At 39.8% G+C, this 288,332-nt stretch overlaps 9 protein-coding genes across 18 annotated transcripts; 6 read left to right on the top strand and 3 right to left on the bottom strand.

Moving 5' to 3' along the window:
• Window positions 1-3,943: 3,943 nt before the first annotated feature.
• notchl (notch receptor, like) lies at window positions 3,944-15,872 on the bottom strand. The gene is made up of 11 exons (XM_063487403.1): window positions 15,496-15,872; window positions 14,249-14,393; window positions 13,189-13,521; window positions 11,654-11,865; window positions 11,085-11,409; window positions 9,544-9,719; window positions 8,818-8,879; window positions 8,433-8,556; window positions 6,531-6,628; window positions 6,016-6,347; window positions 3,944-4,902 (listed from the first exon to the last, which is right to left on the bottom strand). Exons 1-11 carry the CDS (start codon window positions 15,545-15,547, stop codon window positions 4,392-4,394), a joined length of 2,370 nt encoding a protein of 789 aa, XP_063343473.1. The 5' UTR covers window positions 15,548-15,872; the 3' UTR covers window positions 3,944-4,391.
• A 146-nt stretch (window positions 15,873-16,018) lies between these two features.
• LOC134637072 (uncharacterized) lies at window positions 16,019-22,056 on the bottom strand. 2 transcript variants are annotated; one of them, XM_063487404.1, is made up of 5 exons: window positions 21,865-22,056; window positions 21,424-21,531; window positions 20,274-20,423; window positions 17,495-18,097; window positions 16,019-17,356 (listed from the first exon to the last, which is right to left on the bottom strand). In XM_063487404.1, the coding sequence occupies exons 1-5, from the start codon at window positions 21,908-21,910 to the stop codon at window positions 16,437-16,439; spliced, it is 1,827 nt and encodes a 608-aa protein (XP_063343474.1). In that variant the 5' UTR covers window positions 21,911-22,056; the 3' UTR covers window positions 16,019-16,436. The 2 variants fall into 2 exon arrangements, with proteins under 2 accessions (XP_063343474.1, XP_063343475.1); XM_063487405.1 differs by lacking the exon at window positions 21,865-22,056 and adding an exon at window positions 21,715-21,840.
• Window positions 22,057-23,782: 1,726 nt separating this feature from the next.
• tap1 (transporter 1, ATP-binding cassette, sub-family B (MDR/TAP)) lies at window positions 23,783-33,678 on the top strand. 2 transcript variants are annotated; one of them, XM_063484987.1, is made up of 13 exons: window positions 23,783-23,888; window positions 24,688-25,020; window positions 25,887-26,115; window positions 26,785-26,899; window positions 27,254-27,384; window positions 27,567-27,772; window positions 27,907-28,104; window positions 28,806-28,934; window positions 29,009-29,203; window positions 29,279-29,452; window positions 31,259-31,418; window positions 31,557-31,693; window positions 31,777-33,678. In XM_063484987.1, exons 2-13 carry the CDS (start codon window positions 24,700-24,702, stop codon window positions 31,996-31,998), a joined length of 2,217 nt encoding a protein of 738 aa, XP_063341057.1. In that variant the 5' UTR covers window positions 23,783-23,888; window positions 24,688-24,699; the 3' UTR covers window positions 31,999-33,678. The 2 variants fall into 2 exon arrangements, with proteins under 2 accessions (XP_063341057.1, XP_063341056.1); XM_063484986.1 differs by lacking the exon at window positions 23,783-23,888 and adding an exon at window positions 24,018-24,132.
• A 3,285-nt stretch (window positions 33,679-36,963) lies between these two features.
• brd2b (bromodomain containing 2b) lies at window positions 36,964-49,884 on the top strand. 7 transcript variants are annotated; one of them, XM_063484985.2, is made up of 12 exons: window positions 36,964-37,069; window positions 39,437-39,725; window positions 40,034-40,171; window positions 41,150-41,294; window positions 42,152-42,315; window positions 42,533-43,033; window positions 43,241-43,369; window positions 43,502-43,735; window positions 43,848-44,098; window positions 44,294-44,610; window positions 46,701-46,826; window positions 48,271-49,884. In XM_063484985.2, the coding sequence occupies exons 1-12, from the start codon at window positions 37,038-37,040 to the stop codon at window positions 48,399-48,401; spliced, it is 2,457 nt and encodes an 818-aa protein (XP_063341055.1). In that variant the 5' UTR covers window positions 36,964-37,037; the 3' UTR covers window positions 48,402-49,884. The 7 variants fall into 7 exon arrangements, with proteins under 7 accessions (XP_063341055.1, XP_063341053.1, XP_063341051.1 ...); XM_063484983.2 differs by having other exon boundaries at window positions 43,502-43,747; XM_063484981.2 differs by having other exon boundaries at window positions 43,502-43,747; window positions 46,698-46,826.
• Window positions 49,885-64,802: 14,918 nt separating this feature from the next.
• LOC134637638 (vitelline membrane outer layer protein 1 homolog) lies at window positions 64,803-69,536 on the top strand. Its single transcript, XM_063488116.1, has 4 exons — window positions 64,803-65,015; window positions 65,916-66,028; window positions 68,148-68,451; window positions 69,490-69,536. The coding sequence occupies exons 1-4, from the start codon at window positions 64,803-64,805 to the stop codon at window positions 69,490-69,492; spliced, it is 633 nt and encodes a 210-aa protein (XP_063344186.1). The 3' UTR covers window positions 69,493-69,536.
• A 6,240-nt stretch (window positions 69,537-75,776) lies between these two features.
• On the bottom strand, window positions 75,777-206,154 carry LOC134636289 (raftlin-like). Of its 2 annotated transcripts, XM_063486210.1 has the most exons (11): window positions 205,949-206,154; window positions 205,513-205,832; window positions 186,677-186,860; window positions 142,618-142,795; window positions 131,436-131,544; window positions 123,574-124,036; window positions 115,118-115,321; window positions 102,979-103,097; window positions 87,642-87,745; window positions 81,741-81,816; window positions 75,777-80,993 (listed from the first exon to the last, which is right to left on the bottom strand). In XM_063486210.1, the coding sequence occupies exons 3-11, from the start codon at window positions 186,822-186,824 to the stop codon at window positions 80,346-80,348; spliced, it is 2,049 nt and encodes a 682-aa protein (XP_063342280.1). In that variant the 5' UTR covers window positions 186,825-186,860; window positions 205,513-205,832; window positions 205,949-206,154; the 3' UTR covers window positions 75,777-80,345. The 2 variants fall into 2 exon arrangements, with proteins under 2 accessions (XP_063342280.1, XP_063342279.1); XM_063486209.1 differs by having other exon boundaries at window positions 205,513-206,154.
• On the top strand, window positions 157,821-163,131 carry LOC135933641 (uncharacterized). The gene is made up of 2 exons (XM_065471765.1): window positions 157,821-162,848; window positions 163,032-163,131. Exon 1 carries the CDS (start codon window positions 158,021-158,023, stop codon window positions 162,644-162,646), a length of 4,626 nt encoding a protein of 1,541 aa, XP_065327837.1. The 5' UTR covers window positions 157,821-158,020; the 3' UTR covers window positions 162,647-162,848; window positions 163,032-163,131.
• Window positions 206,155-218,908: 12,754 nt separating the features above from the next.
• On the top strand, window positions 218,909-223,551 carry LOC134635625 (cysteine-rich venom protein). Its single transcript, XM_063485028.1, has 7 exons — window positions 218,909-218,972; window positions 219,760-219,860; window positions 220,639-220,729; window positions 221,085-221,227; window positions 222,824-222,912; window positions 223,229-223,311; window positions 223,415-223,551. The coding sequence occupies exons 1-7, from the start codon at window positions 218,909-218,911 to the stop codon at window positions 223,549-223,551; spliced, it is 708 nt and encodes a 235-aa protein (XP_063341098.1).
• A 3,834-nt stretch (window positions 223,552-227,385) lies between these two features.
• LOC134635594 (inactive phospholipase C-like protein 2) lies at window positions 227,386-267,473 on the top strand. Its single transcript, XM_063484971.2, has 7 exons — window positions 227,386-227,717; window positions 228,125-228,598; window positions 251,253-253,733; window positions 254,868-255,071; window positions 259,524-259,599; window positions 265,070-265,179; window positions 266,719-267,473. The coding sequence occupies exons 2-7, from the start codon at window positions 228,347-228,349 to the stop codon at window positions 266,923-266,925; spliced, it is 3,330 nt and encodes a 1,109-aa protein (XP_063341041.1). The 5' UTR covers window positions 227,386-227,717; window positions 228,125-228,346; the 3' UTR covers window positions 266,926-267,473.
• The last annotated feature ends 20,859 nt before the right edge of the window (window positions 267,474-288,332 follow it).

Raw genomic sequence — 288,332 nt, 5'->3', positions numbered from 1 at the left:
ATGCAGTTAAATGGCCAGGGAACAACTAAAAAAAACATCACGGTCTTCATGTAGTCAAAGTTGATTCGTCAGTTTTAATTCCTGTTCCCTTAAATCTACAGATACAAACATTTAGTCACTAAAACAGCAACACATAAATGCCAGCCCGTTTATCACTGACTCACTGTCACTTTGAAAATAGACCTTTTGTCGCACAGTATCATGCAAATAATTATTCCTGACCACCGATAAAGGTTATGTAAGGTTTGTGAATCACCTCAGGGTGGCTTTGATATTCGCCTTCAGAGTGTGGCAACATGAGGCAACAGACACGTGCCAAAATACAACGACTATTCAGTAGATCTTTATTATTGTTCACGTAAGTAAGATAGATTATTAGTAATGACAAACAGGCCTGATTAGATTTAATTGATAAAGGTTTTTCAGAAGCTCACTAAAACCTACTACAGGAATACATCAATAAAAGTGACTTTTAAGTTCAACCCTCCACAACTGGTCGCTGATATAAGATGTAACAAATATAAACATGTATGCATATATTTAATTATTAATTAAGGCATCGAATTTCCTTTAAACGTTTCACTTTTAACACATTTGTAATAGGAATTTAGGAGATACATGCAGACTTAATGGCGCGTCGCTTGGAGTTTTCCCTAATCCTCTGGCGCGTGCAGCTGCCCATACAAATGGGAGAGGCACGAGCCTTTGAAATGTGTTATCAGCCCCTCTGAGACTTTACTTGCATATGTGACAAAGAGCCGCCCACACAGCGTGAAGCTCAGGTAAATCACTCTGACCTTTTAGGCCATTATCGTGGACAGAGAAATGAGATGTGTCCTTATAAAACAGGCTCTGGGGTAAAATGGTTATGGAGACAAAGCCGAGACATCTTTCAAGTGTCGAAGTTTTTAGCAGTGAGCAAAAATCTGCAGCAAGGGAAAGTCCCATGTTGTTCCTATATTTTTTTCATTAACATTTCTATATTCATTACTGTAGATATTTGTCTTTTAGTCATGACTGTATAACAACAACTTTGTGCACAACATGTTTCGCCGACTAAGAGTCAGGAAAGTGTATTCTGAATTTGAGGGAGTGCGTAAATTTTTTTTTAGGTGTATCCTTGAAAACGTGTGAAAAAGGGGACTGATATCAAAAGGTAACAGTAGCCTGTTTGTGTGTTTAATGTAAATATGTAATTTTAGAAAGGTCTGCCCGCGGGGGCCTGTTTTCCGCCTCCTCTCCCAAAGACTCTTCTTTAGGATGTATCACTTCTAACAGGTAATAAAGTGAGAAACTATTCTACAGTTCGATTCCCATGAGAGAGAGTTTGGTGAGGTATCCCACGCTAAACGATGGCGATAAAAGTGTGAATATCCATTACATATCCAGCCAAACTCAATCAACTTCAGCTTTTATCTGTTGTTAGATAATCTAAAAGGGATTTAATGTTAATACAACTTTTCAGTCTGGATTTCTGAATTGTTATGAGAGGTCTGCAAAGGGATCTTCAAAAGAAACCGTGACGCTAAATTCCATATTTTTACGCGGGACTCTTTAAATGGTTAAGTTAGGTTCTCATTTTTGTGATCATTTAACCAATCTGGGGATCTTGTGACAAGGTCTAACGTGTGCTGTGCGTGGGAATCCAAGAGTCACCTTTCCTCCAAGCACACTTTGTAAATGAAGTATCAGTTTTAACAGGTAATAAAGTGAAGACTGAGCCTGCTGCTCCACATTCCCACGGCCAGAAAGAGCTGCAAGAAGCAGTTTCCCACTGTCACACTTTTCCAACATTTGTCTGCTTAGTGCTGTGTGCCACGACAAATGTGTATCCACCTAATTAAAAGCATTTATTGTCACATGGTTTGGAAAACACTGGAACACTTGCTTTACGCACCTCTGTCTCACCATTAATATGTAATCAGTTGCAAATAAAACGCATTAGTACTAAATACATCCAAAGTAAAAAATATTTTTTATGTACACTGGCATTAGTAATACGGTGTTTGAGTATATTTGCTAGTAGTAGATGATCTACCTGCTTCCGGTAGACAGCTTTTCGGGGTGACCAGATATATCTGAGCTCTGATAACACAAAGAAATACACAAAGAAGTTTAAATAAATCCAATAATTTTCTTTCACAGCAATAAAACAATAAACTTAAATAAATTTAACTAAATATACAAATTTATGTTGTGACTGTCATGTAACTTAGTGCAGAAATAATACCACATTTTGTGGTGTGCGTAAAGGTGCTTTAACGCTCACTGATTACATTTAATTCCACCTGTTTACAGACCTTCCTTCGCCACAATTCTTTTATCATGCAAGTCATTTACACCTCTGCAGTTGGCAAATGCGCCTGGGAACCCAAATGCAGAAGTGTAAATGACGTGCACACCTTGTGCTATTTTTCGGGATGTTAACACTTAGCTGTCAGCGCAACTCTAATTCAGTCTTCCCACAAATACGCTCCTTCATCTGAAGAAAGACATTTATATTAAAAAAAAAAAGAAAGAAAGAGGAAAACAAACTGAGAGCGATACACAGCATCTAAATGACAAAGCAGAAAAATAGTTTTTGTTCTGATTTAATTCTAAAAGTAGAAAAAAGTCAAGAATGAAAAGTTTCATTATGCCAACACTTTATGATCATTTCTGAAAGGTTTTCTTTCTTTAATTACAGATTCATATGTGAGTGAAACATGCTGATTAAAGATCATGTCAAATTCATAAACCTTTTCAAAACCAGGTTGGCGTAGGCAGATGTGTTTTTGACAGTTTGTGCCAATAAATAAAAAAACTCTTAGATTCCATGTTTAAGATAATAATAATAATAATAATAATAATAATAATAAACAACAGACTTTTCGGGCACTGTGTATTTTACTGTGTGTGTATATGATTAGGAATAATTCCATTATATTATTTTCACCATTTGCAGCCCTAAGCTGATTTATTGGCATATCATTATGTCATTGTCAGAATTTCTTTTTAGTTCCTACCTGTGGTCGTTTTATGGGCAGAAACTTTGTTGTGAACACATCCGGACATTTAGCTTAATTTCAGTGGTTATCGGGAGAAAACCAGTTTAGATTCGTAAATTCGAAGTTTTGATTTAAAAATTAAAAAGTTTATCACATGTTCATCTGCCACAATTTTGCCTGATTTTCTCATTGTAAGATTGTGTCTCATGTCTGTTTCTTTATAATGACGATTTTTGTCTTTTTCTCAGTAGAAATCAAAACAATTCCAATTGTAGCCAAACAACGGAAACGGAGAATTTCGCGTATAACAACAATAATTAATAAATAAATGAAATCTGTACTGAGAACCATTCATCTGATAATTATTTAACTTAAAAATAATGAGACCAGAATATCTGCAGGACATTTCCTCGGAGCAGTAGCTGCTGGCCTTGGACGTCACCAGAAAGAGGCCAGTGTTTTACGCATCACTGCCTGAGTGCAACAGTGAAAACCTCGCACATCTCATCTTCACTCAAAAACTGAAATCTAAAATTAATTTAATTAAATGAAACTGCGTGCACAGAGTCAGCAATAAAAATTATATTAAAACTGCTTAAAATGTTTGCCGACTTTGTTCCAAAATAAGATTTTAAAACCTCCATCGCCACCCCCACCAGCTCCCAGAATCACTATAATTGTAAAATACCATAAAAACTGAATCGCCTTTGATGACGCACGTTTTTAATAACAGTCAGATTCTGCTTTTGGGACTGCAGAAATAAGTCCCCGTGCAAGTACCAAGAGTTGTTTGAGTGCTGCTGCACAGTTGCAGGACTTGCTTCTACAAAGACTGGTTTTATCATTACTGCTTGATGATCGTGAGTTGAAAAAATATGATAGATAAAGAACTTATGATAATTTAAGAATGCGCGGACTGTGGATGTAAATTAACGAGAAAAAAAATCCACAACATGTCAACAAAAAGTCACTTTATTGCATGCATCCTTGACATCTCTGTGCAGCTACGCATGTGTTATTCATTTATTTTCCCTTGAATATTTCTTCAATGAATACCAGCTGTTGCATATTTGAGTAGAATTCATCTTAGACGTTCAATTTTATTATTTACAAAATCTGAACATGCCATATAAGAGAACATTTACAACAGTATCCCTCAATCTTAACAAAACAAGAAAACAATTATTTACATGAGGCTGATTTAAAAAAAATAATTAAAAAAGAGGTAATAAGGGAAGGAATATCTCTCTATGCTGTTGTGTATTAGTCTGACACCAATCCACTTAAGAAGCAATGGGCAAAGAAACACTGGATACAAACAATTAAAGTCCAGCTTAGGGCTTTGCACGGAATGACAAACTAAAACTGGGTGTCTCTAAAGGAAGCTGAATTTCCTTTCCTTTCCTACAGGGCTGTTTGTGTGGAGTCAGTCATGTTGTTTAACCTCTCACTTCTGGACTTCTGCTCCGAGTTTATTGAACCCAGTGCTGCTTGCTCTACTCTAATAGCACTGTCTCCGTTTGCAGCTGGCTGGTGTTCTGGTGGGGTGGCAGCATCGGTGGGAGGGGAAACAACTACTCTCTCTACGGGCTCATTGGGTGCTCTGTCTGACACTATAAGGTAATTGGGTTCTGGCTGGTGGGCGCTAGAGCGGCGCTGCAGTGCGTGCTGGGTGCAGGAAAAGGAACGCTGCCGAGGGGCAGGCTGAGGGGACAGGAAGTGAGGCGTGGCAGCTCTGGGGACTTCCTGATGCCTGTCACGGTCCTCGTCTTCTGATGTTACCTCTTGTAAGGTGCTGATTGGCCGAGGGGAGCGGCCCATGACCCGTGGAGGAACGAGAGCCGTTGCTGACTGGTTGAGCTGGGGTCGCCAGTTCTGAGGAGGAGGGTACTGCACTCGGCCCATGGACCAATCACTGGCAAGACAAGAAGGTCATCATAACTTTAGACAGCATAAAAACAAACAAACAAAAAAAAACTAATAGAGGTCTACAGGAATGAATCCTTAAAACTGGAAAAAACTGGTATTTTTGCAGTTCTGGGTATGGACATCAAAGACTTCACGTTTTTGGTGTAAAAGCCTGAAATAAGGTCTTGGTTAACACAAGCTTATGTCCAAATGAATGTCTACATCTTCATTTTTTCTTCTGCAAATTCATAAATTACATAAAATAATGTCCCACTCGTTAAATTTGAAGCTTTTACATTAATAAAATATTAATTTTAATATTAATGTGCCAGTTTTGGTGACTGAAACAGCAATATATTATCTCTATTTTACTCAGTGCTAATTTCTAGGTGTCTCTGTTGGTGCAAAGAACTTATACATACACATGCAGCCACGGATGCACCTGGCTAAACCAAGTTAGCAGGTGTTAGCTGATAACTTAGCATTTCACCCATGTTGTCATTTCTTACTCCAAGAAAACAAAGATGGCGACAGCCAAAACATTCACACTGACGCACAGTGGCCATATTTTATGTACAGTCTATGTTAACAATATCTTGGATGAAAAATCAACTAAAAACTTTAATTTTGTGACTTCAGTGTATCATCGAATGAATCCCCAAAGAAGTTCAGCTATAACTATACGAGATATTCACATTTGTTTTTATTTTCTTTGTTTTTTATGTGTTAAAATCATTATCTATTTTATTTTATGACATATTATCTCACATTACCAGGCCCTTACTATGCACATGTGGGAATATTTGTTAAAATGTAGGTTTTATTCCCACTGCTGTCAAGTGATTGCTCAAATGGGGTCGTTTGATTGTTGGTGTTTTGTATTATTATAGGGACTCTACCTTGGAGTATAAAGCGCCCTGAGGCGACTGCTGTTATGGTTTGGTGCTATATGAATAAAACTGACTCGAATACATTACCCTGTTGCCATAACACAACAATTTCCCCTTTAGAGCCTATAGAGTATCTATCCATCTATCTATCTAGCTAAACCTGTTGATTTAGCTATAAGGCTGGTAAAAAATTCTATACTTTGATCAGCCTTATAATTCCAAAATCTTACTTTTGTACTGGTGGGGTCATATCCCGATGCCCTATGATACCAGAGAAGGAGGCACTTCTTCCAGGCAGACCTTGTGAGCCCACCCACGGTGAGTACATCAGAGTGCGCTCCTCCCACATCATGTCGCTTCCCGTGTCCACAGGGATGGGTCGTCTCTGGATCTCATGAGCCAACAGGAGTTCCAGCACTTGGTGACGCATTCCCTCTCTGGCCACGTCAATTGGCCGGCGTCCCCTCCGGTCGTGCAGCTCAAGATTGGCACCATGAAGAAGAAGAAGTCTGGCAGTGTCATAGCAGCCATGGAGGGCAGAGAGGAAGAGTGCTGTTTCGCCCTAGCAAAGAAATAATCAGGAATGCCACACATTACTTATATTTATGAACACTTAATGCTTCAGAAATTCAAACATAAATGTTACTTCTGTTTGCAATTCAAAACTATAAACAACAGTGATACTAAATAAATGTCACAATCAAAAGTCTTCACTTAACACTAGAGAAAATCCATCAGAGCTTACCTTATTGTCTTGTAGGTCCACAGCAGCACCATAGCGAATGAGGGTCCTTGCTAGTGAGAGGTGGTTTACTGAGCATGCCCAGTGCAGGGCTGATCTCCCTGAGAGAGACAGTGTGAGTGGAGGGGGAGGTTGACAGGGGAAGAAGGGAGGGAGTAAGTCAGCCAGTGAACAACTATTACACAACGAGCCCAGAGGATGAGAAGAGGGAGGATGAAGGCAGGGGATGACCTGCCTCAGCCAAACTGGAAAAGAGATGACGGGATATAAAGGTGGAAGAATAAGAGCTGCAGGAGGAGATAGATAGAGACACAGAGCCCCAAAGGAAAGTAAAAGTAAAAAAAGGAAGCATGAACACCAAAGCTAATATGTCCATCGACTTGAGTTTAAGTACTAGAGCACATTAACTTTGTTCTGAGTCAGAGGAGGGCAGCAGGGGAGCTGGAGAAGGAGAGAGAGGAAGTGATGGAGGTCACAGACAGCAGAGGACAGGACAGGAGGGACACAAAAAGAGGACGTGAGAGAGATGGGGTAAGTTACAAGTTACTCAACCCCTCCGTGTACAGGTGTCAGAAAAAAAATGACTTACTCATGAGCCGTACATGTTTGGGTTCAGGAGGCAGACATCCTCTCTCTTAGTTATTCTGCTACAGGCTCAGACTGCTCATACTGCACTAGCAGCTCTTCTCCACATTCCTCTCTTTCAGCCACTGTGCATTGATACACCACTACTGCATGTCTTGTGTATCTCTCTGTACCTTTCTTCCATCTATCTCTGGGTCAGAGATTTTGGTCTGTAACTGCTGGCTCACCACTGGGCAGGTGTTTAAGATTTGCATTGTATGTTATTTGTGTGCTGTTGCACCCCAGCTATGTCAGGGGAGATTGGCCCTGCTTCTGTCATTGGCTTAATCCTGTTAAACGGTAGTTTTAGGTACTAGGTTTATTTTTGTAACAGATATCAGAACTTTTACTTTGCCAAGTGCCTAAAGATAACATATGTTTGACTATATCTCTGAGGAAGGTTCTGCCAGAGGTCTCTTCCTGTTAAACAGGAGTTCTGACTGTATGATCATTGAGGGTCTCTCTCTTAGAATAAAATACTTTGAGACAAGTATTGTTTTGAACTGGTGCTATATAAACTAAATTTAAACTTCAATTCACTCTTGTCTAAACATATATTGCATTTAGACACGTTCTTTTTCTTAATGTTAGTGGCATTACCCTGTACTGCACACTGTGAGGTGTGGGGCCACTGCGTGGGGGCATAGACAACCAGGTAAAAACGATGAAGTGAAACTAATGTGAAGAATTGTTTGTGTTGTTTACTGAACAAACAAAAGTTTGCTGATGCCACTGTGCCGACGATGTGCACGTTTATTTAAGTAAAAATCAATATGGGGTGCGGGGATTGAACTTTGGCCTCTAAAGTGAGGCATGGCAGAAATGTAAGAACCACTGCTCTAAACAATGTAAGTTGGTGGTCCAACTCTGAAGAGTTATTTGAAATATACAGACTTTGGTGATCCCATGACGAGAATCAACAGATAGTCAACAGTTCTGGTTTGGAGAGACATCACAAAAGGTATCGGCTGTAACGCCATTAAATTTCAAAGAGAGACCTTTTGAGGAACCGTTGTCTACCGGGTACCTTTTAATCTTTCCATTGTTTTTGTTTCTAAACATATAGTTAAAGAATTTTAGAAGCATTAGCTTTAATATTTGTCATTTTGACCATATTGTGTGTGTGTGCTGGAATGGCTTGGATTTTGTTCATTGTTACAACCTTTTCTTAAACCAAAATATTAAAGAAATAAACATTTAGATTGAAATTCTATTTTAGGTTTATTAGGTTTGGTGTTGAGCCATGTTTTCATGATAGTAACTGGGACCAGGAAGCATTACCAGTATGATCTGTATTGTTGACTGGCACTCCTGCTCGCAGAAGCTCCAAGACCACTCTGTCCAGCCCACTACGCACTGCTCGGATCAGAACCACAGACCCATCTGGGCCGCACCACTCTGCAGACTGCCAACACAACCAAACCACAATGATGAGACACATAATCAATACAAACTCTGTCATAATGCCCTTTTTTAATTTATTTTAAAGAAAAGTTTAAACCTTCTTTTCTAAAATCTTGTTCTAAAGTCAAAACATAAAAAATCTTCTTAAGTAAAACATGAAACTAAATACACCATCAGAATCTCTCTACAGTCACAGGGGCAAAAACAGTTTAAATTCCTGGCATATAATGGCTCCTCAAAACATTGACATAATGAAACAGACCTGCTGAGGAGGACTGAGCAGAGGAGGAGGCATGGCATTCCTCTCCCAACCTCTAGGTGGAGCTGAGGGAAAGCGAGCAACATTTCAGGGTTAAGGACATTATAAAAACAGGAAATGTATAGTTGTCATGGAACATTTTATGTCTCAAAATGCAATTTTGTGCTGCAAAGTGTGTTTGTATGAATCCTGCTTTACTATAAACTTTATTACTTTACTTTACTTTATTAATCACTTTATTCACTTTACAACAATAGTCTGTGAGTTTAGCTGTGAGATACCGAAGATACTAAATAGAGTGATTCTGGGTCTGACAGTGAATATAGTTTGGATTTCAACTTTGTATGTGTGACATCTGTGGTGAAATGTTCAGCCTATAGGTGCAACTAATTATTATTTTTAATAATCATCTGGATAAAAATAGCATAAAGCTCCCAAGTTTACTTTAATATTTTACTTTGAGCAACTACAAAAGCAATCAAATGCAAAAATATCAAATGAAAAACATTATGGAGAAGCTGGAAACACATATCTGCTCTTTGAATCATAACTGTGATCTTTTCTGCTGCTGAGGTCAATCAGAAACCAGCATTTTGTGACTACAGTTGAATAATGACAGATTCGATTACAATATCTGCCATATTCTTTACAGCAATAGAATTTGTAGTATATAGAGATTACTAAGCCAGATAGTCAAGCAACTCAGACAAAATACTGATGTTTCCTTACACTGTATAGCTCTGCGGGGCTGAGAGGCTCCAGCACGGTAGTGTTTCTGCTCCTGGGTCCTGTGGTCACAGATGGAGGCATCGTCTTGACGTCTGGAGCATCTCACACTGAGGTCCTCCATTGAACTCTGGGTAAAGTCTGTGTCACTTCCTATATCCTGGTCCCTCTTAAGAGGCCTGAAAACCAAAGCACAGTTTTTGATATTTCACACTGAAAACTGCAGTGGTTTTCATGTGGGCACATTGTGTTTTCATGTCCTTTGCTTTACTTTCTTATTTTTCAGCACAATTAAGAACAATAATATATTATGTAAAGATCGGCTGATATGAAACAAAGGTATTCATGCAGAAATGAAGTGGATATCACTGGGATGTCTGGGGTCCAGAAATATTAACTGTTCCTGTTTTCACCATAAGCCCAGTACTATATCTTAACTATGGGTACAGTTATTGATTATATGCTGTTTCACCTAAGTTTTTGATTATATTTTGAGGTTAATCAAGACTTAAGTAGAAAATATATAAGTTAAAACATATTTAAAAATGCCCTCTATAATTTTCTACATCAAATACAATGTTTAACTTGACTAAAAACCAGAAATCCTCAAACTAGCTAATATAGAATGATAATATTTTAATATATATGTATCTAAAGCCCACTGTTATGCAGATGATACATGTTCACAGCTGAATTACTTAAAATGATTAGTCATAGATGGGAATCATTTAAGCGTTGATGTTCATCACTATTATGTAATGAAGGTAAAATCACTGCAGTCATGGACAAAACTTGTTTTCTGCAAGGAACAAAGTTCTTTGTAAAACTTTGTCATTTGTGCATGCATAAATGCATAAATGACTGGTGTGTCTGCGTGTGTGTGTGCCTATGATGTTTTTTAACTTTATGTATGTTTTACTGTTTATCAGATATTTCCGTACCTCACCTAACAAAGTATTTCTTTTTTTGCCTGCTATTTTGAACCAAAACTTGGTAAGCATCTAAATCGGATTTTTTTATCTGTTGTACAGGGAAAAAAAATTGCTAATTCACAAAGGGGATTGTGAAAATCAAAATATCATAAATAATAAAATTAAAAAAGCAGTTGTCTGATTATATGAATTCTTTTCTATATTTAGAAAAAACATCTTAAACACTTGTTATTTACATATCAGACACAGACATTTTTTTAAATGAAATCTTGTAAACAGTTACCGAAACTTAACTGGCAGCTCTTTTCAAAACTCCTGACTCCTTTAGTAGCTCTTTTATTAAAAATTCTGCTTGCTGCAATTCCTACAGCAATTCCTGTAAGAACAACATGGTCTAGTTTTACTCTTCACCAACCACTGGTTACCTGCCTTTAAGAAACTGGGAATTGTGTTTCAGGGCAGGATTAGATGAGAAAATGTACCAGGGTGAAAGTGAATTGACATTCAGCCTTTGTAATAATTATACAGGATGAGCACTCTCTTGTTATTGAATGCAATGACATCATTCCGGAGATTGGCAGACAAACATCCTCTCAAATGAGCTCCACTCACCGCATTCGCATGGCATCCTCCCCTAGCGGTTCCCTCCTTCTCTTTTTTTCTGCTTCCTTGGCCTTTTTCTTTTTCTTCAAGCTGATCTTATCCTTCTCTCTGCTGGTTCTGACCCGTTGTTCTTGGTGTGTAGCATGCTGTATCCAGGCCTTGGCTTTGCTCTCACTGTCGGTGACTTTAGACCGGTGCTGCACCCTGTCAGTACCGTTCCTCTTTGCCCGCTGCTGCCTCACCCTCCTCACCACCAGGATTATAACGAGAGGCAGCAGCAGCAGAAGCCCAATAGCTATGGCAACTACGGCCCAAAGCCATGCAGGAGTCGGCTCTTTAAATGAAAAAATTCAAACAATAAAAGAAGACATGAAGACAAAAAAAAACACTTGAAAAAGATTCATTTTTATCTTTTTGCTTGTATCTATTTATATCTGAAATATGAAACACATCAACAAATCTGAAAATCTGCACAAAATGTACACACTGGAAACACAAAGGTGTTTTATAGTGTTTTGTTTGGATGAAATTCAAAGCTGGAAATGTGCGTGTGTGGGAGACAGGACATGTGAGCCTACCTTCAACTTCCTTTTCCTCCTCTCTGCTTCCTATTTCCTCTCGGACACCTCTAATGCTGATGACAGCATCCAGCTCTGAGAGGTTGGGGAAAGAGGTAGGTTTTAGTTCCTTTACAGCACGCAGGAAATTTGCGGCCTCGGTTGCATAAGGGAAACAGGTAGAGGGTGAACGGGAGCATGGCCTGTTGTCCACTTGGAGGAAAAGGAGGGAGCTAGGAAAAAGAGAGTAAGAAATGATTGGAAAAAACATGTATGTCATCTTTGAGAATTGTTTTATATGTATTTTCGCATGGGTAAAATTACCTTTGCAAAAAGTTATACTCTTTCAACAAAATAAATTAAAGAAAGAAAACAAAACACAAAGATAATTTCAAAACAAATAAAGCTACAAAGCTCAATTATGACTGGCTTATTGTAATTAATGGAGTTCCCCAAGGTTTTATGTTTGGCCCACTTTTTTTGGTCTTAATTGTGTTAATGCGCAATGATCCAAAACTTTTATGGAGAATATGGAATTTCACATTTCTGTGAATCTTCTTTCCCAGTTACTTTATTTGCCTTAAATATGTACAAGTCTTAACTATACAGATTAAGGGCCAGATTTACTAACACACTATGCCCCAAAAACTGGGCATTTACAAAGAGAGTGTAGTGACAAGATTGCATCTAAGAAGTGGGAACACAGACTTACTCTGTTGTATATATATTTTTAGGAGTTAAAATTTAGGGAGGAGAATATTTAAACCAAGCATGTGAACGAATTTACTAACTACTCCAATATTTAAAGCAGAAAACAAGCATGTCTTATTTTTTGCACTTGATACTGAAATGAATTGACTGTGCCTGTGTTTAGAAAACAGTATAACTGTAAATCACCTAAAAGACTAACCACAGCTATTTGGGGAATGGGATATGCTATTTTGCCCTATGTAGCTAAAATCTAACACTTGATTTTTTTGAATAGAAACAAATTTAAAGTTACAGATTTCTACATCTCTAACACATAGCCTAATCTCTAACTGAAATCAAATGGATAATTCATTAATTCTACTCTAAACTCTAAGCTCATTTGTATATTTTTGTATTTTTACACATATATTTCTAAATAATTTTACTTTTGCTGTGTAATCTTATTTTACACAAATAAGGTTATGTGAAATCACAAGAGGAAAAATAGCCTCAGTTTCTTCAGCTTCAGGCTCTTGGATGGTCTACAAGACAAATTTAAACAGAGTGATATCTATGCCAAGGGTAAGAGTAAGAAAAATATAATATTGCTTTCTTTTGTAATACAGTTATCGATACTCTGGTGCCAAATATCAACATTTTAATTAGAACAGGACTTGACAGGGCCACTTACTCCTTGTGGTGGTGCTGATTTGCATATTTTTAGACTTATTATTGTGTTGCTTTGTCTTAAATTTTTTATGTTGCCAGGCCAAAATGCCTCTTGTTACATAAAGGTTAAACAAAGAACATGCACTGTTTTTGAAACTCCTAATCACAATGCCAGAAACATTTGTCTCAGTACCCACCCATCTGAGTCTGCTGGTGACGCCTGCGCCAGCATGTTGGCAAGCTCCTGAGCATTAAAGTCAAACAAATTCCTGGTGGTGGCGAGGGGCACGGAGTCTCTCAGCTTGAGCGGTGACAGGAGGAGGACGCTGAGTGCCCAGAGCACGGAGCTGTTGAAGGAGGCGCCACGTTGATGTGGGATTCGAGTGTGTAGGATCAGGGTGCCTTTAGCCCACACGGGGCTCTGGTGTTTGAAGCATTCGCTGCTGTCCCACCCACAGGGCGCGCTATCACATCCCTGATCACAGAGGGAGTTGGCAAAATGATCACGGCAGTAGTGAATGTGGCCCGGGCTGAGAGTCATGATGAGAAGCGGAGAAAAAAAACAAAACAAAAAAGAATAGGTGATCTAAGAAATAATCTCAACTCAAGGTATACTGAACAGTTACTGAACAGATAACAGACTACTTGTATTAAGGTTACTTAATGTTTTCATTTATTCTACTTTTATAGATACTTTTGTGTTGCCTGCATCTCTTTAGTATTGTAGTTTATATTAGTGTTTTTTTATAGCTTCATTTTTTTTAAAGACTGAACACTAAACCTCCATAAATGATTATAAAAGTAATAATCAACAGGTTTTACTCTTAGATTACATTGATTGTTTGTATTTCTTGGCCCAGTTTCTTTTCCATAAGGTTTTCTTTAACATAAAAATAAAAGGTAACGTATTACCACAATAAAATGAGGAAAAGATGAAGAAGAACTGGTGATATTACCTCAGTTTAAAAAGCAGAGCCACAAACTACATCTTAGTTGATCAAATATTTATAAGAAGCATTAGAATACAGTGCATAAATAAGCTGTTATGACTGTTTAGTGCGTCACTATCTTATTACCTTTTTGTTTCATGATATATGGTTAATCTATCTGTTCCTACACCCAAACATTTTGAAAAAAATTATATTTATATATATGTCAAAGTTATATCTGTTTTGAATTTATCACTAAGTTAAAAATATTTGTAAGGGCTCTGAAAGTCAGAGGGCTGTAATGAAAAGAAGAACAAAAGTATTTTACTTGCAGGGAACCCTGTCCTTCAGGCAGTCAAAGCCGTCTCTAAGACACTCGGGGTCCGTACACTCTCTGTTACACGACCCATCTGCGAACTTTTCCTTACATTTTCGGTTCACCGGGCAGTGGCCCCATGGATCACCAGATGCAGCTGTGGAGACAGATGCATATTAAACTTTAGAAAAAAACAAAAAAACAACAACAACAAAAAACTGCACTACACCACACAGCATGAATATAGTATTCCTCACTAAATTAAAGAGTATTTGCAGATGTAGTATTTGTAGATCTACTTTTTAATTTATATTTTGTCCACGAATGAAGCACACATGGGTATTTTAAACTGCAGGTGACTTTTATCAGCAGTGAGATATGTCACAGGTAAATAAACTTCCACAGCTCTCCAGTTTACTATTTTCTGGGACAGTAAAATAGATCCGAGGTCCTAAATTTCAGCTTATCTAACCAGACATTATGCACAGCTGCAGAAAATAAAATTACTGTACAAGCAGTTTTCTCTGTTTTTATCTGCAGACCAGCTCACACACAAATTCAATCCACTCATTGTTTCAGACCCATTAGCAGCTTTTCATAACAATGCAGGTCAAGCCATAAAAGGTGGCTCCTGATTCGTACTGTTAAAGGGAACAGGAAATGAGCCTGACACAAACAGGAAGTTTCCAGGAGAAACGAATAGAAACAGGAAATGGAGTGGGTCGGGAACTTGATAAAGGTCGAAGGTTGTTACTCTGGCAATGAAGAATGTGATGGAGTTGGACAATGGGTTTGGCAGGTGTGTGCGGGACCATAAAGTCATGGTAGAAAAAAAAAGCATAGACAATAGAGCTGTAATTAGACATGTTCACTCGGCCAGCAAAGGGAGTCTTTTGGATACGAGTAATTTTACAAAACTGGGCCAGGGAAGATTAAAAAAATATGTATATATACTGCTGACATTAAAAAAAAACACTTTTCATTTTGTCTTTAACAAAACTGAAGAAATAACTATGAACTACATTTTGACACAAGTGTGTTTGTAAACCATGTAAACTTATAAATATTTTACAGATTGAAAGAAATAGAAATATGTTTGTAACTGAATGCATTTTAAACCACTCTTCTTTCAGAATGAACTTTCTGATCATGACATATAGCCACAGGGTTCAGTTTGGTCACTCACTGAGCAGGTGGTGTGTTTCATGTAGGTTCAAAGAAAAAGCAATCTCTTTGAATGGGGAGGGGGGGTAACTCACCTTGACATGTCAAGCTCAGTGCCAGAAGAACAAACGTCCTCAGAGCTATCATCTTCAGGCTGTCCCGGTCACCAGGTGCTGGCCCCTTCTTCTCAAAAAGCCGTCCTCCAGTCCAGCTGTGTGGTATTATTCCACTACAAACTGCTTCTGATGTGCCAAAGCTCAGATGAGACTCTCTATTTCACGTACTGAAAAGACGCTGTAGCTCTTTCGTAGCTGCAGCCCGGTTGCTCACAATGAATAGTTAACTGTGAGTGAAGTCACCAAATCCCCATCACCGCTGCCACCAACACCTTCCAACTCCACCACCCAGCCCACTTTGTTCACTCGCTCTTTTTTCAGAGGGCCCTGCGGATATCTGGACAACTTCCTGCCACTGTGTGGAGAAGAAAAGGAAGGGCGATAACCATGTGTGCACGTATTTGTGTGTATGCGTGTGTTTGTAATTCTTACTGTGACTCAGGGAGCTGCTGGGAGAGCCGTTACTTCATATTGTGTAAAAAGCAGCAGGGCGTGACGAGACAGATTGGTTTGAATTTGATGACTTCACACATACACACATCTGCGGAGTCCTAACAGCTTGACTGTGACTGCTCTGCCTTTGAAAGAATTCTGTAAAGTGCTTCTGGTAGCTGTTCACATTTAATTCACAAGGGAAAATATCAACTTTGACACTTGAGTTGACGTTGACCTTTTACATCATGCATATCGAAACGACAGAATAGCAGTTTTGTTGTGCTCTAACAAAATGATGCTCCAAATAACACGAACCACTCGGAGGCTTCAAAATGAACGTAGTGCTTAAATTGTTTCAGCTACATCGAGACAACTACACTGCTTCAAGAAGTGCAAATATAAAAGAAGGATCCACCATCAAGTCTCAAACAAACGGTGTATAATACAAAGTTGGTATTAACATGGCAACAAACACCAACATTGGTCTACGGGTCACCGACTCTCTCAGGTTGTTGCGCTGGAGCTCTTCTTTCCATGCAGTATTCCTCCCAAAGCTCGTTAAACAAGTTTCCAGTTCCACCAAAAGAACAACACTGGTCCTTTTTGGAGTCACACAATCTTAAATTCATTCTTTTAAACACAGCACAGAAAACCTGGCGTGAAAGCGGCGCTGTCTTCTGATCTACGCAGTGGCTGTAGTAGTACCTGTAGACCTCGGACATGTTTGAGAAGACTGGCTCCAGACAGAGCTTAGAGATGGACGTTCCACCACAGGAAGATGACACTTTTGGTAAACTCTCTAGAAACTCCTTCAGGACTATATGCTCTGAAGCTTTACGGGATTTCCTCTGCATTCGCTTCTTACTGTTCTCCTCCGAATCGTCTAGCTGGGAGGCATTCTGGGCCCAGTTAAGCACTGACCACTCTCCAATCCCCAAAGTGGAGAGGAACATTTTTTTGCAAACTTGTTTTTTATCGCCATTTGCTATCAAATGATATCTCATTGAGACTGATCTTCTAGACTGAGTCCACGGTGCACGGGTTCTTTCCACCGGATCACAGTCCACAAGCCCAGCCACGTAGACCTTCCTCTGAGTCCAGTTCATACACTGCCAGAAAGCAGTGAACAGCCCACTCCGTGTTTCGTCACTAAAGTCAGCACAAAAACGGTTCGATGCCCTTTTGCAGGCACTGGATGTGCATCTTGGCCCCATTGACCTTTGAGCTTTAGTAATAGTGGCGCCATCTTTCTTTCTCTTGCTGGTGTATGGTTTTCCCTCCATCCTGAGTTGCTTCTGACAATTTTGTTTCCATGTTAGTGGTTTAGCAACTCTGGATTTCTTTCGGATTGCCCCCTCTTTTTCTGGTGGCCTGTTTTTGTCTTTGTCAGTTGCATTCATGTGTTCTGTAAAAACATGGGAACCTTATTAACATGCACGTATCATTATTGAGATATACCTCATTGCTTCTGCCAAAACTTGCGTAAATCAGGTCTACGAGTTTATAAAGTAACTGATAAACAGTCAAAGAAAAAAAAACTCACCTTGAGTAACTAATGCAGTGTTGCTGTCTACAGGACGGGCAGTCACAACTGGCTTTTTTTCTGACTTGCTTTTGTTTGATTCAGTCTTTTCTGTTGCCCAGTTGAGCACAGACCATTCTCCAATCCCAAGTGTGGACAGGAACATGTTCTTACATACTTGTGTCCGTTTGCCATCCACCATCAAATGATAACGAAGTGACACCGATCTCCTTGAAGGCAACCCCGCAGCCCGAGATCTTTCTACAGGGTCACGGTCGACTTGTCCTGCTACATAGAGCTTTCTCTGAGCCCAGTTCATGTGCTGCCAAAATTCATTGAACACCTTCTTCCTTGTTTCTTCAGTAATTTCACTACATAGCCGATTTGTCGCTTTTTTGCATGCATCCGAGGTGCATCTTGGTCCTATGGCTCTTGGGTGTTTGGTTACAATCTCACCATCTTTCTTGCATTTGCTTACATATGATTTTCCCTCCATCCTCAGCTGTTTCTGCCTGTTTTGCTTCCACTTTAATGGATCTGCAACTTTGGCTTTGGTTATTTTTCTGACAGCGCCTGCTTTATCCAAATTGGTGTTTCCATTTTGGGCAACCGTATTAAGATGTGCTGTAGAAACAGATCAAAAAACAGAAAAACATCTTTGTTGTTATTTTTCATTGCTAGCACTGGAGGTCTGGGATTTTTCAGACTTCCAAAAAAATATTTCAGCAGTGTTTAAATATGAGCATTTTACAGCTTTTTTTTAAATGTCTGCAGAAAAATAACAAAATGCACTTGAACATATATAAGGACATTTAGTAACAGTATAAAATCTATAAAATATCTTATCTCCAAATTACAATCATTCAAGTTTAAACCCTCAAAATCTTTTCTCAGAAATATTGGGGATATTTATTGGTCTTATTATTATTCTGATAGCACTGAAGCATTTCAATTGAATGTTCACGGCAAAGAGACCAATTCTGAATACATTAAGAGAGGGAGATAGAGGGCAATGTACTCATCCCTAGTGAAAATTGGGTAAAAATGTGCCAACTGCAGTGGACCACAACAGTCTCCAATACATGGCGAGAGTTTGGATGGAGAAACTTAGTGAGATGTTTTATTACACCAATTCAAAAAAGGTACCGAGGAGGTGGCGACTCATGTTGGAGGCTTTGTGGGACCTCTGGGGCTAACCATTATCATATCTTCTGGGAATGTAATGTACTAAGGTCATTTTGGTCCTGTATGTGTAATCATATAAATTATGTTTATGGATCTAAAATGCCCTGTTCATTTCAGTGTATATATTTGGGAGATGTAAACACGCAAAATTGGAAGAAGTCTGATATGAGACTGTTGGCAATTCTATTGATTGCTAGCAAAAAAGCCATTACAAGGAAATGGTTAAAGGTTGAACCACCGTCACAGGAGGCTGGATCAATATAGTCAACGAAATCTACATCGTGGAAAAACTATCATTCACTTTGAGGATTCAAAGTGAAGTTCTATGAGCAATGGTCAAAATGGACCGAATATGTTAAACCCATAAGATCTGACTTTTTGTAAGGTTCTGGAAGTACGAGTGATACACGGATTTCTGGGGGGCCTCTAGGCCCGGTGGCGCTGGTGCAGCTGACTTTTCTGTTGACCCAAATTAATTTAACTATATAAGTATAAAAAGTATATATATTAAATAATAATGGATAAATGGATAATAATAATAATAATAATAATAATAACAAGAATAATTATAAAAATATTATTATAATAAATAATTAGTCCAGTAAAGTTGCAAATAAGGATCCTCGGAAGAGTCTGGCAGCTCAGCGTTGCTGAAAAACTGTACTCAAGTGCAGTTGTCTAAATCTGGGGTACACCTGGGTACTTCCAGATCCGGTCCTTTTTGGACCCATGACATACTCATATATGTCATATTTACCCTATTCTTTTATTCCCCCCCCCCCCCCCTTTCTGGAACTCTTCCCATATATGTGGCCTTTTTTTTTTCTCTTGTGTGTGTCTGTTTGTTTGTTTCTTTATGCTGCACCGGTGTTACTGAAAATTAAAAAAATAATAAAAATATCAATTGAATGTTCACAAAATTAACTTTTAATAAATAATAACTTTATTAATAAATAAATATGTCCTTGTGTGACAGAAATATTTGTAACAAAAATTATTTTTATTTTTTTTATGTCCGTATATATACCAGTTGTCCCCCCACCATACATTACCAATCCATAATATACTTCTATTTAATCCATAAATTTTAATAATTTCTTTGAACCATTGTTTTTCCAGAGGCAAATGATTGTACTGAATACATCTTTATGACTTTAAAAAACAAGAACTGGATGCGCAAGTTTGAATTTAGTTTATTTTTTGTTACAGGTCAATTCACAAATACCAGGCATCATGTATCACTATCACACAAGGACATTTTTATTTATTACTACCAGCCTAAACATCCATGTAATTTACATAGATGGTAATCATTAAAACTAGAGATGCAACAATAGACACACAAACAGCAGCACAGGCAAATACTTGCATGCACACTTGTACATCCAAGTAAAGGTGGATGTACATTAACTCTTATCTGTACATATTGTACATATATTTATTACTTTTTAGATTAGCCATTTTTATATTTTGCTTGTTTTACATTATTGTATTTTGCACAACTCTGTTGCTTGTGAAGCTCGCACACAAGAATTTCACTCACATGTACTGTACCAGTGTACCTGCACATGTGATGTGACAATAAAAAAAGTGATTTGACAGTGATTTGACTTACTAGTGTCAGCACTCACAGGTGCTTGGTGATGTACAGGAAATTGGGAGATCATCTGCTGCTCAGATATTGTCATTGAGTGGGACTGTTTTTTACCCACTCCATCTTTGTCCATGTCAGATTTCCTGCTTGCATCACCGACATGCAGGTGGTCTGTGTAGAGAAGCATACACTGTAACAAGCAGCAATGAGTTGACTGTCCAGAATTCTGTCAGCAGTAACTCTCCCCATAGTCTCCACATGTAATTGTGCACACATCAACAGCCTATTTTTACATTGTTGTAGCCCACATTCATGTTCAGTAAATATGTCTGTTTGTATGAAGCTTTGTTTTGTTCTGTTTTTAAATATACTCCGTGTTTGCTTGTATCAATGGCTCTGTGGATTATTGAGTCATTTATAGACTCAAACTCAGAAGGCAGGAACTGAACTCAAAATGAGCTTTAATGTTGATTTCCCAGGTGATAAACAGTCCAGAATCCACAAGACAAGTTATAGAAAATAGGACATCTATACATCTACATTGTAAACACAAGGGCTACAAAGACAAGGAACAGGTAGCTGGAGGGATGAATCAATAAACGTTAAAAACACAAGACTATACAGAAATAACCCTAAAAAAAAGAATATTAACAAAAATGAGAAACAAAGAAGTGAAACCCCAGATACTCAGAAGCTACTAATCAACCATAATCAAATAGACACTGACATTGACCCTTATGAATAAAAAATAATCATTTAAAAGTGTAAAACATGCAAACACATTTTTTGTGCCTTACCTTGTATATTTGTGTGTTCTGTGACTGGTAAATAGTCACTCGTGCCCCACGGGAATATTTGAATATGAAACATTGATATCATGTTGGTAACACAAACTGTGTACTAAAGATAACAAACCCTTTTCACTTCCCAGCACTCACATTTGAAATGTAACATCCTTGCTAAACAAAAATATACTATTAACACTATATTTCTTATTTGAAGTTGCTTTAAACATTCCAATAATATCATTAAAGTCTTTAGCAGTGACCAGAGTGGCCTGGGATTATGTTACATTTTGTGAATTGTTTAAGTCTGCCTCTGCTTGTTAGGACGGGTGAATACCGGATATTTTTCACATTTCATTAAACATTGCATGAGCTCATATACCCACCTGGTGGGATGTGATGCTGCCCAAAAGTCTCAGGGACTGTGGGTCTGTGGACTGGGGTTTCGGGGGTGGGTTTGGGAAGAAGACCAATATCCTCCATTGCTGCAATAGCTAAAACATGAAAAAGAAAAGAATTGTTATTGTATTTTACGATTGATTTTAAAATCGCATTTTCTCCAGCTATCTTTCTTTCCCCTCTTAAGTCATCACTAAAAGCAGCCTGAAACCCCGTCAGTGCAGCTGTTTACTGTGCACAACAAACCCATGTGGCCAAATCCAGATGTTTTAGCTTACGTAGAAGTAGGCGTTGCTGGGCCTGAGAGTCACGGAAAAACTGCAGATCGAGAAGCTGTTCCTAACGCGGTATATCTGGCTAAGCTCTTAACCCTTCATGCAGGCTGAAACCTTTAAAACGACACATTTCTGGCGTTCGTGTTTGCTTACACAGCGTTATACATTTGAAAACGTCTCGTAAACCCGTCGCTTCCATCCAGACCAGCTCACAAATGTCCCCGCTGCCAACTGTTTACTCCATCGTGGCTCTAGCAGCGAAACTCCGCAGCAGTCAAATCAGTTAACTCGACTTTTATTTGGCTAAATGTTCATAACTGTATGCTCTGAGGGGCTTCTCACAGGCAGCTGCCATGTCTGAGCATGCGCATCCAGGCTTTCCAGGGTACATACAAGTGACTTTGGTGTGACAGTTTATAACAGAGATGGGAGCTCAGTTTCACAAATGTATGAATCACATATGTGTAAAGTTACGCCTTAATTTCAGCCAAAGGGAAACAAAAATGAATATTATTGTTGCAAATCCCATAAGGTCTTCTGACAGTATTCTGATGCAGGCCATCTGCAAGTCTGACTGCAAGAATAATTTATATAATTCAATTCTGTGGTTACAAATAGATTAACTGCTTTAGTTTGCACTAGAAGAACAATAACAACAATGTGCCTTACTACTTAAATGATTATTACTTTTTCTTTTTTAAATGTGGTGATTTTTAAATTAAAACGCTTTAATCAACCCACTGGCAGATATGTATAATGTTCCTGTTTTCAGTGCTCACGATGTCTTGATTGTGCACTGAATTTAAAACGAGTGATAGCTGACAACATGTAAATATGCTTTTATATACTGAAAACTGCTATGAAAAAAGACAGTGTAAGAGCATCATTCTCCATAATAATAGGTCTAATGGGTCAACATAAGGATTCAAATTAGAATTATTCAATGGCTGCTCTCAGCTCAATATTTTGAGTGGTGAAACTAAATCTATTTACCATAGTAGCCTATTTTATTTACCAACTGTGGTTTGCACCTCACAGCAAGAAAGCCCTTTGTTCAAATCCATCACAAGGCTGGAGCTTTCCTGCATGGAGTTTGCATGTTCACAACCCTGAATTGGATAAGCAGAAGAAAATGAATGGATGGACTTTGCTTGATTTTTTTCATTTAGTAAAGCATTCTACTTTTGAACAGATTACTGTGGATTTAATTAACAGTTATGATTACTAGGTACTAAAAACGCTTCATTTCCTCCAAAGTTAACCTCAGTGAACTACAGTATAAACATGCTGCATACATTTTAAAGAAATCATTATCCCAAAAGTATGTTTTATACTGCTGCAGTAGAAATTTCGAAAATATTTCCCAACATAGAAACTAGAATACAGTAAAAACACAAAAAGGGATATTGTATTGGTGGAATCCAGTTTGAATTAGTTTAGAATTCTACATTTTAAACTCAGGTTTTTTTTAATGCAATAAAGGACTTACAGGTGATTTACAGGGGTTTACAAAGAGGGTTCCTAAAATAGTAGGAACACTTTTAGCTTTGCTTTTTCCAGCCATCAAACCGGAAAGAAGGGAAAGGAAGGAAGCTGTCAGGGAGTTCAAAGTTTCTGTTGGTGGTTTCAGTGTCCAAGACCAGGCAAGAGACAACATGTGACTGTCAGCCAGGCAAATCAGGCAACTGCTTCTGTGGATATGTTGGACAAATATGGAGCCGCAAGGCAGGATGAAAAGAGGAAGACCTCAGAGGAGGTTCATGTGGCTATTATTGGATGGGTTTACACTCAATGTAAACCAATAAAGATAATTAAACAATATATATCAAAACTACATCACAAAAACAATATACATAGCTATTTAGTCTACTATTGCTTCTGGGACCAGAATGCATGAATGAATGAATATATGAACGTATAAAAATATATATCCAAGCGATTTATGTAATTACTGTGATTCTAGCTGTTGTTGTTCATTTAAAACGCTAGAGTAAAAAGCTCATGCAATTGTACCTCCTCGCCACACGGGGTCGCTGTTGGACTGATTTTCATATCAGGCACATCCTATCAACTTTGCAGTGTTGGTGGCAGCAGGCACTCCACAGACTGAAGTTATTCTTCAAAAACAAGTTTCTGAATAATAATGTTGAAATAAAAACGTCACGGTGTAAATAAAGGTAAGTTTTGTTTGTCGTTGGTCTTCGGTAGGAGGACGTATGTGGGGCTTTCCATTCCAAAAGCTCTATAAATAGTTAGTTTCGGTTTCAGTTTTGCCAGTCAGTGGTTGTCGGTTCGTGACTGAACAGGCTGCCGGTTTGTAGATATTAAATTAACGTTATTTACTTGGTCTGAGGTTATATTCGAGTTTTTCAAAGGTTTGGGACGTTCGTCGAAGCAAATTGGTCGTGTCAAGGAAACCGAGTAAGTAGGCTGGATTTAAGGGTAATTATAACAGTTGCTATCCCCTGTAAACTCATGTAGTATACGCTATCAATGCTGTTTATGATAGTAGGTGTGAACATTTGCAATAACTGTTTGTGTTTGTGTGTGATGTTTGGTTTATTCACGGAGCCATTTCAAAGAAATCATCAGGGCAGCAGAAAATGAAAGTAAATGCAATCGGCAGCAAAGTGAAAGTAAATAGGGACCATTGTCCTTAAAGGGCATTCAAAATGTAGGCCTGGTGTTTGATGTTTGATCATGTTTGATCCGTCAGTCCCATCCACCCAACACATATAGACGTAATGTCCCTCTTCCAGGCGAAAAAGGAAATACTCGAGTGTACAAAGACTAGTGCATTGTGCGTTATAACGTTAATATATGAATATAAGCTGAAAAAGTTGCTTTAAAAATACAATACATTTTGTCAAAGTTTGCCCACTGGTGACACATAGATCATCCTTATTTTATGTTTTTGCATGTTTGCATATTGTGCTGATATTAATACTCAGCTGTCTCTGTCATTTGTTTTTGCAGAGTGTGTGCCTAATGCAGAAGATGAGCTACTTTTTCCCGGTGCTTTGCGTGTGCCTGGATGTGTGTGTGGTGCACACCATCCGCCTGGCCCAACTCTCGCCTCTCCTACTCTCTCATCCGTTCATCACCCTATGGGGAGGAGCCCTGACCAGAGCCTCCCTCCTTGCCTTCCTGGCCTCCACCTACCCTGGAAGCCTACCATGGACTAAAAGCTTCGAGGGGATCCAGAGCTTAGGGGTCCTTTGCTTCCACTTCCCAGTGTACGCTACTCTTCTCTGGGTCCTGGGGCAGTCCACCATGGAGGAACTGTGGGGGTGGCACTCCTGGGAGAGGGTGTGTATGTGTTTTGTTGCCTACCATGCTACAATATGTGCAACCTTGGTGAGCAGCAAGAAGGAAAATATGAATTCATTACCTAATGCACTTTGAGGGGACATATCTCAAGAAGAAATGTGCTTTTCTTTACGTGCAATAACTATCTGTGAACTGCAGGATTCTTACCAGCTACTTTGAAGTGTAAAATGCATCACACAAATCTTATGTTAAGAGTTGAAGTTTATTGTTCTATATCAGTAACTTCTCCAGCAGCAGAAAGTTGTAAAAGTGCCAGTTAAAACGGCAGTATCAGTAACAACAATCAGATATATTAAATAATGAAAATATCAGGAGCATATAGCTGAAATAAGAAGTATGAATACAAGTATGTGTTAATGTATCTATAATCTATATTTTTTATGCTATTTTTACTTGGAATCTTTTTAAATTGTGTTACTGCTGTTTGTGGCCACCTCCTTTACCACTGTTACTGCCACCCTGGAGGTCTTCAGTTCTTCTTCTTTTGTTTCATGACAGAAGCCACTTAACAACTTTGTGATTGCTGCCAGCATGGATGGGATACATAGATTGTTGCTTTCATGTCTTAAGTCTGATCAGCAGACAAAACACGCATTTACACATTAATATAATGAAAAGTGAATCTAGTTTTGCTCTATATGTGTTTATTAGATTTCTAGTAGTAGATCTCTCAGATAATTGAACAGTTTCCAGTGTAATTGAACTTTTTTTGAGCAGAAAAATAAAAATAATGCATAAAAGATACTCAGCCTGGAACAAGATCTGAAATCAAAACCAATTTATTTCATCTAAGCTAACTAAACACATGTATAATGGTTATATTAAACCTGTCCTTTGTCCTGCAGGTGTTACAGGGTTATATCGTGACACTAGTGGCCTGGCTCTACTGGAGTCGGTATGTGTCATCTCTTTTGATCTCCTGGGGCCAGTACATTTCATCTTTTATTAAGAGGACACCATCTCAGAAGCCAAAAGAGGAGACTGGGGCCTCTCTGAAGAGACTGATGGGATACATGCAGCCCTTTTTCTGGCGCTTTGTTGCTGTGCTGATACTTGTCTTTCTCTCGTCTTATGGTATGTGAAATAACACCTTTGAAGTGGGGTCTGTTGCGCTTTTTCTTTCATTCCATCGTATTTATAGTATTACAATTGTGTATTCTCATATTAAACATCATCAGAGTGGCAAATAATGAGGTTAGCATACGTGAAAGTAAACCCTGTGTGCAGAATGTCATGCTTCAGACTCGGTTTCAGATAGTTTTTTAAAGAGAGGGGGAAGGGTGATAAATGTGCCCGTTCCAGACAGTGAATAACCTAGAGGGTTGCATTAAGGCCCAGTATAAGATAAATAAGGATTATTTTGAACTTTGAATCATGTGTGGAGCTCCTTTAGTAGAGTCCAAGAATACAAATCTGGAGCCTAAAGCGTAATATGCCTCTTTTCGTTTAAATTAAAGCGTGCATGTCCTTCTTGCCACTACAGTGTTTTGAAATTATATCCTGTAGTTATCATTGTGTTCGTGTCATTGTCCTCATGCTGTTAATTTAAGTATAGGAAGAAAGGTCTTGTTTTCTGCAGCACTAGCTGCATATCTGTAATAATGCCAGCAACATGAAACTGTAATTGTAGGCAAATAAGGAAATGTAATCACAGTCCACTGACGCTGCTGAATGTAAAAGTTAACCTGGCAGTTGGGCTTTGCCAAAGATCAGTATGGTGATAATGTTAACACCTGCTTTCAGGTGAGATGGCTATTCCTCAGTACACTGGACGCATGGCTGACTGGATCATGAATGAAGAAGCACCTGACGCCTTCACAGAGGCCATTACAATCATGACACTAATGACCATTGCCAGGTAATACAACCTTTGTCTTCTTTGGTTATTAAAGTTGGTTTTTAAAGGTTCTCTCCGTTTACTAATGCAGAACGATTTAATTAGAATAAATAAAAAACATGTGATCTGTTTGCTAAAAATTTCAGGGATTTTTTTTTTTAATACTCAGAAATGAACTGAAAGAGTGTTGTGAGGATGGTCAGCATTAACCTGGGATGCTTTTTACACCCGAGCTCCTGCTCCAACCCATGTAGTGTAGTTTCAGTCACTTCTGAGGATATGTGTACAACAGAAGCTTAACAAAAGCTTAAAGATATGGCTGTAATAATATTTTATGTACTTTTAGTGTAACTCTTCCTCTGCTTTATGTCTCAGTGCTGTGCTCGAGTTTATATGTGACCTCACGTACAATATCACCATGAGCCGCATACACACCTCGGTGCAGGGAGTCGTCTTCCAGGCCGTGCTGAAACAGGAGATCGCTTTCTTTGATGCCACTTCAACAGGTAAATTATGTACAAACTGTATACAAGATTAATGTTTCATTAATTAATAACTAAAACCCTAAAGGCCAATCTCAGTTTCCTCTTAAAAAGTTTTGTGAACTCGTTACAAATAATCCAGAAAAAAGAAGTATATATACACTTAAAATGTGATCCCTTTAAGAAGACTCATGCTGTACTGTTAGGTGAACTGGTGTCACGGATTACCACTGATACCAACAGCGTGAGTGAAGCTCTGAGCGAGGAGCTGAGTCTTCTGATGTGGTACACGGCTCGTTTCGGCTTCCTCTTGTTCTACATGGTGAGCCAGTCATGGAAAATGACGCTGCTCACATGCATGGGGCTGCCTATCATCTGGGTCATACCCAAGCTCACCGGACGCTTCCACCAGGTGATGTGAAAAATGTAGCTTTAATTACTTGTTGATCAGATCTCCTCTGATCAGTTACATTAGTGACAAATCAATAAAATATGTCTTGTTTTACTGAATCAAACTGTGTAGTTTAATTTTTCATTATATTTCAGACTATTGCTGTGCAAGTTCAAGAGTCACTGGCAAAGGCTAACCAGGTGGCCACAGAGACCTTCTCAAACATGAAGACAGTGAGGAGTTTTGCCAATGAGGATGGTGAGACAGAGAAGTACAGACTGCGCCTGGAGGACACTTACGCCCTTAATAAAAAGGAGGCAGCTGCCTATGCGGCTTCTACCTGGGCTAACAGTGTGAGTTGAACACTGATCTATGCTACAGAGTACTTGCAGTTTTTGTTTAGCCTGACTTGTGTGAATATGTGACAGTGGGAGAGTCTAAAGGTAGCTAACAAGACATTTAAACACCTTATATTTGTTGTTTTTATAGCTAGAAATTGTAACTGAGATAAATACACAAGGTGAAATATGATCATAAATTTCAAAGAGGATCTGTTGTGCTTTTCGGTGCATGTGAAAACATAAATGCAATCAGATCTGACCTTTAACCTGCCTCATTCCAGACACTTTGGTGGTGTCTGGAATGAGAAAACAGCCTACATCACTATTGGTACAAGTCTTTGTTGACAGAGGATGTTTATCACTTAAGCAGTGCATTTCTCACACCTATGAATATATATAGGCCTTGTTATTAAGAGGCCAAACCCATCATTATATCACACAATAAGCAGGTAAGGAGTGTAGCAGATACCAAACATTTGTCCAGCTGCAATCTTTGTTGCTTATTATATTCTCTTGTTTCAAAGTGAAGTGCATAAAGGGCTCATTTTAACTTTAAATCACACAAAGCAGTTTTCAATAAATCTAAAAGAGGGTACACCAAGGTGGTACACTGTAAATGCAGACTTCAGCATTATGGTCAATTACTCATTAATACTTAATGTAACTCATTTTACAGTTGATCACTCTGTAAGCTGTTGTTCTTGTTTCTCCAGATGACTACCCTAGCTTTGAAGGTATGCATTCTGTACTACGGGGGCACACTTGTGACCAGGGGGGCCGTCAGCAGTGGAGATCTTGTGTCGTTTGTCCTTTATGAGCTGCAGTTTGCCTCTGCTGTTGAGGTGAGCCATCGGCCAAGAAGAAGCATAAATGGATGCTCGTTTTTTCCTCTTATTCATGACTACTTCTCTTTCAGGCTGTCATGCGATATTACCCACAAGTGAAGAAAGCAATTGGAGCCTCTGAGAAGATCTTTGAATATTTGGATAGAAAACCTCAAGTACCCCCAGATGGTACTTTGGCCCCTGAAAATCTTCAGGGACACATTCAATTCAGAAACGTTACATTTTCATATAATGGAAAATTAAATGAAGAAAATCTTGTCCTTAAGGTATGTACTAATTTGCCCTGTGCATGTATTATACTTCAAGTTAAAGCATTCCTTAAAATATACCTCTTTCACCAGAATATATCTCTGGAGGCAAAGCCAGGCCAAATCACTGCCCTCGTGGGTCTTAATAGATCAGGGAAGTCCACCTGCGTGAAGCTGCTGGAGAGGTTTTACCAGCCTATAGAAGGGGAGATCCTGCTGGATGGCAAACCACTGAAAAGCTACAAAGACCAGTACCTACATGACAAGGTTTGTGAATATCAGATATTTAATTCCATTTGTGTTTGTATTTATAATCTTTATGGTAAATGGTAAATGGCCTGTATTTATATAGCGCTTTTCTAGTCCCTAAGGACCCCAAAGCGCTTTACATATCCAGTCATTCACCCATTCACACACACATTCACACACTGGTGATGGCAAGCTACGTGCTTTATGCTTAACGGTGCCATGGGAAACACTCAACGCAAACATTTCTTTGGTTTGTTTACAAGAAAATTCCAGAGTGCACCTTTAAAGCTGCATTAAGTGGGTTTTTTTGGCCACTGGGGGAAAAATAGCTTATAAAGCTAAATTATAAGCTGTTAAGCTGTTGCTCTAAAATTATTAAGTGTGATGCAAGTTCTGCATGCAGTATTTTCAGAAGATCGATTTAATGCCTAAACATTTCTTCTTTAAAAAGATGAAAGGTCAATAACATCATATTTTAGCTTTAAAAGACCTGATCACTGTGGAAAAACAACAGTAAACACTTTTAGCCTGTTGGGACCCACTGAGGATAGTTTTCAGGGCCATATTTTTCTGTATATTATTATTTTTTATGTTTTTTACTGGGATCAAATTTTACTATATCTTTTTTAGAAGAAATAAATGCAGAGGTATTATTGTTTTGTATTTTCTAACTAGTATTTCTCTTCATGTTATTTTTTTCAATTTAGTTTAGTCTCATTTAAAGCCAGATTTACGTTGTGCCAATTGGTTTAAAATAAAGTACTGTTGGTATTTACAAAGCGATTGCGAGTAAGAGGTAAGAACTGAGAGATGTTTGTGACTGACCCTGTTCTGTATGTCTTTCTGGGAGTCCCCTACTGAAGGTGCAAAACATAGGGAGAAGAAATTTTTAATCAAGCATGTAAAGTTATCTCTTTTTTTGTGCTTGATATTTAAATGAACTGACTGCATCCAAATTTAGAAAACAACGCAACTTTTGTACATCGCTCAGAAAAAGTAACTACTCCTATGAATACTGTTTTACTATTTGGGGACTGTGTTCGCACGCTATTTTGCCCAGTTTAGTAAATCTGGCCCTTAGTTCCCAGAGTGGATTTCTGTTTATTTTTTCTTTTTTAATATAAATATAGTTACAATTAAAATTGACCAGTTTCATTGCTAGGTTTTTGTTATTTTGAAAGTCACTGACTCGCAGTCACAGGGACACCAACCGTCCCAGTAACCGTATGCATCAAACCCTCATCAGACTCACTGTTAGGACAAGTTTGACCAAAGGCTAAAACAAAATACATTTCCTGTATATTTTCCTCTTTTTTTTTTCAAGTGTCTAATATTATTTCAGTTCTTTCCTTTTTTCATAAGTGTATTTTTTTTTCAGCTAAGTATTTTCTACACCTAGTTTTAGTTTAGTTTTAGCTAACAGTAAACTTCAGCTGGGAACAAAGACATCAACATCAACCTCTGTGGCTATTCACGCCTAGGGGTTTATCAAGTCCTCATGCTACAAATTTAACTGCTAAACTGAAGTTAAAGATACTAAATACATCCTGTGAATTCTGTATAAAATGGAAATGGAATGAAATTAGCCCCTGAGCTTTAGCTAATGATGACAGGGAAGCATTTTCACCGTTTACTAAATGTTTTTCCTCCAAATTCCTGTTTAAATTCACTCCTTTGTCATCTGTCTTATCTTGTTATAAGGATACTTATTTGTGCTTTTTCTTAGCTTTATTCTGCTGCTGTTTTCTTTGAAGGCCCTGCTTAGAGTCTGCTGTGAATATTACACAGTCACTAATATCCTGTCTTCGTTCTGTTTGCTCATAGATTGCTGTGGTGAGCCAGGAATGTGTGCTGTTTGCTCGCTCTGTTCGAGAGAACATCAAATATGGCTATGAGCATGTCTCTGATGAGGAAATGTATAGGGCTGCAAATCTGGCCAGCGCCCACAAATTCATCATGGAACTGCCAAATAAATATGACACAGGTTTGACCCAGAATCTCAGCGTTTAACAGGGATATACAGAGTCATATAATTTAAATGAACCAACAGCACCACAACATTTCATATTTTCTAAGGCTCTACATAAGCAAAATTTTGTTGGTACGTCCTTCTGTTTCATAGATGCCGGGGAGAAGGGTGGCCAGGTGTCTGGAGGCCAAAAGCAGCGTATTGCTATCGCTCGAGCTTTAATCAGACGTCCTAAAGTCCTGATTCTGGACAATGCCACAAGTGATTTGGATACAGAGAACGAATATCAAGTAGGAAATTCTTCATCTTTAGTGATTTTGCATATTTCTTAAAGCTGTTTTTCCTTTAAAACCATAATGATTGTGCTCTACAGGTCCACCAGGCGTTGATGGATCAAGCAAAAGACTGCTCTGTGCTGTTGATATCCAACAAGATGAGTGTTGTTGAGAAGGCCAGTCACATAATTGTCATCGATAGAGGGATGGTGAAGGAAGAGGGCAACCACGAGGAGCTGATGAATAACAAAGGCCTTTATGCTAGCCTAGTGGAAAAGCAAAATAAGAGCTGTTTCCGAAATGAGGAAGAATTGAATTGAGATGCAGTGAGAAGTGTGAGCAGCACTCCAGGAACAGATTTGCTGGTTTTAAGACTTAGATCTGATTTATGCTTCAGCGGGAAACCTACACCTTAATCTGCGATGTAGCCACAAACCCCTGCTAACCCTGCGACCTAACCCGACATGCACCTCCAGTGAAATGTAACTACACATTGGGTGGATGCAACCCAGAGTTACTGTGATTGGCTTGTTCAGCATCATCGATTCCTCCTGTATATTTTGAGTGCTAGTTTTTCGCAGCAGTTTTTAAAGTTACGAGTGAAAGAATAACAGTGATCACTTCAGTATAAGGAATAATAATCATAGCATCAATGTAAGGATTCACAACTCCTGGAGTGCTGAAACTGTCAGAATGGGCATGAGAGAAAGAGTACAAAGAAGTGAAAAACTAGAAGGACAAATATGTCTGCCTGCGAAAAAAAACTGACCACTACAAATAGCAGCGACCCAGAAGGGAAAAAAGTCCCCAAATTACTTTTTTTTTTCAATCAGTTGGCACCACATATGAAACATCAGGACTTGACCACACAGTAATTAACACATAATGCACCAGCAAAGGCATAAATGCCGGCAATGACGTCGGCCACTTACGCAGGTTACGTGTGGGCTCTACAAAGATTCCCCGCAGAAGTCTAAACCAGGCCTAAAAAAGGCAAAACTCAGGCTACATTTATATTGTAAAGATTGATTTTACTGTGAGACCACCCCTTGTATTACAAAGGTTTGCTGGAGTTTACCCAGTAAGACTGTTGCACCTTAAAGTCCTTGAAGCTGTTATCTACCTACTCAGCAGTTCCTGAGAGTTGCATCCTGTCCCAAAGATGCAACCAGCAGACCGGTCCAGATAACAATCCTCCGTCATAATAAAATAATGCATTTTCAATCAAGAAATCTAAATGAGTAAAGCAACTATAAACAATAATGTCTAGTTTTGGTTAAAAAAAAACCCCATCAAATTTTCAAAAAAAAAATCTGTATTATAAGCCTTCAAGCCATGATTGATTTGCAGCTTTCCCTACAATGCTGTGATACATCCAGACATACAGTTTTAAAAGAAAATGCACAGTACCATAAGCAGTTTAGCAAAATCAGTGGTAGTGGGTAGATTAATGTTTCTTTATTATTGTCACATCACCCAAACCCACATCCCTCTGGTGAGCTTTTATATGCCTTTGGGTGTGATTGAGAGAGCTCATGGTCACCCACTCTTTTGCTTCATACACTTTGCTTCATACACTGTAGATGTAGAGATCAAGCAGCTAGATTCACTTTACTTTATATTGCACTATTTAAAACTGTGTTTCTAAATGTTCTGGATGGGTTTTATGTGTGTTTGTTTTATTTTTCTGTACTTTTCCCTTTATGGGTGATTCTTTACGACTCAATGTTCAAACTTGTTTGCTTCCACAGAAAAATATTTACACAAATCATGACTTGCTCCATTGTTTTTAATATTCAACTTTTCATTAGTAAATCTTTTAAACAGAGCTGTTCTGTGGTGCGTGTGATTTATTGATGTAAAAAAAAAACATTTTCTCATAAAGGTGTTTTCTTTGTAATAGAGAAAAGTTGTTGCGGAAGGTTCTGAGTGCTTATGCTTTCCGCTTTTGTTGTATGGTAATACATCACAATAAATTATTATTGTTAAATAACATGTGGATTCAGTAGTAAGTGTAAATAAAGCAAAAGTAGGTTTTGCATTTTAAATTCCTCAAAGTTGCCACCTCTTGCTTTGTTAACAGCTTTACATACTCTTCCTGTATACAGCATTCTTAACACTCTTGTAGAAGTTCCCTCATAAGCCGAGCACAACTTGTTGGCTGCTTTTCAACTATTCCCAAATTAACTCAACTGGATTTAAGTCGTGACTGTGGACTTAATGTCCCCTGTGCCTCACAGTGAGGGCCACACATGGAAATCCAATCTCTTTTCCTTTCCTTTATTTTACAAAGATAATGTGTCTGGTACCAAAAATAGCACAGTTAAACTCATGAGGCTGAAGTCTGGATTCACATTGGTCAGTTGTCAAGTCATGTTTTTTCAGGCTAAAGCAGTTCTCTTCTTCATACTGGTCTCCTTCAGTACTGGCTCCACCTTCAAGGCCTGATTCACTCAGTCTCCCTCCAACAGCTGATGAAATGTGTCTGCTATTTGAACTTTTGGAGGCTTTGATGTGGGCTCTAATCTGAGGCGCTGTTAATGGACGAGGATGGTAAATCAAACGGAACTTCTCTGTAACGGGGAATTTCTAGTTTTTCTTTTTTGGTTTGACCTACATGAGAGGCAATTTCATCAAGTGGAATAGACTTGGGGATGATTTAACACTTTTTGCACTTTTTTAGTTACTTGGAGACCAGGCAAACTTTTATTTATTCAACTTACGCCTGTCTGCTGATCAGCCATGCCACATTAAGATGAATACTTATGGTGTGACATTCACAGTCTTTATTTGAATTTAAGAAGTCAGATGTCCTCGGCTTCCATAGGATGACAGGTGGGGTACATGCTGGACAGGTTGCCAGCCTGTTGCATGGCCAAACTAAGTTGTTTGTTATGTGTAGCTAAAACACTGGCTCATGCCTTAGGTACATCTTTTATGCTAATGATTCCATGATCAGTACTAAGTGGCTTTACAAAGAAACAAGAAAATATTCCTCTGAAAATGATCAGGTACTAGGTCTGGACTGAAAAAGCAGCCAGTGTCCAAAGAAAACTTTGAAACTCCACCAGAAAGCCTGAAGAACTATTGCTTAAGGCCACTTTAGAAAAATTTAAAGAATGTCTGACTCCTTGGAAGCAAAGAAGGAATGAGTTGTGACCTGAGACTTTTGCACAGTACTGTAGTTATTGGGTTTTTTTTCCTTTTAGATTTTTATCTCACTGTGGTGAACCTGAACAGCAACTTGTGTTTTGATCAGCAGGACTGTCTTTGTTTTTAATAGGAGAATATATGAGGGTGGTCTTCTTCTATAAGGCAACAGGGGTGAAAATCAGCTGGCCATTTTAAGATAAAAACTTCAAGTCCAACAACAGATCCGGTTAATTTGATACTTTTGTTTATCACCAGCCTCCTATGAACAGTTCATTATGAAAAAATACAATAAATCCAGGGGTATACAGCCTGTGTGTGTGACTGTGAAGGAATGCATCATGCCACATTTCACTTCAACAGTGCAAAGTCAGTCCAAATTAGAATTTCCATCAAATATCTACCCTTGTTTTGTGTTTTAGCCATCGCAGCATACTACACTGTGTAACATTAACAAATACAGGATCTATAATACCCCTGCAATAAAGTGTAGGTTTCCACCATATCATTAAACTGAACAGAACTTCAAGCAGCTAGACACAGTAAGGTTAACTTGTAGGTAAATTTGGACTGATTTTATATAAAAGGCTGCGATTGTAGGACGTCAAAATGCAGCTGATGAAACAATGCTATTTTCATGTTGTTTTAATAAATACCGAAGTGATCAAATTGTTAAACGGTGATCGGTGATTCACAGCTGAACTCAGCATCCCTGTGTACAAGACATTTACAGCTGATAGCTGGTTTGTTTTGCACCCTTTGCGTGACGACGTTTACTTTCTTTCTGCTGGATGGAGGTTTCTGGCCTCAGAGTGCAGAGCAATAAGGTTTAAAAACAGCTTTGTTTCACCAACTATTAGTCAGATGAACAAATCATAGCTTTGTAATGATGCTATGCGGATTTTAATGGTTGACTCCCTACTGCAGACCAAGTCTACCCAGTTACAAATAACATAACCCGCGCCTGCATATGTTAAAACTCTTCAGGTTAGGGAAAGGTAAACAGTCTATCCTTTTTACTCCAAAGGTTTTGAAAATTTAGCTAAAGACAACAAAAATTGCAAAATAGCTTAAATATTATAGAATATAAATGCCATTGTTTTGGCTTATAGGCCAATATAACGGCATGCAACATGGCAAAACAAATATGAACCCAAATATGTAAGTAATATTACGTAATAATAACAATATGTTAAAGAAAAATATCTCAATTTAAAATATATATTAAATATCTATTTAACACAGCAAAAATTAAACTTAATTTAAAATGCTTACTAATGCATACTTTTACGTTTACGTAAAAACTTCACAATCAGTGTATATTGTAATGAAAGTCGTGTGCACAGTACAGGGTAGAAATAAACTGTTGAAGCACAGATGATTCATCGCTATACAGATGTGTTGCATTGTGGAGATACTGCACGAGGCATAAAAGATTTATTGTATCTGTCCTTCTGGTAGCGGAATTGAATCAGTCTGTTGGAGAATGTGCTCTATGGTGCAGCAGTGACGAATGAAACCTGTTGCCACTGCTTGTCAACAATCCCAGCCTCCTCTTATTTTATTTTTATTTTTTTGGAAACTGCACATGTATCTGTCTTTCTATCTATCTAGACTGCAGGATACTGTTAAACATAGCTTCTTTAAAGCGGTTAGTCACGGAGTTGGAAAAAAAGATATCCATTTATTTGAGGGCATCAATCACAAAGCAGCTAGGGGGGTTTATTTCATGAATGTGCCGCTTTAAATGGAAACATCTCACACACACACACAAAAAAATACAGTTGCTACCCAGGTATTCCGCAGTGGGTTTAATAAAACGGAGATCACCTGCATGACAATCCAAACTCTCTTGAGGACAAAACATACTAATCCTTATAGACAGAGAGGCGTTAGCCTGAAAATTACAGCAATTATTAACGCAGTGCGACGCCAGATAGCTCATTACTGTATAAAAAATCTGAAACATGCAATATTTTCAGAGTACAAGATGTACGGACTGTGCTGTTTGACTGACACCTGCTTACAGCCAATTATAGCGCAGAATCATCGTCCACGTGACAGGAACGACGCGGCACTGCCACGAGAGGGGTTTATATAGGGTCAAGCGGAAGCGCTTAGTCGCCATTTCATTGCGGAGCGTTTAGTGGAAGTGCAGCGTCAACAGCGGCGAAAAATTGGATCGTAACAACACTCCGCCCTCATCCCAATGGAAGCCGCCGTCAACCCACCTCACGACAGGTAATGTCCGCAGTGTTTCGGGTCAAACTGAGGACATTTGCTGGGCTTTGTAGTCCGCGTGAGGATGGAAATTATATAATAAAAACCACATTGTTGCTACGGTGACGTTACCGTTAGCCTCAGAGTAGCAAAACAGCGCTACCTCGTCAGCCAGTCTTATGATACAGCCCGATTACGCTAGCTTACACAGGAGACTATCAACTCTGCACATATTCCTGAAGTCCTCTGAGTCTTAATATTTGCACACTGGTTTTGTGGAGCCTCTATTTCCGTTTTCTTTAGCGTTTAGCTTCTAATTAGCAGGCAAATGACAGCTGCATCTCCATCGGCTAGGTCAGCCGGGTGCTCCCCGCCGGCTGGCTGTCTGTCTGTCGTGTCATTCATTGCTCATGCAACCTGCTGTCGCTAATGTAAAACAATATCACATAAGAAAACTAGTTATAAATAACCCGTCCACTGTCCCCCCCCCCCCCCCCCCCACACACACACACAACCTCTGCTTAACTGCAACTTGGCAGTCCCAGGTGTATTGTTATATTTATAAAGCGCTGTTGCAGTCTGTCGCCGCTAGCTCGCAAGCTTAGCTTCCAGCTCGCAGCTTCTGTGCTGGTGAACAAACGCCCTGAGACTGTGGCAAAATGGCTGAAATTGCCTGATGGCCCGAGGGTTTTATCAAATTTTTAAAAATTCTTTTCAGAGCAGTGCTGTTTGATAAATGTGGCGTTTGTGTCTTTTTGGACCCCTTATGCCCGTCAGATATTGGCTTCTGTCGTTGTGAAGTAGTGTTTACAAACAGCGAGGGCGGGGCGTCCAACCACGCGATCAGCAGCTGGTGGACTGAGAGTCTTTGATCAGTTTGACTAAATAATAAAGACGGGTTGTTTAGCCTACGCTAATTTTTTCTGTTTAGTAAAAACAGAAGCTGGTTAAATGCAGGTTCAAACACTAAAGCCATAATAGTCACATGGAGCCAAGTTGATAATTAAACGGTGTTTGCGTTTTTGCACAAATTTTGCGACTTTAGTTATATTTTCTTTTACATAATCTTGTGTTCAGAGCTAATTTGGAGAAAAGCACGTTAAGTTTTAAAATGCTTTCAGTAAAACAGATATTCTGAATGTTTTTGTTCTCTCTGTGTGTTATTGGATGTATATTTGGATGATTTTTTTTTCATTTAATTGTTAAATGCTTCAAACCACTAAAGTAAGTAGAGCTTAAAAACATTTGCCTGGAAATAAAAAGGTTCTTATGTTTACTACTCTGCAAATTCCTTTTTTTCGGCACCCTTAATGCTGTTTAGTAGTTATTTGTGCTGCTTGTATTCTGTTTGATGTAGAAAACCGGCTCATAGGCTTAGCCATTGTTTGTGTGTCAGTAGGGCATGTGTGTATTAAGCTGTGGTGCTCAGATGGAGGTGAGAAAGGACCGACTTTCTGTGTCCTTTAACTACATGAACTAGGCGACCTCTGTCATCTCACGGTGCATTGAAAAGTGCTCTTTGTGGAACATGGTGTTGTTGGACTACAGCCAAACTAGAGATCATAACTTGCAGAGATGCTGATATCTCCAAAAGATTGCTTTCTTTTTAATTAACTCTCTTAAGGCCCATGGGGGAATTTGTTCTCTGCCCTGTTTATTATGGTGCATCTCCAGGGGAGACCACAGTGCTTGTGTAAGGCATTGATTGGCGTATCCTCCAATTTATTCCTTTGTGTGTGGGGAAAACCAGAGGAAACATTTTATCTGGAAAAGATAATCATGTTTATAAGTACTTATCTAGTGTGTCACTGTTGTTTGACTTTGAGGTTATTGTTTATAAGATTTATCTAGCTAAGTACAACTCTTATACTTTTTAGTAGATTCTCTGTCACAACTTGATAAAGTGCAACAGTGAAACGGTCAAAACATAGTGTTCAAAGAAACTGAACTCAGAAGAGTTTGGATAATGACTGCCAAACTTCTGAAGATTATCCAGACTGCCTGTATGTTTCTTGCTGAATTGCATATTACATGACATTGACTTTATTGCCTTATCAGCAGCATTCTTATAGGACAGTGTTGGCTGGAGATGAGATGAGCCATGCAGTCATGGCTCCCATGACAGTGCTAAAAGTTGCAACCTATTGATGAAATCCCGGTTTCCTAGATAACCATTGGGGGGGTGTCTTTTTTTTTTTTTTTTTTTTTTTCTTTATCCTCTCCCACCTTAAAAGTTTATTTACAGCCAGCCAGCTTTTTCCACATGAGGTATTAAGGTAGCATTTCTTTCCTTCTTTTCCTAGTAATGTGAATGCAGGGTCTCTTTTTTTTTTTTTAAATCATTGTCATTAATTCTTCTCCTGTGCTTTTACATCTTCCTCACTCCAGCTCTCTGGTTGGGTTGTCTGGTGGTATGATGGACCAACACACAAGCTCGGGCAAACGCATTCGTAAGCCCTCCCTGCTGTACGAGGACTTTGAGAGCCCCTCCCTACCCCACACAATGCCCCAGGGTCCCCCTGCCCCTCCACAGCCCCCAGTGAAGGATCCCACCCGACCAGGCCGCATGACAAACCAGCTGCAGTACCTCCAGAAGACCCTGATGAAGTCTCTTTGGAGGCACCACTTTGCCTGGCCTTTTCAGGAGCCCGTGGATGCCTACAAGCTTAACCTGCCGGTGGGTTGAATCCAAGTGCTTTGATAAACCACTCGGAGTTTGAATGTGTCTACTTCCAGATGCTGAGATAAATATCCAATATTCTGTATTATTTTTTGGCTATTATAAATGATCCTTTCTGGTTTGTTAATAGATGATTGTATTTCAGGTTTTTTGGGTTTTTTTTTAAAACATATTTTTAACATCTTGGGACCATTATGGAAAAGGTGTCCACACTTTAACAAGTAAACAAGTAGGATTGGTATTTCTGTAGAGCCATAAATTAAAAAGTTACTAATTAAATAAAAAAAATTTCCTTTTTTTCCAAGGATTACCATAAAATTATCAAACAACCCATGGACATGGGGACCATTAAGAAACGCTTGGAAAATAACTTCTACCGTAGTGCAAGTGAGTGCATACAGGACTTCAACACAATGTTCACCAACTGCTACATCTACAACAAGGTAGGTCAAAAGGTAAAAAAAACACATTTTTATCCATGCTATTTGTTCCATTTTAATTGATATTTGTTCCTTTCTCACAAGCTAGCATTCCCTTTGGATTGCATTTAGTAACACACTGATCTTACACTGAGCAGGCGTAGAACTGTGTTTTGTCAGCTCAGAGTGAAAAAACAAGTGTTAAAGTACAGTGTTTAACGATTTCTAGCAAACCAGTGGGGAAATCTAGCAAGATTTGGTGTTTTTTAAAATGACTTGACCAAAGTTGTGTGTATTTTTGTTAATGATCCAAGCAGAGGCACAGAAACTTTAGAGGCTATTTTTTATTTTTTATTTTAACCCTTCACCATTTCCCTTAACTTTACACAAAATGCCCTGTGATTTCTCTGCTATCCTTTATAGCAAGAGAACATGTACTACATGTGCTCCTCAGCATAACTTAAGGGAAGCAAGGGAAATTTTTAAAGTGAAAGACAAAAGGCCTAATGACTGCAGAAATGTGCTACATGTAAATAATTTTGCAAAGCAGACTCAACTCAACTTAGATATGTAAATTAAGCAATGTCTTGTGTGTAACAGATTATTTCAGTGCTTATACAAACTTACATTTTGCATTAAGTTGTCTCGTAGATGACCATATGGAGTGTCTTAGCCTGGGATTTCTATGGTGATTGTTAACATCTTTATGTGGGAAAACAGTGGTTTAATTTATATTATTCTTTATGAAATGTAAGCACTAATCTTAGGAAATTCTTTTCAAGAATCTGTAATTATCTGTTTGATCTATTTACACATAACAATCAAAAGGGATGTTTTTAAAATTGTATGAATGTTCCTGTCAGTCTGTTAATAAATATACAAAAAAATTACAAAACCTTTTATTGTTAAACTGAAATGACATTAATGCAAAAAATAGTACTTCTTATATTTTATTTGTGCTCATGTGTTGCTTTTTTTTTTCTTTTTTTTTAATTTGGTTAGCCAACAGATGACATTGTGCTGATGGCCCAATCCCTAGAGAAGATTTTTCTTCAGAAGGTGGCCCAGATGCCCGAAGAGGAAGTTGAACTTCCTCCTCCAGCTCCTCGGAACAAAAACAGCAGGGGAAGAGGTCGTAAATCTTCTGGTAAGTTGGGATGGAAATCGAGAACCGGTTCTACCAAGAACTGGTTCCTGGTAGTCGAATTCTTCAGAATCGTTAGTCTGCTTGCCTATCGATCCCGGTTATCGGTTCTTCTACTTGCGCTACAATTATCTGATTTCAGTTGTCGGAGGTGGAGAATAGCTGGGCAGTTTACTGCAAATATGCTGGTGTGAGTGACTGTAGCCTCAGGTTTATATTGTTAAAGGGTCATTATGAGATGGTGCGTTTAGGGTCATTTTACAGAGTAGGATGAAAGTAATGTTATGAGTAGCATAATAAATTATTTTCTCTGTGAGTAATTTAGGTAACTTAGTCATTACTTTTAATAAAAGTGTTCCGTGTAATATGTGTAATACATTACTTTTTTTGAGTAATGACCCAACACTGGTCACAACAAAGAGGCAAAATACATCCAACAAGTGCAAACATTTGACCACACAACGTACAATTAATTTGCACAAATGTAATGTCTTTATGCTGCTTAGTGATGGTGGTAACTTTCAGAGCCAAGCTTGTGAGAACCCAGAATTGATCAAAAAATTGATAAGGAATCAATAAGTTATATTGATAATGGAACCAGAATCACTAAATTCTTATCCAAAATTCCCATTTCTACCTGTAAGTGTGAAAATCATGATACAGGCTTCTAGAGTTTCATATTGTCTTTATTCCAATTTACTGCTGATTTAATTTGTTTGAGCCATATTTTAGCAATTACAGATGTTAAGATGTATTTATTTATTTGCAGGAAGGTATTATGAAAGCAACATTTATGATTGAAGTGGTGTTGTTGTGTAGCTGAATTGCAACTCTTAAATTTAATATCCCTTATCTACCAGCATCAAGGGCTCAGCAGGTGCCAGCAGTGTCCCAGTCGGCCTACTCCCCCTCATCCTCAGACACAGGGGATTCCATGCTGGCCAACTCTCCCCAGACTGTGCTAACTAAAAGCCTGCCACCAGCTAACATTATGGGTTTGCCTCCTACACAGCCCACAACCAAGGTATGTAAGACAGAATGCTGATTAGAATAATTTGCATATCTAGAATTTAGCATGCACAATCGATGTTGAAACACTTAAGTTCCTTTTTAACAGCACTAAATGTAAAAATAAACCATCTTTTTTTAATGATTTAGTATTTCAGTTGTGAGGATTATAAGCCGTGTAACAAAGCCATAATAAAGTGATCACAACAATTTCCAACTTTTTCTTTCTACAGAAGAAAGGTGTAAAACGCAAAGCAGATACCACCACACCCTCTACCATGGGCTTCACTACTGTGGGCATGTCAGGAACGCCGCACATGGTGGGCTTGGGGAAAGGGGGACACGGGGGTCAAATCCATGACACGTCCATGCACACGGTCTCCTCAATGGGAAGCATAAGCTTGGAGACCCCACCTGGGATTGGGCTCGTCAGGAGTCCTGGAGGTCCTGTCCTGCTCCAGCCAATGATGGCTGGCACTGGACGCAGAGTTGGCAGCGGACGCCCCATCAAACCCCCCAAGAAGGACTTGCCCGATTCTGTTCAACCTCAGCCCTCAAGAAAGGGAAAACTCAGCCCGCAGCTGAGGTACTGCAGTGGGCTGCTGAAGGACATGTTATCAAAGAAACATGCTGCGTATGCATGGCCTTTCTACACACCTGTGGATGCAGCTGCACTCGGACTTCATGACTATCACGATATCATCAAGTGTCCTATGGACCTCAGCACCATCAAGGTGACTTTGAATGCGTGAAAGTGTGCTCGCAGTACTATAATAGTAATATTTCTTTTTACTAAACATACCATGTTGAAAATGATAAAACACAGAAGGAAGAATGGGTAAGGATTTTAAGTGTGAATGTAAAATGCAGTGGGGAAAATAAGAAAAAAATCTTCTATTAAAATCTAATAAAAATGTCCATTTCCTGTTTTTTACAATCAGAGGAAGATGGACTGTCGTGAGTACAGAGATGCTCAACAGTTTGCCAGTGATGTAAGACTGATGTTCTCCAACTGCTACAAGTACAATCCACCTGATCACGATGTTGTGGGGATGGCACGGAAACTACAGGTGAGCAGTAGTTACACGGACCAGGTGCCCTCACGCAGGCTTTTTCAGTTATATTTGCTACTTTATTACTCCCTTTCCTCCTTTCTTACCATTTAACTTTTTTTTTTTTTTTTTTCCCCCCCAATTCCTCAGGATGTCTTTGAGTTCCGTTTCGCCAAGATGCCAGATGAACCACACATGGAGCACACAGCCATGTCCATGAGTGGGCATCAAACATCCTCTTCATCATCTTCCTCCTCCTCATCCTCCTCATCTTCCTCCACCTCTGAGAGTGAGCCTAGCAGTGAGAGTGAGGAGAGTGAGAGCAGCCCAAGCTCAGACAGCGAGGAGGAGCGAGCACATCGCTTGGCTGAATTACAGGACCAGGTGTGCACACAAGTAAGATATTGAGTAGCTACTATTGAGGTATTGGAGGGTCTTTGTTGCTTCAAACTAAACGTGGAAACAAAAACGTCTTTAATTTGTATATTTTTCTCAGCTCCGAGCCGTGCATGAGCAGCTAGCTGCTCTCTCCCAAGGCCCCATCGTCAAGCCCAAGAAGAAAAAGGAGAAAAAGGACAAAAAGGAGAAGAAGAAGAAGAAAAAGCTGGAGAAGCGAAATCGAGGAGTCCGAAGCAGAGCAGGCTCTGAGGAATGGAAGATGCCCAGCAAGTTGAAGAGCAAATCTGCCAAAGCAGGTGGCTCCCAGCCCAAGAAAAGCCAGGGGAAGAAGAGTAACAAGAACAGCAAGTTAGTATAAATAGTGAACCACCACACCAGTTTTTTTTTTTGTTTGTTTTTTGTTTGTTTGTTTGTTTTTTAACTTGATCTCATCTTCATCATCCTTCCTTTTTGGGGTTTAGTGAAACAAATAATTGTACTGTTCAACCAGTTAAATGTTTTGAATGCAAAACAGCTGATAGCTGTGCTCTTCTGTTATTTCAGGACTTCAAAGAAGCCTTTCTACCCTCCACTTGCCACTTCTATGTTACCACACTATGACTCGGAGGAAGAGGAAGAGATTGTGCCCATGTCATACGATGAGAAGCGCCAGCTAAGCCTCGACATCAACAAGTTACCAGGCGAGAAGCTGGGTCGTGTGGTCCACATCATACAGTCCAGGGAGCCCTCACTGAGGGACACCAACCCTGAGGAGATTGAGATTGACTTTGAAACACTCAAACCATCCACACTGAAAGAGCTCGAGCGCTACGTGATGACATGTCTGAGGAAGAAGCCCCGTAAGCCGTATGCTGAACAAGGTAGATAAAATGACCACCAAGACAACGCCAGCATATTCCTGTTTAGCAATATCTTGGATGTTTTTGTAATTGACAAGTTAATGAGTGTCAGAACATACTATCAGTACCTAACATGTGGCATATGTTAAAGTCTGTAATGGCTAAGTACATCTTAGCATGTAGGAAAAAATAGACTGTTAAACTTGGAGAGTAAAGTTGATGATGAAGAAAGAATCAGTAGTTTTGACTCATGCAGCCACACACGGAGGGCAATTATATATTCTTGTTAAGGGCTGATAGCCACGTCTGGGTCCAAATGCCCCTTCAGTTCCCAAAGTCAAACAACATGATGCAGTGTTGAGGTTAAATGGCACAAATGCTTTTGATTCCTGAAAGTTAACAGTATAGTTGCTCTCACAGTTGATATAATTAAATTCTTGGAAAGAGGCTTTACAAGACTGAGTGGATACTTTCTGCCTCTGCATTTCTAAACCTAGTATGTATTGTACTGCTGTAACTAAACAAGTTTGCAATTAGTATTACATTTATTCGACATCAAAAACAAGAACCTAGTAGTTTTGGGTTTTTGGGGTTTTTTTCTCTCCATCTTTATTTATACAGATAAATCTCATTAAGACATGGGGTCTCATTTTCAAGAGTGACCTGTTTTAAATACCCGTACAACACTACAGCACATTAAAGTCATTACACACTATAGTCATTACACTTGATATAACCAATTAACTGGTAAAATACAACTTAAAAAAAAAACAAAACAGTAGCAATAAAACATAAGAACAGGAACAGCCATCCAGTGATAGTTTCTCCATTATCCTTGGAATTTATTTAAAACCCCTTAGTTCAGTTAAGTTGCACAGCTTCAGATCGTGTTGTAATTTGTTCCAAGTATAAGGATCATTGTAAGAAAATGCCTTTTTCCCAACTTCTGTGCGTACTGAAGGAACAGTGAATGTAATAAAAGCTTGTGAGCGGAGGCTTTAGTTACTCTTTAGTTACAGGTGACACATAGTAAGTTAGATACACTTGTAGTAAACAAATTACTGATTTATGACTGGAAATGTACTAATGCAACAGTCTGTGGGTGGACAGTGAATGCCAGTTATCCAAAGAGTATGAAGTACAATGGTTGGTAAGAGTTTTACATCCTGTGATGAACCTCAGTGCTCCATGATAAACAGCATCCAACATCTGTAAAGAGCTAACAGGAACGTTCATAGTGGTTGGTGCTTAACCACAAACGATACAGAAGTAGATATGTAGAAAAAATAATGTATATTTAAAAAAAATAAAAAATAAAAATAAAAAAACCTTAATCAGTGCCATGTAAGTTTGGACTTGGAAACGGTGGTACACTAGTTTTAATGTAGGAAAAATAACAGTTTTGCTGCACACAAATATCTGGTTTTCATGACAATAGTGTGTAATATTTCCCTGACTGGACTGACAAGAGAAATAAAACTGCAGCAGAGGATTACGCCTATCTGACAGGCATGTGGTTTTGTTTAACCAGTTTAACCACATCACCTTGGTGTTGCACTCAAATCTGTCTATCTAGCGCCCTCCTTCATGTCTGTCAGTGACAGAGAGGCTAGGTTTCCTCTTGACATCAAGTTCTGCATTGATGTGTATTTGATTAGCTCTTTGGCTACACAGAATGAAAACTTGACGGGGAAAGGCCAGAGTCTATGGAGACAGACTTAAGACTTGCAGTCTTAATTTCACTACAAATCATTTCTTTGTATGTTATAACTTCTCTCTGCAGCAGATGCTAAGCTAAAGCACCAACAAAGTGAATAGAAGTAGCTAAAGTTGATGGTTTCTCCAAATATTTGACGCTGCCCCCTGGTGACTGGGCACAACTACAGCATGTAGATATGACTGCAGAGCTCAGCGTAGCACTGACTTATTACCAGAGCACTACTAAGCTGCTACTTAAAATTAGTAAAGAAAGCAAGAAATTTAATCTCTGTATTTAACTTAACACTACTCAGTACTGACTTATTAATGGTGTGACACAGTATACTTGCCACTGTATTTCTGTATGGTCCCCAGCTTTGTAACAACCTTTTTATCATCTTATATTGCAGCAGCAAAGAAAGGCAGCATTGGCAAGTCTAAAGAGGAGCTGACCTTGGAGAAGAGGAGGGAGCTAGAGAGGAGGCTGCAAGATGTCAGCGGACAACTCAATTCAGTCAAGAAACCCACGAAACCTAAAGGTAAGCTCTCACATCATCACATTTCTGTGCAAACATGTCTGGTTTTCAGGAGCAACTTACAGTTTCTCTAAGTTACTCAAATACTGTGCACTTCAATAATTCAGCGAAGATGGCACAGCGTTTCAAGTGTAGAGTTGGCCTTTGCTCCCTGTGCGACTTCCCTCAAGTACTCCAGACATGCATGTCAGGTTAAATAGTGATTCTAAATTGGGAGAGACAGAACGGTTGGATTTGACTTGTGTTCTAGTTTGTGTAGTCGGGACAGACAGTCTGTTCATATAATGTTATACTTAGTAAAAAAACTACCTTAAAAATCCCTCTGAGATGTAAATGTGTTTTGGTTGTGTAAATCTACAGTAAGCCATCATAATAATATGCAACGGTGTGTGTGTGTGTGTGTGTGTGTGTGTGTGTGTGTGTGTGTGTGTGTGTGTGTGTGTGTGTGTGTGTCTGAGACTTTTGCTGATCATTAGAAAACCAGTTTGTTTATTTAAAGTGTGGACAGGGCTTTTGTTTCGCTTATCTGCATACCATAATGGGCTTTTATTTGAGGAACACTTGTAGGGGTTTTCTTTGTATTATTTTAGGGTCTTAACCTTAAAATAACAGGCAACTGTTGTTGTGATTTGGCGCTATATAAATACAATTGAATTGAAAATTGAATTTCATTAAAGTATCTTCTTCTCTCCTGCTGCTTAAAGATTGTATAAAGAGTAAGAACATTCATCAGCCTGCAAATGCATTAGTAGCAGGGAGGGATTAAACTGGGAGCGTAGATCAGAATGAGGGAGAAAAATGGCAAAGTATTTAAACACCATGATTGTGTGCTGAAGCGGGATGCATAGTATTAGACATGTGTGCGACTGTACCCCCACAAGCAGGAATTTAGAAAGCGTTGAGCTAAAACATACATTTTAAACCGTGTGCACACACTTTCTAGAGCGATTCAAGCCTATTATGGTGATGTTTAAACTATATTTAAGGCTGTACATCTTAAGGTTTTCCCTCTTTTGATTTGCAAAAGAGGACAATATGTACAGCTGGCGTTAGATGGAAAGAAGATACTATTTCTGTGTTTACACAGATTAAGTTGTGAATCTAGAGTTTTATGCATCAGGCCCCTGGAGTTTATCCATCTTTCCACCCTGTGTGTATTTGAGTTACAGCTTTAACTTCTGTTTACATGTTATCCCCTGGCCATTATATCACATCTGGCTATAAATAAGCTATTCTTTTGTTTTAGGAAACTTTGGTTCCAGTGGTTCGCACTCTCCATCACTAGACTGTAGAAGCAGAATTGTCTGTAAAAACCAGATGAAATGTGTGAGGTTTTGCACGTATGGGCTGTTTTGGCAACGAAGCTAAGAGAAACACTTCAGTGCTTTCTTCGTTTTCACACAGGTGCATCCATTAAACATTGTTCTCTTTGCTATTTTCTCCTCAGTGGAAAAGCCGAGTGCAGTGGAGACTCACGCCCAGCCATCACGCCTCAGCGGAAGCAGCTCCAGCTCAGACTCATCCTCTTCCTCCTCCTCATCCTCTTCCTCAGACAGCAGTGATTCAGACTCGAGTTGAGATTGTTAGCAAAAAACTAAGAAGTCAAACGCTAATATCTCAGGGACTTGGGCTGGCCCAGGACACATCACGCCCTGAAGCGATAGTTGGCTGAGATTGAACACTACAACAAAAACACTCCAAATGGACTCCTGTAATCCTGTAATGTTTTGAATGTTGGACTGAGGGATGTGGAACAATGTCTTTGTGGATTGTTGTAGAACCCAAACACTAAATGCCTTGTTCTCTCCTTCCTTCCCTTTGTAAATACTTGTACAAATTTATGTTTCTTTTATAAAGAAGATTTTTATGGGGATCCCTGAAGAGGGAGGTGGAGTAATAATTTAAAAAATTGATGTGGAAAGACAGGCCTGACTGAAAAATCGGTTTGGCTGGCCTTACACTGTCTCCTTTTTGGTGAAAGAATGGAAGAGTGTCATATTTTATTTTTTTTCTCCTCCCACCCACATTTCCTCAGATGTTACTGGAATTGAAACCAGCAACCTTTTGGTCTCAAGCCTTGCTTTTCTAACATAATTTTAGATGAACCCCTAGACTCAGCCTTAATGATTGTTCATAACGGTTACAATATTTGGAGAAATCCAATACTGTTCACAGATCTGGCAGCCTCTGAGCTGCGTTTCAAAGCATGCCTATGGGATCTTCCATATTCAGGTCAGAATTTAAAGTTTGAGATTTAGATTTCTCTGTTATGTTTACATAAGTTCTCAGTTTAACAATAACATTTATGCTGCAGTCTGTTTTAGTACAGTATAGAGTAACAGTTTAATGTACTATAAATACAAAGTTTAGCAGCTAAGATAGATATTCATTCAGTTTGTACAGAGTTTTGTGGCTGCACTGTTCTCCTAAAAAGCCACCAGCTATTTTAAGACCGACAAGTCTTATAAACACGTCTCTAGCTGAACTCATTTCTTACAACTTACTTGTTTTCATTCTTCATTACATCAAACAGTAACTCGAGTGTCCGTCTATTTCTGAGCTGAAAGCAAGCTGCTGAATGTTATCATGTTACAGTTTCTAATTTCCATATTAATTTCCTGAGCATCTAAAGTATTGCATTACCATTTCTTGCAGACCTCTGTAGCACTTGAAAACACTGGCTGCTAAGCGCTGACTGGAACAAATAGTGACGACTGATTAAACTGAAGCTGAAAACAACACGTTTCCTGTAAACCGATAGGAGAGCCCTCATTGTACATGCATAGTTGAAGCTGTTGATGAATGTTCAGTAAAGATATGCTTGTATATAATTCAGCTGTATTTGCTGTTGCACAAACTAATGTATTTCTGCTGTTTAGTCTCCTTTTTTCTCCTTCCAGTTACCCTTTTTGCTTTTTTTTTATTTTTAAGAAAATAACATGTTATCTCTCATTCCAGTTAATTGTCTTGGTTGTTTTCTGAAGAGGATTCAAATGCTGCCTCTCAGAAGCAAACCTTTCATTTGACAGGTGTTTATTAAAAATAACTTCTGTAGAACAAATGTGAGATGTGGGAGTTTTTCTTTGAAGCTTGTTAGCTACGCAGCTGCAATAACTGCATATGGATAAAGTTGATCAGACAAACCAAAAAGCTTTGGGAAAGCTTTATTTTTTATTATTTTTTATATTTTATTAATTTTTATTAATAATATAAATATTAATTTTATTCATAATAAATATTTTATTTTATTTTGTTAAGCGATGCGACAATCAGTGAGCAGCAGTGTGGCTTCATGTTTTGAGAGCATTGGTTTGGGTGATGAACAGGTTAAGAGCATATTTGTGTGACAGCATGACAAGATTAATGGCCCCATGTGGGCTATGAACTATAAAGTTGGATAGCGGTTTGCCTTTTCCCCCCTTTCTACTAATATATTCTGACATTTAGCTCAGCATTAATAACAAGGAAATTGCTCCAGCAGGTGGCAGCAGTTATTCATATTAAAATCTCAGTGAAAACCAACAACTGGTTCATGTTAAGACGGTCATCTCCGAATCCACTGGTACCCAGTTTGATATTAGGGAGGGACGACCTTGAAAAGGTGAAACCTGCTCTGTTGGTTATTTTGAAGCTCAAAAATACCACAAGGTGTTTAATGTCTTGCCAGTGATGCTGATTAACTGCCACCCATAATGGTCCTGGAGCAACTTTTTATATCAGAAACCTTTAAAAAAAGAAGAAGAAGAAGATGCAAAAACAACACAGTCATGTTTTTGCTGAAATGGAGTATGCTGTAAAAAGTGAATACATCCTGTGGTCAGTTAAAATTTACCAGCAGGGGCATTTGCATCAGTATTATAACTAGTGTTCAAGAGACTTTTTGAATGCCTCTTGTTCTAAAATGTTACTATTTTTATCCATTTGAATATTTTCCCAGCCAAGCTACATCTGAACAACAGAAAGCATCATGGTTGGTTACCTGCCAGTGTCTAATGGAGCCAAAAAGCATGGCTGCTAACAATTTTTGGAGCAGCTTGGCTGGTGTTAATAAGTAATGCTCCACATTATTTGAATTCTCAGCCCATATTTAGCTCATGCACAGACACTGTATTGCTCACAAAAGCTGCTTTAAACAGCTCGACTGCACACAAAAATATGTAATATTATTGTGTAATATTGTATAACTGCATGCAGCAACGTAGTGTGGTGGTTAGCACTGTCACCTCACAGCAAGGAGGTCCTCGGTTGGAGTCCAATGATCAATTATGTTATGTTGATCCTATCACCTGTAGGAAGTTGTGTGTCCTGAAACATTGCAGGGCAATGGATGTGTGACCCCAGACTGGCAAAGACTCATATGTGAGGAGAGAAAAGACTTCATTTGGCATCTTCACTCATCTTTTTTCACTCTCTGTGTGTTTATAGATCAGTTTGAATTTAATCTTTAATAATTAGTTATTATTAATCTCTGTCTCTCTTTCATAGTGCTTGTCTAGTCTTCCTGTCTGCCTCCCCTAACCCCCCAAACAGTCACGGCAGATGGCCTCCCCACCCCGAGCCTGGTTATCCGGAGGTTTCTTCATGGGAAGTTTTTTCCTTCCCATTGTCGCCAAGTGCTTGCTCAAAGGGGGTCACTTAATTGTTGGGTGTTTCTCTGTGTTATTGTAGGGTTTTGACCTTACAGTACAAAGCACCTTGAAGTGACTGATCAAATAATTTAACTTTTAAATAGAGATTTTGTTCTTCTTTGGCAAAAAAAAAATTAAAACAAAAAATGTTGAATGAAGCAACAGGAAAATGTACTAAAGGCATCAAAAGTAAAGGTGTTCCACCTTTATAATAATGGCATATTCTGTGTTATCATATTGTTGTGGGTTAACAATGATTCTAATGTCTAGACAATTGTTGGAAATGGGCCACTATTAATTCAAAAAATCTGTTTACTACCAAATTAAACTGTAGCAGTATGAAGGGAGCAAAAGAGTGCAGTGTTGTTATTGAAAGGAGTCATTAAGGAGCATTCTGATGTTTGATAGAAAAGCAGGTATGAGCAAAAATCCCCAAGCTGCAGGTAATCTTCCTGTAATCGTACTTATATTATGAGTGCAAGTTAAAGTGAATCCCACTGTTTATTGTGCAGACCTGCACTTGAGAATTATCTTGCATCCTTCTTTTGGTGTGAACACAGATTAAACGAAAATCATTATGCTTAAAAATCTATGTGTCAACTCTTTTGCCTATTGACATTGCTCTTAAAATATTTATATATTCTGTGTTTTCAAAGAAGTATAAAATCCTGGCATTAATTGATCTTCTTAATTTTAACTTATAGCACAGAGAGCAGTACAAGCACAGATACTCAAACCTCACCCAGGAGACGTCCAGGAGGCATCCTAGTCAGATGCTGAAATGACGTTAACTGGCCAGGGGAGATCACTGTCATGTATGTGCACCGGCAAATCTACAGCAACTGTGTGACTCTATCATGTCAATGTGGGCCAAAATCTCTGATACTCAACAATCTGTTTCCAGCACCTTGTTGGTACTACCAAACTGTAACTAATGAAGTGACCAGTGACCCTCCAATATCACTGCTAATTACAAAGCAGTAGTTCTGAATAAATGAACTGTGAAATATTAGACTGTCAGTTGTTTATAATAAATCAGTTTTAGAGATGAATGTTGTCACTATTAGGAGGAATCTGGCTCACACTTTCAAAGTCTTTGTGCATCTGCTTTCAATATAGAACTATGATAGTAATATCAAACTTCTTGTTGTTACTTTAATTACAGTTTCAGACTGAAAGCGCCAATGATGCAGACACTTTAACGTGTGTTCTTCCACTTTGCGGCACAATGTGTTTATTTTTCTAATAAAATATAAGCAAATGCGTGCTTTGGCATATTGTGCTGTAATGCATTTAAAGTTATTGCGTTTGTCATGAACTCATGGCACACATGAAGGGAAGTGGAAAATGTTATTCCTTTATGCTGCACTGCAAGCAAAACACATTGAAATGAAAGAGGACAATTGTATTACAGAGTCTCGTGTGTGTATTAACCCTTCATCACAACAGTCTGTGATCACTGGCACATTCACGTAGTCACCATCAATTATCACAAGCTTTTGGGCAGATCTCTGCTCCTGCAGTCACCGCCTGACACAAATGATCAGTAAATAATGTTTGTCGTGTCTGCTTGCTTGTGTTTTAACACCGGCGCAGAATGGCAATGCTCCAAACTGCCTCTGTCTCTGTTGGATTTATTTGGCTCAGGCCTGAATCTAATTATTTTCACAGTGATGGATGAGATAGCTGCCACATTTTAATATGGGAGTGTGTGCAGCTTCTGAGGAATGAATTTCTGTGTGTAAACCCCCCCAAAAATCTAAATTCAGCAGCTTTGATTTTGCATTAACAGAACATATATATTCAAAGGGCGAAAGTCTTTCATACCTTGGGCTTTGTAAAACAAGATCAATATTTCAATTGGACTCCACTGATGGAGCAGACAGAACAAATGCTGAACAGCAGATTGGTGTCTGGAAGTAGCAGTGCCGAGTACCGCAATCATGGCAATTATGTTACATGGGAAAGAATCAAAGTAGACTGACGACTTTTCTGTTTGCTCATTTACATGTAAGTGCGGCTATTAAGTATTTTTAGGCATGACAACAAAAACACAGCTGTGCAAAACCAAAGCACTTGTTTACTGCAGCATGGCCCTTGCATATCCGCTGGTTTATTTATTTTGCGAGAACAGGATGGAGTTTAGTTCTAGAGCACAAGAGGGTTTAGGAATGTGATTGTATCTATAGGATTTTGCAGGAGTGATGAGGTGGTGTTGTTTTTCATGTATTCCTGGTTAGAGTATTAGATAGTTTGATGAAATTACAGCCATATTTTAAAATGGAATAGAAATGCTGAACTGCAAAAGTGATTTTCTCACAATTGTGACAAACCACGGGGAAGATGACCCAAATGTAGGACACACAAAAGGCAGAGGGAGTTGATCTATATTCTTTATCAATGCCAAGGTCGTACACAGGAAGCAAAGCAAGGCTCACCAGGGGCGGGCAAAAGGCAAAATCCAACAAAAGTCTCAAAATGCATGCACAAGCAAATCAATTGCAAACTGAAGGAAAACAAGAGAAAATCCCTGAAAGGTTTGGGGAAAAAAAGAGGACAAGTTGGCAAATGAAAGACAGGAGGCATGTACAGTGGCTTGCAAAAGTATTCGGTCCCCTTGAACTTTCCCACATTTTGTCACATTACAGCCACAAACATGAATCAATTTTATTGGAATTCCACGTGAAAGACTAATACAAAGTGGTGTACACGTGAGAAGTGGAACGAAAATCATACATGATTCCAAACATTTTTTACAAATAAATAACTGCAAAGTGGGGTGTGCGTAATTATTCAGCCCCCCTTGGTCTGAGTGCAGTCAGTTGCCCATAGACATTGCCTGATGAGTGCTAATGACTAAATAGAGTGCACCTGTGTGTAATCTAATGTCAGTACAAATACAGCTGCTCTGTGACGGCCTCAGAGGTTGTCTAAGAGAATATTGGGAGCAACAACACCATGAAGTCCAAAGAACACACCAGACAGGTCAGGGATAAAGTTATTGAGAAATTTAAAGCAGGGTTAGGCTACAAAAAGATTTCCCAAGCCTTGAACATCCCACGGAGCACTGTTCAAGCGATCATTCAGAAATGGAAGGAGTATGGCACAACTGTAAACCTACCAAGACAAGGCCGTCCACCTAAACTCACAGGCCGAACAAGGAGAGCGCTGATCAGAAATGCAGCCAAGAGGCCCATGGTGACTCTGGACGAGCTGCAGAGATCTACAGCTCAGGTGGGGGAATCTGTCCATAGGACAACTATTAGTCGTGCACTGCACAAAGTTGGCCTTTATGGAAGAGTGGCAAGAAGAAAGCCATTGCTAACAGAAAACCATAAGAAGTCCCGTTTGCAGTTTGCCACAAGCCATGTGGGGGACACAGCAAACATGTGGAAGAAGGTGCTCTGGTCAGATGAGACCAAAATGGAACTTTTTGGCCAAAATGCAAAACGCTATGTGTGGCGGAAAACTAACACTGCACATCACTCTGAACACACCATCCCCACTGTCAAATATGGTGGTGGCAGCATCATGCTCTGGGGGTGCTTCTCTTCAGCAGGGACAGGGAAGCTGGTCAGAGTTGATGGGAAGATGGATGGAGCCAAATACAGGGCAATCTTGGAAGAAAACCTCTTGGAGTCTGCAAAAGACTTGAGACTGGGGCGGAGGTTCACCTTCCAGCAGGACAACGAGCCTAAACATAAAGCCAGGGCAACAATGGAATGGTTTAAAACAAAACATATCCATGTGTTAGAATGGCCCAGTCAAAGTCCAGATCTAAATCCAATCGAGAATCTGGCAAGATCTGAAAACTGCTGTTCACAAACGCTGTCCATCTAATCTGACTGAGCTGGAGCTGTTTTGCAAAGAAGAATGGGCAAGGATTTCAGTCTGTAGATGTGCAAAGCTGGTAGAGACATACCCTAAAAGACTGGCAGCTGTAATTGCAGCAAAAGGTGGTTCTACAAAGTATTGACTCAGGGGGCTGAATAACTACACACACCCCACTTTTCAGTTATTTATTTGTAAAAAAAATCTTTGGAATCATGTATGATTTCCATTCCACTTCTCACGTGTACACCACTTTGTATTGGTCTTTCACGTGGAATTCCAATAAAATTGATTCATGTGGAAAAGTTCAAGAGGGCCGAATACTTTTGCAAGCCACTGTAGGTTGAGGTGACTGGCTGGTTAACTGACCACAGGTGAGCCTAATGATGGCAGAGCAACCACACAGAAGGGAAAGCAGACAAAGCCACAAAGAAAAACTGAGAACAATGTAAAGAAACAAAGAATTCCAACATAATACTGGAGATGAAAAGAATCACAAGCAGTCATAACTTATATTTATGTTTTACTTTTGAAATTATAAACCATTCTTTTGATTTATTGATGTAATATGCATTTTTGCTTGCAATATTTCTGACATATGTCATCATGACTTTTAGAGATCACACAATTTATTAGCATGGTATCCACAGTTTTATATTTTTTCATAATTTTTCTTTTGTTTGTAATTTCACTTTGTTTCCAGAGTGGTGTCGTATTTTGGGCCTTGGTCCAGCTCCTCGGTTCATCCTCTCTGTGAAACAAGCTCTTTTTATTCCATTTTTAACTAAGCCAGCTTTCTTCTGATTGGCTGACATTCACACACAGAGGGTTTGAACAGGAGGTGGCTGGGGCTTATGACATGATATTTTGGCTCTTGTTTACATTATACATCTCCAAGAGTAGAATCAACAGTCCAAAATCAAGTATGTTAAGCAGTACTTGCACTGACCTCATTATTTGAAACTTCTTAACCCAGCATCCACTAATTTAACAGCACATCAGAAAAGCCTAATAAACCCTTTAATAATTAATTCTGGTTTACTACTACATACATTCTCTTAGTACCTATGAGTATGCTTGATGAAGTAACGAGTGGCTTCCTTTAAACACCTAACCTACCACTATTCCTTTTGTCTTATTGGCAGATGTCTGTTTTGTTGTGTTCATTTCCCGTGACATGCATCGACACAAGATATCAGTTAGCCTTAGTTTAACATTCACCAACATGACAATGAAAGTGTGGGTTAAAAAAAGAAAAATGTTTTATTTGTTTTGCCAAATGCTTCCTCTTGGCAGCAGAACAAGGGCTTGCATTTGTTTAGCAGATGTGCAATAAAACATGATGGATCATAGTGTCTCAGTTGTCTGTACTAAGCGATTTTCTCACTGTTACAGGTGGCTGTGTGTACCAGGTGATATATGACTATAAGAATGGTGACAACATCACAGACACTGTCTTCTTTGTGGAAAAAAACAAACAAAAACACAACATAAAAAGTATATATGAGACTCAGACTGTAGCTCATTATGAGAACCGGGTCAGGAAAGTAGTGGAGACTCATTCCAGTATCAAAGGAAACACACTATATAGATGTAGGTGTTTCAGCATTTTCTTTCCTCCTAAAAATTAAGCCCTTGTTTCAACTGATTTCTACCTCAAAAAAAGAAAAAGAAAAAAGAAATCCCCAAATTTAGTCAGTAACAGCTGCAAAACAGTAATGAAAGCCTAAATGAACAACCCTGAGCTCTACGGATGAGAGGCATCTGGGAGAATTTAGAAATGCATTAAACCTCCTTTTGCAATGCATCAGTGACACTGACTCATCGTTTTATGGTTGATGAGATGAACCTGCTCTAAAAATTTTCAGCTTCACCTCTGACAAGTAGAAATAAACCACAACCTGCCCTACATCTGTTTTAGTCTTAGGTCTTGTAGGTGGCCTCTTCAGTGAATGATCATGCTTGACAACCATTGAAAAAAAACTGCCAAATATATATTTTAAATAAATACATCCTGGACACAGAACACAAGGCTCTACATGCCTGCCGGTGCCTCTTCATCTGTATGATTTCTTTATTAAAAAAGGAAGTAGTCCTTCCGTTCCGTCTATTTTTTTCATTAAATTGCTCGAAGAAAATCATTTAACCCATAATTCTCTGTCCTCACTCACTCTGCCTTGACACATGCTATCCAGCAGCTAATTTAGCCAATTTTTGCTCTAATCCTTTTTATACCCCAGTGCCTCCAAAATGTTGAGGTCCATCTGACCAAGTTGGCTTGATTACAGCTCTTTTGGATTTTCTCCTCAAAAGGTGAAGTGAGCTGGCTGAGAGGTGGGGGTCCTCATCTATGAGCTGTCTGCTCTCATTTGTTTCTCGGCCAACTGGACTCAAGGCTTTAATCATACCTGGAGCTGCCACCTAAGACAGGCGAATACTTTCCAGAGTGAAAAAGACTGACTGAGAAAGAACTTTATTCAGAGAGATTAAATTCCCAAATATAAGTAGACTTACATGTGTCTTTTTTTTTTTTACTCAAGTGTGCTTTAATTGAAAATTCAGTGATAATAGATTCATTGAAAATGAATAACAGTATTCACAAAACTGAGTTAAGTGTAGGCAATTAAACTCAGGACCATAATTACAGGAGACCGGACAGCTTCTGTGATCTGCTCTCTGTGTTGAGTCTGCTGGTGCGTTCACATCATGGATATAGCTTTATTGCATTAATTTTTATCTGACTATTCAAGAAGCTCTTATGATTGTATGATTAAAAAGACTAAAATTGGCAGCATATCGATTGAGATTACAGTACTTTACACTGAATAGTGGACTTGGCTGGCATTTCAGGATGATTAGGTTTCAAATTGCACATTTAAAAGAGTCATTAGACCTCCGCTGACATGAATGCCATCCATGGGGAATTCATAATTATAGTAACTCAGTGCTGATCTTAACATGGCAGTCATGAGCTTCTCAAAAGAGCTGCAGTTCACATTTTCTCCAGGAGTGGTCCCTGTTGTGTTGCCATGCTTCCACACCTACCTGCTCTCTTGCCCCTAATTCCTTCCCTACACCAGCTCCACCTTCTTCCAGCCATTTTGTCTATGTGGTCTGAAATTGAAATTCTATGTCAGCAGCTGTTGTTGTATACCTGCCAACCTTTCACTGCTTCCAGCATGGATTGTGCATGTCTACGTGGTTTCTTTTTTAAATTTGTTTTCCCACACATTTATTATGTACTCAACCTAAGATGTAGTTGTCTTGAATATCTTTGTAGTATTTCTGCATCTCTGTGTAAGTAATGCTTGCTGATCTTAATAATATAATATTTCTGTCTGAAAAGGCACTGAATCAGAAAATCACATGCTCATTCTGTGACTACACTGAGATTTCACTGGGTCATTTTGCCCTAGGTGCAGTACTAAATACATAAAGAAGGCAGTTTGTTTTGGATCTGCTTTACTGCAGCTGCCAATCTCATGAAATACTGCAGTTTCGTTATAAATGCTAAGATCAGAGAGATACAAAAAGATTGTCCTTTGAATTTGGTGTTGCATTATGCAGCTTGTCATAAATGGACATTTCAGGACACATTCTTGCTGCATTTGTTGACTTTATGTAACCCGACCCAAATCCTAACAGTGGTTTATTGCTGTAAAGCTCTTACTTTGAAGGAAAACCCGTTTTTCTGAAATTTAACCAAACATCAAGTGGAAGCAAAAATGAAATGTGAAACTCTCCAAATGCTACAAGCAGTCATGGAGTCCTGACAGCTCAGTGTAACCAGTTATGTAATACATTCTGGTAACTTTGTGTCTCAGATAACAGTGCATAGTTTAAGTTTTATAAACTTCTCTGAGATAAATGGCTAAGGAAGCATTGTAGTTACATAGTAACTATGTAACTACCTATGTAACTATGTAGTAGTGCCTTAGACCTCTGTTTGATGTACATGAAAAGTGAGCAGTGCAGTATTATATATATAACAAATATGCAGTTGAGTTGCCTGACCTACACAGTGAAGATAAATGGCACTGTGGGAAGGTGACATGCTGTTTCTGCGGTTTCTTTTTCTGCGTAATTCACCTTGTGACATGGCAGAGCTCCTCTTTGATCATTTTTGTCAAGGACTCGACTGACACATTATCCTTCGAAAAAATGAACCAGATTGAATAATAGCCAGAACCAGAGTTGGCTTTGTGTTATAATCATTTTATAAGAATAAAGTGTCAGACCTGTCACACTTTTCCCCTTAGCATAAGATTTCTGTCTTCACACTTGTGTATTAAATAAAGTTGATATCATTAAAAAACAAGAACATTTCAAAGTCAAACTTTGACAGCAGTCTAATTTTAAATATATAGCGGTAGTGTCTGATAATATATGTACTGGTAAGCTCAGCTACAGCTGGAAATTGATTCCCTCCTACATATCTAAAAAGTTTTAACTTGGTACCAAATAATCAAGTCACAGTTAATCACAAAATAATAACAATAGCAATAATGTATTGTTGTTATTTAGCTGTTCCTCTAACAGTGATGCTGTTGGAAAGCTTCTCTGTTCCATTTTAACCATAAATAGATTTTAAACAATTGAATATTACACAGTATGTTAGTACAGAGAATTATCACCAGACTGCAGTTCACCTTCAGCTTTATGAAGAGGGGGGTGTCGGGGTGAAGGTGAGAGAACACAAGACAAGACACAAACACAAGACATGAAAACTAAATGAGGGAATGAATGAATGAAGGACTTAGTAAATAAATATCAGGGTGAAACAAAAATGGCAACCCAAAGAGAGAAGAGTCGAAAACACATTGAAGCACATGAAGCAGAAATAAACCCACACAGTAGGGAACAATCAAACTAATGAGGACAGGCCAAACAATTACAAAGAAGGGAAAGGAACCAACAGCAGGAAGTGAAACCAAAACAAACAAGACACAAGACCCACAAGACAACTAAAGACAAATAAGACTCAGACATCAAGATCAACAGTAATCATAAAAACTAGAAACACAACAAAACCCCAAAAATATAACTGCAACCAGAACTCAACAAAAAATCAGGACTATGACAGTTTCATCCACACAGTATATGACAGTATGGACACAACAGGCAGTTATTTAATGAAAAACAAAGAAAACCTTCAGAGCACCAAATGGCACACAGACAAAGTTTTAAAAAAAAGATCAACAAAAATGATCATAAATTCATATGTGAAATAATGTAATAACTAGCTGTAAATTGTAACTACTGAAATCATGCATCCTTTTTTATGCTTGAAGTCATGCTTGGCTTCTTGAAAGAACTCAGTATTTCTGTGAGAAGTTATTAAAGACCAAGAACGTCTAAAGAAAAGTGAACACTGGCCAGAAAAGCTACTCCAAATGCATGTTAATGTTGCTCTATTACTTCTTGATATGTAATTAGGCCCCAAAATGAATTAGCTCGACTAATTTAAAGTCTAATGCTGTTGAGTGAAATAACATTATATTCAGCTTTCAAAATCACACAACGTACACATAATTGGAGCAAAACTCCTCTCCAGGCTGTGTAATTAACACCAATCTGTGGATATGACCTTTTCTATTAGTAACAACAGCTCTATGTGTATGAACAGGTGTAGTATGATTATATATATGCACAGGTATATACAAGAGTGTAGTTGACTAAACGTTCTTCAAATTCAAATTAGGATCCATCTCTGTCTTTTCTTATCCTGCTCCACTGAAAATCAGCTACCAATTGTCTGTGCATGAAGGGACTTTAAGATATTTGGTGTAAAAATATGAGCATCAGTGTGCGAGGATAAATGTATGAATGTATGAATGCATTAAAACTTTATCACTGACAGTCGTTTCATAAGATAAGGCCGTTGTCCTTAATTCAAGAAAAATGGGTCTGTTGGGTTTTATCTGAAAACAGCGATAAGGTTGGATGTCTGAGCACATCCAGACAAGACAAACAAACGATTTAAAATATTCCTCGTGATCTCTTACAGTCATGTGAAGCTGTTGAATTGTTAGATTTTTCCCCCTTGAAATATGTAGACAAGTGAAATTGATTGTTTTTTAAACAGCACCTAAGGATAAAGATGGGATACAGAATCCCACATAATCCCAAAGAAAACAAGGTTTTCCATGATTTATTCTATAAAAACATCAATACATATAGTATTCTTCTAAAGCCTTGGCATCAGAGCCTTGTATTTCTCCCTTTAGCAGAAATGCCCTCTTGTAGGCGTTATGCATAACCGTACCCCAGTCACCTTAGGTTTGCAATGATCACTCTTCCATGTAAAATTATTTTAGCTGTGAGATGTTTTAAGGTTTTGCATGTGTTACATTTTCCAAATTGATCACAAGATTTAAATTGATTCAGATCCTCACGTCTACTAGCTCATTCCATCACACTCCATTTCTTCTTTTTGCACCATTCTTTGTTTATACTGTATATTAAAGGTCAGCGTGCTGTTCAACCCCCAGCCCTCATTCCCCTGACTGGGATGAGGGTTAAAAAAATATGTAGAACCCAGAGGTATATTTTTTGTCATATTTTAGTTGTTTCTTGTCCCTGTACAACCATAGAGAGACTTTGGTTTGCAAATGATGCTCATTCCTGGTCGTGTAATTTTTATAGACAATATTGTGAGGCACAGCCAAGGGTTGGAGGGTATCAGATTGTGTGGGCTCAAGATTTCATCTCTGCTTTTTGTAGATAATGTGGTTCTCTCAGCTTCCTCCTGCATACTGGGTGGTGTGCAACTGAGTGTGAATCATCTGAGATAAGAATCAGCACCTCCAAGTCTTAGGCCGTGGTTGTAGGCCAGAAAAGAATGGAGTTTCCATTCAAATCTAGGCAGTTCCTGAGTTGCTTCCCAGAGTAGAGGAGTTTAAGTCTTGGGATCCTGTTCATGAGTGAAGGGAGAGTGGAGTGGGAGATTGACAGACAGATTGGCACAGATGTAGTACGAGTCTGGTGCGGTGAAGAGAGAGCTGAGTGTGAAAGCAAAACTATTGATTTAAAGCCTGATCTATGTTCCTACCCTCACCTGTGGTCATGGGCTGTGGGCAGTGACTGAAGAATGAGACTGCGGAAACAAACAGCAAAAATGAGTTTCCTCTGAAGGTTGTCTGGGCTCAGTCTCAGAGATAAGGTGGGGAGCTCGGTCATTCGTGAATGTCTCAGAGTAGAGCCGAGTCACCTCCTCATTGAAAGGAGCCAGCTGAGGTGCATGACCTACTGGGAGGAGGCCCCGGGGGAGACCAGGACACACCCGAGAGATGTCTGGGCTTCACGATGTTTACTGTGTGTTTATTTCAAGTATTTCATGTTGAGGTCAGAATTGCATCGATTGGTTTCATCTTATAAATCCAACACAAATCATGTTTACTTGAGATTTCTGAAAAATAAATGATGTCAGAGTCAGAGGATGGAAAATAAGCTTTTAGGTAATTGCAGTTTTGGTAAAACGGTAATTTCTAATTTGCATATTAATTATAATTTTTTAAAATAATAATACTATTCTTTTTCTCCCTTGGATGATATTAATGATGTTCTGAAAAGAAATAAGGTTTATTCTTAATTTATTCTTGGAGGACCCCAATCAGTAGTCTGTGTATATTAAATATGGATGGGGCTTAATGTTCCACTCCGTGTTCAACTTTCAGGGTGCGCTCAGATTATCTTCATGCTCTTTTTACTTGAATTGAATCAATGACTGGATGTAAAATGTGTTACATTCTCTGATCTTTTGTCCTTTTGTTGGAACAGAGCTGCTGGCCCTCTCTGTGTCTCTCTTCGTGTGTTCCAGGTCTGAATGCACAAGCAAACATCGTTCTGTTCTTTAGTCAATATCTAGATCCAGCTTTGTGGGTGGGCTTTGCCTTTTGGCTGCTGGGCTCCGTGCTGGGTGGTGGTTAGGTTTGGATTTTGTTGAGCATAGCTTGAAATGAGCTTCTGGAAAGTGACTTGTGTGGCAAACTTGTAAAACCCCAGCCCCTTTTCTTTTGTGTTTGTTTATATCTGCCTATAATGCAGTTGTCATTTTATCTTTAACAACCTTTTCTCCTGTTTTGTGGTTAACCAAAGAGACTATGGTTTCTAGAAAGAGTGGGAGTGGTTATGTTCATTGTTATTGGCTTGGAGATCCCAAAGTATATGTGCTTCTGTTTTCATTTACATTTCTTTAAGTGTTTTTGCTTATTGTTACTTTGTAAATAAATTTACTCCAGTAGAGCTTTTCTTTATGTAATTTACACAGCCCTGCATTTCAAGGAACGGTTATAACATGACTGATGTAGTTTCTGGGAATGAAACCAGACAAGATGCCATAAACTTGCATTATTTCCAGGGTCAACAGGGAGTGACTGCTCTGTTTTCAAAATGAAGCCAGATTGTATAGAAATCTATGTGAAAACATGGATTATGTCATGCTATATTAATTAATACAGGATGATTTTTCTTTTAAATGAGCACCACTACTTTCAGACTAATAAACCACTACTGTATATGTGTGTGCTGACCTCAGTTTTTCAGTCAGCTCAACCTTTAATGAAAAAAAAAAGTGATGGACAAAATGCTCAATTCATGGTTTTCAACAGTAGTACACAAACCAGTGAATGATGTCATGGTGGTTAGGTCCATCTTTTATAAACAGCCGGTGCCCTGAGGCAACAAAGCAACCCCAAGCCACAACACTTCTCCCACCATGGCTCACAGCTGATCTGAGGTTGTTCTGAAAATGTGCCTACTGTTACTGAAGCCAAACAGCTCTATCTCTGAGTCATCTGTACACTGCAGATTTTTCCCTAAAGAGTTGCCTGTAGGTTCACTCACTAACTCCAGTTATCCTTTAATGTTCTTTCTGAAAAGAAATGACTTTCTCCTGGCACACCCTAGCCCAGTTAAATTTGTGAAATTTGTAGTTTGGGGATGTTTAAAAGCCCTTTCCAAACTGAAATGCATCAGCAACAGCTCTAAGAAAGTGTCTAATTATGGAAACCTGGTTATTATTTTAATGGATTTGATGGTGTTGTGTCAGCCTTGTACAAAATGAACGGCAGCGTATGTCAACATTACTAATAGACACTGTTTCTGCTTAGTTGTAGCAGACAAACTCTGCAGTCTATATTTGTTGGGAATAGTATTTAACAGTTCTAATCCTTGCAAGATCAACTTTAAGAATTTATAAGTGCAAAGGTTTGATTATTTAGAAATATGTCCTTATAGAGTTTCTGTTCCATGCATTCTGTGAAGTAAAAGATGAGTGGTCTGAAAGCCGTAAAACAGAGCCTTCATCTCTCCAAACGTCACTAAAATCGAAATCTTTTCTTGTTCCAACACCAGCTGTTTATTCCCACATCACTCAGTAATGTTCCTCTGTAAATGATTCATCCTGCTACAAGTGGTGTATTTCAGAATCAACAGGGAAGCTATAAGAGCTTTGAGCCTGAGGCCCCTTTCACTTGTTAGTTGGCCTTTCAGAGTGAAACACTGACTCACTGCTGTCAATATGACAAGTCTGCTCGCCGTTGTGGCCGTGCTGGCTGTGCTGTCCACTGGGTTCTGTGAGGAGCAGAAGAACTTCTTGCAGCGAGCTGGAGTGGCTTTCAACAGCAGGGAGTATAAATCTCTGCTTACTGTGAGCAACGGAGAGAGGTTTGGAACCTGGACCTGGCCAGAGATGTGCCCAGAGAGTTTCTTTGCTGTTGGATTCAGTGTCAGGGTAAAACAACGTCTCTCAAAAATGCTATAAACTTTACTTTGATTAAAAATGCATCTATTGCTGCTGATATGACAAACGAATGCCTTATCTGATGGTTTTACAGTTCCAGCAATTTCACATTTCACTTATTTTTCCAACCCAGTAATACTGAATATTAAATAAAACTACACAAAACCAAAAACACCCCACCCAAAAAAACCCTGAAAAAAACCTCAGAATTATTTTTCTCATGAAGATCAAGATATCGTAGCCATTATTATACTTTCGGTACATGCTGTTGTTTACACAGTGTTTTTGGTTTTTGTCTCATCATTTTTAACAGGAATTGAGGAATTGATTTTACTTCCATGCTTCAATTTTATGATACTTTATTTATTTTAGATGTTTGTTTTCTGGATTATTGCTCATCTTTCTTTGCTGTTCCTTTTACTGGTTAATTCATATGTTTGCTTGATTGACTTTTGATGAGCCTTTATTGTCAGAAGAAATGAAAAAAATGATCTTATTCTGAGGATAAGAGGAGAACTGTTTTTAGAATTTGAAATAAATAAACTTGAAATTTGTAATTAAAAATCAAGTTTTGGTTCCCAGATCATATTTACCATAAATTTAATTGTTCATCCTCTCCATACTGGGCTGATGATTTCTTCATCACATGATTCTAGTAAAGAAGGTGAAAGCAGAAATCTTTTTTGTGCATTAAACAGCATGCAGTGTAGATACTGGATTTCTCTCACTGCTTCAGATACTCTCCAAAGATGAAAGTGGAACCTAAAAGTGTTGTGGAACCTGACGTGAACTTTTATCCTCAATGTATCAGCTGCTTTACCGAGAAGCAGATAACAAACTGGACTGATGAAAATCGTTTCTGCTTCTGGGAACTGTCCTCTGTTTTCTCAGGTGGAGTCTAACCAGTACGGGAGTGATGACACTGCTCTGAATGGGATCCGCCTTGTCTGCGCAAAAGATGGAAACCGCAACTTCCTGTACACTATTGAGTCCCACACTGGCTAGTAAGCAGTCATGAAGTACACTAATCTCCATCCAGTTTTAATATTTGCCTGAACTGTTTATTTGTGCATTAAATCTCAGTTATAAGCCATGAACTACAATTTGGGTTGCCAGATTATGAAATTTGAAAGTGTTTTAGTCTAGGTTAGGTGTAACATACGTAAAAGCAATTTTTAAAAGAAATACCATTGTGTACCTGGTATACAAGTTTATTTATATATTAACCTAAATTTTCTTGCGAAAAAGTGCTACATATTTCAAATCAGGTCTCAAATAATAAAGATACCCCAAAATAAAGAAAGACGCAATACAATACACAATAAAGATTAAATGTGCAAAATAAATAGACACAAATTAAATTACAAAGGTAGAATATATTTGAAGATTTTACAAAAGAAAAATACAGTGAAATGAAATAAATTTGTATTGTAATGTATTAAAAAGAACAACATTTTTAGATTATTTTATGAATAATCTCATTCTGGTTATTTTTGAAGCATCACAGAAAAACAAAACCCTCCACAAACATATTAAACACAAAATGTGACTAACTTATGAAATAATAGCAATAATCATAACAATAATAATAAACATGACATTGTAGTCTTTAGCGAGAATAGGGAGCAGGTGGAAGAGAGAAGAATCAAAGTCAGTAGAAGCAAGAAATAATACATGTGTGTGAATGAGAGAGAGAACAGGTGTAACAGTGAAGCTACAAGGAGTAGATACAGAGTTTAACACATAGTGAGACCTGCTGTCATCTATGGTTTGGAGATGGTGGCACTAACAGAAGTGGCAGAGTTGAAGATGTTAAGATTTCTACTCGGAGAGGTCAGGATGGACAAGATTATAAGCGAGAACATCAGCAGGACAGCTCAGATCAAGCAGTTTGGAGACAGAGTTAGAAAGGTGATGCTGAGATGGTTTGGACTCGTGATGAAGAGGGATAGTGGATATATTGGGCAAAACGTGATGAATTTGGAGCTGCCGGGCAGGAGGAAAAGATGAAGGCCTCAGAGAAGATGGATGCACAGAGAGAGCATACGCCACCACAAGAAACTAGTTGAAGTAGCAGTGGAGGATGCTAGGGTGAGATAGAGGCATTGAACCAAACTGAAATGAGAGATGAAATACAGAAGCGGATTTCCATTAATAAATAACAAGAAAGGGCTCTTTTCTCTTAAGTGTAGGCGAGTCTTTCCAAACTTTTCATACAGATAATAATGAGCAGTAGATGTGAAAAGGTGTGATGCACTGTGGTAGACAAGGGTTTACTGCTGTTCAGTATTCAGGGAGAAGTGTGACAGTACAGAGTATTTTCATAATCTGAGCCAGACAGACAGATTTATGGGTGAAACAATACAGACAGCCTTCGGTTTTATCTAAATAGGCTGACATGTTTTTCATGTATTTTTATGTTCTGGTCCCTGTTATATTTTATGTTTTGTTGTCTTTCTTCGTCTTTTTAGTTTGTCATGAGTGTATGCCACTCATTCCTTTCATTTCCTTGTCCATTTACAATTTGTGCCTTCTGCATTTAGTTTTTTCCCTGAAGTTCCTGAATTAGGCATACATGGATACAATTGTGCGATCAGCAAAAACAAGCATAAAATGATATTTAAGTATTCCATAGTAGTATGTAGAAAACCACAGTAGATCAAGCATAAATCCCTGTGGTCATATTTCTGATGGCATTGATTGTTTGTGCCACCTACATTAGCAGTTTGGATTCTCTCTGTTGTGAAGAGCTCATTTAACCTGTCTCACAACAGATTTATTACCATTATTAGGTAGGTACGGCTAATAAATACTTTATGTGTCTTATTGGAAAGTGGCCTCATTTGTTTTATTTCAGGAGGTATAATCAAAATGTTGAGGTTGGAGCTATCCACACTTTCTAATGGTCTGTGTAATATTTTGTAATTTTTATGGTTCAAGGTGCTTCCTTTCAACAGGTACTTTGGAAGCAGCAGGATGCTGGAGGCTAATAGTTTTGTACTATGTTCAGAGAGGAAATGAAAGCATTGCTTCTGCCACAATAATAAATATGTTTTGGATGTTTAAATGTCAAGCTTATTTTCCTCCCCTTCATTTTCCCTTATTTAATCTGTTTCTGCCCAGCTTCGGTGACTGGTCCGAGCCTCAGTATTGCCCGAGCGGAGTGCTAACCTCTTTCCAGATTCGTGTGGAACCCCATCAGGGTCTGTTTGGTGATGACACGTCCGTCAACAACATCAAGTTCCGCTGCAGCAGTAACCCAACGCTGGAGGGACCCGGCACAGGATGGGGAGAGTATGGCCACTGGAGTGAGGAATGCCCCGATGGAGGGATCTGTGGCATCGAGACCAAGATGGAAGAATACCAGTATGGCCTGGACGACTCCACTCTGAATGATGTGCGTTTCCACTGCTGTGCATCTCAGCAGGTAAGATGAAGGTTAAATTGTTAGACTACAAATATTTGGTGAAGCACACATTGTGAAGATTTACATGAATGTGTGTGTGAAGGGCTATATTTGAGATGATCTGTGGAAGAGAGAACAATTTTATTTCAGACATGTTACCAAACCAAAATGGTAAAATGGTAACATTGACTCTAACCTACAGACATAATATCAGCTCAATGAAATCTGGAGCAACTAAATTGCAAAAAGCTGCAAAAAAAAGCTATTTTTACATGATGCCTTTGCACATATATGCAACAACAAACAGAGAACATGTCTGTATCCCAGAACACTACACATGTGGTATTTTGAGTGTTTTTAAAATCACAGCCAGCTGAGTGACTCTGCCTCAGGATTTCTAATTAGCTTAAGAGCTTTTGATGATTGTATGAAATTTTCTCCAGATGTTTCTGTATGATGGAGATGGAGGTTTGACTACTTGAGGAACTTTACCGCCAGATGTTCACATGTTTGGAAACATTCTGATATATTTCACAAGTCAGTATTAGTGAGAAAAAAATATAACACACAGGAATGCTTCAGAACATTTTCTTGTTTACATTGCTAACTTGCCACTGTTACGCGCTGAAATCTACCTGATTTTAGCCATTCTTTGTACCATATGTTCTGAAAGATAATAGAGGTGAATTATTCAGTAGAGGTTGGCTGAAATTTCAGCTGGTTTTATCGACGGTGATTAGAGTTTAGCCTTTTTGTTTGGCTTAAACCAGCTGGTCATGGCACATGGCTGGTTCTGTTGGAGGAATCTTCCTGTTAAAAGGTAGATTTTTCTCTCCATTGTCTCCAAGTACTTGCTCATAACGAAACTTTAAATTTCTCCGTATGTACAAAGTCCTTCACAACTGAATACTCAAATGAGTTATTGCTACAAAAGTTGTCAGAGATTTAGAGCAAAGTAATGAAGCTAGAAGTGACATATTTAAATGTCACATAACTGGTCGTGTATACAAAATGTTGCTGTTGCTTTATAAATGTATGATTCATATTTTTTTTCCACAGTGACTGCCAGCTGAGAAACTCAGTCCAACGTCTAAAACTCAAAGAAGACGAATAATAAAAAAGCTCATCTGAAATGTGACGTTCCCTGTGATGTTTTTCCAGGACCTGCAATGTCTTATGTTTTTTTCATTTGTCAAAAACATAGCCGAGTGTCACCTTCAACATCAAAAACAAAACGATTAAGGAGCTCTGCCTCAGATCAAGCCCTCATTTGAAGATCCACCATGTCATCCCCTCATCAGCATGAGAGCGGCATGTTTTCATATCCTGTCAAGTGAACCAATGAGTTCACAGTAAAGTCATAACAAGCATGAGCCGCTGACATAGCCATTTCCTAGAATTCCTACTGGAACTAAGGTAATTAGGAAATGACAAGAGAGGGGGTATTAATTAATTTACAGTTTAAGGCCTGACAAAGGTTGATAAGACACCGATTGGCACACACAGAGGTAATTTTGCTAATTAATCGGTGAGGAGTTAATCTGCTAACACAGAGTGCGTACGGAGGGTTGGGGAGGGAAGTGGAGGACGTTATCAAACTCCGAGGTAATGGTTTTCAGAACATTTTGCAAGTCAAGGAAAAGCGATTACAGCCTCTCACAGGCTTCATCTACATAGGGCCTCTTGGTTGTGATAATTAATACAGTGGTGCTGACCTCATATCTAAGTTCAAAGTGTACTTACTGGAGTCTGATGCTCAAGTGCACTTGTTGGTATCCTCAGAAAAACAGAGTTGCTGACTTCGACAGGAGGAGGGGTCACATGGCATATAGTTGTGTTTAAAGTTAAAATACATCTCATCCATCATTTCTATTTTCCCTTAAATGTCTAAAAAGTAAAGGGAAATGATATATATGAGCACAGATGGCCTAAGGTGCAAAAAACGTATTTTCTGTCTATAACATCTTTCTTGTGAAAGTCATTATAAACTCGGCTATATGCAGCCAAACTCAGTTAAAAAATAATAAAGTGATAGAGTTAATGGAGTAGACTAGAGATATGAATATTCTAAGGGCACCAGCAACACAAGGTGGATTTTTAGGGAAATGAGTGCAATAATCCAAAACCCACAAAACTTTTAAATTACCCTACTGATTATTTCCTAAGTCACTGTTTGGATAAAGCTTAAAAGCTGCTTCTACATTTACAATAGGTGCTCCAGCCTGAGCAATCACTGAGTCATCACACTGAATATAAAACTAAAGACGGTATAAAAGATAGACCCTGAATATGATCTTGCGAAGTTAGCATTTTGGTCTTTTGTAGCAAGAAGCTACTATAAAAGGGATAAGTTATCAGCTACACAGACACACATATTGGCCACTGACTAGAATTTTACTCAGCAAAAATAAAGCATAAACTTCTTAGATGGTCTGTGAAACATTGAGTTATAATGTAAATCAGATAATCCAATAAAAATGCTTCAAAAAGCACTAACACAGTGGAGATGTTCTGTGTACTGGCTTGAAGTAGTTCTAAAAACCATTTACTCTCCTCAGAGTTATTCTGAAGGAGTAAATGATCCATAGAGGCTCAAAGTGTTTTTTATTTTTTATTTTTTTGTGTGTGTGTAAAAATGTTTTTAAAGCAGTAAAGTTGAACATTTTAACATAGGAGTCTCTGGGGATTGAATCTCAAATGCCTCCTGGAGGACCTGCAGTTGTTGCCAATCACACATCGGCTTTTATGGCTGCGGATGTTGCTGCTTGGGCAAAACATCACAGGTAGGTTTGAGGAAAGATTTCAGTTTGGGTTGAAAGAGTCGACCTTCATTGTTATTGTTACAAAATTAAATACTCAAATAAAGTTATGCAACTTTAAAAGGAAAAAAGAAACCGCCTTTAATTCGGTGAGAATATTGTCCACAGTTGTCCTCTCTCACATGTAGTGGAAATACTGAGTATTTTTCATATAAGCGTGCTGCATGGATAGAGTCTGCAGAAGGCAGCACGAAGGCTCTATTTCTCACATGGCTTCAACTGGACACCACACAGACTTTGTAGCAGGGAGCTGGCAGGTTAAAGACAAGAATGTCCATTCTCACTCAATCAGGTGTTCACATTTTGACATGCACCTCTGCTGGGTAATCTCTGCTTCTCTAACCCCTCCCCCCCAAAAGGTCCAGGGTTGCAGTGTGTGAAAATGGCTTTGGTTATATATATGAGACCGTTAAAGTGCCCCTTTAGACATATTTAAAGTTAAAGTCTGGACATGTTTCTGTAAAACCGAAAGATTCTTTCTTTGTAATAATTTCATATTATGAAAAGATGACCATTGCCATTTTTCCACAAACTGAAAAAATGTAAAGTCATTGTTCTGTGTATTACAGCAGTGCTGCCAACACTCTTAGACTTTTTTTTTCTCTCTTTGATGAACATTGGATTTAGGTGAATTGGATTTAAGTCTACTAATTACAGAATAGACGTCAGACAGTGGATTTTTTCAATCAAATAAATATTAACTGACTAATCATTTCAATTCAATTCAATTCAATTTTATTTATATAGCGCCAATTCACAACAAAAGTCGCCTCAAGGCGCTTTATATTGTACAGTAGATAGCACAATAATAAATACAGAGAAAACCCCAACAATCATATCATATGACCCCCTATGGGCAAGCACTTTGGCGACAGTGGGAAGGAAAAACTCCCTTTTAACAGGAAGAAACCTCCGGCAAAACCAGGCTCAGGGAGGGGCGGGGCCATCTGCTGCGACCGGTTGGGGTGAAAGAAGGAAAACAGGATGAAAGACATGCTGTGGGAGAGAGACAGAAATTAATAACAGATATGATTCAATGCAGAGAGGTCTATTAACACATAGTGGGTGGCTGGAAAGGAAAAACTCAATGCATCATGGGAATCCCCGGCAGCCTACACCTATTGCAGCATAACTAAGGGAGGATTCAGGGTCACCTGGTCCAGCCCTAACTATATGCTTTAGCAAAAAGGAAAGTTTTAAGCCTAATCTTGAAAGTAGAGATAGTGTCTGTCTCCTGAATCCAAACTGGAAACTGGTTCCACAGAAGAGGGGCCTGAAAACTGAGCACCAACACTAACAAAACCATTAGGAGTTCAGTCTATTTTGAAAATAATTTCTCTTTGCATTAGGCCTCAGTTAGTCACTAGATGGCAGTGCTGCACTGAAAGGGACTTTAACCAACATCTCACCTGTAACAGTGAGTTTTATGGCAAGATGCTGGCAACATAAACATTGTACTCTGATTTTATTCACTGAGTGCTGTGAGTTCTAGATGTATCACTCCATAGCTGAAAACACTGCAGCTCTGTAGGCTCCACTCCAGAGACCCTTTGGGCACAGAGACCTGCAGTCTGCGTTGGAACAGCGTCAACCCCTGCCTGAACACTGTTACAGCATCCCCCAGCATATGCATGAAAACAACATTTTTTGAAGCCACAGAGAAACCTCATTATTCAAAAACGTGCTTCCCTCAGCAAACTGTTTTATGTCATTACCTGTGGGCCCTGGAGTGGAACCTTGTGGATGTAGCACCCTGAGGTCACAAGTTTAATATACAAACCACAGGATCACTGTGTTTCTTGCCATTTTAGTGGCTCTCCAGTGGGTCCCCAATCTGCCTCAAGAGCCATTAATGCCTCCTGCAGTGAGGAGAATGGATATGGTGTTTTGGTTGAAGGCAAAGCCTTCCTCGTAATGACCTTACTCTCCCCTGGGCTCTCAGCTCATGACTTATAGATCACACCGGCTGTGTTGAATCAACTGTAAATATAGTTCAGCTCAGAAGCACCATAGGGTTATTATAATGCGTGTCGGTCAGAGATTTTATGTGATACTGTGATGCATAAGGGACAGTTTTCAGCCTGAATTGGGTTGTTTTGATATAAGAACAAGAGAACAAAAGTGGTATTTTTGTGGTGTTAGTGTGTAATAACTATCATGTTGATCTATTCTAAGGTTCACGCAGTAATGAAGGTAATAACCAGATGGAGCAGAACTTTAAAAATGATCCTTTCACAGAGAGAAAATCTTAATATGAGGCTATAATTCTCTGCTGCATTATGCTTCTTTCAACATTTTCTCTGCGTTCAGTGGCCTGAAGTTGTCATTTCACGTCTTTGTGTAGTCCTCCAAGGATGGACTGTCCTTGTGCAGAGCGGGAACTCTGCGTTCTGAATAACTTCTTTTCTGGGTTCTGACACAGAGCACTTTGTGAAGGACAGCCATTGTGTTTCATGATTCTGCAGGGTGTGCGTAGATGGCTGGAAGGCTCAAATTCTTTTCTGCTGCTAGTACCCTTTGAAAGCCATTTACAAGATGTTATGTCTATATGCCAGAGTGTGACTTGTGCTATGTATGAATATCCTCGTGTTTGAGGTGTAATTTGAAATATTAAACTTCCATTTCTAACATTCTGCAGAAATATTTTGTGGTCAGACACATTTTTTCTCAGAATTGTAGCCTGAGTTTTACAGAAGAGGAAACTTACGTTGTTACATTGAATAACTAAATTGGTATAGGAGACATTATAAGAGATAGACGTGGCACTCAAAGAATCTCTAATAGAAGTTGAAGAATTTAGTCACAGTGTGCAGTGGTTAGGAGAGTTGCCTCACAGGAAAAACTGTGTAACATTTTCCTGTGCCTTCCTGCAGTCCAAAGACATGCTTCTTAATTTAACTGGTTATTCTAAAAAGACCCAAAGGTGTGAATATGAGTGTGGATGACTCTTTCTCTCTGTGTTAGCCCTGTGACAGACTGGCAACCCGAATCAGGGTGTACTCTGCTACTTTGGCCTGTGACAGTTGGGACAAGCGCCAGCTGCAACCCTGAATTGAACAAGTGGTTGAGTGGTTGATGAATGGAAGGATTCACTTTTGCTTTCCTCCCATCGATGAGCAAATCACCAGGAACTGAAACAGGAAAGCTCCCACTCCCTGGACTTCTAAAGTCAAAGGAGGACCTGCTTGCAAGAATTTCTTGCATGAGCTGTTGCCCAAAACTGAGCATTTTCTGGGGAGTTTTTTTTTTTTTTATTTAGGAAAGTTGCTCAAGACAGTTTATACAGTGAGCTACATTGCACCATCTGCCATTTTGATTTTCTAACCAACTGACAGCAGTCACTGTTGACCACCACACCTTCCTGCTTCTTACACACAGCTGTGCATGCATTAGCATGCTTTAGCAAAAAACCTAGTCTTTTTGTCTTTTTTTCTTTTTTTTTAATTACAAAAACCCCATTAATTTTATATCAATTTACATATCAATGCTACTATACTATATAATGTATATGATGTTGAAACAAAAAGGGTTCTTTTTGAACGGAACCTTCTGCTACTGAATTTAGCCAGAATTTTTGATTATTTAAATGTTTTAATTTAATCACTTGAAATTTCAAATTATTTTCTCAGATGTTTGAATTAAATGTTGAGATAATAACCCAAAATCTTGACTCCTGGATGGTAAAAAAAAAAAAAAAGTATGAAAAACAAGCTTTCAAACCTTTTGTTTGGAAATTGGTGTAAATATTATTTTAGCTATTTAACTCTGTTCATGACTTTCCATTTTGCACTTTGTCATGAGTGTCCCCCTGCTGAGTTCTGGCTAATTGCAGCCGATGTCTATACAATGGGATTAATAGGAAGTGTGTAATGGCTCTCTGTAGGTCTTTCCCCAAGCTCACATCTGAGGTTCAGGGCAGTTTCAGCAGTGTGGTGACAAATAGATCTACTTGTTACAGGAGGCCAGATGGAGGTAAGTGTACTTATGTTTTACTGTATCTGCAACCTGAATCTTCATGAAATTTTAATGAAAGAGTTCTGACTGTCGGCCTACAGGAGGAGTCATAACAAAGCCATAATGATACGAAATGCTGTACAAACATAGAAGAAGTGAAAGTTTTGGAGAAGAGGGCATTTTAAATCTAATGTTCGGGCAAAAACACCAGAGTATTTAAGCATTTTATCTCCTTTTTAACCAGGTGGTTCATCAAACAATCTTCTTGTCTTTTTTGTCTGTACTGGTTACCATTGAACTTGAGGTTATGGTTTGATTTTGTTACCTGAAATAACTGTGCGTTGGCCATATCACAGCTGGTTATTAGTAGAATACTCAGTGGGTGCTGTTTTGTTTTTTTTGCACTTCACTATTTTATTTCAATGAATATATAAGTCATACTTAGAAATAAAGTATAATATATGAAAATGCTTTAGCATGTTTGCCCCTTAGCTACTTTTTATTTGCAGCTGTCTCACTAAGCAAGGCTCCTTTAAAACTTTCACATAAAAGAAGCACGGACACGTGTACACATTAAATATAAATCATTTTATAATATACAAATTGTACAGATGTCATGAACAATAGGAATGTTGACACACTCAGGATAGCAAAGATAAAGAATACTTTTTTTCTTCCTCGATAGCAATGCAAAAGACAACGGCACATGATCAAAGATACTCAACATTCAAGATGGCAGCTGAGGTGATAAAAAAACTCACATCAGAGACAAAAATCTAAGAATACATTTTGCAGAGGCTGTGAGCAAGCTAAAGTGACAACACAGAAAAACAAAACAAATAAATGACGGCATCCTATTAAATCATGTTCTGCCTTTTCTACTCTGCCCATTTCACACCATAGTAGCACACAGGAAATGAACCATTACGTTTTTTTTTCTTTTTACAGCATTACCAAGAATGATTGCACCAGCGCCACTATTGAGGCTCAGAGACAATTATGCTGATATAAGACAGTATGTTACCTTTCCTTACAAGAAAGGGGAGAGGGCTGCGGACGTATATTTAATACTAACGTTAGATCTCCTTCTTTTCACAGACGGCTAAGTTAACACGGTTCAACATCATTTAACTGATGAAGTGTCAGATCCTATCTCACTTTTCTCTCCCTGTCTCTGTTTTTTTTTTCGTTTTGTTTTTGTAGACCACAAAAATCACAATTACCCAGAGTCTCTGGAGTGTACTCATGTCAGAGGTTAGACTGCACAGCAACCAATCAGCCCTTATCAGGGGGAGATGGAGCCCCCTAAGGCCACGGCCCCACACTGGATGGACGGATACAGGGCCGGCTGTAACTTTTTGTCAAGGTTATGATCATCCATATTTGTGGATGAACAACAGGAATGCAGCGGGAGTCACAAAGCACTCGTGTCAGCTGAGATCATCTCATTGTTTTCATTTTCCAAACTCTGTTCCCATAGATAAAGACGGATCTGATCTATGTGTTTTCACAGGATGCCAAAGGGGAATATATGTCACAGTTTTTAGATTAAAAATGTGCAGACATGCAAAAAAGGCGAAAGAAAGGAGCGCTGAAATAAATTCATATTCATAAAACAGATGGATGACAGTTAAAATGTTTAGCGTGACGCTGGGGAGAAAGAAAAAATTGATTCAATCTGAGGAAATAAGCTGACCAGGATTTAACAGGGGAATTTCTCCAATATTCATAAAGATCTTGTCTGCTATCAAAAGATACCTTTTGGTATTGCCTTTCATAATTTATATTTATCGTATTCCGACTAAAACCGTGAAAGTGACAGCTGAGTCCTATTTGCTCGTCAGCTTCTCTGATACAAGAGGTGGCATTAAATATTTCTTGCTTATTATTATGTTTATTAAAGTTCAAACAGTCAAAAGCAGCTGAGTCGATGACGTTTAAGGAGAAGGAAAGAAAATACCACAGAGAATACTATAATATGACTTCATATCTTCATTCAATATCGGAGTGGTTATTTGTCATGTGCTCGTGCAAACTCCTGTGTACAGCTGTGGAAAATCCATTCTGGCTCAAACATGACCCTTGACCTCGTCTGCCATTAGCGATGACCTCACGCTCACAGTTCTGGTCTCCGTCATAGTGAAGGGCGAGAGGACAAGGAGCATATGCTTCAGGGGGGTCACGCATGCAGCGACCCCTCAGTTCAAAACCCACAACGGCCCTCGGGAGGTAGCTGGAAGCGTCAGTCAGCGATACATTTTTGCAAGCTTTAGCAGAGGCAACACAAAGCCCACAATAAAAATGTCCAAAAACATAACATTCACAATAAAAAAACACATGTTCAAAACATGTTAAGAATGATCCAAAATATAATACCTTCATATAGACACACACATCTTTATCCTGTCGTTCTGAATCCCAGCAATAAAACATGTAACAACATCTTCAAAATACCAACACTGACTGTAGCAAAACGTTCCCGTTTGACTATAACAAACACTTAAATCACCATGGTGCCTCTAAAAGACATTTCTAATAGCAGACTGTGGGCCATTTACAGTATAGTGATAAGGCTAAACTGGTCACAGTTTTATATTCTACTCTACACAAAAACATCTGCCATTTTACATTGAAAAATCTCAGCGGCGGGTGGATTAATCTCCCGAAAGGAGAGCACTTATTCAGCATAATCGATCTTACTTGTGTGTAATTGAAGAGTTTCTTCTCCAGGAAGGATCCATTTTTCTTGACCAAGCTATCATTTATTCTCATAAAACAAAATATCCAAATTGTGACAAATTATACTATGTATAAAGCCAGACAGAAGGTACTTTAAGTTCTTTATAAATCAAATGCTAACGCTTTAATAAATAGGCTTTCTGACATCTTTGTGATGAGATGTGTGTAAGTTCTTTGCAAAATGCAACACTTTTTTTTTTAACACAAACTCTTCGTCCTCAGTGCAAATGATTCCCCATGACATCACTGTTAATATGAAGGGTATTTGCTTCACATTGAGGTGTTTTGCTGTCAATACCTCCTCCCAATAAGTGACCCCCCATTATAAATGCATGATTACTGACAGATACCCCACTGACAAAATCCATTAGTGAGCTAATGAGAGCTCCGCACCGTGAATGTTGCCACTTCCCTCCCCTCCTGTTCCACCTTTTAAAATGGAAAGCTACACGATGCCATGAAACAGCACATTAGGACTTGGTTATTGTCAGAAATGATGTCTGGTAAGAGGTGCTTAAAGAGCTGGAGGTAAAATAATGAAGGAAATCTCAACAGGGAATGTGGGACACAAATGGCTGTTACTTTAAATGAGCCTATTCATTTCTTTTATTTGACTCTCTTATGCTCTGTGGTCTTTCTCTTTTACTGCAGCCTTCTTCTTTATTTCAATTTCTACCTCTCAATTCTGGTCTCAATAAACAACGAGGCTACGACATGTTCTGACCACACAGCTTAACCTCGTTTCCACACTGACAACTACTTTCATTTTCAGCGACTGACTGGAATGTAATTAAAAATGCAACTTTGCGCAGGAATAGATCTCCTGTACGTAAAAGCTAACTCTGAATATGAGTTCTGCCTTCGAGGTGCAAACATTCAGCTGAATTTCACATCCTTATCTAGCTTGGCTTTGAATATGGAACATTCTGTATGCAAGGTGAGCACACCAAAGAGTGATTATCGGCTCTGTTTGAAGCACTTGATGGCTTAGAGCTCAGCGTAAACAATTATCTGTTCAGCCTACTTTGGATTGCCAGTCGCAACAAATGCCTTTCCCATCACCTCTATGAGCTTTCTCATCCCTTCACATCCGAACTCACACAAGAGCAGGGTTTAGGTTGATTCAGGATGTTTTTTTAAGCCTACCTGCCCTTTACATAGTCAGATGGGTTAAAGAGGCAGCCAAGACCCTACCTCTTTTTTTTCTGTTTTCACAGCTTCATAAAGCGGTAAGAGCTGGTCAAACAGGTAACTTTATCGCTGTAAGACAGGAAAAGCTCACCATGCTCTCTTTTCTCTCTGTTAGGACTTATTTTTATATGTATTTGTGTTTGTGTAAAACAACATCAGTTAGGCTAGCTATTTAACCCTATTTGAAAAGTTGCAAGTGGACTGCAACAAGAATAATAATGCAAAGCCCCTGGCCTCGTCAAAGGCCTGGGAACACCAGGAAGTAACATAAAAAAGGGAATCTATTCATTTTTGAATACCTGATTTTAGAAGATTAGCAACATGCAGTAGCAGCAGTTCTTGTTGAGAAGCTGCTAGATTGTTGGCTAAATGCATTAGTTAAGTCACATTAACTAAATCAGCTTCTTTCATTTCGTCTTTCATCTTTAATATAAGATCGTCTGGGCTGTCTGCTCCCTGTTGTTTTGCTGTCAGCATTTTAAACCATCACTGAGAGCGTAAAAAAAGCTCTTAAGCTAGCAGCCATTCTAAATATAACTTAGGTTGGCTGTCAATAAGAAACAAGTTCATTTAGTTTATTCAAAAGGTGCATTTGCATCATAAACTGCTTCACTAAAACTGTCAACAAACCATTCAATTTATCAGGAGCAGGTTACAGTCTGATAGATGAGGCTAAATTCATGTAAATTTAGACGAATAGCTACCAATAAGCTTCTTTGGGGAACGCCTTTAGCAGTGAGTCCAAGACAGTGTTTGATCTTACTCTTAACAATTTGGTCAACAGCAACACTCCTCGCAAACAATAAATCCAGTAATCAAAATGAATCCATATTAGAAAACATTTTAAATGCTGGGTGACCAGGCCTTTAAGTGTTAGCTTCATTCTGCACATGCTCTGATTTTGGCATCCTCCTCAGTGCTCTGGTCGTCCTCATCCAGCGACGCCACCCTGACTACCCCGCATCAGCATTTCCTGTTTTAGATAGTATATACATTCAGTATGTGTGGTTTTAAATGAAGTTCTTTCCAAGCTACACTGAGTTAGGATGTGGGGGGTATCATCAATGAGCAATGGGAGGTTTGGAGAATGCTGCAGCGATGGGGACCAAAGCCCCATAAATTTGGATTAGGGACAACACTGGGAACCAGTTCTTAGGAATGGGGACTTTGAGAGGTAGGGTGGGGAATGAACCTTAACTTTAACAACTGGGGCTACTCTTGAGTCTCCTCTGGGCTTTGACACGTGGCCTGTGGATCAACCACAATATCCTTGGCAATGATCTCCGTGTGTACTGATTCTTCCGTTTTGCATTTGACTGCCTTATCTCCACCTTCATCTTTCTCCTCATCTGTCTCTACCCCATTTTCTATCACAACTTCAACTTCCGCTCTGGCCTCGTCCTCCTTTTCTTTGGTCTTGCTCTCTAGAGTTGCAACGGTTTTCATCACTTCCTTGAACTCTCTGTTTTCAGAAGGCTCTCCGTTCACTTTTGATCCTTCTCCATCCAGTGCTTCTTCTTCAGTGCCATTTTCCGCTTCTTTGTCTCTTGTCGATGCTCCTCCATCTTTCTTTGTGACAGTCTCCATACTGATTTCAATACCATCATCATTTTTTCTATCCTCCTCACACCTTGCCTCTCTCTCTGTCATTGTCTCACTTTCTCTTGCTGTCTCTCCCTCTGCTGTGTTCGCCTTTTCATCCCTACTCTTATCTTCTTCCTTCTCGACCTTCTCTCTGTCATCAAGAGGCTTGGGATCTTCTGTTTCCTTCTCAACTTTTGTTTTCTTTTTCTTCTTATTTTTTGCACTATCTTTGACGCAGTTCTTGTTGGACTTGCTTCGGGGCTTGAAGATTAATTTCTGAAACATTTACATTAGTATGTTAGTGGAATGCATTGTAACTCTGCAAATATGCTTTTGGCCACAAAGCAGTGTAGGCAGACTTAATTAAGAATGGATCACTGTAGATCTAATATAGCGCTGGGATAACTAGCTAATTCAGACGAGTCTCACTGATGCAGAGAAGGAAATTGAGGCTATTGTGAGGGGAATTATTGGTGGCCTTGAGGCCTTCGGACTGACCAAACAAACAGGCAAAAATTGAATGCAATATGTCCTCAATTACTTGAACAACTTCTGAAGGGTTCACACACACTGCAGGGATAGTGATAAACTGCACAGAAAAAGAAAAAGAAATCTTGTTAACGATAGCAATTCCCTGACTCTTTGCGTCTGTTAAATTTGCTGCTGTGATGCCAGTTTAAATTCGGGTCACAGAAAGCATCAGCATAGATTCATTCCACTGCAGACAAAGGTTAGCTTTAAAGGTTATCACTGTTATTTAGGCTAGCCAAGAAAGAATTATAAGCCTCATTCCCCAAAACAACACACTTGTCTGTTGCTAGAGAGCACCTTATATCTAAAACAAAGAGGTGCTGGTTCACATTTATCCAGTGCTGTGTGTTGGCCAGCTAAAACAAAAATTGTGGAATTGGAGGTAGCAAAAGGTGATGTTGACCTTGGATATATGAAGAGCAGGTGACAGAATGACTAGTGGGAGATCCCACGATATCCAAGAGATACAAAGAGGAATGTGAGGTCACGTACCTTTGATTCCCTCCTCTTTCGGCCTAAAACGGGCCTCTGCAGGAAAACAATCTGTTTGGTGGACAGACTTCCATCACTAAAGGACACAGGGTCAAAAAGAGAAAGGGAAAGAGAACAGACCATCAGCTGAAATTGTTGGATATTCAACAAGACATGATTTTTTAAAAACCATTTTACTTATCAACGTTTAAACATTTAGAAATTCTGCAATGCACAGACAGATTTTTCTTATTTCAATATTTTTCTTCTTTCTGAGTGCTTGAAAAAGTGCTTTCTTAATCCAAGATAAATATGCACAACTGATTGGAGTAAAATGCTGAGATAACACGCACTCTTTTTGACCATTCATCAAGATAGTCAAATAACTGCCGGCCACTGCTCATGCTTCACACTCTTATCTGACATTTTAAGGATATAGGCACACATTTGTAGCCCAACCTCTTCCCTGCTGTCATCTGTAAGTGTCATTTCTCCACTTTGCCTTTGAAAGATGCAGAAAAGCAGATCACATGTAAGCAGACAGCCTGCCTTTTTGCAACTTATGAACATGTTCTGCTGCTCTAAACACGCATTTCTTCTCTATTTCTGTATTCCCCCGACATAATCCTTATTTCCATGCACATGTCTCACTCCTGTGTTCTGAGAAGGATAATCTGCAGAAGTACTCGCACAGTACTGACAGATTAATTGTGGCAGGAAATGCAGATTTGTTTCTGAGTGGGCTTCCTGTCTCACACATTCACTCTCCAGTCTGCTCATATTTTGTCATGTGCAGCCCTTTTCTCAGCCCATTGTGCTCTCAATAAATAGCTGCCCGCTCAGTTCTAACTCTTATCTCATGTGACAGCCTGTTTTGTGACAGTTTTATTGTTTGTTTCTGTGTTATTCAATCCATTTTCTCTTGCTATGATTGGATATGGCTTAAAAGGAGATATGTCCTGTGATAGTATCTGCCACAGGTTCAATAACACATGCACATAAAAGTCGGATGCTTTCTAAACTTAAGCCGCCTGCTCAACTTTGCACTTGAAGAAAGATGGCAGGTTTATGATCACTGCAGAACCTTAGGAGCCTGCTACAAATCTTCCCCTTCCCAACATCAAATAGACTTGAGACTCCTTTAGCAGAAGGCTTACTATCTAAACCATCCAAAGCCTACCACAACCTCTTTTTTTTTCCATTACCGCTTTCCTTCCACCATTTATACATAAGCTATTTTCTAAGCTGTCAAGAATGCTGAATGGCTTACTGGTGAATCAAAGCTGAAAACTAGCTGGAGTTTCCAGCAAAAAGCCCCAGCCCATTAAGTTAGAAAGGAGTGGATGGCTTAGAAAATCACAGGCCTTTACTGAACCTACTTTTGGCTGTCAGTGTCAGCTGCACCATTATAACCTGAAGCTATACAGAACAGCAATAGCCTGCGCCTTTTTTTATGTGTAAATGTACCTGCTGGTGGCTTCATCTGTAAGGGGGAAAAGCCCGCTACAGAACTCAGCTGGAAATTGCCTCTTGAAATAAAAAAAGAACAAAAAAACCCTGACACATGCAATCAAACACCAGTGGTGCAAATTTTTGTTCCACAAAACTAACACACTGTGTAAAACACACACACTATTCCCTATATTAAGCTTTTAATAAGTTTGGATACCTGCACTAACGAACAAGTTTGTCAGAACCTTCTTTGTCTCCCTTGTTGTTGTCCCCCCAGTTAATGTAGAGAAATTTGCAGTCACTGTAGTTAATGGCTTTAAAATGTAATTACCATCTACATTAATTGAATGTGGAGAACATGAACGCATGCACTGAGACAACTACATGAATTAATGTTGTGTGGAGAAGCCGCTGAGCACCAGTTAGCATTAATTTCAGACGCTGCTGAGATCAGTGACACTTATCTGAACCCTCCAGATGAAGTGCGGCCTGGAAACCCTCACACTATGCAAAGCATGCATTTGCAAATTTTGCGTTTAAAAATGTAGGAGTCGACAGCACAAAAACAAGTGTAATGACTACTGCTAATCTGAAATAGATCATCAACCATTATTTTGGAGCGCAAAATGTTTTTCAGGCAGGGAGAGAAATGAGTGCTGTCTTGTACTGTATCTAGGCCGACTCTGATTAATTAGCCATGTTGTGCTGTTGTGTTGTGGCATTTTGAAAGAGAGGAGAGAGGGGGCCGTAGGAAAAAAACAAAGGATGAAAAAATAGAGGTAATTAATCAGCGATGCAGTGTAACAACAGCAAACATGACCAGCTGAGGTGGGGGCAGAGCAAACAATCGGTAACTGCACTCATAGAATTACTGCATACATCAAAGTACCCTATATTACGAAAGGACAGCTTCACATTATTCAAAGCTGATCTTAAAACGATGCTTTGTGTCTGTATACACATTAAAAGAATTACTGTCAGCTGACGTCATTCCTCAAGCCCATACTGAACCTCATACTGGGTGCAGAGAGATTATTCTTAAGTGATTCTTCTGTAAGTTATCTGCGGCTCTTGCTCTGCATTAAATTGCTTTCTAAATTTAAATGGGTGCATAAATGAGATGCCAGCAGTCTAAGTTTGACAAATCAAGATGGCGTGATCTGGAGTCTTTTTCGTATTTCTTCCACTTCTTTTTTGGTGCTGAGGGGCATGACAGAAAGAGAGAATCTGGACTAAAACTTTTTACCCAAGATGGAGCCCTTACTTGAATGAAAATTCATCAGCTGGGATGGGAAGCATCTAAATGCAGTGAGATCCCTACCTGACACTATGTGACACGTTGTGTCCTGTCCCTGCATCTGGACATGGCTCATGATTCAAAAAGATTACTTTAGCAGATGTGTTTTATTGTAGCACCACAGAGACATTGTGCTGAGGTTAGTGTTACATGGCATTTTGGGGCTGCATGTACTATATCAAGATATTTCTGGCACATGTTGCATGTGATCTGCAAGCATTTCAAGCTTTTTGTATATCAAAAATGACAAAGCGTAGGGACACTGCTGAGCTGTTCATCACACAAAGTGAATGTAAAAATAAGAAATATCAGTTGTGATCACATGGGACTAACTCATACACACTTTTGTAATATCAGGGGACTCGTGCACCTTGTATTCCTTTGGTTGGGTTTTTTCGGCTGGTTTCTTTATGGTTCACCAGAGTGGCTCATCTGCCTTCATCTCACTCTACACCTAGGATCATTTTCTGTCACACCAACCCTCTGCATGTCCTTTTTCACTACATCCATGAATCTTCTCTGTGGTAAATGGTAAATGGTAAATGGCCTGCATTTGTATAGCGCTTTTCTAGTCCATAGGACCCCAAAGCGCTTTACACTACATTCAGTCATTCACCCATTCACACATTCACACACTGGTGATGGCAAGCTACATTGTAGCCACAGCTGCCCTGGGGCGCACTGACAGAGGCGAGGCTGCCAGACACAGGCGCCACCGGGCCCTCTGACCACCACCAGTAGGCAAACATGGGGTTAGTATCTTGCCCAAGGATATTTGGCATGCAGCCAGGATGCAGCCTGGAATCGAACCACCGACCTTCTGATTAGTGGCTGACCTGCTCTGCCACCTGAGCTACAGTCCTCCTCTTTTCTTACCAGCCTGGCAGATTAGTCTAATATATCCACTATCCCTCCTCTGTACATGTCTGAACCTTTAAGTGCCTCACCTCTCTAACTTTGTCTTCAAATCACTCAACCTGAGCTGTCTCTCTGATCTTTTCATTGCTAATCCTGTCCATTCTGGTCTCTCACAATGAAAATGTTAAAATTTTCAGCTCTGCCTCCTGTCTTCTTGTAAGTGCCATTATCTCTAAACCATATATTATAGCAGGCCTCAAGAAGGATTGTGCCCCAACCGTGTCCCACTTGCTGCTGCCCTGCTCACACCTATTCACTCCACCTTGCCCTCTCTTCTTCACTTCATTGCTTCGGATTGTTGACCCAGACATTTAAACTCGTCTACCATCACTACATCTGTTCCTTGCATCTTCACTGTTACACCTGTCTCTCTCATTCGCACACATATCCGTCTTACTTCTACTGACTTCTATCCAGAGCATACCTCCACCTCTCCAGGCTCTCTTCCACCTGTTCCCTACTCTCACTATTGATCACAAAGTTGCTTGTGAACATCAGAGTCCACAGAGACTCCTGCCTGACCTCATCTGTCAGCCTGTCCATCACCACTGCAAACAAGAAGGAACTCAGAGAAGATTCCTGATGGCTCTGAGTCCCTGTCCTCATGTATGTCGTGCACTGTCCTCACATACTTTTCTGCTACTGTTACAAAGTTCCTCTCTTGGGGCACCCTGTCATATGCTTTCTCTAGAGCTACAAACCACAGTGGGAGATATAAATAAGGAAAATAAGGAATTCTTGTCTTTCACATCAGAGGTTAACACACAAACAATGCCTATTATTGGTAGCTTGTTAAATAGGCTGTTAAATAAAATGTAATCAAATGATTGGAACAGGTAGATAATTTACAGGAAATGCTGAGTTATATAGGCTTCATGTCTTCACAATGTTATGTGTGAACTGAATCATCTTTACATGTAACGTCTGTTGCACAAAAACTAAAAACTGTGTTACAATAATGTTAAAAATATAAACGACTAAAACATTCAGGAATTGGATGGCAAAAACTGCACATATCATCCTCTGCGTGTTGTGGAACAAACTCTGTTTTGAAGAGAACCCTTCAGTGTGACTGAGAGCATGCGAGGCCTTTGACCATAAGCGGATGTACACTCATACAGCAGCGATGAGTGATGAGTCAGCACAGGCTTAGATGAGGAACCGTTACATTTCTGTGAAGAGATTTTCCATCAACAGTCAGAGCTGCAGCTGCTGCGCTGCTCAAAGCTCAGCCTACATTAGCAGAGATTTAGGTCAATTTCTGCCAGAACTGTCATATTTCTTTGTACAATAGCTTGCGCATATTATATTTCACACCATGTGCCAGCTTTCACAGGAATGTAGCATATAACTACAAGTTTATAACTTTAGATGTGAATTTTAACTTGTACGATAAGCTTTTTACACAAGACCCAGATTTCCATTTGATGTTTCTTTTGTTACACGTGAGATATTATGTTACTACTTTGCTACCTACTGAAATTAATATAGTTATTCCTGCAAAAGGTATGATCAGCTTCACCTCAATGCAGCAAAATGCTGCTTGATTCTTAATAATGAATAATAATTCAATAGTATTCAAATAGATAAATGCAAGAAACCATTCGAAATGAGCCTTTCTGTATGATTTATATTTTGAATTGTCATACTGAGATATAAATTTCCAGAAATTTCAGTCCTTTCCCATAAATAAATAATTAAAATGGACTTTTACTGTAACTTTTACTTGTTTTATATACACCTTCAACATAAGCCTGCACTCTTTTAATGAGTGTGTCGTTTAATGGAGACAACCTGTTGCTAGATGTATCCCTATGACAGGGATATTAAACTTTATTAGTGGGAAAAGTTATAAAACAGTCAAATCAGTCTCCTCCTTTTCATTTTCTAAAGCTGTCCAGCGGGCCAGATTGGAGTCTTGTGTCATGGGATTTATGCACACATATGGGGTAAAATAAACCATTTTTAGGTTGTACAAGGTTACATTAGGGAAATGGGATTCAGTGTTTATTTTCTAATGTGTAGAACTCTCGAAACAGATTTTAGATTTTAATATATACATACATATAGTTGTAAGTATTAACCTCTTGGAACACACTGAAATCCTGCAGCTCTAGTTCACACTTGTAAATGGACTTAAAGCAATATTCATCATTATAGTTGCCATTGCTGCAGTTCCTCCTGGTTGCCAACAGAGGTCATTAGATGTCACAGATTACTTGATCCCCCTTTAATAGACAGACGAATGGGATTACCTGTTAGTCTTGATTACAGGAGTTGGTAGCACACAAGTAAGCCTCCATCCATATGTGGCCAGAGACTGAAGCAGAGGAACATAATCAGCCTTCACCTGCAAACCCTGTGGAGAAAACAAGATGCCCATTACAACTTACAATCAACTCAAACAGCCCTAAAAATGCACATAATCCTGATCTTTTATCCCTTAAACGCCACATAGGCGAGCATATTATATTCCAGAGTGCAACTGTGATTACAGCTGTGAAGCATCAAGCTATGAAATGCAATCAAGAGCTGTCAGCTTTGCTTAGAACTCAAGTCTCATTTAGAAAAACTGCCTCCCTCTCAGATATGATGGCTTTCATACCATGTATGTCTGAAAGGTGGTTTTCAACAGCAGCGGACACAGGAAAGAATAAAAACTGAGACATAAATCAAGTGCTACAGAAACTCCCTGGCTGCCATGACTCAACATTGCAACCATCTCTATTCCCAACAGGTATTTGTCAGCACTGTAAGTCCTTGAGCAAACACACTACTCATGTGACACTGCTCACTTTGTGAAAACATTTTAATACCATTTGAGCTATTAAAATACAATTAAATGAACCATATCCATGTTGTCTGAGTGATGGATCTAAATCAAACACAGGAGCTTATTTAGGCTCGGGGTGGGGGTGGGGGGGGGGGCACATTATTCAACGTTAACGTTCTCAACGGTACGTTGAAAACACACGCACCTACACACACGCAAAAAATCATGGACACACGCTTTTGTGAGAGGAAGTGTGTGTGGTTTGCCATCGTGCCATGTTAGACGTCTTCTAAAAATGAAAAACCGCAACGCGTGTCAGACAGATTTTTTACACCTTCAACAACAAATGCATTTGCACGCGCACACACACACACACATGCAAAACACACACACACACACCAACAGATTTACTACTTATTTAAACACCTCAAAGAAAGACCCCATCTTCACCAGGACTCCTAGAAATTAGGGGCTATGTATAATTAAGATCACTTGAAAGGCAAAAATAAAACAAAAGAGCATTCAAGCCGTTACAGTTCATCATTTCCAGACTGTTAAGCTCAGTGGTGCAGTGTGAGGTCTGATATGAGTCAAGAAGGCAGCGAACATGAATAAACTGCACCACAGAACTTCACAGGGTCTATTCATAGTGCAGCGATCATCTGTACAAGAGACCTGAGAATATTTCACACCTACACATGCTGCATTAGACGTCATGGTAATGAGAAAGATGAGGCTCTTCTCTATTTAAAGCTGCACCAGCAAAAATTTTCTTCAGCCTCCGTCAACTGAGATGCCAGACGAGTGTCCCTTTTTCACTGAACGAGCTGCCTCAAATTCATGAATATAGGCTTCACAGTGAAATCCAAACCAGAGGCAGACCAGCTGTTTTTTAAAAACTCTTCCTTTGTTTGGTAATAGTACAAAAACAAATCAATGAGCTATGATAATCATGCCATTTTCTGAAGGCAGTCTATTTTAATTACCCCTGCTTTGTAGCAGGGATTGTATATAGTTGTCCACTGCAATGTTGCCGGTGATAGTGTTTGTCTGGTGATGAATTATTTTTTATGATAATAGATCGAGTTGGCAATCTAGAGGCCACACACAAAACTGTAATTTCTGAGTAATTTCTGTAATTTCTTATTTGAATTCTCACAGACGTCTGCATGTAACATAAATATTAAAAACGTAGTCTTGGAACTAAACTTTTACCGTCCTTATTTAGTATTTTTTGTTGTATGGCATGAGAGAGTTGAAAGACTTTAAAAAAAACAGAGATTACAGCCATAAACTGTATATAAAAGATGGAAATGGCCACCGTAATATGAAGTCCCAAAGTGAGGAGTAGAGCTTATTGAGAAACTGAGGTAGACAGACAAGGGAGCCGTAAGGTTGTTTACTTCACAGACCTCTATATAATCAGTTTTTTTAAACCAGAGGATTTCCCCCCTGATGGCCTTTAAATGATGCATGTTTAAGACATTTATGTTGTATAATGAATATTTATGTTATATAATGGGTTTTTAGGCAGTGTAGATATGATTGCATTTTTTTTGTATTCACAAAATAACTGTGATGTAAGTAATCGCAACAGTCACACTTAGTTGTAGTGAATGAGAGGACTCATAATATTAGTTCTTCTGCTCTTATCAGTTGTCTACTTCATGTGTGATTGTCCTGATTTGCTGTTATGTTGTTCATTTATGTCTATTTGCCTGTTATCATGAATTGACTCACATGTCATTTCAGACCTGACACTCCTACCTTCCACACTTTCCCACCTTTCTGTTCACCTGCATGCCTTCCCTCATTAGTCCCTGCATATATACCGGCAACATTTCCCTCCTTTGTTAGACTGTATTTATGCACTTTCCCTCAGCATGGCAATTTTTTTCCTCATCTGTTTTTTTTTTTTTTTTTTTACTGTTTTTGCTCATATTGCCTCTTTTTTCTTGGCTTCCAGCTTGCTTTTCACCCTGTAAGAGACTTTTACCTGGCATACTTGACTTTATTTTTATCCTGCCTGTTTTGTGTTCTGCTTTTGGGTCTATTTCTCTGAGCGGTGGAATACAATGGTATAACATTTACATTATATAATGATGTAACACACATGTATACACAGTAAAAAGTGACCGCTGTGCAGAAGACATTATCGTCAAGGCATATTTATCTGTAAGAATTTGATTTTGTTTTGTAGCATTCATATTTTGGGAAATAACTCTTAAATGTGGCCTACTGAGCTTTCGAATTTTCTTTCCAATGTTTAATGTGGATACTCACATTAAACATAGCCAGGTTATTAAATAATGAGGTCAGAGTAAGTAAAAGTAATCCCCTTGAGCCAAAGGTACAGGCTTTAGATGTTTGGTTTCAAGTAACAGGTCAGCTTTTAAGGGATCACAATGCTAACACACCATGAAACACCAACTTATTGTGTGATAATCGCACACAAATATGAATAAAAGAAACAACCATGAGAATGATAAATGGACTGGCACTTACCTGCTGCTTCGCTATTCTAAACACTCAAAGTGCTTTTTCGTATAAGCCACGTTCACCCGTTTAGACATTCATGCAGCACTTTCTAACTTTCACACGCTCACACTAATACACCAGTGGATACAACAGGAGCAATTTGGGATTCAGTGTCTTTCTCAAGGACAGCCAGGTATCAAACTACCAACTTTGAGATTACTAGATAACCAATTCTGCTGTGCCACATCCCCTAAATGTGAACAACCACTATTACATGAACTACTATCAGTATTAATACAGCTGCTACAGCTGAAATGCTATTATTTGACTAGCTTTTATGGCCAGCATTTGTTGTTTTAATGCACACTGTGTATAACTAAAAATACTCAGCTCAAGTGTTTCGATAGTTTATTACTTTGATACTTTTAATGCCTCTACCACTACCTCGACTAATACAATCTCTGTATATAACTTCAGCTGATTAATTATAATTCCACATCTAGATATCTATATTACTACTACCCTCTGCTGACTGCTACTGGATTTCATGGTAATCATACAGAAGAATGAGCGCATCACTGACAAAAAGACTGATCAGCACGCAGTCCTCATTGTTTTCTATGAGACAGACTTCAAGCAAAAACACTTAAACCCATCCCATTATGCAACTCTGCATTTTTCTTCCAGAGATTCTTATTGATCAGAGTGAAGCAACATGCACAAACAGACCTAAAGCAGCCACACATCAAGCTGTAGGTTATAAAGAGCTAATCGTTCGGATACAAGACACAGCTCCAGACATTATTTACACAAGCATTACTTTCTAAGTTCCTACAGGGAGCGGTGCATCTACATTTTTCGGTGGTTTATGTTGGAACCACTCCCAGAAACAGGCTCTCTTTCAAAGCCTGCCCAGAAAGTAAATTGAGAAATAATTTTTCTGTAATGGCTTGCTGTTCTTTGGAGTGGGTGAAAGTTAATCACAGTCCCTGGAGTGTGGCTCTTGCTCTCCCTGACTTATTATGCAGGGCCACCTCGCTGCATCAGCACTCCAGCACCAACCTGTGAGGCTAAAAAACAAAGCAATCACACCGCCATCTTTGCCTTCGATGTTATCTGAGTGTGACTATAAAGGAGGGCCACACAGTCAGAGGACAGAGAAGTATTTTAACCGCCATGGTCAAAGCTAGTTAAAATTAAATCCATTTTTTTGTAAAAACATTTACGCCTTAGCCCAGCTACCCTATTACAGGATATCTTAGCAGGAATGAAGGACTCTGTCCTTCTCTTTCTCAGCCTTCAAAAGCTGGTTTCTTGCTGTTTAACCTCCCCTCTACCACTCTCAGACAAGGCATGGGGATATACTACCCAGTTTTTGTGAACATAGACCTTTAGACAAAGTTTTTTTTCAGGCCTGCAGCAGACGAGGGTTCACATCAGCTCGATGTTTAACGTGCACTCTGTGAATCAGTGGTACGAAAACACAGCTCGGCTGTTTTTTCTTTAAAACCTTGACTCTGAACAACATAGACATAACAGCCCATAATTCTGTTTTTCACCGTCTCTGACTATATTTGAAGGCTATCGAGGTCAACAGGCTTGCAGACTCAGTCCAGTAATAATGAAGCAAATAGCATTTAATAAAAAGACATTCAGATTCTGCAGCTCCTGATAGGTTCGTTCAACCCGGTGTGTTGTCACAGCAACAGAAGATTCAGCATCCACTTTTTAAAGCCCTGCAACAACCTTTTCTGAGTGTCAGCAGCCTTCATCGCAAAAGTAAAATATTCAATATTTTAGCTGATTTTTAAAGGTATTGTCTTCAGTGTTAAAACACTGAATAGCAGCGTATTGAGTGCTGGTCTTAGTTCCTTTTCATGTCCAATTTGTCAGCTTGCTAATGGAAAAGCTACCATGCAACCATGCTTCTCCAGTAGAGGCAAGAGGTCCTTAAAGACTTCAAAAAATTCAAATCATAAAAACGCATTGTGACATTAGAAAGTGTACGTCTACAGACAGACCCATTGGTGCTAATAAAACAAGCACATTGTGTCCACTTTGTTATGTTTGAGCCTACACAAAGTGCAATTATTAAGGCACGTCACATGTCCGGTGTGTTTTCAGGCACCACATAATGCTGTTTTGTTAGATGTATTTCACCTTTACAAACAGGGTGTTTTGGGGCATTGGTGCGCCAGCTGGGGCAACATTGATGGCTGAGAGATAATGACCCATTTTCAAGACCTACAAAGGCAACCTAATGAGGTTATTGGTGTGGTATAAGTTGCAGTTTTAACTGACAGAAAATCATGTTTCACGTTCACTTTTATACTAATGTTCAACTTTTAATTTTTCCTGAGGTTAAAACCTCAGTTTTGACCTTCTAAACATACATTTATGAAAGAATATTATCAGTAGATCCATTTACTTGTGACTGTGCCACACAGTCTTTAACAATACTATCTGTCATTGGTAAACAAGATATTTTTAATATTACCTAATTGATTTTATTTGCCATTACTCTACTGTTATCATTTATGTGCATTTACTTTTATAATTTTATTTCTTCCTTTCCTCCCTTGTCCCTCGGGGAACCTTTCCTGAGCTTAAAACTGGATTACTGCAACAATAATAAAGCTTACAGAGTGCATTCAATCTTTGGCTTTTACAAGGCATTAGCCTACTTTTGAGTCAAGGCTAGGCCATGTAACCTGATAACACATGATGAGGTGGTTGGGCAAACAAAGGATCAGCTGGTGGAGATGTTAGTGTTCATCATATGTCAGTAAGGGCTTTTATTATGCACTTTAGAAGACACAGAAAATATGGCCATTTGATGGTTGGAGCCGACAATTAAAAATTAGTCTAAGATCAGAAAAGCCATCAGCTTTAAAAGAAGCAGATTCAATTATTTTATGTTATAAAAAAAGAGAGGTCAAGAGAACAACTGTGATAGGGAAGGCTGTTTTTCTCTTTGCATCGCTGCTTTTCTGTTCAGTTAAACAGTTAGACAACGGGAGAGGAAAGGAACAAACAGTGAAGGTTTACTTAACTCAGACACGTACAAACACATCAGAAGGGATTAATTTCAGATACTTCAGATACTTTGAACTTGACACCTATTTTCCTATAATGCTTTTTTCTATTCTCATCACCCCTTCATGGTACAGTACATTAGCAGAGGTGAGAGACAAATCTGTTATTACAAGGAAAATCCCACAATTAAAAATGTGAAAGTGAAATTATTTGTTATCAGTGAAATTTACTGAAAGTTACGGAAGCGTAGAGCTGCCACCCAGGCAAAAGATAAATAGAGCTATATCACATTATAACATGAAAAGTTTATTGTTCTAAAAATATACTTTTCATGTTTGTACAACATAATATCATTATTATTACAATACGCATAATTATCACGTTATAACAAAAAACCTTTCACGTTCTTACAATATAAATATTATATTGTACGAACATGATAATTATGTATATTGTAATAACGTGATATTATGTTGTACAAAAATGAAAAGTATTTTGTTAGAACAATAAACTTTTCATGTTATAATGTGATATAGCTCTATTTTTCTTTTGCCTGGGTGGCAGCTCTACGCTTGCGTAGAAAGTATTCAAAATTTATTTGATATTTAACTAATTATTATTTATGATATCACATATCACAGTTGGGAAGATTAAATGAGGGAGTGCTGTTGTGCACATTGAGGCGACTGTTGCTGTGATTTGGTGCTGTATAAATAAAACTGAACTGAATACAGGTTATTGAGCTAATTGGTAAATCTGAAACAGGGCATCTCTTCTCCTAGAAGATATTGCTTTTGTGCATGGTTCCCCAAAAGAAATAAATAACTAACTGAACCAAATTTGTACAGCAGAAAATGGCCGGAATATCTAATCACCTGAGAAGCTTTCGCTGCTATGGCTGGTTGATGTGGAGCCACTTTTTATGAAGTTGTACTTAAGTTAGGAACAGTACAGGCAACAGATTTCTATCTGCATTATTTGGCAGCATTTTCTGCTCTGGGACCTCCCTTCACACAGGAGCACATCTACCCGCCGTACCGAAATAGACCCACAGTAAAGAACAGTACAGTACAGTCAGCAGGCATCAGTAGAAACAGATATGACATGGATCAAAACTACACTAAAATGTAGTAGCTGGGGTTGACATGTGTTGCAAAGTGGCTTGCACATGCACTGCGACTCTCAACAGGCTTAAATAGTGTGTCTAAAGCTGACACAGAAACACTTGTTTACAGCTCATTCAGAATGCTGCAGCTAGAATTTCAACAAGCTTCTAAAAGATCGAGCACGTTGCTCCATTTCCCAAATCTCTGGATCGATGTCCTGTCTCTCAAAAGACAGATTTTAAAATACTTCTGCACTAAATGGACTTGCACCTAATTACATTTCTATATATTCCCAGAATTAGACCAAAACAAGGTGAAGTGCCTTTTAGTTTTTATGGCTCTAACATGTGGAACAAACACCTGAAAGCTAAACTGTTATTTAATTTAAATCTGGGTTTAAAATGTATTATTTGAAGTTGCTTATCAATGAACCAACTTCCTCTGCAACTTAATCCTCGATTTGTTTTCATGTCTAGTGGATGGTTCCCCGTGTTCACATATGGTCTGAAGATTTAGTCATTACAAGGCAGAGTATAACAGCTGTCCCTGGGACATAACATAGAGGACGGGGTTCTCCCACAGTTTAATCACCACTTTGACATTGCTTTTTTTAAGGTTGCAGCAGAAACAACCTGGGCTACAGCAGACATTAGCGCACCAGATATATATAACTAGCCATCTGTGAGCATGAGAAGCAACTCTAGTCTCGTTTTTTTTAAACTTTTAATTATTGTTGTTGTCTTTCTATCATGATTGTGCATGGTTTATTTTCAAAATTCAAGATTCAAGAGCTTTATTGTCAATACAAGAGTATACACAGTATACTACATACCGAACCAGTGTGCTGTTTCACTGCAAGCCCCCCATGGGTATATAAAAGATAGTATATAAAAGATATATCTCCAAGAGATATAAAACTAGGAATTACAAATAAATAACATGCTAAATTTTGGTAAAATTAAGGGATAGAAATGTACTAATTACTAACTATACAATACTATAATAATAACTATATAATACTAACTGTACAATAAACAAAGACAGGACAGAGACAATACAAAGTGGATTGTGCAGTAAGTATTAAATACCAGGTTCAAGTTATTGTCAGGATATTGTACACGAGACAGGACGAAGACATGTGTAAGATGCAAAATGTGCAAATATAGTATAATTTAGATGTATGTTCAGTAACTATGTGACTGAGTGTGCAAATAAGCGTATTGTTCCCAGGTCCAGTTTATAGTGGATTTGTGGAAGTTTTTGTTATTTTTGAGTCTTTTGGTGAGTACTGTAACGTGTTTGTAGAGGTGTATGTGTATATCAGTCCTTTGGTTGTAGTGAGTTGAGGGCGCTGACTGCTTGGGGGAAGAAGCTCTTGCAGTGCATGTGACATGTGACAGTGACATATCGTAACATGCATAGATGTTTTAAATGTCTCTTTGTTTTCCACTTCATCTCTCTGGAAGGTACACTGGATTATCTAGATAGCGCTGTACAAATAAATGTGTCTTGACTTGACTTGACTACAGAGAAGTGTATGACTGGGTGTGTAGAAGGGTATAAAGTGAGCCTTCAGCTGATGTGGGCTGTCACTGAGATCAGTAAATCTGCTGGGATTGTGGCTAAGCTGACCTGAACAAAATGTGCTTGATTTTAGTTTCATCGTGCATCGATGAAACTAATTGCTAGATTTAAGTTTTCCATAGCCCTTCAATGTGACAGAGACCATTAATTGGTAAGTAAAAAAGAAAAAGAAAACTACAACTGAGTCCTTCATTTTGGGGGCTTACAGAGATACGAAATGTATTTGAAGGAAACCATCCGGGAAATTTAAAGGGAGAGAGGTGTTTCATGGAAGCAAGGAGATCATTGGTTAGTCTCCAGGCAATACAAACAGTGAAGTAAAAATACAAAGATGCTGAAATAGTACTTGGTACATTTAGTAATGCTATCATTTTGTTACATGGTACATGTTACTGTTTGTATACCTTATAGAAACTGCACCCTATAAGCCCAAACCTCTCCCTCTGTCCTGCAGCTATCAGCGTCATCGACACATTGCCTGACGGAGCGGGTGCGACCTCTCACTTGCAGGAACAGTGCAAATTACTCTCCTTCTATGTAGGTCAGCTCTTCTCTCACCTCAGTCTGAGGAAATAGAGATATCATGGAGAGGTGATTCACATTAACGATCGCCTCCCTGAAGTACGTGTACACATCCAGGCCACAGGCCACAGCTCTCGCAGAACATAAACCAAATCAGATGTTTAATATGTAATTTTATAATTAAAATCTGTATCCTTTGTTTCTAGGGCCATCTAAATAAAGTCCATGACCATGAGCGGAACAAATAAAATGTGAAACGTAAACTATTGAACTCGGTGGAGATGGATTTTGTGTGCACCTGATTGCCAGACGATAGGAGTGACTGAGCACAGACACAATAGGTGTGTGTTTGTGTGTGTGTTTCTGAGATGTCTTAAAACCATTTCTTCAAAGATTCCTTACTGCCATACTGATGCTGTGATGTGGGGCCCTAATCCCATTTTAGACATCATTTAGTTTCTGGAGTCTGTGAAGTGCTGCTCTTCAAAGCCAGGGATGCAAGTGAATTCTTGGAATGAGTGACAACAATGTTGGCGCTCTTAAGCTCCTTTTCGCTTCCTTTGACTTTGGACTGCCATTCCTAGAATTTGAACTTCACTGATATTAACTTTTAATGTTTTTCTGCAGGAGTAGACACTTTCTCTAAAGTCCCCCTGCAGATTTTCTGGTTTGTCTTCTGGGTTAGGAGTTGTTGGGATCAAGGCGAGAGCAAGCAGGCGATATCAGTGTTTGAAGTGGCGAAGAGAACATTTTACTCAGTGGCAGTTGTACCACGATATCCATAGTTTTCAAAAGGAATAATAAAAACTGTTTACAGATGGTATGTGCTCGAGATTGCTTTATTTTCTTAGAAAAAATAAAACAAAACCCATCTTTTAAAAATCTGTCTTTTGATCCTTTTAAAATCTTAAGTCAGACACACATAAGATGGTAAAAACGCTGCACAAATATAGTGCTTTTAAACCTTAGATAAGTTTGACAAAGAGTTTCAAAATGTGTCGTCCCACTGGGAGCTATTCAAGGTGCTGACCTGCAGTGGGAAGTGGCTCAAGGTTCATCGGTTTGCCCAAGGACAATCAGGCAGGAGGGGGTGGGGAATCAAACCGCCAACCGTGTAATTAATGGACAATCAACCAAACAAAAATAAAGCGTCTTACCATACTGTTGGTGGTACAGCCTGTCACTCTATGGCACTGCCATTTGCACTTGCCAAGGGTTGCTCATTTGTACTCTAATTTGTGCCTTACAAAGACTAGTTTTGAATATCTGGTCAGAGATGTTACATTATACCTTAATATAATGGTAAACAATCATCTTTTGATACAGTGCTTGTACAGCATAGTCTGGTCTTAAGGACAACTAAAAGCTTTATCCACCTCACATCTGGACCTACAGCCAACCTAGAGTCACCAATTAACCTAACAAGCATGTGTTTGGACTGCGAGACAGAACCAAATTACCTGAAGGAAACAGAGCAGTGCTAATATCTGCAGCACTCTGTGGTCCATGGAAAAGAAAGACAGAGAATAAAACTTATTTTTCATTCACTTTGATTTTACAGGTTTACTGAACACAGAGACCTTTTCCTGTTTTTCACATCAAAATAGAAGAAATGTCCAAACATGTAGAAATTACTAACTGGGCATAGATATTAATTCTTGGCACTTGAAAAGATCAAATAATTACCAATAAATAACTGTAGGAACAGAAATGAAAATACATTTAGTTACAGTTTTATATGCAACTATTTCTGTGAAAAAAGAGCTCTTTCAGCTTCAAATTATTTAGCAAAGCCATTGAACACAGTTGTGTTTTATCTTCTTGCAGTACTAATAATATCCATAAAGAAGGCAGTTTCTCATGGTAACCAGAGAGCCTCTTATCATTTTTCTAAGTTATGTATGAAACGCTGAAAACCCCTGCACAGAAGTAATAATTCCTTCGAAAGGTTTATTTATTTATTTTGCTGTGATTATAGGTGGAGTAGCAGAGCCATTCTGCATCTCTGCTGCACCTAATTAGAGTAACAAACATCCGTGCCAATGTTATTGCTCTGCTAAGAGGTATTTCAAAGGGTCAGCAGCAAAAACAAATTTTCTCTTATAGCTCCAGTGTACTGTATGTGACCATGAAGTGTAATTTCAATTTTCTATGTTGATAGTTGGACCCTAGGAGAAATTGTACTGTTCAAATTCCTTCACCTTCATTGAACTGGACCACATACTAGCAAAGCATATAAAACCAACATTATGTGCATGATTGGATACCAGTGAAAAAGGTCAATGTGTTCTTTTGGGATCTGGGTAAATTGACCCTTTAAGAATGACCCTTTCAAGACGAATGTCAGTTATTGTGGCTTCATATTGATTTCAGATCTTTCAAGTCATAGTTTTCCTTTTAAAGAGGTGTAAATAATTTTCTGTGCTTTTGTAGAACCACAAAAAACCTGCACATTTGGGTCATGTGACTGTGCATTGGGAAATAATCACATAACTGCAAACTGCTGGACCTGAATTTAAAAAATGGTAAGGAGGACATAAGGAAAAAATGCAGCTGCATCACATGTCCCATTTCTGTTTCCATATTTAATATAAATACGATATTTTGTAAAGGCTTAAACTTTGGGCTAGATAGAACATTTTTGCATGTACTATCTAACAAATATTTCCCCCTTAGCGTCTTAGAGCTATCCATAAAATCTTTGTACCATGTTGAGAATTTAAAATATCACTTGTTGCACAACATGCATGCATCATAATAGACCTACCACTGTGTCCAGCTAAGCTGAAGTGGATAATGGGGCTATTTAAAAAAACATTTTAAGAGGTATGAAAGGTTTTCAGCAACATCACACTCCTCATACACATCAGGTCCACTAAGCTGAATATCACTTCATCTTTTAATAAAACACACACACACACACACACACACACACACACACACACACACACACACACACACACACACACACACACACACACACACACACACAGGTGTTTTTGTGACTCTGGTTCTCTTTGCCTGCTTTATCTATATACAGAAAGACTGAAGCACAACACTGTCCTGCTAATGCACTTTGTTCCTCTTGATAAATAAATTCTCCCGCAGTGGCTCATGGCAAGCAAACATATTAAGACCAACCTTGACTGAAGTGTGCAGGCGAACATGTTTTCTTTGGTTATTGCTCCTGTGAAGCTCAGTGAGAGAAAGGAGGGCTTTCACTACATTAGTTTCGAGGCAGTGTCTGTATTGATTTTCCCATAGGACATGAGAGATGAGAAACTGGTCCTAATTGGAGTTTCATACCAGAGACTCTTGATGAGTTATTCATTTTCAGACACTTCACCACAATCCATATGTTTCATATTTGTCTTTTTCTTTGCTCATATTGAAACAAGTATGTATCAGACGCCTGACCAAAATCTGTTTGCTAAAAGAAATGTCTGCAGGAGCTTTTTAGCACTGATGGCATTTTTATGCACATCTACATGCTTCACCCACTTTACGCATGCTTTCAATTTATTTCTCTTGATTGTCACTGGATGCATTTTGTTGTTTTTTGTGCCGTTTCCCTCAAGGCACTGCTCTGCTGTCATTTAACAGAAACTGTTCCCATAGCACTTACATCTTAGTTTGTCAGTTTGACATTTATTGTTCTTGGTTGTTTTCTTCTCTTTCCTTTAATTTGCTTTGAAGTCAGAATTTTTTGCCCTATGAATATTTGTTTGTCTCTCACAGCTGTTTTTGTCAAATAATTTCTTATTACAACTCAATTAAACTAAATGAATGTCCTTATAAGACAAACGTTTTTTTGTCATTTAATTGGTAGCCTCTTAGTGTCATTGTTCAATTGGCTATTTTAACAAAATAAAAAAACTCTAATCAAAAACAAATAACAAAAAAAAAAGAGGTAAGTTCCAATAGGCAGTTAGGCCCCATAGTTTTTGAATAGATGGCCTAATTCCCTATTGTGGCTTTTTTGATCCCTGTCAGTTTGACGTCTCCACTGCGGGATGCCTGCAACTGCATATGGATGGGGGAACCAAGAGGGACAGGCGGCAGCGTCATGGGAGGCCTGTACAGTAGCCACGGGGTGAGCACTGAAGAGTCAAAGCTGATAACCAACTATCACCTCCGTCACACACGGCTGGGTGAGAAACCCTCGGAGACAAAGTCATCTGCAGGCATCTGTTAATGATCCTTTAGCAAGTCCACCTACTGAAACCTTTTATGACTTTTGCTTCTCCTTTAAAGATCCTGTTGGCCAAATGCGCTCTTTGTAGCATCTTGGCTCCAGCTGAACTAAACAGTGAGCTTGAGCTTTCAGGGAGGGCAAAACTGGGTGTGTAACAAATGACTGAATATTTCATTTTTATTATTACTTTTTATATTTTTTTAATAATTTCTGGATGCCGAAATTAACATTTTATCAATCACCCTGGCTCACAAAAATCTAACTTACTCTGCCACTGCCTTTCCATCCTCTTAATGAGCACTTTTTCACACTCGATGTCCAGCGCTGCTGCCCGGTGAGCGAGCCACAATGCCAAAGAAAACCTTGTGGGTATCTCTGTAACATCTGACAGTGGCAGTATTTGATGCTTTTGAATGAGAAAATGTTGAAAATATGTTCCCCAATTATTTTTAAAATTGTATGATTTTTGTTATTATTACATTTAATATAGTAGACTCGTTTTTCTACTTTTAATGATGTAGAAAAATGGCTCTACTATAGCACTATTTTGCACTTTGGTTTAGATATAGCATTAAAAGCTCAGCACTTTTCACATCCAACTCTTCAAAGTAGATTCAGCTCGTTCATAAGTGAAACTAAAGACATTTTTATCTCTTCGCTGATGAGCACTGACATTCCTGAGATGATACACTCCTACTTAATGACAATATAAATGGTCACATGCCCTCACTGAAGTGATTTGTTTTATCACTCTTTTTCTCTGAGCTTCATAAATCCAACAACCTGTCAGTATTTTGGATAAATAAGTATGTTAAGCTCTGAGGGGAAAAGAAATTGACGTATATAAAGAAGAAGAAAAACACCTTCAATCAACATTCAGCCTTTTTTTTTTCATTTTAATTATCCTGGCACCGAAACAATAATGAGCTGTGAGGATACTTTGCATATCAATTTTCGGCAGTTATCACAAATAATGGGGATGATGTGCAGCCCTGATCGCCCTGACAGAGTGTGTTGTCAATCTGATTTGGCATGGTGCAGATCGGTGGGGTGAAACGGTTTTTGATAAAGTCCCAGTGGAGGAGCTGATTGGATCTCCTGGAAAACTGGGCGTTAGTTTGGCATCATTCTCGGTTAATGTGTCTGAGAAAGTCTTGAAATCCATTAAGCTGTAACAGTATTACCATTCACCCAGACGAGGGGAGGCTGTACTGCTCCTGCCAGATGACTGCAGGAGTCTTTTTAGTGGCACATATGGCCATCGGTGCTGGGCTGGTCAATCAGAGAGCCACATTTGGGGGACAAAAGTCTCCTTTCACACTTGGACAGCTACAGGCTGCAAAAAGTCTAAATTCAATTACAGAGATAGCATCTGAAAACACAGACACACAAAACCGAGCTCGTCCACACTCAGCTGCATGCGCAAGCATGTATACATGCAGACACACACATACATACAGATGAAAGGCAACGAAATGGCCACAAATCCTTCAACTCCAGACAGAAATCAATTTCCAGCTCGGAACTTGTTGAGGAGAGACACTAATCATCACATAGATAAAGGCTTGTTTGCTCCTGATAAGGGGAGCGACCGCGACACATGTCCCATAAATTGAGATTTGTCCGATTTGCCTTTGGGTTGTAGGGAAACGGTTGGCTGAAGGGCCACGATATCTAAGTGATAACTGATTCCAGTGCTACAGTACTATACTATTAGAGAGGGGGACACAGACTGGACTCTGGCTTTCAAAGTGTGACTGTACATCCTTTAAAATATCAAAATCTGCAATTCCAAAACAGTCACATGTATGAAATGTACAAGAGCATAAATTCCCCTCTACTAGTGACAGACAGAACATAACCTGTGACTAGGACAAAGCAAAAATCCCTCCACTCACATCGATGACGGTCCACTGCTCCACAACGATGGCATCGTACGCCGGGGTGGCCACGTTCGGCTCACCTTCGCTCGCCTCCTGGAAGATGAAGACACTTTCCACTGACTTAGGCAGCAAATCTAAAGAGAAGGGGGAAAAAAGTAAAGCCATGAAAAGAGTATTTACTGGATGGAGCGTGTCTGTCTTGTCTCTTCTCCGTCAGGGCCTCCAGGCCAGCGGAAATGGAATGATATCAGCCAGACACATTCACACACAACCCTTTATTACATAGCCAGTGGTGCTAGCCATTTGTATGAGCATTAGGCACTTATGCATTATGCAAGGAGACAGTGCTGAAGAAAGGAGCAGGTATTCCCCTTCTGGGATGTTAAAAAAGAAGATGAAACATTACGAGCTACATCAGTGGTTTTCAGGATTCAGAGCCTGCTGGTCTTAATGCTTGACGGTTAAACAGAGGCTAATTATAGCTAAAATAGGATTAAAAACTAGATGTACTTGGTGTCCAGAGGACTGAGAAACACTGCTTTAAGAAAGGTGGACAGATTTTAGCGATGGCAAAATGTAGCAACCAATTTAATGAAGCCGGGCGTTAAGGCACAAAGCATAAATCCTTTTGCTAAGCCTGCATTATTCACCTTAAAAAGACTTAAACTGAATGAATCACATAGAGACACTGACATTGATGCTTTAGGCCACTTTTCAGATTGTGTGCTCCTGACCAAATAGATTTTCCAAGCTTCTCTTCTGTTGGAGGCTAACAATTGCAGGATTGGCATCTGAGAAAGAAACACCATTCTGGCCCCCATGAGCCAGGACCCCTCTCCACCCAACGTCTCTTGTTATTCAGTTGATGCACATGCACATTACATCCTGGCGCACATACACACACACAGAGACAAAACACGAGCCTCGTGGTCCAGTCTTCCCAGCAGGCCTGAGAGCTTTCTCATTACTCTCACACCATTTACACACTAATACAGTTTGCTGGGGCCCAGGCACCAATACGAGACACTCCACATTTCATTACTGGGCCCTAATAATAGGGGGATGAGAGGTGGCTGGAGAGCCTGTGGAGAAAGGCGGGGACAGGGAGATAGAAAAAGAAGAAGGAAGTAAGCAAGACAGAGGGAGAGATAGAGTGGAGAATGACATTCTCTTTTATTTCCACCACCCTCAAAACCCATTCTGGACCCATGCATGCCCAATTGAAGACATCTTTCAAATGCAGACGTGGTCAGTGTTAACCCCCTCCTGCCACTTTGCCTTTGCTCTTCCTCTGTTCCCTCCATCATCCCCCTTCTTTCCCCATTCCTGCACTTTATTTAATTCTTTGGCCTGTCCTGCTTGGCATATTACTGCAAAGAAACCTTTCTGGAAGGTGTAACACACAACGGACTGATGTCGGTTCTCTGCAAATGCAACAGGGATCACTCAGGTGAGATCGACAGGGTTTCTGTCTCGTTGCTCTACAGGGAGCAGCCTGTCTCTGGTGATAATGCAAACAGACTCTTGGCAGAGGAGAGAAAGAGAGCGAGAACCAGGGAAGTGGAAGAGAAGGAGCTGGTTGCTGGGGGCGTTGAGTCCGTCAGGGGAATGTGCTAGTTGCGTGCACGAATAAACATTATCTTGTGCCTATTGACTGAGAGCTGAGCTGAGCAGCCAGCGGGCCGACTGAGAATAAGTTGTTTACACTTGCAAAAAACCACCGTGCGGCCTCAGTAAAATTGTTCTCCATCCCCTTGTGACTCACATACTCAAGGTCGTGGGGCGAGACATGCAAATACAGCTGCACTAAAAACAGGGAGTGACAGTGTCGGGGCTAAAAGACAAAGAAGCAAATGGCAGGGGAGAGTCAGATAGCTGGAGTGGCAAGGTGACAGCGAGTGAAACGCACCAGCCGATACCAGCATCCAAATGATACAGGAGAGGATCAACAGCAGGCACCTAGTGGGTGTAGACAGTGCTGACACACACAGACTGAAACTTAAAGTGCTGAGTGTTTAGTGTTTGCCGTGCAGGTGTTTGTATGTAGATGCGAGGTCCTTGCCTGCATCAAGTCACTTCGGAAGCTGCTTGTTCCTAATATTCATCGACATGTACACAAACCTGCTTTTGTGGATTGATTTCAGACACACGGTGCTTAAATCAAGCAAACAGTGGAATAGAAAGCACTCTGGATGTTTTTCCAATAAACTCATGTGCATCACTGCTGCAAACACAAAAATGAGTTACTATCTAGAAAACAACAGGGTGAGACGTATAAGGTCATAACCTGAAATTAACAGACTCATTAAAGGTTTTGTTTGTTATATTAAAAAAAGGTTCTAATCCTACGTTCCATTTGTCATTTGTTTCCTAACAATTCAATATACAAACTAAGCAGAAGACTAGAAATAGGCCTGAGTTTTGTAGTCTATCACATCTGTTAGACATCAGATTTTATTTCTTTTTGGCAGAAGGCATTCTTTTGTTTCATGTGCAAGCCGTTTTAACCGTTGTGGTTCACTGGGACTCTGAGTGGAGCGGAGCCATAGTTGACTCCACCTCTATGTCCCCTTTGGACAAATCCACATGTTTGTCCACGCCAACGTATCCTAATGTCTTCATTTTTCAACTGATGATGGATACACTTTAAAAAGAAGAAAATTAATATATATTTGTGTATTTTTGTATCAGTCTATCAAGACATAGTTGGTTAAATTAGTAGATAAACATATTAGTAATATAAAGACAGTTTTCACTGTGGTAGCAGAACAATGTAACTTGTGTCCATTTTTCAGGTGGAAAACCATAAAAAATGGAAAACATTTTACATCAGGGTGTTGATGACATTTTATCTGTTTGCTTGCTGCTTCTGATCAGTTAGTGTACAGTGAAATTTCAGAGGCACAAACCAATGATGTGGTTCTGAGAGCCTCTGTAGCTTTGACTGCCTTTTGTTTTTTAGCTCCTACATATAGCTAGTGCTAAGATGTGGTGTTTCTTAGCTGACTCAATTATAAACTGTAAACAACTAAAAATGTTGCATAATTTATGATCTGTTGGCAACAAGGCAACTATTTGGAACAGGTCGAACAAGTGAATCAATAGCTGAGATGTTAATTGAGCTGTAGGAGTTGTCTAAGACATATTGGTGGACATGTTTGTAGTTTACAATGGTGGCTGTAGCTCAGGAGGTAGCGCAGGTCGTCTACTAATTAGGCTGGTTGTTCAATCCCTGACTGCTCCACTCCAGCATGCCCAGATGCTGAACTCCAAGCCTCTGATGTGTTCGTGTGAATGTTAGATAGAAAAGCACTTAGGAGTAGAACAGTAGTGCTTGTGTGTATAGTGGAACCAGCCTGTTTACAAACAGCTGCATTGTATCTCTAAATCCAAATGTATTTATTAATACATTTAATCTAGTTGCTATTATTACATTAAAAATTCATATTGTGAATATTTAACCTTTCTCAGCGCTATTAGACAGACCAGTGAATGTGAGTGAGCCCACTTTACTGCTGGCGAGCTGGAAAGTGACCATGCCCCAGGTCATGTCTGCTGACATGATTTAAACATGCGTGCCAGGTGCCGCCTCAGAGAGTTGGAGACAAACCGCTGACAGCTTATCTATATTTCAAACAGGACGAGTGGACATTCACAGCGAGGGACAACTGGAGAAAGGGATTTCAGTGTCTAATGCGTGCGGATTGGATGTGGCTCTTCCCCATAGAGCCAGATACATGACAGCTGGCAGGTCTGCACCTTTGGGTTACCAGGCAGACTTCAGCTGGTGAGGAGGGAACAGAGGGTGGGCAGCTTGGTGACTGGAATGCCAGAGAGTGTCAGATACATGGGTCACAACTACATATGGGTAAGAATAGAACAACTTTATTTATACAATAATATGTATTTCATATGAAATATGAATTTGTGATCGGTAATATCATCCCTTCATTTCCATCTTTTGCTATGCTAATAAAGCCAAATGGGAGTTATTCAGAGACTCTGTAAATGCACTTTTGGACCCAGCTAAAGAGAAATTCTGAAAGTGGCCATTTTTCTTTTCTGACAGCTGTGGAATGGATTGATTCTCCATCCTTTTGGGAATTACATGCGTGAAAACAGGCAATTATGCAACTACATTTTTGTGACTAAAGCTGATGTGGGAGACAGCATTTCTCACAGAAACCATTGTAAACATTAGCAACATTTGTGCTTCCTCACTACTATAGTCAGACTATTTGTTAGCCGTGTGCCCGCTGAGATATTGACACATACAAAAGGATAATTCAATCAAGTCATTTTAGACACTTGCAGGTCATGATGAACAAGGTTAATGCAACTCCTTTAAAAATCTACTCTTCAATCAAACCAGTCTGTGTGACAGTGAATCCTTGTGTGAAGCATGAGCCATCTGAGTGCATTTGTATTTGGTCCCATGCCCAAAGACACTGAAGTGCTCCCAAACGTGCGAATCTGTTTCTTTGCTGGAACTCTGAGATTTTCTGTCAAAACCTACATACAGTTAAATGAAACTGTATCGAAATACATGCATGCATCCTGTGCCAACACACCCACAAACACCAATTCTTTTTCTTTTCTGAGTTTCTTTCACAGTTTGATTAAAAAAAGAAACTTATTGGAATTTCATCTTCACTGCCTCTCACTTTCTCTGTCTCTCTCCCTTTTTTCTGCCTCCGTTGGCTTTGCCCAAATTTAGAAAGCAGTAAAGGTTGACTGTCATGCATATGAATAGCTCAATGTCTCACAACCGGGTGACAAATCCTCATTGTGGCTCTAGAGATAGCTTAAGCTATACAAGTAACAAAAGCAAACTCCTCGTCAACACCATTACTGTCATTTCTTTAGTAAACAAACTCAGGCCCCCCCACCTTGGTTCCAGCTGGGAGGTAGTGCAAATTTGTATGCTGTGTTTATGCATGCGTTTGTGCGGATATAGGCTTATGTGTGTTTCTGTTTGCAGCAAGCTCCCCAGTGTGAATAAATCTTTAATGCATGTCATAAGATTGGAGCTGTACGCAGCTTAGAATCTGTAAATTCAATACAACTATAATATATCCGACCTTGTGATCAGGCGAGGTCTCCACAAACACTGCTGCCACACCGGCCGGCACTTTCACCAGCTGAGCGATTCATTGATGCACACACATACACATGCGTATGCAAACAATGCCACTTAATGCTTTCTTATCCAGCTTCACCATGGAAACCCTTCTTTAGAAGTAGCATGGGGACACAGTGTGTTTTTTTGTCTAAGTGTGCATCCCTTTGGACCGACCTGACTGTCAAGGTAACATAGCACTTAGAACACAAGGCCTGAAGAAACATGAACAGCGATTTATTTGCTAAAAACAAAGGCTGGCAATTTATAAAGTCTAGCTCAACAATCGGTGAAACAGATTGCTTAACTTGCTAAACTTCAAACCTGTACTTTTATAAGTATACACGAGTTTATTGCTCCATGCAAAAAGCAGAAGGTCTTTGAACTACAAAACAGAGAAACCATATTAATGGTACCGATTAATTGTTAAACTTGTCTAAATATGAGAATGGTGAATGCATGAAGATCAGTAAATTGGAACTATACATATAGGTAAACAATTCAGAGATATGAAAGCCTTATTAATGCTATGTACTAAGATATTTTATCAATATTCTGTGGTTTGAAAATGTATTAAATCATTAGTTATCCAACCATAGAACCACACAATCAAACTAGTGTATCACAAAATAATCATGAGCTACTTCTACCAAAATATGAAAGTGTCAGCAATTTAAAAAGATCACAAACATTATAACAGCGATAGATGATAAAATCATAGATAAATATACAGGACAATTCTGTAATTTTGCTGGCTTACTGTATTGATACCAAATTCATGAGCTCTGCTTGGATGAATGTCAGTTGACTTAGAGCATATACTAGGAACAGTAATTTCAAACCTTTTTAATTTTTTAAGCAAATTTGATTTCCTACTCTGTACTTGTGGTTTCACATCCCAGTAACTACTGGAATTTAAGCTATGGATCTCCTTGCTTTAAAATAATCCACAAGGACTCTTTTGTTATTAAGACATGTATCTTGCCCCATTTCACTTGCTTTCACACTTTATATTTTTAGTGCATACACGTGTTCACACTGACTACATGAAATATACTAAAAGTACCTCAAAGTACCCAAAGAGCCAATCAAAAGCCAGTGATATTTCCTCACCCATGTATGGGTGACAATGGTCAAAAAGATGAGGGTTGGGTTTTTTCAGACAGTGATTTTTAATGTGTCTTGGCATTACTTGGTGTATATGCATGCTGTCAATACAAAGTAGTTAAAGTGTACTAATAGAATTATAGAACTGGAACACAGTGACAGACAAAAATGAGAAATACTGGGAATTTCTATGATTACTGGTTACTGACCAGTAATCTGACCTGATTACTGGTTTTCCACCGGCGTTTGACAGATGGTTTTATCTGTGCCAGGCTTTCTAAACAATTATTTAATATATAATCTGGTAAACACTCTGGAAACCTTTGAATAATATTGACTCCTGGCCAGTCTCACTGTCCATAACTCCTTCTTTCACCATAATTTAGTTTTGCTCTTTTGGGAGCTGATGATAAATACTTGTTATGCATGGTTTTCTTGGTATGGGTCATTACTCCAAGCACAGCTGTGTTTTACTGAAAAAATATCAGAATGAAATTCATGTTGTACTTTCAAAAATGTCAACTTGTCATTTATAATCTGCTGTGGATTACACAGCATTACCACTGCTCTGAAGTTTCCAATCAGGCACATTTGTGGGATTTTAAGCTGATGCTCTGAGCATTTTTCCCCCAGGGTAAAAAATGTCACGCTCTTCCTGCCTTCAGGCTATTTGCCTGTAAGCACGGCAGATGCTCTTCAGTTGCCGAAGCTTGACTTTGTAACTTTGTAACAATCCCAATCTCATCTTCTTCAGGTTATTTTGTAAGGAGCTGTCTGAGTTTTATATTCACATAGATTTTCTGAAAGAAAGTACTTATGTGTCTAACACAAACAGACTTTGGAATTAATTTGGGAATATCCAATGTGAATGATGTATGTTTATATTGTGGTGGCATAAGGACCTCACAAAATATAACTGCACACTGTATGTGAATTATTAGGGACTTGCTCTCCCCACATGCGTAACGCAGAGGTCAAAAGCTCCCTGTAAATTAATATACACATCACAAGGGGAACAAAAATAACCTAAGTATAATGAACCCGTGGCTGTTTAAAGCCTTTCTTCTGGCAGTGCTTATAAATAAGGGTTCTGTGTCAAATGTTAATGGACATGCATAATCACACAGCTGCTGAAAAAATCCTGGGGGGAAAACTTTGTCATTAGCAGGTCATATTTCTGTTGGCTGCAAATCAATTCATGTTATGAATAATAACAAACAGGTAGAGAGGATGAAAACAAGGCATCTTGTGAAGAAACTTTCCAGAATGATAGCTGTGGGATTACTCTGTTTTCTTAATTGAATCAATGAAATAACTTCAAATGCAAACACAACTGGCAGCAGCTTTGATTAACAAATGATTTATATTAATATGTAGATGAATTACAGGATCACTTCCTGAATAACAGTAGGTTAGCGTTTAACTTCATGCTAAAACCACAAATTTACTATAACATATTATGAACCCTACTTGGTTGAAACAGATAAAGGCTATAAGCTTTCACTACAACGTCTCTGAAAGCTAACTTGAAAATACTGTAAGAACTATATCCATGCTAGCTGCTCTTCATGCAGTTGGCACAACTGCATGCTAACATCAGTATGGTAACGTGCTCAGTGTCACTATTCTAAAGCCCCGTCAACAAGTGAGACCCATTGCACATGTGCACATCACTTTGCAGCCGACAGCTGGTTACTAGATATGTCAGGTTCTGACTGCATGGATAACTCGCTATGTATTTAGCAATATTCTTCATTTACATTGGTCCTTTCAATCGCACGCCTTAAAGTTTAGGTGAGTTTAACCCAGTGCCTGCCCACTTAATGTCACTAACGGTCACTTGTGTCACTGCTGCATGACGTTTCCCTGATATTTTAAGGTCTCTGGCAGCTACAGCACTGCTAGCTTCAGTTCTGTGTGAACATCCCTTGAACAAACTACAGCTGAGTAGTTTTCAGTATTTATAACATTACCAAGTGAAGTTAAAAAATGTCACAAGTCTAGCTTATATGTTGCCTTAATAGTGCTAGATAGAAAGTAAAAACATCCATCGATCCAGGTGAGACATTACAATAAAAATAAGACTTCAACATCAAGGAAAACACAGGGCATAAACAAATCATCAGGATTCTAACTATAAACTCTATATACAATATGCCCACAACTAGCTTGAAACTGCCACTGGACATTTTTTAAGCCTAAAGCAGAGCTAGGGAGTTATCAGCTACTACTACCTCTGCTTAGCTTGGTTACTCTGATATGTGATGTGAATTTTGAGTTAAAAAAAATACTGACTTAAAATAAAATGCGTGTACAAGAAAAACTCATCAACTGCTTTGAGTATATTTCAGAATAAATGAACCCTGAACAAGTCATGAAAACATTCACATGTCACTCAAATGATCTACCTCCATATATATAATTTATATATCCAGGTAGAAGTCTCATTGAGACTGAAAATCGCTTTTTCAAGAGAGACCTGACCAAGAGGGTTGCAGCTTTAATTATGCATGGCCTCCTCCACCACCTGTGCAGCAACCAAAACCTGACTTTGTGCACCTAGCTCTTCATTTCTGCTGTAAAGGTGAGTATATTAACATGTGAGTCTATTGGGGATGCCTTGCAATAGATGCAGCCTCAAATGACCATTAGAGACCCATGTGGGAACAGCTCTTAATGAGACTCAGTGTCTCATTTACAAGAGAGATCAACTGTACAAATAAAGGTTAAGTAAAAAGAATAAAATGAAATAAAAAACTTGATTCCATATTTCAACCCTGGATGTCGTTTCCTGATTCAGTGAGACATTTTATAATGAAGCTAATACAAACTAAGCCAGCACAGCATTATTAAAGTAATAAAAGATGTAGAATTCAAAGCGGCACAACAAAATTAAAGTGAAAAAAAAAAAAAAAAACAGGGCAAAAGGTCAGTCTTAAAAAAATAGAATAATTATACTCATTAGACACACATGACAACCTAGCCGCTCTGTGTCTCGAGGCTGTAAATGAGGCTGTCACTGTCACTATATCCTCCCATCCAACCACAAATCTGTCAGTCCGTCTCCTTTATTGTATTGCTGTCAAACATTTACACGTTGTTAATGAGGTTGAGATGGTCCCCTGCAACATGTAGACTGTCTCGTTCTGAATTCAGAAACTCTTTTCAAAGAAGTTGCTAAATATGGAGACGGCAGGAATGGATACCAATTCTAAAGCCCTAAGCTGCACGGCTGTTTGATGTAATTAGCTGCTAACAACAAACGGGGTGCTGCTTTGATGTCATACTGCCAGCTGCTCTCAAGAGACCAAAATCCAAAAAGTACAGCATTCACCTCTATAAAGTTGTCTGTTTTCCAAAGTGGTTGAGCATAAGCTGTGAGGCAGTGAAGGTAGAGTGCGCAGCTGATATGCTTTCTATCCTAACGAGTAAATTCACTGTTCAAGAGATGCATATCTTAGCAGCATGAGAAAAATGCAAAATATGTTAGAGGACCCTAACAGGCAGAAAAAACTGAATCATAATAATACACTTCATTACTCCATTCTCAGGACATAAAATATGCAAGGAGGCACTAATTTGTTATCAGGTTAATTATCTGTGTTTCAGAGTTGCTGAGGCGTTCACTTTCCCAGATTAATGAATTATGACTCTTATTTACTCTGGCTGGCTTTTTTCTCCAGTGTCAGAGTAAAGCACAGAGCCGCTGGGGTCTGATGGAAGAGGAAAACCCAAACAGGAAATAGTTTAAAAGAGGATACCAAACAGCTTCGTGACTTACATCTTCCCAATGTATGAAGATTATGTCAGAGACAGCACACTGATGGAACTGCAATGATGCAGTGTCTTAATTTACTTCAAGGCCTCTAGCATTTCACAGTGCTGACCAACAGCTAATGTTAGCCATGTGATGTATCTCATCTTCATTCATGTGTAGAAAAAGTATTTCAAAGAGTTCAATATGTGCTACAATGTGATGCAGAGTTTAAACGTTGAGATTTTTTCTAATATTATAACAGAATGAGGAAAATAAGCATAATTTCGGCTAGTTTTCTGATTTAGTCTTTGGGCGAAGGATCTGTTACCAAAACTCTGGTCACTTAAAAACAGATCTACGAAATCCTATGTCGATATCTTTTTATAGAAATTATAATTTAGTAAGCATGCTAAAATGCTTACAATGAGAATGTTAAACACGTATCATCAGGCTCAACATCCTAGTGTGTTTGCTAGTGTTTCATCCAGCTACCGTTTCCCTGTGTTTTATAGATAATCTCAACTGTCCGGATCATGCTAGCATGTTTCACCAGAGAAGTGAAAAACTCTGGAGACTATAAATATCTTCATAAAATTTAAAATAAATATAATAAATATAGTAGACTGACCTACTGCTGGACTCAAGTCATACGACTAGCACAGGTTCCATGGCTTGAGATACTGAAATTTGCATAAAGTATTTTTCTCCACTGGGGGAATTAATTAATTTAACTCATTATTCAAGTCAATTTTTCTGCAAAAATGGTCAATGGTCAATGGTCAATGGTAACTTTATTGTCCCTAACGGGAAATTGATTTGCAGTATGTCCATACAAACACACAAACAGACAACCAACACATCACATACACTCACCAAAATAATATAATATAAGCCTGATAAAACAACCTAGATTTTTCATCAAAAAAAGTGCAATGTGCAATGGCAACAACACTCATGGTTTAGTGTTATTAAAACTCTTGCCAACTACTTGTTGAGTAGTAGTTATGGGCTATGGAGAACAACTGCTAGCATCTGCAGCAGTCTGCTAGCAACCAAAGCAACCTAGGGCAAACCAACCATATGGGGGGCTTTTAGAGCAACACCCTCTTTTCAACCAATTTCACCTAGCAACCAGCCAGCAACCTCCAGCAACCACTTGACAAATGGTTGGGGAATGCACAGTTTTCCCTACTGGTTATCTTACTGGTTGCTTAAGATATAATTTCTAATGTGATTAAGAGCACAACTTTTTTTCTAATAATCCAAACTGTTTGCGTCATAAGTCAATAGTTCTTTGTTTTGTCGTACCATTCACTCATATACTTTTTCACAATACAGTATATCATTGTGCAGTACACTGAGCTAACTTGGTGGAAGGTGACTGGAATAATAAGACTGGCAAAGACAGTTGTGTTGCTTGTGTCATCGAGAGGACAGAAAAATGGCATAAAATAAGCTGTGCAAAAAGACTTCAGAATTGTCTGTGAACTCATTATCAATATAGCCAGTGATCTTTTATCAAACGTTTATAAAAAATAATAATAATCCTTAATTGGGGTCAGAATTTCAAACACAATAGTGATTTCTTCTGCAGTTGTGTCTATGTGAAGTTTCCATCCTACAGGATTGCACCACTTCTTGACACAGAAGGAGAAAAAGTACAAGAGCAATTTACAAGTGTTATTCAAATATAATTTCATTGCTTTCTGGAAGAAAATAAATGTTAGCTAATGCATAATTAATGCCATACAGGGCAAGGTGCATCATTACCTGTCACAGTCTTTTCATTTTATAGAGGTTGAAGTGAACTGAGCTTCTGCCTGACATTCACATTTTTACTGGCAATACAGTGAAAGGAAAAGGGGTAATTTGGGAAACTTTTTTATATTTAATAACTGTAATAGCTTTGAGCATGCTAGTGGAAGAATTATTCTGCTGAAGCCAAGAAGCCAAGCAACGATAAAGACTCTTTTGATATTTAAGGGAATATGAATGCATTATTCAAGTGTTTTTACATTTCAAACCTATCATTCTGCTTGTGTGTATGTGGAGTTTACCCATAATCACAGTGTGTGGAACAAAAAAAAAACCACACTGAATATTTTCTCCAAAAATCATTTTTCTTAGAAAACCTGTATATGCTGCAGGAACAGCGAGTCAAGCCTGCTTACCATTCATGTTGCCCAGGTGGAAATATCCATCGACCAGCGAGGCTCCGTTGTTGAAGTGCTGGGTCATGTGATCCAACCAGTTGGCCTCCACCCCTTTGACCCCTTCGTCACAATTTTGAACTCGCAGAGGCACCTTGACAGTGTAGTACTTCACCTGGCCCTCTCGGACCGGTGGGTGGTTGTACAGCGCCAGCAGATCGACCCCTGTTTAGGCAAGACATAAAACAAAACCAGTCACAGTTTTATTGGTTTTAACTCACAAAGGTTTATGACAATACAGATGTAGCCTTTATGGAAGCCCCAGAATTTACTGTATTATTACTGAATCAATGCTGTACATTGGCTGCAATCCAAAATGTAGTTTGGCACTGTCTGTAGGAGGACTTTCCTTCTCTTCAGCTGCCAGAAGTTATACGAAATATCTGCGTAAATGGCTGCCTGAGAGACAGCCCTGTTTTGTTGCTGTAAAGCAAAGGACTGTCTGCTGTATTCAGCTATAAAAGGATGTAGAAATGAAGCATTTCTTCTCAATCTTTAATGACTACTTTGGAAATTTCTATTTCCTGAGACTTTTCAAAACTCAGAAAAATATAGTTAAAATAAATTGGAAGTACATTTATTTCCTATGAGAACAACTATCAAGAAAACTGCGCCAATGCGTGGACAGTCAACAAGCTTCTTGGCCAAGAAAAGCTGGCTCCAGTGTTCATGGTCACCAGCCATCAACGGCAAATAACAATTTGTGTGCTTTCATGTTTTCCAGCAAGTTTATTTTCATTTCCTGGGAAAAAAAATGTGCCACTGAAAAGATGAAACTTCTCCACATAAAGCTGTCTATTACTAAATAAACAATACAGTAGAGGGGAGGGTTTGCGTTGGTCTTTAAAGAGATAAAATACAAAAGCTGAGCTCAAAAAAATGAGCCAGCACTGATGTGGAATTTAGTGTATTAATACGAACACATTGAATCAAAAATACTTTTCAATAAACATCACCCTGAATTGTCAACAATTTAATTTTTAAGGCCATTTTTTGGTGCTACTTTCGTCTCAACAAGCCAAGATTATGACCGTAAGCAACAACAAAACTGGAATGCACATAAAAGTAAAAATTAAAGTTACATTAATTTTGTGGTGGTCAAGAAGATTTTAAGAATCTGATACATAACTTGTGTGAAAATAGTATTTTTCAGGAAAATGTGCATGTTTCTTTCTGCATTGTTTTGTATTAGATTTGGGTTGTCTTGCGACCCGGTGTGTAGAATAAATCTGTATGCAAAACACTGTGGTAAAAAATGTAAACATTACCATATCTGGAACAAAGGTTCCACCTGACAGGTGCGAAATAGACGAGAAATGAGAAAGTAATACAAGCAGAGATTTATGATGCCCCAAGCTGGACTCACAAATACGCTGGAAATCTTTTCCAAGGATGTTGCTTCTCCAAAAACAAACGTGAGTTGAATCAAAAGCAATTTAAAGCTACAATTTATCCTCCTCTTCTTTTTAATGTTTTCCAAAAGTGATGTAACTCTGCTGATGCAGAACTTAAAAGGGAGCGTTTCATTGTAACCAAGTTAATTCATAGTATAACCTTGAATAATGCATTAAAAGCGCTGCAGCTAGCTGTTGTTTACATCAAGCAGAAATATGCATAATGCAGTGGGCCTCTGGAGAGAGAAACAGGCTTGGAAATTTGCCCACAGTACGTATGTCACTGCTCCTTGCTCATATCATACTAAATCAAAGTGTAAAGAGCCTTATTTGTTGTGATGTGTGTGAGTGAAATAGTTGCTCTGCTTAGCTTTGAAAAAAAAACACAGAACATGAGATGTGAGCGGGGGTTCGAATCGGGCCGAAAGCATTTCAAATCTAGCCTGGTAACATTTTCCCCTTTCTTTCCAATGCAAATATCACGCTGTCATTCCCCAAGTGAACCAGATGGATGAGCAGAATGTGCGGCAGTGCCACCCACCCAGCCACACACGCACTTGGGGTGGGATGATGGCGGTAGGGGGGAGTCATGGCTCAGTTGCTTTGGTTCTTCTGTCTGTCCATCCGTCCGGCAGACACCCAGGAAGAATGAATAATTTATAACCATTTCTTGTCTGGCTCCTCTGACTGATCTGACAGCTGGCCACCAAATTCTCTAAATCTTGTCATTTGTCACTCCTGAGAAAAGTCAAATCAGCAGCAGTGCACTCACACACCCTCCCCTCATGTTACCCGTGCTACAACGAGGACAATATGGCAAAGAAATCTTGGACAACATGTGACCACAAAGAGACTTCCCATTCAGCACACCTCTGGTTTGCCAAAACAACACAATTTCTTAGTGTGAATGATTTTGTGGAGGGCTGCGTGGGATTAACTGCTTTACAGTTTATGTGCACGAGCCTGAGATGGTGCATCACTGTAGTTTAACCCATCAATTCTTTCTGTATCTCTGTGAGCTTCAGGCAGGCCATGAAGATTTGAAAAATTGAATCAATGAAAAATTCTGTCATATAACTTAGTGATTTAAAATCGCTTTGGGTTACTGCTCTAAATTTTTGTAACCGCAGCATAATTAGATAACTAACATTAAAACCATATTCAACACAGATTACTTCATTTCTGTTGATGGCAGTGTTGTAGAAAGTAGTTACATGTGTCATTTATAACAGCTTGACATAATATAAGAGCCAGTAGCAAGAAACATGCCATATGGCCTCTGTCTGTCTCACAGTATTAGTCATTTTCTGTGTAATAACTGTTTTTTTTTAATGCATTATAGTTTATTACTGTCTAAGTATGCTACAATTATGGCTTCAAGGCTACCATAATTCAGGCAGAACGGTAGGGACCTCATTTTCTGAGCCTCTAAGAGTCTTTTTAAGCAGTGCTCTATTCAGTGGAAATACACAAAAACCACACAGAATTAAGAGCCTTGAGTATTTAGTAGGACACAGCAGGGAATAATGTACCAGAATATAACATAAGAACACTGACTTCAGATGTCCATCATGGTGGATAACAGTAGCTCAAACTGGAATCAAGGCTTTCATCTGGGATTCTTGAGTTTTTCAGAAATAATTATGTGGAGACACGTGGCAGTTACACCCATGACAAAACATTCAAAGCATCACTGTTGCATGAGGCTTTTACTTTTAGTTATAGTTAGTTATATTGCTACAGTGTATCATAAAGATTGTGAATATGGCTGATTTTTTGGCCAGCCAGATTCCACTAGGCAAATTTTATTTTAAATGCCAGTCAGAAATGTATAATTTCTGACTGGAAAAGTTGTTGGTGGATTTCCGGAGACGCAGACCCACCACACTGACACCGGTGAACATCCAGGGAGTGGACATTGAGATAGTGGATTCGTATAGGTACCTGGGTGTTCACCTGAATAATAAGCTAGACTGGAGGGGTGAGAGCAGAGTCTACCTGCTGAGGCGGCTGAGGTCATTTGGAGTACAGGGAGCACTTTTAAAGACCTCCTATGACTCTGTGGTGGCATCTGTCATTTTTTACAGTGTTGTATGTTGGAGCAGCAGTTTATTGGCAGCTGAGAGGAAAAGGTTGGATAAACCCATTAGGAAGGCCAGCTCTGTTCTGGGATGCACTCTGGACCCAGTGCATGGTGGTGGGAGACAGAAGGACTCTGGCCAAAATAACATCTCTGATGGACAGAGTCTCCCACCCCATGCATGTAAATGTTGCTGAACTGCAGAGCTCCTTCAGTGACAGACTGCTGCATCCTCGATGCATGAAGGAGCGTTTCTGCAGGTCCTTCCTCCCTGCAGCTGTCAGACTGTACAATCAGAACTGCTCCCAACAAACATAGATGTTTACATCAGCGCTGTAACTTGGCACTATTTTATCAACCGATTCACACTATAACCAGGGTTTGCCTCTTATCTGTATGTGTCTTGTGTACTGTTTGTTTGTATATGTGTCTTTCTTGCTGCTGTTACACCCAAATTTCCCCTTGTGGGACAATTAAAGGATTATTCTATTCTATTCTATTCTATAATCATTTACTTGCTTTTGTGGTAGTTACATTGACATACCAGTTACACGACAAGGAAAATGATACACTACACGCACACACACACACACACACTTTGTAATCCTCCTTGTGTAAACTGCATGGGAGCAGTTACTTTCTGAAGGAAGAACACAAGGTTAAGCAATCTTTTAAGAAACTCTAACCAACATCAATCTCTAAAACACATCTCCTGCCAAGTTCCTCCTGAAGCTAGCAGGACCGAGCACTTGTGCTCAGTGGCCTGTAAATGACACACAATAAAAAACAATAGCAGGACTATCATTTGCTTTTTGGATTCAGGCCGAGAACAAGACTTTAAAGCCAGAAAAGTCACCTTATGGGCAAATAAATGCACCTAGTCTATAATTTTTCTTAATGTTTCAGATACTTCCTGTGTCACTTTTTTCTGCTGCTGGGCAGTAAAAATTTAATTAATCCCCTAATAAACTGTCTCTGAAACACACAGATACAGAGAGCATGACTAAGTCCTTTGAAACTAATCACATGAACGCATTACATCAACAGGCAACAACTAGGCCTTTCAGAATAAAGTTTGTGCAGCTAACTCGACTGTTTTTGTTGCAGCTGACGGAGCCAGCTAACAAGAAAACAAGCGCATGAATGTGGTTGGGAGTTTGAAAGCATGCTGCTTCAAAGGCTCATCTCATGGCAGCTCTACTGTTCAAATAACGAGGTCGGCGGCAGCGGCACTGGCGTGATCTTAGCAGCGCAGCTTTCCAACTCCACATGTCATCATTAAATCTGAAAAGCTGGACACTGATCCCATCAGAGCAGAGATAATGCTGATCTCAGTGATGAAAACCGAGCAGCTGAAAGACTCCTTCTGTACACATTATGAAGATTTCAGACTTGTATGTGTCAGAATTAGAATTTCATGTACACATTTGTAGTTTTATTTAACTTAAGATATCTCAGGCATTTAAACAGCTGACAGCAGATTCCACCGATCAGGGTAAATTTCAGTTAAAAAAATGGCATCCATGTGTTGCTCTCCTATTTTATCTAAAACACAATCACTGTCAGTTTTACTGTATTTATAGGTATTGTCTTTTTTACAACCAGAAAAGTCAGTGGGGAAGGACATCGAGAGATTGACTTTGAGCTAAGGTTGTAAAAAGTCATTTTCCTTAAATACTGAAGAACAATAAATACTTAACATTCACGTTTTGTCACCATTGAATTTTAAAGTATGTAAACAAAGCCATCTTCTTTGCCCATCAATGTAAATAAGGCTGCAATTATACTCCAGTGTTGATGTGAATATGGACAGCTACAATTTCTAATCAGTTTGACGTCTGCTTGAAGGACTAATGCACATTTGGTGCCCTGGGAGTTTTGCTTTTATAGATGAGGGAAACTGGAAAGTACACAGATGTTAGCACTGAGCTTTTTGTTCACCCTCTATAACATCTAAATTTATGTCACTCAGACCCCAGCAGACCTGCATCTACTTGGAGATTGCATTAAGTGCTTTCAAATGCCCAAACATAACCATATCATACTTTATTGACCAGGATTAATTAGTGCAGGAAACGATAATTAAAAAAAAAACAACTGTTGAATTCAAAAGTTACTTTCACAAGCCACAGTTGTCATTCAGCTGTTGCCATCATGATACGCTTTCCATTTGTTCTTCCACTAAACCATTTCAGTCTTCAAACTTACAGGCTCAGTTTCTACCCAGAGCTTTGGTCTGAGGGAGGGTGCTCCTTTTTCAATCATAATCCACAGACGTTTGCCATCTTGACTGCCAACACTTGCACAGCGTTCACCCCGAGATCTGAGGATTAGCGTGGACAAGCCAGCAGAAGCAGAGACTCTTGGGCCTCCTCAGCAGGCTGGGCATTAGTAAAGAGCGACAAGGGAGCTTGGCAGGCTCCCCTAACACCCCGGCTGGCTGCTACGCCGGCGCTGCTGGCGTTGCCGCGGAGATTCAGGGCGATGGAGGTGGGGATAGAGAGAGCTGTGAAGCTGAGGGAGGTAGAGGACGAGGCAGTGGGGGATTATCTCACTGCAAAATGCACTACAGGGAGGCCCAGATGGACCAGTGGGCTGTGGTTTGCTGCGATGCCAAGTGTGTGTTACTGCAAACACATATAGATAAAAATACATGCAGACAAAAGCAAAATCTTCCATATCAATGAGTGCATTTATTATTCAACACCTCTTATTAGGTGCTTTGAACCTAAACATGCTGCATACTGTGCATACTGAAATGCAGTATATGCATTAACACTCCCACTGGGACGTGTGTCTAATGCACTGTTTGCACATTGTGCACAAATAGGTTCTGTGGAAGGATGAGAGACTGTAGGGGGTGATAGCGGTGGGTGTCTCCATCTGTTAATGTGAAATGCTCAAATAAAGCCGAAACTATAAATGTCTGTGCAGATTTCAACATACAGGAAAGAGGGAGCTCATAGGTGTAGCTGTGCTTTGCTCACTTTCTGGAAAGACATCAATCGAGTCATGAAATGTACACCTCCCAGAACTTCAGAACTCCACTTCATCAGTTAAGTATGAGTGTGAATTCGTAAATAAGATGACTCCTTTTTGTGTAACAGATAGAGAGGATTATATCCCAAGGCAGCACACTGTTGTGTAACATTGAGGCAACCACAAGAAATGACAGCTCTGCAGTTGCCAAGTGTTTCAGGAGGGATGTACGACACAATGCTATTCTTCAGTTAAACAGCCAAAAGATATGGCTTCAGATAAAATCAAAACATGAAGCCATACAGACGTGTAAGCAGATAATAGCCTAAGATTAGAAACTGTATGACATAATACGTGACAAAAGAAGCTTCGGTTTAGTCGGTCCCAGTGACAGCAGGATTTAGCCCGTAACTAATGTGGCAGAGCTGGTTATCGATTGTAGTTTGATTAAAGGAGACCTACTATGCTCTCATGTGTTTTCTGTCATTTATATACTGTTACAGTGGTGGATGCTCATATTAAACAAGATCAAAGACGCAATCCCTGTGAACCAAAGGATTGTTTGGCTCACAGGGATTGAGTCTCAAATGTGTTTGAAAGCAGCAGCTGTCCAGAAGAAGGCTGGCTTAAAGAGCGGGGTAAGGGAACTTAAATGGCTTGTTTCAGAGAGAGGATGAGCCATTTACTCAAGTGACTTTGCATTTTGAGTGTCCTCAATTGTCAATAAGAATGTTCTCTTAATCACTTGTCTAGTTAAATGCTTAAAACAAAAAACAAGAGAATTTGAATCGAGGACAACAATAATGTAGATTATTTTGAACCGTTAATCATGCACAGCTACTCTAGTAAATTCCCAAGTATATAGGGCTGGAAATTAGAAGTGAACAGGAATAAACACGAACCAGCAAAGTATGTGTTTTTATCCAATTACTGGGAAGTGATAAATGCTCCAATATCATTCATCCAGCATTTGCAATATGAAATGAGTCATAGTGAACTAGCCCGTGTTACATCAACATAGTAGCAGCTACGGCTTTTCACAGTTTGAAGTTTTGACCTTTAATTATCTTAATTATCATTCCCTCATTAGGCTTTTCTGTGTAATTTGTAGGGATAGCTGTGCGGTGGGTCTCGTGTCATTTGGACTTAAGAGTCTTGTCAAGTGTGAAAGCTTTGTGAAGTTTTGAAATTTTGACCTTTAATTATTGTTCCCCCAGTGGACCAATTAGTCCTATTTAGTCAAAGGGGTCTATTCACACAAATAACAAAACTGTTTATTTATTCAACTGACTAAAATGATGTGCAGCAATGCTGAAGCCTTTTGTTTTATATGCCAGGACTTTGTGAGTATTACATTTTTAAAAATGCCCATCTCCTCTTTTTAGAAAAGATAGTTGTATCCTCATTACTCAAGAAAACTCTTGAAACTTTATGTGTGATTTTTGGATATAAAGTTGTTATTACAGATATATTTTGTTTAAAATAGGGCTACTGATTTGCCGGTAACATTTATGTGAGCCAGTCGCCTCTGTAGTCTGTTAATCTGAGCTGTGTCAGTGCTGTCGGGCTTGAAGATAACATGTTGACCACCTGATGGAGGAGAACCTTTAGAACTGGTTCTAATCAATAGGTCTTTTGTGTTCTCCTTGATGATTGAGTGCAATGATGCTACTTCCATAAAGTGGTACTCATGTGTCCCTGCTTTCCCAAAGTGTTCTCATCATGTAGTGATATATATTGCCAGTTTGTCAGAACCAACTCACTACTTGAAAAAAACAGATTATCTTTGCATCTCTGTGGAAAAATAAAAAAAAGGTTTCAGGTCTTATCATCACATTTCTGCACTCTTTCCCCAGATTCATTTATTTTTCACAGCTCTGAAGTCCTCATTTACATGATTTTTCCTTAACACATCTTTTCCCTCTTAGCTTCAGCGCATGACGGTAACCATGGAGAACACTTACCGTCACCTCTCCGCAGCCGGTATCTTGGCCTCTCCTTTGTGTCCGTGCTGCTGTCTTTGTTATTATTATGAGATGCTGAATCCTCTTCTGTCAGTGCTTCACTTTGTTCTGACACAGGAGATGCTGCAGGTGAGACCTCCTCCACCCCTGGCCCTGATTCATTCCCAGTGTTCTCACTTTGATTCTTCTCCCCACTTGGTTCTTCTTCCCCAGCCTTGCCAGAGGCTTCGTCATTCCCTTCCTTCTCCACCACATCAGCTCCAGCTTGGGGTTCTGCATGATTGGTGGGGCTTGAGGGGTTTGAGGGGCTACAGCTTCCCAGGGAGTCAAGCACAGAGCAGGGGCTGGAGTGCAGAGACAGAGAGGGGGTGTCGGGTTCTCTGATCCTGGTACATGGGGCTCCATATGGTTCCTGGACAAATCCTACAAACATCACCCCTTGGTCAGCGGCATCCTGTATCTGCTGTTGGGAGCAAGGACAATGAAGAAAAAATATTAAAAGCCAGAATGATGACAACAAATGATTTACAGTGCCTTATTTTTGGTTAAATTCAAGTAAAAACAATCAGTGATTTGACAGAAAATAATTCAGATGCTGATTTATATCAGTATTATTAAGGCAACAACATGTAATCATAATAAAACATTATCTTTTTGAGGTTCTGGAACCCTGGTGGTACCAAATCTGAAGTTAACTCTGTATTTGTGATCACAGGACATAATTTTTGGTTACATCTCGTCACAGAAACTGTTTATCTACTATTGGTGATGTAGAGTAGCTGCCAAAATGAGATCTTATAATCATCAGCTTAAGACAACTCTTCTGAGGAAGATTGGATATTATCAGACTTATTTTTAGTTATGACTCAAAATGAAACCTTGAAAAATGACCATTGCTGCCAGAGGCTAAGTCAGCAGGCTAATTATTCTAATGTTTAACATGCAAGATGAAGATGTCCACTCGTAATTTTATTGATATTTTGGAAGCTACGACATGAGTCAGTTGATCAATTAAGTTATCTGCAGACTAATTAGTGGCAAAAATAGTTGTTTTAGCCCTTGAAATGTCTTGAACAGTATCCAGTGATCAGGATCCAGATTAAGAACAAGGAGACCCCCAAACAAATCTTTCCTAAGAGAGCTGAAACTAAACTTCAGGAGTTGGTTTGAAATCAGATAACTTGAATTGATAGGTTTTTTTTCTTTCCACGGCTTCATGGAGTTGTTTGCATCTGTTAAATTTTTGTTTTTCCTTTTCCTTCACTTCTCTTCATTCCTTTCCGGCAGCTTCTCCAATCACAGTTTTGATTAGATTGGAACAGCCACAACCCTGTACTCAGACCTGGGCCACATCCCAGATTCAGCGCTCTATTGTTTTCTCTGTCTTGTTGTTGTCTGGCCTTTTATGTCAATATTGGGGTTCTGCTACAGAGCGAGATTGAAACGTTAACTGTCAGGGAATGTTAATGATGCCATTCTCCATTTCTGCCCCGGTCCACCAACCAACCCCCTCTCCAAGCCAAGGCGGCACCCGTCTCTATCTCGAGTAACATTGAGGGAAGAAAATAAAAATCAAATTGCAGGTTATTCACTATGAAATTAAATTGGAAAACAGTCACATTGTTTCCAGCCATATTGTTTAATATCAGCTGAATGCTCTCTGGGTGCTTCCACATCATATTCCCCATACCAATATGTTGAAATGGAATTGCTGAGATAAAAGGGAGCAACTGGTGTATCTCATTTAATGGTAATGCAGGCAGTCAAAGAGAGAAATGAATGGCTCTGACTGTATAATGTTGGTGCAGTTGATAGAACAGTAGATTCAAACAGCAGGCTGTAATGATTGAATTTATTTTTGGTGCCATTATTATTGTTATCATCATCATTTCATTAAACCCCTTGCTTGACAATGTAGAACATTCAGATTAGATTTCTTTCTCAAGAGACATCTTGACAATAGACCACCAGCATCAGGACTTTTGTTAAGACTGCAGATAACCACAAAGATAAATGACAAAATGAGAGTCACAAACAGTGCGTTCACACAACAACAGCAGAGCCAAAGCAACGCATGCACAAATAATGTCATATGTCTTTCAAATAATCACGTGTGAAAAAAGAGTAGTTTCCATTCACTAGAAAATCAAAACTGCAAACATTTGCTTGTATTGCATCCTTATATCAATTATTTGTCTTTTTCCCTCCTTTGTGTTGCAGTCCACCTGCTCTGTATTTCTGTATGGGCTCCTCGTGTGCATATACAAGCTTTGTCTTTTTCTAACAACACAAGTGCTTTGAACACAAATGTTAATCTGTACAAAGCCATGCTACCACCTCTTTTAAGGTGTATACAGTGTTGCTGGGGTTAGCACCAAATCACAACAGCAGTCACCTCAGGGCAATTTATATTGTGAGGTAAAGACCCTACAGTAAGACAACATACCACAAATACTGATTTGATCTCTGGGATTTTTTTTTAGCTTTTGGCTCCTGTTTGGTTTCACTATTATTCCAAGTATACTGTGAGTCCTTGGTTCCTTGCTCTATTGTGATTGTTCTCGTCATTAGTTTCAGTTTTTGTGTTTCCTTGTGTCATCGCTTTTGTTTGTCTTACATTTTATTTCCTCCTGATTGTTTTGATTGTCTGCACCTGTGTCTTATTTCTCTCACCTGTCTCTTGTCTATTAAGTCCTCTGTGTATCGACTTGCCCCTATAATGCTGTGCTTTTATGTTTCTCTATGTCAAGTGCTCTATGATCTCTTGTGGGTTTTGGGTATTTTGTTAGTTTATCATTCTGTTTACAGTTTAAATAAATGCTTCATTTTTGTTTGAATGCCTTCGGTGTCCTGTGCTGCACATTCTGACACAATAAAAAAAAACCCTGACAATGTAAACAGATGCAAAGTCAGAAGATCACAGGTTGCATCTCATCATTTGAAATACTTAAACAACCAAACAAACAAACAAAAAAACAGTCAACTTCACATTATTACTAGAGAATTACTCAGTTCATTAGGAGGTCTAACATTGTTTCCCTAGAGCCAAACAAATGATACACCAGCCAACCAACCAGAATACTGAATTACCATTATTTTCCTAACGTGGGAAACACATTGTTAACCCGGACACTAAAACCACATTTTGAGTCTCAAAAATGCCTTCAAACTGTATATTTGTGGAGACCAAAAGCCCGGTCTCCACAAGTATAGTAAACTTCCAATTTTTGGTCCCCACAAAGATATAAATACACACACACACATATATTGACTCATTGTACTAGTAACTGTTTCTTTTTTTTCCTACACAGCAGAAATGAAAGTGTTCACTGGCAAGAAAATGTAAATACAAAAGAATTCACAAAGAAAATCCAGCTATTTACATGGCAACAGCTTTGTACACTATTTTCAATGTTTTAAGCAGCTTAATAATAACTTGGAATGATTTTTAAAAAAATAAACTAACATCATTCTTGCTTTCTTAATGTGTTTGAGATCATCAGCTGTGCTGTATTGAAGTTATGTTAACTACAGCAGCAATCCAATAATTATGGAAAGAACTTGGATGAGTAGAGAAACAACAGTGCATCATTACTTTATGACATGAAGGTCAGTCCAGTGAGTTACCAACATCACAAATTGCCAATTAACAATGCCTCAGATTAGAGTCAATGCTTCATAAGTTCACGCAGGAGGAACTCATCATCTGCACCAGCTGCTGGGAGGAGTCTGTGTGAATCAGGCCTTTAAGGCTGAACTGCTTCAAAGGAGCCACTACTGAGGAAGACCTAAATGCACCTTAAGGCTCTGTAAGAGATGCTTAACCGAGAAGGACAGTGATGGGCTGCTTCATCAGATGTTCTGACCTCGACAGTTACCCAACTTCAGCGCAGCTTCAACTGTTCTGGCATGAGATGAACTAAAGAGTGGAGAAAGTTTGGAAACTCTTTTAAAACTTTTGAAAAAACTCCAGGTGAGCCTAAAGTGTTCAAAGTCATTAATGGCTTCTCTTTGTGCAGCTTCCACAAACCTATTTGTAATGTATCTTCAGCAATGATCTACAATGTGTGATGAAAACCCCTTAAAATGTCTCCCAACTTTTGACTGTTACTGTATGTTTATATGTTAATAATGGTGAAAATGTGTTTCTGTCACACACTGTCCTGTCTTCAAGTGTTAGTTTTTCTTTGTTTAGAAAACAAATGAGCTTTAACTTCTAACAGTTATTGAGCATAATTATGAATAGTTACTTTGTAATTAGACTTTACGTTTACTTAAACACAGAGAAAGCAATTTGACAGCTTAAACCTAAAAACCGAACCTTAATGCCTGTGTGTAAATGTCTTTATTTTACTCAGTTTCAAGGCATTTCATAAGAAAACTGAACTTATTGGAATATCACTGTCTACTAATGAGAGTAGTTTGATTTTTTTAGATAAAAAAAGAAGTGGTTCGAGAGTTACTGCAACTACAAGACTGCTTGTTTGGCCACATCAAACAAGGGTTAATGCTATTTCTGAAAATGAGAACAATTGCTAATTCAGGAGTCATGTCCTGCATATACTGCTGGGGATAAAAGAGTAAATGGAGAATAAAATTAAAAATCAGCATTCCTCTGAACTTATCAATTTAAATGAACACACAAGTCACTCTGGCCCAGATGGAGCCACCTCAGGTCAAGAAAATGAGGATTTGAGGTCGAAATCACATCATTTCTCTTCATTAGCAGAAATGATGCTGAGCACAAACTTGATGAAAAAATATTCAGGAAGTAGCTTCCCTGATACTGCCACCAGAATATCAACAGCCTGTAGTGAAAAACCCATTTCAATTTTGACTTGAGACCACATTTTCTATTTCCCCCGTAAGTTATTAAAGTGGCACCAGGAGGAGGTGTCTGAAGGTCAAGATGAAAACCCCGGAGAGAGAGATAGAGAGCGCAGACAGAGCGAGGGTAGAAATGACAGAGGCTAAAGGGATAATGACAGAGACTGAGACAGAACGGAAGAAAAAGGACTGAATATGAAAGTTAAGAAAAGGAGATGAAGAAAGGAAAATGGAGGCAGCAATAGAACCCAAGAGAGTGTCTCAAGAAAACCGCCCTCTTTGCTCACTTCTCTACCACTCATCCATGTCCACTCTCCTTTTAATAGATTTGTAGCATGGCCTCCTGCTCCTACTTCAGCAGGCGTGTAGCCGCTCAGTAGATTAAAATGATAACCAACAGTAATGAGGTCCTACAGGGCTGCAGTTGCATGACTAATCGAAGGGCAAAATGCAGAGAAAGGTTCAGAAGCGGGGCTCAAAAGGCCGGCATCAGGGCTGGTAATATATAGATTAGGCAGGAGAGTTGAATCATGATGACGCAGCATTGCCAGCCTGCAAAAGAGGAGGGCGTGTCGTATATATCATCTGAAGTGCCATTTCAAGCAGGCTTTCAGCAGCAATGTATTCACAACAGTGACATATGATACACAGCCAATTCATTATTAAATCAGTGATTTCAAATCTCTGGCTCCTGTTTGCTGCTTTCATCTTCTCTATGGAAAATACATCTATGCAAGCTGCTTGGTTTGCTAATTAACATTAGACGTGAACCATGAGGGAAACACGGCTTTTATCACAGATAGATATGTGCAGCTTCACTGAGACACAGGGGCAATATTCTGTATTTTAAAGTTATCGCAACATTTATTCTGCTTCATATCTCAACATGATGACCAGCAGAGGATTATCAATACCACAAATCATAAACACCAAAACCCACTGAAGTGCTAGCTTGTTTGCAACTAGCTCGTGGACAAGCTAGCAGCTACAGAACCAATCAGAGAATAAGTGGAGAGCAAAAGACAACTGTAAATAGAGTGGATTTTTGACTAAGATTCAAAGAATGAGACCACAGTTTGATACCAAGTTCTCATTAAAAAAAACATCACGTTCACTAAATAAATAAATGAATAAAAAGAACTTTTTATGTACAACTCTGGTTCTAATAATTTGGGTTTGCTCCTTTATTACTGTAAGAAAATAATTTATGAGACAGCAGGTGTTTACGCCAGCTGTCACATAAAATTATACCAGAATATTTCAATTAAATTTCTGATAACAATTTCATTTCATTGATGCTTACTGACAGCAGCTTTTCTAAGTGTAAGTAAATAAAGAGTATTTTCCATCCTTATTTTCCACTGAGCTCTTGCCATTAATGACGCTCTTTCAAATTTGAAGTGTGAAACTATTGAAACAAGGTGGCAGCAGCAGCAGCTTTAGAGTGCTACAGTGACACAGCGTAAGTCAAATGTAAGCACAAATGTATTTGAAGTAATTTTGGTGGTGCGCTGTTCAATTATTTGCTTACATTTACTGCATGTGTCTTCTCCTTCATCGCCTTGTTGGTCTTAACAGTGTGTTTTTGCTTGAAGTGGTGAAAAATTGTTTTATATAGGAAGTGAGCTTAATACAACTCTAACAACAATGTAACAATGATTTTAAACTTTGACATTCATAAAAAACTAAAAAACAAACAAACAAATCTTACAATTATGGTTATGTGGTGCAATTATCCAACTAATTAAGACAGCTGCCGATTATGCTGTTACTACTTTAATACATCAGTTGTTTAACACTGAATCGGTCCAGCTACTCTGTATTTTATACCAAACAATGTAAAACAAAATTAGCAAGCAGGAGAAGAATCTGTTCTTCTGAGGTGAGATGGAGGTGCAGGTAAAATGACTCTGTTGCTGCTCATTATTTGCTAATTGTTGGTGGTCTGTCAGTATTTGGGTCAAGCTAATCTCATTTTGGATTGGATCTAATTATGTGGGTCGAGGCTGGAGATGCTCGGGTAACCTTTGATCAGATCCCTCCTTTATAAAATAATTATCTTGGGTTTAGGTAGATTTTTTTTTACCATTCTTTAATCTGACTAATGCTCATACTACACTTAATTACTTACTGTAGGTCTGGTGCCCTCTCTATGTGTCATAGCTTTTAGTTAATAATCCTAAACTATAATATTTTGCAAAGACTGTGGATCTTGTACTATTTAGTCACCATTTGCAGAACAACTAGTTTTCTTTGTAGATAATTTGTCATCATACTCATGGCAAAAATTGTTGAACATCAGAGCAGAAATATGATTTTTTCGCGAAAGAAAAACAGACAGGATTGCAGAATGTGGACATGATGTTGAGAGTATAGAAAGAGCACCTACTGGCTGCTAAAAAAGAGCAACACATAGCAAACATCAGGGAAATCTGTTTGTGTGAAACTCCCCTTATCAAAAACAAAATATCAGCCCATTTATCTCACATTTAAATCACCAAACATCGGTATCCTATATCCATTTGGCTCTACTGTATTTTACCAATAACAATTCAACTCTGCAGATATGACTGAATGAAAGAATGAAACAGAATGAAAGTTGTAATGTTGCTATTAATTTGTGGAATATTTCCATCTTGCTACTGTCTGCGTTTTATCAAGGTGTAAGGTTGCAATTATGTTAAAAATAAATAAATCAAACTTTGTCACTCCTCTTCACTGGCAACTTTGCTCCAAACATTCGGTGACAAGGTGTTATTAAAAGATTACAACATGATTGCTTGCTGGCAGAGCTGTAGGCATTTAAGTGTTGTGTTCTCTGGGTCTTCAGACAAGGTGACATGCTGAATAAAGCAATTTAAGGTTTGGTAGCAGAAATAATGCAGTCTAGAGAAACCACCAACTACATTCATCTGCTTGGAGTAAAAGCCACCGCAATTTCTCTGCAATCATCCCTCCCTATCTCTTGCTATCCTCTTTCCAGCTGGGCACAACCTAACAAGACATTCAGCTTGGCATTTGTAAAACAGACCTACCTTCTTGACGTAGCCCTGGATGAGCTCTGGGGTGGGCACCTGCTCAGCAGACAGGCACTCTTCCAGCTGTAGTTTGCACGGTGGGCTGACTGGCTGGCTCCTTTCCACCCTGCATGCAACACAGTTGGGGTGACAATGAATTTCAGCCTTTCAGTGAACCGGCCTGTTGAGCAAATGCTCAGAATACATAAAGCCACCGATGCAAACCCACATTCACAGCCAGCTTAAAATTATAAAATTACAGTCACAAACAGGGTGCTATTGACAGACCCAGGAATCAAATACAAAGAACCCTCTATCAACAAATTATGCTGCATCAAGAAGCTTTGTTAATGCTATTGTTGCCCAGTGGGAGGTAAAAGAAAAATACAATAACACTTAAGTGAGGCAAAGATCCACATGGATGAAAGAAAACACACACAGTAGGCAGGAATTTCAATGCAAATCTCATCTGCCCCCCCCCCACCCCCCCTCCTCCCTGCAGCCCTCCCCTTTGAGGCCATATCAGTATTTTGAGCACAGAGAATCTATTTATATGATATTGTATTTTCCTACTTTGTCCTCTGCAGGAAATCCCAGAGCCAGCCCCAAGAAGACTAATGCCCCAGCTTCTATCTCCCAGCTTCTCATCCTGTTGACAAGGCGAAGAAGCCCCACACACAGTCTTGCTCAGGGTACAGCTGAGTCAGTGTGCACATACAGTACATGTTTGCGTGCAAGGGCTGTACGTCTGCTCTGCATGAGCTCTGGCTTTACACGGACACCTGATGTGCAGGAGGGTAAAAGATGCATGCATGCAAGCTGCTGTGTGTATTAGGGGCTGCCCTTGCAACTTCTCAGTTCAGGCTCTGAGTGAGCGTGCGTGTCTCATCCTCTTTGTGTGTCGCTGTGTGATCCTTATGCTTTATCGCAGTGATTTTCCTGCCACGGCCCCACTGGATGTATCAAAAGGAGTAGTTTTTGGTGAGATGTGCTAAGAAATACGTCAGAATATATTTTCAATGCAAACAGACCACAATTACCAGACCACTTCAGGTAATTTAATAAATGTGAATTTGTATTAAGATATGCTTGTTGGTGGATTATTTTAGTGGCAGAGTCATGCTCCCTGCACTTTCCCCTGGTGAACTAGCCATCACCTGGCTCTTCAGCTCACAGATGAGTGGCATAGATAGTTTTATTTAACCCTAAGCAAAAAAAGAAAATAAACCCATTTACAAAATGTCAAAATACTTCTGTAATGTTTGGCTGGCTGGAGCCTATCCCAGTTGCTATAGGGTGAGAGTCAGGGTACACTCTGCACAGGTCGCCAGTTTGTCTCGGGGTCATACTTACAAGAAAATTACAAATTAAATGGCAACTGCAGTCTCTGAACAAATGACATCTATAGAGCTTTGTCAAACAGTTTTTTTCCTTATGCCAAGCTGACATTATTGCGAATGTCCCTATTTTTCTGAAATTTCCAAAACAAGTTGGTGGGAATTTCAGGATTGAGCAGGGAACTGCTAACTTCGTCTGAGATAGCAGAAGCAAACTTTAAGTGCACACAGGCTTAAAGGGACAGAAGCTGAGACTGTTTCAGCCAGAAAATGTACTGAGAGGCTGCATAAATGGCCAGTAAAAAATGAAAAACGCACTTATTTTTGAGCTGTGAATCATGAAAGGTTTCACCAGTAGAGCCCCAGAATAAAATACGGAGCTGAAAATGAGCATAATAGCACCCCTTTAAAGTCCAAACTGTCAGATTTTTTAGGCATAAAAGACACTTTTATAGTCACAGGGAACCCAAGAGCTCATTTATATATATATTTTTCATTTCACTCTCATTTTCAAGCTATTTTTTTCTTCCTTGTCAAAAACATCGAGCATGTAAAGTAAAATATTGTATTGCATTTTCACTTTAAATCCAGGCCTATTTGCATATTAGACCTCAGAGTATGAGGGATTACTGAGTCATTTCACTTGATCGATTAAAAAAAACAAGCAGGGAACGCACTTATACTCGACTGTCACTGACACCCATCGCTCAGTGTATACTGCTGCTGCAGCATACAGCAGAGCAGAAACTGGGCCGGCTGACTTGTTAAGCAAAAATTTCACACACTCTGTGAAACATTCATTACGACGAGCTGGGAGCTTCTTCTTCTTCTTCTTCTTTATTTTTGCAGCGTCATAACAATCAAAGGCACAACGGCAAAAGCCTGGTGGCACTGCCAGAAAAGGTACATGTATCCCCTGTTGGTTGCGACATAAATCTGAACCAACCAGCTCGGCTGGGCTTCAGGCACTTCTTCAGGAAACAAAACAGAGAAATGGAGACAGAGATGCTGTCAGCTAGTAGAGTTTACACGGTGCAGCAGAGAGGGAAGCATTTGTTTTGTTACAGTCTCAGTTTTTAAAATCTGATTTCACATTTTCGACCTTATGAAACATGCTTGAGAAAACACCCAGAGGTTTATTGTGCAGTTATGTGACGGAAGTTAAAAGACAGCTTCAAAGGATGAAACAAAGTGTCCTTCACTTTACTGGATGTTGAAGAAAAATTAAAACAACGGCCGATCATTTGCCATTCAAACAAAAGTGATTCAGTCCTTCTAAAAGACTTTTAAATAAATAAATCACTCTAAAGCGCAATCATTTCCTTTACTTATGTGCTATTAAATGTTTTCTATGGAGGAGGCTTGGAAAACTAATACTAAACGTTCATGGAGACTTTTGCAAGCAGAGAAAGGAAAGGGCAGGGAAAAACAATTCAAACTGAGCTCTCAGTCCTGGAGGGAGGCCTTGGGTTAAAAATAGCAGCTGCATCACCTGCAGTCCATCTTCACTGTGTGAAACGGTGACTTTTCATGCAGCTTGCAGCACCGGCTGTCAACCCCTGAAGCCTCGTGTGGTTAGACGGGTGTCAAATGCCTGCCCACCTATGTGGAGCTCCCTCCTGTGTGAGTACACCTGCTCCACTCCATCCTCTCTCGTCTCTTGCCACAGACGGGTCACATGCTTTGTTTCTCCGTAGAACATCTTTTGTTAGACTAATCACTCCCACTGGAGCTGAACGTTCACATGGAAACTAATTGCATATTACCTGTTAATGGCTTGCTTTGGGATTTGTTTTAGCATTGTAGTGGCAACATCATCTGTAAATCTGTGGTTTCCAATTACACTTGTTCACTGAAGTATGAAAAGTGATTGTGTTGATACATTATTGTTTTCCAGTGGACACCAAACTGAAAAAATGTCCAAAACAAGTTTAGTTGCTGTCTATTATTCAAAATATTATTCTCAGAACAACGCTTTGAAGAGAACTTTTGGCGACTCACAGCTCGATTAAGAAGAAGAAGATATTTGGTTAGCGATTGGTAATTCCTGGCAATAACCGCTTACTTCTTTGGTAATAGCTGAGATCATAGCTGTCTCCCCATAAACCAAAAACAGACTATTTACCCCTGAGTGTTGCTCAATAAAGAGTTAGGTATTGAAACATCCAGTCTGAGAGCCCACTGGCCATCGTCTGATGACTTAACCACTTGGGACAACAGGCTAATTTTTAGTGTAGCAGGAGGCCTTTCACTTGTCATTGTTTATAAATACTGACACATCCATCCACCCATCCATTTTCTTCCACTTATCCAATTTAAAGATGCATTTGGGAAGGAGCCTATCTCAGATGTCATAGGGCAAGAGGAAGGGTACACCAAGGACAGGTCGCCAATCTGCTGCAGGGGTATCACAGGGAGAGGATACAATTTGGGCTCGCCATTTCACCTAACATGCATGTCTTTGGATTGTGGGAGGAAGCTGGAGTATCCAGACATGGGGAGAGAGTGCAAACTTCACCCAGAAACGCCCCAGCCAGCTGGTGGATCCAAAGCCAGGACCTTCTCGCTGTGAGATGACACTGCTAACTACAGCAGCCCCAAGCTGCACTAAATATGGATGCATTTAAAATGAAGCAAATGATAAATCATCACCAGGTGTTAATCGGTGTTTTCAAGGTTTCACTTTTGCAAATGTTGTATATTTTCTGCTCTGCACAAGGACTCTTTATTCCCAACAAAAGCCTAGTAAAATACGATCGAGTGACTACAAAGACAAACCAGAAAGGTTCCAGTACCAAAAATCTTGTGCCCTCCTCACAGATGCTGACACCCAAAATATACATTTTACAATAAAGGTAGATGGACTGGTTCTTACAGAGCACTCTTCTAAATCTAATTCTAATGTAATGACTGCTCAAAGTGCTTTTTGCTGCAAACCACACAAGCCACATCGACCTATTCACACATTATTTGTGGGTTCAATATCTTGCTCAGTGGCACTGAGGGAGCTGCTGACTGAACGACTGGTTAGTATATGACCAGTTCTACCTCATGAGCCACAGCTGGACACTTAACAACTCAGTTCTTTTGTTAAGGGGAAGCTGTGGCTTCACTGTTGACCAAAGCGGTGGACATACTAACCACGAGAGTTGTCACTCTCGTTACCCTGTTGCTTATCTGCTTTAAAACCTGATTACAGCGTTGAATGGATATTCTTCAACTTGTGGGCCAAACTTGCCTCCTGCAACCTGAAAACCTCTCAGCAAATGACTTATCCCCTCTTTTACTTGCCCACAAAAACTGATACCATTGCTGAAATCATAACCTCTCACCTCCTGTAGTATATTTCATAGAAATATATAGCTAAAACATACTTTCACTTACACTAAGTAAGCATGTGTGCATTCAGTAAAATGCTTTAAATCATTACTTTAATATCACCCAATTGAGGAAACGGCTTGAGAATAGTTAAACTGCACTCTCTGTATGCAAAAAAAGCTTTTCACTCACACGGCAGAAAGAAAGTCAAGGGTGCATAAAAGCATTCCACGGCAAAGTCAGCGAATGACTCAAAATATGAATTTCCTTCTGGCCTTTTTGCATCAGAAACAAAGTCGTGTCAGTCCTCTCCCACCCCAACTCATCTATTGCTATGACGACACAGTCAGGGTGCATCTGAACCCATGTTTAGCACTCTGCCACTGTGGTGCTTTAATAATACAGCACAACTCTTCTAATGTCACATTTTCACAGGTTCGTGAATAATTTCACCAGAGCGAATCCCCCCGTAATGGTTTTCAGACCGTACCTCTTTATTTTCCTCCTTCTCCATCCCTCTTGCACACTCTCCATCCTTATCCTCCCTCTCAACCCATCTCTCTCTTTCATCTCTCACTTTCCCTGCAAGCACACAGGAGCTCTTTGCAATTACCCAATAATGATGAATATATCCCATCAGACATTGCCTGCTGAACTGTAACCCTATTCCATCGTGACCAAATTGAACACTGGAAAATTTGACAGTTGACATTTTAAATTTTCAAACGGTGCAATCCATTTTGTATGCATTTCTTCTTCTTTCCCACTGCAGGATGTAATGGGCTTGAACACCACCAGTGACAAATTAAAATATAGGGTTTTTAAAGTTTTACCCCCCCAACAAGATGTCAGTCAGGTGACTGCATCTGAACACGTGTAGATGACATAACGGTGAATGTACACAACCTCTTTGTTAAATTCCCACAGCATCACCCCGTCCATTTGAATTGCCTTGTTGACTGAGCCTTTCACACTGAGGTTAATACTGTAGAGACTTAACTGGGATTGTGTCTGCAGACATACTGTGCATGTCAAATATAAATATAGCTGCTGTACACCAGTCAGCTCCTCTATTTTGACTTTCACTTTGTTTTCTGTATAGTCACAAAAAGCTGTTCATTTTGGAGCGATGGATGAATGGCTGCCTGCTGACATGTTTTCATTGTAACCCTCCACATCCCCCCAACCCCTCCCCACGTTCTTCTTCTTCTTCTTCTTTTGATCCCTGGGCCTGACAGGGAAAGCGAACAGCAGAGGAGATGTTCTCCTTTCTGGTTTTGCTGATTTCTCTTCCCTGATCCCCTGGTGGAGTTTTGGATTCCCTTGGGCTGGTGCTGATGTGAGCAGCTGTCTCCACGGTGACAGACACTGCAGATAAAGCCTGGGCCTTGCATTCGGCTGAGGCCATCAAAGGATGGTAGACTTCCCTGCCCTTTTCACTCAATCTCTGTCTCTCCTGTTTTTTTTTAAACAGCATTCAGCCTCCTTCTGTCTTTTTCTTTCTATCCAGCTGTTATTTGCTTTCATTCCTCTTCCCCCTTATGGTGTCCCTTTTCGCAGGAGCAAGGCAAGCATGTCTTTAAGAAAAAAATACAAGAAATGCAGTCTATTCAGCTGCTGCCCTTTCACTCAATGAGTCAATATTTTTGCTGTCCAGTTTTCCAGAGCCAAGGGGAGCAGAGACCATGTGCACAAATATCTGTGCATGCCAAACGTGAGCCTGAAGTGTTCTATACAACAGCATCAGAGGTGATTACTAATGGACACAGAAGGGAGGGAAGATAAGGTGCCATGCATTCTAACTACACCAAACCCCTGCAGGTGGGGCATGGGTGTCCTGGGGAAAAAAGGACTGAAACTAATTTGAAAAAATATGATTTTTGACAAATCTGCAGATGCTACCGTGTTGACCTTTATTTCAATAAAATTCAACTTGTGATTTTTTTTGGGCTTGTGAAGGTTACACAGCATCATATTGGGGCATTTCATTAATTTTCTTTAATGTGTAATTGTAATATAATCCATGCATTTGGTGTTAGCAGAGTAAAAGTCAACTTTATTTTCTGCATAAACAGAAAATAAAGCATCTCTAATCATCAGGTTTAAAATGAATGACTCAGTTCTATTTTGCAATCCTTTTGATAGGAAGGATAGGAAGGATCTTTATTATGAGATACAAATGTCATATGCAATGCACTTCAGTATAAGCCTAATATATATGGTTATCACTGTGGTTTTAACCAGTGCTAAACAATGATGCAGAAAAATGAAGCCAAATGGAGGTGCCAAAATCTGCAGTTCCTGAAGCAGCCACTTGGGATCCATTCCAAAAATAAAATCAATAAATTAGTCAGTAAAATCAATTCCTGTAGATTTCCATGTTGAAATCTCCAATTTTCCATTCTCTTAGGTGTCACCTCAGTTAGAACTTGAGTTAACAAATAATTAAAGCATTTCATTCATTCACTCTCTCACCTGCACCTTTAACACAGATGTGACACATCAGAAAATATGTCATTGTTTTGGTAATCGTTATAGAAACAAGTTTGTTTGACAGGCTCTGACGAGCATCCTACTGTAAACGCTCTCTCGACCTCTCCTCTCCATTCATTTATTTCCTGAGCAAGCATGCCTCAGATGACCGTATAGCAACTAAGTCTTTTAAAAATGTTTTTCCCTTTTTCTGGCAGAGACGTCACTGTCTCCCAGTGGCTGTCAGGTGAGTGACAGTAAGCAGGGCATATCGTAATGACCTGCACTGCTCAACTCTGCCAAAATTACTGTAAATAAAGATAAAACAGAAAGTCTGACAAACCCAAATTAAGTTGTCATGCTTGCTGTGATGAATTATCCCACACTGTGGAGGCTGTTTCTCATACTGTACAACAAGAAAAATCAGTGGAGGGTTTTTCTTTTTTGTTTTGTTTTGTTTTTCGCTGAAGGGAGAAAAACAAGCCTGCTATCTGCAGCAAACACTAGCAGGGATGAGGAAAAAGAAAGAGGTATCTTAAGACTGGCTCACTCCTCCAATGAATTTAAATTATCATCAGCATACAATTGCACAAACTAATTTGTTTACTTCTCATTTGTGACTTTTTTTGAGCTGCATTATTTATCTTTTGTTCTGTTTTTGTGTAATGCTTAGTTTGCTTGTTTATTTTATTTCTGTTTTATTTTCCATAAGGATAAACAAAGTTTCATTTCATGTTGTTTTATTGAAACTTTGTCACCTTCCTGGTTGCATGCCTGTTTCTGTTTTCAAATATTTATTTCTTTGAACATCAACAATAAATTCCTGTCAGAGTAAGCCTCCCTTTAGTTTTATAGTTTTTCTTACATGATCACTCTGTGGTTGTGGAACAACTGTCGGGGCACAGCAGCTCTTATTATTACACTCCTTACTCTTGGTTGCTTGTAATATTGGGTATTGGTTTTCTGCAGTTATTGCATTGTCGCTGTGGGTGAAAGAGTTAGCTAAATGACTGAAATGTCACTACAGATTAGTGACTGTGGTGTTGCATTTTTGCTCAGCAAGTAAAGATCTACAAGAACAGTTTGTCAGTATTTAGGAATGTGGTTTAAAGGAATGGTTCACTCCAAATTTAGCAAATTTTTTTCTCTGAACTTTGGTGCTTTTTATATATTTACATTGTTTCGTGTGACACAGGAATTAAAAACAATGTGACAACTAGATTATATCTCAAATGCCTCCAACTGTCTTTTCTGCTCCATCTGTGTGAGATCCAGGTCTGCATGACAACTGTGACTCACAAGCAGCCACAGGAGACAGAATGGAGCTCTTTAGTGGCACCATCATGCAGGGATGAGCTGAAGTGTTTATGAGGGATTTAGAGTGTAACTGCTTTAAAACAAACAGGAAATAATAAATGATTTGAGCATGACAGTTTTTTTTAACAACAATTTCTTCAGTTTGTCAGATTGATTTGCACAGTGGTTAGCATTGTTGCCTCACAGGAAGAAGGTCGTGTGTTTGAATCCACCATCTGGAATCCACCAATTTGTGTGTTATTCACAGTAAGATGTAAACATGGCAAACATGGTTATTTTGTTGGCTGCAATCTATTTTGTGTGTTGCAGGACTTCTATGCAACACATTGTCAATAAAACCTGCACTGTTAGGAATCAAAACTGGTAATACTGTAGTTTAAAGTCCACACTTTCAACACAAGGTAAAATGGAGACAAGGCTCAGATCATATTAAATTGGTTTCTTGATGATGGGTTGACTGTACTCACTTGACCTCCACAGTCACCAGATCTCAATGCAGTAGGACCTTTGAGGTGTGATGGAACAGTAGATTTGCATCCTGGAGGTGCAGCCAGGGGCGTAATTTCCAGGGGGGTTAGGGGGGTTATGACCCCCCCCCCTCCCCCCCAATAATCAGACCCAACCAACATAACCCCCCCCAATAAAATGATGAATTATCTTGCATAACTAGGCTGTTGATTTTCTTTACTCATTTCAGGTATTACCAGCAAAATAGCTGCATGTTTAATCATCTGGGAATTTACCCAGATTTATTTATTTATTTAGACAGAGATCTTGACCCCCCCAATGTTCAGCACAAAGTTACGCTGATGGATGCAGCCAACAGATATGCAGCAGCCGTGTGTTGCTATCATGTGAATTGGGACCAAAATATCAGAGGAATCCTTCCAGCACCTTATTGAAACTATGCCACAAAAAAATAAGGCAGGTCTGAAGGCAAAAGGGGGTCCAACCCAATACTTGCAAGATGTGCGCAGCTCTATTGCATTCCTGGGAAAGGCAGAGACTTCTACAACCTGGATAACTCATATCCAAATAATCAAGATAAATAGTACTGCAGGAGGTAAACTGCATAATTTGATTTTGGATGTACTCTTCCTTTAAGCTGTGAGGAATTTGATTTTTCTGAATTTGATGCAGCTCAGGTAGATCAGAGCCATCTTTATCCCGAGTGTCATGCACATACATTTACATCAAGCCACTTTAGTAGAGGCGCAAATGTAAAGATAGCAAGTCAACGAGGCTCAACAAACAATCCAAAAAACAGGCGAAAGGTTCAAGTGCTGTCTGTCAACCCATACACACTCACACACATCCATGCCCTGCAGCCAGTGGACAGTTTTTGGTAAACAGGCCTGAATTCTTAGCTGGGCTTCAGAGCCAGACACAGCAGCCACTGGGGCTTCAACCTGTCTGCATGTCACTGCTGCCAGAAAAAGGAAAAAAACATTCTCTTCATAGATTCTGTCTTTTTGATTGTCATGTTTTTATTTTAACTGACTTCACAGTTTGTGGTCCTGAATAAACTGATCACATTTCATGACCCTTGGGGCCATCAAATCCAGTCAAAACTCAGTGTTCTTCTATTTACAGGAAAAGCGATATTAAGAAGAAATCGGACCGGTCTGAAAGTAACCATCACCCCGTGCTGTCATTCACTGCTCCTTTATGTCCTTCAACCACCATTGGACCAGCTCCCTGGCGTCCTGCCTCAACTGAAATGTGCGCCCACCCCCACAGTTCCCAGAAAAAAAACGGCGGGGCTCAGGCACGAGGCTGGAGGGCAGATGTAGGGGGCAGTGGTGACTTTGGGCCATGCAGCCAGTTTTGGCTTGAGCGCTGAAAAATCCCATGTGACAGCTTGCAGAGCCGCAAACAGATGTTGTGATGCTGTGGTGTCAATATAGCAACACTGGAAGGTTGTACAATGAATATGAGCCTCCACAGTGTGTTTTCAGATTACAATGATGAAAATCTTTTACTATTATGCATTCCAAAAAAAGAAGTAATTTCTGAACTATAACACAATAGCCGTAAACATAACCATTATGTAGACCCTGATGTCTGCCACCAACCAGTCAAGCTACCATTTTTGCAGAAGATGAAGCAAAACCTGATTCCCACTAAGTGTTTTTCTGCATAATGACACCAATTAAGGTACATTAGTAATCTTAACAGGCTTTCTTAAGTGACTATAATGGCTTCATCATTTTGTGCAAACAAAGGTCTTATTCCCACAAGTGTGGCTAAGATGTCTAAGGCCCATGAAAGATGATTGCCTCAGGGCCAGACCCCAGTCTTTGTTTGGTAAAATACTTTTAATAAGAGCCCTTTCTTTCCAGTTGTCACAACCTTTTGGCTCTCAGTTTAATGGTGAGGCCGATTCTTGTCCAAAAAACGCCCCCCAAAACTTTTTTTTCAGTATTTTTTTTTACTTCAGAAAACTTTAAAGTAGTAAACATTAAAATACTGAAGTATTTTTACTTTTTTATATCCTCAAATATCAAATAATATTCAAATATCTCTATTTGCAATTTTAACAGAAACACTTTACTGACAGTGTGCCATCTTTTCGGGACGTTGTTGCACATGAAGAAAACTGTATGTTGGTTTTTCTTTTCATAAACTTCACAATTACTAATTTGCCTGGAGAGGAAGTAGCTTAGCTAAGATTGAGTAGGAATTAATATTTGAACTCTCTCCTATGTAACAATATTCTTAGCTCAGTCAGTTACACATTTAAATGACTCTCTTACCCGTCATTTAATCGGACCAGTATGGCCCTGTAGAGCTGGTACTGTGGGCTGTTAGACTCTGGACCACAGGGGTGGATGAATGGATGAACAGCAGCCAGAATGAAACCCTGCTGGTAAAGCTCCTGCAGCTGACCTGGCAGCTCTCGCACTGATGAGAGGCGCAGAGTGGAGGTCCCACCTGAGAAAAGAAGTGGGGAAGAAATGTGTTAGAGAAACATGTTTGCATGTGGAACAGGTTTAATGTGAGAGCTTACAGCTTAGTGATAGCTGCAGAAAAGTTCTCATGAAGGTTAAGTGTCATTTGTTTGTCAAACAAAGCAACCAGGAAAATTTGGATTTGTGTTCATTTAAGTTTTCTGTGTTTTCCTGTCAGCCACCACTGCCTATGTTCATAATTCAGCTGTTCTTCTGTTTACTTTGAACAAATTACAGACTCTCCAAAGCAATCACTGCTGTTGCAAGAGTGGGTTTTTCTCCTGGAAAAAACGACAAAGATGAACTAAATTTCCTCCAGTATGAAGTAAATTAAATTTACTTATTTGTTCACAAATCATTTTAGTGCACATTTTCACACAGGAATTTACACAAAATGTAATTTGAAGCCATCTAAATTACACTAAATCAGATTTCCCTCATTGACTGATCGTAACACAAGGTATATGTACATTTTTGAGGCAATAATTAATTTTAAGCCATTAACAGAAGACTTTTAGCTTGCAATAACTACATTTTGACACTGACTGTCACAGTGACAGATGCTTTCCTTTTCCCCCATTTAGTCTCTTGGCCTTTCTCAACCTTTCCATATTTGGCTCTTCTCTACCTTTCTACTCAATGTCCTCAGACTTTCCTCCATTATGAATCACCTGCTCTTGCTCTTTCTTTCGTCACACTCACCCATCGCTGACTCACTGTTGCACACCTGTTTATTTTTCTGGATCCCGGCATACAAAGTATGGCAGCATGTTTTAACCTCACCCATTCTGCCTGTGCCTTCATTTAGGTCCATTTTCTTCACTCCAATATCAACTATGACATGCACACTTGTAACACTTATTCTAGCTTTCATGCAGCTCAGTGTGTAGAGCACAAAGAAATGTCTAAGGTCACAAGGGATTTTACCCCTTAACATCTGGGCTATCATATTTAATACATACAGTTTTTTGAGGTTTTGGGACTTCTACTTCATCTACTTTTTTCTCTTGAAAAATCTAAATAAATTTGACAATACACTTTTGAACAATTAAAAAATCTGTAACAAATTGAAAGTCAAACATAGTAATTAAAATGTAATTAATTTCTTAAAGAAATTTGTCAGATGCTGCAATAAACTTTCCATTGTTGAAAAAAAATTGCATTTTTATGGCAATTATTTTACAGTTGAGGCTTAAAGGGGTTAAAAAATATACTAATGGAAGTACTGAGAAATATTTCTCACTGCAGTTCTTGGAGTTTGAACCATTTCTGTCACACAACCTAATGACAGAAATTACCATTCTTTGTCACGGCTGTTAGATCCTTTTGATTCACCCTTTTTTCTCTCACTTGAGCTCTTCGTCACTGTAGAAGGTTTCTAGTCCAGTTAGACCTGCCTACAATTACAAATCTATTGACAATTATACCAGAAAACAGATATTGAGTTCAGATACTGATTTAAGAGTCATTTCCATTTTCTTGGCAGTTAGCTTTTTGCTCCAGCTCCTCAATCTGTGAGTTAAGCAAATTCCAGTCAGAGCTGATTGCTATGGCTCTGTATCACAGCAGCCCTCTATGTTCTGACACTCTGAGTTGCTCTCAGCTCAACTTAACTGTCCAAGAAGAGAGGATGGAGCCCCGACATTAATGAGCAGCAATCACTGAGCTTCTAAAAAAAGAAAGTTAAGGCCAGTGCTGCTGCTAAAAGCTCCTTCTCAGCATTATTTTCTTCCAGCAAGGACCCCAGACATACACTCGAGGGACAAAAACCTGCAGCAGACAGCAGCTGTCAATGGTTTCACTCAGGGAGCAACCAGCTGTAATACAACAAGCCACACACAGCTTCTGTCAGACAACATCGCCAATTTGGATGTATGGTAATGAGTGTGGGAAGAGAGAGTGGTTTAGGTTCAGGAATGAAAGTAATTGCATTAGAAAATAGAGCTTAATATCTGGATGACGAAGAGGAATGATGGAGAAAGAGCCACAGCAGCAGTGACCACATAACAAGAAAGTCATAAAGACGTAAAGATGGGGCCTGGGCCTGGATGGATGATGGCTCGGATCACAGCAGTACGCTGTATGTGGCAACATTTACTGCAGGCTAAACAGCTGGGGCGAGTGGGAGAGAGCCAAGAAAAAGAGCTGGGTGCAGAATGAGAGACCGCGGAGGGAAGAGACGAGAAAAGGAGGATGAGGAGGTCTGGTTGTCTTTACAAGCTGTCACAAGACATGGGAAATGTCACTTTGGCTAATTAGAGTCAATGAAACTACACAGAACGAAAGGTTCAGATCCATGGGAAAAGTCAGTCTGCTAAAGTTCAATGGGAGGTCAGAGCGAGGGCGAGTGTGGGAACACCTGACTGACGATGCCAGCAGTGTTGGTTTTTTGTGTTTGGTCTCAGGTAGAGTCAGCAATGCTAACAAGCCTTTCAAATGATCCCAGTACAGTCCATGAAAAGAATGAATCATCTTTAGAGAGGTAATCAACATGCTTTTTTGCTTAACTTATCAAGTAAAGTTTGATTGCACAGTGTAGTGGCTATGAAATAATGGCATAATCAGCATTTAGACTGGCTCCCTGCAAGCCTTGCTTTCATTATGCGGTTCTGTCTGCCACCGTGTGCGAAATCTCTCAGGAAAATTAAGGCTTGACTGCACTACCAAAACAGGAAAAGGATAGCGCTTTTGTTTTCCCCGGTAGCTATAGGTAACTTGCCCATGTAGCTGAAGTGGCAGTTGGTAGAGTAACTGTGGAAACTTTAACAACAAGAAAAGTTATCAGAGGAGGCACAGAAGGTGTAGAGAAGAGTGATAAATCAGGGTTCAAAAGCCACATGGAGTTAGCATTATTACTACTAAATCAGCAAATGATTAAACTTGCCTATTCATTAGCCTTTTGCTAACACTTTGTTTTTAATTTTATTATTATTTTTTGTCATTTTAAAGTTATCTGGTCTTTGCAACAGGAACGCTGGGGGCGAGACTGGCTGTCACTTTCACTGAAAACATCAGAAAACCCCAAACTATACAATGCACATTCTGTTTTTTTGTAATCATGCGGCTCTGAGCTTTGTAAGACATCACTAGACAAATGTGCACGTGAGAACATGCCCATCACAGTTGAGTCTGACATAGCCAGTCTTTAATCTGCCAGCTCCCTACTTGCAGCGAGTGACCGTCACGTCCTGTCTCCAGCACGCTCTAAACTACACAGAGAATATCCTCTGAGTGAACGACTTCCTGCTCCGTGCTGCATGAAAGACACAACAACAATTGAAAATATCCTGACCTGATTATCTCGTTGTTGTCCAAAGTTCATGTGTAGAAATTGCTCTGATGTTCCTGAACATCAAAGGAGCAAAGGCTAAAAAAATCTACAAACACTAATAGTCTATTCAATACTCCAGCCTCTCTTTGTGTATTGAATTCCTTGTGCTCAAGATGCGGGGATTTTTTTTTTTCTTTTTTATTCTCACAGTTCAACACAAGGACACGAGGAGCCAGATTAGGGTCAGTCAGTCAGTCACCGCGCATTTAAACTCGTGACACTCACACTGTCATACACAGTCAGTGTTGTTATTGTGTGAATGCTTGTGAAGCAGTGAATTATGACATACCTCCTGCATGTATGTAAATAAAAAAATATATTTTGTTATCACAATAATAAAAGCAATTAGAGCTGGTGCTGCTGGATGACATCACCCCTTCAAACGTTTAATGTGATTTCTGTATTTTTTTTGTACTTTTGGATATTAAAAAACAAAAAAAACATTTTCAATACCAACAGAATGCAATGCCTGCTTATTCAGCATTTATTTCACCAACCCAAAACACTTTTATAACACCAGCACTGTGGTACATATATGCAATGCAATTTTGTGAGCTAATAGTATGAAATCATTATGCAATCTTATTTGTGTAGCTATAATCTAATTATATGCTCAAATGTATTCTGGGATCATTGTATTTTCTTAATAATTTTATAATATAATCCCAATTACATGCGATCCATTACTGCCCTCTCTTTGCACTTTGCAGACAAAGTCATGTAAAGCTCACGCATGTGACACTGCATGCTATAACAACAACGATGTGTTGCGCTTTAAGCTGGCTACGCTATATCATCAGGTTTGCAACAGAGGCACAAGGGATTTGTGGAACAACCGTGCTCGTGCCAATCAGACAGCAGCTCCTGTGATGTAGATACAGAGCTGATTCAGTCCAAACTGCAACTCTTCCTTCTGGGTACAAATCCAGAGATTCATTGTGGAACGGCTAAAGTAGAAGAAGAAGATGATGAGGAAAAAGACGAGGAAGGGGAGAAAAAAAATCACATGCTGTTCCTCCAGGGAAAAAGAATGCTTCGGCTAAAAATACTCCTCCAAATTTCTCAATCACGCTCTGTCCTACTGTGCCACAATGCAGGAGCTTTAGAAGTTAAAAGGCGTGGAGGAATTAACACAAAGAAATAGGCCGCCATTGCAAATGGGCGAAACGTATTTTCCCCTCCTCCTCTCTCGCTGCTTTCCTCCACTGCTGACTGCCTTCAGAAATGGAATTAATCCTTCTGTGATCTGTGATTTTGCTTTTTTATTCCTTCCCTTTTCATTTTGGTGCAACATGAACACCCTGTCCTTTCCCCGGAGGGATGCTACTGCGTGTGCACGTGGTTCATGAGGTGCTAGATATGTGGAAAATGAAACCAACTTTGCTTGCTCTCTGATCCCCTTATTTGAGAAGAGTAAATAAGGAATGGTTTCAATTAGGCAGTGTGAACACTGCCGCTGGCAACTTCTTAAGTTGGCTTTAATCACTGTGTGAGCTGCTAATAATCTCAACCAGAGGCCTTTAAATACAGAGACTCTACATTTATTTATCAGACCAGATTTTATTTATTATGCTGTCCCCAAAGCAATATGATGCCCAGTGCTGAGTTTCTCTGAATCTCTTGCTGTTGTAAGGATGTTTACTCTGCCCTAAAATCATGTTAGCCAAGGAGAATCGCTTTGTTTGCGTAGATGAGAGTAAATTAGCCGCCTTATAACTCCTCTATGCAAGTGTCGGTGTTGTTTTTGTACTGCAAATATTCTGGCCTTTTTGAAGGAGTCTGTGGTCGATCAGACAACGAATCTGGTAAACCTTACATGGCAAACTGGCAGCCAATTACTTCACTCCACCTTTTTGTTTACCCTGGAAGAAAATTCTTGCACATATCAACAGAGAAGAGCCCTAAACTAACAGGAACAAATCGCTTTGTGACAAATAATGAGAAAAAAAAGAGCTTCTGGCTGACAACCAACAAATTGGTTTTCTGGAAAATTGTGTAAGCACAAAGCTGTCAGATAGAGACTGCCATTAAACACAGAGAAGGAGACAAAGGAAAGGCGTGAATGTATGTATGGATGTATGGATGGGGAATGATGGCTGTGTCCTCTGGATAACAGGAAGATGCATAATCATTTACTCACCATTTGCTGTGCGTGACAGATCATGGTTAAGAATAACTTAGTGCTGTATGAGTATGACTACTTATTAATATCAGAGTTTTACAGTGATCCTCTGAGCATTACAGGCAGATGAGGGAAAAACTGAAGCCATTTAAAATTAAAAACTGTGGAAAAGGCCCATAAAATTCATCGAGCCATGGTGTATTTCTTACTTATTAAACATTCTGACTGAAGTTAAAAGTTCACGATGTTGGAAGTTTTCCAACATATCCATGAGGCAGCCTCCAGGGCTGGTACATGAAGTCCATACACAAGTGTCACAAACTGCAGTTCCTGCAGTGGCCACTTGGGGGTGTCACCAAAAGTAACTCAATCCCCATAGACTCCCATGTTAAAATGTTTCACTTTACAGCAGAAATAAACATGTTTGAAGCAAATTTTAATTCAAAAAGGTGAAGTTTTGAAATGTTTTATTTTTATTTCTATTTTTTATTTATTTATTTTATTTATTCCACTGGACTGATGCTTTTTTGGAGCATTTTGAATGAATCATCTGGCAAATATTATGACCTAATGTGAGGTGTGTGCTTCAATTTTGTTGTATTACATTTTTGTATTTTATTTATATTGTGATTACTGCTTACAAGCGTTAACGTAGCACTATATCCTCTCATCTAAATATCGTCACTTTGAGCTATATTTAAGGCTTCAATATGTAAAGTCCAGAAAACCGGTGGGTAATGTCATGGAGCCTAGGTCCATATTTTATATGTAGTTTGTGGATAATTATTTTAATAGCTGCTAGATTATAGCATAAACCTTTACAAAAGCTACTTAATGAACCTTATAGAATTTCTTTTCTGCTGCTGCGGCTAAAGTTGAAAATGAGCTATAAACCTCAGTCCTCAAAGTTCAGTGGATTTGGCCATTTGCTCATTACAGTGCAAAATGATGGAAAAATGTTAAACTTTTAAACGTTAAACTGTTCACACTCTCTGTTCCCCACATCATGATGAGGACCCTTAAGTGTGAGATTAATGCACAGGGTCTCCCTTTAGTTAAATTTTGCCTTGTCGTCTGATATACTTCATGAGGTCCCTAAATGTCTGTGATAGACAGGATGAGACTGCAGGCAAATGTGTGCTGCTGGTGTAGTTGCTGTCAAGGGACACTTCACTGCTGAATGAACATTTCAGAGAGGTTTGCAGCAATGGGAGAAGTCTGAACTGCAGTTTTCTTAACATTATGAATGGGTATATTTTAATCACAAACAATATATTTTGCTGAACCTAATCAAATAGTTTTGTAGCCTAAAGCCAAGAAAAGAGTGAGAGAAGAAGATATGTCAAAAGCCAAAGTTAACTGAACATGTAAAAATAGCTCTCCCAGACAGAACTCAAACATCTGCCTTCTGGTCGGGCGGCATGTGATTATATTGACACCACTTCGCTGACCTCTTAAAACGTATTGCATATTGCTTGTCATTTATTCTCATAGTGCACTATACATATCAAAAAGATTATTCTATAGGCATTCAAATTAAATCGAGAAAGAGGTCCTGAGCGAGCAATAGCATGTAATGAGTAAGGCGTAGGAATGGACTGAAGCCTCAGAATGACAAACTCACAGATGAAAAAGAATATCAGTTATAAAGAAAATGCAATTAACACAAGTAATAAGGAAGAAACAATTGGAACTAACTGTGATATACTGCATGTGTGTGTGTGTGTGTGTGTGTGTGTGTGTGTGTGTGTGTGTGTGTGTGTATGTGTGTACGGGTTCGTACTATCCTGGTGGGGACCAAAATCTGACTTTTACTATCCTGGTGGGGACTTTCTGCACCGTGGGGACCAAAATCCAGGTCCCCTCGGGGTTGAAAGCAATTTTCACACTCAAAATGCGGTTTTACTGTCAGGGTTACAATTAGGTTATGGTTAGGTTTAGGGTAAGGGTCAGGGTTAGGCATTCATTTTTAATGGTTAGGGTTAGGGTAAGGGGCTAGGGAAAGCATTATGTCAATGGGATGTCCCCACGAGGATAGCAAACCAGACATGTGTGTGTGTGTGTGTGTGTGTGTGTGTGTGTACGGGTTCGTACTATCCTGGTGGGGACCAAAATCTGACTTTTACTATCCTGGTGGGGACTTTCTGCACCGTGGGGACCAAAATCCAGGTCCCCTCGGGGTTGAAAGCAATTTTCACACTCAAAATGCGGTTTTACTGTCAGGGTTACAATTAGGTTATGGTTAGGTTTAGGGTAAGGGTTAGGGTTAGGCATTCATTTTTAATGGTTAGGGTTAGGGTAAGGGGCTAGGGAAAGCATTATGTCAATGGGATGTCCCCACGAGGATAGCAAACCAGACATGTGTGTGTGTGTGTGTGTGTGTGTGTGTGTGTGTGTGTGTGTGTGTGAGTGAGTTCATAGTGAAGATGTAAACAGTTTCAATATGCGTAAACGAGAGAGTTCAGCTGAGGAACAGAGTAAATAATAAACACCCGTTCCACTTACAGTGTTCCTGTGATGCTGACCTTCCACACTTGGCCACACATATTTAACTGACTCATCACTTGGAACTGGCAGAAGCCCCCATTTCACATGTTCCATGTCTGGAAAAGATCCAGATATGGCTTAAAAGACTTATATTTACACCAACAAATCTGATCGCATCTGTCTGTGTTTTCCTGTCCTGCAAATCCACAGACCCATAAAAGAGTTCAGCCCATGTGTTAGAGATGTGACTGAAGCTGTTTGCCAGTCACACAAAAAATGACAGCCTGGATGACGAACAGGAAAGGGCTCCGAAGGAGATCTAAGCAACACGAACCGTGATGTTCAGAGTTTGCCAAGATCATCACAACATGCAACACCCCACGGACGGGGATGCAGGAATGCTGGAGCCGCTCACTGTCGCATCTTTTAAAAGTTAATACATATGCAAATTTCAATTTGATTATTTAAATGCTATTATCACAGTGTCAATAACCTGGAAGTAGCAACCTCTGCATCCCACTTACTGAGATGCATTCAATTACCTTTTAAGTATGCATCATAGACCTCCTTAGCATCTACTTAAGGTAGTTTGGGCGATTGGATGGTAATGCCTTCCAATTTTTCTCAGCAACATTCATTGTGCATTCAGACTAAATATTTGCTCGTATCAGTGCAAGAGGCTACGACAAGAAAAGATTAATGTGTCCTTTCCCTGAATATGACCCAGATGCCCTACTGGGACTGGTGTTTTTACAGCATTTTTCTAGTCTTGCTCACCCTTCAAAATGCTGGCATCAGTGGCAATTTGGGTTTCAATATCATTACCCCTTTGACATGCTGACTGGAAGAGCTGGTGGAATCAAAACACCAACCTTCTGATTTACTTGATGACCTTCTCGACATCATCAACCACAGTTGTTTATGTACTGGTGTTATCACCCTGAGATTGGATCAAATACAGTGGTGCCTTAAAAGTGAACTTTCCAACATGTATTTAACACTGTAAAACCATCATATTTTCCTAATCAGCTACTATCAGTGTCTAACCTTAACCAAACAGAGAGTGAAAAAATTGCCATCCAATAAACATTAAAAATAGTTCAACATATGAGTCAAACCCCAGTGTTTGTGCCATAACTACCTCACCTCACCTACCACCTCAGGCAGACCTTTTACTATTGCAGTGGAAACACTCCTATGTAATTTTAGAAAAGCCCATGATAAGCACAAATAGCCAATATAATGATGTGGTTGGACGGCTTGTTGGAAAATGCAATCCAGGATTAGAGACAGAGGCATGAGTCTGAAAGCATGTGGCATACCAAGACAGGTTTTTACAACTCTGGACACACAGACAGATTTATTTATTTATTTATCCATTTTTACCTTTTGTAGTAACAGTTTTGACTCCAACAACAAAACACAGTATTCACATTACAAACCACCTAAAGGCACATATTTGATTGTCCCAGAAAGCAATTTTACCATCTGTGTAAGATATACAAAGTCATGCCATTACATAGCAGACTTTATGTAGTGAATTTGCATCTTTTTAAACACATATATAAACATTTACAGCTTTCAATTGGATAAGTAACCTAAAAAGAAATTCTACTTTCTACTCATTGTGATTACAACCCAATGACTGTAGAAAACAATGTTTTCTACAGTCATTGTTACAACCCAATATGATCATAGACTGTGTGTAAAATGTATTTGTAGTGCGACATCCCCCATTTGTTTTTGGACTACATGTTTTGAAACTTTATTTTTAGCATTGCGTTCAATATGTGCAATTAGTTTTGGACCCATAAATGACCATTTTTAGACGAGACAACAGAGTGCTAACATTTCAGCTGATGCTAATGAGCAGTTAGCAGGTTGCTTAAATGGCATAGGTGAAACTTACAGATCCGTACATTTGCTAATTAGTGCTAAGTAGTCCCAGCCATGAAGTCATGTTGTACTATCAAATAACTCTGTCAAAAATCCACCAAAAGGTACCAACAGCACAAACGGCCCACTTTGATGACGCAGACTTAGCAGAGATCAGGTTTAGCAAGCAGCTATCAGCTACAGCAGCCTGTCAGCATTTCCAATGTGTGACTGTATGTGTTAGTCCCCATAGGGAAATTACTCCTCTGTATTTAACCCATTCACCCAGTGAAGCAGTGGGCAGCCACCAGTGCAGCGCCCGGGGAGCAGTGTGTAGGCACGATACCTTGCTCAGGGGACCTCAGAGTAGCCGTTCAGTAGATTCAAACCCCCAACCTTCCTTCCACAGGGAACCACTTTATCTACGGAGCTACCCCTGCCCCCACTTCCATCAGTTAAAGCAGGCACATTCCCAATTCTAGGCCTTAACAATATCCAAACAGATGAATTTTAGGGGGAAAAAATCAGAAGAAAAAGATTCATCCCCATATAGCTCTCATGAAGGAAAAATTAGCTATGGGGACTAAACTCAGATTTGATACCAACATGTAAACATGCTATTTTAAAAGGCGAAGTCATTTTAACCAATTACGGGAATTGACTCACGATGTTCCCCACTGAAGTTTTTGGCAGTTTTGCACAAACCAAATTAAACAGGTCGCTTCAGTTCAATACTATCTTTGAGAAATATGATTGTCTCTAAAACTCTTTGGTTTGAACACTTTTCAGCTTCTTGCTTACCATCTTGTAAACCTTGCATTTCACTCTTGCTGCTATCCTCCTTAAACAAGTCACCGCGGACACTCATCTCCACCAACTCCACCCTGCATATACTCAGCTCTCCACCTCTCTTGTGCACCGTCTGTTGTTTCGGATGGTTGACCGCATATTTAAACTCTGTTGTATTCTGTTCATGGTTTATCCAGGATACATGTAGGTAAGGCTTTGTTTGCTTGTGCAAAATTAGAAACACTTTCCTCTACCTCCAAGATTTTGTCAGTATGCTCTTGAGCAGGGCACTAAATCCTAGACTGGATAAATGTTTCTTCTGTATTGAGTCCCGAGCACAGCACAACACATGTATCCTTATTCTATTTTCCATGGATAAATGTGACTTTCTGGGAATAATAAAAGTAAAAAAATGAAAAAATAAATCTGTCAACTTTGAATTGAATCCCTGCCTCTGACACTGGCTCACTTCCCCTTATAAACCCATCTGCCATGTAAGCACCTCTGAGCTGCAGCCTGCCGCATTTCCATCACTCACCACATTTAAAAATAAATGAGTAAATATGAAATTAATAAGCTGAAAGATTGGAGTGCCGAGGCTGTGCGCTCACACACGTCACGCACCGCCTCTGGGAGAAATGGTTCAACCACATTTGCATGGGGGAGAAAATAACCCAGCATATATTATCCACCCACTGCAACTGATTTTTGATCCTGCTGCTCCTATCTGCCACATCTCTCATTCGGTGATATTGACTCATATCATCATGATTAGAGAATTGTTTGTTTCTGCTAATACTAACAGCTCAATTAGTGGCTGATGTGTTCATACTGGTGGATAGAATTGCAGAGGACAGAGTGTTTTTATTTTCTTTCTAATGAAAAGAAGTCATTGAAAATGCTGCTGTGCCGCTGGGGACGGGGGGAATATATTCCTGGTATGACATCAGCGTGGCTTAGTACCCGTTAACACAGAGTTAGTTCACACCTGGTGATTCTCAGCTTTGTTTCATGTAATGTACCTGTAATGAATATTTTCATAGCAACAATGAAGTTGACTATTTGGGTTTTTCAGCCCAGAAATTTAAAATTGGTTTTAGCTTCATTTTTATCCCTACATTCTTCTTCGGTCATGGATCACACTCCTTCAATACTTCAGTTACTACTGTCTACTCTAAAGTTGAATTTGCATTAGATTAGTCTTTTATAATAACTACAGAGTGATAACTGTGAACTTAGTCTTGCACAAGTCTTCCATATCTGTAACTTGTAAAGTAAAAATCACACCACAAACAATGTACTATATTTTGCCAACTGGGACTTTTGGAAGTTTGTGTGTCCTCTACACATGTTTCTGCCTCTTTCCTGAATGAGAGTTAAGGAGTCTGCATTAGCAAGTCTAAATGAAAGTTAGGACAACATTTCCAGCGCAAATTCATGAAGGACTCTTGTTATATCATGGAGGCACATTCGTTGAAAAAGCAAGGCCTAATTAGAGGCGTAAACTCTCAGCGGGTGATTAGATGGATAATAAAACGTGAATAATATTAAAAATTAGTTTGCTTGTTTTTTCCAAAGTAAAGTCCTTTGTTATGTTGTCCTCTTTGGGACACCTGGAGTACTGCAGTAATGTTGCCTCACAGCAACAAGGTCCTGGGCTTGAATCCAGCATCTGGCCAGGACCTTTCTGTGTGTAGTTTGCATGTTCTCCCGTGTGTGGGGGGTTTTCTCTGGGTACTCTGGCTTCCTCCCACAGTCCACTGAAATGCATTTAATGGGTTAGGTTAGTTGGTGAGTCTAAATTGCCCTTAGGTGTGGATATGAATGTGAATGATTGTCTGTTGCTCTGTTAGCCCTGCAACAGCAGACTGCTGACCTATATATATATATATATATATACCAGATATTGTGTACATTCGACAACACAGCAGGGAGACAGTTTGTTTTTAGGAGCGTTATTTAGTTATTTTCTGTTCCAAAGAAACCACCATGTAGTGCTGCAACATGTGTTTCCCAAGCAGAATTATAAGCTCTTACAAGTCTGTGCTCTCTCATAAAGTCTTAATAAAAGCTAAGCAACATGAATATACTGTAATTGGCCTTTTGGAACTGAAGGCACCACCCTGCTATTCTCTCTGTGAAGTAGTCATATCGTTATTCAGTGTCCAATTAAAATGGCCTTAGTCTCCTCAGGAGCGCTCCAATCCTGTGAGGACCACCTGCAGCACCCTCTCTCAGCCTCAGCAGTCCGCCTTGAGTCATTAGCCTTCATACGAGCTCAAAATGGAAATGCCAGCAACTCCTCTGTCCGCCGCCTCTTTTATTTTTCCCTGCTCTCCCCCTGCTCTGCTTTCTCTCATCCCTCTCCCACAGGAGGGGGAAGTTTTCTCTGCTTGCGTCCTCTGTACATTTAGCCCATTTTTCTGCCTCTGCTCTCGCCAGGGAATCTACCCCACTACCATCTACTCTCCTTTGCTCTCTCTATCTCGCTTTTACCACCACTGCTCTCTACTGCTTCCCCTCCTACAAAAAAACCCGCCATCCATTCCCTACTGCGTTAAGAAGAGCAAAATCTTTGAAGGGTCTCTTCTGCTCTTAACCTCTTTCTCTGCCTCTACAATTGAGAGTCTATATTCTGTATTTTTCTCTCATTTCTTGTCCTTAATGTCCAGATAGTGGTTAAAGGCAGGAGAAGGTATCAGCAGTGTGATAGTGAAATGAAAAAAACAGCGAGCGATAAGACCTCAACTTGGCAAGCATGGCCAAAACCAATATTTGCTGTTCATTGTAAGTCACAAGTTGTGCACAGTCCAAAAAGCCTATGGAATTAAAGCATTTTCAAGGAGAATATAAAATATGAAATCACACTGCGGACAGGCCTGTGTGGCATAATTATCAATGTTCTGACTATTGTCAAAATTGTACATGTTTTGTTTGGTTAGTGCACTGGCCCTTTAAGAGAAAGGCATGGTCTGTGTGCGGACAGGGGAAGTGTAAAAGACTCAGACAATCGACTGATTAATGTGATCTATGCTGTGAAAGGCTGATAAAAAGGCATTCCCTGTGAGTATGCATTATTGTTTGGCACTTTCTGTTGATTAATAGTAGTTACTTAGATGCTGTATTATCTGTGCTAATTTATGGTTGTAGACAGTTGTTTGGTGTTAGCATTAGCACTTGGTCACGCAGCTCCTCAAGTAATTATTTTAATTTGACGCTCATATTCACTGTATTTTGTTGTTACAGTTTCACACCTGCCATATAAAGCGAAGTCTAAACCCACTCTGGCGTCAGTGACTTTTGTGTGGAGGTGTTTAACTCCTGGATAGTAGAAAGTGGTTCTACGAGGCCAGTACAGTGAAAAGGGACACACTACAACGACGATGAAGACTGCATTGTTACACGCTGTATCCAGACCAGCACGACAGACGCAGTGACACCAAGTCAGCATAAATGCACATTCAATCAGCTTAAAGATGGAGAAAGAAGGATATGAAGTAAGATCCACGACGTCAAAGAAATCTAGCCGCTCTTCCACTGCTAGCGTAATGTTAGCCGCCGCTACTGCCCGTGCTAAAGCTGAAGCTGCCCAAAAAAGAGCTGAGTTTGCAAAGAAGGAAGTTGAATTTAAAATAGAAAGAGCCAAATTAGATGCAAAGCTTGATGTTCTAGCAAAAGAAAGTGAAGCTGAGGCCGCAGCCGCTGAAGCAGCTGTCTTGGAGTCTGCTGTTGCAAATTTTGACATGAGTAATGAGCACCTGAGCTTACCAAAGGAGACACAGAGTTCTCATGAGCGAACTACAGACTATGTCAATATGCATCAGGCACGCAGTGATTCAGTCAAATCAAAGGACGTCAAAATAGAAAAAGGCGAGTATGCAAATCGACCTAAGCCACCGGACATGTCACCGGATGAACTGCCCTCAGCACCAAAGGACCATGGCTCCCTCAGACCCCCTGATCAAAGACATTACTCACCTGAAAGGCAAGGACAACAGTTACACTCTGGTAACTATCAGCAGCACCTCAGCCATGTCTCACCAGGGTTTACACCGCCCTCTGCTGGACGTTTTCAGTACTACCCTCCAGATCCAAATTCCTCTAGGGACTCTAATGAGCTTGCCAAATATTTAATGAGAAGTCAGTTGTTAACCTCTGAACTCACCAAGTTTGATGACAAGCCTGAGAACTATTTATCTTGGAAGACATCTTTCATAAACGCCATTGACACTCTAGAGCTTAGGGCGTCTGAACAAATCGACCTCCTCGTGAAATCGCTTGGCCCAGAATCTACCAAGCATGCACATCGCATTAAAGCTGTAAACATAACAAACCCAGCTGTGGCATTAGAGCTAATCTGGGAGAGGCTAGAAGAAACCTATGGGTCGCCAGAAGCCATTGAAAGTGCTCTTTTCACCAAACTTGATCAATTTCCTAAAATAGGGCCCAGAGACAATCAAAAACTAAGAGAGCTTAGTGATCTGTTGCAGGAGATAAATGCAGCAAAACAAGAAGAGTACTTGCATGGACTCTCCTATCTCGATACAGCGCGAGGTGTCGCTCCCATTGTGGATAAGCTGCCGCATGGGATACAAGACAAGTGGATGATGGAAGGCTCACACTACAAGCAGCGGCACAAGGTGACCTTCCCTCCATTCACGTTCTTCTTACAGTTCATACAGACACAAGCAAAGGCACGCAACGATCCAAGCTTCAATCTGCTGTCAACCTGCAACTCTGGAGTTAAAAGGGACAAGCTTGGAGATGGTTACAGCAACAACCGCAGGTCAGTTTCAGTGCATAAAACCAACATTACAGCCATATCTGAGGAAGGACCGGACAAACGTTGTCCTGTGCACAACAAACCTCACGCCTTACAACAGTGCAGAAGTTTCAGAGAAAAGCCAATTCAGGAAAGAAAGGCAATATTAAAGCAACACAACGTCTGTTTCAAGTGCTGCGCTTCTAACAAACATGTAGCTCGCAACTGTCAAGCAGAAATCAAATGCTCTGAATGTAACAGTGATAAGCACCCAACAGCTCTGCATTCAGATGTTCCTCGCTTTCCCAAAGCTCTTCAGCCCCCAGCAAGTCACGGCGGGGAGAAACAAGAACTACAAGAGACTGCAGTTGTTTCAAGTTGCACTGAGGTATGTGGGGAAGGATTTTCTGGGAAATCTTGCTCAAAAATATGCCTGGTTAATGTTTACCCTGCCAACGATCCTAGTAATCGCCAGAGAATGTATGTCATGCTAGATGACCAGAGTAACGTTTCACTAGCACGCTCTGAGTTTTTTGACATGTTCGAGGTTAATGGTAAGGCAGAGCCATACACCCTCCAGACATGCAGTGGCATAGGTCTCACTTCTGGCAGAAGAGCCTCTGGGTATATGATAGAGACAATCGATAGCTCCCTCGCTATTCAGCTGCCCATGTTAATCGAGTGCAACATGATTCCCAACAAAAGAGAGGAAATTCCCACTCCCTCCGCGGCTTATCCACACAGTCACCTCAAAGGCATAGCACACAAAATACCACCCTTGGACAGTGGTGCAGACATTTTGCTGTTGCTTGGAAGAGACATTTTGAGAGTTCATAAAGTGCGCAGTCAGATCAATGGTCCGCACAATGCACCATACGCACAGAGACTGGACTTAGGCTGGGTGATAATAGGAGATGTATGCTTAGGCAATACTCATAAGCCTTCCCAAGTCTCTACGTTTAAGACTCATGTTCTATCGGATGGAAGGCCAACTCATTTTTCCCCGTGTGAAAGCCACTTTACTGTCAAGCCAGACACCAGTCTCTTAAATCGACACTTAGTACTTGGTGGTTCAAACATAAAGGACAGAACACAAAACAGAACTATAGGAAACAATGTTTTCTGCCAGACCAAGGACGACAATAAGCTTGCACCCTCCATGGAAGATCTGCAGTTCCTGAATATCATGGACAATGAGTGTTTCCAGGATGAGTCACAAAGCTGGGTGGCTCCACTGCCGTTCCGCCAGCCCAGAGCATTGCTGCCTAACAATCGCCGCTACGCACTCCGTCGCCTCAAGTCACTTGAACGAACTCTAGACAAAAACCCAGAAATGAAAGCTCACCTGATAGACTTTATGCAGAAAATGTTGGACAATGGGCACGCGGAGCTCGCACCCCCATTACAAGAGAGCAAAGAGTGTTGGTATCTGCCCTATTTCGGAGTGTACCATCCTCAAAAGCCGTCACAAATTCGAGTGGTATTTGACTCCAGCGCACAGTTTGAAGGTATGTCGCTCAACACAGTGCTGTTATCAGGACCTAATTTGAACAACAGTCTATTAGGTGTGCTAGTAAGGTTCAGAAAACATCCAGTCGCAGTAACCGCAGATATCCAGCAGATGTTCTATTGCTTCCTGGTGCGCGAGGACTGCAGAGATGTACTGAGGTTTGTCTGGCACAAAGACAATGATCCACAGAAAGAGCTCGTGGATTACAGGATGTGCGTGCATGTATTTGGAAACAGCCCCTCGCCCGCTGTAGCCACATATGGTTTGAGGAGGGCTGCGCAAAAGGGAGAAGCCAAATACGGGTCAGATGTTCGCCATTTCATTGAGCGTGATTTTTATGTTGATGATGCTTTAAAGTCTGTCCCCACCGAACATGATGCTATCAACCTCCTGAAACGGACACAAGACATGCTAGCAGACTCAAACCTTCGCCTCTTAAAAATAGCATCAAATAAGGTTGAAGTGATGGACGCATTCTCACCTCAAGACCGAGCCAAGGATCTCCAAAATCTGGACCTGTTCAAGGATGAACTCCCAGATCAGCGCAGTCTTGGAGTAAAGTGGAATATAATGGAGGACTATTTCACTTTTCACATTCCTCACGCTGAAAAGCCATATACACGAAGAGGAGTCCTTTCAACTGTGAACAGTGTGTTTGACCCGCTCGGGTTTTTGGCCCCAGTCACCGTTCGAGGACGTCTGCTTCTAAGAGAGTTGTCGCTACAGACAACAGAGTGGGACTCACCTCTCCCAGAGGATCTGAAAGGCAGATGGATAGAATGGCAACAGTCCCTCCAATGCCTCAGCAAAGTCAACGTTCCACGCACTTACACTAAAATGTCACTGTCACAGGCTAAATGTGTAGAACTTTGTGTCTTTTCAGATGCGTCCATGAAGGCAATATGTGCAGTTTCATACCTCAAGGTCACCACTGGGGATGGCAAGACAGAGGTTGGGTTTGCCCTAGGTAAGGCACGACTCGCTCCACAGCCAGAGCTCACTGTACCTAGGCTCGAACTCTGCGCCGCAGTAATGGCGGTTGAAATGGCAGAGGTCATATGTGAAGAGATTGATCACCCTATAGACAAAACCAGTTTCTATACAGACAGCAAGGTGGTTCTTGGTTATATTCACAACCAATCCAGACGTTTTTATGTCTATGTAAACAATCGTGTGTGTCGTATTAGAGAGTCAACTACTCCAGAGCAATGGCATTTCGTTACGACCGACCAGAATCCTGCTGACCACGGCTCACGATCAGTTCCAGCTGCTGAGTTAGAACACACGACATGGTTCACAGGTCCAGCGTTTCTCCAGTGCCCTTCATACATCCGTCTAGAGCAGACTGATTACAAATTGCTGGACCCAGACAACGACACAGAGGTGCGCCCAGAGGTAAAGACACTTTGCACTAACATAACAAAGGAAGTTTTGGGCTCAGGACGTTGGGAGCGTTTCTCCACATGGCGCTCACTTCGGAAAACCATGTCAAACTTGATTCACATCGCACAATGCTTTTCACAATCAAACGTTGAGCCAAACTGTAAAGGATGGCACATTTGTAAAACGGCCATCACCCCAGAACTGTTAGATCAAGCAGAGACAATGATCATTAAAAATGTGCAGTTTGAGACATATGCAGACGAGATAAAGAGGATCTCTGAAAAACAGAACCTCCCTAAAAACAGCCCGCTGGTAAAACTAAACCCTGTGTTTGGAAGTGACAATCTGCTGAGAATTGGTGGTCGCATTAATCGCGCGGGGCTGGGAGTAAAAGACACCAACCCAGTAATCTTGCCAGGCAGTCACTACATCACTACCCTCCTTGTGCGCCACCACCATGAGAAAGTAAGCCATCAAGGCAGGCATTTTACAGAGGGCGCTGTCCGAGAAAGTGGCTTGTGGATTGTAGGAGGGAAAGGATGCATTAGCAGAGTCATAAGTAAATGTGTGACATGCAAGAAGCTGAGAGGGAAGTTTGAGGAGCAATTAATGAGTGATTTGCCCGTAGATCGCCTCCAAGTTGAGCCCCCCTTTTCTTACGTGGGCATGGACATGTTTGGCCCATGGGAAGTAACTACAAGGCGAACAAGAGGGGGACAAGCAAACAGAAAGCGGTGGGCAATATTATTCACGTGCCTGTGTACAAGGGCTGTCCACATTGAAGTAGTGGAGGAGATGAGCTCTTCAAGTTTCATTAACGCACTGAGGCGTTTCTTCGCCCTCCGAGGACCCGCAAAACAACTGCGCTCGGACTGCGGCACTAATTTCATTGGTGCTCACAAAGAGATGGCCACAAATGCACCAGAGGACAAAGTGCAACACTTTCTGCAGGATCAGAAGTGTTCCTGGGTTTTTAATCCTCCCCATTCTTCCCACATGGGGGGAGTATGGGAACGGATGATTGGTTTAGCACGGCGAATACTTGATAACATGCTGCTGCAAACTGGTCATGTTCAACTCACTCATGAGATTTTGACCACATTTCTTGCAGAAGTCACAGCTATATTAAATGCACGACCGTTGTTGCCAGTATCATCAGACCCAGAACATCCTCACATTCTCTCACCGGCGATGCTGCTGACACAAAAGACTGGAGTTGTACCCACCATCTGTGATGATGTAGGACCCAAAGAAATGCTCAGAAGCCATTGGAAGCGGGTTCAGTTCCTTGCAGACACTTTCTGGAGCAGATGGCGCAAGGAGTATCTGCACAGCCTCCAAATTCGTCAAAAGTGGCACCACAAGAACATTGACATTAAACAGGGAGATGTCATTCTCCTCAAGGACAAACAAACAAGAAGAAATGAGTGGCCAATGGGCGTAATCGTAAAGACAGTTGCGAGTGAAGATGGAATCATCAGAAAGGCCGAAGTTAGAGTTGCTTCCAAGGGAAATGTTAAGACTTATTATAGACCCATTTCTGAAATGGTTTTTCTGTTATCTAGTGATGTTTAGATATCTGTTGTGGTATCCCTAAGATACCAGGCGGGGAGTGTTCTGACTATTGTCAAAATTGTACATGTTTTGTTTGGTTAGTGCACTGGCCCTTTAAGAGAAAGGCATGGTCTGTGTGCGGACAGGGGAAGTGTAAAAGACTCAGACAATCGACTGATTAATGTGATCTATGCTGTGAAAGGCTGATAAAAAGGCATTCCCTGTGAGTATGCATTATTGTTTGGCACTTTCTGTTGATTAATAGTAGTTACTTAGATGCTGTATTATCTGTGCTAATTTATGGTTGTAGACAGTTGTTTGGTGTTAGCATTAGCACTTGGTCACGCAGCTCCTCAAGTAATTATTTTAATTTGACGCTCATATTCACTGTATTTTGTTGTTACAGTTTCACACCTGCCATATAAAGCGAAGTCTAAACCCACTCTGGCGTCAGTGACTTTTGTGTGGAGGTGTTTAACTCCTGGATAGTAGAAAGTGGTTCTACGAGGCCAGTACAATCAACCTTAAATCTCTAGTGCAGAACTTGTATGGCCCCTTATAAGCCTCAAACGAGGAAAAGCTCCAATAACGATAATCCCTGTTTGTCGTCGTACTCAATCAATCTCTTTTGTTCAGACGGTAATCATCTACTGAATGCTAAAATCCTTTTATTTATCCTCCTCTTTTTCTTTTCAGCCTTTACTTCATTGCTTGCATTGTGTCTGTCACTGTGGTTGAGCCCCTTTTGAGTGTTAATAAACCACTAATTGGTACGCCCATCCCAGCAGGTTGACCAGCTTCCCCATTTTATGTGAGACTGTACAGAAATTTGAGTTTTTGTAGCCTGTTAACAGATACCCTCCAACTCCACTTTTAGGATTACACATTTTTGCTAAAACTCATATTTATGGCTGGATAAGGTGACTCTGAAACATCTGAAGCCTGCTTTAGCTGCTTTCAAACCAGACTTCTAGGTAACCTCTGATGCATGTCTCCTTCACTCCTGTCTTTTTATTCCTTTGGTGTTTTCAGTCAGGGCACATGTCTGCTTCTCGCTAATGCTCTTCCTGTTAAAATGGATTTCTTCCTCCCTGCTGTCACTGTGTTTGCTCACGGGGGATTATCCAATCATTGAGTCTCTCTCTTAAACACTGTAGAGTCTTTACCTTACGATACAAAGCTCCTTCAGATTACTGTTGTTGTTGTGAACTGGCACTATAAAAAAAATTGAAGTGAATTGCAGGAAACAGTTAAAGCCTTAAAGTCTAGCTCCAAACTATTTCTGTGAAGAAAGCAGCGAAGGCTGTCATTATGGGTCGACTGCAGGTTAATTTGTCACCCTTTTTTGCCGCCTGTGCTGCACCCATTGGGAAAATTGTAAGTAACCACAAAGTCACGAGCTATGCATATTTCAGAGGAATATGATGGAAACTACTACAAATAAGAGAAAAACACAGCTAAAGGAAACACTAGGAAACTATTTTATCACTAGATGAGGGTGGTGGAAGGTGAGCCTGAAAACCTTTGGTGCCTTTTTCTCACTTATTTTTGAATTTTGTGACACAGTACAAAAAGATTTGGAGAAGTCATTTAAATTAAAATATCACAGGATGTAATCACAAATCTGTAATCTTTTTAGGTAGTTTTTAATGTTTAAGCTCGATCACAGTTCCACACTGTGACTAGAAAGCAGAAACATTGCCTTACATTGATTAGTATCTGACCACCATCGCACCCACACAGGATTTAAAATTCTGGTATAGTAAGAAAAACAAAGAAGTCGGTGGGCATAGTCAATATTTTATAAACTTCTCTGGCAAGGCAGACAGTTTAGAGTTTATTAGAGTTTACTGCTTTGTAAGATAAAAATAAAAAGGTCATCAGTCATGGATCATTAATAACCTGTATGAATCACAGAGAAATTCAGACAGTAGTTTAATTAAAAACAAAACAAAAAATCCCCACAAAGATATTTTATTGACTCTATTTTTTCAATTTCTTTCTCTTTTTTTGTGACTGACATAAAGCTGAGTTCAACTTGATCAAAGTACAGTGGCTCAGCGTGCACTGATAGACAGAGGGGATACTTTTGTCAGCTGTTTGAGGAGATGTGCTTTAGTAGACTTTAGTCTTTAAGCAGAGCCAATCTGACACCAAATGCAGACACCATTATTATGCACAGATACACAGAACGGTGCATGAAGCAGCTCCTGAGCTGTGATGCATAAAAACACTGCACAGATGTCCAGACTGATTGTGTTACGCTCATTAATGACATTAAAAAAAATTAGCTGAACTGAAAGGGACAAAGTGGCATAGACACATTTAAAATTGCATAAAAATTTGATCCTGATATTTTGTTTATACTTTATTAATTTAACATATCGATTGTCTTGAAAGCTCTCCAACTTGAAATTCAGTTGCTTTTAGGGAAAACTCAGCTTTCTCTTGAGGGGTGTGCTCTTCCCCGACTCCCCCATATTCCAGCACTGTCTCAGGCTTGTTCTTTCCAGATGTTTAGTAGATATGTTCACTGTGTGAACCATCTTTGATTTACACTGACATCTCGTAATTAGCACTAAACATGATAAAGAAATTAACAAAGCCATCCTTAAAAATGTAGATCTTACACACTTTCAGCTTTAACGATCTGTGTTACATTTCATTGTGTGGCCTCCAATGGAGAGTAAACTGTACATTATTGTGTAAATGAAAAGAGACAGAGTTAAGTTGGATTTACTGTCCATTACATCCCTGCAGGGTGTGAACACTATCGACCCCTCTGCCTTTTCACCTCTCTGTCTGTGAGGATGTAAGGAGCAGTCAGGGCTCCTGCTGTGTGGACTAATCCATGTTTCTCTCTCCATCTTATGTCTCTCTCTCTTTCTCATTCTCTCGCTCTCTTTCTCGTCCAGGACGCCGTCATTAGCAGTCTCAGCTCAGAGTGCAGCTCGGTGAGGCCCTGGGGCCAAAGCTTTGTGCCTTAATTACCTACCTAATGAGTCACTGGGAAAGTCACTGGGCCTGCTGGTGCCTCCCTCTCTCCCCCTCGTTCTTTTCTCTCTTTCTCTCTCTCTCTCTCTCACGCACACGCACACACACACACACACGCACGCACACACACACACACACACACACACACAAACTTACTGTATTTACTTCATTCCCCTTTGACTTATATGCTTACTCACTTATGGTGCTCACACATATAATCTCACACTTGCTCTTGCTCCTTCCACCTAATGACTGCAGTTTAACTCACTCACTTTCTCGCCTTCTCACTGGTTTACATGTGGATGGTTGACAAATTAAAGGAAAAATCTGAACTTTTGACCCCTAAAGTGAGCAGACCGGGTTGGTGTGTTTTGCTGTGCTAGCATGGTTTGGATCCTCTGCATCGTCCATGTAGTTGCTGCTCCACCTCCTTTCCACAGTCCAAAGACACACATGATGGTTTAATTGGTGATTCTGAATTGGATGCTTGTGGAAGACATGTGCAGGGTGTACCATCGCTTGCGCAAAATGAGCTGGGATAGACTCCAGTCCCCTCGCCATACTAACTGGCACTTAAGTAAATGGATGGATGGGTTTGCAGGGTCAGTGCAAATCGATACAGAGTTGTTGTGAGTGATCACCTTCATTCAATGATGATGAAAAATTTCTATCCTGATGAGGGTGGTCTCTTCTACAAGCACAATTTCCTCATCCATAGGCCACAAGGTGCTCAATAAATGGGATGATGAATACCTTTGTTAGATATCACTCTCCACTAACATCAATATGTCAAATGACGGAATAACTTTTGCAAAATTAGTGTCATTCCTCCAGTAGAGTTCCAGAAACAAAGGAAAGCCCAACATAAACTGTCTTTGTATGGTGCTGAACAACCTAAAACCTGCTGGTTCTGTCACTTCTGTCTATGCATTCCTGTTTTCAGTTACTTGTTTGGACTCTTGGACTGTGTTCTACATAACCGGCCACATCTGAAACTACTAAAAAGACCACCTGTCCTCACTTAAACACCTAAACAGTTCTTGGTAAATCTCCTTTATCCTCTTTAATTTGACAAACAACAATACGGCACATCACAGGCAACATATGGCAGCGTGATGGATTCGTACAGCCCAGTTACTCTGCTGACTCTGAATAAACCTCTGTTCTCTTTGTGTTTAAATACAGAGGACTCATTGTGTAGCTGTTTTCACGAACATCTTTCTGTTCATGTCGAAAGACATAAAACTGCAGCTCACATAACTTGGTAAACAGCAGTTCCAGGACTGCTGCTGACATACAGAAATCCACAAATGCAAGTAAATAACAGCACCTATCTCCAGTGATAAACTATATTGACTATATAATGGATGATTACAATAAAGGTTCATTATTGTCTTAACTTTTTTACCACATAGACACAGAGCATGCTAGTTTTATTGCTAAGACTCAATTTCCAGAAGCTTCCACTCTGCAGACACTGTTTTTGGTGAAAAAGTGTTGCTGTAGTGTGACTGGAGGCCAAAACCTGAGAAACAATGTGATAGGTTTAGATCGTCTGTCTGTCTGTGGTTGCAGACAGATTTATTTATTCAGTGAATCCTGCAATGAATTGGTAAAGAAGCCAAAAAAAGAGTAGTAATAATTTGTAGAATCCCTCCTCGCAGCATTATAAACCACTGTGTTGTGTTTTGTCATCTGAAAAGTCTTCAAAGCCAATCGCACTCTGTGGATTTGCTACCTGAGGCAACACTGCCCGGCAGCACGGTTCCTGGTTTGAATCACTACTTACGCTCGCTTGTTCATTCTTTTACCAGCTCATTCTTTCTTACCTGCTTTGTATTGCTATTAGCCCCTTAACCATGCACTTAATCACTGAGCTGTTTCTGCTCACGTGTGCAGAAAAATCAATCGGAAGCACCTAATCAGCAGACCACATACTGAACGTCGGAGCGCAGTTATTCTAATAAAATCACATTATATTACAGAGAATTTCTAGACTCCAGACGCACTCTCTGTCTGTGCTTTCGCACCTCCTGCGCTCTCCCGCCTCACACTCTCACAGTAACACAACTGATGGGATCACACCTGCATGCAGAGCAGAATAGTTGGCTTCCTAGATGCTGCGAGCGGACATAGCTGCGCTAATAATGTGGGACTGAAGTGCTTCTAGGGGCTGAATCCCAAAGCCATGAAGCTCTTTATTAAACCAGTTCAAGCATAACGATTACACTGAAAACAAACAGGAGTTAATCATGTTTTCAGGGAGCTATTGATTTTTCACATCACTCATATCAGTCTGGCATTACTCGAGAAATGAGTTCCTGCTCTAATGAAATCATTCCCGGAATGAAAATCAAGTTGTTTTTCTTTGACCTTTGCTTTTAATTAACACACTTGTTCATTATGACAAATTTGGATTATATACTGTTAATCATGAGAGTGAATGCAAAAAAATATATAGCTGAAATTTCAAACACTGGCAAAAACTCTCCTGCACTTTTCTTCCTTCAAATCCTGACTCCTGTGGTTTGTGGTGCTCAAAAATCAAACCACACAGAATAAACAGGAGGAAAATGGTAAATGAAAAATTGGTGGAGCATCTGCCCTGGGGAAAAATTCAAAGTCTTGGCCGGAGGAGCAGGGAAAATCTCAAAGTAGAAAACAAACTAGACATGCTTTTTTTCTGTTAAGATGCCCTTGAGCAAGGTTCTTAACGGCCAGCTTCCCTGGTAGTTTTGCTGACTGGCACCAGACTACGGTTGTTCTGGACAACTCCTAGGTCTTAATGTCCGTAACGAAGTGAGTGTGAAGGGCGCTGCTGGATAAGAGCACACAGCAGAGGTTTCTGGGTAAATAAACATAAAAACAAATAGCCTGGATGGCCAGCTAAATGCTAATGCAATTGCTTTTTCTTTGTCTAGACACAGCATTTAAGGCTATTTGGGCGAATGTCTAAATACATAAGCATTTCTCTGTATCCAGAGCGCCAGGAGAAGCTTTTACTGGAGATGGGGATAAAACCAAGTGAAATTCATCTACTGTTTTCTTCGCTAAATGACTTGAACGCTGTACGGCTTAATGAGAAAGCATGGAATCTCTTGATGGGAGGAAAACTACCTGTAATTTGTTCAGCCAGTAATAAGGTTTCTATATAGAAAAGGAAAAAGGTCTGCATCTTTTCTCTCTCTTTCATTCTCCGTCTCTCGCTCCCTTTCTCTGAGGAACTCAAGTGTGCCTCCTTCACCAATCCTCCGGCTGACAGGAGGCCTCCAGAGTGCGTTTTGTCCGCACGACGCCACCTCCTCCGCTGACAGCCCTCAGTTGCCTGGAGACGTTGCTTGAGAGACAAGCTGCGGTAAATGAGCAGGTTGTTGATCAAAGTCCATGACGGCTCTACTGCTGCGTTCTCAACAGCGCGCCACTCAGGCGCCGCACACCACTCTCACTTCCTGTTCTCTGCTAACTACAAGTTGTGGGCTTTTTCCGTACAGTACACCCTGACATTAGCCTCCTGTCAAATCGCATTTGAAGCATTTTCTGCCAAGACGTCCCGGCTTGATTGGGGGTGGGGGCGGGGTGTTGGGGGGTTCTTCCATTAGCAATGCAAAAGACTGCAAATTTGAATTTTAAAACATGAGGTTCTGCGATGATTAAGCTCTCTGACAGGCTTGGGATGTTTTGGTGGCACCGTGGGTCTGCCATTAGATTCTTTGAGCTGCTGATTGTGGTGCATAATTTGCTCTGAAGGCTGCAACCAGGGCAAACAATTGTTGTTATTGCTGTTGTCACCTGTCAGCCTAAAAAACCAAATTCACTGCTGGTAAGGAGAAAATCAGCTCCTTATTGTCTTGTATGATAAAATGCTCCTGAGGCTTTTTCACCGTTATGCCTGTAAGAGTCTGGTCGGTGTGTAAGCTGCCAGTGGGAAAGCAAACATTCAGACATCTACAAGTAAAAGTAAGCAATGCATCTGCACTTGGAACTGCATCTGCTGGCCAGTAACAGCACTTTTTATTTAAAATGGGTAACAGCAAGGTGCAGTGATGTCCCTCCAGCTAACAACTACCATAAGTTCTACCACAAGCCACTACTAGCCTACTCAGCACCTGACCTAATGGTCTACAATAGAGAAAACAGTGTGCACTATGGCACTTGAATTGCAGCTTGCACTGGAAAAAACTGCCATTTGGCTTAGGCCAGGTAGTTAACCTATTATGCTCAGTTCAGCTTCTTGGTTTAGCTCCCTTTCCCTTCCCATTAAGCCAGCTTTCTACTGCTTGGCACCGTCCCTGAACTAAAAAGTTAATTGAAAAAACTGACATCTGAGATTTTGGTTCACAGGGACAAGAGTTTGCATACCCTAACCTTATTGTTTGAAAGTTTACTCAGGTTTAACATAAAAAAATAATAATAAAAATTACCAAAAGAAATAAAAAGCATAAAATGTCTACTACAAAGTTGCAATTTGCTTCTCTGATGTTTTTCAATTTTCGTGAAGAGGTGCATGTTGCTCAGATAAAACTTGTTTTCCTTCATAGCAGTCTGCATTGGCATTTATCAAAGTCGCACAGCTTATAATCAGAGGGACAGTGCTTGTGAGTCACAGGTTTTTGAACGTAATCATTAACCCTATACCAAGCAGTGTCTAAATATTACAACAATCAGTGTTTTTCCATCGTGCAATAGTTTTAAAAACCTCACGTTATCTCTTTCTTTGTATGTAAATTCCTAAAATAAAAATACTTAGGGGAGGTCTTGAATGATTAGTGAATCCGAATCACTGGTAAGTTTGGACTAAAGGATGAATCAAGGTTCAAAGATCAAGAAGGAAAAAGAAAAGAAAGACATTGTTTTGGCTGTGTAGTAATTATGACCAAAATGTTATATTTTTTATAGAAAAAATTCTGAAACCATTAAAAAAAATTCACACCCAATATGAGCAATGGACATAGCCACTGTGTTGTCAGCCACTGATTTGTGAGGTTCCACTTTTGCAGTTACAATCTTGGTGTTTTAAAACCTGAGGGATGTAGTACACTCACACTGCAGCGACTTGTCAAAGAAAGCTAATGAGGCCCAAAGATTGTAAAATGAACATCATGCTACATGCAATAAGATTGCAGTCCACAAACTCATCAGAAAAATGTTTATTAAAGCCACAGATAATTAGAATGTAGCATTGTTATCTCATAGACTTTTATATATAGATATAAGCTTACATATATACGTAAACATCTTTTTTTAATGAGAGAAGTTGCCATCTCAGTGCAGATTTAAAGCACTCCTCCATTAGTTTTACAGTTCAGTCTTTTATATTCAGTCTATGCATTTAATAGTGTTCTACCAAAACACTCCTATTGCATCACTCAAACTCATAACTCATAAACAAAAGGGGACATGCCACCAGAGCAAAATGGTGACGCTAATCTTTGGTTACTACCTATAATGTTATACGAGTCAGGATTGACGTTAATGTAAAGTGCTACTTGACTGGTTGGCAGATGCGTGCAACCACAGTGCAGTAATTCTAGTCTTTTAGCTCTTAGGGACATTTAATCTTTGGTCCTTAAATATACTCTAGGGATGTGCAAGCGGACAATTTACCATTTCTTTTCATATACTGGCAGCTGACGTGACCCCTGCTGTCCCCCTGTGGTAATTTCTTGAATGAGAGGCAAATTGTAAAGAGCTTTGAATAAAAGCCCTATATGGAAATGCAGTCCATTTACCGTTCCATATAAAATGCATAAGTAGTCATTATGCACACACACCGCCCCTTGTCTTTGCTGCTGCTTGTCTAAAAGTCTGTCAGTGGCAACTGTCAGATAATCCTCTCAGCCTCTCTGGTCACCAGGTAGAGGGGCTGTGAACTACTCGCTGAGTGCAAGATAAACACGGAGAAGTGGCATTTAGAGGTGGAACAAACTTCCAGAGGACATTTGCCACATTCCCATCATGGCCATCTTTTAATTCCAGGTTGAAACTTGACCTTTACTACCCATTTTGGCTTCTTCTTCTCTTAAGTTTATGTCGCCCTTTCTGGACTTCTGAAAGATTTTGATTGGTTAATCTTTTCACTTTATTGCTGCTTCTGTTAGTGTATTATTTAAAGTATTCTGAACTGCCTCTGTGTCCAAAATACACTGTTCTTATGATAATATATCTTATAGCATCTTTTCATGTGTTATCTTTTTACTATTTTATATTTTGTTCGCACAATTTAAGCTGTCACATACCATAATTTATATGTGGAGAACAGGTCTTAAATCTTATCTATGAACTAACTACAGCTGATAAATAGCAGTAACGTTGCTGATGTAACACCATAACACAGGAGCAAAGATGGGCACTGTGAAAAAAATGAAGCACTTGGTGCGCGCGCGCGCGCACACACACACACACACACACACACACACACACACACACACACACACACACACACAAACACACTAAAAAACACTCTTACAGCAAGCCCCAAGCCCTTGACATTCCTCCAGCTCAACCATTGAAATGTCTGCAGCGAGAGCTGTTTTTGCCTCCTCAATTACTACTGAGGCCCTGACGGGAGAAGAACCCGACATGTCACTTCAGATACTCTGCTAGGAGAAAGCCTGTCCAAACTACCTGGCTGGGAGAGGTTCAGTGTCAATGTAGAGCTGCGACAAGCACCGCAGGTATGAGTAGGAGTGTCAAAGGTAGCTTTAGGGACATCACAATTTGATGCTGGATGTGCTGTGATCTTGATTCGGGGAAACATCTGGGAATTTGCACCTGTAGAAACGCACTTGTCACATTTTCCTCTCACCTCTGACATCTCAGCTACGCTTCTGCTACAGTTCATGGGTTAGTAACTACAACTGAAATCATTTCCTGTTGGAGTGGAGGGGTGAAGAGTGGAAACACTGGTCAATGTAAATACACCTGAAATGGACGAAAAGTACCACTGAAAACCAGATAAAAGGTGCCATAACATTCAGTGGAACATAAAAACAGGCTTCACCAACCGTTAGTCTGTTCCACACTTACAAGTCGCGGAGTCAGTCTAAAAATAACAACAAAGTGTGAAATGGTTTCAGGCTTGCATATTGCTCTTGACTGTGAAACTGTACAAGGGCTCTGGTGACCTGCTTGTTGCAGAACAGAGCAGTTTAAAGTTGCATCCAAGCTTTTCTATGTCCGAGTCTCGAAACACTCAACCGACTTTCGACCTGAGACGCCCGTCTTCTTCCTGTTATTCTTAATCTGCCTTCAGACCGTACATTAATGTATAATAATCCAACCGAAATACAAAGATGAAGTGGTTCTGGTTAAAAGCCAAGTGATTTACATTATAGAAAGATGCAGGTCAGGTAACCCTCTCAAAGTAAATTGAGTTGTAAAGTTGGCACAATAAACCTGCAGCACCAAGCAAGCCAAATTGCTGTTTGACTGCCAAGGTGGACTTTGCTTAATTTTCTTTTCTCTTTGTCACAACAGTTACTTATTCTTCAAATGTTACATGATTTGCTTATACTGACACTAAAAATTCAGTAAATTTAATTTCCTGGCAGGGAGAAAACATCCATTTATTAAGCTTGAATGCCATCACTGATCAATATCCAACCTTTAACAACTAATGAGATACTACTTGATGCATCTTCAGCGGCTCAGTGAGCTGCTGTACTTAGATAGAAAACTATCATTTTCTATTGAGCTAAATGCTAACATTCACACAGCTAACATAGTAACAGTGACTGTGCTAAGCGACCTATTTACTAGGTACTATCCTGCCATGCTAACCATCTTACTGTAGATTTGAATATTAAAAAGCTGGCACTTGCTAATTAGCACAAGCACAGTTGAGGCTGATAGGAACACCATAGTTTGCAGGCATTTAATGAGATGAATTTATTTTCATATGGTAAAAATGAAACATGCTAAACACTTATTCTATACTTATATATGATAAGACAAATGGTTAACTGTCTGCACTGAAACAGCACCTTTGCACCTTTGCTGTTCTACAAAGCATTCACACAGCAGTCCGTTCAAATCCTCACAGCATCAAATACAAATTCTGTCAAAGCCACTAAAGTCTTAGAGAGATAAAGTGATGCCCACTGGCCGATGTGCTGTGATGCACCGGCCATAGTGAGACCGATGTCTCACTCCCCTTTTGTCATGTATGGATGACTGTGATGATGTCTTTTGGACCAAATTTAAAGGCACAGTAAAGCATCAATTTTAAGTGTATAGCTCTAATGTAAGGGGCGCCATTTAACCCAAATTCTTAACTTTTTCTACTTCTCCTTATCGGTCTTTAAGCCTAACCAGCAGCTGAAAGTAGAAAACAAAGTATAAAACACCAAGCTCCCAAATGGGGCACGAACCGCAGTCTGCTGACTGACAAACTTGTGAGCTCCGTATTCCAAATGCAAATGTTGCCGCTCTTTAAAAGAGCAACATTGTCTGTCAGCACCCATATTATCAAGACACCACTGACAAAGACCCCTTGTCCACATCTCTGCAACACCAACAGGATCTGACAGAACAGCATTATCTGATGCTCTGAGTGGAGAAGACTTGAGGTTCACTGAACACTACATACACTGGCATGTGGCGGAGCTGGGATGGAAGTTCAAAGCCCAGACATTTATGCCCAACCTGAGGGGTAGACTACGAAATAAAAGCAATGGGTTAGTGAGGTATGCTGTCCCTCAACACATAACCCAGTTTTATTTAGACTTTCAGTTTTACAAGTAACATTAGGAAAGAACTGCAGCACCGAGACTCCAATACATACATCAATTTATGAATTAAGAATGGTTTTATGCTGTGATCCACTCTTGCATGTATTATAGTTTAACATAACATTTTTTTCATTTTCCTCATAACTCTCCATGACCTCTTAGTCTGCGTTTAGCAGCACTTGATTGATCAATTTTGTGTGACAGAAGAGGTGCATCAGATTCCTGTTTTATGTGAGCGTGCACCGAACTGAAGAAGAACGTTTTACAAAGAAACTTTATAGCCAGTATCTGAGGTTGCAGAGCAAACTTGCTTCTTAGTACACCCCTCTGCTCTGCCACCTGAGCCACAGCCATCTATCTTATCTGAATCATGCTTTGCTTCTGCTATCATCATTCAGTGCTGGCACCTCACAGCCTGGCAAAATAAACTTGGAGGAGAACAACACGAGGCAAGGAGAAACAAAGACAGTTCAAATCTGTTGGACGTTTATGGAGAAGCTTCTATTCAAGGCAACCTGGAAGGCACTTCATCCTGCACATGCATGTTAGTGCAGCTGTGTCAAAAGAGCTTATGATTTAACTGTCTCACAAATTACATTATTGTAGTATTCATTGATGCATGTGGCACGCATTTTAGCTAAATCACTATATGCGTAGCAGCTAGGACTGCAGCTAAATGCAGCTCAACAACACCGAATGTATCTGTAGCTTTGAGGATTTTAATATGGCCGAAGTTGTTGTAATTCATCTTGTGGTGGCCATGAATGTCCGTACCAAGTTTAATAATTTATTCAAGAGTTCTTGAGACATTTCAGTTCAAATCAAAGCTTCACTACAGGCCAAAGAAAGGTAATTCCAGCCTTATATAACAACTAGACAATATATCATTTAATCCTCATTCAGACTTTGAGGTGGAGGTATATGGATGGATGGTTTTAGACAATTGAGATTTTCACTGGGCTGCACTGGAGGGCCACTGGGAACCAGGGACCAGGCGTATGCTAATAGGAACACAGTGCTAATCCATCACCCAGTCTCTACAGAAATAATTAAGTCAAATTATAGACAACCCCCGCAACCGCACCTTAATCTCCCTCCAGATGGGGGCCCTGCCGTACAACAGGTGGCCTCTCCTCATATGAACCTGTATCCCACCACTGTCATTTGAATCCCTGCAAACAATGGTGGACCAGAGGAGCCAGACATCCACGCGAAATATGAGACGCATACATAATTATGATGGAGCGAGCATACATGTGTGATATCTATTTCATAATTAACCACCTACTGTGACTCTGACACCTGTCTGTGTCTTTTGTCTGTGTTTCTAACAATGGGCTGAAAAAGCCAGTGCGTTCAAACGGCAGCCTTACATTGTCATAGTCCAGAAAGATGGAGTCGTCGTGCTCTGTTTTTAGGAGTCAAAAGAAGCAAACACAGTGCCTGCACTCAAATTACTTAGTACTTTATTTGATTTTTCTAGTTTTTTTATAAATTTTGCGGCTTGATAGGAACATAATGAGACATATTTTCACAGCTGTGGTCCATGTGGACATAAAACCTGGACAAACTGGTTTTAAAACCGAGGTTTAATTTAAAAAAATACAGAATATTATCGTAAAACGTTCAACTGACATTCAGCTGTAAACCTACCGCAGGTAAAACTGCACAAAGGTGACGAGCGCAACCTTCATTCCCCTGCCCGTGATAGCGTCTGCACAGCATGTTTACACATATCATCATACAGTAAACTCTACCTAATCAGTGTGCTTTTGCCCTCAGTCACAGAAGAACAGAGAATTATACATCCATGTTGCAGCTGGGGATGATGAACTCTGATTGCTTTCCCCTCGTCCCTCTCCCGTGACTGCAAATTCATCACACCGACAAATCGCTCCCTGCATCCCACGTGGGTGTGAGCGCAATCAAATTGTAACGTGCACACAAGTCGACCCCAATCACCACCCTGTTTTCGAATGCCACCCATTGATGTGATGGGTTGAAAACATAAGCAGGTCTGAAGCATCTCAATTCCCATTTGATGGTGGCTTCGGGCAAATTGTTACTCCGTGCCGGCAAGAGTGAAATCACATTAAAGGCCTGCGAGCGCACTGTACCCGCAGATAGGTAACTCACGGCACCGTCTCTCATCAGCTTTGCAAAGATTCAATTCAGCTTTGCTCCGCAAACATTTTCCGTGAAGTTCTCGCCCTATTTGTCAAATACACTTAAATAAAGCAGCTGCTTTTTTCACTTATTGATGTCATGAGTAGTGAAGGCCTTACTGGAGAACTGATTTCAGAGTAAACTGTCTCGCAGAGGGGCGGTGCTACAGAAACATGCACTGCTTCTGCCAATTCTTTCTAACGAGTAAAAACTTCAAACAAGCTTTTGAAAAACGTTTGCTTTCCAAATCCTAACACGTCCGCTGGGAAGGGTCAAGACGACTTCAGAAGATATGGAAGTTTTAGCTGAAGTTGGTTAATGGGAGTGGGAAAACATCTGGCAGAAGGAGAAAGACTTCCACAACCATTTACAGTGGAACTGTCGGGATATGTCTAAATCATTGTCTTTCATCCACGCGGGTGATTCAGCACTCGCACAAACCAAGCCCAGAAGTTGGATAGAGGGGACGAGTATTGTGCTACGTCCAGCAGACATTCGTTAAATACATTAATGAATGTCTGTTTCTATGGAGGGCCACAACTACCAAAATGAAAAATACATTTAGAAATAAATATATTCATCACTACATAAACTACTGTGCCAATAAATGCCAAAATATGAAAATAAATGCTTATTTATGGTTTCTTTTTTTTTTTATTGACACATGCTTTTAGAGTCATTGGTTTATTTACCTTTATTTGGCTGTTTTGAGTCTCCGTACTCTTGAAGACATCAAGAAGTGAAGGTGCTTCTTAATTGTAATTTTATCCTAATGCCAAAGCCAACACCAGACATACGCTGTGTTGTGTTGCTATCTCCAGTTTTGATGGAAAAGCTCCAGCACATGCACTACACCTCATCTAAGAGGGAAAAAAACAACCTTTGTTTTCCTGTCAGTGTCTATTATCACAAAACTGAAGACTTTCATTTCATTTTCAGATAAGTGCTACCAGAAAATGACACCTTTTCTAATACAGTGATTGATGGCAGTGAAAAGCAGGCTGGCTCCCGTCAATGTCATAAGTAATTTTTGTTTCAAAATCTGAATTTTGGTTAGCTGCTTGTTTTCCTAAATAAATTCATGGCATTAAACAGAAAATAACAAAGGTTCAACACTTTATTTAAAACTGAAGCCATTCCAAGCTGATGTGAAGGACACAGTGTTGTACTGAAAGCAAGTTTGAAACTGTTTCTATGTCAGCTGGAAGAAAGCTGAGATTTTCATTATAAAGCTGAAAAATCATAGTGATTCACAGTGTTTGCAGCATTTTCACTTTCCTAAGAAAAAGAATGGAAATGGTGAGACCGTGCTTTGTAATGTCACTGAGCAAATACTCGCTGCTGGAAGAAAAATCATCACTCAGATTTTGATGATTGTTTGTTTTCACTTTGGCTGAGAGATCACGTGACTCCTTCATGAGCTGAGAAAATTGTCCGACCTCTTGAGCTCATTAAATCATCTCGCAGCCACTGGAGAAATGCATAAGCATTCCTTAAGATAAAATCAACCTTTTTTATTTCAGATCATTAGTGCCAATATCTTTACTTTTTCACAATGATAACTTGTCTAATTTGTCTAAGCATCTATACAATACCTATCATCTGAGATCTGAGAGAATAACAACATGTTTGGCCTGGGCAACGCTCTGTTGTTGCCAGTAGGCAGGAAGTGAGGTCAAGGCTAAGGTCACTTCCTGCACATTCTGCTTGTGTGGCTTCAAAGGCTCCTAACTGTCTAACAATAGCTGTGGCTGCATGAAAGACCCTCTTTTTATTTTTTTTCACACACATAAATACATTTGTTCCTCTTTGGGAGGTGCTACCAGGGCCAGGCCAGAGACCAGCGGAGGTGTTTTGTTAAATTTAGATTGTTTGCTCCTCTGCTGTGGAGACCCTGATTGCATTTCAACACAATCAATACTGGCATATTGGATCTGAGAGAGAGGGCAATAAGAGCCAATAAAGCTTTGAGGGGGCGCTCGGGCGTATTGTCTGTCAGGCAGGCAGGAAAACAGCAGAGGCCGCGTTAGAAGAAGCAATAAACAGGAAGGCTCGACAAAACAGTGCCGCGTGCAAACACAGCTAAATGTGAGACAACCCGACGTGGACCAAGACACAGAGGCTCTGAACAGATATGTCACCCAAAAACATGTGTATATGTACAAAAACATAGATGTAGGAGCCTCAAACACCACCCACAGTCCCTATCTCAGATTCTATCTCTTCCCCTCATTTCCTCTCTTTTCAAGACGCTCACAGTCACTTGCTCATCTAATGACGCACACAGGTTCCCCACCCACATGCAGAATTAATATCTCAAAAATAAAACCCAAAGAGCCCCAGGATATGTTATTTTGCCATAGCACTGGGACAAGTCTTGATAACAAGGCCTTTTAGAAAGCGCAGTTATGACTGGAATCTCATAAATCTTCTGGGATTTTTAGATAAAAAAAAAAAAAAAAGAATCCAGATGCCTCTGCAGCTTTTCTAAACTTTAAAATGCCTCTCTAAATCTCACTTGCCATGGTACACCTGCTTCCATTTAGTTTTTTCTGTTATTCTCTGGCCCTCTGACCTCCCATTTTATTCCCTACCCTCCCATCTCCCACAATAAGAACTGCCAGCTGAGAAACCTGTAACACACTCAGTGAGCAGGCTCAAAAAATCTGATTCAAAACAGGTGCAGAATATTTTGGAGTGGGATGTTATATATATAAATATATATATATATAAAGTGTGTGTGTGTGTGTGTGTGTGTGTGTGTGTGTGTGTGTGTGTGTGTGTGTGTGCGTGTGTGTGTGTGTGTGTGTGTGTGTGTGTGTGTAGAGGGAGAGAAATAAAAGACACACACATCATGTACCTGAAGCTGATCTGGGTTAACTACAACAAAGCCTTCAAACACACGTAGCAGCCTGCACAGAGTATACAGCATTACCAGAAAAGCTAATCTTAAACATACTGCTGAGCAGAGAGGGAGGGCGAGGGGTGGGGGAAGAAAGAGGAAGGAACCAGGCAGAAATCTGCGTTTCCTGTTGCTGAAAACTTTGTCAGCAGTTGCAGCTGTTTGAAGCTTAACGAATGGAACCTGCTGAGCTCCGGCTCTGTCACACGCGCCTAAAATGCTGCTCTGACATCTTTGTCTCAGCAAACGATGGCTTGGCATTTTGCTGCCTGAGTGGCTCGAAACAATACAAGCAGCACCCACTAAGTGTGCCACTTACTATGGATGAGAGAAGACGCTGTGACACAAGCCTGAATTTGCACTGCTGGTTTGGCCGGCGGTTCATGGAAGATTCCACGATTTTCCACTAATCATGCTGAATACCTTCATCAGGAGCTCTCAGTGTGAGATAGAGGGACTGTTCTTAAGGAGGTCCAGATTATAAATTCACTATTTTCCTAACATAATCACCACTTGCCCCTTTTGATTTCTCAGACCATCAGAAATACATTTCCGATTCAATTCACTTTGGGCTGCATCTAATTTACAATTTGGATTTCAGCTGTACAGCCACACTCTGAGCACTGGGAATATAATGGACATATAATGTAAAAACCAGATGACCGTGAATTCAGTCTTCAATGTCATTCTCCCCTCCAATAGCTGCGATTCAATTCCACCTCTCAAGCTGGGGAGCCAGGGGATAAATCCAGGCTCCCCCGCCATCCAAGGACTAATCTCCCCTCGGAAAGCCACTCCGGCATGCAGCGTTCCTGCTGACCTCTCCCACAGCTCTGTCTTATATCTGAGTGGAGTGACGGGAGGGAGCTACTCCTGTGTGTCACTCACCTGCTGCCACAGCTACAGCTCATATTAACAAGGGGACTCAGGGCTCCAGGGGTTTTGCATATAAATGATGTGTCTCATTCCCGAGATGATATCAAACGGTGTGTCTAGTCCTTTGTGTGTGTGTGCGTGCGTGTGTATGGTCTTATGCCTGTTCACCAGTTTTCATTTCAAGGACGACATCTTTATTTCTCCGGTATTTCCTGACCACATGCCACAAAGCTGCAACATATTGAGCATGTTTTCAATCTTTCATTCCTCCTGATGTTTTTAACATTTCAAAAATCACATTTTGGGAAATAAGATTCGTGCCACGCATCCCTGAGTGTGTTCGCTTGTATTCACAGTCAAATGGCTTCTTTCCACGCCATCTAACGCGAGCTTTCTCTCAGTTCCCCGTGGGGTCATGATCTCAATATCAAACAGACTCTCTGTTTTTGTTTTTTTCCCAGGTCTTTCAGAGGCGATTGAATGCTAGCAGCAGAGTGACCGTGAAGCTGAATGCATGCTTTAAAATGATAAAGAAACATGAGGCAGCAGCAGCAACTCATCACGCTCATGCTTAGTGCTGAGCTTTTATTACATAGAGCTTTCCACTGATTTACTCTTTCTTTCATCACCGTTTTTCTGCAGTAGAAGGTTTTATTTTCATACATTTGGTAGCCAGTTAGTAGCCTGAGGGGCCATTGGGGCGGGAGTTGCAGAAAACTACGATCTAACACCGTGGCAAGCAATTACTATAAACATTATTCACAGTGCAGTAGTCATAGTAATGCAAACTCAACATCATGAGGGCATATGGCCTTACTCGAAAAGAGAGAGGTTAAAATAAAACCGACACAGAGGCCGATGTCTTTGCCACATTTATTCCACAAGAAAGGTTTTGTCTTATGTCAGATTTGTTCACACAGACAGTGATAATGGTTTCTGAATCACCACTTGACTTTCACAGTGTTTTGTAGTGCTCTCCCCTCACAAGCAAAATGTTATAACATGTGGTGGGTGATGCTTACACGCTAACAGCTAGAACTGTAGGATGACCATATTAAAGATATCTACTCTCAATGATGTCACTGAGCGCCAAGAGTAGAAAAAACTGTCTGAAACAGCTTTTAAGAGCAGCCTGAGGCCTGTGCTGCAGTTATAAGTACACTGTTACAACAGTGGATGCACAGTTTTTCTTCCCCTTGTCTCTGTATGTATACAGCCTGTGGGCACTGAACCACTGACTACCTACTATTCAAACATGTTGTTTATGAGGGGCAACCAATCAGAAGAAACGCGGCCCATATGAGTAGCAAACAAAGGTAAAACAACTTGTTTCAGACAGCTGTTTTAGTTCTAATGGGTAAACAAGGTGCATGTTGTTAATGCAAAGCTACTCTAGTAGGATAAAATTGTAGAGCTGTGAAACACAATGATAGGCCATATTTAATGAAATCGCACTACATATAAATCAGCTTTTATGTAAACTGTGACACGAAAAGAACACCACAGCTGGAGATAAAGCAGATAAGCACAGGCCAGCACGATCTGAATTTGACTCTGAGTTTAAAGTTTCGGCTTCCGACATCAAAAGATAACAAGAGGAACGCTCACAGGGGGATCATTATAGGGTGCCACTTAAAAGTTACAGTAACACTGAGCTGAAAGGGAGGTAAAAATGGCACGCACTTCTCGGGATTCTTGATTCTGCTGCTTTAAAAACTATCACAGTAAGGTACTGCGACAAAGAAGGTGAACTGAGGTCAAACAGGAAATAATAAATGACTCCTGGTTAAACACGTTGGTGGTTTTTTGTTCTATTTTGACAGAGCAGTGCAGCGCAGTTGTGGCTTTAATCTCTTATGAGTTTAAGTGTTTTGGCCACTTGTAACACTGAAGTCAATGTTTATCTCTTTTGTTTGTGCGCGAGTATCCAGCAGATGCGGTGCACATTGATTGTAATGGTCTCACTCTTCTGCTGATTAACAAGGGGCAGTCACATGCTACCGAACGCCGGAACAAGACAACAAAACCATGGAAGAGAAACCCACAAGCCGGCGATTGTAGATTTAAACAAATGTTTAAAAGTGTTTCATGAAAAAAATATAATCAGTGCTTTTACTGCACAAGCGATACATTTGCAACACAAGATTGTTGTCTGTGTGTCTGTGGCTCAGGTGGAAGGTTGGGTTGTCCACTAATTGGAGGGTTCACGGTTTGATCTCCAGATAGTCTGAGATGATGGATTGTTTTTTCTTTTTAATTTGTTGCTGGCTTCACATATCAATACATTACACAAACCAAGAATTGTGGTCAATGTAAGGAGTTACAGTAAAACAGTAATTCACCAGTAATTGTATAAAAAGTGAAAGTATGTGCAAAATGCAGACGAGGTAATTGTCTGGAGAATTCATAGTGTGTCCCGCCCCTGCATGCTCTAGCCGCTGCCCAAAACAAACAGACTTTTTCCTTTCATACTATCTGCTCTTTAGCCGTGGTTTGAACCTGACTCACCAGACATTCACATGTGAAAAAGACTACAGTATGCCCTGCAGGACCGGCGGGGCTGGTACATGCTTTGGTACAATACTGGGTTGGAATGAAAACCACATCAGAAAACTCCACAGGGTACCTTTTAAGAGCAGTAAAGACAGTTGATTTTAAGAGTCATAATTGATTAATTAAGAAAAGTATGTGTAATTACCTAAAGATGTAGTGTAACAAATGTTCTGTTGGAGCTGACAATGTAAGTATCTATAGTTATGTCCCTGCCCCACAGCTCTACCAGAGACTATTTTAATATTCATAATCTTTGACTCTGCCTTAAATATTTTACAGGTTTCCTGGAGAAAAGGCCAGACACATGAATCATTGCCTACACTTACATACATGCTACAAGGTAATTACAGCCATGAGTAACACACTAACCCTTCAGCCTGAAAATCTGCTGATGCATGAAGTGATTCAGACACTCGACCATGCTCCCAGGATTATTTCTCAAATGCAATGTGTTCCTAGCTCAACTCGGCAGACACACACACACATATATTTTAAGAGATGAACAAAGGCAGAAACATAGACAGAGGCGCACTGACAGTGACAGAGTGATAAGGCAAGACAAAACTGATTACAGTAAGTACCAACCCCCATCATTAAAGAGCATACTTGAAGATAATAATGTGGCCATGAACCAATGACAAACGCATGCAGTTCAACAAAAGGGAGGCACCCATCCACCTCCCGCTACCCCTTCAAGCCCCACCCTCATGTCAGGTCCCATATGACGGAGGATAGAAAGCCTCCCTGCCCCCCGGACGCCCACATTCCCCGGTTCCTTCATCCATCCAGTCCAGTCTGCCTGACAAACTAATGGAGACTAATCAACTGCCAGGACGAACACGTTGCACACTACATCTCCCTGCTTCCCGTACCATCCCCCCGCCTCCACCTCAACAGCCCCCCCCCCACCACCAAAACTCACCTCCCGCAATCATTTTAGCTATAACTGTCAGGGGCAGAAATAACAGAGTGATAGCTATATATAGCACCCTGATTCTCCGCTGGCCTAGTACATACACATACACACAAACACACAGCCTTGTCCCTGCGCACATTCATTCCCCATTAGCTCACCTTAACCTTTATGACCTCCATTATGCGTGTGCCCTTATTCTAATCCTAATTCTAGATATAATGTTAAATTAACCTTCACCTGAACGCTGGAGTCAGCGTCTGTCTATTCAGTAGCTACAGGTCGGCAGACAAGTTTACACTTTGTAAATGAATGTCTTTTCCAGCAACACAGAAACCAGTGAGCTCAGTGTGTTTACACAGAGTCTGACAGTTGGATTCTAATCATTGAAAGCACAATACCCATTTGCCTATGTTTCATCTGTTTTTAAAAGTATCATCCAGGTTATGACTAATAGCCTAATAATAATGTGGGATTAGTCTTCTAAACGGCCCTAGGTGTGTGTATGCTTCAGTGCGGTTTCTTTGTTTTGATTCTGCGGGCAAGCTGCAAAATGTCATGGGAGTGAACTGGAAGCAAAGCTGAGTCTTTGAAAAATGAAAAGTACGCCTTGCAGTTGAAAAAGAGGAGGGAGCTCTGCTTTTGGGGGGCATTAGCAAAATTACTTTCCTGTAACAACAGCATGAAGAATAATGGTTATGTTAGCATGCTTTGATTAGTATTGCACACTTAATTTGGACCAAAATCTTGTCCGTGTGCGTGCAGACTACTAATGCTGTCTCCTCAGATGACCATAACATATATATAAATATATGTATTTATATATACATTGTGTGTGTGTGTGTGTGTGTGTGTGTGTGTGTGTGTGTGTGTGTGTGTATGTGTGTACGGGTTCGTACTATCCTGGTGGGGACCAAAATCTGACTTTTACTATCCTGGTGGGGACTTTCTGCACCGTGGGGACCAAAATCCAGGTCCCCTCGGGGTTGAAAGCAATTTTCACACTCAAAATGCGGTTTTACTGTCAGGGTTACAATTAGGTTATGGTTAGGTTTAGGGTAAGGGTTAGGGTTAGGCATTCATTTTTAATGGTTAGGGTTAGGGTAAGGGGCTAGGGAAAGCATTATGTCAATGGGATGTCCCCACGAGGATAGCAAACCAGACATGTGTGTGTGTGTGTGTGTGTGTGTGTGTGTGTGTGTGTGTGTGTGTGTGTGTGTGTGTGTGTGTGTGTGCGTGCATGCATACATGTTTGCACCAGGTACTAAAACAGTAGAACAAAGTGTGTAAAAATGTGGTTTTTAGCAGCCACGGTAACTAAGCACATATTTTCTTTATCTCGTGAGTCTGTGTGATTCATGCCGGCAAAATGCAGCCCAGGAGACACCTGCTGTAGTGGGAACTACCACAGAGGCAGTTTGGAGTGAAGTGGCATTGTGTCTATGTGCCCTTCTGTCCTTCTGCCTGCCTGTGGACAGATTCTGTTAACACACTTTAAAGACCGGTTTAGTCTGACCCCTGTGCCGTCATTCCCTGCACTTTAGACTCCCTATAATGTTTATCTTTATCTGGTTTAACTTAGGTTAAGTTAAACCAGATAGGTCAAAGATGGGTGTGGTGTGAGTACTCTCACCACAGCTGCCGCTGGTGTAATCGCATTGCTTAAAACTAGTTCAATTTAAAATACTGTACCTAGAATACTGTGCCGCTTACTTGAAATCCAAGCAGTTTTCACACAAACCATCTTAGTAGTAGATGTTTCGTGCCATAACTAAAGTGAAGATGTGTGCTCCTCACATGCATTACAAAACATAGAATGTAATAGCCAAACCATGAAGTTTGATCTCTGCATCTCAGGAAACAGCACCAACCTTCAGTCTTATAAACACCTAACATTTAGGACAGGAAGTAGAGGCGGGGGGTTTTCTGCCTGAATCTATGTGAATATGTGGGCATCGGTATATGGATTCTACTCTGTAAAAACAAATGAATCATTTCCATATTTCTTTCCATGGCTCAAGCAGTCTCAGTTTGACTTTAGGCGTAATCTTCATAGTTAGCATGTTCACTTTCTTTCCAGCCCACCAGGCAGGTCGGAGAGCACAGACATTCAGGGCAGCTGAATCATTCTAAAATCACAGTAAAACTAGCTGAAGAGAAACAGCTTTGTGACCTTGAACAAAAAAGTCCGTCACCACAGCAGGCCACCTTTTACTTTGTTTGCGTCCCCTGCTAGCAGCTTGGACCCTGCCTTCCATAATTGATGGCCGCCAGCAGGAAGTTTGACATGGATTGGTCTGGAAAGTTCTATATCATTAGCATGACGTGAAAGCATGACTGACTAATTGTCAGAAAAGAAATTATAATGGATGTTGCTATACAGGGAACAAGCACTAATTAACACTCTGTCATTACAAGAAAATGCTGATGAAAATTACAGCTTTTATTCCACGAGTGATAGATTTCTTCTGTGCCTGAATATATTGTATTTATTACTGGGTGTTTGATATTGTACTATTTTTAGAAGGGGACTAGACAGATTAATTGTACTGGAGGTAAAGAAAATCACACATAGAGCACAGAATGGTGAATTTTGTTGCAGGTAATCCCTTGGAAAACGTGTGAGGCTCGCTGATCCCTTACTATGCAGAGATATGATGCAGCAAAAGCCTTGAGCTAGTCATATAATTTCAGCTGTGCATGTGAAAGAAGCATTCACTTAGATTGTTATGACCCAGCAGCACAAAAAACACATTAACATATCAGTTACAATACACTGATCAATAGCAGTGATTGTTGCACAGAGATTTGTGTACCTCAGTGGTAAATATTGTGGGTTGCACTCTAGCTCTGGTTCCTGAAATTAAAAGGATCGAGGGTTTCATTGAACACATTTAAAAGAAGGTTGTCCGTCTTACCGTCTTTGCCGATGAGGAAGTCCAGGTAGCGGTATGTGTAGGCCATGCCCACCTTGGTCTCCACCTGTGGTCTCTTCAGGGTGGAGTAAATCTTCCCTGGACTGTTCTCCTCTGAAACTGGTTTCATCTTGCGTAACCCGCAGCCCATGGCTCCACGGTTTTTAGGTCACTCTTTACAAAGACCCTACAAAAAAATGGACAAAGTGCTTCTTTAGCTGAGCTAAAAAGCAGACATTGCATTTTGGGTGCTGTTGCCCTGCCATTCATTCTCATTGGACCACCATTGTTGTGGAGCTGTGCTTAGCTAGCGAAGACTTATTCAAATTTAAAGTAGAGCTCTTAACAGCTGACAGGCTCTTGTGATCACTGGGGAACAATTAGCATTCCATTGTGATGTTTCTGTCACTCACAAGTTCATAATAATTCAAAGACTTCTGAGATGTAAGTGTTCTGTTTTCCATCTCGCTAACCGAGCTACAGTTGCAAGAGAGGTTTATTTTTTGTTTTGTGTTATGGAAACATATTGAACGGGAACTACGGATGGATTTTAAACTGCAACTTATTGCTTATTTGAAAAATTATAATAGCAAATTATGTGAACTGTAAAACTAACTTTGTTGTGTTCATATCTGCTGTGAGTTTCAATTGAGAGTCTTAATTCATTGTTGACCACCCTATTAAAATAAGGCTGTTTCCATTGATTAATTTGCAGACGAGGTAACTGTTTTGATCCAATGAAAGTAAAAAGTTGTTAAAGCTGCTCAACTTTTTAAAATTCCTCCAGATTTAAAAATGTCAGCAGATAAAAATAAAGGATGTGTAATCTGGTCTATTTTTACTGAATGAAACAGGAAGGTCGGGGTTAAGTGTCGTATGGTAGTCCAGTTATTGACCTTTTTTGCTACATTAGATAAATTTGTAGTACAAATTTGATTTACCGCTCATTTTATGATTGTTTTTGTTTTATGTGTTTAAATTATCACACACGTTTGAATGGCCAATGCCAAACAAATGCAGATGATTCACTGTGGTGGTCACCCAAAAGAAGAAGACTTCAAGAATTTTAAGACTAATACATCTGGGAAATTACGAAAAAGTTAAGATTTCACTGAGTACTAACCGCTTCACAGTAAAGAGGACAAAACCGTGGGTGCAGACCTACAGAAGTGAATAAAGCTGTCTAAATAACAACCATATCAGTGCATATGTGATCACATTTTCCACTTCTTCTACATCGCTCATTCTTTATTAGAAGTTTATCCGATAATTATTTATCTCTAGCGAATGTCTGTCACATGGGAATTCCATATTATGTTTCTGTAAGGACAAGACGGTGCACACATGGCACAGAGTTGTGTATTTTCTCCTAGAAAGCTTGTGAGGCATTTCTTATCATGCATTGATATAATGCAGCAAAAGCATTTTATAATATTAGCTATTCTTATAATTTCAGCTATGCATGTGAAAGGAGCATTAGTTTAGATTTTTATGACCGAGAAGGGCAAAATCACTTTAATGGATCTGTTACAATGCACGGATCAATAGCAGTGATTACTGCGCAGAGGTTTGTGTATCTCATTGGTAAATACTGTGGATTACGTTGTGGGTTTTTGGCAAACCTAAGCAAGTGGTCAGGTACAGTCTCACAGGTCCTCGACAAGCCAGGGTTTAAAATAAAGCTGTTTAAATAACAAATAGATTTTCTAACCATGTCAGTGATCAGAATGTGTAGATCTTGTGCATCACTGATTCTTTATTATAATTTTAGGTGATAATTATTTATCTCTAGTGAATGCCTAGTATATGGCAATTCTATATGATATATCTTTACTATTTCATAGTCAAATGTCTCAGTTTCAACATTAAAAAAATGTTTGTGAATAACAAACAGCTTTACGAGATTTGCAAATCACTGCATTCAGTTTATATTAACATTTTACACAGGATCTCAACTGTTTAGAAAACAGAAAATGGAAAACCTCCATTGCAGTAGTAGTACCTGATAGTGTACCAAAGTGTTTAAATAACACACTTATTGATATCAGTGAGCATCCCTAAGCAAGGACCAGACATGCACATTGACATGTATACACACGCAGGAAAGCAAAGATTCTTCAGAAGGAAAACTAATAAAGGACAGCATGTTTGGTAAACCTCTGTACATTAACATGAATAAATAAATATTCTTATAACTTGATTCCTAGGGAGGCCAAATTAGCAACAACCAGGGAGTGAGAGGCCTTAAAGGGCCAGTACTACAGATGCCACCGCATCCCAAATGCTTTGTGCCAGCACCACTGCCTCTCCAGTGGCTTCATCTGGGAATAGCTGACATTTCATTGTGTTCCACTGATTAAACTCAAGAACGGATGGATGGATGGACAGATGGATAGATGGATGGCAGTGGTGCCCTCTTATTCCACCTTGCCTAATGAAGATCCCTCTCTATTACTCCATTATTCTCTGTACTAATTACAGCACATCGAAGGGGTTTGGCAGAATCGGAGTTGACCGTTGCTTCAGAGACGACAGGACAGGAAGTGAGGAGGGGCACAGGGGGTTCCGACGTAGGAAGGAGTGGGAGGCAAAAAAGGAACCAGCTGCAGACGGGGCTCTGTTAATGAGGTGAACGGCAAGAATGAAAAGGTGAGAATCAATCAAGGCAGAAAGAGGAAACAGGGGTGGCCGGGTTGGAGATTGTTCGCATAAAAGGGGTTTGGGTGGTGGGGGGGCAGCGGGTAATGCATGGCAAGTAGAGTCCGGAGAAAAAAGAGAGCGTGCAATTAAAGTCGGCTGAATAGAAAAAGGATGATCAGCATACAACATGGAAGCAGGGAGAGAGAAAGAGTGAGATTCATCACGGCTGTCGTGCCAGTGTTTCCAGTGGCACCGACATGGACGTCTTTGTTGGGCTTTATAAATCTCAACGTGTATAACAGTCATATTTCTCCAGGCCTCATAATAGCGCTCAGAAATGGACCACAAGCTGATGGATTTATAGCTAATACCAGAACACAAGCACGCAGCTACCAACCCAGCAAAAACGCACTGCAAAGAGGCTAAGGATGACTTCAATGGATCCCTGAACGCCTACGTTTGCTTGAAAAGTGAAAGGACACTTTTTTTTCCTCGATACTTTTGCAAACATGTCAGATGTCCAGCAGATTTAGACCCCAAACTGTCCAGCTCTAAAGAAATGGTGCTAACCAGCTAACCTAACATGCAAGAACAAAAGGTTGAGCAAAGATCCCCATGCAACACGTAATGAGTACAAAATGTGTATGAAAGTAGATAAATAGCATAAACAGGTTTTTACTTATACAAACTGCTGTGATAATGTTACTAATGTAGACAGTTTTACACCTGTAACCGAGAGGAATGCACAGGGGGTGATGTTAGTGAATGGTTGAAATTAGACTGAATTGACTCTCTTGTAATATCCTGAAAATATTACATTTCACTTTCAACCAGATTTAGACATAAAGGTGAAATCTTTAGAAACCGGTCAATCAGCTTTAGCCCAGAAAACAGTATCCATGTTTGAGGGGGGTTGTCCTCTTGTTTTGTACATTGAAAGCTTCAGAAGCCTTCTAAATAGTTGCAGCATGTTTCTTATGTACTGAGGCATTATATGTTTCCCACTCAGCACGTGCCAAGCAGGACTAGTGTCTTGCTTCCGTTTCAAGAACACAAAAGCCAAGCACAATCTGCAGATGATGGCACAGTCAAAGTCTCTAAAAGCGCTTCAGTCTCCCCTTAAATTGTCACTCAGGACTGCACTACACAGTGCTACAGTTCATCGCGCAGCATCACAAATGACTCTGCCATCAAAGAAAACAAAGTTTTAAAAAAAGAAAAAGAAAAGATCTTTTTCCCAAGTGTTGGATTCCTACTGTTGCCTACAGTTACTTGTAAATAGCTTTTATCATTTCTCCCTCTACCCGGGAGAGAGAAGGAACAACAAGAGGGAAGGCGAGGCTCTGTCATGTAGTCTACACGAGATGGAGAAGAAGTAGTCAGAACAATGGGATGTGGAGGAAAGGGGATGGGTTGTGGGGGGTTGTGGGAGGGGTGTTAGAGGAAAACAAAGTAAAAACTGGAGGAACTCGTATTTGCATAGCTCCTTGAGCCCAGAGAGGAGGCAATGTGAGGTGAAGCCAAATGGGAGTATTTTTAGAGTTGAACCGATGGAGGAAATGTGACTTGTTTATAATTTTTTGAGGCACTTTCTTGCCAGGAAACTCTCATCTGAGGTTGAAGCTATTGGCCAGTTGTAGCACTGAAATTGCCCCCCCCCCCCCACTCCGGAGATTGTGAAACAGAGAGTTAGGGATGCTTTACAGGGCTGACAGATACTGGGTAGTTATGGGAAAGAAAGAAAAAAGACAGGAAGAGGGCCATTGATTTCCCTTTTGCTGAATTAGCAACGATCCTTTTGCCATTTTGCTCCATCTTTTTTCTCTTGCTAATGGCATTTTGAGGTTTTATTTGATAAGAGGTTTTATTCGATAAGATTCCCTTCTCATAAGCCAAGATTGACATTCAGATGCTTTGTTGTGGCTGTGATGCACTTAGTTTTGGCCCTTACAACAAAAACATCCCATATCACTTTGTATTGTGCTGAATGTGATAGACAACATCAGGGGAGACGCTTCCCTTGTCCTGCTGTTTTTTTCCCCATCTGTCAATCAACAACAATGGTTCAGTCCAAAGGTCTGCCTTTCTTTCTGTGCTCACATTGATCCTTTGAGTTCATAGCCTGTTGTCTCTTAGGATTTGGCACATTATTAGACCTAAACAAATTGATTTTCAGACACTTTAGGGCTTGAAATCTCCACAGATATATTATCACCTGGCACATATTATAATTTTTTATGACTGTAAATTTAGCATTTGATTATTGCACATTGTTATTATTATTATTAAATTATTAGTAGTATTATTATTATTTACTTATTGAAATAGTAAGGATTCTGAAAAGCTAAACGTCTGGCCACCAAATGAAAGTCTACAGCCATGAACTTAACTGTTCTTTTAGCTTTGGTCTCTCTCAAAAGTCAATTCTACGTGCTTACTGTCGTAGGGTAAGGACCCCACAGTATTAGAAGGAGAACCTACAGTAAATGACAAAGCACTGGGAAGAAAGCACTTGGTTGGCTGAAAGAGCATGGAATAAGAAGCATAGCGAAGGCAAAAACACCAACAAACAGGCCAAACACAAAGCAAGAATACAACACAGACAAAAGTAAAACACATTAGAAGAGAGAGTAGAAAAGCAGCCTCAGTCTATGGTAGCAAAATTCAGGAATGGATTATGGTGGCCTAATGTAGAGAGGATGTTTGTCTCCCAAACTGATAGTTGAGCCCACAGAAGAGGCGCCTCACAGCTTAAGGCACAAGAAAGTTGCCGTCCAAGAGCAAAGTCATTTAAGTATAATATGAGGTTTTTGAGATATGATGGGACCTGATCATTCAGAACTTCAGCAGAAGGATTTTAAACTATAAACTGCATTTAAGAAGCATTCATTGAAGAGTAGCCCGTAGACTGGGTAAGTCTTTGTTGGCGTACTCTCGCTGCAGAGTCAACTAAAAATGGATAACACGCTAAAAGATGGAGATCAAAATCTTTTACTTATGAAAACAGCCTCACTTTCTACCAAATTCTAATTGTTATCCTTGTATGTGTCTTGGATTTGGTACTCAGAACATTGTGTATGGTTGGTAATTGAGAACATTATGGAACAATTGAAAATCTTCTATCTGTAAAACCAAAACAATGAAATAGTCTAAAAGGTGCCCAGAAAGCCTTGCTGAAATGTACAAAGACAATAAGTCTTTGTACATTTGTCAATACATCCAACAGCCTTCAGAATATGAACATTATTAATCTTCTGTTAATGAAAATATTGGATTGAGAAGCTTTACATTCCAGTTTCATAATTAGGAAATTGCACATCAGTGTGGACGATGATCGCACAAAACCCCGTCTTCAGCTTACAGGCTTCACAATACCAAATGAGTTACTTAATGCTGTCTGACTGAGATCTTCCCCACATTACAGGACCGTGTTACAAGGCTTTGATAGTAACATTGCTGAGATCAAACCCAGCAGCATGGGAAGCTTCAGAGTGGATTAATGCAAGAAGACATTAATTAGGACACTGTGTTCGTGTGTTCTTCCCTGTGTAGTCTCCCTTTTAAGCCTACTCTCTTCTTTTCTCACTCTCTCTCTCGCTTTGTCTCCCTCACCCTCTTTGGCTTCTTCTGACTTTTGATCTTTTACAATCTGACAAGTAAAGGGGCGCTTGACTGTGTATGGTGATGGGTACTGCTGATCCAGTATCATCCATGGGTATTGTGAGGAGTACTGTCAAGAGCTCTACAAGGCTGAGTGGTTAGAGAGACCGCCATGAAAATGAGCGGACATGACAGGCCTCACATGAGGAAAAACAGCACTGGTGGTTGGCCGAAATGCATTGAGTGACTCATGTCTATGTTTTCTTGACAATCAACCCCTCGTAATGACTTATCTTGAGAAAAATGCATTTGCTTGTTGTCCAAAAAGTCCAAAAAACAGTGTTGGAACAAACCAATGTGGAAGTGCAGCCCCTTGAATGGTGCTTAAGGTTGGCTCCAATCTCCTGTGATAAAATGCCCAACTTTACAAGAGAAATCAATACTTTGTTAGCCTGTTTCTGTGTCTTTCTGCCATACACTATGCTAACACCAGCAACTCTGATCCAATTAAATGATTTACCGCTTTACCTGAACATGCTCAACTGTCAACTTTGTCTTCAGGCTGGAAATGAATAAGCTATATGATGTGTCTCTGTCTCTTATCCTCAGACACTCCCTATATCCAAGTTGTTGAGCCTAAAAATGAATAACTTGTAGTTCTTGCTAACATTATCTTAACTTTGCACTGCACGCTTTCATTAAAATATGGTTGCTTGTGGCTTTAAAAACATATTGTGATGGATATACTCTTAAACACTTAAAAGGCGGTGACTCTGTTAGGTGGAAGCAACAAGAAGGCGAGTACAGCTCAGTGGGTGTGAGATCTTTAAGCTAAACAAAGAGACTTTTGCTCAATTACCAACAACTGTTGTTGTCATAATTTCAGCGTGGTTTTGCACAAGTGGTTGACTCTCACGAGTCGCCTTTTTTTCTCTCTTTATAAAAAAACAAAGTTGTACGTTTGAAGTGACAATTAATTTCGTCCAATTTTAACTGAGACTGCACCTGGACCCCATTTATAATTATGTCATCATGTATAAATAGTGAATACCATAGAATAATAACTGCTGGATGGTTAAATTTTACTCACCTTTAGTTGGTGATCTGTTAAAAAACTGATGACATACACTCTCAGCACACTGACTTAAGTCACTGCCAGTCTTTGGTATATTTGGGAAAACCCCTTTACCATATGCTGCCACATGTACGTGTTGCCATGGTTACCGCATTAACCATACTTCCGGGCTAGACTACATATTTGAATAATGATTTTGTAACAGTTCACCATCAGCAGTTTCACATTTACCATCATGCTATTGCTGAAAAATCTCACAATCCTGCAGTTTCTCTGCATTACTTTTATACAACAGTCTTACGCTAAGTGACTCACGAGTTTACTTGAAGCTAGGCCAAAACCCTTCCTGACCCTCTCTGACCCTGGATCTAGTCTCCACCAGTGACTGGCTGGCATTGGTCTAAATGAACTAGTCAAAACTGGTAATGTTGATTGAACTAAACAACTTAGTTGTGAAAGCACCAGTTGCCTAAATTTAACATGACTTTCACGAGTGTTTTTTTGGGAACAGAATCTTACAAAAAGCCTTGTTCATGGAGAGATCACCAGATTAGCAACTGATTTTTCCAATAACTCGGCCTCAAAAACGTCCTTCACTAACCCTCTGAGTTTCTGTCTCATTTCTGCTGCTTCGGGTGACAGCATGAGCTAAATGCCTGAGAAGGTTTGCACACTGGAGTTGGAAATCCCCTACTCTTCCCTTTCTTCCCTCTTTTGCCCTTGCCACCCTGAATCTTCAACTGTGGGAAAACAGAGAGGATGGAAAAGAAGAAAGAAAAAAGACAATGGACACTCAGGCAGGATGTTAATGCTGTGACCTTTTGTAATGACACGGTCCTTTCAAGAGAACGACCTACAGTAAGTGCGTTTACATGCACTAAGTAACCAGGTTATTCAGAGAATCAGGTTAAAAGCGTTTACATCCCCTGTAGTATCATGGTTATGGTAAATTTGTGTTCATTCGGTGCCTTAGAAACCAGATTGTGTGTTCAGTGAAAGTGTACAGTAACAGTAAATTTAGCTTCCCGTTTTTGTCTTTTTATCATGTTCCAGAGCCCACATAAAGCACAGCAAGAGACAGACAGACAGGCAGAAAGCTAGAACTCAGCTCTGCTGAAATGTTCAGCTTTCAAAATACTTCCTTAGATGTATATAGAGCACTATACAAGGTGGACTTGCATGCATCACTTATTTTAAGCTGTGTTTCCTTTTCCATAGTATGTATATAAAAGCCGAACATAGCCACCATAGTGGCACAGATTCCTTGTTGACTCCACATACTAAAGCCTCGTTTCATTTCTGCCATGCTGGCTTGTTTTTATTATATTGACCAGAGAGGGCAGTGCTAAAGCTAGCAACTAGATCGATGAGCTACACGTATACATTTCGACACTCACTGACACTGAAGCACTTTGGATGGGCGGCACCACACAGTAAGGCATAAAACGTGACCAATTATTTTACTTAAATATGAACCAGAAGACACAAAAACAGTTGAGAGGTCAGGTTTAGCGATTTGAATTAGTGGATGATGAGGCCTAGCAGACAGCACTGAGCCACAGCCAACACACACAGTCTCAGCACACATCTCAGTCACCACAATCATGGCCCCTCCTACTTAAAAGCCGTTGCAAAATCCAAATGGGTGAATTTATTATTATTTTTAAACATAAAAATATTAACCAATTATGAGGCAGAGGAGAAAATTCACATGGAAACCAAAGACGTGTTTCTGTAACAGGCTGTAAACGTGCTTTTCATGCTGTAAAGTTACAGCAAGCATAAAAATGAACAGTGAAAAGTTGAATCATAATGCACGAGTTGATATTTTTGCTGATCGTTGATATTTATGTTCATCATGATACTGGGTATCTGACTTTGAGACAAATGAGTATGTTTTAGTACTGATTATGTTCCTTCTTTGGTCAGTAATTCTTTTACTGTAGTTCTCTTAAAGCACCAACAGTAGTAACATCTTGGCTAGCATCTGAGGGAAATTCCTTTTTTTTTACTGCATTATGTAGCTACATTTCAGTTATAAATGCTTTAGTTACATTTGAATGAGTTTAGATAACATTAAACTGGCACCCTATGGCGGACCTGCAATCTACAATATATATTGCATTCAGAGGAAAGTTCTGTTATATCCCCAGAAACATCTGGGTTATTTTCCCATAAATTCTAAATTATTCTGGGTAAAACTGCACAGCTTGACAGAGAAGGTGAGTTATATTATTGTACATTATTAAAAAACAGTTTTAGGGAGCACTGGTGACTACTACGGATGTAGATAATCACAAGTTACCATCATGAAGGTGCATTACATTTATTTGCAGCTGCATTTCTAATTAGTAACTGGTAAAAAACAGTGATGGAAATCGTCAGTACTGGGCTAAGGAGATGCTGCAGTGTGTTACAACAGCTGCAGAAGTGGAAACTGGTTTCAAAAATTAAACTGATTAAAGTGATGAGTAACATTCAAAGAACACTGAATCTAACAAAAAAGCTTCAAATTGGAAATGTTTCCAAATCAAACCTTTACTTACTCTCAAAAAGATGGCCATGGTTACTAAAAGAGACATTTTACTTTTTCCAACTCATTGAATTTATATTTCCTTTGAATGCCCAAGGACGATACATAATGGCAAGTGCGCGGCACAAAGTAAAAATGGAAGATAAAGGGTAACGGGTTTAGGCAGAGAAAATGGTCAAATAAGCAACGCTGTCTAGCCGAGAATCGCAGCCGTTTCAAGGCCCATAGCATCTATGTGGTTTACTACAGCCTTAGCCAACCTCTCCTTATGGTCTCAAGGCCCGGTTACAGTCCATCCACACACACACACATATCCCCACATACACATTCATCGAGGGAGCTATTGCCATGGGAACCAACCCCTCTATGACTATTCCCTTCTCAGGAGAAGAATAGGCACCAATCTGTCCCAACCTCTCGCTTTTTTATTGTCAGATTCTCTCTTTCTTCTCTTGTTCTGGCTGCTATAAGCTCTCAGCCCACCTCATCACCTGGACTGATTCCCTGTTTCCTAGTCTCCTCTTTCCACCTGTTTCCCTCCTCTCCTCCCGCATGTCTTTGACAGTCATGAGTTTGATTTGTCACGCATAATCTATCCACAGTGGGATTTGTACATTTCTCACAAGTGAAAAGCAAAACATTATTTCAAGTCAACCTGCATAAAAACCTGTCTTGGTTGTTTTTGCGCTGTAGCCAAAGAAACATGGTGAAAGAAAGCTTGTCATTTAAAGAAAAACGAGAGAAGAATATCCTGTTAAAAAGAGAAAACTTGCTGGTTGCCCCCTTTTCTATTTTTTCCTTAAACACGGAGGGGTTTGAAGAGATTTCCCGTGAGTGACTCATTGCTTTCTGTGAACTTGCTCCAGGCAGGTCATTTTTTATTAAAGCCAGCCGGAGCTAAGTTCTGAGATTTTCAGACACTCTATCGACATGCCCGTGTTGGACATTAACCAATCAATACTGCTGCAATTTTCTTGACCACCCATTACAACAGAAGTCAATTTGCCTTATAGAAATATCAAGAGGGGTGTTGTTTTCTTTTTTTGTGCTTTGAGGGTAAGCTGCTACACAACTGGCTGAACACTGGCTCTCTGGTGTTTGCCGTCTTGCCTGGAGGATTTATCCTAATATGCTGTCTCAGGTCTAGAAAAAAGCCAGAGGCTTGAATAACTTTGTATCTTCAAAAGCACGATCACTGTCATATTGCAGCCGAGTGAGGGAAAATAATCTTTGCCCAAAATCTTGTAACTGAGCATTTCAGACAGAAAGGATATGAGTTCCAACAGAGGCTGTCAGGAGCAGTCAGGATGGCCAGCCTAGTCTCATTCCTGGTGCACCAGTTAGTGCCGTATTGCCAGAGCTGCCGGCCTTGCTCATTTACAGAAAAAAGGAGTTCTTTGGTGTCAGAGCTTGATGCACCTGGTTAAGGCTTGAGTGAGGCAGTTCTGTCACTCTCAACTCATCATTTTCAGTGCATTTTTCAGTGCATGGGTGTGCTTTCCTAAATCTAACCAAGTAATTTAGTTCCAAATCCTAACTTAGCCTGGCGTAAAATTAAAAACAAAAAACACCAGCATAAAGAAAAGCAGTACAAAACACTGAAATCCCTGACTGACAAACCTGCCACCTCCATGCCTCTTCATCTCTTAGTGGCCAATATTATCGCTGCTGATGCATCAGGGCAATGAAGCCTAAGAACACCATTTGCATAATGCAGAGATGCGGGTAGTTTCTGTTTAAACAGTATTATATTACAGCTGGGGATGAGAATACACTGGGATGACTTCCTGACCCTGTGAATACCCTGATAGAGAGTCGGTGACATTGTACCTCCAAAACAGTTTTGTCTGATAATCGCCTGCCTTCAAAGCACAAAGGGGGTGTTTCGGAAATCAAGCATTTAGTCTGGATAGCGGTTGTTTTTTTATTTTTTATTTTAAAAACTGATCGGATTGTACCATTCCTCTGTCTGACTTCCTGCCCTCTTCATAAGCTCTATGCAGCATGACGAAGCTTCCATCAAAAATAGCCTTGGTGCTAAGTATAAGTGATGCAGAGCAAAGAAGCGCTTGTGGGATGTTTCTGAAATGCGCTGTGGTGCATCTAGTGGAATCACAGGCATTGGCTCAGTGGACGCAATTAGTTCCGGCGGTCGTGTCGTAGCCAAAACAGGACGCAGACACCTGCAGTGTGATTCAATCATGAGAACTTCAAAACCTCCTGCCTTATCTAGCAGCACATGATGTTTACTGTTTAATCATTCAATTAAAATTATGCCAATTATGAATTCTTGTTTAACAAATGACATCAGTTTGAGTCCTAAATACACATTGTCATGAAAATATCTGCAATTATACATTAAATATCCCCTAGTATCCATTTTCTCCTTCTGAATGTATATTATATTGATATTAAGGTTGTTAGTCACCTTCAAGCATAGCGAATATTTGCTGCTTTTCATAATCCAAACCCTTGTACATATATATATATATATATATATATATATATATATATATATATATATATATATATATATATATATATATACACATATATATATATATATACATATATATATATATATACACATATATATATATATGTATATATATATGTCCCATATCTAAAGCTTGATGGAGTTTCTCCTTAGCATTAAACAAGTACAGCATGAAATTAGAATAGAATGAAACTGAGACACATTAATAATAAGAATAAGAATAGCTAAATGTACAAAATCTGTGTATTAAATCCTCCAGTGTTTGGTTGATTCTGTCTGTGGTTGTTTGTCCATACATACTCAGTGCAGAGGAGTGTGCACATTATGGTTTGTACCAACCAACGTTTGCCAATTACCTTAATCAAATTTCACACCCCACAGGGGGATAGACTGTGCCCGGATCAGATAGCAAACATAAGTTGATTAAAACATGTTTGCTAAAAGACTGGAGCGAAAGAAAATCAACACAGCTTTAGGAAATACACAAACTGCTGGCTGAGAGAGAGGATGAAAAAACATCTGAAAAAAAAATAAAACTGCTACTGTGTGCTGTAGAAAACAGGTTTAAATGGTTCAGTGATGAACATTCAAGAATACAATATCAGACTGATTCGTTCACCTGATTTTACCAAAAATAGTACAAAAACAACACGTCAAATGTTTGCTGAAGATATTTTTGAAGCTGCTACAGAGCCGTGCTTACCACTGCAAATCATTTTTTTAACTATACTTCATAAGCATTTGATGAATAGCAATACCAATTGTGCTAGTTTTGATGTAGTCTATTGTTGCAATGCTGCTGGAACACAAGCAGAATACATTGACTGGATTATATAATCTGTTGCTCCAAAACCTGTATATATCGATTAGCATTAATGCTGCACTAAGCATTAATCAAAAAACCTGATACTGAGGTTATAAATACTTAAGTATTCCAGTATCCCCAGCAGTGTTGGGCAAGTTACTTTGAAATAGTAATTCAATTATAGTTACTAGTTACTTCTTCAAAAAAGTAACTGAGTTAGTAACTGAGTTACAATATTCTAAAAGTAATTAATTACTTGGAAAAGTAACTATTGCGTTACTTAAAAAAAAACAAAGAATGTTTAACCCTCTGGCGTCCAGGGTATAATTGGCCATTTTTTTACTACTCTTGATTTTCTCTCCACATTTTACCTTTAAAAACTATTTACTTTGCCTTGTTTGGTATCATTCTTTTTAGCGCAACCTCACGTGCCTGAATTTACAGTTATGTTCTCATTTTGTCATACTGTATAACCAGAATTGATCTAAAATCAGACAAAAACCATAAAATCAGAGTAAAAAAAGTTATATTTTTACTGTAACAACCATAAACATCTTTAATGAATCATATTTCATAACTTCAAATGCAAATATTAATTGTCAATTTTAAAATCCTATGCACAAGTTTTGCAAACAACAAAGTTATTTGCATCCATTTACCTTTTACCCTTTTTTTAAATAACCATTTCAAACTATTTAAAGAACAATCAGCTGTTCTTCAATAAGATGCCACACAAATTATTTGTGCCACTCCAAAAAAATATTTTCTGTCCACTATAAAGGAGAACATCACAGCCTGATACCTGCAGGTCTGACAGCAGCAGGTGTATCACTCCTGTTTCTACCTGGAGACAGCAGTCGCCTCATTGTTCTAACACACAACACAAAACTATCCACAACACTACACAAGACAACACATTAACTACACACTCCAAACACGCTAAACGTCACAAATCTCACATCTCAAAACTCGCTCTCTCTCTTTTCCTGCTCTCTCTCTCTCTCTCTCTTTCTCTCTCTCCCTCTCTCTCTCTCTCTCTCTCGCCGTCACTCCTAAAACTTTTTTTGTTTTGTTTTTTTGCTCATAAGCAGAGAGTGCTTGCTATTGAGGAAAAAACGCCGGGTATATATTGTTTATCATGACTCTGGTTTTACGTGGCCTATCAACACAATTTATAAACTGGTATATATCACCTTGTTGCTTTGTCTTTAAGTGGTCATGTGATTGACTTACCACGACTACTTTATTCTTCCTCAGTCAAACAGCAGCACTCATGCGATTGTTTTGCCTCCTTAGCTCCAGGTGTGTTGTGCTAGACAGTGATCGTGATTGCCGTCCGTGGGAGCGCGCAGCTGCTTAAAGCTGTAGCGTCCAGATTACTTACAGCTACTTCCTGCAGCTGATATAAGATGCGGGTAAGCTGAACACAGCTTCAACCGTCTGTTTGTTGAAAAATAGTAACGGACCGCGTTCCCTTGATAGTAACTGTAACGCCGTTGTAACGATAGGAATAGTAATTAGTTAGATTACTCGTTACTGAAAAAAGTAACGCCGTTAGTAACGCCGTTAGTAACGCCGTTACTTGTTCTCATCACTGATCCCCAGTAATACTAAAAACTACTTTCGGATTAGTTACCCATTTGCAGCTACTGTTCATGTGTTCAGCTGCTAGTGAGGGGAGGTACAGGCAGCCTTATAGCCCCTCCCTTCACTAGCAGCTAAACACGTAAACAGTAGTTGACATTCAAAACAACCAATGGACATTTTATGAGGAATTTTGTGAGCTCAGTAAAGCTTGTGTATCAGCAACACTTTTGAACAGTTGTCTGTTAAATTATTAACCTCTCCACCAAACGTTACCATTAGCCTTTTAGCTTTAACAATCAATTGATTGTTAATAGCTGAGGCAAAGTGAGCTGTGCCCCAGAAAAGACTGCAGTCTTATTTATATATTTTTTCCTTGCATGGTGGATTTTTAACTGTAGTGTTTATTGACACTGGTTTTCGGATGTGTTCCTAATCCAGTGTAGTCATTTCCACTATAGTTGTGCCTGCATTTAAAAGAAAATAGAGATATCTGCAATTCAGTATTGGTTTTAAGCATATAGATATTACAATCAATTCTCTGAACTGTGTAAATTACTTTATGTACTACAGATGATGAAATTCCCAAATTCTTTGCAGTTTTATGTTGAGCAAAAACTTTCCTAAGCAATCATCCACAGAGTGGTGAAGCCTTCACATTTTCACTTCTCATCTTCACTGGGATGTTCTTTTTTATTCCCACTTGAGTATAATTAGCCTCATTAGTTAGCAATGTTCCATCAGTGTTACAGGCATCAAAATTAGCATTGATTTTACAGTAGAACAAAGACATAAAATTGGCTCTTATATTTTGTACTAACTGCAATTGCATATATTCATATGATTTGCAACCTATGTCATTCTGTTTTTATTTACGCAACTTTTTTGAAATCTTAGTTTGAGCTTCATGTACAAAAGGTTTGCAATTTCCTTAGGTAATAATAATAAATCATTACCAAAGTCATAAATCTGTCGTTATAAATGTTAGTAAGTCATCAATAAAGGTTAATGAATCTGCCATTTAAAAAAAATCATTTCAGTAGAATAAATGTTGTCAAAGTCATTAATAAAGAGTCATTAGACACACTCTAATAAGCTGTCACCAAAGGTTAGCAAGTTATTTGCATTTCTAAATGTTAATAAATCATTTATAAAGGCTTTTTTAAAACAATAATCAATCATAGCTGCAGGTGTAAATGTTGAAGGAAGAGGTTTTATATGTATATATTTGCACATTATTAACAAACTCGACCTGCTGAAGCCTGATATTAAATTCAAATGAACTTTAGAAAGCATTTTTAACACGGAGTGGGGACATACGAGCAGGAGGAATGATTACATGTGCGCATGTGTGAATTGTACTAAGACAGAAAACAAAGGCACCGTAAGTGTCATGCAAGAGGGTGAACACCAGCCAGAGGGATTTTTCATAGCCTGGCAAACCATACATTGTTTTATTACTGGCAACTAATCTATAAAGCTGGCTACTGTGGCAAAACTTCAGAAATCTTTGTGTTTTTTTTCTATTGGTGTGAGGAATACAAATTAATATCTAATGTACAAAGACTAGATGCAGATATTTGTACAAATTAAACCAGAATTATCTGCATATACAGTTCATATCACTAGCGGTACGGAGAGAATGTTTTCTTGTAATTTCAGTGAATTAACCATTTGGACACATGGTTACTTCACCTTTTGCCCTAAGAAATTGTGATATTTTCAATGTCACATTACAGCAGGGTGAATTCCAAACCACAATCGCTTCCACATTTCCAAAAACCAGGCCGCAGAATGATCAATGTGAGGGAAAGCCATATGGGGTTTCTCTGGAGAACTTTTTTTCCTTTGTGTGTGTGTTTGTGTTAACAGTGTTCGCTGCACGTGTGTTCATATTCTCAAGTCATATGTATGTATGCATGCTCACATGTGCAGCACAGCATGTGTTCAATGCATGTTAATACATGTACACTTTGATGTGCACAGTGTGATGACAGACCACATGGCTGTTGCGTGGTTATAGTTTCCTTCTGTTTACATACTTTGTGATCTTTCTCAATAAATTATCATGGCTTAGACTTAAATGTCTTTAAGTTAGTGTTAATGCGTGTATGTGTTTTGTGTGTAGGTGCACACATTTCTTTAAAATTTTACTGTAAAAGCATCAGAGGGGAATATTTTGGCAGGCCCTCAAATACTTAAAGGGCTGTTTGAGGGTGAAAGCTTTGCTTCAGGTTTCAGGGTAGAATTAGGTTTAAGCTAGCAGCAATGAGGGTCATCACAACAATAAAAGTGCTGTTTGCGTGTGTGTGTGTACATGTGTGTGTGTGTGTGTCTCTGTGTGTGTGTGTGTGAGACAGACAGCCTGAGACGGAGAGAACTCCTGACCCACCATCGCTGTAGAGTTAACACACCCCGACGTTCCGCAACTCACCAGCTGGAACTAATTAACAGCAGTTCACTCACTTTCTGTCTCTCTCTCTCTCTCTCTCTCACACACACACACACACACACACACAAACAGCAATTTTTCCTCACCCCCCCGGCTTTTCCTGTCTCTCATGCCCTCATCTTCCTTCACCCTGCCACCCTTCCCTCAACCCCCACCCTTCCTTTACCTCCTGCCATCCCTCAGCTTGTTTTTTCCCTTTAAACCGCCTCCTCTCATACATGCACACATGCGTGTAGTGGATCACATAGTCTAGGCATGTAAACATCCACATGTGCTGACAGACATGGATTTACCAGCACACATGCTGCACAACACAACACATGGGGAAACCCACTCCCTTGACATAGTGCAGTACAGTAGCACACAAATCACGCACTTGCTTGAATTTCTCCTCACTATTATAGAAGGCACTGTCAGGGTTTGGTCTGTGATTGGATCCCGGTTGAGATAGTTGGCATTCCCAGCACAACTCTGTACCATCCATCATAAATGCAGTGCAACTTGAAAACAGCATGACCTATTGATGTGAATGTTTAAATAAAGGGTTTATTAATAGAGTAATGAACAGGTGTGGGGATGCAATGTAACACATTCACATTACTTTTGTTGGCAAACTCATAATTCCTAAAATCAGTGATTACATTATGTTGCTAATCAGTTGTGTCACTTGCATTATAGAAGTTTTTTAATTATCTAAAAAGAAAAAAAATGAAGCATGCTTCTCATCTACATTTGCATAACAGTTGCTTGACCTCAGTTACTCTCAGGGATATGAGACAATAATTTCGGGGAAGTCTACGACTGCTGGGGGGGAGATGTACATTTCTTACTAACCATGAGTGTAACCGTCAGGTCGGTGCAAACCACATCTATGCATGACAGAAGCAGCTATGTACTTCTGTGAACAAAACATCAAATGTTTACAAGCAGCTGCAACAGGTAACGTGTTAACCTGAAGCTAGAACACTGGATCAACAGCAATCTTCAAGCTCATCATGTGCCAAACCCAACCAAGGAGCCAAAACTTGATTTTCAACAGATAAAAAAAGCAGTGGTGAAGAAGCTTGTACCAGTGTACAAAGAAGAGGAAATGCTGCCTCTGCAGTGGAATCACTGTTAAAATTACATTTATCTGTGCTCCATTGGCTTAGTAACCTTGTTAACAGCTTTGTGATATTACTTTTATTTTTATTACTCTTATTGTGATAGGGAGTTGTGCTGATATCTGTCATGTACAGTTTAACATCATATTGTTAACTGCCAGATAAAGAAAAAGTAAAGCAATGGTTTGCAAGACACGGTACTTTTTACAGAGTAGATACATAATGGATTACTTTTTAAAAGCATTAGGTGCTGTCTAGTACAATACTTTTACCCGGCACTGATAGTGAATGAATGCATTCAAATGAGTGCATGTGTGTTTGGCAGCAGTAAATTTATAGCTTGTTGCTTAATACACTGCTCAAAAGTCAGACTTGTGGCTTGCGGCAACATCTAATGAATGAAATCTCAGCAGTAAACAACTGCTACCATGCAGTCCAAGTTTACAGTGGCTGCTGTCCAGAGACACGGGCGTGCGTACAGTAACACATCTGCTTGAAAGTTCAAATTCATTCACATGCTCAGGAGCATGGAAACACAAAACAAACTTACCTCTTTCACAATCTCGTTGAAAAGTTCACTGCTTGGACACAAACGCAGCAACTGGACCAGTGCTTCCTGCAGAGAATCGCATTCTACTTCGAGGGGGGAGAAAAGCTCAAACACAGGATGGGTTCAGGTCCTGTCCGACAAGCTGTCAAAGGCTGCCGCGGAGCTGGTTGGTTTAAAGGAACCACAATCCTCCGGGCAGGCAGGCAGGCAGGCAGGCAGGCAGGCAGGCAGGCAGGCAGGCAGCAGAGAAACAAGAGTGTTGATTCTGTGGGCTCAGCAGCAGCAGCTCCAGCGGTTTGCTTCGTCTTCCTCTTCACCACCTATTAGAGCTCAAACACACTTGCACGCTCACTGTGCTTAGGTCATGCTCAAAGTATGACTGTTGTATACCAATGTTTTGCAAGCACAGGGAAACCACATCCTGTCACATATTTACCTCCCTCTCCTGTCTCTCCCTTCCTTTTCAACCTATCTTTCTATGTAGTGTTCTCTCTCTTTTCCTGGGTCTTTCTCTCGCTCCCCTGTGATTGTCTGAAGCAACTGAGCGCTCTGACCCAGCGTCTGTTCAGAGCAGCCTCTCTGCCTCAATGTCTGTCTCTCCGGCAGCCGCACCAGTTCCACACGACTGACTGAAGAATCCATCTGAGGAGAGGACGGGGGAGAAGAGATGGGAGGGAGAGGAAAGGGAAAGAGGGAGGGGGAATGACAGAGGGGAAGCGGGGAGGGGGGTCTTCATTGGGAAATACCAGAGTTAGAGAGAGGGGGGAGGAGTAGGGGGAGGGGGAGGAGGAAGGGTGGTGGGTGTTGTTTAGAAAGTAAAAGACGTAAGAGACGAGGGCAGACAGAAAAAGTGATCAATATTTCGTTGGGAGAGGGAAGTAGAAGGAAACCAGTCGAATGCTGTGCCACATAGTCGATATATTCAAACCTGCGTGCTGTGGGAATGACTGAAGAGTTTTGGGAGCTGGTGATAAGTTTGACTGAAATAGGGTTGCAACGGTTGATTTGTTGAATATGGATGTGTGTGTGTGTGTGTGTGTGTTTGATTCTCAGCATTTCACTTGTCTGTAGTGGTTATGCATATTTTATACGTCTGGGTCAGAACCCGTTAGAGCTCTGTATTTATTATTTAAGCTAGCTAGTATGTTGGACCCCTGTCTGGGAAACAGGAGCTCTTAGATACATAAACCGTGATTTCCACAACAACAACACTGTTGATTCATGCTGGGACCGTCTGTCTGAGCATTGCCTCTGCAATGCAAAACATTTATTGACAGAAACAATCTGCTGACAGATTTGATAGTTTCGGTTTGTCAGTAATTTAATATCTGTATTTTTCCAGGAAGTGTCATTCAGATCGAAATCTATTCTAAAAGAGAGGCAAGTGTAGATTTTTATCGAGCCTTTTGGATAATTGCTTTCATTGTCTGGACCGCAGTCTTAAAGTTCTGCTTCACTCTTATATCTGATATTCCTGTTTTAACAACTAAAATAACTCCATGACCAAGTTAGCAGCCGCTGAGGAAGGGCAATTTTAGAAACAACGGTGGTGTTTAAATTGCGTAATTCTGTACTTGAACTTGCTATTTTTAGTGCGCTGACACAGCGCTGCGTGCTGTTTACACAGCACTATTTAAACGTTTATAACTGGCAAAAAGCTGAATGTGAAATACTGTAAAATCCTTACCGTCAATGGTCATCAGCTTGGCTTTGTAGCAGAAGGGGAGAAACTACTAAACAGTTTTTATGCATTAAGAGGAAACATTATCAGCACTAATGAGGAAGTTATAACTACCTATCTAACAGTTCTATCAAGCCCTGAGGACAGATGTGGCGTGGAACTTGGGGTGGGGTGAAAGATTGTCATCTTCAAGTATGGAGTATTAGATAAAGATCAAGTTGGAACCGTTAGCTAGGGTAAGAAAAAACATCTAATGTAGCAATCATCATTTCCTGTACGCACAAAACTTGCTGTGTTTAATTTAAGATAACACAATCTTGTTGAGTCAGGCACTACACCAGTACATTCATATCGCACTAACAGAAGTGTGCAAATTTAATGAGAGAACAATCAGATTAAATATAATGTCAGTTATATTTTTATGGCATGCATTCATGTTAAAATTCCTATTTGATATGTAGGCTTACAATAAGTATGATTATTGTCGCTTTATTTTCTTACCATAACTAACTTAATAAAGTTCACGTTGAAGCTTAATATAAATGCTGACAAAAACATGTTCACCTTTGCTGCAGTTATTGTCACTAACGAATGAGGACGAGACAGCAAGAGCGATTTTTTCAATTTAGCGAAATACATTTGGTTGAATTCGAGAACAAGGTGTCGAGGTCACTGATTCAGAATACCTGCCGAATGAAGATCTTTTACACAGGCCACTAATTTAACTGAGTTTTGCATTTGTTTCTCAAGGTTGTGGAGAAAGCTTTGGACAAAGAGAGCTGTTTCCACAGCAGTTCTCTGGTATTAGACAAAAAATATTATGCTGTTTTTAAGCCATGCTTGTCTCCTGTCTGTTAAATCACAGCTCAGGTTAAAAGTGGAATATTTTACCGGATGTTGGATGGATTCTGTACCACTGTTTACAATCCAAATAACTCTTTTATACCAGCTATGCAATAAATTTGTTTGAATAGACCAAGACAGCAAAATGAAAACACATTAACCCGAGAGAGAGTCATCATAAGCACTGTTACTAACCTGTTAAACATCAAACATGTTAGCACTGTCATGGTGAGCACACAGTTAACATTTAGCTCACAACACCTGACAATAGTGCCTGACAGAGATGCTAACATGCTGCACACTTTAGTTTTATTAATCTGCATATACAGTGAGACTTTCATTAGAAAGAAAGCACCAATCAAAGTTTGCTGTCAAATAAATGTAAAAATTTATGACAACAGTAAGAAGTTATTTTAGATATTCTGTAATGTATCTAACAAACTATGCTCACCAGTCCTATACAGTGCGGTCATGACATTGGGCTCTTCTCAATGTCACGTTTAGCCTGAGAGGTGATTTACTTGCTCATTTGTTAGGGAGCACTAATCATATTGCTAAGATGTTTCAAAGAAAATCAGCCTCCAGGCTGCAAATTAATGATATGTCTCTCTTAAAAATGGAGATGTCCTGCCTTTGTTTGCCCTTTAATCTCCCTTCTCGAAAGCACACAGAGATACTGCCAACACCCATATCTTAATCTGGGAAATGGGAGTCTGATTTTGGAAGGGCATTTTTCACCTCCAGAGTAAAACGGTGTGAGGGGTTGTTCTGGTAAATCATATCTTTCAAACACTGAGGAGAGGCTTAGAGCTGAAATCGCAGCATAAAAGAAAGTTTAATTGTTAATTTTTGGCATAAATTTGACTGGTTTTCCAGCTGTTTTAACTGAATGAAATCAAACAGATGCCAAAATGCTGGAGCCGCTCCGACTGGCACTGAGACTTGAATGGCACTAATGATCACCCACGGTGTAATTGTCAACATGATTTAACTTAGTGTAACAGCTAAAAAAACAGAAAGTAAAAAAACAACACATTAAAGAAGATGACATTTACATGATGCCATCTTCAGACCTTACACTTTAGTGGTTTTATTGTTTAGGTGCCAGTTAGGAATGTCTGTAACTCGTGGGAATCTTGACCCTAATGACTAAAACGAACACACAGGTCATGCTGCAGAATGGTTTTTTCCACTGGAGAACTGTGGGACGATGGAAATGGGACAAACAAAGTGAAACGAGTTATAAAGGTGAGCAGCCAAGCATAGTGTTTATGCAAGCTGTGTTTGTGGAAGCATCAGTCTTACATGACTGGCTGAGGACTTAGACAGACAGCTGATTGGATGGGAAAATGAGTGGAACGAAACACATCAATGAAGGAACATAAATAGGTCCCCTCATTTTGCAGTAAAATAATAGGAATGTTCAATCACTGGATCTATTGTTATTACTCAAGGTTTCATTCATTTGTGTTCTGTCTTTGGTCATCAAACTGCCTTCCCATATCCTCTGTAAATAGAGATGTGACAGTGCCCCCTAGTGTTCAGTATGTAAGATGGCATTGTGTTTAGTTGAATGGTAAAGAACATAAACGTGGCTTTTAATGTGGCCTTGATTTTTATTGTGCCCTCTTCTTTTTCGTATACGTATAAAGACATTAAAAATATAGTTAGGCATAATTCTGCCCTGTATAGTGAATTTTTGTTATTTATTTATTTTTAACACTGCCATCTAAATTTCATTGGTCAAGTCAAATGGCTTTATTGTCATTCCAACCATGTGCAGTGGTACAGAACACAGTGAAACGAGACAACGTTCCTCCAAGACCACGGTGCTACATATGACATATAACAGACAATCAACACAGGACTACATAAAGTGCAAGTGTGCAAAAATAGCAAAGAAACGAAACAAAGACAGTGCAACACCAAACCAAACAGAACAATACAGACACAAGACAGTGCAGACACAACAGTGCAATAGAAATATGCAAAAGACAAAGACTGACATTGTGCAAAAAGTAACTTGGTGTCAGAAGGTATGTGTGTATGTGTCAGTCCAGTCACTGAGTGTTCAGGAGTCTGAACATTATAAATCAGAACTTGCCATTTAAATTTCACATTGAAAAGCCTGCATCCAAACAAAAACTCGGATTACAGTTATCTGACCTTAATGAATGTACCAGATCTGAAGAAGTAGGAACCTCCTCCCAGTCCCTCTCTGGGACTGGGAGGAGGTGTTGGCTGTCCGATTGGCCTCCCTGCTGCTGCGGAGCCTGGGGTGGTCTGCTTGCCTCCACCCAGGGGGAAAGGGTCACATCTCTTGGGTCTGGGTGCCGTTTCCCCCTCTGGGGGTGAGGGTACCTGGACCCGGGGTATAGAGTATGTTTGGGGAGTATGATTGTGTGTACATGTCCATTTATGTCTATCCCTACGATGGGTGAATGCTGAGTGTTTGTATATGTGTGCATGAGGGTGGGAATGCATGTTTGTGTCTGTGTGTGCCTGTTTGTCTGTGTCTATATGTCAGGTCGGGTCTTAGACTCCACCTCTCTGGGAACACCCAGGCCCTCCAAAGTGTGGAGGCCTATCTCCCCTCACCACACTCCCTGCCAGTGACTGATGCCCTCAGGGGTTGGTGCATTGGTGGTTCTTGGTGTCCGGGGCTGGGCGCTCAGGTATGCACCAGCTCACTCCCGGTGGCTACTTGGCGGGGCCTGGTACCTGTCGCTCGGTCAGGCCTCTTCCGGGGCAAAGGGGGCCCTCGGGCCTCCGGCCTCGGGGCCTGCGACTCGGTTCACTCTGGCACAGCTGGCTGCCGGCAGAGCCGGCGGGCGCGCCAGTGCAGCCCCCTCTGGCTTCTGCTCCGTGGCTACTGGGTGACCCCTCGTCTGGGGATCTCCTCAGCCCTTCCCAGGAGGGTGGCACGGATGCCCCTCCGGTGGTCCTCCTTGGGCTCTCGCACTCTGGGGCCTCTGGATGTCTGGAGCCTGGATCTCCTCCATGCCTGCTTCATGCCCTGGGGGGCAGGGCTATGGCCCCCCACACCCTCTAGCAGACCGTTACATGGGGAAACCTTTTGAATACAAGCGCGCTGATCCACACAGGTGTGCACACGGGTGTTCACTGTTCGTAGACATAAACTACACCTTTCTTAGCTGCTACTTCAAAGCACATTGTGCGCTGTCTGTGCTGCACAACAACATTTAATATTTAGTATTTATTGCTGTTTACACTTAGCTAGATTAACGTGATGGTGTTGTGTTTAGTATGTTGCTTTGTTTTTTTTTGCTTGTTTTCTCTTCTTTTTCTCTCAACAGGTGATCCAGGAGATTTTTTTTTTCTCTTTGTCTTTGTAAGTGCCCTTTCTCACTGTCCCTCTTCCCTTCTGTTTTTCTTTTCCTTCCTCTCTTTCTTTCTCCCTTTCCTATCCCCCAGTCATGTCTGTCCCATCTGTAACAACTGAAAATAAAATAAATAATAACAACAAAGTTTGATCAAATGGACCAATACAGCAATGCCATGATGATCCATTTGGCAAAATAAATCCATTTGGTATCCTTGTTGGTCTTCAGACAACAATTCTGACGGCTAAAGAACCAAATGGGACAGACAAAAAAAAAAAAGAAGTAGGATCCTGTTTACCACTGTTATTTACGTTTTATTGCTGGCTGCAAAATTCCCTGTATGCTTCTGTCTCTGTGCTCGGAGATTTCATCTTGCATCACTTTGGTCAGTTTCTGTCGTGGTTAAATCTACTATATAAATTAACTTGACCTTCCACTGATTGAGTTTTAAATATAAAATACACTGCACACCATGCAAACTTAAATACAGTACATAAGATGAACACATGAGCTTTAAAGTTAATAGTTGGTATGAACTCCTGTCTTTTTCAACACAGCCTGAAACAAGAAAGCTTACAAGAAAGCTTAGGCAAGGTCTAGGAATTTTTTGGTATTGCATGGTGATTAAAAATTTGATGTAAATTTTCTGCTAGTTATGGGCTAAAAGCTCCCAAATGTACTGAAAGTAGTAGGCAAAGTAGTAACAGAAAGTAAAAATTAGCTCCTTAAAGAGTAATATACCATCTATTTTTATGCAAAGGTAAATGAACCATGTGCTATATTCATATAATGATAAAATTTGTAGATTATAAATGTTAATCGAATCTAAATTCGAATTCTAATGAATGTGCTTAGCTTGAATCTTTTATGTAGGACACAAACAGTATATATATATATATATAAAAAAAAAACACCCATCTCGCCCCTGCGGGCGGTTTATCCTTCAAGCTCGGGTCCTCTACCAGAGGCCTGGGAGCTTGAGGGTCCTGCGCAGTATCTTAGCTGTTCCCAGGACTGCGCTCTTCTGGACAGAGATCTCCGATGTTGTTCCCGGGATCTGCTGGAGCCACTCGCCTAGCTTGGGAGTCACCGCACCTAGTGCTCCGATTACCACGGGGACCACCTTCACCCTCCACATCCTCTCGAGCTCTTCTCTGAGCCCTTGGTATTTCTCCAGCTTCTCGTGTTCCTTCTTCCTGATATTGCTGTCATTCGGAACCGCTACATCGATCACTACAGCCGTCTTCTTCTGTTTGTCTACCACCACTATGTCCGGTTGGTTAGCCACCACCATTTTGTCCGTTTGTATCTGGAAGTCCCACAGGATCTTAGCTCGGTCATTCTCCATCACCCTTGGGGGCGTCTCCCATTTTGACCTCGGGACTTCCAGGTTATACTCGGCACAGATGTTCCTGTATACTATGCCGGCCACTTGGTTATGGCGCTCCATGTATGCCTTGCCTGCTAGCATCTTGCACCCTGCTGTTATGTGCTGGATTGTCTCTGGGGCATCTTTACACAGCCTGCACCTGGGGTCTTGCCTGGTGTGATAGACCCCAGCCTCTATGGATCTTGTACTCAGAGCTTGTTCTTGTGCTGCCATGATTAGTGCCTTCGTGCTGTCTTTCAGTCCAGCTTTGTCCAGCCACTGGTAGGATTTCTGGATATCAGCCACCTCCTCTATCTGCCGGTGGTACATACTGTGCAGGGGCCTGTCCTTCCATGATGGTTCCTTGCCTTCCTCCTCTTTCTTGGGTTTCTGCTGCCTGAGGTATTCTGAGGTATTCTGATATATATATATATATATATATATATATATATATATATATATATATATATATACACATATATATATATATATATATATATATATATATATAGATAGATATATATATAGATATAATTATTGTTGTTATTATTATTATTATCATTATTATTATTATTTTATTTATTTTTTCTGTTATCTAAATTGTAGACGGACTTTGCCAGGAAACAGGAAAATGAGTACAGTGAGGGGTGAAAGTGAGATCTGGTGATAGTCTAGTGGCTCAGCATGAGGAACAGATTCACAACTCACAAATAGTTCTAATGTGACCTTCAGTAGATTTTCTTAGTGTACAGGCTGTGATCAGCTGACCTGCTGCTCTTTGTGGCTCTACACAACTTAATTGAACAAGATGTCAGCAGTGTCAGGAGCTATCTTGGCTGATTTGCATTTGCTAAACTAACAGTATACTGTATATTGTTTTTATACTAGACTGTATACAGTTGGTATAAAGGTGGAATTTAGTGACTTAATCTAAGCATAATCATCTTAAATGCAAATTAGTCTACACATGATGTAACTGAACACTGACCATAAGAACCACAGCCACTGTGCACCAGTCCAACATACTGCTTTACTATAAATTCACCACAGGACAGCAAGCTAACCTCTTTATCCCAAACAAACTACAGAGTAGTTTCATGCAACATTTAAATGACACAGTGTAGTATACTTACTTGGTTCTGCAGGATGTTTCACAATATGAAAATACATAATTTATCAAAACACATCACACACTGATCCAATCTGTGATTAAAAAAACGCATTGCATGTACTCTTTAAATCTGCAGTATATCAAGTGTCTCTGAGCGCTTACCTTTAAATATAATCTCTCTTCGTCTCCTGTCCTGTCTTTCTTTTCTTTCTCCATCTCTGTTTGAATTGAGCTCTCGCTCCTTTCTCTCCCTGTGAAATGCAGCAGCTGGACCTTTAGCTAGCAACACACTGTGCGACAAATGCACACAAACATTGACGAGCTAATACAAATACTGCATTTGAAATTACTTGACAGCTAAAAAAAAAATAAAAAAATAAAAAACTTCCGTTATCCCCCCCCGTAGCGCTAGCTAAATGATAAGTACTAAGTACTAACTTAGGGACAGCTGCACTAGTTCTGCCTCACTTTAACCCCGAGAGTAAAGACTGTACCTGAAACCATTAAACCAAAAGTAGCAAGCATGGAAATGTGAGGAGTACAAAGTACAGATATTTGTGTAAAAAAGGGAGTAAAAGTAAAAAGTTATCAGAAAAAAACAAAGGTTGAAGTAAAGTGCAGATGCCTGAAAACTTAATACAGTAATAAAGTATTTGTACTTCGTTACTTAACTGCTCTGACCGTCAGCCTGAGCATGGGCTGGGTTTTTGTTTTGCTTTTGTCATATCTGTATAAATGCATGTGTAACACAGTCAGTAGTATGGCCTTTGTTCTCACAATATTTTACATATGTTTGCCCCCAGAGTCAGAACAGTATTTTGGAAAAAGCCTGTAAATTATGCTGCCACTTTTTCCACAGAAGAACCTGAAATCATTAGAACTGCCTCCTGTGCAGACAGTTTAAGTCAGTTTTAAAGGCACAAAAATGCTTTCTCTGTCAGAGTGATTGCTCTTAATGTGCATTTGTTCTTGATATATTATTGCACATGATCTGGGGGCTGTGTTCACCTGCTTGTACAGTGTGTCAGTTGTATTTCTGGGATTGTGTCTGTAGTCATTAAATATCTTCTGCCCTTTAACTCAATAAAACTGTTAGCTCGATAAATAAAGGATTTTGTGTCAATAGTGTAATTGTTCTTTTTGTATGCTTTTACACAGCTATGTTTACAGACTGTTTTGCCATACACTTGGCCTAATTTGTCAAAAAAGACAGCACAGCAGCAACACACGTACAGACAAGCTTGACTCAAATTTGACCTTTTGTTTAATATAGATATGCAGATAACAATTTCATTTTCTTTGACTGCAAGACTCCTGAAGCCATATCATAAGACAAATGTACTAAATGACTAAATGATAACATGGTTTATGTGCTAAAATATTGAAATACTTAAGATTAGTGAAAAGGCATTAGTACTCTCACCAGAGATCATTTTCAAAAACAAACATATTCATGTACATGGATGAAGGCTGCAGTAAGATATTCAGTCAGTGCACAGTGAGCTGTAGTAAGATATGTCAAAAATGTACAAATGTACATGTTACAAATGTAGAATTCAGAAATAAAACTGATCATTGTATGTGTTTCTTTTTTTTTCTTACATGTTGGCTGTACAGACTTTTCTGCAGAGTGAAAGCATTCAGTAGCCTTTTTTTCTCCTTCTAAAATCAAGAAAGACTTGAGCCTTTCTTGCACATTTCCACAGAGCCACACCTCATTAGGCTGTCAGTTTTCTGCCCAGGGTGTCCGTCTGCAGCTGCTTCTGTTCTGTAATGGCTACTATTACTTTAAATGGTGTGCTTTTATTCTTACTTCATGAGAAGACCTTATGTTTCAAGGATATATGCATTTCTGGATGTACACAATGCCAGTGGTGCATGAAGAACTACTCCCATTCAATCCATCATTGTATGAATACTTATCACCACTGACAGCAGAGAGCAAACTAAGTGAAGTTTGTATTTCTGACTGAACAATTGCTTTACAGCTTGTATAACTGGGTATCCATACGTCACATATCTCACTCTTTAAAAATAGCTTACATCATTGTTTGAACTTGCAGCAAACTTGATTTCATTACTTAAAGCGTAAAGCCACGTTGGTGTCACAGCTTTCAGAATGGCAGTGCTGAATTTTAGTCAGTCCACCACTTTGGTTCACACTGAAAAACATTAGCAACTATTAGATGTTAAATTAATTCACATTAATTCATGCTTTATACATTTAACATCAGGTGGATTATCACAAAATGTATAAAAACCCACGGGACCGTGAAGATAAAGAATAATGATTTTGGCTTTTCCTTTCGAATCAGCATGGAGTTGACATTTGTAGTTTTCAGTGAAAAATCTCGGTAGCTATTATGGAATCCTATGAAATGTAGAAGGAACCATCATTATATTAAATTACATTCATCTGGAAGACCCATTTGTCAAAAGTGACTTCAATAAGTGCACTCAAACTCAAAAGAACAAGAACTACATGTAATTGAAAAGTTAGAGAGCTATGTTGCTATAAGTGGGGGGTTTTTTTTAACACTTTGGCTTCTTGTCTGTGTGAAATGTGTGGACAACTCCTCAAGATGCTGCAGTGCCAGTGCCTCTTTACTGCTAATGCAGTGCCAGTTTTATCAAGAACTAGTTCCACACATCTCCACAGAAATAAAAGACTGGTGACTGTGCCGAAAAGCAAGTCACTACAAAACAGCCGGGCTCAAAGGCAGTATTATACTGTGGGAGGTTCTACTTTTTCTTATCAAACAAAACGTCTGTTATATAAGGCCACGTAACATTCAGTTTTCAGACCTGTCAAAATGACCTGTTTCTCAAAAGGTATCCAAAAGTTGGTACAAAATGAACACTGATTTGAACTGATTAACTCAGGGCTCTAGCACCATCACCACACCAAACTGTGATACTTTTATGTTTATTATCTAAGCTAGTGCAATTAACTATGATGCTAAACACCCACATTTTCAGATTGTAGCATGTTAGCATTAAGTAACTAAAAAATTAATAAATGAGAGCAGCTTTTCTTGTGAAACACAAAAACACACCAGGACCAGGACTTATCCTGAATTGGATAAGTGGTTACGAAAATCAATGAATGATTGGCTTATTTGATGTATATGCACACATTTACATCCTCCTTCCTTTTATTTAACTTTTATTTATCATAAAGTAAAACTCATAAGATTAATTATTACTTTTGCATGAGGAAAACATGCACAGATACCAGGGGAAGCCAGATGGTTAGCAGTAAGCTATCATGCCACCTTAACTCTAATACATCCATATTCTCTTACTCAACAGGTGGCTGGATTCTATTACAGCTGAGAATGGGGAAGGTTCACTCAGGAGAGGCGCATGCTAGGTTAACTGCTGATTCTAAATGGCTGTAGGTGTGAATGTAAGTATGAATGATTGTCCGTCCAGGGTGCACCTTGGACAGACTATTGACTTTAATAACGATAGGTTGCTAAAGACTGAAATAAAATCAACTGTGAGTCTTACTAGAAAAATACATCCTGCCTGTCTTAATTAATCCCCTTAGGATGCTAACATCGTGTAGCATTTATGATGATATTAAAAGTCAAAAGGCCACTTGTTCTACCATACAGGACCTTGAATTTGTTAGGTTTGTCTTCTACCCATGCAACAGCCACTTAGATTTACCCAATTGTTTAAAAAGCCTATTTTTTCTTACGCATTACAGCTCATTTTGAAAAGTGCTCCCAATTTCAGTGATAAAAGTAACCAGTGTGACTGAGTCCAGCAATTTGTTGTTCTGCATAACAAAGAGCAAAGTAATGCATTAAGCATAAGGGAGATAGCAGCATAATGCTTTTTGTACAGTCAAACATGCAATCAAGAACTGACAAAAAAGATTGTGCTATGCTGTGAATAGAAGAAATGTTGCTCCAAGATAACATTTCTACTTTGCCTATGTATAGTCCCTAACAGTGTAAACAACAGTGTAAGCTACTCATTTTTCACAGTTTATCTGCAGACAAACTGCAAAAAAAATCTTGATTTCATCCCAAAAAAATATTAGGAGAAAAAAACATAATTAAAGGACTTTGCATGTTGTGATTTTCTGCATTTGCAAATGCTTTTTGTGTTTGACAAACTGATCTGATCTTAAATTGATTAGTGTAGCTTTTTAAACTTACTTACTTTTAGTTTAGAGGGGGGTTTTTTTTCACAAAAAACAGTCTTTGTCACTTGTGGCTTTGGGTTAAAATAATATCATTGTGAATTGTACAACTGAATTTGCCTTAAAGATCTGCTGGTCCCCACTCCTGCATGCCGTTGTGAATTAATCTTTTAATGTATTGCATTTTGTGCAAGTGCAAGTTATGTGCACCTCTTTAGCCCACCCAAGCTGTACAGCTTTAATCCTTTTTTATATAAAAGCATACAACTTTATCTTCTAATCCATCAGTATCAGTATTCCTTATTTGTTTTGACCTCAGAAACCTTTCCATTCTATGCTGTGTAAACACAGGTCAATACATCAGGTAGTCGCTAAACCCTCGGGATTAACAATTCCCTGTTTACTCGCGGTCAGGTGCACTCTTTTGAAGAAAGGGCCCCTTTAGTGCAATGTGACAGACTTGTCTTTGTGCAATATCCAGTGTTTTCCCTCGATACTCCTGGAGTGGGATGTGTTCTGTTTTTGACTATACTGAGCACTTGACATGGATCTATATAAGGAGGCAGAGGAAAGTGCCAACTCACCTCATCATCCTGAGGACTTAGGAGCAGGTATGTAAGATCTAAGCATTTTTATAGTTTCTGTTATATATCATATAACCAAAGCTATAGCACACACACACACACACACACACACACACACATATATATATATATATTATAAACTCAGATTTTTTTTGGAAGAAGTATCTTACTTATTTCATGGATGAATGGCAAGCTACAAAAACTACACAGAAATTTAAAAAAATAATAAAATGGCAACAATGTTTAAAAACATCATGGATAAAAAGAAAAAAAAAGATTTTTGTTTTGTTTTATTGTTCTCAGAGAAAATGCTAGCATTCCTCATTTGCATCGTGGCAGTGCATCAGGTGCACTCAGCATGTGTTTTGGTGAGTGCAAAGCTTTCTTCTCTATTACACAGTAGTGTAACCTATGTTATCATATACTGCAAGAATTTTGCATGGGCTGAAAAGTGGATATTTTAGAATTTAAAACCTCTTTTTTCTTCTGTGAGTCCTCAGTAGAGTTTAGACTAAAATATTCTTTATTTTCATTCACTTGGTACTGTTGAATTAAGTTTTTCATGCAAGACAAATGATGCACAAGTATGCAGTTCTCCACTATTAGTCATATTTTGGGGGACCATTGGGACTCATCAAAGGTTTTGTAGTGTTAATTGTCTCTAAACGTCCCTGACACAGCAGTGAATGAAACTGATAAAAACAAACAAACAAACAAACAAATAACAGCATTAAAATAGCTACAACAAGTAGAATTAGCATTTGTAGTCTGTTTCATTTATGAGAAATTAACTTGAATTTTCCTTTCATTTTCAAATGCTACCTTCCATGGTGTGTCCACAGCCAGGTAAGCACTGTGAAAAATGCATTAGGCATGTTTGCAAAAGTATTTTATTTTAATCATCATCTGAAACTGTGCCAGTAAGTCTCCCCGTAAGATTAATGCATTTGGCCCAGTTCTCTCTGTGTACTCTTTTTGTATGTCAAGTCATTTTAGAGCAATTAAACCAGGATATGTTTGTGAGTCATATCATGGATATTAAACCACGGGAGTAAATACCACTCCTTATTATGTCTGTAATCCGGTGTTTACACATTGATTTTTAATGTCTGTGTGTGTCTGTGCGTGTGTGTGTGTGTGTGTGTGCGCGCTCATGGAGGCATTTGCCCACAAAATGCAACGGTTCAGGCTGAGATCGTAGACGTGCACAATGCGTTCAGGAGAGCGGTTCAGCCTTCGGCGTCTGACATGCTGATAATGGTCAGTCGTGCTTTCAACTCTAACAGTGAATGTGGCTCCACAAGTGTTTACTCACAATCCTCAGCATTTGTTTTCCCTCCTTCCCTGTAGGAGGGAGAAAAATGATAAAGTGGGAGAGGTTTACTGCACCTCACCCACAGTCCTGTAAATCATAAAAGCCTTTGCAAAATCCAGACTGTATAGTTTAATGATAAGGAGGTGACTCAATCCTAACTTCCAGTTTTTATCCAGTTCTTTCCAGTTCTATTCAAGCAACTCAGATTGTATGCAAATGTATCGAAGCTGTTTGACATATTGAAATACATTAGACAATTTTATTTCATGGATAGATTTAATCAGTCTAAAATATGATTTATATATTAATCACATGTGATTAATGTTTCTTTTATTGAAGCGTATTCAGTGTAGGAAATCAAGCCAGAGGTTCTGAAAGCAGGAGAATAAAGCTGTTTCATGTCCTTGCCAAACGAGCTGGGTGCAGAGGTGTGAGGCTTTAGCAGAGAAGTAAAAAGAAAAATTGCACGTTTGTGTTGGAACTTTTGGTAGAATAGCAAACTTGCTTGTGTCAAATAGCAGGGGCACTTTAGTTACAGCCATTTCATATTTGAAGCATTAGAATAGGATGTATTTTCTAACTTTGCATTCTTATTTCACCAATTTTTCCAGGCACAAATGGGCTGCTTTTCAGCACAAATCTAACCAGAGAATGATTTTTTTTCTTAGGGATTGTGGGTGTATGTTCAAAATATAATGTTTTTTTTTTCTTTTTCTTTTATAGAGCTATAGCGACGAGGTAGCAGCCAGTGCTCAGGCTTGGGTTGACCAGTGTATTCTGGATCATGGAGCACCCAGCACCCGCCTGCTCAATGGTATATGTCTCTTCCCTTTATTCCTTCTGTTTCATTCTTTCTTTCTTTTTTACCTTGCACCACATCTCCAAATCTGAATCTGGCTCAATTTAAAGGTTCCCTCTGAACTGAGCAAACCTGTGATTGATGGTCAGAATCACAGTGAACTTTATCTTATCTTCAGTCTTAATACCTTCTTTTAATAACAAATTACACAGAGTAGAATATATTATCTACGAGGAGATAGTGATCTATAGGCTTTTAATGAACCCTGTTTTATTTAAATAATTTAATCTACTGTGACATGAAAACGAAAGCCTCCATTTGTAGATCCTAATAAATAATCAGTGCTGCCATGTTTCCCACTGTCAAAAAGGATATCACTTGGGCGAGAATCTGTTCTATGCATCTTCTCTTAAGTCGTGGACTGATGTCATCGATGCGTGGCATAGTGAGGTAGAACGCTACAATTACCCCACTGGATCCACCAATGGAAAATCTATTGGTCACTATACACAGGTAACAACAGCTTATACAGAAAGGTTTCTGCTTTCTTTTACCTGTTTGATAGCTGCTTCTTTTTATTAACCCATTAAAGCCAAGTGCATCATAATTTGTTTACATGACTTTTTGTGAGTTTTTGAGACTTCTTCATCATCAGTGTGATTTATTTCCCCCCCAAAAAACTGAAATAAGTTGCATGGTACCTCGAAAGGAATAAATTGCAAAAAGAATGGCTGATGTTGCAAGTATGATACAAATTAAAACTCATATATGCAAACTGATATTACGTATTTTTATTCATCAGACGGCTCCGTAAACACAACATTTTTAATTAGACCTTTTTTGGCAATGGATTAGTGATTGAGACTTTAATGGGTTAACTGTGGATCAAATGACAAATGAAACGACTTCTTTAATTTGATACAGGTTTTCAGCATCTTTGGGGTTGTTGTTTTCTCCATTTATTACTGTCTTGCTTCAGTCTTACAGATCTTTGCTCAGCAAAACATTCACACAATAACAAAGTGAATACATACCCAAAAGAGCATGAATCTTAGGCTTGCAGTGATCAGGTGGCCAAACAACACAACTCCGACTGAGTGAACATATTATTCTTGAACTGAACTAATATAAGCTTATCTAAGAAAAGTTACTCCCTAAAGTACATCACAGAGCATTTTAACACCAGGGATGCCTTTTGTTCTCAAGTAGCCTCAGTTCTTGGTAGCTGTTTAATGATTTTGGTCTACACTGACAATATTATGCGGTAATAATATAGTGATATCTGCAGCTTTGTCAGATAGACATTTATATTGTGAATCACCCACTAAGGTCGACACATTAATAAAGTCTATCCGACACGTTTGCTGTTTGACATGAAGCATTATCATGCTGCAAGATACATTTTTGCACCACTTTGAGTAAACTACAGACAGTTATGATGAAAATCCCAAAGGTCAGCCCCTTCAGAAATGACGCACTTAACTACTGCCTAATGACTGGCTGATCGAAGCGCTACATGAGAACTCTGGCTCACAGGCATTCCTAATAAAGTATTCTGTGAAGATTATGCAAAATACAAGAATTAAGTAGAAAGTGCAGACAGTGATAAGAGAAGTCCAAATGATTAAGTACAAAATTCCTTCTAGTTTTATCGTTGTTGAATAAAAGTATAATGTTGCTATCTGAGCTTTAGGATGCTTTTGATGTCATGACGAAGGACTCTGTTTGTGTCTTTCTCATTACTAAATATTAATTCTATGGTGGATTGTATGTTCAAGACGAGTGGCCCTTCCTGTTTTCAAAAAGAGAATCCAAACCTATTTAGAAAAATGACATTTTTATATTTCAAAAAGCAGTTGTTTAATCACTTTTAAACAGGCACTGCGTTTTTAGGAAGATAAATTTGTCTCTTTTAACTAAAACAAATGTAGTGCTTTAAATACAAATTAACTTGCAGAGTGTAGTGCCCAAATGTTTCCAGGCAGTCAAGAATTAGCAATGTTAAAACAGGACAAACATAAATGAGTTATGTTCATATTTGAGCAGTCAGTAGCTATTTCAACACTGGAGCATCTCTAAAACGAACGGCTTTATGTTTTTCCTCATCAGGTCATATGGAACAGCTCATACAAAGTTGGCTGTGGAGCAACGCTGTGCCCTAACAACATCTATTACTATGGCTGCCATTATTATCGCGCGTAGGTGACACCTTTCACACCCGTAAAGCCTACAGTGGCTTTATTTTACATGTCACTTTGTTAGCAATCTTAACAGTGATGGAAATAAATTGAAGTTTGAGGGTGGAGCACACTTTGTATCTTAATCTTTATTTCAGACATATACAGAAAAAATGATATATACAAGTACACATACTTGCATTTACATGTACAAATATGAATATATATGTAAATACACACATATGTGCTCAGACAAAACAAAAAATAGAGTCTAAATGACATGAAATTACAATTATTAAGCCTGAAATAATTGTAATTAACTGTTTTTATTTAACAGAGGAAACTTCAGGCGATGGGCGCCTTACACACTTGGATCCCCATGTGGCTCCTGTCCTAACAACTGCGTGGACAAACTCTGCAGTAAGTAAATGTATTACAGATGTGGTGTTTAATTACTGGGCAGGTAAAATGTGTTGCTGATAATGAAGACGATGAGCTAATCATTGCTTTATTTTATTTTTAGACAACCCCTGTCCATATATAGACCATTACATCAACTGTCCAATCTTGAAAAACACCACTGGATGCAGTAATGAGCTGGTGAAGGCTTGGTGCCCTGCTTCATGCACATGCACCACCGAGATCATTCCAATAGGCTAAAGGCTAAACTGTTGAGTCTGCAAACTGAGCTTCAGCCCAGTACTGTTCACATGTTCTTTGTTGGCTCTCTGTCTGTAACATGAGATAAGATACCAATGACATATGAAAGAGAACATGGAAAAAAAATAAATAAAGACAAATCTGTTCTATTGTCTGAAGACATTTTTAACACTTCACCTTTAATCAAAGACACTTTGCAGATTGTGGACAGACAGTCATAATGAATTGCAGTATTTTGTCGGAACAAACATTAAATAAAGTGTTATTGTTAATCCACTGATGCTGGCAGCACCAGATGGTGCATTTAAATATTGACTCAGCACATACTGATACAATAAGTATTAGTACATTAAAAATAGCATATTCTGCATATGCTGAAGTTCAACTGTCTTTAAATGACTGAATATGAACAGTCTTCAGTAAATTGTTCCCATATGTAACAGTCATCATGAGCTTTTTTATATTTACAGACACATATTTATTGAGTTTACATTAATATGCATTTATTGCCTTCACATTCATTTTTATTGTAAAATGTAATGAAAGTCAGCAGAGAATTTCCCACGGTTGAAGATGGCACTGCAATATCAAGAAGCATTGTTTAAAAAGCTGCAAAAATGACATTTTTCTCATTAACTAGTGATGACCTAAAACAAACAATTAAACAAACAATCAATAAAGCAAAGAAACTAAATGAAATACTGAACATACACTCAATAGTAAGGGTACAGTAAAAATCAATTTCCAAATGTATGAATAAATATTAATTTAAAAAATACTAAATGTACCCGACTGTATTGATTCTTATACTAAGGAGAAAATTGGTTAAAAACAAATAGTTAACTACAAATAGTAGCTCTTGTCAAGGGGACAACGGTAGCATCTTACATGGTACCACAGAGAACTGTTTGGAGGCACCACCAAAAAACCTTTAAGCTGAACCAGAGCCAAAGGAAAATCACCAACAACTAAACTGTTTTACACACTTGTGCAAAAAGACCACGTTGAAAAAGGAAAATGCTCTTTTATATTTAAAACATAACAATGTAAATGGGAATGCTGAGAAAGAGCACAAATGCACTGGCAGTTAGGGTGCATGGGTAGACTTTTTGTTTTTATTATTACTATAAATGTTTTGTAATGCAAACGCGAATGGTCACAGGATAAAGTCAGAACAAACTTTGCCCTGCACAAAAAAAGACAGTGTACCATTATGAGTCAGCAGATGTCTCTGTTGTACAACTCACCCCACCCCCTGCTTTTGTATTTCACAACACTCGCTTTGCCTGCTTTCATCTGAGGCAGTGGACTATGAACAAAGCCTACTAAACCATGTAAAATAACGTTAAGCCTCATCACTCACTCTGCATGTCTTTTTGTAAAGGAGGGTATGAATTTAGGCTCTATGAGTTACATTTAAGGTCTGTGTTGACTATGCATGACTAATATTTTAAATCGCTTGATCATCCCTCCTAAAACCCGATTACTTTCTTTTGAAGAGTAGTTAGTGTGAGAATATTTTCACAAGAAATCTGACGCAATAGTGCAATGAGGCTGTTATGTAGTAAGAGCCGTTATTTCACCTTTCAGATTAGTACATCTTCCGAGCACCGTCCGTATAAATAAAAGGAAATTAGACATAATGGGAGCTGTTTTTGATTCATCATAAATACCACTCAGATGGACAACAACAACATTAGTCATTCAGAACATGTCCTACAGTCATGCAGAGAAAGCAGTTTATATTTCAAAGCATTAATCTGTTTACTTTCAAAAGTAAGTGTAGAGTCAACCCTGCCAGGTGATTGTTAGAAAACAGCATTCCCTGCTGAAGAAAGGCTTTCCATGGAACATTGTCTTTGCTCTTCCTAAAAGCAGCTTAACAATATTTTGGTTATCCATCTATTTCCTGTATCTTCAAGGACTTCCTGTATGTGAAACCGATGAATAAAACTGTGAGATTAATGACATTTGGCCAAGAATCTTTTGTGTGCACTTGCTTCTTGCTCCTGTTGACTTTTATTTTGTTTCGTGCTGTTTACTTTTTTTATGCATTATTCACAGATGATGCTTGAAAAGAAGATAATATGATATAGAAATATATAATAATATTAAATAAAAAGAAAAAGAAAGCAGAACTACACCAGCAAGACTTATTTATGTTTTTTGGTGGGGTTTTTTTGTATTATCCTTGTTAAATGTTGTAGGTAGAATGAATGGTGAGTGGAACAGTATAACTACAGGGTTTATTTTCTCACCTGATAAGTGAAAATGAGCCCTAACTGTTAAACCACATTATCAAAATTGCATTTTCTCATTGCTCTGACATGACATAAGCGACACAGCAGGTGTAAGCATGAAAAATGCATTTGACCCTGAAACACTTCTACAATTCACACTGAGCCCCTTCCCAGGTGGTTGGACCTACTCTAGCACGTAGTTCCCCGGGTATGACATAACACGAAACACTTGCCCAATGAAGGTGGCAGTTGTGCTATTACAATAATCAGCTACTTTCACTCACAAGGGAGTTTCTGTGAAAGTGAGGAAAACCAGCTTTACATTGTCTTAATTCCCTATGACGAAGATGAAAACACAAATGCACTGTGTCATCCACATTCCATGTAAGACGCAAATTATTCAACATAATGATTATGGTGCTTGAAACGATGATAAAAGTTCTGTTCCAATCATCCAAATGTTACCATAAAAAGAGGATTTGGGTTGGTTTGCACTGCATGCATGGTATGTCGTGTCTCCTTGGAATACGATACAGTGTAACCTTTATTTTACCTCAGACAGATAGGTAACATCTTGGGTTTTATAGAAATTCTAATTTTTTATATCCATTTATGGCTGAAAAGTTTATACAAACCTGGAACTGAAATGCTGTTCAGTCACTCTTAGTTTACTCTCTGTATGTTCTTGGTGACTTTGTGGTGCTGTTGGTTTTGTGGCCTTTTTGCATGTACTTTTGTTTTGACTTATGTGACATAAGTCAGCAAGAAAACACTTAAACTATGTGAGCGTAATATGAAAGGCATGTGGGTATTTTACAGTGTGTGGCATGCAGCCTTGTTTGCTATGTAGAAAAGTGAAAGTAATTGTGGGTCTAATATTTCCTGGTAGTTTACAGCAGGGATTTCTATCTTTTTTTAGTCAAAGGGCAACCTAATTTCAGCTTAAGCTTAGTAAAAACATTGTGTAATAGTTTATATTTAATAATTTAATAAGTAAATATTATTACACGTCCAAATATTCTCTTCTGGACATGAAGTAAAACTTTGAGAACTATTCAGCTCAGCCACAGGTAAGGTTTTTAAAAATTTTGCTCAAATTTTTAAAAACCATTAAAAACCACATTTTTATAACTTTACAACAAGGGGTATTACTTCTTACTTAATCATTTTTCTTATTTCCTGAGAGTAATTTATAACACTAATGATGAGCAAGTGAGGTCTTTTGAGATAAATAAGTGTGATTTCGTTGGCTGTACATGTAGATTGTATTTTACAGATCACAGTGTAAAGTAATAAAACATTGAAAAAAATATTTGACATCTTTAAGAATTAAATCACTGGACTAGATCTATAAATACGTTCTGTATCTTTCAGTTTCAGCACCATCACAAAAGGACCGGTGGTACATTTTATTGATTAACAGGAGTAATTAAGGTTTATTCTGCAATTTTTACACTTTGCCAAACCATCAAGTGGACCAAACGGCAGACCGGTACGAGCCCGCGGGCCGTACGTTTGGCAGCCCTTGTCTATGGGTTTGATTGACAGCTCGGCCTGTTTCTCCAGCTGCGCGTTCACGAGACATACACAACTTTGTTCCATGGAGACTACTGAAGAAGTATGCGCGTGATTTAACGGGAAATCAACGTTTTCGTTTCTTTTCTCATTTTTATTTTAAGAAAACTTAAGAACCTCTGGAGTCTGACCTGAAAAAAAAATCAGGGGAAGCATTTCTCCATTTCTCTCCTTCCTTTTTAGAGTTTTAGTTGGCTGGGAAAACTAACTTCAAACAGCTAGCAGGCGAGTGGAGTTAGCTGTAGCTAAGCTAAGCGCTGCTCGGCACACAGTAGTGAAAGACAGCAAAGGGTGCTGTGCTCAAAGAAGACGGGTCATTCATGGATAGTGTGGGACCAGGCGCTTTAAAAGGCAAGTACACAAAACCGACGAGCGTCACATTAAGCTAATCGTGACTTTAGTGGAGACGTTAATTGACCTGATAAGTTTCTGTTAACGTTATTTACATTAACGACCACCGGTACGCTGGTGTGGGTGGGTTGTTATGTTATTATTGTTATTACAGTTAAATGGACCGTAATGAAGTCGCTGTGCGTGCGAACTTGTGCAGAAATGCACAATAAAGCATGCACATAAATGGGGAAAAACCGGCTGTATTTGCTGCATTTGTGATGACAGCCTGTAGTGATTGCAAGTTAACATCCGCTTTCAGCGCACTGCTGAACGCCTTCTGTACAAAAGCTGCCACTGTTCACGTTGCTGTTGTTACTACTGTCATGCTGCCTAATTATGCTAATCGCTGTGGTTTCGCTCCACAGAGCACAATGCACGGAGAAAACCCCTCTCTCTGTAGGAACCTGTCAGCTATCTGCACCGAGAGATGATACGGCGTGATTTGGTGTAAATGTTACATCGAGGCAATAGGCCAGGCAGGAAATTGGGAGTACGGCTGAAACATACGGCTTTGTTACCCAGCAGCTCGTCAGCTTGTGTGTGTGTGTGTGAGAGAAAGGGAGCGTGTGTGTGTGCTCGAAGTGCCTATGGCGGAGTTTGGAGAGGACGGCAGCCTGCCTCCATTGAATCCCGAGGATACTGCCGTGCCCAGCGACAACGCAGCTGGTAAGACGCATTGCGAAGTGTCGGTCTTGAATGGAGACTGTGGGATATCTGAAAATATGGTCGGCTCGGGATCCCTCGTCGCACCTGGCAGCCAAACCGGGGTGGACAACGCCAACACCTCTGCCGGTCTGGACACCAAATCTGAAATACCACGCAGGAGCAGCATTATCAAGGTAAACATTGAAGTTCAAGCCTCTGTGTTATACCATTCATTCTGGTGAGTCAGTGTGTTGTACATCTACGCTGGACACAGGATGTTGGAAGTTACTGTGCAGTCTCTTCTGTGTACATCTTTGATTTTGTGCACCATGATTGCTGTGAAATGTTCACACAATAGGGGCCAGTAATAGGAAGCACATCCTGTACTTTAAATATAATGTCTATAGCAGAGTGTATTGTTGACTTTAGCTTGAATGTCAAGAAATTCTGGCTACTAAAACACTTGTGCCTGAAGAGCCACGATACAGTTACCAGAAGGGAAGAAACAGACGTTTAGGTGAAGCATGTGGTTCAAAGTAATATGCTGTCTGTGCTAATTTAGGAGGGAAAACTAATGTGTGCAATAACAGAGATTAAATTGGAGAACAACAAATACACGTAAATGAAAGCTGACTGAGGTAAAGTGGGGATGAGAGAGTGGAAGGGTAATGATAGTAGCTGGTGCTCTTAATAAAATGTTATGCAGGACTAAAAATGTTTTATGTTTCCCTAGTGCTGTCTGATTATGGCAGATCAGACAGATTATTGTAATCATAGTAGTTACTCAGTGTCACTTATTGACTTTGGGAGCATCTTTCATTGCTTGAGGTTAAAAACATGTCTTTATAACAGTGAACTATCTTGAACTTACGTCAACCAAACATGCCTCAGCTTGGCAGCTAGTGAATTTGGGCTTGCACCAAAGCGCTTCCAAACTTACCTGAAAATCACTAATTACTAATCCTGTTATATTTTTCAGTACATCTGGTGGTACACAGCAACAACAACAAAAAAGTTGATAGTTAATTCACTGAATCTTATTTTCCAAAATATAAACAAATCGTTTTGCCTCAGTCTGTTGAGGCTGTCAATCAGAGAGGTCTTTTGTGTGTGACTGCTTTAACATTACGAATCATAAAACAGTCAGCTCCTCCAATGTTTTCCTCCTGTCAAAGTCAGGATGCATGTCAAGCAACGCCTGACAAGAAGAACATTCCTGCATTGTGCGTGTGGCTTGTTGTAATCAAAAAGTTCTGCACTTCCACTCGTAGAAAACAAAAGCCATACCCGATTTGAATTTCTTCATTCTATTCTTTATAGTCGTCTCCTTGCGCACTTCTGGTCCACTTCCAACTACCAGCGCTGCCACCGTTTCCAACTGGAAGGAGTTGTAGAGCAGAAAATGCCAAAGCCAACCTTCTCAAGCTGTGCAAAGAGCGGCTTGAGAAGGCTGGTTTTGCATTTTCAACCACTTCTCACATTTTATCTGTAAATTCATTTGTAAAGCAACCACTGATTTGTCTGATTAGAAATGATCTGCAACTTATGCACCATAAATCAAATTCATCATGCTGAATTTCTGTGTATGATCGACATACTTTTGAACCCCCCTGCCAAAAAAAAAGAAACGTCACTGGTTCCTTAAGGCACGTTTTTTGCCAGAAAAATCCTGCACCTATGCACCAATTTTAAGATTATAAATACTATGATAACAGTGTGCAGCACTAATGTAGAAGGTAACACAAGAAAATGCTGCTGGGAGAGAGCCATGTGGTCAGCGAGAGTCTGCGAGCAAGACTTAACATGTTCCAGCTGCTGATTCTGAATACTAATATGGCTGCTGAAATGCACTAGTATGCATGCTTCTGCGAGGTATGCAAATACTAAACATTTGACACATACAGAGGTCTAATCTGCTCGTTCGTAATTTGATTTTGGTTCTCAGTCTAAAGCTTTGTCTTTTGGTTTAGTCATCTCATGGGTGTAGATGTTGGGAATATTGCTTAAGGGTATCAAAGATGATGACACTTCCTCACATTGCACATTATGTCGAAAGCCCCAAGACATTTTCTTTAGCTAATGTCAGCAGCTCCGTAATGTAAATTTTCCCACTGCTACTGTTGTTGTCACAATGTGAGTCACAAGATTGCACTGGAGATGCTGTCTAGACTGAACAAACTGCTCACTACTCTGTTCTTCACATTATTTGTACTGTCTCCCTGGTAAACGTTAACCTAGCAGAGACTCAAAATGGCTCCCAGAAGATCTCAGAAATGTATGCCTTTTTAATTAAAATATGTGTTTACGTTTGGCTTCTAGAGGTCAGTAAATTAGCTGTTAGACCAGGGATTTTATTTCCTCAGGGGCCTGCCAGATTTAAAATGCATGAGCAATGTGAGGAATTTATTCAGAGGCACCTATCAGAGAGCAGCGTGCTTTTGAGTGAAGTCTGTGTCCTAATTGTGCATTAACACAAAATGAGCATCCAGTTTTAGATCTGTGATGTTATACCTGAGGAAAGTTCCTCTGCTGTGGATGCAGGGCAGGGTTCAGGTGCTCACATTTTTGCCAACAGGTTCAGCAAGGCAGCAAATTCTTGGAAAATTGTAGCTGCTGAGCTTTGATGTTACCTGATGATTGATGGGGATAATATCGACATTTTCACCTGTAAAATTCCAAGTAATCTCTCACTATGCAAGAGTCCGTCTTAGTTCCTGAAACATCTAAGGGCACGTGTTAAGAAATGGCATGAATTCAGACACGTTTATTTAAATATAATAAATATGAAAGGATTTCTGACTTTTTCTCTAAGATATTTTTGATTGAACTGAGAACATTTTGTTCAAGAAGAGGCAGAGATCGATGCTCTTCATGCAACTGTCCAATTTTAGTTAACTGGTCTAGAGATTTCCACATGATGGTGCAGTGCCAGGCTATCCATGCAGATGAGAAATCCTTCTTAAATGCTCAATGACCTAAATTCAATAACCGCCATATCAGATTGTACAACAGTAGCCTTCATGACAAAGCATAATGAAATATGTGAAATGTACCTCAGGTCAGTTTGAAATGGTTTTGTGGCATTTCCTTAGCAACACAGCACGTAGATGGATAAATATCTAGTGAGTCACAGCAGAGATGACTTACGGCAAGACAGAAAATATGTCACAGTAGGCCACCATTAGGAGAAGTCAGTTGGGTAAAAAGATTTGTGTTCATACAGGAAGTGAAATTATTAATCAGCAATGGGTTAAAAAAATTAAGAGAAAACCCCCACTAACAATAAAGCTAACTAAAGTGGAATTCATCTTCCAAATTTTCCCTTTTTAAAGCTGAAATTATATATAAGAAAAAAAACCAATTCAAGTTGCATACGTAAATGTGGCTGTGAATGGAAAATAAAACTGCAACATGCTAATCATTCACTGTTCCACTTGTGTGATGACTAAACTCCCTTTGAATATCCTGAGGAATACATCCAGTAAATCAAGAATGCAGCAAGCTGTGCCCTTGACTACAAGGAAATCCTTTCTTGCAGGTATTTGTTTTTGTTCCTGATAGGTATGACTGATCAAGTAATGCACTGAGATGTTGGTGGCGAAGGAGTAGGCCAGCGTTTACGAGACTGCTTGTTTCACACCATCACTTCTTGTTAAACTCTTTCTCTGAAGCGATGGGAGGATGTGGTTGGGACGTCACCCACCACGGTGTCATAGTAACAGCTTGTAGTACCTCTGTGCTTAACAACTTGACTTCTAGAAAGATTTCTGTTTCACATAATTAGTGTGGGTGTGTATACATGTGTGTGGTTAAGAGTTACAAGCCAGTGCACATCTAATGCTGCATGGTTGGGGCCGTTCTTCCTAAATTACATACTGAGTCAAGCCAAAGTCCTTGGGTGACAAAATTACACCATTTGTAGAGCTTTTAATTTGGTGGTTGCTGAATAATGCTATACTCCACCCCAAATCTACAGTCAGCCTGTCGCTCATCATCCCAGTGACGGAAAACTTTCATGTGCCAGGACCTCTATAAAACCTGAGGGGGTTTGTGGAACCCTCGGAAGGTATGTGATGGATTCGTTGACTGGACAGGAGTCGGCAATCTTTATTAAGTTTATTTGACCAACAAAATTCTGTGTGGAGCCACAAAATATATCTGAACCTTGTAATAAAAATAAAATAAAACCTGACTACTGTTCAGTGGGCTGTTTATGATTGTTGGTACCTTAACTTAGCATTGTCATTTTTATAGTTATGTTCATCAAACTTTTTGCCTGTAGATGAATTGGGGGTTGCAGGCTGGGAGAGTTGTATGTGGGTTCAGAGCTACGAGTTCACAGCCTCTGAACTAAATTGTTCAACTCTGATACCATTAGTTAAACTGATCTTGCCTGTTTTTCATAATGCCAGTTAACATCTGTGTCTCAGATGTTATCCAGCTCCCTGTTACTAATCATCGCTGCAGCATCCCTTACACTGTGATGAGAAGTTGCAAACAGTTCAGGTGAAAAGTAAGACAGATAACAGTCCTGCTAATGGTGCAATTTTGCAGTGTGTTGCTCTAGAAAGACAGTAGTAGTGTTTAAAAAAAAACAAAAAAAAAACTTCATCACTTTAATGGATAAGAGTTAAGACATACGAAGCTAGATGGTAGGACCTTATTTTACATAATGTTGACAATAGCTGATGCATCAATGAATTTATTGGTTAATCTGAACTAACACATTTCGTCATCAAAGTCAGACAGTAGCACAAACTAACCCATTGAGGAAACTATAGATGAACATGTCTCATTTTTAGCAAAGTAAATTCCTGTTTTTTCCAGTGGAGTCTCATGCTGATGCAGGGAAAATATTCTACATATATTGTATACTTAAATAATATTATTTATTTCTTGTAGACAGCTTAAATTGGTTTTGCTGCCGACCTTGTCAACACTCGATCATGCCTTTAGTTTCTGTGCAGGTCGGTGCTTCTTTCCGCTTGGGGCTGGCTTTCTACCGGGTAAGATCAGTGGGTCTGGGCCTCACACAGCCCCAGAGTGGAAGGAAGAAAAAACTATCACAGACTGAAACGAGGTAGTTTACCCAGTGAAGGGTAAACTACCATTGTTCTACCACAAATCTGTTCTAATGCAGTTGTTAAAAATTGCAGCAATTGTTTAATAAAGAAACCAACTGTTTAAATATTATCTAGATATTTACCAGAGTTTTGTTTGTGACATCTCGCATTGTTGCTTTTGTTGAAAATACTGAAACATAAAATGTCAATATGAATTTGGTCTGTAAAGCCTAGCCGTAGCTGAACGCAATGGAAAAACATAAAAAGTCACTCTCGCAGTGGAATTTAATACAGCAGGAGAGATTAGAGTTATATTTACGTTATAAGTTTTCTTAATAATTGGAAACAGTTTTTACTGTTATGATTTCATTGTCCAGTGGCCACATCCTCTCTATGAAAGATGAAGTTTCTTTTTATAGTGATGTTTCAAACCCTCTGAAGGTTTGAAAGGATTTGAGAAAAGAAACACTTTCAGATAAAATGTACTTACTTGTAGCTACATGTAATACTTGTAGTTATGTGTCTTTGTGTTATTAAAAAAACCTAAATAACTTGAAAGTGGAGCCAGTGAACCTTTTTTTAAAGGTTAAAAATCCAGTAATCTGTAGCTGTCCTGGTTTACATATTGAAGTGGACGCAGTGATGTGGTGGTAGGTTTCATCTTTAAACGATTGTGACATAAAATTCATACTAGTGGTTTATATATAACAAAGAGTGAGGAGACCCTCAATGGCACCAAAACAAAATGTTTGAGGGCATTTCATCTGCATTTTTTTCACTTTTTATTGGCTTGAGTGCTGTAAAAACATTTAGGCACTGGTTCTTGTGATTGTAGTGAAAACACTCTGTATATCTGGTTTGGAAGGTTGTGTCTTCACAGATGTATGCGCACGTTCAGTAGTTTAACGTACAACTCTTCTTTGATAGCTTGAAATTTAAAACAAAAAGTTTGTTTCTGCTGCTCCCAGTTTATCTACTGGGATATGGCTACAACTTTGACCAGTCCATTTTCTTTCTTCCTTTTTTTTTTCCCCTTCTTTTTTTTTTAAGCATTCACCTGTGAAGCTTTTGGGTGGCAGTGCATCTCGTAGCTACACTTTTCTTACCCCTATGTCCCACCTCAGATTCTTTCGATTAAGTTGAATCACTCCATTACTTTGCTTTATAAACAACAGTTTTTTTCACAGCTCTGGTATGAGAAGAACACAAACTGTGATGTCCTTCTGTTAAAAGGGAAAACAATATGGCATTAATTATGGCGGACCAGCCGTGCTGTGAGTCCAAACAAGTTACTTCATGGTGATCTTCATCATTGTATCAGATTGCTGACTTAGTTTCAGTGGCAACTCATATAGTGGGGCTTTTACATTTTTAAAGATCTACATTTACACAAACACTTTACATTATGTCGATGCAGAACACTGAATGTTTTCTAGCAGTGGTTGGTTGTGTAAAAGCAGACTGTTTGGAGAGAGTTTCCTCCCTATAGTGATGAGCACAGACTGTATATAAAAGATGAATGTAGCCACTGTGATGTCACCCATCAGTTTTGGTCTCTGCCATGTTGGTATTTGGAGGCAAAAGGTAACATATTTGACCATGAGCTCAACATAATAGCTAAGGTTAGGTACCATAAAGCAGCGGTCCCCAAGCCCCGGGCCACGAGTCGCTTGGTATCGGGCGAGAGTTGAGGCTCAGGTGTGAAATGTATGGTTTTCAGGGTTTTTATCGTTATTTTTTTAAATCGTTTTTATCGTTAACTCGGTTTCCCTGGGTCTTTTCCCGTGTGTTATGAATAAATCTTCTTTTTTTTGGGTACCGGTACTGGTTTTATTTTGTTGTATTTATCCGCAACACCTTAAAAGGCATAAACCGGTCCGTAGCGCAAAAAAGGTTGGGGACCGCTAGCATAAAGTGTACAGATGTAATGCACACACATAAATATCAGGTAATTAGTATTAAGTACCAGACTATTAAAATACTAGAATTTCACTTCACAAAACTGAAACACAACTTATTGGATAATACTGGTGTTATCACACACTATTTAACAAATAATTACATAAAAATGCTCCAGAAAACACCAACAGGAAGAAGTCCAGTTCAGTGACTCAGGGACAGCTAAATATTTTGTATTTTTACTGTTTGGTTTATTAATGCTGACATAAGCTCAGTATCAACTAGCACTCTCCTGCTGTTTCTTCTCAGCTCCTGGTATGCAGTGCACATGCTACATTACGCACACCTTTTAAGATTTCAAGATCCGGTTTCATACAACTTGAAGACTGAGGCATCATTCAGTGTCAGTCTTAGCTGGTAAATTCTCTGAATACTTGGCTTGTAGTGTTGTGGAAATATTTCCTTGAGTCGAATATCGATAGATATACACTAAGGATGCTCTTATTGTGCCTGCTGTAACATACTGCAGTCATCAGTGTTTACCATGTTTATTAATAGCTTTTGAGCACTGGTGTTTCCCTTCTACACTCTAATTAACTGTGCTATATAATTACTGTTGAATGCACAGCCATACATTCTTCCATGTGAGTACTCACACTGGAATGTGTAAGTGTACAGTTACTGCTTGTCCTATTTTAAACGCCCAGAGAGAAATAAGGATGAAAATTAATTAGGGAAATGCAGTGTGAAAAAGAGTCTCAACAAACTTATTAGTCCCCGAGCAAGAAACCAACTGATATAATCCTTAAATTCTGCAGTTTAGAAAAAAAAAAAAGAAAGACAAAAGGTCTGAAGTCTTGTTTAGGGCATGATTGAGTAAAGCGGGTGGCGAAACGATTTCCTTTTTAAATATGATGTTGCAAGTGGTGGTGTTATTGCTGTTGCATTGTCACTTTAATTATGCATGCTACTATGTACAACTGAAGTGTTACGACAGACTGGCCTATCATCATTTAGCCTGAATCTGCCAAGAAGAGATTTTTCTCAAATGCAATCTGAATTTATTCTTTTTCTTCTTAAAGTTACTTGAATAATGCGGTGTGCGTTCTGGAGTCTTATCCATTTGTCTGAACTAGTGCCGCTGGCAGCAGATTGTATAATTTATTGATGGTTTTTTGACAGCTGTCCTTGATGAGCGTCCTGCTGTGCGTCACACATCTAGCCGTTGTGTTTACGTATGCAAGGCAACTTGCAGCAGCACTTACCTGAATCACTGCCTATTAATTTACCAGGTCGGGTGTCACTGATTTACACAAATGCTGTTTGCTTCACCAAGTTATTTCAAGGGTAGCTCAAAAAACTTGGCAGCAAATTCATTTCTACCACATTAACAGCAGAAGTCCTTCTATGCCCTTGTAATGGATGACATTAATATTATACTTTAATATGCAGTCAAGCATATTTTTCACAAACACATTTACACAGGATGATATGTAGTCCTGTGAAAATTTTTTTTGCCTGTCCCATTTGGTTCTTTAGCCGTCAGAATTGCTGTCTGAAGACCAACAAGGATACCCAATGGATTTATTTTGCCAAATGGATCATCATGGCATTGCCGTATTGGTCCATTTGATCGACCTTTGTTGTTATTATTTATTTTATTTTATTTTCAGTTGTTACAGATGGGACAGACATGACTGGGGGATAGGAAAGGGAGAAAGAAAGAGAGGAAGGAAAAGAAAAACAGAAGGGAAGAGGGACAGTGAGAAAGGGCACTTACAAAGAGAAAGAAAAAAAATCTCCTGGATCACCTGTTGAGAGAAAAAGAAGAGAAAACAAGCAAAAGAAAAACAAAGCAACATACTAAACACAACAACATCGCATTAATCTAGCTAAGTGTGAACAGCAGTAAATACTAAATATTGAATGTTGTTGTGCAGCACGCAGGACAGACAGCGCACAATGTGCTTTGAAGTAGCAGCCAAGAAAGGTGTAGTTTATGTCTACGAACAGTGAACACCCGTGTGCACACCTGTGTGGATCAGCGCGCTTGTATTCAAAAGGTTTCCCCATGTAACGGTCTGCTAGAGGATGTAGAGGGCCATAGCCCTGCCCCCCAGGGCATGAAGCAGGCATGGAGGAGATCCAGGCTCCAGACATCCAGAGGCCCCAGAGTGCGAGAGCCCAAGGAGGACCACCGGAGGGGCATCCGTGCCACCCTCCTGGGAAGGGCTGAGGAGATCCCCAGACGAGGGGTCACCCAGTAGCCACGGAGCAGAAGCCAGAGGGGGCTGCACTGGCGTGCCTGCCGGCTCTGCCGGCAGCCAGCTGTGCCAGAGTGAACCGAGTCGCAGGCCCCGAGGCCGGAGGCCCGAGGGCCCCCCACGCCCCGGAAGAGGCCTGACCGAGCGACAGGTACCAGGCCCCGCCAAGTAGCCACCGGGAGTGAGCTGGTGCATACCTGAGCGCCCAGCCCCGGACACCAAGAACCACCAATGCACCAACCCCTGAGGGCATCAGTCACCAGCAGGGAGTGTGGTGAGGGGAGATAGGCCTCCATACTTTGGAGGGCCTGGGTGTTCCCAGAGAGGTGGAGTGTAAGACCCGACCTGACATATAGACACAGACAAGCAGGCACACACAGACACAAACATGCATTCCCACCCTCATGCACACATATACAAACACTCAGCACTCACCCAACGTAAGGATAGACATACATGGACATGTACACACAATCACACTCCCCAAACATACTCTATACCCCGGGTCCAGGTACCCTCGCCCCCAGAGGGGGAAACGGCACCTAGACCCAAGAGATGTTACCCTTCCCCCTGGGGTGGAGGCAAGCAGACCGCCCCAGGCTCTGCAGCAGCAGGGAGGCCAATCGGACAGCCAACACCTCCTCCCAGCCCCCCGCCCCGATGGCCAGCAGAGAACGGGGGTGTGTGAAGACCCCATACCTCCCTCCTCCCGCTCATGTGTAGTGTTGCTGCGTGTTGTTCTAAAGTGCATTTAAAATACGGGAGGGCATGGTGCTGCTGCCAGAGAGCAGCAGGTGTTAGCACGGCCCCTCCCGAGAACCCTCAATGTCTACATGGATTTAAAATTGAGAGGTGGCCACCGGCACCAGAGGTGGGGTTGAATACACAGACCGTCCTCTGGACGCCGTTAACATGGCCACCCTCAAGGCCCTATATATATGTGTGTGTTATGAGAGTGTGAGGAATGTGGATGTCTAAGTTGTGGAATAAAATTGAGGCACAGGTGGCCAGAAGGGGACAGAGGAGGGGGGGGGGGTGCCTTTCAGTTGAGATGAGGTCTGGACTTTGCCCACATGCAACCTAAAGGCAAGCTAAGCTGTGCTGCTATGTTCTTTTTAGAGAGAAAGACTTTCTCCTGGCAACCCTCGCAAAGGAGCCATATTTTCTGTCAGTCTTTTTCTAACTGTAACTGTTATTAACCTTAACATTTTACATGCATGCATGAGGGCCGTAGAGGCCCGAAGAGCTTTTGAGTTTGAACGTTCTGACCTTGAGGTGAATTTGCTGGGAGGTCTTCTTGGAAGATTTTGGCAGCGTGTTAAAACACACCAGAATGCCCCAGATCAGCAAACTGCCAAAACCCCTGGTCACACTTGCTGTTGACTGATTGTATTTGATCAGCTGCACCTGGCTGCTAGTTGGCTTCTTAATTTCTATGGAAGCGTAAGAGGGTGCTTTTCATTAAAAACAAAAAAACACTTGCTATCTGAATTAACAGGACATCTTAAAATCCTAAAAGAGCTTATGTTGACTTTAAAGCTTGATTTCGTTGTTAATGATGGCTCACATGATTTTTTTTTTTTTTTTGTAAATATAGTTTTCTCTTGAAATATTGGGATATACTTGTGCCTTGGTCTCTTGAGCCAACATCATTGGTCACCACGTAGACGTGTGGATGAATTTTGAGTGAATTACCCCTAAGTGTATTAAGGGTTTGCTCTTCATTGCTTATGAAATCAAGGTTTCAGGGCATTAGAGGCTTTCTGGGATTTTTAACAAGTCTTGTTCATTCAGAAAAAATGGAGTAATAAAATTTGATAGTTTTCTTGGAATTTTTGAGATAATTGTTTCATTAATTCAGGAAAACAGGGCTGCTTTTGTCAAGTGAAAGCACTGTGTCTCTGTAATATATTAATTTAATTTCAAATGATTCAATAATGAAAAAAATCCTCAGATAAATTGATTATGAATACCGTTTTTGCAGCACTACTATAGACTTCATGCTTTATTTTCTGTTGTCCCATTAGTTCTTTTAACGTGGATCGCTTTGGGTAACTGTAACTTCTACGCAGTAAATATTTAAATATTTAATACTCACATAAAAATAAACTGTGAGAAGATATTAATGTGTATATTATCTCCAGCTCTGTTTACACTGAGTCTTCTGTTATTATAATTAGATCACATTTAGTGTTTATGTTGACTTTACAAACTGGGAAGCTTTGTGTGATTAAAATCACAAACTAATATCCTGCCTGCAGGGACCTTTAACAGCTGTTCTCTGGGAGTGTTTATCAATAACATTGTTCTTGAGTTCTGATCACTTTCACTTTGAGTTATGTTACTGATGTTAGTATGACAATAACATTAATAGAAAAGTAGTGCATTAATATGTTGGATTGATTCTGCATATTAATCTTTTGTAGTCCTTTTAGAAATGAAACAAAGTTAGTCAGGTCTTTGTTTTTCTCAGTGCCTTCTGTTCAACCTTAAAAGAGTCCATGGATGAATCAGTTCAGCTGTTGTGACGGTAATACGACTCCTGAAGGTGGAAATATGATGCAATCTACAGCTAACGGACGGTGTTAATTTTGCTTGCATCGCGCTGCCTCATCATGGACGCCTTATCAGATGCTGAGAATGTGCCACTGCTTTTCAGTCTGTCTTTTTTTTATACTGAACTCTGACATGACAGTTTTGCTTCATATTGCCTGGTGGAGTTCTTACCAAAATGTGAAATGCAGTGTTGACCTGCCATCAATAATGCGAGAATTTCTCGAGCTTTCACAGTTTTACAGTCTACTTGGAGCTGTAACATTGCAAGACTTGTCTATAAGTGGTGTAAAGAGCCAAACAAAATTGCCAGTTTTTCAATCTGAAATCATAATTAATCCCAGGCTTCACTGCACGTCTTTCCCCTGCTTTGCTTCGCCACATTTCCTGCTTCCTCTTCTGCTTGACCATCTCAGATTTGCCTCATAATGTATGGTCAAAAGTTTGGATATATAATGATATGATGATAATGATAATATGGATAATTAATAATGATTGCTGTGAATTTTTAGCTTCATATATCAAATTCTTTTAAAGATTTATTTATTCATTTTTTTAAACGGCCTGTCAACCCACTTCCAACATTTTTGTCTAGCTAGTTTTACTTGCTGCTGTGCTGGACCTGACATGCAGTTCTGCAGTTGTGAACGGTTGTGTTGAAGTTATTCTACAGCTGGAACTGACTGGAGAGTTCCTCACAGAGTATATAATGATAAATTTATGGAGCCTCGTGTGGAGCTTCTTGTGAATTTTTCCCCTACAGCCAATACTACCACAGATAAAATTGCAGTGAACCCTCTGAGGGCTTACCTACCCAAACCTTACATATCCTGCAGAAAAGTCTAACTTTACGTTGTTTTTTATATATGTCGGTTAAAATGTGTTTGTTTGTTTTTTGTTTTTGTCTTTTTTCCCCAATTGCCAAGACTTCAGAGAACGAACAAACGGGTTGTCTGTGGTGCTTAAAACAAAAAGGGGTACCGAGAAGGTCTGACATCCAACTTTGGCACCTAAAGGTTCACCGCAAATCCACTCGTTTGCTTGCTAACTTTGTTTGTCTTACCTGCAATAAAACGGGCAGCAGATTAACTGAGTATTCTAGCAGACTTGTCGGCCTCCATGTACAATGTTTTCCCTGCATAGAAAAATATATGGTGCCTTCCAAAAAGGCCAAGTAATGAAGGAGAAAAATCAGCTGCATGGTTGACTGAACAGTTTAGTTACTAGTTCAGTTGTTCTTGGATGCCGTCTTAGCTTTTTAAAACAAACATCATGGACACTATTTGGCTAACAACTTGTCATTTACAAGCTGTTGTCCAGTGAGCATTGCCTTCTCCTTTCTGACTATAGTGGGGACCTTAATTGACAAAATGAATTTTATGTTGTATAGAGTGAGACTTCAAACCTGTTATTGAGGCAACAAATGTGATTGGAAAATATTTAATTTAATCAATTAATTTAATTTAGGGTGTCTTTTTTTTTTTCTTCCTTCAGTGTCTTCCTCATGTGTCCTGTTCATCTAATCCACACTTAACCCAGCCAGGAATCCAAAGGTCATAAACAAACAAAAACTAAATGTGATATTTATAAAGCAGCTATTCTGTAGATGGTCACTGATATATGTTTTTAGAGTATTAATAACAGGGCTAGACTAGAGCTTTTTTATAATATACTCTGGAATTATTATTTTAGTTGCATTCTGTCTATTGCAGTCAGAGGTTCAGGTTTCTTTTTTGTGGCAATGAAAAATGTGTGTTAGTAAAGAAAATCAGTGTGGGCATCTCTTAACAGTTTAGGTTTTGCTTTGGAGTATTTGTCAAACCACCAGACTGGTTGTAGAAAAGATAATATGTGGGCTGTTCTTTTGTCTTTATGTCACTGTGTGGGAGTGGTTTGATGTTATTGCTGCCTAATGTCTGAGGTGACTAGCTGATGACTGTTTGTTTATTGGTCTCTGAATAAGACCCATTGAATTTGCAGGCAGATTAGCTTAACGTGGGAGAATATAGCATTGATCTGGTGTAAGCAGAACCTTTTAACTACTCTTCCAGTGAGATTGTTGTGCTTAAAGTAAGCACAACAGTCCTAATCAGGTACTTGAATTAATTCAGATATGCAAGTCAGATGTATAAAGTGACTCAGGGCAAAACTGCAGAAAACACATGCATAAATGTTATGCATAGAACATTTTATATTAACCATAAATGAGACAATAACACAATACATTAAATGAATACAGAACTTGAATGTCAGATGGCACCCTGACAATGAAAATTTAAAGCAGGTGTTTGAGCAACATATGAATTCTTTTTTACTAGAAACAGCTGCAATAAAATGGTAATAAATTCAGAATCATGTTGGAATGAAGGAAGCAATTGAACTTTCTAAAATTCACTAAGTCAGCAGACAACATGTGGTGTTTATGTGTGCGTTCTTTGGAGTGGTTGCTGAGTCAGACAAAGTAAGGAGATGGGGAAGAAGCAGTTTGAGATGGGATCAGAGATTATTTATTTATTTATTTATTTAACAAAGTAGAATCTCAAAAAGCAATATGTTATAACCCAAGATTTTACTCCTTGAGGTCTAATGATGTAGTCATACTTCTGCATCAAATCTACACTGTAAGTGAGCCATAACCACAAACCCTTCTGAAAGCCCGACATCTGCAACTGCACACTACATCGATGCAACCTGCAGTGACTGTACCTTCAGGTACCTTTGTTTCCTCCTATGCATTTATGGCTACTTCTTCTTGCCACCATTTTTCATATTGACTGGAAGCAACTGAGATCTTGAAGCTTAGGTGATTGCATTGTAACAGTATCTCATTTTTACATTTATAAACATTGTGAATTTGAAATATAAATTAAAGAAACTTGTGATTTTGCAATAAATAATACAGTGCAAAGGAGTAGCAAATGGCCCAGTCTTTATATTTGCCAAATAGAGGAGATCTGGAGAAAGGGTGAAAGGTCCACTTCTATGAAGGAATGTCTCTGAGCATGTGTCACTCCCACGCTCAGTTCCAGTTTATTTTTCCATCACTGATCCTGTTGACTTTTTTACCAGAATTATTTTAGATCCTAGATTGTCAAATATGATAAACATGAGGTGTAAAGCTCTGTATTGAGATTCCTTTGTAGCATAAAGGGTGTTTGGAGGTGAAATTCTTTTCAAGGCAAGAGACATAACTTCTCTGCGGAAATCTGGAGAAGCCTCAAAGATGAAACCCTGAGTCATTATTTCCTTATGAGAATTAACCCAGCCTTCTCTTCCCTCCATAGGGTACTGATTGCCCTTTTGACTTTAAGCCACTATGTTGTTAACTCTCTGAAAGGAGGTCCAAATTCTAGTGAATTCCAGTTTACCACTGTAGAAAAGAAAAGAAGTGCTGTGTTGTGGAAAGGGGGTCTTTGACCCTTTTTATTTGGAGTAGCATGAAAGGTCGCAAGCAGTGTTCATGGATTAAAGAAATGTCCTACATACTGATGGAAAATATTGTGGTGACCTTGGAATGGGATCTATTACTGGTAATGAATCAAAACTCAATTATGTTTGGTTGATGGCTGACATTTCTCTCAAGGTCCAGTAAATTCATACCAGCTATAAAGATAACAAGAAACCAGTTGCAGAAGGTTACATGGTCATGGGTAAAGGCTTAGAAAAAGGGCATTTGATGATAAGAAGAAGAAGTCTATTGCTTCTCGTTTCAAACAGCTCATATCTACAGGGCAGGTATCATTTACAGTATGATTTTCACTGGTTTAAATTCATTACTAGCTTATTGTCATCACTTTGAATAGCAATTAGGAAATTGACTAATTACTCAGTGTTGCATTTTTTTCTTCCTTATCTCATTTTGAAAAGAACCATAACAAATTAACTTTTTGTGAGGGCCTTACAGGAAATTGAGCAGAAGTTACCCCTGTGTTATGTCCTAACGCTTGTTGTGTAATTCAATTGATTGAGCAGGCTGCCCTCACAATGTCACGAAAGATTGGTCAGGGTATCAGATAAGGTGATCAGTATGCCCCTTTAGGCATATTTGTTACTGTTGTTTTTAATGTTATTGCAGATAATGCAGATAATGCTATCAACGGCTCTTTACAGTTCACACAGTTTAATAAAAAGTGACAGCTTTTGTCTAAAACTCATTAAAGAATCAACCCTGTGGAATATTAACTTTCTGTACTATTAATAAGTAAAGATTCTTATTAATATCACAGAATTAACAGATTAATTTATTGTAACTGTGACTAATGTCTCAATCTAATATTGAGAAGATGATAGGCTCGCTGTCTGCCCGGAGAGCTGATGATGTAAAGCCTGGAACAGCTCCATAGAGAACAGTTGGAAGAAAATGGTGGTAAGCAATTAACTCAGCCCACCCAAGGCAATTTTTTTCTTGTTAATTGTATCCTCTTCTTTTTCAGTGCTGAAAATGTTGCCATAAAAAGACTTAAGTGTCAAATTTGAGGAAATATTTTAACTGTGTGGATTTTGTTGTACATTTTGGTTGATTGTCAGGAGAGCAAGTCCTTTGGATTGTGAGCTGTAGAACATTAAATTGTAACAAGATGAATATGCTTTTCACTTCACCTAACAGCTGTTTCTGATTGGTGTAGTTTGTATTTGGCAGATAAGAAGGGTCTCTGCTACAATGGTGGGTGAATCTACATTATATGGGCAAAAGTGAGGCTACACCTCTTAATCACTGAATTCATATGTTTCTTTCAGTCCCATTGCCACTGGTGTATAAAATCAAACACTGCCAAGTTCCAATGAGGAATGAGGAGTTGCAGTGCTCTGCTTGCTCAGTAACTGCAGAGTTTCCTAACCTCCTCTGGTATTAACATCAGCATAAAAACTGTGCACTGGGAGCTTGATGGCGATGGGTTATCATAGCCAACAGGCATTGCCAAGCATTTGACAGAGTGATGTAAGTCACGCAGCCACTAGACTCTTGAAAAGTGGAAACATGTTCTGTGAATTGACAAATCATGCAGTCTGCATTTGGTGAATGTTAGAAAAACATTATCTGCCTTACTGCAGCATTCCAAGTGTAAAGCTTGGAGCAGGAGGGATAGTGGTATGAGGTTGTTTTTCTGGGTTTGTGCTGGCCCTTTTGGTTCCAGTGAAGAGAGATCTTAATGCTTCAGTTTACCAGGACATTTTTGGACATTCCATTATGACCCTGCCTGTGTACAAAAAACAAGGTTCACAAAACAATGGTTAGATGACTTTGGTATTTGGAAGAATGTGAGTAGCCCGCACAGTGCCCTGAACCCAACCCAAAATGTGATGTCATAAAAGCCTATGTATGTTTATTTTGTGCAAGTGGCTGTATGTACCAAAACAGTCCTAAACGGTATCCAAATTCACTTTTTGACTCAGCAGCCAAGCAGACTAGTAGATGGAAAAAGTCCATTGGCCAAAAATATTTTTAATACTTCAAAATTATAAATTGCTTTTTGATGTTACATATTGATTAGTCGCATGTTATGACCTACGCAGTATCCTGTGTTGAGATGCACCCACTGGATTAGCTGGTGACTAGAATTGGTGGGTTTTCAGCTGATTGGCCAGGACCAGCTGATGAATATAACTGACTCATGCCAATGACCCGTCCACATCGCTGTAATCGTAAAAATCTGGATGCACAGCAGCTGCTAATGTGCTAGAGCAGCATCTGTCCTTTACTTGTTTTCACAGCTCTGCCAATCCCTATGTAAACTTAGTATGCTCGGAAGTCTTTTCTCTAATTGTGTGGCAGCAGTTTGGTAATGTTAACTGTTCAACATTTATTAAATCCAAGGCTGAGATGATCTGCTCAGCTCAGCTCACAGTAGACCTTTCATGCACTGAATCAAAAATCTTCCTTTCTACAGCAGTCACCCTCCTTTGGATGCTTTGAGCCCTGGTGTAGGGATGTGAGCTTAAACAAAATTTAAATCCATTTATAATTGCAGCATCCAACAACTATGAAGAAGAAGACAATTGAGATAAAACAATTTTCAAATTTTTTTTTTTTTTGTAATCATGTGTTGTTTTGCATCTTCTTTTTATCTTTCTTTGACAGCTATGTGCCTTTGCTCTTCGTTAAACCTCAAACACATCCCCTTACAGGATGTGGCAGGTTTAGATCAGCTTTGATTACAAAGAGTAGTAAAAACCAGTTCAGCCCTTCGCACACACTTTGTTTTCGAGAAGCCCGGCAAGGACAAGCAAATAAAAAATGCCAGTTTTCCTTAAAAGTTCAACAAATGCACGATTGTGTCAAACACCCAGCTATGGTGTTAATTAATCTTGATCTCAGAACATGCCAAAATAATTGCAAGTTGATTTTTTTTTTTCCATAATTGATCAGCCCCATCATATTCCTTGATTTGACTGGCTGGTAATCATGTCTTGGCTGGAGAAGGCATAAAGGTGGAATAAAAGATGGAAATAAAATGTGTGTCAGACTGTGACCTAAATAAGTCGAGGGCATAACCAGAGTGCCCGTTAACAGGGTAGAGATTCTTAGTATAGTTCATTATGACTGTTTTGGTTAGCTTCTCACATGCTAGGTGGTGGACACCCTGTCCTGATTTACTCACACTTTGTGGGAGTTAAACATTAGCCCTCTTGTATCCTAGGAAGGTCTGTTCTCTAACCCTGACCATTTTCCTAATCATCTAACTTAAACTCTACTTAGTCTAAGAGAAGGGATGGGAATGGATATCATTTGCCAATCTACAGCTGTAGCAAATTAATATGTGATAGAAAATAGGTAATTCACTATTTTGAATGAAAAGATATGCTTGGTTGGTGGATTTTAGATTTTCTTCTTCCACTAATCTCCTTGTCTGGTGAGTCAATTTTGGACAATACCATGGATTATTATTTGCCCCTAAAAGAGTAGACAGTACAGTTATTGCAGGCTGCCATCTTTTGAGCAAACTGACAAAAAAGGCCACAGCTGATCAATCCGCTCATGTCAGTTAGATTACACAACACAAAACCTCTTAGAGATTAAGAAATGGATGGTTGAAATACCCAACCGAAAACTTCTTACTTTGGACCACTGCACAGAAAAACAAACAAACAGAAGACAAATACCTGCATAAATGAAAGGTGAATCTGTTAAACTGTATGGGAAAGATACAGCAAGTTGGCCTTTTTAAATACATATTCCTTTTTTATTTCAGCATGGGAAACTCGTGTGAAAAACAAGTTTTAGTCACAAGTTTCATTTATATTCACTCAGGAAGTGGCAGAGCTGTTAGATTTCTCTTGTGTTACCTCTTTCACACTTCATGTGACCAACAGACTCTTACCATATGGTACAGAAAAACAGCTGGGTCTGCACCAGGTCTGAACTCCTGTGGGATTTGACAGCAGTGCAGCTGGAGAACAAAAAGTCCCTATTTGCTAATTTTAATAAAACCGAATTCTCATTACTAGAAGATTGTGTATGTTTGTTGTTGTATACATACAGTATAGTGAGCTAATATCAGTTTAACTGCAATATAATATCTCATGTTTCTTTTTCTTAGTTAAAATAATTTTTTACATAATAAAACCCAGTGGATTGTTTTGTTTTTGGTGTTTGTGCACTTTGATTTACGTTGCGTGCACAAGCAGGAACAAGTCTGTTCCAGTTGTCTAACAAGTTTTTAGCATTGCCCCCAGGTGGTAACAATGAGTTACATCAGGTAGTTTGTCAGGAAGCTCTGCAGCTCTTCTAGTCCCTTAGCGCTGCACAACTCTTAGCTCAGCTAAAATATGCAAATATTTTTTTGTATTCAATATTTCTTTCCCTTGCTTTTACCGTTATCTGGTTATCTGGAAGCTGGCAAAACAACTAAAACTGAAGAATGCATTCCGAGCTGCCAGGTACGACAAGATTGTATAGAGGGGCGAGATTAGATGTTGCTATGCAAACAGAGGACACATGGAAATCTGAAGATGACTACTAACAAAAAATAGTTTTTTTGGACCTCTGGACTAGACCTCATTTTATGTTTGGACAAAGTCTGCCACGTAACAAATCAGCCACAACTATTTGGGAATGCTTTGTGAAAGGAGGGCGATCTTCAAAAAACAGTTCCTCTTGAATTTATTATTTATTTATTTACAAGAAATGGGTAATTTTTCCTCATTGTTTATATTTGTTGCATATTTAACGCGATATACCCTGATATGGCCATATCTGAGCGAGGCCAATATCAGCTGTCCAGTACATCAGTTTGGCTTTGTGTAAAGGTGTATATATAATATACTGTTTTCCTTCTAAGACCCCTAACAGTTGAGACTGTAGGAATTCTTGTTGACGACTGTGATTTTATAAATTAGCAGTAAATAAGGGCCATGCACCATCACAAAGGGGCACATTTGTGGCTGCTTGTTACATTTGTACTCAGATGAAATTCATTTCATTCACTTAATTTTTGTTACTGTATATTTAAGCCTGTCCTGGCACAGAGCTAAAAGGTGATTTATGCTGCAGTGAGACTGAGGTGATGGTTGTTGTCGAGGATTTAGGTAGAACAGTAGAGCAAAGAGTAATGGGTCCCATGTGATGTCTTCAGTTGCACAGACAGTTCATAACTGCTCGCTGAGCCAGAAAAAAATGCAGTTTTCAGTCCGTTAGGGAATTCAGACTCCTATGGGAACCTTTGAGCAGTTGGACATATGCGGTCTTACTTAGTTCTCTCCCCCACTATCTTGCTGTCGACACACACACACACACACACACACACACTGATATCGAACATACTCTGAAACCATACATAAAGGCTTAGAATTAACTTCTCTTTTCAGGGTGTCTGATGGTAATACCCAGGGTATTATCTTAGCATTGTGAAGCACAAACAAAACATTTAATATCTCATTTACGTTCTACTGTTGTGCCCTAACAATGCAGCACAGCTTTCCTTCTCTCAACAAAAGTAATAAAGTAATAAAAGTAAAAAAATGAAACCATCTGTAATAAACATAATGAAATGAGGATCAATGCAGAATATTTCTCAAAAATGAGAAACTTGAACCTCGATTGTCCTGCTGTGTATTGTTCTGTTGCAGAGGATTCAAAGAAAGGATGACTAATAGCGTGGCACGGTCATGTATTTTGGATGCTTACCCAAGAAAATAATGTTTCTGTGTTTGCTTACAGTCCTTGTTACCACACAGTGATGTTAAACAGACTGAGCGGGGGTTAGATAAGGTTGATAAGTACTGAATACAGCTTGTACTTACTGGTGCTATAATGTCTTGCTCATGAAATATATTTACACCCATACTTTTCTAACATATGGTCCTGTGGAACTTTTCTACTCTAATTAGGTTACAGCTCTTAATTGTTGACCACGGATCCCAAATAAAGGTCCTTTAAATCTGACTAAAAGCCAGCAGGGAAAGAAAGATCACCATCTTTCTTGTAACTGCTAACATTACGGGGAAATTGTAGCTAGCTTGATCTGGTGCTGTGCTTTGACTTGGCAAAGAAACAGATGAACAGAGATAAGTGATGGAGATTAATATGTACCCTATAAAACAAATAAATGTAGCTATAAATAGCCCATCTGATCATGATTATGTTGTCTTTTAAACACCATGTAAGGCTAAATGAAACTGCACTTGCAATGGAAAATATTGTGGATCACCTGACTGAAAAAAAGACTGTTGCATAACAGTTTTTTTTTCTAAGGAAACATTAAATGGTAAGACAAGGGTGCTTTGGCAATCTATACCTATTGTAGTGCACTGGGTGTGTGCAGTATTTTTATCTCCTTATACTGCCTGTATTATGGTTACTGCCTACTGATGACTATCCTAAAATCCACCTTTTTGCCCAGATCAGAAGGATTATGTAAGGAATTCCCATTTTAGGTTAGGGCAAGAACTGACCTTAAGCAACAGACTGCGAAATAAGGTCCATCCATGATTGTTACAGGGGCACAAGATAAGAGTCAGTGTCTGTTTTGTTATACTCCAACACACAGATGCTGATGAATCAATTTGGAAAAAAATGACATTATATAATTGTTTCGGTCTGTGTTTCATCTCAGAAGCGCCTACTGACAGATTTGCTTGATCTGCTTGATCATTTCTGTTATGTAAGATGTTTATTACTACGCTTGGTTGTATAGATGGTTTTTATGTTGGAGAAGATTTTGTTTCAGCCTTCCATCCTCATCATTCTAGCTACTTTGACATCTTAATTGTACAAACTAATAAACAATCTCACTGAGAGTGGGCTGTCGGCAGCAGGGAGAACTATCAGGAGTGTCCATTGCTTTTGCTGCATCTTGACCTCTATATACATAATGTAATAATGAGTAGCCAATCCCTTTGTGCCTCTAAAAACAATAGCATTTCACTTATTCAGTCGTTAGATTAAAAGAAAATAAGGGTTGATGTTTCTACTGGAATGTATTGGAACGTAGTCTAGTTACATCATATAGCTGAACAATGCTGCCACAGGATGATTAATAAGGGTGTGGGTTTTTCTAAAATTGTGAAATGACTTCAATAATGTCAAGTGTAAAATGCTGTTGTACTGAAGGAAACTGCTGCGATGGAAAGAGCAGGGTTCATTGAAAATGTCAGACGTGTGACTGCTGTAGATGACTGGATTTGTGTGGGCGATACTCTCCTAAGGGAGATTCCTTGTTGTATCTGTATAATACACAGCGACAGGTGCCTTAAATCAACCAACAAGGTTGCTGCTGTTGGACCAAGAAGGAGGACTATCTGGGCAAACAGTATGTCAGAGTGGGCAGCATACTGGGTGCTGTATTTAGATTTTTCTTGAGTTGGAAAGAAATAAAAAATGTGGAGACTGTGTTACAGGTCTGCTAGAGGGATTGATGACTCTAAAATTAACCTGGGGGAAAAACAAAATAGTGATCCACATGGAACAGTACTTTTTTAGTATGTGATTTAAGTAAGCCTAGACTGGCTTACCCCTTTAAAGTTAAACCTTGATTATAACTGCATACTGTCATATTTTCATTGTTGTTGTTTCCTGTACTTTAAATGAAAAGATTTCTATTGATACACGGTGTTTTTCTTTTTCTCTGCAGGATGGAAAACAGCGGAAGGAAAGAAAGAAGACTGTCTCATTCAGCAGCATGCCCACTGAGAAGAAGATTAGTAGCGCAAGTGATTGCATCAGTGCCATGGTTGATGGCTCTGAGCTCAAAAAAGTGCGATCCAATTCGCGCATTTACCATCGCTACTTTCTCCTTGACGCCGACATGCAGTCTTTGAGATGGGAGCCTTCAAAGAAGGAAGTAGACAAGGCTAAAATCGATGTAAAATCTATCAAAGAGGTTCGGACAGGCAAAAACACAGATACTTTTAGAACTAATGGAACCTATGATCAGATTTCGGAGGATTGTGCTTTCTCTGTCATTTTTGGGGAGAACTATGAGTCCCTAGACTTGGTGGCGAACACTGCAGATGTAGCCAACACGTGGGTCACAGGGCTGAGGTACCTGATATCCTATGGGAAACATACCTTAAATATGATTGAGAGCAGTCAGAACAACATGCGCTCATCGTGGTTAGGTGAGCTTTTTGATGAGGAGGATACTACAAACAGCAAGATACTTTCTATATGCACTGCTGTACAGTTAGTCAAAAAGTTGAATCCGGGACTCAAAAATGTGAAAATAGAACTGAAATTCAAGGAGCTGCATAAAGTTAAGGACAAATCAGGTTCGGATGTGACAAAAGAGGAGTTCATTGAAGTCTTTCACGATCTTTGTACCAGACCAGAAATATATTTTCTCTTTGTTCAGTTTTCCAGTAATAAAGAATTTCTTGATACCAAGGACTTAATGATATTTCTGGAGGCAGAGCAGGGAATGGCACAAGTCAGCGAAGAGACCAGCTTTGAGGTAATTCAGAAATATGAGCCATCGAAAGAGGGCCAGCTCAAAGGTTGGCTGTCTTTGGACGGGTTCTCTAACTATCTTATGTCCTCAGAGTGCCATATATTTGACCCTGAACATAAATCAGTCTGCCAAGACATGAACCAACCCTTGTCCCACTACTACATCAATGCATCACACAACACCTACCTGATAGAAGATCAGTTCAGAGGCCCGTCTGATGTGACAGGCTATATCCGTGCTCTCAAGATGGGCTGCCGCAGTGTAGAGCTGGACGTGTGGGACGGACCTGATAATGAACCTGTAATTTACACTGGTCACACAATGACCTCACAGATAGTTTTTCGCAGTGTCATTGACGTCATTAACAAATATGCCTTTGTTGCCTCCGAGTTTCCATTGATACTGTGCTTAGAAAACCACTGTTCCTTGAAGCAACAGAGAGTCATGTTCCAGCACCTAAAGAAAATCCTTGGAGACAAGCTCCACCTAGATCCTCCAAAACCTGAGGACTGTTACCTTCCGTCTCCTAATGAACTGAAGGGGAAGATCCTACTGAAGGGTAAGAAGTTGGGCACAAATTGCACAGCTTCAGAAGGTGAGGTGACAGATGAGGATGAGGGGGCAGAGATGTCTCAAAGGATGAGCATTGAGACTGCTGAACAACAGACAGTTGCACTCAAGAAATTTCAGCTGTCCAAGGACCTCTCTGATCTGGTGACTTTGTGCAAGTCTGTGGAGTTCAAAGACTTTCCAACATCTTTCCAAAAACAGAAGCATTGGGAGCTGTGCTCTTTCAATGAAGTCTTTGCCAGTCGTTGTGCCAGTGAATTCCCAGGTGACTTTGTTAACTATAACAAGAAGTTCCTAGCACGGGTTTACCCTAGTCCCATGCGGATTGACTCCAGCAACATGAATCCACAAGATTTCTGGAAGTGTGGCTGTCAGATTGTAGCAATGAACTACCAGACTCCTGGCCTGATGATGGATTTAAACATTGGCTGGTTCCGTCAGAATGGGAACTGTGGTTATGTGCTGCGTCCAGCGATCATGAGGGAGCAGGTTTCATATTTCAGCGCCAACACTAAAGATTCAGTGCCTGGTGTTTCTCCACAGCTCTTGCACATCAAGATTATCAGTGGACAAAACTTTCCAAAACCCAAAGGCTCAGGTGCCAAAGGAGACGTAGTAGATCCCTACGTGTATGTCGAAATACACGGCATTCCCGCCGACTGCGCTGAGCAAAGGACTAAAACGGTCAACCAAAACGGGGACAACCCTCTGTTTGATGAGAGCTTCGAGTTTCAGATAAACCTCCCCGAACTTGCAATGGTGCGCTTTGTGGTGCTGGATGACGACTATATTGGCGATGAGTTTATCGGTCAATACACAATCCCGTTTGAGTGTCTGCAGCCAGGTTTCCGCCATGTTCCGCTGCAGTCTCTGACAGGGGAAGTCCTGCCACATACCTTATTGTTTGTTCATGTGGCAATAACCAATCGAAGAGGAGGCGGCAAACCTCACAAAAGGGGGCTGTCTGTACGAAAAGGCAAGAGGAGTAGAGAGTATGCAAGCATGAGGGTGCTATTGATCAAAGCTCTGGATGATGTCTTCAAAACAGCCATTCAGCCACTGAGAGAGGCAACAGACCTCAGAGAAAACATGCAGGTAAGGCATCAAGTATTGATTTTTTTTTTCCCACCCTTTTTTTTGTGTGATTAACTAGAGTGGGTCTGAATTAACAGTGTCATCCAAGATATATTTTGTACTGCATGGATATGCATGGAAAGTTTGTGTCTGAACACGTCTGAACACGTCTGAACACGTCTGAACATAATCTATTAATTATAACTAGATTTAATACAAAACATCTAAGGTAATTTAAAAGACTTCATCTTTGGAAAGGAAACACAAAAACCACCACCCTGGACTGAATTAGATTTGACCAAGTCCTTATGTGTGTCAAAGAATGGAGAGAAACGAGCAAACATAATGGTGAGATCCATGTTTTAACGATCCATGTTATAGAAGTTATTCATAACTTCTATTGTGTAAACTGGACCACATTTTTTAAATGGTACCAGTGATGGAAAAACAATATAAAGCTGTTTGTTTTAACTGCTTAGCTTTAACCCACAGTATTTAATGGACTCCAGTCCAGACATACTTACTGTGATCCCTCTTTTCAGAAAAAGAGACATTTATGTCATTGTTCAGGCTTTCAAAGAAATGCAAAGGGCTGCATAGGAAATACACTGCTCGAGTGTCTCTGCACTGTGGATGGTCTCAGGTTGTGTTTCTTCAGGCGTTGTATTAGGTTTTATTTTGGTAGCGTTGTTTATATTGCGGTCATTGTGTGATAACAAGCCACTGGCCTTGTGATTATAACACATCTTGGCCCTCCTGCCAGTTTTTCCCTCTGGTTGTTTATGTAGGATTTAAATTTGGCCTTTCACAGGAAGGTTAGGGTGTTTGTGTCTCTGTGTGTGTCTGTGTGTCTTTGTGAACCTGGTGTCAGTCCAAAAGGATTGAGTGTTTATGAGTGGCTAATAAGAGCCAAAATGAAAGTTCCCACAGGTAATGAATGAGCTTCCAGCCGTTTCCTTTGAGAAAGTGCTGTTCTGTGCGGTTGTGGGGCAGATGAAGGGCATATTTTCGAAAGCTGGAATATTAGGTTCCTTTCCTTTTAGACTTTTTGTAATGCTTATGCCATTTGATGCATGTTTTGCTTGGCATGCCAGTGTAAACCAGCATAAGTTCATGCAAGCCCGACTGTAATTACGCTTTCTCTATTCTCTGCAGAATGCCATAGCGTCCTTTAAAGAGCTGTGCGGCCTTTCAGCGGTGGCTAACCTGAAGCAGTGCATCTTGGCCCTTTCCCCTCGACTGACTGGGCCTGACAATAACCCCCTTCTGGTGTTCAATCTCAATGAGCAGTACCCCAACTTAGAGCCTCAAGGCCTGCTACCAGAGGTCCTAAAGAAAGTCGTTACCACATATGACATGGTGAGCAGTTTTTTGCACGATTCATTTACTTTATTTACACAGTAGTAACTCTAGTGAATCTCAAAAATGACAGTAAATAAAAAAGAGGAGAGAGGCATTCAATTCCATGACCTGAAATAATGTCTAGAAACAAAGTAGCAGACATAATTTAATCTCTTGTCGTCTGGATCTAAGTGTGTTCTGTCTTTGTTGTCCAAACTCGTGGTTCTTTTGCAGTGCATAGAAAAGAAAACTTAATTTGGATTTGGCAGCAACCCATTCCACTCATGCATGCTTTTGCCATCAACAGGAAGGGATGATCTAACCAGGCAAACCAACGCCAATCAGATCAATACCTGGGCTTTACTTGACTTAATGGGGACACACAGGGATGGTTAGGTAACAGGGCTGAAGTTCTGTTAAGTAATAAAATCAATGTTTACAAGTTATGCAACATGCCATTGAGGCTATTCCCAGCTACACCATTAACCTTAAAACACGATGTTCTCTGACATTGATTCTTGGCACAACATGAACAAGGAGGCAAAAGTGATTTTCTAGCAAAAGCACAGCAACAAGAGAAATAATTTTGTCTCTGATTTGAAAACTTAATAAACACATAGATTAGGTATGAACATTCAAGAAAAGAAAGTCCAACATCTTTTTTTTAAACCAGGCTGTAAATATGATTTTTACTGCTGGAAAGATGGACGTGTTAATACAAGACTGGCTTGCCTCTGGAACTAGTCCCATGTGGCCATTAGAGAAACTACAGTTCTTGGCTCTTTTGCCTTTAGGTTCAACTCTGGATTCAAAGAAGGGGTACACACACCTGTGCATTTGCATTATTTGTTATCCAAATGATACATTATGCATTAAACACTAAAAAAATGGAAATGGCAAAAACTTCATACCTTGCAACTCAAGGACGAACATAGGAAAAGGACTCTGATGCAGACCGATTAAGGTGACCCCTCTGCTCCATTCAGACATGAGAATGGAAAGCTAGGTAATTGGCCCTGATGGAAGGAGCGCCAGGAAAATTGAGTTGGAGAGGAAGAAAGAAGAAAATGACGGGTGTTTGGGGACTAAAATCAAATAAATTAAGATCAAGGGCTTAAGTGGTGTGAAGCTGCAGGCCTTGATCATCAGCAGAGTGCCAGAAGTGATGGCAAGCAGAAAGGTGTGGCGGCAAAAGATGAGCTGACAAGTGCATACGCGTAAGAAAAAGAGGGAGTGCAACCTTAAAATAATGTTAAATAATGTATGGATAAGTACAATTAGAAATTCTGGTAGTGTGTCAAAATCCACCGCAGGGAGTAGCCAGGCTTTCAGCTCCTAATTGGCAAAAATAGAATGTGGGTCTCAATGCTGCCCATTTGTGTGCTAAGAGAAAAAGCTGGAGAGACTCGGTAGTATGCCAGCTCGAGCTCTTAGGTAATATGGTCTGATTTCTGTTTGTACTCGCAACAGATTAACTAAGGGCACAGAGTGTAGATGGAGAAAATACAAAGTCTTTGAAACACTGAACCAAGGGGACTTCAAAAACCCATATGTTAGGCTTTTATTGGGGAATAAACTTTGTTCTAGCATGGTTCTGCTAAGATGTCTGTTATCTGCAGTTCAACCGCATACATCAAACAAGACTCATTAACACAATATTTTTAATAACATTAAAGTTGTTGTTCACAATATATTCTCTTTTTAGTTTTAGTTTGCAGAAATGTATCATTAAACTAACGTCACCTTGAAAATAAAAGACCGTTTGTGTCTTTGTTAATGTGGGTGGTAATAATAATAATAACGATGGCCATAACATTTAGAGGATGCAGTTTAGTGTGCAAATAGGGAGCAGTCCACCCACTTACCTTACTAGAATATGCCTTTAAAGACGTTTGATTTGCTGTGTCTGCCACCAAGACAGTAATTTCTTTACCCATCAGGAAAGTAATCACAGTGTGTGAGGCAGCTCTAAGTGCCGCAACTGCAGCTGCAGAGTGAGACAAACAGCCACAGTCACTTAGTCATGACTGCCTGTAGAAGAACATGGTGAGTCACCATATGGGTTTGTGCAACGGTGTCTGTCCCCCATACTGAGCACAGTATCAGGCAATGACTCTGCATAGTCATGCTTGGGGGGGAAAAAGGCTGCACGTTCATATTTATCTTTAGAAAACTTCTGCTGTGTTCTCACTTATTTTCTTAGAGTGTGTTAGAAAAAATAGCAGCTCAGGCCGTGACAAGTCTGTCGACATGCTCATAAAGGATAAGGCTGGCATTATTTCATATTTTCCTTATTAACACATCTGAAAAGACCAAAACGGTAGGAACAAACAAAGCTCTCTAATTTCATGGATTATACACCCTCGATTCCTTTCCTTGTATCCTCCCCTCGCATCTTAGTCCCTCCCACCAGAGATGCGAGGAGAGAAGAATCGAGGCAACGGGGATTCAACAAAATGAGACATCCTCGCCTCTCAGCCATCATTTTAAAGTGATCCAGAATAAATTAGGCACAGCAGCAACATAAATTTTGTTGTAGTCCAACTACTGCTGTATTTTATTGATTCAGATATGTGATCACATGATGCAATTCACACCATGGTGCAATGTGACAAGGTAGGCTATCATGCAGGTGATTAACCAAATTGCAAAAAACTGAAACAGCATGCGAGTGCAAAGATCTAGTTGTTTGTGGTCACCTGTGTTTGTATAGGTCAGCTGTGTGCCACGCCTTTTACATTCTGATGGTAAAATCACTTCTGTGCATCCTTGAGTATTACTCCTCTCTCCTCTGTCCTTGAGAGGTATGTTAGAAATGAAGGCATCCTTCAATGTGGTGTCCAGTGATGGATTTTGGAGTCACAGGCAGGAGGACAGAGAAGATTGCGAGGCACCAAATAGAGAAATGAGAAAAGCCTAATGTGCTTCTGGAAGGAAGATATATGGTAGCAAAATATACCATAGTTTTGATTTTGTTTAAAGAGACCGCTTTAATAAATACAAACCAGGCCTGTCGCACTTTTTCAAATTCTCCCTACGTATTTTTTGTAACTCAGCAACAAAATTCAGTTGCGGATAGAAATTTTGATGTCCGCTAAGTAACGTATGGTCGGCATATGCTGAACATGACACGCGAAGCAGACACAAACAGAAAACGTAATATTGCGTTGCAGGATGATGATGAGATGAAGATAATATACACGAAAATCCAAAAAACTGTTAATAATCTGTGTATGTGTGATAATATTCGTGCAAAGTTTTGTTCAGATTAAGCACCAGTCAAGGACGAGGTGGGACTGCGTCATTACAGTAAGACTGTCAGAGCAGTGAATTACAGCCTCTGTTGGATTTAAATACTATATATTTTCCCCTCTATCCCTCTCTGTACGGGCCTCCCTGATTTCCCTCTTCTCTGGGATCTGGCTGGCAGGCTCCAAAGATCGATGTTGGGGCCACAGTGATGCTAGTTTTTGGCTTTGTCTCTCCGATCTCTGCAATAAAACCCTGTTTATCATTACTTAATTTCCATCTTGGCAGCTGAGCCGGGCCGCCTGGCTTCGCGGCACAACCTCTCTATGCTTAAGTCACACTGGGAGTGAACAAGTCAATTACGACCATGCCGCACCAGTAACCTACAGGCACTTAATTGAAATCAAAAGCGTAGCAACATTAGGGTATAAATATCCCCATCAGATGAAAAAAATTAAGCTATTACTAAAATAATTGTGGCAAAAGATCCAGATGGTCTGCCAGGCACCCTGTTTACTCCATGCTTATTTACCCCCCGTCTCTGACAGCCTACATATGCACCATTAACCTCCTGAAACAACATGCTGCTGCCGTCTTCCTTGTGTTAAAAAAAATGTTTTTCGTTATTTCTTTCTTTCTTTTTTTTTGTTTACTGTTAGGAAGAAGCAGCGCTGGCATTTAATATGTAAATGGATTGCCACAAGAGTTTCAACAGTCTGCAGGTCAGCAGAGTTTGTGCACTCAATTAGGGGTGCGCATAAGACCAGAGGAGCTAAACTTAGCATCTGTCGCAGTTTCAGCTTCACAGAGAACACAGTAATGGTGTTGCTGCTTGAGAATGACTGACATGTTTTTAATTGAAATGACCTTAATTATCAGCACTTCCTTTGAAAAAAATACTTTCCAACCAAAGTAAGATTTGCACATATATATTTTTCTCATTTAAAACAAGACACTGCTGGTGTTTTAGGGAAGAAAAGTAACTTTTAATAAACAACCTAATTGCTTGTGTCTCCTACCCTCTAATTTTGGCTTTCAAAAATGCAATTTAGCAGCCTGGCCCACTCACATCCCCTGTAATAACAACTTGTTTTCTAAGCACTCCCTGGATAGAAACTGCCTGCTAGCAGACAGACTGCTTCCTGCTTTGTTGTGGGATGCTAGTTTTGCTGATGTGGAAACTAAAGGCAAATGTGAGCAAATATGTTTGTGTGCTTTCAGGTAATCCAGACCAGCAAGATGCTGCTAGAGAGCTCAGAGGGGGTGTATGAGAGAATCCTACAAACCCAAAAAGCAGGTAAGATACAGTCACACAGGAGAGGAGGAAAACCCTTAAAAGGCAGAATTTCCTGACACCATTAATCAGCATATGAGTGTTTGCCTGTGGCCCCATGTCTCCTCTGAAGCCACAGAGGTGACATGGGATCAGTCAATATGAATTAATTAGAATTTTCTTATTTGCATAAGTGGAATTACCATTTGATTCATGTTCATTAATGTGATCCAGTCACTGTTTCTCTTTGAAAAGCTGCCATTCAAATAGAGGTGTTTAATTCACACCTGTAAGAGCCTCTGTCCTGTATTCTAATTACATGGTTCGAGACTGAGTGTCTAGTGAAATGGGGGAAGATTGTGTGAAGTTAATAGATGGCAGTCTATCCACACACACGCCATTCAGTACCAGTTAGAGCTCCATGCATTTATGGAGTCTTGGCCTGCTAGCCGATTGTAACATTTCGACTTTGTGTCAATAAGGGAAAAGCGAATCCATTCAAGTTTGGTCATCCTTATAGGTCACTGGATTTAAGATGCAGCACACAGATGGGCTCTGGAGGCACCGTTTCTTCTTGAGTCTGTGTTAATGATTGAAGAGGACTGCCTTTTATTTTGGGGCAGTTCTTGTTTCATGAAGCAGCTACAGCAGTGAACCAAAAATATGGGTAAAAACTCTTAATTTTGAAGCTAATGTGATTCATATTGTAGCACTTTCTCGCAATGAATCCTGTCTAAGTAGTCTAGAGGGCTAATTTAACATCGAGTAAGCCTGCTGGAAACGCTTAGTGAGAATGGAAGGGCGCAGAGATGGACCATCATTACCACAGCTCAGCTTTATTGGCTTTCAGATGGATGACTTATAAAATATTCATTGTCTATTGTCTTGCTGCATCAGAGAGGATGACGACTGTGCCTTTTTAAGCAATGTGAATCAAAGGCATTTTGGTGTTTTTCGTTTCAACCACCTTCCAGACCTTAACAATTACCAGCCAGTGGCTTTGGGCTAAAGATGTACTTGAACTTACTGACATCAGAAAGATCCCCCAAAGCCTTTGAATTTTTATTTAGAGCATTTTCTGTTTGGTTCCAATTTGGACTGTAGCATGCACAATTCAGAACAGCTTCTGTCCTAAATGCATGACCTGTTTGTGTCCCTCAGCCATAATAACACCCTGTGATCTGTACGGCCTTCATTGTACACATCAAAAGGCGTCTTTTTTTTCTCTTTTTTGGCTTTTCTTTGTCTGCAGTTTACAAATTTAGACTATGACGTTACTGTTACCGGCTTACCACAGTGAGATTACATGGAAGATAAGCAACACAACAGCTGGCACATGTAAAGTAGTTAAAAAGATAAAAGCCTGAAAAAGATGCCTGCCAGGCATTATTAGATCATTTTTACCTCACAAAATTGCATTTCATTATCAGTTCTGTTGTGTTCCGGGGCAGATGCTTGATCTTGATTTGTTACTGATTTAGAGGAGATTTAAAAAGTGGCCATTATCATATAATTGAATATGCTAGTATGCCTACGCAGGTTACCAAATTGAGTTTTGAATTAACCACATTTTAGTGGTAAAGAACGGCGCATCACTCTTGTTGAGCACTCACCTCTTTAGTGTAGCCTGGCTCATAGCAGATAACTAGCTATTATGATCCAGTTAAATTGTAAAGTGTTGTAGGCAGACACTGAGTGTGGCATGTGAACAGTTCACTAGTCGATTAAATGTTATATGCTATAGTCAGTTAAACTCTTTAATTAAAGCTGGCACGCCTCCACCTCCAGAATACTTTTAAAAAATGGACCCTCAGAGTTGTTTGAGGGTGGAAAACTGTCTACAGTGGTCGACTGTAAACATGTTTTTTAACGCTGTAAAGTTGGAGATTTTTTACGACTGTACAAATCAAAGACGCTTTTGTTTCCTTGCATTTTACAAACTTAGAGCATGACAAGAATTGACTGCTTTCAAAGCCAGCCTCAAGTGGCCACTAGGGGAACTGGAGGTATTGGCGCTTTGCGGCTGCAGAAGTTGCTCCTCGGTCCGACGTGACAAATGCAGCAAATGCGAGTGTTTCCTGGTTCAGCTGCGTTGAACTGCATGGCCTGTGTGGAATACATTTCGACCAATAGAAACGCAGAACGACATGAAGCAGCATATAGTACACGTAAAAACCATGAGCTGCCTCAAAAAATGTAGGCAGGGTGCAGCAGCCAACTCAGCGCAGTATATGCCACCTCCTGTGTGGAAGGGCATATAAGGACACTTTTAAATAAAACAATAGTCAAACAAATAAGTAAGACGGGAGTACAAATTCCAGAGAAGCATGATGGGGACTTTAGTCTCAAAGCATATTTATATATGATTATCCAAAATCAACTGGAGAAAATTAAACAGCCAACAATTGCAAACTAGGACACAACAGATGGCAAACTGATGAACTTGAACATTGATTTATTTTCCATCCCAAACTGACATAATTCTATCCCAGCGGTGCATGCAGCATGGTTTTGTGCGTCTGTTGAGTAGAAACTGGGTCAGTACAAACCCAATTCCCCCTTTACAGAAAGCAGAATGTTTCAGCAGGAGCAGCTATTAAAGCTGTGAATAATCCATCACATCAGCTCAGACGGGGCCCAAGAAGGAGAAGAGAGAGAAAAAAAAATGGACGTAGGTGGTGTCGGCGAACTCAGTCAAGTGTTTGTAGCTCAAACAGGGATGTCACCTCCCTCACCCGATACTCACTTAGGTTCCAATTAACATTTGGGGGAGCTGGATGGCTAAAGCTGCTGCAGACTAACATGATCAGCACAGAAGATGTTCTTTTAAATGCCAAGTGCAAAATTACAGTATTCAGTGCAAAGTGGAGCCACTGTGACATTTGGCAGAATACAAAGCAAAGAGCCAGAGTTTATTTTACAAGTTAAAATGACAGATTCTCAAAAATCAAACGGTCTAAAACAATCTTGTCCCTTTAAGCTTTCTTTAATCCGTTTGTAGAGCAGTGGATATTTATTCATTTATGATATTTTAAGGATAGAATAACCATTACTTTGATTTTTTTCATTTTCTGGCTAATTATCTGCTTGTCAGCTTTTCTACTTTAAGATGTAGATTTCTGAACATTTCTACATAGTCAACATTTTATCATCACTCCAGTTATACATACAGACACACGACTGTATACAAGTACAGTTGTGTGAGTTCTTAGCCAAAAGGCTTAATTTCAGTAATATTAAACAATAAACAGAAAAAAGTGCAATTGACCAAGAAGCTATTGTATTTTTGCAGCATCTCCGGGGACTGGCCCATTGTGGTAAAGAATGAGTTGAGATTTACTGATCAATATACGCTTTATCCTCACCCGTGGCCACGAGCTGAGAGTAGTGTACTCTGAAAGGGGTCTGGGCACAGACACTGGCCGAAGAGCTCAGTGAGGGGGGGCTCAGAGCAGAGCCACCGCTCCTCCACACAATTAAAGATGTAGTTCACGCCCCCCGGACACCACCTATGCAATGTGTTTCTGGCACGTCCTACCCAGAGCACTCCAGGACATCCTGGAGGCTCTGTGTCTCTTGGCAGACTTGGGAACGTCTCAGTGTCCTGTGAAAGTGCTGTTGGATGTAGTGGGAAGAGGGAGGTCAGGTGTCTCTGCTTAGACTGCTGCCCCTGTGACCTGGATAATTGCTTAATCTGGATTTGTACTCCATGTCTGATAAAATTAGGTTTTAGTGGCATGTGTGGTATAAGTAGATATGATCCTGTCTTGCTGAAAGAATTATGAATTTAACCTATTGAAAAATTCAGGTCATGCTGCGATCCTTCACATTACGCCTCAGCCTTCTCGAAGCAGTCTTTACTGTACAGTTGCCGTCTTGCAGCATTACCTCAGAGATTAGAGTCTCAAATGCTTTGCTAAGAACGAGCTTTCCCCTTTCTTGCCTGCCAGACTCCATAAAATGTTGCTAGGCAACCTTCAGTGTAAGTTAAGTGTGTGTGCGACGTGCACCTTCTTCAGCACCGTCATGGTTCACGTGCACAGCAGCAGCAGCTCTGTAGTTACAGTAGTGACCTGGAATTAAACAGATGTCATTTCACATTTGATTATAGCAAAAAATGGTGGGGAAAATACAAAAAACAAAAGTGGGACTTGTGAGCGGTGACGTGACATCTGCTTCAAATATGATAAATGTGTCACAACTGACTGAGTCCTGTCAGCTTCCTGAGGTTGTATTCATGCCAGAAGTCTGGTGACAGACGCAAATCCTCAGCTGAATGGCTCCAAAACAGCCCAGCCCCACACACCTATTATGGAGATTTCACACAAAGGGGGTTGGGGGGGGGGTTGGGGGGGGGGGGGGGGGGGGGGGGTTGTTGTCTCTCTCTCTCTCTCTCGTGCACACCATGTTTCCATGGCAACAGCACTGACAGGAACTACGACTGGCTCAAGCTGTTATCAGAGATTCAAGCGGAAATGTATGTGGAGTTTCCAGTGCAGAGATGTTACGCAGTCATGGAGTCTCTGCTCTGTCTGCCTTTGGTTTATGGTTCTCAGGCTGAAGTTTCCTGTTGCTACCCTGCAAAGCAAAGTCAACTTTAAACATGTCCTTAGTCAGACTCAGTCATGCAGAGGAAGGAGGGGGAAAAAAAAAAAGGAGAGGAGGGAAGAGGTGGGAAAGCTCCTCAGGAGACAAATCCCTCCTCTGTTGGAGGCCGTGATGCTAATCCACAGTGAAAGAGCGTCGTGTCCGTCTCCCACTCTCTGTTTCCGGGTCTCTTTTATCCCGCCTCACTGTTTCACTCCCCTCAGTTTTTTCTTTCCTTCTCCTCATCTGTATTTGTGTACTTCTGTCCCTTAGCATCCCTGTATTAGGAGGGTTTACCCAGGATTTGCACACTAGTCACTGCATGATATAGATTTCCCATTGATGATGCTGAAGAGAGGCACAAAACAGTTCCCTGCTGACAGGGACATCCCAGTGAAAATCTATGTATAAACACTGTGTGGATTCTAATAAAACAAAGCAGTCCCAAGAAAAGTCGGATACATTTTCCTTCCGCGGTCAATGAAAAGCTGAAAAACAGACCACATTTTCCATCACATCTGCTTTCCACAAGACTTAATATTTTCATGGCAGGCACTTGAGTTTATGCTACAGGACAATCTCACCTGCTTTCCAGACCTGGTATGTATGTAACTGTGGCCACTGCGATCCATTATCACCTCGTATGTGTGCAGTGAGGAGACAGTAATGCTCTCCCACCTCCGGAGAGTCTCTGTACTTCCACAGACTGAAGTTTTCTGCTGCTGGAGAAATGTGAAATGTCGACAGTACATGCCAGGGTCTTTGTTTGCATGTGTTTCCTCACAGTGACAACAAGCCTAGCAGCCAGTCGCATATCCCAGACTCCACTCTCGCAGCAGCTGTTCTTCTTTCCTAAACCAATACCGCACTGACTCGACACTCATTCTCGTCTGTTTCTCTCTCGCAGCTATGGAATTTCACGAGAACCTCCACGACCTGGCTGTGAAGGAAGGCTTGAAAGGCAGAAAGCTGCACAAGGCTGTGGAGAGCTTCACGTGGAACATCACCATTCTGAAGGTGAGATTTTCAGTCACATCACTTATACGTCAAGCCAGTTTTATTAATGGAGGCCAATGCCACCAAATTGCTTAGAGGAGCTTTGCATAATAACCTTTATTTATCCTACAATGGGCCCTGCTCGCTTCATCCTCTCACTTCGCTTTAAGCCACATTTCTTCTGATCCTTTTTGACATCATGACATCAGTTGGGGAAAAAAAGTGCCCGTAAGCAAGTGTTTAGAGGAGTCCTGAGATTTTCAGGACACAGGGATTGCTTGCATACGCTCAGCTTACTTAACCTTTATCCTGCTACAATGGCATGTAGACTGTATACAAACGAAACAAAGGAAAGGAATAAATAGATACACTACAGTGAGCTGCATGATTTATGGCTAAAAGCACCGAGTGTGTTCCCTGCCACAGCAACGTTAAGGACCAGAGCTGGTCACTGTTAATCAATAAGGTGTTACAGTGCAGATAAAGTTTTGATCATAGTCAGCCTGACAAGATGAACTAAAGTGCACGTTGATGATTGCAGCAATGCTTTGACATCAGCTACTCTGACATTTAAAGGAAGTGATGACAGAGAAACACCCCGCGTCTCGGCTGCTGGGAGGAAATCTGATTGTTGGTCAGGAAAATGATCTAGTCAGCCATAAATGCTGCTTTAACAGTGACGTGTTCCACAATGATAAAGTCTCTCAAGTATAAAAGAAACCTCATATAACTTGTGTTTTAACCAACTTAAAATGAACTATTTAAGCCTGCTGTGGACTTTCAGTGTTAGAACTGCACAGATGTTCGGGTAATGTTAATGCAGTGAATACATGTTTAAGAAAAATAAAGTTACAAGTAGAACTAGGTGTGAAAAACATTTCAAATTTCATTAAAAACTCAATTGTATGTTGTGCTTATAAAACCAACTGCAGTGAAATTAAAGTATACAGGAGACGTGTTCAGCTCTGCGACCTGTTCAGGGTCTGACTCTCGCCCAATGACAGCTGGGATAAGCTCCACCCCCTCTGTGACCTTGAATCAGACAAGCGTTTAAAAAGATGGACAGATGGATGATTTGTTACGTTTGTCACTACACAGGCACGAGGACACTTTGTGGGACGTGTTTAGTGAAACTGGAATGTTTATGGACTGTGAGTCAGTGACCTTCACAAAGCATTTGTAATAAACTTTTCGGAGCCAATAACATCTTAAATCTGACACTGACACAACTCTACAACACATTAATCTAAACACAGAGGTAAGAGCGATCAGCTCTGCAGCTTCCTCCCTGAGCCTGGTTCAACTAGAGGTCTTTAACCCCACTGTTCCCAAGTGCTGTTCATAGAGAATATAAAATATATGCTAATAATATACCATCAAATATTTGGGGTGCTCTTTGATATTGTATGGTTTTCTTTATTTTACAGTGTAACACCCCTTGAGATGTTTGTGTAGTGAATTAGCGTTGCAAAAATGAAACTGAAAGAAGTTTTACAAGCTACAGTTTTTCCTGACACCCAACTTGCTGCTGTCTGACTCTGATCTGTGTTTACCTCTCAGGGCCAGGCGGATCTACTGAAGCATGCCCGAAGCGAAGTCCAGGAGAACCTCAAGCAGATCCACTATGCCGCGCTCACCTGTAAACTGACTAAAGGTAGCGCGGTGAGCGGTTCCTTCGGCTCCTCTGAGTCCAAGAGCAGATGCAGCCTTGAGGCCATCCCGGAGAAGGCCATCGCGGAGGACGAGCTGACGGACGAGGACAACTAGACCCGCAGACCTGACGCCCACGTTCAGACCTCCACTCTGTTCCTGCCTCCTGAGCTCAAAACCCAAAGCTTTGCTCCTTCACCAGTCCGTGTCTTTACCCAGTCATCACTGCTCCGTGCACGCTAGTGTTTCTTCACATTCCATCACAAACATTCCTGCATCCCAAGCGCAGCTTTAACCTCTCTAACTTCTGCCATCAGTAAAACGCTGCTGCTTTTCCAGGCACGAGCTCAGTTCACCAAACGGCTTCACTGCAAGTTAATTCAAGTCTAGATAACTGGCAAATTACTAATGGAGCATTTGCTGCACATGTGCCACCAAACCTTCCCAGTCATCAAGCTCAGATCTCTACATCCTCCACGCCACTGCACAAGTTTGCTGCCATTCCTCTAACCCCAACTCTTCTCCTGACTGAACCAGGAGAGATGAGTGAACTACCAGCCACGAGACTGTTTAAGACATTCAGCTACTGTTTGGAGACAGTGCACTTCTACTCAGCAGAACAGGTGTTAAGAAAAGATATGAAGGAAAAAAAGCCGCGGATTGTTGTAAGAGATTTCCTAAAGCACAATTTTCTGGATTTACTGTATGAATGTAACGGGACAGGAGGAACAACAAGCCGACGGGAGAAGTCAATAAATGGTAGACGAACACATGTGAATGGGAGTAAAGAGCTGTTTACAATACTGAACTTGTCCATGTTTTTGTCTGCCAAAACAGTATACTATGTGTATATATGGAGTTTTCTGTTACCTTTTTTTCTGCAGAGTGCATCATTTTATTATTGTACACTTGGAAATACAAGATTTATTTTATAAAAGATATGAATATGTCTGTGGAAATACAAAGTTTTATTTGTCTGTGGACATCTGGTAACGAGGTTTATCACGAGGAGAAGTGACCCGAGTTTTCCCGGTGGAGCGCTCCAACACATCGAGACAGAAGGACGAATAAGAGAATGTATTCATACAGTTTCTTTGGTGCAAACAACAACAAAGTCTCAAAATTCAGAACCAGCAACTGCACGGAAGAAACCGGTGACTGGACATTAATGCACTCAACAGCTCGCAGTTTTAATCACATTTTAGCGTTTCATTGGGAAATATCTTGGGCTTTTATTTTTGGAGCATGCTCCTCCCACACGAGAGTGCTGAAACCTGTAATAAATATTAAAAAGATTAGATTTCTTCCAAGAAAAAAAAAAAGAGCTAAACCAATTCCACAGATATTCAAAATAAACCAAATGAGAAATCTGTTCTGGCTGTGGAAAAAAAAGAAAACTCATCAGTCTGTTTTCTTGTAATCACTTGGTTTTGCTGAGCAGAACCACTGAATAGATCCTACAGGGACTCATCTCAAGGCTTCAAACACTGCCGCTCTCTAAGACACAGCTGAAGACATGCGCACAAGTTGACCTTTGGCCTCAGTGTCTTGGTGCAAAGGTCACAGTGATATTAAATGGACACAGTAGTACTCTTCAAAATTACAAATTTGTAATTTTGAAAAAGGTTTTGAAAATAATTAACAAAAGAACTGAATTAAATAGAACAAATTATTGACCCCCCAAAAAGTGCTGGATGAGCCTTCATCTTATTACACCTACCATTTTTAACAGACTGAAACAACCACAAGTCAAAACCAGTGTTCAACAAACAGTGATAATCATCAACCATTACACAGTCCATAACAGCCGTCTCCATGAAAATCACTGTGTTAATGAAATCTATACGGACAAAGGTGACCTAATTAAACCCCAACATGCTTGAAATCAATAACCTCATGTGTTGGGAGCTTGTGAGACAGGAACTCACGTTGTAGACTGGGTGGAGCCCCGTGACTTTGTCGCTGGTTAGTAAAATCCTGTTATGAAGCCGAGCGCTTTCCCCATTTGTTTAAGAAAACCCAAAGCTAGCGATTGATCCCATCGTCATTAGAAGCGTTTACTTTATTAAGAAAGCGAAGAAGTCGGGGGTATTTTACCAGAGATTCCCCTACCGTCAGAGGTTTTTTGTACCCAGAGTCATCGCTCCCCTGCTGGCCATGAAAGAACACAAGTTTAAAGCACATTAGCTTCTCTTTACAGACCTAGAAGCCGCATCCATCTTTTATACTTTCCATGTTTGAGATGCTGAGATAAACTCAAGTGCACTTGGTGCCTGGGAGGTCTGGGTAGGAGAGAGTTATGTTTGGCCAAGGTGCAGGGAAGCCATTGTGAGTACACGTTAAGTCACAAGTTTTAGTTGCGTTCATTCAATACTAAATACTGACTGGCTATATTTAGAAAACCCTGCACACTGAAAATGTAACCCGTGCATTTATTTGTAACACCATGTCCTCCACAAACCTTTAGTTGAAAGTAAAACCTGTCTTGTTATTGCAGTACTCTGGTGCACCATGGCAGAGGTGCCACAGGACTCCTTGTGTGTCTGAGACGTTAGCAGCTTTGATAAGAATGGCAGTATTTGACACCACGGGTATGAGAACACGCTGCACTCACTTTGTATGGGAAGTACAAAAACAAAAGGCTATGGATTCAGTTTACGCCACAAAGATGTTTCCCTGAAATGCTTCATTGTGCACTTATCACAGCTCCACTTATCCACTTTTAAGTTCTCACGTGATGAAAAACTGTATCAGACAGCTCAAGCAGTTTCTGTCTGTGATTAACAGCACTTTGACAACCCTTTGTAAGAATATAAACTCAGGTCTGAAGAGATGGTAGAGAAGGACACCGACTTCAAAGTAATAAAAGCTTCATAACCATTCCTGGTGACAGAGCAGCAATCGATCCACAGTTACCCTTTGATTAAACTGTGCCTCGTTACTGCTAACTAAAACCAAGTGCAAGCAGGGACTGAGAAAAGGGTGTTGTCTTTGAACATGACTTTACTGTTACGTTGCTTCATTGCTTCACTGTTACGTTGCTGGCTTGCCTTTCATTTGTCCCTCCAATATTATCTCTATTTATAATGTCACAATAGTAAAGTAGATATTTTTAATTACTGGACAAAGGAGGCCTGAAATAATAAGTATATATAAAATAATTAACCCTAGAAAATGATATAAAATGCATTTGACATTTCAGAGCCTTTAAAAGGAGGCCGGTTATGCTCATCTTTTATATATACACACATTAAAAATAGTGGATGTTCATATTTAACATGGCCAGTTTCAAATATGGAGATCAGCCTTTGTGTGAGCGACCTCTGTGGGCCTCCTTAAATGATTTGTTCGTGAGGGGCAGCCAATGAAGAGAATCTGGTTTAGATCAGACAGATGATGAACTGAGGGACAGTGCTGAGGATTATTCTGAAAGCTACTCTACACGAGTCCAACAATAACAACAATAATGTGTTGGACCACAGAAGGTCTCTTTTTGAAAATTTTCAAAACAAGTATCTGATTTGTTGCCTTATGGGGAGAGCTTAATGATCTGAGGAGAGTACAAATTAAGTCAGTGCGACTTTGACGCTGGTGTTGCGATTTAGGAAGATCCAGAGTCCTAAATTTTAAAGCGATAAAGCTGAAACCTTAAAAGTTTAACTGTGTGACTCTGCTCAACAGCTGCCCGTCTTTTACACTCAACAAACATGACTTGGGTTGTGGCACGATATTTCTTTTAAAACAGGGTGGTAGCCCTGTTCAAACAAGCTGAACATCAATATCTTTGTCCACAGAGTAAAAATGATTTAACTGCTAGCTGTCAGTGTAGCCAAACACATCCATAAATGTCTGCATCCTTTTTCAAATTCTTCCTTGTTGCTCATGATGTGCGTTTTTTTCTTTTCTTTTTTTTTAAATGCTGTCCACACCTCCTGCAGATCATGAACCCACAACAAGACGTCAGTGCTGTGCCAGTTGGCGTATTTACAGTTGTTGTTGAGAGCATTTCAGCTGTATTTCAAGTCTCTTTACCTGTCAAATAAAAAAGAAAAAAATAGGAACTCAATAAACATTGTTGGATAGATCATGTGTTTGTGTTTGACTTTACTTGATACTTTTTAACCTGGCGGCAGGGATGGCTTCCTCGTTCTTAGGCAGTGTTTACTTACTTCTGTGAAATCCCGTCATCTGCTCTCTCACTGCACAGTGATCAGCTCGCCCGCCTCCCTGCAGCAACCGTCCTCCACTCTTCTTCAGGCTGCACCGTGTCAGACTGACCTTCCCACTCCAGTCAGCCCTGCTTCTGCCTATTTTTGCCAATGTAGGTTGCTCTGTTAGGTAATTTACATCCCAGCGTCATACCGAATCCCCATTTGCTCCTTCTCAAAGAATAAGAAAATCCCTCTTGCATTAAAGGAATATTCTACCTATTTTTCATCCCCTCCCTGCAGCTTTGACTCACGCAGGCCTCGCTAATGGTTTCTAATCCAGGAATCAAATCCAAGTCTCCTGCTGCTCTTATTCCAAGTCACATTACAGCCTTAAGAATGCTAAATGTTCCCAAGGTTAGTTTCGCTTTTAATATTCACATCAATCATGTTCACAGTGCGTGAGTCCACAAAGATGTGACTATTTTCAAGGGCAGAGATGCCTCGTTCCAACTCCCCCAGCTGTTTTTTTTTTTTTTTTGCACATGCATCAGTATCGATTAGCTCCCTGTGTGTTGAGCTGAGCAGAGCCAGCCTGGGGAAATAAAGCTTAGGCTTGATTTGGATGGGTCTGTCGCCAGCAAGCACGCTCACAAGTGCTCGTGCACAGGTAGCAAGCAAAGGCAGACCCTGTTTTATGGGTAAGACAGCTGTGCAGTTGCTACCAAACACATAAACTTTATTTATATAGCGAGTCACGAGTGTATTATGTTTGGAGTCCCTAACTGAGAAAACTGCAAAAACTGAGAAAAGAGCAAGTAACCAATACTCGATTTGACACATGGTCACTAAAAAAGGTTTAATTTATTAATCAGCTGTTTTTTTTTTTTCCTTTTTTATTGGGGGTCAACCTCAATGATCCTGGTCATTGGTCCTTGGTCCTACCTGCAGTGGTGCCAACTAACAAAGGTGCACACACGAGACTGCAGAGCCACGCGTGGAGGCAGTGACAATCAGCTAAATGGGTGTAAAGAACACTGAAACTGACCCGAATGGCCCTCTAATGCATTCCGTAAAGAGCTTTTTAACGAGCGTTAGCATGTCACCCGAATGTTTATACAGCAAAATGTCTTTTATTAGCCATCAGAGAGTTCAAAACGAGGGTATCGGCACTTTCTGAGCCATGCTCTGCTGTCAGTGGGACTCATTAAATATTGTTCCATAGTGTCAGGGCTGCAGGTTTTACAATCTTACTAGTAATTTCCATCTTTGTGTTGATCTGCTAGATAACAAATCAGAATTGAAAGCCTAAAAAAAACGACATATCCAAGCACTCCTTTCTGGAAAAGAAAATAGCTTGATTTAGCAAACGTCACCTGAAACGTGGCGATGTGATAATCGAGGCTGTCCTGACGTATAAATTTTGTGGTCGAGTAAATCAACTTCCTAGGAGAGCTTTCTTACAATGAAGAGGGCTCTCAAACAATACAAGGGTGGAGGGTTATGACACTAAACATCGTCTGGAGTTAATCAGCAGACGAAGCCTGGCTCACACTTTCCCAGAAGTTAAGCAACAGCACTGCGGTTAAGATGAACGGATAGACGGATGGGTCTTGAGTGCAACGTCTCTGAAGCTAAATCATCATCTGCATGTTTACAGCAGTGCGCTGGCACTCAAGTGAACTCTGTGGGAAGCTGTTTGGACAAGGCATAAAACAAAAGGCAGTGCAGCATAGGCTGTCAGTGAAGATGCGTTCTGTTTGGGTTTTCCAAGCAGACGTCACTGAATCCTGTGCTAGCTCGACGCTGGCAGAACAGTGTGTGTCCCTCCTGCTTGCGTTGGAGGAGTTTACTGCAGCCAAACAGCGTTGACGTGCTGTGATAGACTCCAGATACCTTTTGCAGATGAGGTCTGAGATGGAGTACAGGTCATCAGTTCATCAGACTCCATCCTTCTGTTTTTATATCACTGTGTATCATGATCTTTTTTCCTCACTTGTTTCTTCAGCTTATTGATTCTTCCTCCATCCTCTCAACAGATCGAACTATTCTTATCTTTGACACCTCGTCAGTCAGCAGTCAGATGACATTTAAAACCCCACGGGAAGCCTGTGTGAATGTGAAGAGTGGTGTGAATGACCCCTAAGCCTGGGGTGTGGAGCATAACTCTAAAAATGGGGAAAAGAAAAGACCGGCTAAATTTCTATGTTGTTATAAGCAGAGCCTGGTGGATACAGAATTTTCAGGAGTAAGAAACAAAACATAACCACACAGTATGGTGGAAATATAATGAAAAGAGAAAATGATGGGAGACATTATTTAACTGTGGAACTTCTTTTTATACACTATCCTATTGGGATTGGTTAGGAATTCTGAGGCAGCCGATAGGTACCGGACAGGCCAAGCGGAACATGGCTCGGTCAGTGGCGGAAGCTAAAAACTCAGGTGTGGGAAGAGTTTCAGAGAGGCCATGGAAAAAGACTTTCGGACTGCCTCGAAGAGATTCTGGCAAACCTTTAGGTGATTCAGGAGGGGAAAACGGTGCTCTACCTGCACTCTGTATAGTGCGGGTGGGGTGCTGCTGACTTCGACTGAGAATGCTCTCAGGCGGTGGAAGGAATACTTCAAGGATCTCCTTAATCCCACTGGCACGTCTTCCATGGAAGAAGCAGAGTCTGGGGATGGGGGTGACGACTTGTCTATCTCTAGGGGTTAAACAACTCCGATGAGGTTTGTTCTAGGGCTGTCTTGGCCTCTTGCCTCTACAATGTTGCATGGAGATGAGGGGCGGTACCTCTGGATTGGCAGACTGGGGTGGTGGTTCCCATCTTCAAGAAGGGGGGCCAGAGGGTTTGTTCCAACTATAGGAGATCACACACCTCAGCCTCCCTGGGAAAGTCTATGCAAGGATGCTGGAAAGGAGAGTCCGTCTGTTAGGTGAACCTCAGACGCAGGAGCAATAATGCACTTTTTGTCCTGGTCATGGAAAACTGGACCAGCTCTTTACCTTTTCAAGGATACTTGAGGGTGCATGGGAGTTTGCCCAACCAGTCTACGTGTGTTTTGTGGACCTAGAGAAGGCATTTGACTTTGTCCCTCGGAGTGTCCTGTGGGAGGTGCTTTGGGAGTATGGGGTGTCTGACCCATTGCTATGGGCCATTCGATCCTTGTTCAACCGTTGCAGGAGCTTGGTCTGCATAGCCGGCAATAAGTTGGACTAGTTGCCGGTGGGTGTTGGACTGGACACCGAAGGGTGGCTGGCCTCTCCCTCAGAGATGAAGTGAGTGGTTTGCCCATCTGGGAGGAGCTCAGAGTAGAGCCGCTGCTCCTCCACATGAAAAGGAGCCAGTTGAGGATGTGGGGGCATCTGACAAGGATTACACCTGGGCGCCTCCTGGGCAAGGTGTTATGGGAATGTCCCACCGGGAGGAGGCCCCGGGGCAGACCCAGGACACGCTGATGCCTTGGTTTTCCCCTGGACAAGCTGAAGGAAGTAGCCGGGGAGAGGGAGGTCTGGGTTTCTCTGCTTAGGCTCATGCCCCCGCAACCCGGCCCCAGATAAGTGGAGGAAGATGGATGGATGGAACTTTTAGTACACTCGGTAGCAGCTTGATGAAGACAAAGACACTGCTTGACTCTGCACCACTGAACCCAGGGAAAATCTCGCCAATATTTTAAATAAACCACCATGACGTTACCGATTAATTGGCAGTCCTGTTTTGAAGATGCAAAATGATTGGTGTCACCATCACCAGCTTCACCTTTTCAAACTGAATGTAACAAGTAAGAGGCAGACAGGGACAATAAACTGTATGTTTAATGGCCACAAAGTGTCCTTGCTTTATCATCTAAAACTACCATAATTTACAACATCAGCATAATGTTGTACTCAATAACATTTGAAACAGCAAAGTATTTAATAAAGGCTTTGAGCAAGAAAGCCAAGCACTTACTTTGTCCCACAGACTTTCATACGACTGGATGGTTGAGGCAGTTCCACACTGGCTTTACTTTTTAGATCAAGAACTACTACTTCTGAGTGGTAATGTAGAATACTTAATCTGAAATTCATAGTCACAAAAATGAATAAATGCATTTTTAAAATAAAAATACATTTTATAACGGCTTGTTTTATTCAGGCAACAGACAAAATAAAAAACACAAAAAATACAAAAATGTTCACATGACTCTAGTGGTGTAATGGTTCTAATGTATTACTCCTGGACTGTTTAATAAATGCCATTGGGTTCAGAACTCCCTGTGATCCAAACAGCTGCTGCCAGAAGTCTTTCTATGTTGATATATTTGTTTTCCTGGAACTTGGCAGCGAATAATTGCCAGTGCAAGAGTTATTGTCCATCAGCTCTTGCATGCTAGCAGGATTAACCTTCAATGACGCATTTGCAGTGTGACTTTAATTGATTTTGATTTTACAACTTCATCAATCAAAAAGTCTCCATGTGGTAATTCCCATAAAGTTTATTTAAATGGCTCAGTCTGAAAAAATTAATCAATACAAAAACAAAGTTAAGTGATTTTAAAGCTAAAACTGAACTACTGGCTTTAGTTGTTAATTTAGGATAAAGATGAATGTGGTTTTTTTTACATTTTAAGGTATCTGACATACAAAAGCAGACGATTATCACACTTGGCAGCTGAAACTCGATAATTTTGTGCCTACTTTAAATACTGGAAACAAAATTACCAAAAATGACCCTGATTAATTTTCTGTGGACCACTTTATTAATTTACTGCATAGCTTCTGTTGGTTGACACTAACCACTAATATTTTAATAATAAATAATATCAAAGTAATGGGTCACAGAAACCTCCCTTATCCCACGATGCATTGCTAAAATAAAACATTCTGCTATTGACAGAGTGCGTGCACTCTGGTCCTTTTATTGACCCAATATTGCGCGTGGCTCTGAAACGACCAGTCGTTTAATTGATTATTTGACTGACTCAAAATTATTCGAATGATTTTTTGCATCATTTATCAAGCGCAAATGGTAAAGTGGTGGCTTCAGCTTCTCATATCATCTTTTTTTTTTTTCTTTAGGACTTTAAACAATAGAATAAACATTTGGGTTTGGAGCTATTGGCTGGAAAAGCATTTAAAAGAGACCTGTTGTCAAACTCTGGCAAAAATAAAGAGTTCATTTAAAAACCTAATCCAAACAATCCAACTCATGGTTATTCCCATATCGACTGCTAGATATTATCACTGATCAATGCAGAAATTGTTTTACAGCTCAGGGTTGATTATTCTGTTTTCTGTAGCTAAGGGGGTATTACGAGTCGCACGCTGACATGTGGTTTTCAGCAACGGTTTATCATTTTTGGTTCCACACAGCAAACAGAGGACAAACTATCATGAGGATATTTTTCCATAGCGTTAATTAAACCAAAAAAACCCCCCAAAAACTTCTGTTCTACTAAAATCTCTTCCTCTCTTCGGTCATTTGATTGGTCCCAAGGGGTAACTCGCATCTCCTAGTGTGTGGATTGCACTCTAACTGCTAGCCTTCCCAGCCTAAATGAAATACACTATATTGCCAAAAGTATTCACTCCATCCATCCAAATTATTGAATTCAGGTGTTCCAATCACTTCCATGGTCAGAGGTGTATAAAATCAAGCAACTAGGCGTGCAGACTGCTCTCAGGAGCTCGTACAGTGATAGGATGTCACCTGTGCCACAAGACCAATTGTAAAATTTCCTTCGCTATTAAATAGACTAGAATAGAATAGCCCTTTATTATCATTGTACATCTACAATGAAATTCTGGGTGCTCCACACCAACTGTGCTGGACTAAAATATAGGAAGTAAACAGGAATAATTAGTAAACAAGAGAAATATATACAAAAATACGAGAAAGGCACGACTGAAAGTGATCAGTGTGTTGCAGGAAGACGGATGCTATATTACAGTTAAATGAATGATAAACATGGACTTTAGCGATGACTTTATGCTAAACCTATTTAATACAATGAATGCACTCATCCATCCATCTATCTGCAGTCTAACAGGAGATTCCCAAGCCTCCCTCTCACCAGCCACCCACTCCAACACTTCTGTGGGAACACCGAGGTGTTTGTAAATCATCTGAGAGACACCATCTCTCTGGCTCCCTCTTTGCCTCTCTCATGAATACGACAGTGATATAGCTGATTTCCTCAGCTCTGGTCGCAAACTCATTTCAAAACGTTTTGGGGGAACGTTGGCTCACGGCACAGTGAATCACAGCAGCTCTGTTGTCTGGGGCAATATGCCCCCTGCAGGGTCTCCCAAGTCAAACTGGCCCTGGACTGGCCAGCAGTTAAAGGTGGAGGCCTTGGTGTTTCAATCCTTAGTGGTTCAAACTGGTTCTTTGGTTGTGGTACAGTGAAAAACATAGTTTGTTTAAAGTGGTTCAGAGCCTTATCCTGACAATAAGTCAGGTTAAAATAAACCAGAATTTGCCATTTTTATTAGGCCTTTATTTATTCAGGTAAAAAAAAAATCTCATTGAGATTCAAAATCTCATTTCCAAGAGAGACCTTAACTTGTTGTTTTTTTGTTTTGTTTTTTTTAAAAAGGCACATTTCAACAGAACAGTTTGTCCATCTTTAATTAAACATTTTAAAATGAGATGCTGCTGGGTGGTAATTTAAAAGCTCAATAAACTTATCAACTTCTGTTTATTGACCCGTATTGACCACCAGAAACACTTAATCAATAGACCCAAGCTTATTGAGATAAACAGCAAAGGATAACCCAACACAAATTCCTGGTGAATATTCAATAATAGTGTGGCTTTGTCATGTAGCTATAAAAGATTAAAACTCCTTTAAAGACATTTTGTAGTTATTTTTAGGTCCAGAGAGCGACAGTCTTTCAAACGAGGACATCAGACCATTCAAATGACCTGCGAATCACTGCAGACTCCCACTACATTTGTACTTCTGTCTGTGCCTTCTGCTCACGAGTCTCCTCGCCTCGAGGCATCTAGACCTGGCACACACGAACGCCACACACTGCGGCAGTTACTTCTTCCATCCTTCACATCTTTTCTTAGTGAATATTTCATGCTCTGCTCGACACTAAACTGCCTGTCCCAGAGCGCCATCTTTCCCCTTTGTGGGAGGCAAGTGTTTGCTCTTCAGTAGCACTTAGTGCATTTTAGAGTAGATTAAGCATTGCCACGATCATGACCCAGTCATGAGCCCCATGGTGCAGTTAAAGGAGAGACCGTGGAGGCATATACAGGCCATGTTCAGGGAAGGTTCACTAAATGCAGACTCTCAGTGCTCATCTTAAGGCTGAAGCACAAGCGTTCTCTTTCAAAAGATGTGAGGAATGCACAAGAAACTGGGCAGATGCCATGGATAACGCAGCAGCCAATGACACCGTTTTTCTCCTCTGGAACGATGAGATACTGTTTGGCAGACTTATCTCAGGAGACACTTAATGGAAGGAAAATTTATATCACCAACAGCCATCAGGGCACTCAGTTTTACAAGGTGCCTTGTATAACCATGAAGCGTTTTATGCCCATAGGCAAGGAGTTAAGTTTATTTATTGACACTAAAGGTTTAGCCTGACTAAACGATGTTTCATGCTATTAACATCAAAGCAGCACAGCAGGGCTTCATAATTATCTACCTATGGTGTTATTTTGGGGGAATATTCAGTGTTTTTTCTGAGTTATTAAGTTATTGTGTTGTTTACAACTGAGATGATATTCTTATGTTAAAGGCTTGAAACTAATGTTTCACATTTCTGCATGAAAAGAAGATCGACATGTTAGGCCTAAGGGATTCTGGGAAGCATTTACACCACATCCACACGTAAAGAATTTATGAAATGTGTTCTCTCACAGCTTCTTTCAGTGATACTGTCGCTGTTGTTGTGTGCAATCTAACACTTGTCTGGAAACTTTTAGTATACTTGTTAGGGTTGGGTGATATGTAGAAATTTTCCAACCGACAATCGTCAGTCCAATAATCGACGATGGGCAATATATTCGCGCATGCGCAAACTTTTTGATGTGTGGAGCAATGCAAACATGCACAGACTGATTTGCGTGTTTACAACACAGAAGTCCAAACATGGATGCACTAATTTCCCCAAACAATTTAACGTTAAGGCATTAATGCGGCGTTAACCTGGTCATCACGATTAACACGATTAAAATGTTTAGCACACTGAACCCATCTGGAGCGCAGAATGAACAAACTTTGGACAAACTGCCCGAAATGGGTTGACAGAGACATTTCAGGGATTTTGACTCAGTCTGCGCTTCAGATGGGTTAATTGTTAAATTGCGTTAGTCGTGCTGATTGCACGTTAACTCTGACAATAATAAAAAAATATATATATAAGGTCGCCACTTTGGGATCTCTTTGGCTTTAAACCAGATGAAAGAGGTAAACCTACGGATGTAACCAAAGCGGTGTGCCACTTGTGCAGACGTATAGTGCGAGCAAAGCACTTAAACTAACTTGCATGAGCATGAGCGTGTCCACCATCCGTCTAAGTATGCTAGGCTATCACCAGCTTCTGCAGCTCCATCAACAAACATTTGGGCGCACTCTGAGGGTGCATTTGCTCACAGATGAAAAAAGGTGCTGTTAAAACAGCGATATTTTTTTTCCCCTGTTGACTGCTTCTATTAGCTCCATCATTATTAGCAAAATTACTCATGGGCAAATTAATAAATAAATCGCCCGTGTAAAAACGATTTATTTATCCAATCGCCCAACCCTAATACTTATGGTGACATAACTCTAACCACACTTCCTTGTACTAGAAATATATACAGCATATTAATTTAACACTGGTATCAGAGCAGTACTCTGGATGGACAGAACTCTGAAGCCAAGATCTCAATATCAGATTGGCACTAGAAAAAGTCAGCGTGGTGCACCCCTACTAATTTGGACCATTATCGCTGCAAGTTGCTGGATTTCATCAGTATTTCCTGCTCTGTTGGTTGCCACGTGTTGCCCGTCTCACCTGTGTGGATGCCCTTTTGAGAAGTGTTAACATTTTTAAACCAGCTGTGATGTGGATTGTGTTGCTAAGAAAACTAGCTTACAAAGAATGGAATAGCTGTTCCGTGTCCAGATAACATATGCAACATCCGCATACAGTACTCAAGTTTGAGCCAAATGTCTACTAACATAACACGCAAGCAGGGTTGGGTAATCTGTTATAATTTTCCTACTGGCATTCATCAGTCCAAGAACCAACAGTTTTACAATTATTCATTAAGGTGTGTTTGCAAACCCCAATGCCTCATACACTGGGTCAAAGAACAAAAATACTTATTATTATAAATTATGCTAGAGTCAAAGCCCACAAGCTAATGACTACCACAGTTGCATGAAGGATGCCTTGCAGCCTCTAGATAAAGAAACGTCCATAACGGCCACAACAACAGAGACATGGTTCTGTGGAAGGCCAGCTGCTGATTGCAAATATATGTGCAATAGCCCAACCCTAGCAAACTGTTTATACAAAACTAAACTAATCATCTTAAAGGATTAACTTCATTCACAGAGGTAAGACTGATCTGTTTCCTTTCTCACTTCTAAGCTTGATTTATAACCCTGCATTGAATCTGTGCAGCGCCTATACTGTAGCCTACGCAAGTGGCCGTCGCAGTTGTTTATCCTTCTACTTGTGCGCTGGTTTTTGTGAATTACTCTGCAAACGGAGCGGATCCTGTTGGACTTGGAGTTAATAAATACTGAACAACAGTTACTGCCCTAGAAACAATATGAATAAAAGAAACTGCATCTATAGAGTGATTGTCAGAGCAAAACAAAGAAAAAACTACGGATAACCACAGAGGAGAATACTACTTATTGCATTAGCAATATTAGCACGCAAAATACAATTACAGCCTTTTGAACTCTTTCATGGAAGCATTATCAGTGCACTAATCAAGATAATGTGTTTACGTGGCATATTACTACCAAAAGGACTGATCACAGATGTGGTCAACATGTAGTTAAATTTCTTGGTGGAAAAACACCAAGTATCAACACAAATATCATTTTTTAAAACATTGTGCAGCTTTTCTTTAACAGAAACCTTCAGAGGCTTTGGTTCAAAGTAAATCCAACAAATTGTAATGCATGTGATCAGTGCTGCTGCTAAAAAAAAAAAAGTGAGAATGATAAGCTGGCCGAGGTTTCAGGAAGGAAGCGGAGTTGAATGACCCGTTCTTGGGGACAATGTCACAGTGCAGCCTACAGTATTTCTCAGAGTGTGACACAATAACGACTTGTTCTTGCCATTGAACAGTGCAGCTCTGTTTGGACTAATGCCACAACTGCTCTGTCAGAATTCTGCTTCCCCTCGCCAGCTCTCCAAACAAACTCCGACTATACTATACCACATAATGGCTCCTTCTTCTCACACAAAGCAGCAGCCAGAATACGTGGAGTGAAAGTAGCTGATGTAATGGTGCGGTCACTGGGGCATGCGTCTCGCCTGACTTGCTCAGAGGCACACTGGCAGGATATGAGCTCGGCCGCTCTTCTCCGGCACTGCTCTGAGCTGATACCATAACTCACGCTCACATCGCCTGGATGTAATGGTTAAAAGGAACACTGCACGCTACAGCACTAACGGCAGAGGAATGACATCCATTCTCAATCAAAGCAGATTGAGGGTGAACTTTCTGTTACGAAGAGGGATAGCCTAGTTCCCTTTGACTTGATTAGAGTGGCTGGCGAGCCAATAAAGTCTGGGACAGATATTAATGTAATTGCTGAAGCAGCTGGTTCCTGTCTGAGTTATGATCCATTGTTTGAGGGGAAAAACCAGAGAGAGGGGAATCAGAGAAAGAGGGGAAACAGCATGGTACAATAACCACTTGTTAAAGAGCAAGAAAAAGAGGAAGTGCGTGAAATTGTATTTGCACAACAGACAAACAGTGTGTCTGATCGCTAAGTCCCATCGGCTTTTATCTCAATAACTGAAGTCCATGTTATACTTTTTTAAATATTCACGTTTATCTTTGAGGGAGACCGTCACTGCATCTCATACCTGGCAGGAGCTCCTGTTCTTGCCCATAAAAGACCGCTCATAATTAGTCTCATGTTCCTTCATGTTTGATATTTTAATGTCATGTTCACAAACACTTACTGCTGTTGAAAATGTGTGTCACCATTTGTGAATGCTGGTGGCCAAAGAGGTTTTTTGGATTTGAAATTGCGGTCCTGAAGCAGCCAAGAGTGATCATTAACTGTGCTCGATGTTAGTTAGCTGCTGAGCAGCCAGCTGAGCAGCGAATATTGGAATATCAGCACAGGTCAGCCAATCACAGCTGCACAGCGCCACATTATTATCTGACTTATGTAAAGCAAATCTTTTCCTCACAATGTACGGCTACACCTGACCTTTAACCTCTCATTAGGCCGTGGTCACACAGGCCTAGAGACTTGTTGCCATCCCCCTGGAAACCTCGAGTCATTAAAGGTCAAAGCACAGCCTAGTGTGGGGTTCCATCTTTTTGAATGAAAATAAAGAGGAAGATTCATAAATGTTTGTTAACTTAATAATCATGTTAAGTAACTGAGATTAGAATTACTGCTGTAATCGAGGAGCCCTAATCAGGAGTTCATTGTTTGACAATGAGTCACTTGGTAGGTTCATACAGTACAATGTTGAACTAGTGAAGCAACTATTCCCTTTTAGAGATTTCTAAAGAAAGTTTTTACCACAAGCAGCCACATTGTTACACCTCTTCAAGCATTATCTAAATTATTGAGAATTTCAACAGCAACCTTGATATAAAACTGTAAATACAGAATCATAAAAGTCAACACTGATAAATAACCTTGCACCAAAATAAAGTTTTCAAAAAGCTCCAGAATTTATATTTCTACTAAAAGATCTTTGCTGTTGCCAAATTCTCCCTGAAGTTTCAATCCATGAGTCTTCTAGTACAATATCTATTTCTTAATATAATAAATAATGATAATAAAAGAAGGCCTAACATGTGTCCTGTGCTTCTTGCTAAAGCTGCTTCACACACATCAGTTGTCCTCCAGTAAAAGCAGAGAGCCATCATTGACTGTGTTTATCCAGACCAAAACACAGCTTCTCAGAGGCATTCATGTTGGATGCTGGCCAGCTGTCATCACTGAGTAAACACCTACATTATGTTATTTAAATTTACTCTTCAGGCACAAGAGGTCATGGGATATAGGAGGAGTATTCATTTCCAATATTGTGCTGAGTAAAAAAACAAACAAAGGAAAAAACCAAGCTTAGGGTGCAACAGTTTTAATAAATGCCATCTGCAAGGAGACGGATGTGAATTATGACCTCAGTGACTTTCTATAATTGCCATTAAGTCACTGGACTCGTAATTGAATCCTATTTAATTATCTCTTACTTTGTCAGAAGCCTCAGTTTTTTCCTTTGTTTCTTTTTATATATTAAAATAAATGGTCTAATCAGCATCATGACCTTCTAATATATATCCAGTCTTGATTCATTCACAAAGACTACACACAAACACAGAGGTTGGCATGCTTCCTCCTTGCTTGCAGCTAGAATTGTTAACCAGTGTAACTCAGTCACGAGGGACGATGAAGACAGCAAAAACCAGCCTAGTGTTAAACAAGATGGAGCTGCGTCGGTCACGTAGACACACACATTAGCTTCAGTAAGCAAAAATATAGAACACAGCCGAGCTGTAGTGCAATAAGAAGTAGCTGCTCTGTACGAAAACATGACAGAAAACCTTAAACACAACTAGGTCATAGAATATGCTGAGCAACTGTCCAAGAAAAGGGTAACAGCAGCACCAGACCTGCCAATCCTGAGAAGCTTTGGAGACCGCTTCCCATCACGTGGCGTCTGGTCACACGTCTCTATATGCTAAAAGTATTTAAGCACCTAAGCTCAGTTGTTAAGAAATGCTAAAACCTCCAAAAACAAATGAAAAAAACAAACAAAAAACAACCCTGATGTGAAACAATCATGAACAAATAAAAATATGACATAAAACTTTCTAAGTGGTTTAATCTGCTCATATCTTTTATTAATCAACAGTGTCAGTTAGGACAGTACATGACTACAGTAAAGAGCCAAAGAACCAAACCACTGAAAATATTTAATAAAAACAACTATAAAACTTTCTAACATAAGATAAATGATCCTCTGTGTCCAAAATCCACAATTTTCTGTGTATTGTGCCAAAAAACTAAATGAACATGAAATTCTTTTTTTCTACTCGTGACAATGAGATGTGAATATAGACTCTGTGGCTAACCTGTAACAGCTGCATAGTTCTGACATTTGCCCTTATAGTTACAGTTATTAGTAACCAAAGATTCACGGCTAACTCAGAACTGGAGCATAAAATCTGTCAAATAACGCAGTTATGATCATAATAAAGATTGCAGTCAAACTAAAGCTGGTATTTTCTCACTGAAAAGAAAAAGAAAAAACAGAATTGCAATCCTTAACTGCCTGGAACGTCTCCTGTGATGCAGACTGAGACAGGAAGATGTTGTCTGGGGAAGAAGAGTCTGACGTGGGTATCTGCTGCCACCTGGTGGTAAGATGCGAGCATTGTAGTGTAAATCGTGTGCAGTCACAGGGGAGTCAGACACTTAACGCACAGCTGCGCACATCAACTGCACCCTGTCCACACAGCACTTCCTACTCTAAATAAAGACATGACCCGTTTTAATTTTTCATGTTTGCCATTTCCAGGTGAGAACAGGCCAGCATCAGCACATTCTAGCCAACAGTCTGCAGCACAGCAAGGCACAAGACCTTTTGTATTAGAAATCAAAACAGTTGTCTTTACGTACAGCTTACTCCTGGTAATAAAAAAAAAGGATGCTGGCTTGCTCTCATGATTGTAGTTTTTATAAATTTATTTGGAATAAGAAGAAAAAATAATGTGCGGTTTATTTCTGTTTGCACATAAATCTCATTTCCACTAGATGGCAGGTGGAGCTCAGAATCGCCGCCTGTTTCTCCGTCCCCTGAAGATGCTCCTGAGTTTTCCATCTAATCATGTTTTATTCTGCTGGGAACTGCCTCCCAGAGTATCACACCTGCCCACTTCCTTTCTGCCTACATGCCGGGGGAATGCAGTAACCCGCTCCCACAATGCAGCGCAGATGCCCTCCGTGAGGAAACACTGCTGTGGCACTGTGAGCATATGGCACTTTCTTTAAAAAAGAAAAATAACAAAATAAGTCAGAACTTAACCTTTACTATGGCACACTGTATATAAAAGCTGACAGGCTTGGAGGCTCACGGGGTGTGAAGGATGCTGAAGCTTTTTTTTTTTTTTTAAATATACATTTTGCATATGAATACAAGCTTCCCCAGTATCCTCAAAGGCAAGATGTATGAAGTGAGACTTGAAACTTTTGATGGTAACAGTGTGAAACTCTTCAACCATCGATCCTCTGAGAGACTGACTGTTGCTACAACCTGTAATTCATTAAAGCTCGGCGTAATCAAGTTTGATATGAATAAAACAGAAAATACAGGACTTATTTGCATCTTTATTCACAAGACAACTGTCTCACCCAAATGAATATGATTCAGCTAAGAGTGAGTGGCTCTAACTGAACAGCTAGAATAGCAATGATGCTGGACTGATATTTGTAAGACAGTTTTCTTACAAATTTGACACAATCAGGAACATATGCCGTCACTAAATCTGTGGCCTCTAACAACCACACTTAAGTAAGTTACTGAAATTCAATTCTAAAAATAGCCTATAGATATTTGAAAAGATGTAACATCTTTTGCATCTTTGTCTGCACAGAATCGTGTGTTAGTATCCCCGTCCTTTTTTTACTTCACACCCAGAGCCCTTTGTTTACTGCTAACCGCACTGCACTGCATTGTTTGTCAGGCAGGTTTGATGGAATCAGAGTCCATTAACATGGAAGGCAGCGTCGAGGTGACTTTAGCTCCTAATTAAAAACAGATGTGTCCATTTAATAGTCTTAATACTTTGTGGGAGAGCGAGACAATCACCGCAGAAATATCTATTTGCCTCATTAAATCGGGAGGCTTGATCATGATGAGAAGCAGGGTAATGAATGAAGACAGACATGTTTACCGGGTTGTTTAAATAGTGTTTGCTGGAAGGAGACGGGGTGGAATCTAGATGGACTGCTGTTTGGTGGTGGCGTGAGGAGGAGGGAGTCCTCGGCTAGGTGAAGACTTGTGGGATAAATGGCATTTGAAGTCAGGTTTATTAAAGAAAAAAACAAACCCCAATGAGCCATTGTTTTGTAGATACTTGTATCTTTTAAATCTTACAATTGTTCCAAAGCTTCACATTCTCACTGGCAATAATTTTAGATCCAGTTAGCACACAGTAAACATAGTTGCTTTCATTTGAAGCAAAACGTTTCAAAGAGAAAGACAAAGACAGAAAGACGGTGACTGAGGGTGCAGTCACACTCCACTTTTTGCAGGGATGATGTCAAATGTCCATGTCCAGTAGTGGTTGGTATTTTGAGAGCAATGGTTTTCTGTGACTTTTGTTCTGCTAATTTCCTGGTTTACCTCCTTGAGATTTCAGTTTGGTTAAAAAAAGAAAAGAAAAAAAAGAAAGAAATTCTAAACGACAATTTTTAAATACTAGCACGAGGTAGGGGCTCCTCTTTGATTTGTTAACACCGAAGTGGGTCACTGAGTGAAGTGCAGTGAAGACATGGCTTTATCTGATAGATTTCTGTGTGCAACAACCTTCTGAGCTAACAAGCTATCCTGGAAATCATGATAGCTAAGCTAACTGCATGTTAGTGTTTTGTGTGGGGTTTTTAGTTTTTTTTTTAAACAAATGCATCTACAGTCTCCAGTTTTGTAGGTGACCATGTCTTGTTAGAATATTTTAAATACAGTGCCCAACCCTACTAGTTAGCACACCTGACACAGTGTGAACCAAATTCCACAATTAAATTATTGAGTGTAAAGAGTGGGCGTGGTACTTTAGCTCAATATGGCAATCACTGCCCAGGTTCACTCAAATAGAAGAGGTGGACATGGTTCCAGGATACACTGTAATTCAGCAGTTTTCCATTTGACATCCTTGGATGACAGATGGAGTCTGACAGTGTTGACTGTCTATGTCTGTGCACTAAAAACAAAAGCTGCAATAAAGCAGTGAATAGAATACAGAACAATATGCAATTTTCTTTTCCTTTTGTTCTGGTAAAGCAGACATACAGCCTAAACATCATATTTACGTGAAGTCAGTGGTGCCTGTTGGCACGTTTTATCCATATATGATCCAGCAGCTCTGTGCTGCCTTAAAAAAATTATTCTTACTAAATATTAAAGTTGCTATATGCTATTATTTAGTTTACATGGCATGACGGCATAGCATACCACTTCCTTTGTCAGTGTATGTCTAGGTAGCTGGTTTCCAAACTTAACAGTGACAGATTTGCAAACTTGCTAGCCTTACAAAATGAAGGCTACAAGCAATCATAGACTATATGAACTTGACCCACTGGTTTGGGGAAACCTTGGAAACTAATTCTGAAACCTTGAGTTTGCTGCTTTGGTCAATGACATATTGGGTTTTTTTTGGTTTTTTTTAAATACAGTAGAACCTTGTCAGTCACAACAGTCTGACTATAAATCTAGCTTGCTTGTCTACTTTACTTTAAATGGGACCATAATTTACAAAATAAACTGTAAGACCAGACACAAGCTGCAGAGACCATAAAATCACCAGAAAAGTGTTTAAAGTATTGCTTTGTCACTGGTGGTTACTAGAAGCTTTGCTTCAAGACGAACATCTGATCTTGTGAAGTGTTGAACATGTCCGTGAATATGAGCCAACCCAGTTTAAGCCTGATCTTAAATTTTATGAATCAAAATGTATATCCTGCAGTTTACAATGATATAATAAGGATAGACCAATAAATTGTCTAATATCATTGTTAACTGAGATCTATGTAATTTGTTGGTTAGATCCATTATATAGATCCTCAAACTAAGTGTTTTGCACTGTGACCATCTTGGTGTTTTGAAACTGGGTGTGATCATGAAAACGTGGCTATAAATCACCTACAATACACTAACCAGCTAGCACCTTCTGTCTAACAAGATAATTCTCCTCTCTGACTGTAACAACGTTTTGTTGCCAATTAAAGTTCTGTCATCAAAGTCATCAAAAGTCCAACTAGCAAAGCCCCAAAAACCAATGCGTGACCATCCGTTACTAGTTGTAACAGGGAAATGTATGTTCCCCACTGATTTCTGACAGTCACTGCCAAATAGGCTGCAGGCCTGTAGGCTGGTCAGTAATCCCTTGGCAACTGCTGGTTACTAGGGAAAACTGTGTATTCCGCAACCAGTTGGCAAATAGTTCAGGAAGG

The sequence above is a fragment of the Pelmatolapia mariae genome, linkage group LG10_11, assembly GCF_036321145.2.
Source record: "Pelmatolapia mariae isolate MD_Pm_ZW linkage group LG10_11, Pm_UMD_F_2, whole genome shotgun sequence".
Taxonomy (NCBI): domain Eukaryota; kingdom Metazoa; phylum Chordata; class Actinopteri; order Cichliformes; family Cichlidae; genus Pelmatolapia; species Pelmatolapia mariae.
This window is presented reverse-complemented; position numbering and strand designations above follow the sequence as displayed.

What these genes read in the sequence shown, in the direction of transcription:
- brd2b (XM_063484978.1), top strand. Translation starts at nt 37,038, where the DNA reads ATGGAAGCCGCCGTCAACCCACCTCACGACAG. An exon ending in ACAACAAGGTAGGTCAAAAG is followed by an intron (nt 40,184 to 41,149) that starts GTAAAAAAAACA and finishes TAATTTGGTTAG; the next exon opens with CCAACAGATGACATTGTGCT. An exon ending in CTACACAGCCCACAACCAAG is followed by an intron (nt 42,316 to 42,532) that starts GTATGTAAGACA and finishes TTCTTTCTACAG; the next exon opens with AAGAAAGGTGTAAAACGCAA.
- LOC135933641 (XM_065471765.1), top strand. Translation starts at nt 158,021, where the DNA reads ATGATGGAAGGCTCACACTACAAGCAGCGGCACAAGGTGACCTTCCCT.
- LOC134637638 (XM_063488116.1), top strand. Translation starts at nt 64,803, where the DNA reads ATGACAAGTCTGCTCGCCGTTGTGGCCGTGCTGGCTGTGCTGTCCACT. An exon ending in CTGTTGGATTCAGTGTCAGG is followed by an intron (nt 65,016 to 65,915) that starts GTAAAACAACGT and finishes CTGTTTTCTCAG; the next exon opens with GTGGAGTCTAACCAGTACGG. An exon ending in ATTGAGTCCCACACTGGCTA is followed by an intron (nt 66,029 to 68,147) that starts GTAAGCAGTCAT and finishes GTTTCTGCCCAG; the next exon opens with CTTCGGTGACTGGTCCGAGC.
- notchl (XM_063487403.1), bottom strand. Translation starts at nt 15,547, where the DNA reads ATGATAGCTCTGAGGACGTTTGTTCTTCTGGCACTGAGCTTGACATGT. An exon ending in ACTGAGCTTGACATGTCAAG is followed by an intron (nt 14,394 to 15,495) that starts GTGAGTTACCCC and finishes CTGTCTCCACAG; the next exon opens with CTGCATCTGGTGATCCATGG. An exon ending in ATGACCCCACCAGTACAAAA is followed by an intron (nt 4,903 to 6,015) that starts GTAAGATTTTGG and finishes TTGTCTTGCCAG; the next exon opens with TGATTGGTCCATGGGCCGAG.
- LOC134635625 (XM_063485028.1), top strand. Translation starts at nt 218,909, where the DNA reads ATGCTAGCATTCCTCATTTGCATCGTGGCAGTGCATCAGGTGCACTCA. An exon ending in CTCAGCATGTGTTTTGGTGA is followed by an intron (nt 218,973 to 219,759) that starts GTGCAAAGCTTT and finishes GCGCTCATGGAG; the next exon opens with GCATTTGCCCACAAAATGCA. An exon ending in CGTCTGACATGCTGATAATG is followed by an intron (nt 219,861 to 220,638) that starts GTCAGTCGTGCT and finishes TTTCTTTTATAG; the next exon opens with AGCTATAGCGACGAGGTAGC.
- LOC134637072 (XM_063487404.1), bottom strand. Translation starts at nt 21,910, where the DNA reads ATGGAAGCGACGGGTTTACGAGACGTTTTCAAATGTATAACGCTGT. An exon ending in ACCTGTGAGTGCTGACACTA is followed by an intron (nt 18,098 to 20,273) that starts GTAAGTCAAATC and finishes CTGTTTCTACAG; the next exon opens with CACATCTTAATACGGTTGCC. An exon ending in CACTGCATTAGTTACTCAAG is followed by an intron (nt 17,357 to 17,494) that starts GTGAGTTTTTTT and finishes ATGTTTTTACAG; the next exon opens with AACACATGAATGCAACTGAC.
- LOC134636289 (XM_063486209.1), bottom strand. Translation starts at nt 186,824, where the DNA reads ATGGGCTGCGGGTTACGCAAGATGAAACCAGTTTCAGAGGAGAACAGT. An exon ending in CCACCTGGGCAACATGAATG is followed by an intron (nt 103,098 to 115,117) that starts GTAAGCAGGCTT and finishes CCTTCTCTTTAG; the next exon opens with ATTTGCTGCCTAAGTCAGTG. An exon ending in AGCAGTGGACCGTCATCGAT is followed by an intron (nt 87,746 to 102,978) that starts GTGAGTGGAGGG and finishes TTTTCTCCACAG; the next exon opens with GGTTTGCAGGTGAAGGCTGA.
- tap1 (XM_063484987.1), top strand. Translation starts at nt 24,700, where the DNA reads ATGCAGAAGATGAGCTACTTTTTCCCGGTGCTTTGCGTGTGCCTGGAT. An exon ending in AGTTTGCCTCTGCTGTTGAG is followed by an intron (nt 28,935 to 29,008) that starts GTGAGCCATCGG and finishes CTTCTCTTTCAG; the next exon opens with GCTGTCATGCGATATTACCC. An exon ending in GCCAAATAAATATGACACAG is followed by an intron (nt 31,419 to 31,556) that starts GTTTGACCCAGA and finishes TCTGTTTCATAG; the next exon opens with ATGCCGGGGAGAAGGGTGGC.
- LOC134635594 (XM_063484971.2), top strand. Translation starts at nt 228,347, where the DNA reads ATGGCGGAGTTTGGAGAGGACGGCAGCCTGCCTCCATTGAATCCCGAG. An exon ending in ACCTCAGAGAAAACATGCAG is followed by an intron (nt 253,734 to 254,867) that starts GTAAGGCATCAA and finishes TATTCTCTGCAG; the next exon opens with AATGCCATAGCGTCCTTTAA. An exon ending in TCGTTACCACATATGACATG is followed by an intron (nt 255,072 to 259,523) that starts GTGAGCAGTTTT and finishes GTGTGCTTTCAG; the next exon opens with GTAATCCAGACCAGCAAGAT.